Source organism: Tiliqua scincoides, chromosome 9 (genome assembly GCF_035046505.1).
Source record: "Tiliqua scincoides isolate rTilSci1 chromosome 9, rTilSci1.hap2, whole genome shotgun sequence".
In the NCBI taxonomy this organism is placed as follows: domain Eukaryota; kingdom Metazoa; phylum Chordata; class Lepidosauria; order Squamata; family Scincidae; genus Tiliqua; species Tiliqua scincoides.
In genome coordinates this window covers 46,215,651-46,459,177 of record NC_089829.1, presented here as the reverse complement: position 1 = coordinate 46,459,177, position 243,527 = coordinate 46,215,651, and the positions used below count along the sequence as shown (strand labels likewise).

Sequence of the window (243,527 nt, the reverse complement as noted above, 5' to 3'; positions counted from 1 at the left end):
GACTCTTTCTCCTAGCTTTTTCAAAACTTCCTTATAATAATGCTGGTTAACTGTTGTGCCTTCTGGAACCCATTCTTCCAAAATTACACCCTTGATATCGAAAAAAAAAACAATGAGCATTGCTTTGAATTTTGACTTGCTTTGATGAACTTTTTTCATTCTTGGTGATGATGGTGTTTTCCAGTGCATTGACTGTCTTTTGGTTTCAGTATCGTACTGGAAGATCCAGGTTTCATCACAAGTGATTACTTTATGAAACAGGTTTGGATCTGCGTCAAGTTGCTACAGAATGTCAACACAACATTCCTTGCAACATTCTTTTTGCTCTGGTGTGAGAACCCTTGGGACCATTTTTGCACAAACTTTCGTCATGTTAAGATCCTCATGCAAAATTTTCCATGTGGTGTTTTTGTCAATATTCACGGATTCAGTTATCATTCGAACACTGAGTTGGCGGTCTTTTCGAACAATCTGATTGATTTTTTCTACATTTTCTTCAGTTCTTGAAGTGCAAGATCGTCCAGGGCGTTCATAATCTTCGACATTCTCACGTCCCTCGCTGAATCTTTCGTGCCACTCAAACATACGCGCACGAGACAGGCAGTCATTCTCATAGGCCGTAGTAAGCATTTGAAAACATTCTGTTGGTGTTCTGTGCAATTTTACTAAAAATTTTAAATTGACACGTTGTTCAACTTTTAAACTTAGCATTTTTTTGGCACTCTACAGAAAACACAACCAAACTAAATGACGACTCACAATCAACTGAACGTCATAGAGTGTTGCTGCTTGTCATGCAGGTTCAGGCATGTTCATACGCATCTCTCAGATTCATTTCAGGTTAAGCTCAACCCTCCCTGGAGATCAACTTCATTATCATTTGCAGGAAATTACACTGTGCGGGAGGCCTTCCTGCCCATCACAGGTTCTCAAGCTGCCTTAGCTGTGTCTTCCCAGAAGTGGTAGAAGAAACTGCAAAACACATATACTCTTTATTAAATCAGGCATGAGCGCATTGTGACTGGCCATACTCAACAATGGTAGAAGAAACTGCAAAAGTATATGGTATAAAGTATAAAAGTATATGGTTTAAATGAAACCATTTTTCCACAGTTGCGGCAGTTTCTTTCTGACTCTTTCTCTCAGCTTTTTCAAAACTTCCTTATAATAATGCTGGTTAACTGTTGTGCCATCTGGAACCCATTCTTTCCATGTTCCATATGCAGTTATAACTAGTTCTGACTGCTTTGTTTACTAGGTGGAATCACAGTCTCGTTATTGTCTTCTTTTCTCCCTTGCTCCATGCCTGTGGAACTGCCTGATATGCAAAAATATATCAGATTAAGCTTTTTCCACCACTTACTTTCATGCCAAGAAAAGCCTTACCAGGTACATTTCTGTGTAACCAGGTGGCTGTTAAAGTTTCAGAAACCAGGGCTGGCCACTCCTGGCACCTGAGAATCACACTGAATGCCAATCTCCTTTGAATCTTCTGTTTTCCCAAGAGGGAGAAGGGAGGAGCTGGCTGTGGCACAGCACAGGATGGGTCTCAGCCCAGGTGCCCGGGTGCTGCCTGCTTCCATGGCTGAGAGTACGTGAGAAGCCCTCAGCTCTCACAACAACCCTGCGAGGTGAAGAGGAAGGAGTGGCACAGCTTAGGCTGCAGACCGCCTTTCTCTGTCCAAGTCCATTCGCCAGGTGGCGCAATGGGACTGCCAGCGCCGTGGCCAACAGGGCCACGTGCAGGGACTGTGGTTTGGGGGCAGAACCTCCTCACTTTTGAAAAGATTGGCAGCACAATCCTATGCATGTCTACTCAGAATTGTCCCATTATATTCAGTGGGGCTTACTCCCAGGAAAGTGTGTATAGGATTGCAGCCTGGGAGTCCAGTCCTATCCAATTGTCCACTGCCAGTGCAGTCATGCCAATGGGCTGTGCACTGCATCCTGTGGTGGGGAGGCAGTCACGGAGGCTTCCTCAAGGTATGAGAACATTTGTTCCCTTACCATTGACTGCATTGCAGCTGCACTGGTGCTGGAAAGTGGGCCGTGAGTTGCCAATCATTTCCTGGTTTAGATCTTGTCTCTGCCATGAACTCACTAGCTGGCCTTAGGCAATTCATTCCCTGTCAGCCTCACAGCCCAGTCCTAACCAGCTTTCCAGTGCGGAGGCATCCACAATGCAGCCTCAGGGCAAGAGAACATTTGTTCTCTTGAGGAGGCCTCTGTGGCTGCCCCCACCATAAGATGAAGCAAGGGCCCCCTTGCCATGGCTGCATCAGTGCTGGAAAGTTAGTTAGGATTGTCTGTCAGTCTTCTCCATCTGCAATATGGGGTAAGTGCTACTTCCTTATCTTGCTAAGGATTACCAAGTGTGAGGCACTTTTCATAGTCAGTAGGCTCTATATATATTTGTTAAGCCTGCCCGTCAGAATGTATATTTTGCCTTTCTGAAAACAATCCAATATAGTTTGCAGAAACAAGTGTACTGCTGTATTTCAATACGAAACCATAGGAACAAATCACAACTGTCATTCAAAAATAGTGTGTTACAAAATATTCTGCTGGGATTGCCTTCATGGCTTTTTGGTGCAATGCCTCCTTTTTGTTTCTGGAGAAGCTTTCAGAGGCAGGCATACGAGAGATCCCATCTCAGAATATTTCTGGTCCTGTTTAAAAGGAAAAGTAGCAATGGTATCTTGCCAAATGGAACAATGGAAGTCATGTTCAAAGATCATAGAATTAAAGGAATAGACTCTGTATCATGAGCTAATGTTTACTGCTCACCATGCTCCATATGCATCTCTCAGATTCATTTCAGGTTAAGCTCAACCCTCCCTGGAGATCAACTTCATTATCATTTGCAGGAAATTACACTGTGCGGGAGGCCTTTCTGCCCATCACAGGTTCTCAAGCTGCCTTAGCTGTGTCTTCCCAGAAGTGGGAGAAGAAACTGCAAAACACATATACTCTTTATTAAATCAGGAATGAGCGCATTGTGACTGGCCATACTCAACATAGCCCATCAGTACTTGTTAGTCTGCGTTTTGCAAGAATAGATAAGTTCTTGGATGCCACTGGTCATCCCTTCCTCTCTTAAAAGGGCTTCAAAAGCACAAGAGGAAACGTATATTTGTAGCAGGCTTGTCCTGTGTTCAGAGAGGTCAACAGTCTCCCCTCCAAAGAAAGCCATAATCTGGATCACTAAAGATGGGATCCTCATTGGGCCTGGGCCTTAAAAGCTGTCATCTCCACCTCTTCCTCCCACAGAGGAGTTCAACCTCCAGAGAGCTCGGGGGCTTGCTGACATCTCAGCCTGGACATAGTCAATGCAACACTCCCTTGGTACAAATGGCAGATGAACAGAAAAAGGGAAGAGGATGGCCCTCCTCCCCAGGTTCCTCTCCACCTATTTTTATGTTAGCCTCCACTCCTGTGCACCCTCAGCATCCTGAAGTGGAGGCTCTCCATCGCTAATGCAGTCCCAGATAGGGCACCCTTGGATAGTGGATATCGGTTCCACCCTACTCCTCTTGGGAACGAGCTCAGGACCCCTAAGTGGGCTACCACAGCTCTGCCTGAGGGTAGCTGGCCATTGGAGGGGCTATAGACAACCACCCACTGCATCCTTGGCTGAGACCTTGCCACCAGGTTGTTCCTGCCTCCCTGCCTTCCAGACCCCTTTTGCTCATCTGGAACGCTGGCCTCCAAGTCCCCCCAAGGTCCTCCCTGGTAGGGCTTGGGCCCCTGCTGGTCCTAACCATCTCCACTGAGCCAGAAGGGATCTCTCTGGTTCTTCTCCCACCCCAGTAGGGCCAGCTGCTGCTTGTTAGCCATTCTCCCTGCAGTTGGAAGTGGACCACAGCTGTTGACATCATCACTGAAGCCATGCCATTGCCTGAATGATTGGCACTGCTGCTCACTCCACCACCTAGCTGATTGGTGGAGCCATAGACACTATCACCTAGTCGCTCAGTGGGACATCTCTCTCTCCCTCTCTTCCCACCAGCTCACTATGCCCCAACCAGGTTCACACAAGGCTCCATGTGTTGTTCCAGCCCTATTGGATATTTTGATAGCTTTAGAAGTGCATGAATCAGGAAGAACCAAACACATTTATAGGGAGATGCAGTCATGCATGTATAAGGTTTATGCCCAGTTCTCCCTGTGTCATCCATTGTGACAAGATCAAATGAAATCCTAACAGCAGCTCTGTAAGGTTAGTCTTTTTATCTCCATACTGCAGATGGAGAAGACTGAGGCTAAAAGAGAATGGCTTGCCTAAAGTCCCCTAGTTATAGGGTTACCAGATGCAAAGGGGAACAGAGTGCCTAACCATTGTATAGAAGAGGGCATTTTGGCAGGTGCAACTCAATATGGAAGGGTTTAAAAAACTGCACCTGCCAAAATGCTCTCTTCTATGCAATGGTTAAAGGTATAGGCATTCTGTCCCGCTTTGTATCTGGTAACCCCAACTAGTTAGAATTCATGGCACAGGCAAAATTTAAAACAGGAAAATCCTGATTTGCACCTAGTTACTACATTACATCACCTCTCTGGCTTTTCTCCTTGTAACAGCATGAATAATATGCTTGCTCAACAGTAATGTTAAGAAAAAAACTGGTCAGGAACCTACAAACTGAAGATTAAAGCCAAGATTAGTCAGTGTTTTATTTATATCAATGCTCATTAATGCTTGAGTAAGTTGACTGAATTCTTGCTTTCAACATCTCCTACAAGTTGTAATTAATTTCCCAGTGCCTCAATATACATGACTGATGATCTGTAATGAAGTTAAAAGCATAGGTATATTATTTATTTGACATCAAATTACTGTTCAGTGCCAGTTTCCAGAGGAAAAGATAAGAACATAAGAACAGCCCCACTGGATCGGGCCATAGGCCCATCTAGTCCAGCTTCCTGGATCTCACAGCGGCCCACCAAATGCCCCAGGGAGCACACCAGATAACAAGAGACCTCATCCTGGTGCCCTCCCTTGCATCTGGCATTCTGACATAGCCCATTTCTAAAATCAGGAGGTTGCACATACACATCATGGCTTGTAACCCATAATGGATTTTTCCTCCAGAAACTTGTCCAACCCCCTTTTAAAGGCATCCAGGCCAGATGCCGTCACCACATCCTGTGGCAAGGAGTTCCACAGACCAACCACATGCTGAGTAAAGAAATATTTTCTTTTGTCTGTCCTAACTCTCCCAACACTCAATTTTAGTGGATGTCCCCTGATTCTGGTGTTATGTGAGAGTGTAAAGAGCATCTCTCTATCCGTTTTATCCTTCCCATGCATGTCTTCCTCCGGTAGCCGAATCTGAAAGGTTATGCCACCCATGCTTAGGTGGCACACTGGTCCATGTTGAGCCAAGGTCTCGGAGGACTGTCTGTTGCAGCAAAAGAAGAAGAAGAAGAAGAAAAAGAAGCACTTGTAGCATTTTAAAGAATCAGGGCCCAATCCTATGTGTCACTGCTATATCACTGGAACTCACTTTCTGATGGTACAGCATGCTTTACAATGGTCACAAAAGGCAATCCCCCATTCCATGCAGCCAGACCATGACTGAACAAATGTTCCCTTACCCAGAGGAGACCCCTAGGACTGCTCCACTGCAGGACACAGTACATGCCACATCAGCAGGGGGAGGGAAGTAGATAGAATTGGACTGAAGAGCTGCAATCCTGATACACTTTCCTAGGAGTAGGCCCTAGTAAACTCAGTCTGACTTACTTCTGAGTAGAAATGCAAAGGATTGCACTGAAACAAATGTAGAAGCAGAAGCTTTGGTGCAAGAAGTGAAATCTTATCCTAGGCAGATATATATACCTGGGTATAAAGAAAGACAAAAATGTCACATGGAAGGAAATGCAAGTGATCTGCTGTGCAATCCAATGCTTGTCTACTCAGTAAGTCTCACTGAGTTCAGTGGGACTTACTCCCAGATAAGTGTATAAGATTGCATCCTTAGTCTAGAGCAGGGTTTCTCAAACTTTGAGGGAGCTTTACTCCCTCAGTAAGTTCTTGCATGGGAGGGGCTAGGGCAGCAACGCCATCCCCAGGATCATATCGCTAAGGGGGACGAGGGGGGGTGCTTGTGACTTACTTTACATGATGCTGGGCTGCACCAGGCTGCAGGAGATGCAGGGAGCCCTGCGCAGCTCTGCACAGCACTCCCCGACGCTTGGAACCTGCAGCCTGTGTGTGTAAGCAATGTGTAAACACTTTCACATGTGGAATGCTGGCCTGTATGCAACCCTCTGCCCCCCAATACTGCACCATTTCACCTCAACAGTATGTCTTTATCGTTCATGGTCATTTTTGTTCCCCTGACACAACCCCACAAATGTGGCTTAATGAACTGATTGGAGTCACAACCCCAAAGTGATTGAATTTACTGGCTCATGACTGAACTCAATGGACTGGCATGACTTTAAGAAAAGGGTAGGGACACAGATTCAACAAAGTATAGTTTTATTGTGGAAATAAATGTACAGTAAGAGGAAGAGGAAATTTTAAAAAGGATCCTAAAGGAAATTTTAAAAAGGATAGGCCCAATCCTATCCAATTTTCCAGCTCTGGTGTAGCCACACTGTGGCCCCGAGGTCAGGGAACAAACGTTCCCGTGCTTCAAGAAGGCCTCTGTGACTGCGTCCCCATCACAGGCTGCAGCGTACGCCCCACCGGCATTAGAAAATTGGACAGGATTGAGCCCTGAGTCAGCTGCATCTGGGGCATGTCTGGGGCTCCAGGGCATCACTCAGGACGGTTTCTTCACTGAAATCGTTGCAGGCGCACACTGAAGGTTGTCCTGGTGATTACAGGCGGTGGAAGGAGACACAAGAACGCAAATGGTTTGCTCAAAGCCCAGGGGCAGCTGGCAGAATGCTGCTGAAATTCAGTGTTCTCTCCCGTGTGCTCCTGACCGAGGCTGGAGAAGGCTCAGATGGTGTCACCAGACAGAAGGGGGGAGACGCGGCCGGCTCAGGCAGGGGCGGCGCAGAAGGCAGGGCCCCCCTCCTGGAAAGGCCTTTCAGCGGCAGGCAGTTCAACGAAATAACTTCCGCTATAAAACAGTAACTGCAAAACACGATGACCAAACAAACGAGTCTGTGGAGCGACTGGCGGTGCTTCTCAAACTGTGGGTCGGGACACACCAAGTGGGTCGTGAGCCAGTTTCAGGTGGGTCCCCATTCCTTCCCACATTTCATTTTTCAGCTGCTAGGCCTGATGCCACCTGGCATGCGGCTGCACCGGGGAAACGCGACGGGCCTGTCAGTCGCGGGCTGCTGACGTCACTCCCGCTCGTGACGTCCCTTCCGGTGGGTCCCGACAGGGTCCCGGTGCCCAGCGCGAGAGAAGCGCGGCCTGCGGTCGAGGAGCGGCCTGGCGCGGCTGAGGAGGCGCCCCGCAGAGCTCCGCCTGCCAGGGCCGCTCCTCGGCCACACAGGCCGGGCGGAGGCCTCCAGCAGCCTGCCGAGCAGCAAAGCGGCCCGGAGGCCCGAACCCCTCGGCAGGGAATTGCGAGGGGCGCCTGGACGGCAGTGGGCCGCTCGCTCTGCCCGCCCCCTCCGCACGCTCATTGGTCCCCATCCTCTGACCGACAGCCTCCCTCCCGCCCTCAGAACGGGAGGGGCCCCTCGCCTCGAATTCCTTTCCCGCCCCCTCCGCGCGCTCATTGGCCCCCGTCCTCTGAGTGACAGGCTCTCTCCCGCCCTCAGAACGGGAGGGGCCCCTCGCCTCGAACTCCTTTCCCGCCCCCTCCGCGCGCTCATTGGCCCCCGCCCTCTGAGTGACAGCCCTTCCTGCGCCCGCCCTCGGAAACGCCCGTCTCTGCCTGGTGCCGGTCTCTGAAGAGCCGCTGGGGGGCAGCAGACGCACTCAGGAGAGCCCTGCAGTTGCCGAAGGTTGCACAGTGGAAGCAGCGGCCCAGCTGGGGTGTCACAGGCAGGCCTGAGGAGCTGCGCTGCCGGGCTGGGCCAGGGGAGGCCTCTGACTGGCACACGCCCCGCGGGCACTGCTGGGAAGTGGCTCTGCGACCAGGCCTGGCCCCACAAGTGCACGCGGATGCGGCCCCCTCCCTTGAGACGCGCAGCTCTGCTCCTCCGGCTCTGCCCCCTGGTTCCAGTCCGGGGGCGGAAGGGCAGGAAGGGGGCAGACTGGCAGGCCTTCCTAGGCCCTCGCCCGAGGCAGCTTCTCCAGCTGACCTCCTGGGCGGGGCGGGCCGGGCCTGCTCCACTCAAGCACCCTCCTGAAGCCAGGCAGCTGGCAGGATGAAGGCACGGCCTCCAGCAAAGCAGCCAGTGGGGCCAGAAGCCAGAGGAGGAGGCACAGGTGGGAAGCGAAGCCTCCTCTGCAGCGCTGGCCAGCAGGGGCAGAGCCAGCCAGATCACTCCGAGCCTGGCAGTCTGTCCTCTCTTGCTCATCACCAGCTGCTGACGCTCCTTCAGGCTGTTCTAGCAGTTCTCAAACTTGGAGCCGCAACCCTCCTCGGCCTCCTGCACTGCCGGCACAACCCCAAAATGGGCCTGTCAAATACAGACACACACACAGAGCGCATGCACACAGTTTCTTGCATGCACACAGTTTCTTGACAAGCAGAAACGTTGACCTCAGCAGAAAAATAATAGGATGTGAAACTTTGCACTGGAGATGCAAGCTGTATTTTGCACTGTGCTCTCCTCCAATCTGATCGCTGCTACTGCCCACTGCCTGGTAAGCCTAAGGAGTGATTACCACCCTTTACCACTGCAGAAGCAGAGCAGAGGTTACGGGACTTCATTGCTGGCCAAAGAAAGGTGACAACTCTGACCAGGATGAGTCTGTCAGAAGACAGCCAGGATCACCTGCCCTGGGTGATTGCAGTCTGCACCATCTTGAGTTTGGCATTCGTTGTTGGGATCCCTGGGAATGCCTTTGTCATTTGGACCATCTGTGGAAGAATGAAGCAAAGGTCTGCCACTGTGGTGCTGATCTTAAACCTGGCCATTGCTGACCTCCTGGTTCTGGGGACTTTGCCCATCTGGATCTATTCTATTGCCCACACTTGGCTCTTTGGCCTTGTCGCTTGCAGATTCCTCACATTTCTTGTTTACTGCAGCATGTATGCTAGCATATTTCTGATCATGGCACTGAGCCTTGAGAGGTTCATAGCTGTCTTTTACCCCTTTGCTGCCCAACGCTGGAAGAAGAAGAGAGCCACCTACGCTGGGGTTCTCACCATTTGGTTTCTCTCCATTGCTTTTGGAGCTGTCGTCATTCCTTTCAGGGGAACTGTCAGTGAAGACACAGGCCTGGACTGCATGTCTTATAACTACACTTCCAACTCGCAGTTGACTGCCTGTCTCTTGCTGGAGACTCTGGTGGGCTTTGTGATTCCCTTTGCCATCATTTCCACCTGCTATGTGTGTGTTGGAAGAAGAATCGGCAAAATGACTTGTCCGTCAAGGCGACGATCGGCAAGGCTGATCTCCTCTGTGGTGGTGGCTTTTGCTCTCTGCTGGCTCCCCCATCACGTCTTTAACACAATCAGTGTTGTGTCAGCTCTGATGGAAGATTCATACCCAGAGACAGCCAGAGAACTGGAGGACATTTCTAACATGGGGGTCTACATTGCAGGCGCAGTTGCGTTCCTTAGCAGCTGCATCAACCCTCTCCTATATGCCTTTGCTGCCAGGAACTTCCAAAGCAGCGTGAGGTTGGCGAAGCTGTCCAAACTCTTTGAACAAATGGCTCCTTCTGTGAGGCAGGAAGCCACGAAAGAAGCAACTTCGTTAACTGGAAAAGAGGAGACTTTGACGAGCATGGAGATGATCTAAGAGGTGCAAGGAGAGGTATGTCTCTGCAGACTTAACCCCAGGGTAGCTTCACAGGTGAGGTCAACTGGGGCATGTGCCTGGGGCTAATGGCCTTGCAGGGGCCCACAAATGCCCATGTAACCCCTGAAGCAGTGAGGGTCTGGTGCTGCTCCCCACCACTGCCTGATAAGCCAAGGGCCAAGGGTACAGCTGCCATGGGTACAGCTACCATGTAATTGTTGCAGAGCAGTGGCAGTGGCACACCATCTCCTTCCTTCAGTACCATTCCACATTTCCCAGCTATCCTGCCCCTGATCAGAGACTGGGGCTTCTGGGATTTGTGAAAATAGCATGGCATGGCTTTTCACCTGTTTATACTCTCTGTCACTTCAGAGGCTTCTGTGATGTCTCAGCATCTCAAGTGGGGGGGGGGCTGCTAGCCCATCACAATGGAGTCCTTGCTGTTCCATTGTTGGGTGTTGTTTTTGATGATGATGATGATGACGATAATGACAGTGACTATTTAAGCATCTTTCTCTTCCCCAACTGACAGGTCCAGACAAAGGGTTAGGGCCTTGAGCCAGCTCATTGAACTGTAAAGCCCACCTGCTTCCCAAAAGTGGGAGCTACAAGTGGGCAAGGTGTCCCCAAGTGACCTATCCCACAGATAAAGCCTAGTTAATGCTCACAGGCTATAGAAAATGGGGGCGCACGCACACCCTTGTCTGGATTTGCCCGTGTTCAATGTTGGAAGCACCTGATAATTCATGGCGGTAGCAGGGAGGGAGATTTGCTATTCGTTTGGGTGCCAAACAATTGGATGAATAAGTAGGGTATGGGTCCTGCACAGTAACGTGTTAGAGTGTGTTTTAGTTTCTGCTTTTGCCCCAGCTGTCTTCCAGACGTTAGAGACACAAGACCTGGGATCATTGCTTTTAAATGTTTTTTGCCTATTAGAGTCAATCGGCCATTCCTGGAGGACAGCTCAGCAGGTCCTTGCACAAGATCCTTGCACAAGAGCAGCTGTTTCATTCCAGCTAAATGTACTGTACTTGGCTGCAATATTGTGAGTCATCTCAAGGAAGCCAACCACATGTGTGCCAAAAGCACAGGCAGTTTTGGAGGTGGGAGGGGAGCCAGAGCTTTGTGACGGAAACACTGACAGGCAGCATCTTTCAGGGTTGGAAATCTTTGCCCAGTCCTGCCTGGAGAAGCTGCCAAGAACTGAACCTAGGATCTGCTGCATGCAGAACATTTAGTTATTTGATTTTTCTCTGTAAACCGCTTTGTGAACTTTTAGTTGAAAAGCGGTATATAAATACTGTTAATAATAATAACAACAACAACAACAGCAACAGGGGCTCTACCACTGAGCTACAGCATGTTTTAGGGGTGTAAATGTGGGTATCTCCCCCAGTTCTAACTGAGCATAGAGAAATGTGTATCTTAGCTCTTATTTACTAAAAAAAAGAGGATAAAATCAATGCATCAAGGTGAATGACTGATTTTAAACCTGTTCTTCACTTCTTTGGGATACAGAAACTCTCAACATAATCCAGTAAAACATTTTTAAGTCGTGTTCATGTCAACAGAACAGATTTAAACATGTGTAACTCTCATATTGTAAGTTATTCAATGGAAGCAAGTATTTATCTACACTGCAAGCCGCTCAGGGCAGAGACTTCTATCATTCTGTGTACAATGCTACACATCAATTAGGCCACACAGTGCAGACACCCGCCTATAAGTCGGCCCCACAGATAAGTCGAGGGCAGGTTTTGAGTCAACAATCATGGAATTTTCTATAACCCTCGGATAAGTCAGGAGTTAAACTTAGGGGGGTGTCTGACTATAGTTTTGTCTGATTTTACCCCAGGCCAGATCCTGAAAAATAACCTGCCACTGATTGTTACCTAAGAACTGTAGTCTCTAATTTATTAAAAACATAGTAAAAGATCATAAGATACGTTTTTATTCTTTTTAAAATTCTGGTCTTCACCACCTTTTTGTAAACACTATCAGAGTAAGTGCACTGTAAATTACATACCAGTAAAACGGTGGTTCCCAACCTGGGATTCATGTACTCCCAGGGACACTCAACAGGACCTTTAGGGGTACTTGGAAAAAGAATGAAATAATGGCAGAAAAAGGCAGGTCGTGCTCCAGAACGCCTTGCAAGGCAGGAATGCCTTGCAAGAACCAGCAAGTCAGGAAGGGAGGTAGCTAGTTGGCTGTGAAAGCTCCACCAGTAGGTAGTTTTTGGTCATGTATGCACCAGTGATTGAAAACCAGCACCGTAAATAAGATGAAATATAATATAGAAAGTGATCAATCACCCAGAATTTCTCAGCACACTTCTGGTGCAAAATAGTGCAAAGGCAGAATCCTGTTCTTCAAACAGATAAAAAGAGAAAACACTGTGATGAATACAGTGTCTGGGTTTTCATAGAGAGGAGATGAGGGCTTGTATTATTACAGACATTTTGCTAATATGAAGGGTACAATTTATGGAAATGGGCTGCCAAGGGATATGCAAGTGAAAAAGGTTGGGAACCACTGCATGAGAACCAGGAATCAAATCCACCTGTAAGGTGTCTGGTGTGTTAAGCCAGAAGCTCTACATACAACATACAACCCATAACACATAACTGAGAGTGTGCAATTCAATTCACAGCAGAGAGATGAGATTTGCAACCCTTTTTACTCAGAAGTAGATCCATTGCTTTCCATGGGTGTTATTCTTAAATAATGATGCATTGAATTGTAGCCTGGGACTTTGTTTCAAATGGAAAGGAGGATTCCATCCTGGTCTTGGGAAAAAAACAGACCTGCATTGCAAACATTTGCCAAGCAGAATCAGGCTGCAGCAGAAGGAAGGAGAGTAGAAGGTGAACTTTGGCTGGAATTTCCCAGAGAAGTTGCTGTAGAAACAAATTGCTTCTAATGAGCTGTGCCTGCCTGCTGCTGGAGAGAGAAAAACTTTTCAGAGAGTTGAAAGGCTCTTTCCTCTGATTGACCCAGAGATAAGGGGAAGTGATAATTGGAGCTTGATTACTTGGCAATAATTTTGACTCCTAATGAGTAGATTCAAAAAGTACTATAAAAGTCAAAAACGTACTATAGGTGAGTATCTACGGTAAATGCAATTATAGTCATAATAGTAAGTCTAATTTTTATGTATCTTCTGCCTTTTTTTGGAAAAAAAAACCCTCAATTTTTATTAATATTTATTATTTTATTAATTTTTATTTTCTTCCTCTGTTTTACAGGTTTATCTCAGAGACCCTGGCATTACTGAAAGAAACATCATATCACAAGTGCTGCCTCATATCACAGTTTCCAAGAGAACATCACTCTGAATCTATTAACAGCATAATTCTAGGCATCACTAGTCAGAGGTAAGCCCCACTGAGTTGAATGGGACTTACTCCCAGGTTAGTGTGCATAGGATTGCACCCTACAACAATCAAGCCAAAAGAAATTGCTAGCAAAGCCATTCCATTGTGGGTTGATTAGTTCCTCTTTTTATCTGCTTTTTATCTGCTTTCTCAGCACTACACTGAAGCACATCCAAAAACCTACTGAAATCAGCCGGACTGAACTGCATATGCCAGAGCTGCTGAACCTGTAGCAGGAAAGCATGTGTGACAGTCAAAGGATGATGTTTTGAAAAAGAAGTCAGTCTTGTAAAAAGTAGCTTTTATTGTCAGCAGCCTCTTGCACCAGGACAGCTGCATTCTTGAGAATTTCATCATGACTGTGGCCAGATCCTGGTATAGACACATAACAGCTGTTTCCTACCAATTGCCCAACTCCTGTGGAACTGAATTTTAAGAGTTAGAGAAGCATGAGGAAAGGGAAGACTCACTAGGAGTCAAACCAGGCAAACGGTGAATTCACTCAGAGATCCTCCTCACATACTCCATGAAAACGGACAGGACTTAGCCAGCCTAAGACCTCCAGGCATCAGAGGCGACATACCAAAGCTACCCTCATGGCTTACCTGATGATGTGCCAGCCTCTGCTTCTTTCCCATTCCACCCCTTCCCCACCCACATTATGGCCTCATATTATGCCACATTATGCCCCATTATGCTGGCTCAGGTGGAGACAGTGGGCTCCAGGTCTGCTGCCTCTTGTGGTGGCACACGTGAAGTGGTTGCCAGTGGCACACTGTGCACACCATTGGCAGCCATTTTACCACAGCAGGACACTGCCCAATGCATTGCATTCCACTTAATTCCCTGTGCACAGACCCAATCCTATGTAAGATTGGGCCAATCATCATCAGCATCAGTGAAGCACTTTGCACACTCAGAGCCCAATCCTATCCCCTGATCCTCTGCCACACCATAGCATGCAGGTACACCATGGAGGCGCATGCTGCATACTATGCTGGGGGGGATCAGAAGGGAAAAACATTTTCCCCTTACCTCTGCATAGGCCCTCTGTTGGCTTATGGGTCTCCTCAAACTTGCCCACTATATGGCTGGTATAAGTCTGAGGAGAACAAGGAGAAGATAGGATTCTGTGTGTGCATTTTCACCCCCTGTGGCCCACTCTCTCTCCTTCCCTCCCCCAAGACACTGCGCCTTCCCAGCACCGGAAGCTCCCCCACCGACTTATCTGTCCTGGCACAGTCTGTGCCAGCACAGTTCCGATGCTGCTGCTGTTGTTTGGCAGCAGCTTGGACTGGTCCGGTGGCAGTGTGCTCCACATGCTATTGCAGGACCTTTTATGTCATCAGGACATCCCGCTGTAGTACATCAGGGGAATAGGGTTGGGCCATCAGACAGTACTCTACAAATGCTAAGTATTTGTCAAAATAAAGTCCAGGTGCTGCCCTTTGGGGTTCGGCCTGAGGCCAGAGAATGACCGCTGTTCTTTCCAGCCCAGGCTGGCTGCAGCCCTCTTAGCACAGATAACAGAAAAAAGGAAATGCAACACGCCTGACTTCTGCTTCATTCCACAAGGACTTTCTAAAATGTCAGCAAAATTTTACCCTAAAAGAAGGGGCTTACTCTGTGGGGAATCACCTGCTCTGCAAGCAGAAAGTCTCAGGGTTAATCACTGGCAGCATTGCCAGGTAGGACTAAGAAAGAGCCCAGTTTAAACCCTGGAGGCTTGTCTTCTGCCAGTATCAGGTACTGTGGTGCCTGGTACCATGGCTTACTCAGCAGAACACGGAGCTACCGGTCTGGAGTCTGAGCTGTCAGTGATGAACCAGAACAGAGACACTGGGATGGTGGCAGACAGCTCACTGACAAGGTTGACCCAGTGTGCGGCAACAGTGAGGAAAGCAAATTCCATGCCAGGAGTCGAGGAAAGGAGACACAAGTAAGACATCTGCAGGGACATTATAATATCCCTGCCCTAATCGATGGTGCTGTCTCAGTTGGCATGCTGTGTACGGTCCTGGTTGCCACATCTCAAGAAGGGGTTCAAAGAGCAGGAGAAGGTGCAAAGAGGGTAACCAAAATGAATAGCGGAATGAGGGAGAGGAAGGAAGGAAGAAGGCAGAGGAAGAGGGCAAGTGAATTATGAGTTAACTGAAAAAAAATTAAAGGCATTTTGATGTTGTAGGCAGAGAATTTCTTCAGTGACCTGATCAGGGGCAGTTGACCTGTTGCCTTATAAGAGTCCCCATTTATTATTTCCATATATTTCCAAAGAGTCCTTCTTTGTCCCCATTTATTTTTTCCACACATCCAGCTTGAACACAGGTGTGCATCACTTAATGACAGGGATATGTTTCCCCTGGGGGCTGGGGATAAAGAATAGGCCCTCAGTTTGGCTGTACTTGTCGTAAGAGGCGACTAAACAGCCACCGGGTAGATGGAACTCGTCAGCCTGGGAAGGCAGCTCATCTGAGAGAAGGAAAACTCTGATCCCAAACCTCCACTGCCTTGTGGCTGCATCCAGTTATGGAAAAGGCTTCAGGAGTCAACCTCCAGGCAAAATCCAGAGCCGGAGTCCCTGAGGCAGTTCATGGCTGAACATTCTGGCAACTCCTGTGACGCTGCTGGAACCAACCGTATTGGCCTCTGCCTTTCCATTGGACCATTTCAGTGACATGGAGAGGGGGGGATTTGCTGCATGGGTAACAGCCTATCCTCCATACCTACTTTACCCAGGCTTCGCGCACTGGAGAGGACACTCTGTTCCAGAACCACCATTCAGAGCGTGACACCATAGTCTTCGAGACTGAAGGATGCCAACAAATTATGTTCTCCAATCCCCATTGTTATGTGAGTAGGTTGTTAGTCAACATTCAGCCCAATCTATTGCCTTTGTTGTGCAAACTGACACTCCCTGCCAGACACTAGCTGGCTGCACAGGCTACTGGAGAGAGATTGCCTCTTCTTTGCATTAAGAACCTCTTTGTTGTGTAAACAGACACTTTAGTGATCCAAAGGATCACTAGTGATCCAAAGGAAACCAAACATGGTGCAGTCCCTGAACTTTGCAGTTAGTGAAGGGGGGAGCATGCTACAGTATCATTCCTAAAGCGACTGAAGAGCTTGGCACTGGACAGGCACTGAATGAAGCATGAACCAGTCCTGGCCACAGGTTTGCAATTGAGTAAGAGAAAAGAGCCCTAAAAGGATGGGGAAATGAGGACAGGCAGAAATGAGAGGAGAGGTGCATTATCAAGGGGGGGTTAGAAGGATGGAGAAAAGATATTGGAGGTTCTGGTTTCCAGAAGGAGTCAACAGGAGCAAAAGGATGGGGGTGTGAAGAACTGAGGCATACAAGCCAAATAATTTGTCAGCGTATCTTCTTCACGTTTGTTCTTCTGACCTTTTTCTTTTGCTGTCTCCTTTCTTGGGGTGAACCTGGACAACGCATTTATCACATGATTGAGGTCTCCAGGCTTGATTTTTATCAGATGTAAATAGCAGCTGTGCAAGGCCCCAATCCAGATGGGGACCACACTGGGAGGGGAGGGGCTGGAGAACCCTTTGGCTCCCCCATGGGGCTCATCTCCTTTCCACAACTATTTGAAAAAGAAAATGTTTCCGGTGCCACCATAGGGTGTGTTTTTCACAGCCAGAGGACAGGGCAGGTCCGCCCATGAGGCAGACTGAGACAGTTGCTTCAGGCACAGAATGGTGAGGAGTGCACATGTCCATCTGCCCATTTGTGTGCTTCTCCTCCTACTCTCTGGACTGGAAAAGGTAGAAGGGAACAGAGTGGAAGAAGTGTGGAGGAGAGGAGGGTTGGAGTCTAGCCCACCACTCTCCTCCACAGTTCTCTTCTGCTTCATTCCCTTGTTCCTTTTCCAGTCCAGTGGTAGGAGGAGCAGAGGCTGGCACTTCACCAGATAAGGGGGGCAGCACGTGACACACCACCTCAGGCACAAGGAGATCTTGGGCTCATTCTGCCAAGGGGTGATTGTGGTACTGATCTTGCCCAATGGCAGGATCATTCGAAACCTTTGCAAATTTCAACTGTGCAAGGGCAAGGGTTTGTGTGTGCGTGTTATGTTTTAAATACCACTGATCATTTCTGCCCCAGAGGCTTTTTTTCTCCTTCCCCGCAGTAAAGCAATTCAGGGCAAAGTGTTTAGCCAAAGAATCAAAGAATTGGAAGTGATCTGCTAGATCACTGAGTCCAACCCCTGCCAATGCAGGCAGTCCACGAATACAACTTCCTGAATAGGTGGCCATCTGGCCTTTGCCTAAAGACCTCCAGTAATGGAGAGCAAGCCCACCACCTTCCAAGGCAGACCAGTTTACTGCCAGACAGGACTTACCATCAGGAAGTTCTTCCTAACATGGAATCAGAGTCTGTCCTTAAACCAAACTGTCCTGGTCCGATCCTCCAGAGCCACAGAGAAGTTGTTGCTGGATGTGAGCTCTGAAAGCAGAACTATATAAAACCTTTGGTTCTGCAATTTGTTACCCAACACCAAAGTTCTCTTTTTACCAAGTGAAGCAGGTGATGTATATGAACATCAGATTAACAGTACATTCTTATGTGTGTCTACTCAAAAGTAAATTCCATTGAGTTGAATGGGGCAGACTCCCCTATAAGTGTATATAGGATTGCAGCCTAAGAAATTCTTTCTAGGGATCCCTAAGAATAAAAAATTATTGCAACATCTCCTGCTCCACCCACCCCGAAGCCTACCCCTCCTTATCCATTTGGCTTTTTTCAGCCCACTGGCTCTTGTTTGGTTTCATTCCTCTGATATATACAAAGTACACAATCAGTTCCTTTTTTGCTTATGTCCTGGAAATGGTCAGGAGCAAGACCACATAGTGATGAGGCTGAGGGGTCGTTTCTCAGGCTGGGTTAAAATAATAGGGCGGCACTGTCTGTTATGTGGTAAGGTGTAGTAGCTGCAGCTTTTGGGTGACCAGGGGGAGAAAAACCTTTTGAGTACCCAATGGCCTGCTTACCCTTGCTTTGGAAAGCTTTGCATCAACCAACTACCTCCCTCCAAGGTGTCCAGTGATGAAAAGGGGGGGGGGGTCCTCTTGGCATGTTGAACGTGCTGTTCTAATGTTCTTCTGCAACATAAAGACCAGTCCCTGGAGACTTGTGCATTCTGTCCAGCAAAACAAGGCAATAGGATAGTGGGAAACAAAGCTGAAGGTAAACATGAATGATTGCTTTTACAGTACGTAATTCTGTAATTCTGTGCTTTTATGTGCCTGGTGTCTATTTTTCACTGTTTGATGGTAAATATGTATATAAAGAGAGACAGAGTGAGAGAGAATAAAAGCAAATTAAATGTAATTTAATGAGAGAGAACCACTTATTTACTAGATGAAAGAAAAGTTCCCGCGTTGCTTATCTCTCCACTCTCATATCCCAACATCTCCCCTCTGTGACTTGTTTCATTCAGCTCCTCAAAACCCAGTCATTCAGAGATGCACTAGTACATTTCTGCCCCTTCCCCCTTACTGCCCCCTATGCCTGGAACTACCTTCCACGGTGCCTCTGTGAAGCCATTTCCCTTCTTTCCTTTAAATTCTTCCTCAAAACCCAGCTTTTTCACAGTCTTTGCTCAAACGCTCAAGGCCTACCCATCCATGAAGCCAACTGAGACAGTCACCTAAGACAGCAGACTGATGGGGGCATCCCTCAAATCTCAGTGAATTACCAGGGACATGTACCAAAAAATCAGGACTGATCTTGGTAAATAGATTGGAGCACCTCTTTTTTGTCTTTGATGGGAAAAGGCAAGGAGAAGATAATAGTCCTTTCCTATTCTAGAGAGCCTTAGATTCTGGAAACCTTAAAGCATAATCCTAACTTACACTCCAGGATCTGGCATAACTGCTGAATCCTGGCCCCTCCTCCCACTCCCTGCCCACCCACCCATGGTCCCGCTCGCCACCTGCCCTCCCCCTGCCCCGAAACACCTCCCATCTCCTCCCCACCTCCCCATGCCCCCCAACCCCTGTGTCAGCCAAACTCGGCCTACGCAACTCACCTTTCCTCCAGGGCCTGCTTCTGTGTGTGGAGGCTGGTGCATGTCTGTGCACCAGCCTATCTCCCCAATGATTAGCACAAAAGTGCTTTATGGCACTTTTGCAACACTCCTGGGCTGGCGCAAGGGACTTGCGTCAGCCTGAGTACTTGGTAGAATTGCGCCCTCACTCAGCCAGCCCACTGGCTTCTGAGATTCAGCAGGCATTGCCCACCCACCTTTGAGTATATATCTGTGGCAATAAGGGCTAGAAAGTTGATGTTTTTCTTTAATGAAAGCTAAATTTTCTGGAAGCTTGATTCTGCACCCAGTGTGGCTTTTTCTGCTCTTCCACATAATCAGCGTCCCTAATCGCCTTTAGGCTCATCCAGTGGTATGATATGGTCATTCGTCTCAGTTGTTGCTTTTGAAATGATCCTTCCTCCCAGCAGCGAAGGGGGCTTGCCTGACTTGGAAGCAAGATACCTTTGTGCATGGGTGAAAGTGTATTGATCCAGAGCATCACCTTGTTCCAGCCCTGACACACTCTGGATTAGATTCCAACCACCTCTCGTATGGCCTATTATCCCTGGCTTATTGACACAAGAAGCCATGGAGAATGACTCACCCGTGTTCCAGGTCATTGCAGACCTAACGAGTCCTCTGTTTGCTATTCATTAACCCACAAGAGAGAGGCCGTGCTCAGGAGGCCTTCTCACTTGGCTGCATAGGGCAGGATTTCCAGCACCACAGCCAGACATTCTCCTGTGTTGCTATAAATCTGTAGGTAGTGATGCTTCATGCATTCACACAGCAAACAGGTGGAAGGGGGTTGTCAGTATGTTTATGCAGATCTTTCTCCTCTAGTGGTTCCCAAAAGTTTTAGCGCCACAACGCACTTTTTAAAATGACACTCTATTGGGACCCATCTAGGTTTACCAGACTTTAAAAAAAGATCTAGAAAGAAATAGTTCCTTTATTAGTAATAATAACCAGAAAAAAAGACCCTCAAACATCCATCTCCTTATATTTACACATGTTTGCAATATGCAGCAGCTCAGCTCTTTTTAGGACAGCAGCTATCTTGCAAACTGCAGGAGCTGAGCTCTTTGCAGCGTAATTACCAGCTATCTGATTTTTGAATAGCTTCAGGACTTGAGGCAATTAGTTATCTGATATTTCCATCACCCTTACACAACCCACCAAAAATCAGGAAGCAAATCATCAGTGCAACCCAACCCACAGTTTGAGCACCACTGCTCTAGTCGCTCAGAAACTATTTGAACCAGTAATGCAAAAACTAGTTTCTATTGTAGCAGCTATAGTCTTGGACTGGTTCCATCCATTCAGCCCCATATAAAGTTGGTCAATATTCACAGCCTCATTGAAGAAATAATGCCCGAGTCTACTGTCCAACTCTGTGACCCACTTGCAGAAAACTTTGCCAGGAAGCTCCATGGTCCTATTACAGGCCAACCAGGCGGTTGCCCTGGACATCAGATTGGTAGGAAGGACTTGCCACCATTTGCTTGCTGTCTCCACTGCTCCCCTTCCACTCCTTGGATTCAAACAGGAAGAGGGAGACTGTGTATAACAGGAAGTGCGGAGGAGGAGAAAGTGCTGGATTAGATGTACTAGCACACCACTCTCATATGCTGGGCAAGGAATGCATAAATGACACTCCTTCACCCAGTGGGAGGAAACCGGCCTGCTACTGCAACTCTTTGGCTTGTGGATCTGCTTGCCATGAAGGAGTGTATAGGAGCTCAGGGTCACAGCTGCGGGGCTACAGCTGCTGCAGAAGCAAGTTTTGGTCCGCACAGGACACTCTCCATTCTAGTGAGGGCCTAAATACAATGATGCTAATTTTCTCCATGATTTGACAGCAACTGTTACCCTGCACATGCCCAATCTCATCTGATCTTGGAAGCTAAGCAGGGTCAGGCCTGGTTAGGACTTGGATGGGAGACCGCCTGGGAATACCGGGTGCTGTAGGCTTATACCATAGTCTTTCGAGACTGAAGGTTGCCAACCAAAAGATTTTAGAGAGACTGAGAGCCCAATCCTGTAGTCTGCGGCATGGAACTGCGGGGCTCACCGCTGGGCTCCCACCGGCACTAGCCCAGCGCCGGCCAGTGCTGGGCTAGCACGGGGCGGTCACCCAGCTTCTGTGGCTCGGTGGTCTCCCAGACTGCAGAGCTGCGGAACAGGAGGCGGGGACATGGACGGGGTCGAGGAGGAAGTGTTCCGGGGAGGGGGGAGGCCAGCAGGGGGCAGAGAGAGGGCAGAAGGAGGCGGGCAGGAGGCGTGTCAGAGCGAGGGAGGGAGGAGGATCCGTTGAGCGCCACTCTGCAGGATACAGAGCACTCATGGAGGGCTGCGTGCCCTACACGAGCGCCTTTTCGAGTAGTAAAGTGAGTAGCCCCATTCCTTATTCCGGGGAAGGGGAGGAATGTCCCCTTCTCCTGAGGCCCCTCCCATGGTAGCGTGGGAGGCGCAGGATTAGGCACCAGCCCTTCTCGGTGCCGTCGAACCTGGGCGCCCCGAGCAGCTCAGGATTGGGCTGCCCAGAGTGTGTTTGGTTTTCCATATTACTGTATCAAGCTGCCGATGCCACATGGGTGGGTACCCCCGGGCTCCAAAGACTTTTCTAGCTGTACCCACCCTCCCCCACCACCCTGTTTCGCCCTTCCCTGCCCTATTCTGCTTGCCCATCACCACCCTCCCCCGCTGTTTCACCTCTCCCCCTTTGCAAAGGGCCCCAAAGAAACTTTGTACTCCTTGATAAAATTTCTCACAGAGGCCCTGCCTGAAGTGACCACTTCAGTGGGGCTCATGGATGGGCCAGCCGTGGGCCTTGGACTGGTCTTGTCCTTTCCATACACTGCTTCCTCTGCAGGGCCCTTTCTCCTAGATTGCTCTGAGTGTGGGATTTTTGTGCATCTGAGCCAGACCTGAGACTTGGACTAGGAAGAACAGGGTTCAGATCTCTTCTCAACTTGAAATGTATTCAGTGACTGAATGTCTAAGTTGGGCTGCTTCTTAGAACATAAGAACATAAGAACAGCCCCACTGGATCAGGCCATAGGCCCATCTAGTCCAGCTTCCTGTATCTCACAGCGGCCCACCAAATGCCCCAGGGAGCACACCAGATAACAAGAGACCTCGTCCTGGTGCTCTCCCCTACATCTGGCATTCTGACTTAACCCATTCCTAAAATCAGGAGGTTGCGCATACACATCATGGCTTGTACCCCATAATGGATTTTTCCTCCAGAAACTCGTCCAATCCCCTTTTAAAGGCGTCTAGGCTAGACGCCAGCACCACATCCTGTGGCAAGGAGTTCCACAGACCGACCACGCGCTGAGTAAAGAAATATTTTCTTTTGTCTGTCCTAACCCGCCCAACACTCAATTTTAGTGGATGTCCCCTGGTTCTGGTATTATGTGAGAGTGTAAAGAGCATCTCCCTATCCACTCTGTCCATCCCCTGCATAATTTTGTATGTCTCAATCATGTCCCCCCTCAAGCGTCTCTTTTCTAGGCTGAAGAGGCCCAAACGCCGTAGCCTTTCCTCATAAGGAAGGTGCCCCAGCCCCGTAATCAGCTTAGTCGCTCTCTTTTGCACCTTTTCCATTTCCACTATGTCTTTTTTGAGATGCGGCGACCAGAACTGGACACAATACTCCAGGTGTGGCCTTACCATCGATTTGTACAACGGCATTATAATATTAGCCGTTTTGTTCTCAATACCCTTCCTAATGATCCCAAGCATAGAATTGGCCTTCTTCACTGCCGCCGCACATTGGGTCGACACTTTCATCGACCTGTCCACCACCACCCCAAGATCTCTCTCCTGATCTGTCACAGACAGCTCAGAACCCATCAGCCTATATCTAAAGTTTTGATTTTTTGCCCCAATGTGCATGACTTTACACTTACTGACATTGAAGCGCATCTGCCATTTTGCTGCCCATTCTGCCAGTCTGGAGAGATCCTTCTGGAGCTCCTCACAATCACTTCTGGTCTTCACCACTCGGAAAAGTTTGGTGTCGTCTGCAAACTTAGCCACTTCACTGCTCAGCCCTGTCTCCAGGTCATTTATGAAGAGGTTGAAAAGCACCGGTCCCAGGACAGATCCTTGGGGCACACCGCTTTTCACCTCTCTCCATTGTGAAAATTGCCCATTGACACCCACTCTCTGCTTCCTGGCCTCCAACCAGTTCTCAATCCACGAGAGGACCTGTCCTCTAATTCCCTGACTGTGGAGTTTTTTCAGTAGCCTTTGGTGAGGGACCGTGTCAAATGCCTTCTGAAAGTCCAGATATATAATGTCCACGGGTTCTCCCGCATCCACATGCCTGTTGACCTTTTCAAAGAATTCTATAAGGTTTGTGAGGCAAGACTTACCCTTACAGAAGCCATGCTGACTCTCCCTCAGCAAGGCCTGTTCATCTATGTGTTTTGAGATCCTATCTTTGATGAGGCATTCCACCATCTTACCCGGTATGGATGTTAGGCTGACCGGCCTATAGTTTCCCGGGTCCCCCCTCTTTCCCTTTTTTTTTTTTTTTTCTTCCCTTCCTCAGGAGTTAATGGGCAAGGGGATAACCCGTGCATGAGTATGGATCCCTGGGCCATGCTTCAGGTGGCCTTCTGTGTGAAGTCACCGCTATTCATCAGCCTTTGCCTCCTTAAGGTGGTCAGCTATAAGGTGATGCTGTAAAGCACAGTTTCCAGCAGGTGGCGATGAAAGAGCCTGGTTCTAAATTCCAAATCCCATGAATGCCACTTTTACATTAAAACATCCCACGTATCTGAGAATCTTACTTTTCACTGATACGGAAGGGAGTGCCATGTTGAGGTGGCACAGCAGACACACGCCCACATCTAAACGTCAGAGAAAGGTGCTTTTTCCATCCAAAGGATTGCTTTCATGCAAATTGATGCAGGTTCAATCAATCTGTGATTAATCCACAAACAGCACAACCCTCTGCCTGTTTACTCAGAAGCATATGTCACTGTATTTACCGGGGCTTACTCCCAGTTAAGTGTGTATAAGATCACAGCCTAAGGTGTCCTAAAATCAGGGAACTACCCTATCTTGCATACATAGCACATCAACTCCAGCTTTTGGAAGCCCTGGGATTAAAAACCTAGTGGAGACGCTCTCCCTTTGGAAAGCAGATGTGCTCACCAGCAACCCTCTCACAGTGCCCAGAAATCAGGCGGCAAACAGAGGTGCATCCTCCTTCCTGCTGATACCTGTAGCTACGGTGGCAGTAGTGCTCCTTCTACTGCCCAGTTCCTGGTAAACCTTCACTGCTGGACACCAAAGGAGAAGCTTCCCAGAAGGCAGTGGGCAGCAGGTGGCAGAAGCAGGCTGCCCTCTTTCTTCCTGAGAGTCATTTAACAATCCATACATGCCCCAGGCTCTGATGCAGGTTTGGAGAACAGGACATGTGGGAACTGTAAAATGGTCCGCTGCTGCTCCCCCCCCCACAAGTCCCAGCAAGCATCTTCATGGGGCCTTTCTTACTTCATGGTGGAGGGGAGCCACAGAGCTGCACTGCCTCAATGGTTGGCTGGCACCTTGCAAGGACATCAGTCTCTGGCACATGCCTTTTTCTAGCCACTGAGTCCATTGTAAGTGCAATGAACACCTCTAAGTGCAAGTGCAATGAACACCAACAGGTAGGGCAGTATTTTTTTTTCCCTTGGGGCAGGGATGGTGGTTGCATAGGCAAAGATATGAACAAGTCAGCTACATCACAAGGTCAACAACTGGAGGGGGAAACTGGTTCCCTTCCAATCACAACTTTTGCAAGTTTTGCAAAGGGAATCGCATTAACTCTTCTTGCTTCTGCTAAGCAACAGATTCGCTTAAAAGGCAGAAATTCCAAAGGAAAATGAGCAAGCCAAAGATTTGAGTTCTTAGGTACTTAAGGATGCTTTTGAGGCATGATTGGCTCCAGGCAGTTTGAAATACAAAGGGGGGAAAATTACAAAAGAGGTACAGAAATAATTTTTAGTGGTCTAACTGCATACTTCAAATATCTTCCAAGAGGCAGCTCCTCTTTTCTGGGACCCGTCTTTAATAAGTCTCTAATTTGCTTTCTGAGAATGGATTTTGAAAAATTGGAGGATGTCCTAGCTTTCTATCCAGTGCATCAATAAACTGATCAAAAATACATGACCCATTCTGGTCGATGTGGCAGAGCACAGAAACGGGGCGGGGGGAGGGGTCACTGTCAGAGGATTGGTTTTTGTGTTTTTTCCCTCTCTTTGCTTACAACTGTCATAAAACACCACAAAAACTATCATGTACATAACTGTGAGTCCACAAAAACCCATGCCAACTGCTAACACGGAGGCTCACAAAACAGCACATTCAGGCTTATGTCGGGACTCCACATGCAACAGAATGGTGGGGAGGAGATGCTACAGCCCTGAGATAGCCTTCTATGGTGCCAAAGGGCAATGGTTCTTTTGGATTTAGAGCAATAAGCACATCCACGGGTAAAACAAATGCTTTTTATTGATAACATGCAAGCAACATTAACATCAAGAAAGCAAACAGGACGGGTGGCATGCATCTGACTCTGGGGTTGCCAGGAGCACTGATTCAGCAAGGAGAGACTCCTAGGCCGTGGTGTACAGACACTTGCATCTGCACATATGCTCACTGACAATAGGCTTGGAGCTACCTTAGATATGCCTGCTATGCCAGTAATAGCTATTGATATGTTTATACCTCCATTAATTGGTAAGAGAGGAATACCACCCAACAAACTGGACCCCTCAAGTGCAGGTGTTGGACCTTGAAGCAATGCCCAGACCTTTCCAAGATGAGAAAGACTCAACAAATGATGTGATCACCTCCAGGGAATAGGGTAAAAAAAATACTCCTCAGAAGCTTCTGCCAAGTGGCATGACTGCTGCAGCAAGCTTTTAATCCTTCAAGGGGCCTAGAGGATCAGAAGGGGCATCAGGACACCACTAACTTTTCCAGATACAACAGTCTTCTCTGATACATCGCTATACCTTCCCATTCATGCAGCTGACTGAGGGCCCAATCCTGAACCTGGTGCACTGGCTCACCACCGGCACACAGTTTTGCAAACATGCCGTAAGGCACACTTGCACCACATACTATGCAGCCAGCATGGGCACTGGCTCAGCACGAGCCCACACTGAGCCAGCACCGGGTAGAGGACGGTCAAGTGCTGGGCAGCAGAGAGGTAAGTGGGGGCATTCTGGGGTGGAGGAGGGTCGGGAGAAGGTGTGGCGGGGGAGGGAACAGGGCAAGGGGGGACTGGTGGAACTCAACTCTGCTGGATCCAAAGACCCGCATCAGCCTTCCCAGCCCAACATGGACTCCCTTACTCTGAGCCAGCTAAATAGCCAGAGTTGAGTAGTCCCACTGCAGGGCTACTTTCCTTCCCCCAAGGAGCCAGCAGCAGCTACGTGGTATGCTTAGGATGCCATGGCAGCCATTTTTGGCACTGTGGCAGCCCTGAGCCAGGCAGCTCAGGATTGGGCTGTGAGATGGCTGTCTTTAGGTAGTACTGCTGCTACTGTTCCTCATTCTCCTACTCCTTGGGTTCAAAAAGGAAGAGGGGAAGAAAATGGAAGTGTGGAAGAGATAAGAGTGGTAGGCTAGAGTGTCTCTGAAAGTGAAGAGGGGAATGGGGTGGAAGTATGGAGGAAATGAAAGCAAGTCCCCCACTCTTCTCTCAGCACTTCCTGTTTTGCTCCATTTCCCTCTTCCTTTTTTTGAAGCCAGGGAGAGGAAGGGCTGAGAACAATGGTGGAAGTGGCTGGCCTGCTGCTGGGTAAGAGGTGGCAGCACCTGGCATACTGCCACTGGTGCCAGAAGGTCTTGGCCAGCTCTGGTTCTGAGATAAGAGTGTGGACTGTACCACTTCACACCGCAAGCTCACTCACCCATGTGAAAAATTCTTTGCAAGAAAACATAACATCATTAGCATCAAACTGAGAGGGTTCACTTGTGGTCTTTTCCCCCTGCTGAGTGTGTTCTTTGCTTGGAGGAGATTTTTTTTTTTTGTATCGCCAGGGTAACATTCAAAGATGGCATCATCCATCAACAGCTGGCAATGGGTACAACCCATTCCACCAGTCCATTCTGTTCCATATGCAGAGCAGGTCTCGTAATGACTGTTGGTGAGAAGCTTTGTTCCAGTAACCTGTCCCACTGTGTTCCCACGGACATTTGGTGCTATGCTTCCCACTGTTTGGCTGTGCATGAAATTCTTTGCAGACACACCCAGCTCACTCAGCTCCAAGGGCTCCAGGCAAGGCACAGTATCTCCCTGCACACAGTATTATAAAGTGTAGTCGGACACTGATTCTCCCAGGAGAGCTGTGCAGAGGTGATTGGCACAGCCAAATCACATTGCCCCAGTCATCCCTCCCATTGCGCAAGGATCACTGTGGGAGCAGCGATTGGACCTTCTGCTGTACTTGCTTGTAAACAGAGATTGCTCTCTCAAATGAGGTTTGCAACATCTTGGTGTGGAGATAATGGCTTCACTCATTCCCCTTCTGGTGTGAAAGTGATGTGTGGGACTTTCTAAAAAGCCCATTAGGATTAAACAAGGAAGTGCCATGATTTTGATGAAATAGAATCAGCTAGAAGAGCCTGTTTTGACAAGTGCACCAGGTGAATGGTGGGTGGTGCAAGAGACAGTAAATAATCCATTCTGAATGAGCTCATCCACCTTTGCAGAATGGTGGGAACCACCAGCGGTGACTTTTACCAGGCTTCGGAGATTTGCACGCTTTTGGTTCTTACCCTTGGCTTACTCAGCAATATTCTTTTTATTGCCATTGCGGTGGTCACTGGCAAGAAAAATCATAAAGATTTTAACTCCTCCAAAATGACCTGGTTAGCCTTGGTCTTTCCCATCTGCAATATGGGAATGATAAATATTATCACTTCCATATTGCCTATTTCTGGGTTGCCATGGCGCACACACCCCAGCACGGAGGTAGACGGCTGTCCTTTAAAGCTGAAATAAGAGGAGAAGCCCTTGAGGAGGAGGACTCCCCTGGGAGACACAGAACCCACTCCTGTACACGTATACACACTCACCCCAAGTTCATGGGCATTTCAAAGTATTCCAGGTGGATCTGCTGGATGGAGAAGCCAAACATGCCAGGCAAGAGCAGGAGCAACATACACACACACACAGGCCTGTGTCTGTAGCCCTGTTGTGGAAGATGGTCCCTCAGTGAACTGAATGGAGGAAAGCTAAAAGAATTGCTCAGTGGAAGGAGATCAAAGTCAGTGGAGAAATGACAGAATGCAAGAAAAATTGTAGGCCTCATTCTCCATGATTTGGGCTAACAACCTAGACACAGTTTCCTGGGAGTAAGCCCCACTGAACACAATGTGACTTACTTTTGAGTTGCCATGCATGTGTGTTGGCAACCTTCAGTCTCGAAAGACTATGGTATCGCGCTCTGAAAGGTGGTTCTGGAACAGCGTCTAGTGTGGCTGAAAAGGCCGATTCGGGAGCGACAATCCCTTCCACACCGGGAGCAAGTGCAGTCTGTCCCTGGCCTGTCTCCCTGGCTATGGGCCTTCCTTCTTTGCCTCTTAGCCTCAGACTGCTGGCAAAGTGTCTCTTCAAACTGGGAAAGGCCATGCTGCACAGCCTGCCTCCAAGCGGACCGCTCAGAGGCCAGGGTTTCCCACTTGTTGAGGTCCATCCCCAAGGCCTTCAGATCCCTCTTGCAGATGTCCTTGTATCACAGCTGTGGTCTACCTGTAGGGCGCTTTCCTTGCACGAGTTCTCCATAGAGGAGATCCTTTGGGATCCGGCCATCATCCATTCTCATGACATGCCCGAGCCAACGCAGGCGTCTCTGTTTCAGCAGTGCATACATGCTAGGGATTCCAGCTCCTTCCAGGACTGTGTTGTTTGGAACTTTGTCCTGCCAGGTGATGCCGAGGATGCGTCGGAGGCAGCGCATGTGGAAAGCATTCAGTTTCCTCTCCTGTTGTGAGTGAAGAGTCCATGACTCGCTGCAGTACAGAAGTGTACTCAGGACGCAAGCTCTGTAGACCTGGATCTTGGTATGTTCCGTCAGCTTCTTGTTGGACCAGACTCTCCTTGTGAGTCTGGAAAACATGGTAGCTGCTTTACCGATGCGCTTGTTTAGCTCAGTATCGAGAGAAAGAGTGTTGGAGATCGTTGAGCCAAGGTACACAAAGTCATGGACAACCTCCAGTTCATGCGCAGAGATTGTAATGCAGGGAGGTGAGTCCACATCCTGAACCATGACCTGTGTTTTCTTCTGTGTGACCTATTGCCATGCATAGGGTAATACAAATGGGAGTAAGCACCACCCCTTTTTCTCTCTCCAGTAGTATAGCTAAAGCGGTGCAACAGGGCAAGTAGTGCAAGCTCCAGAATGCCAGTGTAAACAGCCCCTCCCATTTGTGCTCCATTCAGGCAGCAAAAGCATGTGGGAGGGGCTGCTTACACTTGAGTTCAGGACTCTGCACCAGTGGCGTCACTAGGGTTTGCATCCCCGGTGCAGGAGGCCAGTGCATCACCTCCATGATGGACAGCAACCCAGGTGGTGGGCATGGTGATGTACCATTGACCCGCCCCCCCCCACTGGTTTTTTGGCTATACCTTGTAATATAAAATATAAAATATTTTATAGAATATAAATATTTCACCGTGGTTTGTTTCATTGCATTCTGCATGAAATTACACATAGATTGACATGATGGTATTATTCCTACAAACCATGATTTTAGCAATTTTAGTCACTAGTGCTGTCACCCTACCTCCCACAGTATCACCTAACTAACACCTTATTGGTTCCATGCAATAGCATCTCATTGTTCAAACAATCAGTCTCATTGGTCCATTTTGAATTAAGGAAATTTACTTTTATGTAGCAACTGTCCTTTTTGTATTTTTGTTTTCTCTTTTTGGGGGGCCATAACTATTGATAGAATGGAGATATTTTACTCTGGTTTGTTTCATTGCATTCTGCTGTAAGTTACGCATCAAATTGTACATAACGTGATGGTATTATTCCTAAAAACTGCAATTTTAGTGATTTTGGTCACTAGTGGTGTCACCCCCTGTGCGTGTCATCCCGCCTTTGCATGTCACCCAGTGTGACCCACACCCCCTAGTGATGCCACTGGTCTGCACTACTTACCATTTTGCACTGCTCCAGTTGCACTGTCTCCCTCCTGCAGGATCAAGTGCTGATAAGAGGGGTCCACTGGCTGTCCTAACAAGGGGCTTCTCCCTCCCTCTTCTCTCCCCCAGATCCCAACTAGACTCACAGAGCAAGAGATCAAGCAAAAGTCACTTTTGCAGCTGCCTCTCCTATTCGCTACAAGCAAGGGAGCAGAGACGTTGACCTTTAAAGCCAAAATCAAGGAGAGGGAGTGCTGTGGCGAAGGGAGGCTCTGCCAAGACCCCGCCTGTGGTAAGATCTCACCTCTTCTAAGGAGTCAGACGTTGAAAAACATGTGAATTATCCTATCATACATTCAAAACCCACATGGAAGATTCACACCTCACAGCAAATAAAAAGCAAAAAAGGTGCTTTGATATTCTATGGGCAAAACTCACCAGTAAAGAAACCCAAGTGAGTCTTCTGTAGAAATCGCTCATTTCCATGTGGGTTTCTGCATGTCTGGTCTGGACCAAAGTGCTGCAAACCAGGATTGCTACACCAGCTTCCAGGCAGAACAGTGATGATCTCCATACTGCACAGAGGGAAGACTAAAACAGTGCAGCTCACCTGAGGTCACCTACGGAGAATTTACCACAGAGGTGAAATGTGAGCTTTCAGGCCCAGGAGCAGCAGTTAGGATCTGGCGTGCGCGGCCACTGCCAATGCCGCCCCACTCCTGGGCCCACTCCTCCACCAGCCTGCCCTCCCCACCACCCAAATGCCTTCCTGCCACTGTCTCCTACCCGTCACAACACTCACCTGCTCTGGCCTGTGCCGGCATTGCTGGCTCTCAAGTCAGCGCAAACGGGCCTGACAGCACATCTGTGACACTTGAGAGCCAGCGCAGGGGCCTGCTCTGGTGGAGCGTCATGCTTGGCTTAGCTTGGCCTGCCCATGACTATAACAACTGTTTGCTCCGCTTTACCACTATCTCCCGCAAAGAAAAGACAGCTCATGACGTCTGCACCAATTGTCCTGGCAGATCTGTGCCCATTCTTGTGTCGTTATTTCATAAGCTGCCCCAGTAGGGGTAAAAGGGCAGGATATGAATTTTTTTGGAATAAATAAATCATATGGGTCTACCTAGATCAGCATTGTCTACACTGCAGTAGGCTCATATTCAAGTCAGGAGGTCTCTGGAAACTGAGTTTGAGATGAAACCTGGGACTTTATGCAGGGCTAGCAGTCTATGAATCAGCAGCAGCCCCTTCCCCACCCATCTTATAACAACAACAACAACAACAACAACAACAACAGGTATTTATATACCGCCTTTCTTGGTCTTTATTCAAGACTTTATTCACGGCGGTTTACATAGGCAGGCTTTATTTAAATCCCTTATTAAATAGGGATTTTTACAATTGAAAGAAGGTTCTTTCTTTCAAGAACCACTACATTCAGGTGTTTCATTCCGATCTGGCTTCACATTCTGTCCTCCATCCTCCCACGCTCAGAGCAGATGGAATAGATCGGCTTCAGCTTGTCAGCTGCTCCAAGGTCGCACGGTGCCGGTGGCCTCGAACTGGCGACCTTGTGGATTATCTTCAGGTAGACGGAGGCTCTACCCTCTAGACCAGACCTCCTACCCTCTTACATTGCATGGAATGCATCTTACATTGCACGGAAGTCCAGAAATCTCTTCAGGATGTGAAATAACAGGCATTTTCTCTCATTTTTCTCTTCTTCATTCTATCTGAGCTAGAAAGTGAACTCAGCTTCGTGAGAAAGCAGATGTGCCAAGCCTCGGGAGGCTTAGAGATGAACTGCCACATTGCCTGGGCTTCCCACCTGGCCCCTTCTCCGGCTGTGGATTATCTTTCTCTGTAACAGAAGTCTGGCCTCCGCCGTTTGCAGAGGAAAAGAACGAGCCATTAATTTGGGTGAGCGGCAACAGCTGAGCCACAGTCCACAGAGAGGTGTGTATATTATTAGAGCACCTCCGAGGCTTAAGCAAAGCCTTCGATTCAAAGCAGGTTCCAGGCGCTCAGGGTGGACATAAAAATGTTGCTTTTGTTTGCTGCTTGGAGGCGCTCTTCAGGTTGGCTTTTGAAAAGAGAGAGGGACGGGCGACAGAGAGAGCTTTGGCAATGTCTTCAGAATGTTGAAAGAAAATCTGAGCACTTTTCAGGCAGCTTTGGAGGGAAAAAGGAGGGAACGGCAAGCACTGCCAGACTGCAGCCCAAGGAACTGCAGTACTTCCTAATGTTTGCATTCAAACATTCAAGAGCTTCAGGAGGGTTGGGGCAGAGTCTGAAACTAGAGCTGGCTCTCATGCCCAAGACAACATGGCAGATGAGTCCAGAGTCAGAGACTCTCTAGCCCAAGGGTGCTCAATAGGTGGATCGCGATCTACCGGTAGATCGCGAGGCAAAATGAGTAGATCATGGAGTGCTGACCCCCCCTTCAGGTGCCTCTGGGGGGAAACGCCGGGAGTAAGGCCCATTGTACTCAATGGGGCTTACTCCCAGGTAAGTGTGGCTAGGATTGCAGCCTCACAGCCTAATCCTAGGCATGTCTACTCAGGAGTAAGTCCTGTTATACTCAGTGGGGCTCAAGGTACACCAACATACATTGTACACATAAATGTTATGATGGCGCGAACATTGTAAAAAAAATTCTGGTAGATCTCCGGGCCTTGCTGGGTTTCAAAGTAGCTCTCGAGCCAAAAAAAGTGTGAGCACCCCTGCTCTAGCCCAACACTCTCCTCCATGTTTCCTCTTCCCGTTCCCCTCTTTCTTTGTGAATCCAAGGAGCAGGAGGAGCCCAAAACTCAAGAAGCAGCAGCAAATAGGCCCAAAAGCAAACATCAGATTATCAGAGGGCATCAATTGAAATGCTCACTGAAACCATTATGTTTTTATCTGATGCCTAGAAGCACACAGAGAGGAGAAAAACCAGATCTCCCTGGACAGTCAGGGTGCCACCACTGAGAAGGCCCCACCCAGCATGCCTACTAACTGCACCTTGGGAGCATAGAGTAAGACCTCCCTGAAGGCCGCAGGAGCACCAGGTAGGACCACCCTGAAGATGTGAGCAGACCATCCTTGAGGTATTTTGGGACCCAGCCTTGTTGGGTTTTGGAGGTCAAATACAGCCGAATGAATGGGGCCCAGAAACAGAGTGGGAACAAATAATGTTGGTGTTACATTTTGAGAAGTAGTAGGCCCTTCTGGCTGGACAACGACACTGCATATTTTCGCCAAAACCATTTGAGAAAGGTCCACTGCACCCTGCCTAACTACAAGAGCTCAGGTGCTCCCAAACAGCAGGCTCTCTTTCTGGATTCCACAATTTGTGCAGTGACTGTGAATCACAGCTGTGCTCCTACCAGAGCATGCTGCCCTTCAACACTGCCTGGTGGGTGAGATTTTAGATGAAAACCGCTTTGGAGTCTCTCCAATGCAAGATGGTGTTCTATAAATGGAAGTAATGATTAACGTGATCAAGGTGTACCCCCACTGAGAGCTGACACTGGGGAAGGAACCAGAAGAGGGCTGTTCATATACTGAAGCAGGGTCTTCACCTTGCTAAGAACTGGGACCCATCTCAAATCCACAACCTACAACTAGGACCAGGGGACATCCACTAAAATTGAGTGTTGGGAGAGTTAGAACAGACAAGAGAAAATATTTCTTTACTCAGCATGTGGTTGGTCTGTGGAACTCCTTGCCACAGGATGTGGTGACAGCATCTGGCCTGGACGCCTTTAAAAGGGGATTGGACACGTTTCTGGAGGAAAAATCCATTACGGGGTACAAGCCATGATGTGTATGCGCAACCTCCTGATTTTAGAAATGGGCTATGTCAGAATGCCAGATGCAAGGGAGGGCACCAGGATGAGGTCTCTTGTTAACTGGTGTGCTCCCTGGGGCATTTGGTGGGCCGCTGTGAGATACAGGAAGCTGGACTAGATGGGCCTATGGCCTGATCCAGTGGGGCTGTTCTTATGTTCTTAAACTACAATTCCCAGGAGGTCTTGCAGGTCTCTTTTATCTGGTCTGCTCCCTGGGGCATTTGGTGGGCCGCTGTGAGATACAGGAAGCTGGACTAGATGGGTCTGTGGCGTGATCCAGTGGGGCTGTTCTTATGTAGGACCCATCCTCAAGAGCTTAACAGGTTTGAGCAGTGGGATAGTGAGGATCACAGTTCTTCTTTTTCCCCACCCAGTCAGGTAACCTCCTGAGGTGGCCTGCCAAATGCTGCCCCCCAGTCCAAGATGTGAGAGCTCCTCTCACTCTCCAGTGTTCTAGCTCAGCCCTTTCCTCCCCATCACCTCTTCCTCCCGACCCCCTCTTCTTTTCCCAAGCTAGGGAGTGGAAGGAGAAGCAGTGGAGGCAGGAAGGTGGACAGAGATGGGTGACCCCCTCCCAATCTGCTGCTGGAGATGATACTCAGCTGGCCTCATGGATGGGCCTGCCAGCGGTACACCTGGTCACCAACAATCAGCGCAAGTGCTGCTGAATTGTCCTGCCCCCTTCTTTCCTTTCAAGCCAACCTGAAGGAGAGGAAGGGCAGAGAGTGGCATGACGGTAGCATACACTCAGCTTTGGAAGTTGGAGGGAGAGGGAGAGGAAGTGAGGTGAGGCAGAAGGAGTGCAATGGCAGGGGAGAGCAGGTCCGTTAGTAGGAAACTGAGGAAAGGACTTGATCAAGGCTCTCCATCCAAAGTCAAAGTCTCTGGTGGGATTTACCTCAGCCCCCTAGTCTTGGCTGCTGCTCAAATTTTGCAAGGCAGGTCTCAAAACAAAATGGTGGCGGCAGCACCACCCAGGGATGGGTGCACGGAGCGCATGGGTGGTGGGTGCTTGGGTGCCTCCTACGGCAGCGGCGCATTTCAAAGGACTCAGGTGGGGAGGCTCTGTCTCACCTGCCTCCCCACCCACCACACATCCCTGCCCCTTCGTGACTGTGTGTGTCTCCATCACGTCCCCCCAGGCGCCCGCCACCCACGTGCTCCGTAAAGATGGATAAATTCAGCTCTGGATCAGCCAGACACCAGTCAGCGCCATCATTTCCAGACTGGAAAGCAAGCTGCTCTTGGTCAAGAGGAACATCTGGAAGTTGTGTCCTTGGGCTGCACATTCACACATTTGTCAGTTTTTCACATCTCAAAAGTCTCCACCCACTCTATTATTCTACGGTTCTACTTGCAAGTAAAGAACAACTGCGCCACCTGGATGGAGGTCCTGGAGGTTGCTTCCTTGTCAAGCCGCCCAACAGTAGCCATGTTCTTTTCCAGGGTTTCCGCTTCAAGACATAAAAATCTTGCTAAGGTGTGATCTTGTAAATAGTTTTATTAAAACAACAAGCCCCTAAATCCCATAAGCAGCATAAAGGCATTTTTGCAAAGGGAGGGACTCTTCTCAGCAATTACAAAACGCTTTTGTGCTCTGAAGTCGAAGAAGAGGCTGGCTGCACTCCCACGATAAACAATTACTCATCATCAGTGTTCACAATATACACTCGCAGGTTGGCTTCTAGTGACTGTGGAAAGGCTGACGGAGCAGATGAGTTCTTGGACCATGTTGTGATTTATGGCATGTGCTAGAGGACCACTTCTGACATCCACTGTGGCCCAAATCTCACACCTTTCATACAATCCTTGTCATCTAAGCACCCTTGTGCCTCCTTTCTTGCTTGCAAAACTCTTCTAAGAGCCCAGTGGCCATCGGTGCAGCCGACAACACACCCCGCGTTCCTTGAAATTCAGGGAGTGGCATGTTTGTGTAATTGGTGGAATGATTCACAAACTGGAATAACTTTCGCATTGTGAGGACAGCACTAAAAACCAACAGCAAAGGCTGAAACATTCAACATGACAGAACCCGGGATCCCTTGGGGAAAGCAGACTGGATAGCAACAGGTGTGTCCTCAGAAGCAAAAGTGTAGGCTGCGTTAGCGCCATCCTACCTGATAGGTGTAGTTGCTCAAGAAGCTGCCTGACCCAAATGAAATCATGGCAAGTTGTACCTGGGTCAGGGGCTGCTTCTGAGCCAACTAGGATGTCTCTCAGTTTTCCCAACACTAAAGTAACAGCTCAGAGGCCTCTGGGGCATCTCTCTCTCTCTCTCTCTCTCTCTCTCTCTCTCTCTCTCTCATGCTGACAAGACGGAGGGACTGTCTGACTCAGAAGTGGTTCATGACCCTTTGATTTACTGGGCTGGGCCTGCTACACCCCAAGACCTGATGCTTGACGGAATGCGTCAAATACTGCCCCATTACTTGGTGATGCACCAGCTACTACCTCTCCTGCCCCTCTTCGTCCTGCTCCCTCGTTTCAGAAAGGAGGAGGGGAATGGAACAGAAGCATGGAGGAAAAGAGAGTGTTGGGCTTGAGTGTCTCCAATGCTTTCTACTCTGTCTCTAGCTTTCCACTCTATTCTCCTCTACACTTCCTCCTCCTCCTCCTCATTCCCCTTTTCCTTTCTGAATTCAGGGACTAAAAGGAGAAGCAATGGAGGCAGGCGCTTCTCACCAATCTGCATTCTCATGTGACCACAAAAGTCAATCACATGGACAGGCCAGCCTTGGGTATACTACTTCCCAGGAGACTGACTCCAGAAACCAAATACGAGCCATGACCCAGATGAGAGCCACTGCAGTGCAGTGGTTAAGAAACCAAGCTGTGAATCAGGACATCTCTGCTATGAAACTCATCTTGTGCCATGAGCTCCGCAGGTAGTGTTATGCCACTCCCTCTCAGACTCAGTCTTCCCCACCTGCAATATGGAGATAATAATACCTGACAGGGTTGTCATGAGGATTACACCTAGATAGCACATGGGAATTGCTTTGGACGCTCAGAAATGCTAAATATTATTATTATTATTGCTGTGACCTGGACACTGACTCAGAGGGAGAGGGGACAGTAGTTGGCGGAGACACTGGATCAGGGCCCTGAGCCCAAGTCCAGCAACTAGTGATCCCCCCAAGCCAAAGACCCGCAGACTAGAAATCCCCCAAGCCAGGACTTCCAGTGACTGCAGCCCCCCATTGAGGGGCCACCATCCTCGCCATCAGGCTACTTACACTCCACTACAGCCACTTGCCACCATAACAAGCAGAGTTTGAAGGAGTTTGGTGTGTGCCAAGAGCGGTAGTGTTGCTCCATACCAAGTTACTCAATGCAACAGATCTCGGAACTTGTAGCTGATGGTATGGGGTGGACTTGCCAGCATCTCCTGATTCCCTGGGAAAGTGGACTGGTAGCATCTCCTAGCTCGAACTACCCTACAGATCCTCTTCCTTACTATTGGTCCAAGAATGGCACAGAGAATTATGTCCCATTATGTGCCTGTCTCATAGCACACCTGGGTCAAGCCCTGCAGTGCTGCCTGACTCCACATCTACCCTATGTTTGGAGGCTGTTTGCTATTCAGGGGATCCTGCTGTAGGATAGTGAGAGGTTGAAGACCGACTGCTCCCATGCTGGATTCCATGATGAACATACCTGGGCAGGGCGAGATGGATGTGCAGCAATTGCTTCACCTGAGTCCGCTCCTTCACCTGGTTAGACTCTTGTAAGGTCAGGCCGTGTCTCTCATCTTGCTCCTCCTGAGTCACCCAGGTGGTTGGTGGTGTTCACAAAGGTGTGGCTGCCCTTCTGCCATTTCCATGGTAACCAGGGTGCAGTGAACTAGCCTTAAGTCAAACAAACAGGCTTTGTGAAAACCAAAAGCAGGGAGTGCAAGCCAATTCTCTCCACCCCCACCCCGCGCAGAGTGCCAAACTTTCATTAAAGAGCCTAATGATATTTGACGGAAGAAGCTGCCTTCCACTCCCTCCCTCTCTGGCACCAAAGACACCGGCTGGTTTGGATGTCTCTGGAACGCAGGGCAGCGATGACAGGCAGCAAAGGAACTGCTGCTCACCTGCAGCAATCACTACTGCCAAATGCAGGGTGCTCAGTTTTCATTTTTTTTAAGGGACTCCCTACAAATTTGTGAAGGATTAGCCTGCGTTAGGTGCTCTGAGGCCTGATGGCTAATTTGGAGCACTCGCTTCAGAGGCAGCGGCTCCCATCTGTTCAGGAGAACCAGCTGGCAAAAGCCATTGCTTCAATGCCATGCTTCTCAATGAGGGCCAGCACATCCACAGGACTGACTGGCAGTGGCCACTGCTTCAGGGAACAAACGGGTGGGGGGTGCCCACCTCTATCTACCCACTTGTTTCCACTGTACCTCCTCCTCCTCCTCGTACTGGAAAAAGTGAAGAGGGCAGGGGAGAAGAGCAGGCATGGAGGGCAGGAGCGTGATGGGCTCTGAGTGGTGGGCTAGAAGAGCCCACCATCTTCTGCTCACTCACCTCTGCTGCTCCTCCTCTTCCTCCCACTCTCTGGATTGAAAAGGAAGAGGGGCATGAAGCAGAACAGGAAGCATCTCCAATGCTCTCTAGCCGACCACTCTATTCTTCTCCACACTTCTTTGTCTTCCTGTCCCAGTTCAGGAAGTGAGAGAGGCAGAGGCGGGCACATCTCCAGGTGGAGGAGAGGCTGCATTTGGCACTCAGCTGCCTCCAGCTCCAGAAGGTCTTAGGCCAGCTGTTCTTTTTATTTCTGATGCCTTTTTGCACACTCTTTCCACACTAGACCATTATGGAACACACACACAGAGGCACACTCCCCACAGGACTGTTCTTTGCAAAGCTGGACAGGGATAGTCTTTATCTTTAATGTACAATTTTTTTTACACAAAATTGACATCTCAGTTGTCAAGGCAGCATGAGGTACATATAAACACATCAAGCTGCCTTATTTTGACTTAGGCAATTGATTCCTGAAGTATTGTGGCTATTCCAACAGGCAGCAAGCCCCACCATTTATGGATGTATTTTGCCAGTCCATTTAATGGGACACCTTCCTGGCTTTAGAGCTGGGAGAGAGGGACAAAAACTTCTTTTTCTCAAAAAAAAAAGTTAGTTTTTCTTTTCAAAACTAATTTTATAAGCCCAGTAACCCATTTTGTCCCTAGTCTTGCGTTTTGAAGATGCCCCGATAAAATTTTGTTCTGGTGAGGTGCTAGAGTTGTGGATCTTCAGGGTTCAGTTCCATCCCCAGGATTATGAGAAGTAGAAGAAATCTCTTTACGGAACAGATGCATCTGTGTAGGGTCAAGTCCAGTTTGCGGGGCCCTTGATGGTGGTGGGGGCAGTAGCTCCTCTCAGTGGGATATAGTGATTGCTCAGAGCAGGGGTGCCCAAACCCTGGCCCGGGGGCCACTTGCGGCCCTTGGGGGCTCCCAATCAGGCCCGCAGGGAGCCCCCAGTCTCCAATGAGCCTCTGGCCCTCCAGAGACTTGCTGGAGCCCGTGCTAGCCCAACGCAACTGCTTTCAGCATGAGGACGACTGTTTGACCTTCCACCTGAGCTGTGGGTTGAGGGCTCCCTCTGCTACTTGCTGTTTCACATCTGCGATGCAGCAGTGGCAGCAAAGGAAAGGTTGGCCTTGCTCTGTGCAAGGCTTTTTATAGGCCTTGAACTATTGCAAGACCTTCATTCATTCATATAGGTTCCATCTCTAATATATTCATTTGGGTAAATTTATTCAAATTTGAAATGTAAATTAATTCTTTTCTTCCCGGCCCCCGACACAGTGTCAGAGGGATGATGTGGCCCTCCTGCCAAAATGGTTGGACGCCCCTGGCTCAGAGCAATAGCTCCTCTCAGCTCCCCTTTCTCCTTCTAGTGGAAGGATGACAGGTGCAGGCAGAAGAAGAAGGACAGACTCCTGCACCTTCTTCCTGCTAGCAGAAGAAGAAAGACAGACAAGTCATTACTATAGCCAGTGGTTGTCACACTTTTAGCACTGGGACTCACTTTTTAGAATGAGAATCTGCCAGGCCCCACCGGAAGTGATGTACTAACCAGTAGTGACATCATCAAGCAGGAAAATTTTTAACAATCCTAGGCTGCAATCCTTCTCACACTTACCCAGAAGTAAGTCCCATTGCCTATTATTGTTAAAAGCATATACACAGCAGCCTGTTAAGATATGTAACATTTCCCCAAATGTAGTCACGTACCATGGTAGAATCAAGCCTAATATATTAAAAATAAAACATTGAAATTAAAAAATAAAACACCTGAAATTGGCTCGTGACCCACCTAGTGGGTCCCGACCCACAGTTTGAGAAACACGGCTTATAGACAGTTCCCCTTGAAACACAGCTACGGAACCTGGAAGAATTTTTCAGCAGTTTTCAGCTGCCATGCTCCAGACCCCTGGAGCACATCTGCACATTTGGAATAGTCACTGTCAGCAGCTGAACATCTCTGCAACTGGCCCAAAGTAAAACAGAACCAGAGGCAGATCTCACATTCGGTAAGGTGAAACCACTGCCCCAGGGAGTACATTTATTTATTTACATATTTTACTCCTTGGTTTATTACTTACTGGTCTCACATAGACTCAAGATGGTAGAGACCCATAAAAAGCAACACTAGAATCAGTAAAAAAAAAACAAAACCATTTAGACATAGTAAAACCTTCCAGAAAGCACAGCACCATTTTAAAAACATCACACAACACCAAAACCCTTCCAGAGGTGGAAACTCTCCTCAACATGGCTGCCAGGTTAACGATTTGTGATCCCTGCAGCACAACCCTGTGCATGTCTGCTCAAAAGTAAGTCCCATTATGTTCAGTGGGCTTACTTCCGGGAAAGTGTCTACTACAGGATTGTAGCCTTAAGGGTTTTCTGAATTTGGCATTCATACAGTGCAATTCCATGCAAGTCCACTGTGTTCAAATGGGGCTTACTCCCAGGAAAGTGTTGCTGGACTGAAGGCTTTTCCCCTCCTGCACTCCCCATGCTTTCTCTCCCTGTCCGTTAGGCCAACTGAGGTGGTCTTCACAAGTGGCAGACTGGCAGGGTGTGCCCACTTCCATCTGCTCACCCATCTTCTTCCTTCCACCCCAGGAATGAAGGGGGGAACAGAGGAATTCATGCCAATTTGCCACTGGATGGGACAGCCTCATTTGGCCTCACAGACAGACTGGCCAGTGGTATTCATTCATTTATTCATTCACATTTTTATACTGCCCTTCCTCCAAGGTTCCTCCCCTCCTTTTGTCCTCACAGCAAGGTGGTCCAAAGTGAGAGAGAGAGAGAGAGAGAGAGAGAGAGAGAGAGAGAGAGAGACTGGACTAAGGTAACCCAGGAAGCTTTATGGCTGAGCAAGGATCAGGATCTTGAACCTGGATCTTCCACATTTATGTCCAAGTCCTGAACCACTACAGCATCCTGACTTTGGGTGTGATGTAGGACAATTGTGTTTTTCCAATATGTCTTCACTATCTCACAGGACAATGCTCTCATTGCTTTTAAATTTAAAGAGTACAGAAAGTGGTAACAGCTGTCACCTCTTGTGACTGACGAGCATGGACAGTGATTCTTGAGATGGGGCTGGCATAAAATAGTCATGGTTATATTTCCATCCCTCAAAGCAAATCAGAACAGCCTGCCCAGATCAGTGGCCCACCAGAGTCGGTGCCAGGCTCATGGCTGGGCTCCAGGCTCTGTCTTTCCCTATCCTCCACTAGCTTCATTCTCCACCTTCCCAGTCTGCCTGCCTCACCTTGTTTTCCCAGAACCCTGACTTGGCTCACCTCACCCCAGTTTGCCCAACTCCCATCTCAGAGGCACCTGCAGTTTAGCTAGGGGCCAGGGCCCATCTTCACTGGGTGGGAGCATTTCCTTCCCCTCCCACCCTTTCCACAGGTAGCCCCCTTGCCTCTCAACAGTGTACTGGTCCCATTGGCCTGTGGAGAAGAGAGTGCTAATAAATGGGCAATTTCTTCTGTGTTGGGGATCAAGAAGTGCAGTCCCCCAAGGATCTGTATGGGGACTCATTTTCTTTAACTTGTTCAGAAATTATCAGGCGTTGGGGTTCACAGCCCAAGTTTGCAACTGACACCAGACTACTTAGAGTGACACAAACCAAAGCAGATTATCATAACATCGGAGAGACTTGCGCAGGAAAATGTCCCTGTCCATTGCACCACATGTTACTTGGCAGAAATAACTAAGGGTGGGTTCCATTGGCTTTTTTTGGCTCTGGCACCCAAATGGCTTGGATGGAGCAGCCAATCAGCCCTGGTTTTTTATATTACTTGACAAATAAGGGTGTGCCCTCCAAAGTAAAGCTATGTGTGAAAAGAGGTGGGTGTGGTGCTGGCAGTTGAAAGCATCTGGAAGGGCTATGCCAGGGCATGCACTTCTATCAGCACAGGGCTGGCAGACCAGAGGAGGCACAGGGCGTTGAGCACCTGTTGTATCATACACCTATGTTTTTATCAATATTGACTCTGCAGTTCCAATAGCCATCCAGCAATAAGCTTTTACAAATGCCCAAAGTGAACATTCTTGCAGGGTAGAAGTATCAGCCCTAACCCTGTTCATGCAACATGTGCATGGCTTTGAATGCACGGAGGGAGGGGAATACTGGAATTGTAAGAACATAAGAACAGCCCCACCGGATCAGGCCATAGGCCCATCTAGTCCAGCTTCCTGTATCTCACAGCGGCCCACCAAATGCCCCAGGGAGCACACCAGATAACAAGAGACCTGCAAGGCTTCCTGGGAATTGTAGTTTAAGAACATAAGAACAGCCCCACTGGATCAGGCCATAGGCCCATCTAGTCCAGCTTCCTGGATCTCACAGCGGCCCACCAAATGCCCCAGGGAGCACACCAGATAACAAGAGACCTGCAAGGCATTCTGGGAATTGTAGTTTAAGAACATAAGAACAGCCCCACTGGATCAGGCCATAGGCCCATCTAGTCCAGCTTCCTGTATCTCACAGCGGCCCACCAAATGCCCCAGGGAGCACACCAGAGCACACCATTGTGCCTGCTGGTGCCACTTCTGGCCACCACACTTTCATGCAAGGATCTCCATAGAGCAGCCATTTTCGACCACTGTGCCGTGGCACACTGGTGTGCCACAAGTGGTCCACAGGTGTGCTACAGGAATTTGGGAGAATGTCATTTATTAGTAGGGCCAATGAGGGTTGTGAGTTGGCAACATGGTGTGCCTTGTCAATTGTCAAAAACCTGATGGTGTGCCTTGACAATTTTAGTGCCTTGTCAGTGTGCCATGAGATGAAAAAGGTTGAAAATCACTGCCATAGGGACTAACTGTTGTACTTGCATTGGTGTTCTCTCTTCATGATTGGGACCCCTGGCATTTGCACATTCATGCAATCATACATGTACAGATGTATGCACATAATTCCATCATGATGTATGTGTATGATTTCCTTCTGCCATTATTTATATCCTGAACCAAATATAAATCCGGAAATTTATATCATATGTTCTGGAACCACTATTCAGAGCGCGATACCATAGTCTTCCAAGACTGAAGGATGCCAACTGCCTATTTATATCCATGCATAGGATAACTAAAGTTGAAAAATAAATGGATAAATGTGGCTTCCTTTCTCAAGGAAATGTGACTCACTTTCTCCAGATACTGATCTTCAGTTGGGGGTAAACAGTGAGGTGAACAAGCTTGCCAATTACACCAAGCTATTGAGGGTGGTTAAAATCAGAGCAGGTTGGAGCCCCAAAAGGATCTCTCCAGACTGAGTGAACAGCCCAAGGGCAAATACTGTTCAATGTCAATAGTGGAAGGTGATGCACATTGGGGAAAACTCCCAACTTCACATATGCACTTATAGGGACTGAGCTCTTGGTGACCAATCAGAAAAGAGATCTTGGGATCATGGTGGAGAAGAACCCCATGAGAAAGCGTCAACACCAAGGGCAGCAAAAGGGAAGAAAGCAAATTCTATGCACTTGAATGGAGTGATGTTTCTGCCACAAATGAAGAACTTAGCTGAACCACAAAACAGTGCCAGCACGTGCATCTAGAAGTGCAAAATATCTTTTTCAGCCTGGCCAGGGTTAGGTTCCAACAAAGAAGCAATTTGCAGCAGAGCCTCTCCAGGGGAACCATTTAATGAGAAAACAAATCCACAGCTCCAGTGGAACCTCTGGCTTAATGCCTCCGTTCTCATTCCCAGCTGAGATGAAGCCTTGCTGTTCCATCCTAGGCATGTTTACGTGGAAATCAGTGGCACATACTCCGAAGTCAACATGCTCATATTTCCAGCCTATACTGTATGCGTGCAAATCTGTTTGCTTCAATCCCTTGTTCCCCTGCTCTGTCTTCCTCTCCCCTCCTTTGCTAGTTCCCTTCCCCACCGTCCAAATGTATATTCTTCTTCAGGACACAGACCTGCCTTTGCCTACAGAGTGGTGGGAGGAGGAGCAGGTGGGCAGCACAAGTGCTCCCTGGGAAGTTTCCGCCTAAGGCAGCCACACCAGCTGGCCTGATGGACGGATGTGCCTCACTGAATTCCAGCAAGACTAGGGCTGCCACGCTGTGCACACGTACCTGGGAATAAGCCCCACTGGATACAGTGGGGCTCATTTCTGAGTAAACATGCATAGGGTTGCACCTCTTATGGTTGTTGTTGCTTGTAACTTGCTGTTCCAGATATTGATTACAAGCTAATCAATGAAATAATTATTTTGAAAAGCTAGAAAATGGGTAGAAGATTCTTGTAGTCAGTCTCTCTCATGGACACGCATGCACGCACGCACACGCACGCACACACACAGAATGTAACATATTTTAACTTCTCACATCTAGTGAGACACTAGATGACACTAGATGTGAGAGCTCTCATGTGTGGATGGGATGGCCAGGAGAAAGTGGCAATGGAGTCCCCGTCACATAAGAACATAAGAACAGCCCCACTGGATCAGGCCACAGGCCCATCTAGTCCAGCTTCCTGTATCTCACAGCGGCCCACCAAATGCCCCAGGGAGCACACCAGACAACAAGAAGACATGCAAGGCCTCCTGGGAATTGTAGTTAAGAACATAAGAACAGCCCCACTGGATCAGGCCATAGTCCCATCTAGTCCAGCTTCCTGTATCTCACAGCGGCCCACCAAATGCCCCAGGGAGCACACCTGATAACAGGAGACCTGGATCTTGGTGCCCTCCCTTGCATCTGGCATTCTGACATAACCCAAAATGTCACAAAGGGGTTCACAACCAAAAAGAAGATGGGAAGAACAGGGAGAACAGCCAACAGGGAAGGGGGTGGAGCCCACTATGGACCCAGTCCTATCCAATTTTCCAGTGCTGGTGCAGTTGTGCCAGTGGGGTGTGCGCTGCATCCTGTGGTGGAGGGGCAGTCACTGGGGCCTCCTCAAGCTATGGGAACATGTGTTCCCTTACCGCAGAGCTGCATTGTGGCTACAATGGAGCTGGAAAGTTGGATAGGATTGGGTCCTGTGCTGGCAGAATAGGGACAGGGGTTACTCTGGCTAAATATAAGAGAACCTCCACTTGAAAAGATGTCTCTTTGCTTACATCCAGGTTTGGACCCCAAGTGGTGAAGATGCGTGTAGAGTCAGTGAGATCTAGATTCAAATCTCAGCTTGGCCATGAAGCTCCCTGGGTGACCCTGTGACAGTCACACCTTCGTATATTCAAAAGTTTCATTGTCTTGCAAAGGAAATGTAGAGTGAGTTGCAGTATTAAACTGGTGCAATAGTTTTTAACATAGCTTTATTAGTACCTTCATTTATTCTTTCCTGCAGCCTGTCTTAACCATGAACTGTTGTCCTGGTGCAGAGCCTGAAAAGAAGGAACACTCTATAAATTGGACCAGCAGAATCCAAGCGAAAGGTGAATCACAATAACTAATTTGACAAGATCTTGGTTACAAATTAACTCCATGAGCCCTGAGTGCCAGAAGGCTCAAACCCCGTGTTTGCTGCAGGACGGAGATCCCATTTTGGAACTTTGCGAGCATGCCACCTTCTATCTTGGAATGCTCAGCATGGAAATGTTGGTATAGAGCAGGGGTGACCACTTGCGGCCCTCGAGGCCTCTCAATGTGACCCTCAGGGAGCCCCTAGTCTCCAATGAGCCTCTGGCCCTCCGGAGATTTGTTGGAGCCCACACTGGCCCGATACAACTGTTGTCAGCATGAGGGCAACTGTTTGACCTCTGGCGTGCTGTAGGATGAGGACTTCCCCCAATGCTTGTTGTTTCACGTCTGTGATGCAGTAGCGGCAGCAAAGGAAAGGCCAGCCCTGCTTTGTGCAAGGCCTTTTATAGGCCTGGAGCTATTGCAAGACCTTCATTCATTCATATAAGTTCATCTTTAATATATTCATTTATGTAAACTTATGTAAATTTATTCAAATTTTAAATGTAAATTAGTTTTTTTCCCCCGGCCCCCAACACAGTGTCAGAGAGATGATGTGGCCCTCCTGCCAAAAACTTTGGACACCCCTGGTATAGAGTGTAACTTGGAAGCTAGGGGAGGGTGGGATGGAACACCCTGTATTCCAAGTAATTTTGACAGGAGGAGGGGCTGTTCCCCTCCAATACTTTTGGGATGGGGGGCATTTTGAAATGATAAGAATTATATCAATAAATAACTCTTCAGTTAAAAACGCATACATTTTATTATATATTATTAAATTTGTTCCCAGTGCTCCTCCAAGGAATTCAGGGTGGTGTACTTCTCCCCCTCCATTTAAATCTTCACAACAGCCCTGCAAGGTAGGCTAGGCTGAGAGATGATGACTGGTCCCAGGTAATACAGAGAACTGCATGGCTGACAGGGTCCTTGAATTTATGTCCCTCTGGGCCCAAAACATGCTACATCACACAGAAAAGGGACAACTATTAAACATTAAGTTTAACAGTGTTCACAGAGACTGCGCTTCCTGTTGTCCAGTGCAAAGCACATTTTCCTCTTCTTTGGAGGGCTTGGTAATGAGGCACCTGCTGAAGGAGTTCAGCAAGCCCACCTGGCACCATTCCATAAGAGGAGTGGCAACACCTGTGTCAAAGTCACTCCGAATCAGGCCACCCTTCCAGCCTCTGACTTGCTGAAGCAAAGGCATTCCCCAGGCAGAATCAGGTAGGTCCATTTTCCTGAGGCCTGCAGAAAGCATGCGTCCAGGCATCTTTCCTACTTTAAGTAACTTTAATCCTCTCTGCAGAATTTCTGGGTCAAACCCTCGTTGCGTTTGCAAGTTCCCGGATTTGTCTCAAGGGGGGTGGGGAGTGTTCCCCTTGTTTTCTGACTTTGCTCCCAGTCATGTCTGAACTGCTTTCAGAGACCATGATACTTATTTTTTTATGAAACGTCTCTTACAAAACAGCCACAGGAGTACACAATATCAGAGTAACACAAGCGCAGAAGCAGGCACACCAGCACAAGTAGCAGGAACAAAGGATCAGCAAAAAGAATTGGGCTGCAACCTCAAACGCACTTGCTAGGGAGGAAGGCCCATTGAGCATAAGTGGACTCATCACTAAGTAAATATGCATAGGATTGCTCTGCCAGAACTTCGTCCAAGGCCCCATGGAAGTTTTTCATGGCTGACTTTGAAGGGGCCAGGTAGGCCTCACGAGATGTTTCTGGAGAAATTCCAGGGTCAGAGTCAACTTTTGGGGGGGCCCTGAGGCAGAATCCCTGTGGGGTTCCCCCTCTACATGCACACAGACTTAGAAAGTAGGCAGGAGACGGCAAAAAGTCTTCTTTCAGGCCACTGCTACAGTTGCTGTGACACCCCCCCATAAGTGTTCACCTGGCATACCAGGCAATGGGGGGGGGCAGCAACAAAGAATCCTCCTTTTTCCTGTGTGTCATTTCAAAATTCCTGGATGCCCCAGTCCCTGATGTCTGGGTGGGGCATCCACAAATGTTAAAATAAGACAGAGGAAGGAGAACAGTTTGCTACACCTGCCACATCATCCCTCATTGATCCATAAGTTTAAGGGGATGCTTCGCAGGCGATGGGGGGTGGCAGTAGGCACACCCTACTAGTTTCTGGGGTGTGGCAGGGTCCACCCTTGGCATGTCTCTAACCAGGCCCCATCTGTGATGCTGTCCCTACAAACTCCTAAAAGAGCATTTCATATGTTGTTAGATTTTCCAAGAGCCTCTTAAATCACAGCAAGTCTCCACTATATCTTTTTCTCACTATGGCTAGGCAGAGGCTGAAAGCAAGGGCCAAAGGTCAAGCACTTTCCCACAACGTTTGCCCCATTGATTGCAATAAAACTCAGAGGTAAACTGCACCTGAATCTGGAGGTTCCCTTTTGTGATCATGGTTAAGAGTAATGTGCATCAATAACACCTTGCTCTTCATTTGTTTTATCCCATTTTGAAGCCATCTCTATATATTTATAACATTTTTATCTAAGGTTGTCAGGTTGAATGCATCCCTAAACTGGAAATTCAGGAGACACAGGGTGGTGATGTTATAAGGCAGGGCTTGGTGATGTCACACAGTTGCACATTCAGCTCTGCAGCAAAAACTAGGAGAACTGGAGGCAGAGGGAAAATCCTGTTTTGTTGTTTTTTAGAACAAATTTTCAAAATATTGAAATATTTTTCAGATTGACGACCAAAATTCTTTGTAGATAATTTTTTTCAAAATAATATTGTTACAGCCACTCCATTTCTGCCTCCTCTCCTTCCAGGACAATGGGAAGAGGTGGAACAATGCACATTCCACATTTTGAAGGGCAGGGAGGTGACACTTCAAAACCTGAGTCTGGGCTGAAAACCTGAAATCCAGCAGCTCACCTAGACAGCTTCAAATAGCCCTCCTATCTGGCAACCCTATTTGTAGTTTTTTCTTCCATCATGGAGCTCCAGGCAGCACATGTAGCTGCACACGATACCAGGGGCATCACTGTGTAGAAGGCAGTAGTAGGCAACCTTCAGTCTCGAAAGACTATGGTATCGCGCTCTGAAAGGTGGTTCTGGAACAGCGTCTAGTGTGGCTGAAAAGGCTGATTCAGGAGTGACAATCCCTTCCACACTGGGAGCAAGTGCAGTCTGTCCCTGGTCTGTCTCCCTGGCTATGGGCCTTCCTTCTTTACCTCTTAGCCTCAGACTGTTGGCCAAGTGTCTCTTCAAACTGGGAAAGGCCATGCTGCACAGCCTGCCTCCAAGCGGGCCGCTCAGAGGCCAGGGTTTCCCACCTGTTGAGGTTCACTCCTAAGGCCTTCAGATCCCTCTTGCAGATGTCCTTGTACCGCAGCTGTGGTCTACCTGTAGGGCGCTTTCCTTGCACGAGTTCTCCGTAGAGGAGATCCTTTGGGATCTGGCCATCATCCATTCTCACAACAATACCAGGGGCATCACATAATAAAAAGAGGTGGACATAATGGGTCACCATGATTGCCAACCATTTTTTCTTCCAGGGCTCCTGCGTCTTTATCAGTTGCATGACTGACAAAGGTTCCCTATCACTTCATATTCAGGAAAAGATTCACCAACTACATTTCTTCTTACTGCAGTTTTAAAAACATAGGAACCCTACCAAGAAAAAAAAAAAAGCAACCTTATAACTACTCCTGGAATGAATAAGAAACAGGCATTTTATTTTTGCCACCAGGGTTTTGATTTCAGGTGGGAAGCCCTTCTATGTCTGTGGTCAAACCTAGACCAGTGGTTCCCAAACATTTTAGCACCAGGCTCCACTTTTAAAAATGACACTCTATCGGGACCCACTTAACTTTAAGAGGCATTTAAAAAATTCACTTTTCCAGCTGCTCAAGCCTCTAAGTTTTATCCTTTTTACTATGGTGAGGGGGGTGGGTCACTTTCTGAAGCATTTATTGAGCTCCATGTTTGTTGGAGCTGGACCATTCTGGTGGTATTGCATTCCCATTCAAAGTGGACTGAGGGATGTTCACCTACTTGCATGTATACACACACATGCTGCTTTGTTCCCCTTTCCATAGGGCTCAATTCATTTTCCTTGTCAGCTGTCAGCTTCACAATTCACCAGAAATCAGGTTGTGACCCACTGGTGGGTCCCAAGCCACAGTTTGGGAACCACTGAACTAGACCATATGCAGAATACACCACTGAGCAGCCCCTAGCAGCTTTCCATACAACTATAATTAGCAGGATTGCCAACTTTTGAGCTTTGTAGCTATTCCTTAGATAGCAGTTTGCTCTGCAGCAACAAGCAGGTCATCAGGTCATGCTTTGCCTGCAGAAAGGACCCAGGTTCAACTGTGGGTAGCATCTCCTGTGAGGGCCAGTAGTCCCCAGAGATCCATTGCCAGTCAATGCTTACCTAGATGAACCAAGAGCCTGACTCAGCGGACAGCCACTTCCTGTTCGCAAACTTCTCCTACTGATTTTAGCATAGCATTTCTGTGCTGTAGGAATGAAGCAGGATAAGCCATTTTTGTACTGACCTGCTAACATGATCAACTGAGCAGCTAGAGATATGAGTTTTAAGGTGACCAAATAAAGTATTTATAGTTGTGAAGGGAGGGGAATTTCAGCAGGTGCAGCATATCAGGTAGGAGTAAGAATAGCTACATCTGCTGAAGTTCCCTCTTACAAAGCTCCTGCCGATTAATGCATGCATTTTTTTTTGCTTATTTATTTATCATAGGTTGTTTGTGGACTTATCCAGATGAAAAGAGATTAATAAATGCACAAAATAATGAATAATGACGTTTATGTAGACGTATCATGGTGTATGTGATATACAACAGTCTTTGGCCTGCATATTTTCAAGCCTGTGCAGTGATTTCCACTGAAGTCAATATGTCTTGGGGCATCTGGGGGGGGGGGGGTCAGCTTACAGCTGTTTTGGTATTACCAAATGGATTTTACATTCTGTATAGTGAGTGATTGTGCAGGGGCAAATGTCAATGACTGCAACCCTATACATTTGTACAGTTGAAGATAATAGCGTTTCCGTACATAAGCACTTCACATACATTGTCTTGGTGTTGTCCTTATTACAACCCTGTAAGGGAAGTATTATCCCTGTATTGCAGGTGGGGAAGAGAGAGTGTCTTGTGCAGGCCACTTAGCAAGTTCCTATTCAGAAGGCAAGGAAAGTTCTGATTCACAGCTCAGTCCCTTAGCCTGCTGCACTAACCATGTTAGTTGTTACTCTGAAGTCTCACTGTTCAATGAGGCTGGCTCCCTGGCACAGCATGCAGCCTTACTTGGGAGTAAGTGTAGTTCAGCAGGGCTGAATTCTAGCTACAGCTGCAATCCTATGTGCCTTAACTGAAAACATTAATTAATGGCTTACTTCCGAGCAAAACTTCACACCTATTGGGGAGGAAGATGCATCCAATGCAGTGGGACGTGCTTCCAAGTAAATCATTATTTCACAAATCTGGTAGGCCACCTTTTTCCCACAGGACCTAAGACAGGTTACAAACACATATAGAGTATCAAAGGAGGCAACACTAATCAAAACAATCGATACAACATAGGATTATTCACATAGAATATCCAGCTGCAGACAAGCATAGGGTTGCCACTTGTGGCCTGATGCTGTGTGCATTCACTCAGAAGCAACAGGATTGATTTAATTCTGCATAGGGCTGAACTGTGCGGGTAGCTATAACTTCCAGAGGGGAAGCCAGCAGTGCTTGTTTTCTGCAGCCAGAAAGGCAAAGTACCTTGTGGCACCTTAAAGGACTAGCCCAGTGATGGTGAACTTTTTGGGTTCAGTGTGTCAGAAATTTGGAAAATGCCTCACTTAACTCTGCTGCTGTGTCATTTATTTAAAAGATATAGTCCAGTCCTGTGTGTTGCCATGCATGATATAAAGGAAAGTCAAATAATTCCAAAAATGAAATACAAGTAAAACAAACTCAGCTGTTAGGTGTTGGCAAATGCTGGTGTGTCACCCAAAATGCTGTGGTGTGTTACCTTTGACATACGTGTCATAGGTTTGCCATCACTGGAATAGCCCACTGATTTCAGCAGAAGCTTTTTCAGAATGTATTAAGAATGAATTTTCAAAACAGGGCAGATGGCAAATCACAAAGAGAGCCCTCCTGAAGGGTCGCCTTTTTGAGCTCCAGCAGCCCAAACCCCAACCCCACAAATGTTGTGACACCCCAAAGACTTACCATTTATTTCAGCGTAATCCTTTGGGGCCTACAGACAGCACACAAAAGCTGATGCTGAAATTAAGGGGTAAGTCTGCAAGGTGTCACCAGACTCTTTGTGTTCTGATCTGGAGTGTGTGAGGGGCAGCTTTAAACAATGAAAGGATTCCAAAGAAGGGGATTTGCATCCAGGTGGCAAAAATGAGCAGGTAACCTGGGAGAGGAGAACTGCTTTGCAGAGGGCTTCAGCCTGTTAAGTCTGACAACTGCCTGTAGCCTGGGAGGCCCGCCTGGCTTGAGAAGAAATGCTGCAACTGTAACATTCCTGATAAAGGAAGTTCCTGATAAAGGACTCCTGGAAGGGAAGGGAAGGAGAAGGAAAGAAACACCCTGAAAGCAGGTTAAGGCACTTCCTGCAGTAGAGTTAAAACTGGGGAAGAGAAGGAGGAGTTGATCTCCTCTCCCCCCTGATCTCTCTCTCTCTCTCTCTCTCTCCCTCCCTGGCTCACCAACCCTAAGCCCCCAATCAGGTAGGCTCCAGCAGGCGTTGATCTTGCTCCAGGTCCCTCCTACACCTTTTGCAAGGGCCCAATGGCTTTTGCCCGTTGGGAGGCTGACTAGGGTCACATGGTCTCACTCATGGGCAGGTAACTTGGGAAAGGAGAAGAGGAGGAAAGAGAGAGAGGAGTGTGTGGATTTATCCTTCCTCCAAAGCAAGGCTGAGTTCCTGCCATGATGTCAGAGGGAGAGATACCTGCAGCTTGTTAATTGCATCTCCCAATCAGAGGCAGGGCGAGATCACCCAGAGCAGGTACAAGCTGCGAAACTTCCTCTCCTTAGCTGGAATCTGAGGTCTCAGCTCCCTTCTTCCCCTCCCCCTTCTGGGTCTTCCCATATTGTCCTTTTTATTTGTCTCCACCTTGATCACCTGGAGGAAAGGGGGTGAACTTCTTATTTGTGGGGTTTTTGTGTGCGGATCCCTCTCTCTTTCCTCCTTCTGCCTTATTTTTTGTTCTCTCTCTCTCTTTTTGTTTTTATCTGTTGCTTCTGATTGTAGCTGCTTCTCCCTGTGGTCATGACGGCTTCTTCGCACAGTGACTCTGTGGTTGTCTTGTTTGGGGCGACAGCTGGCGCATATGGGGCTAAGCTGGGTTCCGATGAGAGGGAACTAATTCTCTTGGTGTGGCAAGTTGTGGACCTACACAGCAAGAAGGTATGGCTATCCAGACACTTGGTAGACTCTTGGGTGACCTGCACAAAACAAATGCCATTCTCTCCCTGCTTACTTCCGAGCAAATCCGCCTTCACCCTGTCCCAGCTCCATGGGACTGATTGCCCAGTAAACATGCACACGATTGTGCTGAAAGATCCTCCTTGTCCCCAGAGGATTGTCCTTCCCCCAGGGAAACCTTGGGGAAGCAGGGAGAGAAGTGAAGAAGTCTGCCCAGGCTCAGAGGAAGAGACTTGCTTATTTCTGAAATCTTGAAACTGGCGCAGGGAGGGGATGAAAAGAAGATCCCAAAAACATGACTTCCACCCACTCATCCCCATTCCAACTCCCATCCCGAAGGCTTCCAATGGCTTTTGCTTCTTCTAGAAGTCGAGACTTTTCCTAATTTGGGATGTTTGGTGGGTTTTTTGTTTCATTTTAAAAATCAGGCCTGCATGCTGCTTCTGGGACCTCTGGCTTTATTGGGGAATTGAGTCCTGGGGAGGACGGGAGCAGCTTCTCTCTGTGATAAGAGCAGCTCATTCAAGTCTAAATTTAACCTTTTTCTGCGAAGGGAACTCTTGTATTTAAAAACAATCACAACGGAGCACGTCTATGGTTGAAAGCATGCCTGATCCATAAATGTGCCACCTGATTTTTGTCTTCCCATGGAAGTGTCTCATTCTGATGTGTTAAACCAAAGCTTGTCATCAGGATTGTATAAGAATTGTGTGACCAAGTCCCTTTACGTTGAGGGGCAGCTCCTCCCCTGGAGAAGAGGCTCTGCCAAACAAAAAAGATCTTGTGAAATCAATCAATGCATCCTTTAAACAAGCAACAGGCTGCATTCTCTAAATTGTAGCAGTGGGAATCCTCCTGTGTTTCAAGGTTCTTTTAAAAAACCAACATACTCTTCTAGTTTCTGACTTTATTTTCCTCCCCCCCCCCCACATCCCTTCCCACTCTGTTAAATATTTTCAGGTAGGGACACTGCACAAATGTTTGGTGAAGGCCGACAACTTGGAGCTGAGCGACCAATGTCGAGAGGTGACAGGCTTAACCCCTGAGGGACTGAGCAAGGCTGAACCGCTGGATCGGGTTCTCCAACAGGTAAGGGCAGCTAAGGGTTAATGCAGAGAGCAGAATTCCAAGTGATGCAACAAGACAAACAGGCTTGCTTTTGACTTTCGCTTTGAAATCATGGTGGCAGTGGCGGGGTGGGGTGGGGTGAGGACCTGTTCCTCCCAGCGGCGATACAGCAAGCGAGGAAGGCTTATCCTGCAGAATGGCCATTTGGGGTGGTCCCTGAATGAAGTCACTGAGGTTTAGTCACAACAGACAGTGGTACTTAGAGCTAGTGTCATATGAGTAACCAGGGGTGTGAACTGTGAGCCAAGGAGTCTGATTCAAATGGTGTTTTTTTTTCTGTAAAAGGCAGAACCATTAATACAGTGTGTATAAAACAAATATAGTGTTATACATATTTTACATATTTAACACAGAAATTTAGTAAGTGTCAACAGTCAAAGAAACAATTCTTGGGTTAAATATCTGTAGACATTAACTAACCAACACTAAATTATCCACAGTAACACACTCAGATCCGCCATACCAGGAAAAATAACTGCTAGGGAGCGCTGAAGAACATGACAGAGCCCTGTAGCAAATTCTGGAGATGCAGGGCATCTGATTTCAGAAGATTGGGTGGGAAGGAGGGGCCTCTGCGTGCCACATGTGAGTTGCATTGTGTTGGGCAGTGGTGTGCCTTCAGCATTGCCACTTTCTGATTTATGGCCATTGCACGGTGGCTTCTGTGTTTAAAATGTCTTCACCTCTGCCTTGAATTCACCAAATAACGATATGCTTTGAACTGATGTGCTTTGAACTCTCAAATCCACTATACATGTGTAATCTTCATTGCCCTTCTGTGTGGTCTTGTTTGGCCAATTCATCTGACAGTGCACTCAGTCCAGCAAGGAACATGCATATGTTGGGGCAACCTGAAAGTTCGTAGGTGGTTGAAAACCTTCTAAGGTGATATTTGCGTGACGCAAAGCTCTCCAGCGTTGTGGTCAACCTGGGATGGGTCTTGGCTGAAGTTAAGAAGCATGTTTAGTAGCTCTGTCATCTTCTAAAATGGTGGTGAATATTTGTGCTGTTTGTTTAGCCCTCTTTTTAGGGGAGAGCTTAGCAGTTGGTGGTGTGACAGTTTGCAGTTTTCTCAATTCCCTGTCTACCATACCATAAAAGATGGAAGAGGATGTTCAGTCTCTCTTCCCAAGGCTGGCCTAAGACCTCCCCTCCCAGTGCCTGAGCCAAAACAGTGCAGGAAAGGAGAGAGGTGGGCTAGATGGTCTCAAGCTTACTTTCTCCTCCACACTTCTGCTCCATTTCCTTCTTTGTGTTTTGAATTCAGGGAGGAGGAGGAGGAGTTGCAGAGATAGGCAGGCAGTGGGCACTCTTCCCAGAACGATCTTCTACCTGAAGCAGCTGGCTCAGTAAGCCTTGGGGATAGTCTGAACCTGTCTCTTTCTCACATGATAAAAAGCCACTGTCCAGAGCCTTTTAAATATGGCCCCTGACAGTTTTCAGACAAAGTGAACACAGAACATTGTCTTTTGAATATGCTAAAAAAGGATGTTAGTCAGTGGGCAGGTACTTGTTAAAAGGACGGTATGTGCACATGACTCGGCTAGCAGGCTGAGCTGGTTTGCCTTAGAGCAGTAGGATGAGGGGAAAGTAGCTGGTAACTTGAGGTAAAAGAGAACCCAATGTGTGGAGTGTCCCATGAGAGTCTCTTGCCACAGACGCTTCAGGAAGGAGGAGTATTTGAAAGGAGGAGGTGGTGATGATGATGATGATGCACAAGTGTGCCATGTTTCCGACAGAGTGTTGGATTGGGGATAGAGAGGTTTGAGTTCAGATGTCAAGCACAGTGGGTGACTTTCAGCCTGGCTTGAAAGCAGTAAGTGTGTGTGTGTGGGGGGGGAGAGATTACTGTGTGTGAAGCTCTGCGCTCCTTGGAGGAAAGGTGGCATAACTATTTGACTGTGCACCAGTGCACTCAATATCAAGAGTGAAGTGGCACCTCGTTTCTCCCGCTAAATTTACCGATCTATTTTGACCTTATTCTTGTCGCAGCCCCGCAAGGGAGGTTAGGCAGGGAGTGATCTGCGCAAAGTTCTTCTGGATGTGCTCTGTGGGATTTCGACTTGGAAACCTCCACATCTGAAAACCAGGGCTTGAGTCCTGAAGCTGCTGAGTGTGAATGAGCTGGAGGATGAGGCTCCTCACCCAGGAGATGCTCCTGGGATCCACATCTGTGGCCTGTTAGTAGCACAGACTCCTCTGGCTTAGAGGAGGATAAATGCCAGGCCAAGGTGGTGGGCAGGGCGCCATGGGCTGGCCTGGAGACTCCTGAAGATTTGCAGTGGGCCCAGAGCTGTAGATTGCTCCAGCCACCATATACCTCCTGTTATCCTCACAATGGTAGCCACTGCTGCTTAATTAATTGATTAATTAATTAATCCCCAGGCTGTTTGTTCAGCTATACAGCTCTGCAGAGCCCTTTTCAAACTGCTGCAGTGTAAGCTGTGAGTCGGAACTTCCACAGTTGAAGGCTTAGATCTGTCATGACTTGTCATGACCTTAACACAAGTCGGTCCTCCTTGGCCTCAGTCTGCTCCATCTGCAATATGGGCTCAATCATACTTGCCTTTTACAGGGTTATTGTCAAAATTCCAGCAAGTGAAGTGCTTGGAGCCCTCAGAAAACGCTATACAAATGCGAAGGTTTGTATTTATTATAACAGTCAGGTGAAAAATAAGAAGGAACAATTTTTAAAAAAAATCATAACAGAGCTGCATGCAATTGCCAGGTCTTCTGCCTGGTCACAGTTTGTTTTGTTTGAGAAAGATGAGAGAGCAATTTTTAAGAATTGAATGAATTTTTTTCATTCAAGTCACAATTGCTGTTCCTCCTCCCTACCCCTCCTCCCACGGACTCTTGTGCTTTTATCCCTCATCTTGTTTTCCCTTCTAGAGTCACTGGTGAATCTCCAGTGTTAGTCTTCCAGTGATGGAGGTTAGGGATCCTGGGCAGGTTGTATATATCAAGCCCGAAAGCCTAAAATGTGGGTGCAGGAAAAGCATTTCCTGGGTGGTGTGACTTCATGCATTCCTGGGCTGATTCCCAGTGTTTAAAAAAATCTGTTCCAGGGTTTAAAGCAGCCATTTTCAACCACTGTGCTGTGGCATACTGGTGTGCCGCAAGTGGTCCACAAGTGCACCACAGGAATTTGGGGGAAGGCGATTTATTAGTAGGGCCAGTAGGGGATGTGAGCCCCCTCTGTCAGTATGGTGTGCCTTGTCACTTGTCAAAAATCTGACAGTGTGCCTTGACAATTTTAGCACCTTGTCAGTGTGCCGTGAGATGAAAAAGGTTGAAGATCGCTGGCTTAAAGGATGCCCTACTTAGCGCCAGTATGTGGTTTAGAGGAACAGGAAAAGTCTGGCCTATTACATTATGGCTGGCCTATCCATGAGGTCACCTGAAGCAGGTTACATCAGCAGCGGATTGTGAAGGGCCAGAGGGGATGGTGGATTTGGGGATGCCTTTTGCCCTGTCTGCTGTCACTAATGCAAACTGCGATGATCTCACTTGCATGAAGAAGCAGATCACACACCCCTGCCATGCTCCTGAAGCATTGCATTCATGCTGTTCCTGTAAATGGAACTGGAAGTCATGCACTTTTGGGTTTCATGGGAATGATGAGGAATATGGTAAGAATTTTGATTTTTAATGGTTTTTTTTTTTTGGTAGTACAGCAGTGGTGGACCCAAGACAGCATCAGATGGTGTTCCGGGTCATGCCACCCCTGCTTCACTTCCCTTGCAACTAAGATCATCTCTTTCTGTGTTCCTTAGTCTTGTTTCTGGAACTCCCTTCGGGGGCGCTTGGGTTCCCGGCCTCTGATTTGTATGCTATGCTGTGTGTTCCCTGCACTGTCCCATCCACCCCCTGAACCCAGTAATATTCTGTAACGAGGTAATCCAAACTGAACACTGAGGATGGTTGACTTCTGCAACCTGTTTTGTATTGTATTGGCAACCTTCAGTCTCGAAAGACTATGGTATCGCGCTCTGAAAGGTGGTTCTGGCACAGCGTCTAGTGTGACTGAAAAGGCCAATCCGGGAGTGACAATCCCTTCCACACCGGGAGCAAGTGCAGTCTGTCCCTGGTCTGTCTCCCTGGCTATGGGCCTTCCTTCTTTGCCTCTTAGCCTCAGACTGTTGGCCAAGTGTCTCTTCAAACTGGGAAAGGCCATGCTACACAGCCTGCCTCCAAGCGGGCCGCTCAGAGGCCAGGGTTTCCCACTTGTTGAGGTCCATCCCTAAGGCCTTCAGATCCCTCTTGCAGATGTCCTTGTATCGCAGCTGTGGTCTACCTGTAGGGCGCTTTCCTTGCACGAGTTCTCCATAGAGGAGATCCTTTGGGATCCGGCCATCATCCATTCTCACGACATGACCAAGCCAACGCAGGCGTCTCTGTTTCAGCAGTGAATACATGCTAGGGATTCCAGCACGTTCCAGGATTGTGTTGTTTGGAACTTTGTCCTGCCAGGTGATGCCGAGGATGCGTCGGAGGCAGCGCATGTGGAAAGCGCTCAGTTTCCTCTCCTGTTGTGAGCGAAGAGTCCATGACTCGCTGCAGTACAGAAGTGTACTCAGGACGCAAGCTCTGTAGACCTGGATCTTGGTATGTTCCGTCAGCTTCTTGTTGGACCAGACTCTCTTTGTGAGTCTGGAAAACGTGGTAGCTGCTTTACCGATGCGCTTGTTTAGCTCGGTATCGAGAGAATGAGTGTCGGAGATCGTTGAGCCAAGGCTCAACCTGTTTAAACTTGGCTCAACCTGTTTAAACTATGCAGATCAAAATAACATGTGCAGTCTAGGAGGTAGACAAATTGACCAGTAGCCATGAGGGCTAGAATCTTGTGCTAAATGCTGACATTTGTCACAAAATTGAATTCTGTGTCCAGTATACTATATGTGTTGTCTGTCTGTCTCTCTCTCTCCTCCCCCCCCCCAGTATGGGGGTGTTCTGAGCTTCTACAGAATTGGAGAGCCAGCACAATGTATCTTTTGGATTGCCAGCCTAACAGTACAACTATATGCATGATTATTCTGGAGTAAATCCCATTGCATTTTGTGGGGCGTTTCAGGGCCTTAGAGAGGAATTTTGTCAAGGGATACAGCATTTCTTTTGGACCCCTTCCCTTCTCAATTGGATCATAATCTCTATCAATTATTATATATAAAACTATGTCGGCGTACCCAAAGCGTGAATGCCAGTCTTCACACAAAATATGCGAACATTTTATCGGGGGAAATTTCTGGCTGCTCTCCTTTGGCTTCCAGGTCCCCTTTTTGACCCCATGCCTAGGGACAATTTACTCCCTTCTCATAGGCCATGGGGCTTCCTCCCATGAAAGTGTGTGTAGGATTGCAGCCTAAGGCTGGCTTTTGTTACTGTCTTATAGTGGTTGAGGTACCACAAGCAAGATTTAAACATCCAGACGTATTTTTTTATTCACGAGTCCTGCCTTGGGCCTTTCTTCCTCTTCTCTCCTCCTTCAGGCTCTCTTTTCCTCCCTCTTTCTTCCACCACTGTCTCCCTTTCTCTTCCTTCCTCTGGTACAAACTTATTTGAAACCAATAGGGGAGGAACTGCAACTATGTGATTCAACTACTGAGTCGGTCTGAGTTCAGATCCTGCTCAGTCCTGAAAATCTTTGCATGATCTTGGGCAGGCCAGTCACACTTGCTCTCTCAACTCCTCCTGCCTTGTGAGAATAAAAAGGGGGAGGAGGAACTATGTGCGCTGCCCCAAGTTCCTTGGACGAAGGGTGGGATAGAAATGGAATGGGAGGAAATACACACACTTGCTTGTGTACTGCAGTTAATGTGTTGGTGCAAGGGGAGAGGAGAGTTTTTAACATGCAACATACAAGTGTGCTGCTTGTAGTCTCATTTTTTTTTTGGAGTGGCAGTTAGACAAACTGAAGTCAAATGGAAAAATACAATAGTCTAGCTTTGTGGAACGTATGGAACTGGTTCTGCCTATCTTCTTGAAATCGCTCGGAGGGTGCTTGTGGGAGAAACTTGCTTAGGCAGTAAAACAGGTTTGTGTTGCCACTTCTCCCAGTGCCCACGATCAGTCCCCCGAGCAGCCTCTGCCTGCAGTGTCACCTGGGGTTGTGGTGTTTTTCTCCCAAACTGAATTCTCCTTCATCTTAATTTTGAGCCAAGGAAGGAAAAAATGATTCCTGTGCGCGCATGCGCGCGCGCGCACACACACACACACACACACACACCCCATTGGGTGTGGCTTGGGTATTTTTGATTTTTGCTGCTGCTGCTGTTTTCCCCCTTAGTTAGATTTCATGCAAGACTGGTTAAGGCTGCAGAGCAACTTCTGGGCAGCTTGGAAATGGCTCTGAGACGTAAGATCTGGGCAGCAAGTTAGATCTTGTCCTGCGTCTTGCAAAGCAGAGACATCTGAAACAGCTTAGCTAAGTACACTTTGCTGTTTATCTTTTTAAAAAAGGACTATAATTATGATCACTACTTCTGTGAGGTTGTGCCCCTGCTACCGCAGATTGCAGCTTCTGGGCCAGGTACAAAAGGCACATGTCTGTCTCGGTGGTGGGGAGACGTGATGGGAAAAGATGCCTCCAACAGGACTGGAAGCTGTAGACTCAGTTAAGTGCCAGCACCTGTGAAGCTCTGCACTAGGACACTCCCCCTCTCCTGTGGCCTCATTCCATCCTGGTATATGGGGTGCTGCCGCTGGTCCGGTGGCCTAGTTGATCCTATCAGCAGCTCAGCCCAGTTTGAGCCTTTCTTCCTGGTTCTTGTGGATAAGCCGTTGAGACGCTCCCCACCCCAATCCTATTGAACTGTTGAGAATTTGAGCACAAATTTTAATGCAATTTTTTTCTAGTCCGCAATCACTGGAAGTGTGGCTTGGTTGCTTCCCACCCCCACCCCAACCTGCAGTCGTGTCGTGTGGGGTACTTAAGCCTGCACTAGTTCCTGCTTGTCATACAGGTGACAAGAACTGGTGTGTAACCAGCACAGTATGTAACACGTGCCCAGCTGGGTCCCTGTGGACAAAAACAGGGTCACATTAGGACCGTTCTGGCGCTGATCCCGAGGATTGTTGCCCAGGCTCCACACATCCACCTGCTCTCGCTGAAGTCTCTGCTCTGGAATTAGCTGGTCTTCCAGTTCCCTCTAGAATTGACAAACTTAGCGACTCTTGCCAAAAAGAAACAAAACAAGGAATCCACTGGTGCTGGCCACAAAGGCAGAATAGATAACGATGGAGCCAGAGGTGGGGGTGGTTGTCTTCCTAAGAAGCAGAGGCAATGTGTTGAGCCTGGGAGGGAGGAAGCTGCAATGTGGTGCACCCCTCATGTTTGCAGAACTAAGCTGGAATGACAGGACTGTGTTGGGGGTGGCTCTGTGACCAGGGGACAAATGGTAATACCGGAAAAGCAACTGCTGGTGCTTCTGGCCTTGTGCGTCGAACCTCAGAGCATTGCTAGTTAAAACACATCCTTTTGCTCAGAGGTGCCATATGTCTTGTAAGTGGAGATGGGGCCAAGAGAATTCAAAGAGTGGGTTCTAATATACGTATATTCAAGGTGAAATTGCAAAAAGGTTGTGTACTAGTAGCTAGCTTTGTACTGTACTCTGCTTTGTGATAACAGCAAGATCGTCTACTATTTTCTTAAAATCAAAGAGCTTTGCATCTTGCTGCAGTCAATACAGATAAACCTGCTTGCTGAAACCCTCCCTACAATGGGACTGTTCATAAAATGTGACTGCTTTAAGACTGGACTTTCATGTAGGTTGTTGGCCAACAATGAAAGGCATAGTAGTTGAGATGGAACTGGTCAAAACAGGAATAGGACAGTGGATTTTCTGCATAAATGTGCCCAGGGAAAGCGGTCCTGACATATGTTTGCACATTCCAACGGTCCCTTTCTGGTCCCTGCCAAAGTACTGTCCCAGTTTGTCCCTTTGGAGGGTGCCTAGTTAAACATTTTGGCTAAGTGTGAGCAGTGTGCCAAATCATTCACCTCTATACCTGGTGGTGTGCCAGCCTCTGCTCCTCTTGCTCCCTGGATTGCAAAAGGATGAAGGGGGATAGAGCAAAAAAAAGTGTGGCCAGCTGGGTGGTGCTATCATTGGGCCAACTAGTCGACTGCCCAGGGTGCATTCCTTAGAGGGACTCAGTACTGACCTTTGAGGGAGGGGCACAGTTTTATACTTATACTTGCAAGTTAACAGTTTCAAGTTTTGTGTTTTTCATATATTTCAACAAGACATCTGTTTTTGAAAACTGAAGTTGGCAATTTGGGGAAGGTGCAAGTAATTAGTCTTGCCTAGGGCACAAAATAACCTGGTACTAGCCATGGGGGGCGGCGGTGGTTAGAGTACTGAAGATGCTCTAGCTCCCCACTGTCCTCCATGCTCTCTCTTCTGTTCTGACTCCCTCTGCCTCTCCCAGTTCATGAAGTGGAAGGAAGGGGAGCAATGGAGGCAAGTGAGCTGCTGGAGGTGGGTGCCTCCTACAAACTGCTGCCTGAAGCAATGGCCTCAGTTGGCCTTACGGATGGACCAGCCCTGATATGGAGGCTTTTTTCTTTCCTCCTTGATGGTCAGAAGTGTAGTGTTTGAATGGGGAATGGATTGTCTTGCGCTGAGTGTTATCTGCGGTCTGCCTGCCATTTCACATTCTGTAGCTGCTGAGTTACATTTTGAGCCACTGATAATATATTCTTGTGCTGATTTCAAATCAGTGAAGGACAAGCTATTGCAGAGCATTTAAGCTGATGGGGGGGGCTATTTAACACCCTCCTTTTTCTCTCTCTTCTCTCTGCCATGTGAGATTTTTTGCTTGGCCAGAGTAGTGTGGTTTGTGGTACTGCGGTGAGGAGACCCAAAAATAAGTAAGTTGCCCTTGATTCTCTTCCTGATTAGTTGTGGGGGCTCCATCTTGCGACTCTCTCTTTGGTCCATCCTAGACATCCTGGTAGTTGGCGTAAGCGGGTGACCCCGGATGTAGTTTAATGTGAGAGGGGTAAGAACCTCTCTCCCCACTATATTTAATATTATAAGGGTGGAATCCTATCTTGTGCAGGAACAGGCAAGCCAAGAGGGGCCCAAAGTGGCTCAGCCAGAGGTAAGGGGAAACTTTCCCCCTGAACTCTGGGTAAGGCTCCCTGGCCCCTATGGGTCTCCTCGGGTTTGCACCACCTCCTGAGGTGGCACGAGTTCAAAGGAGAGTGGAGTGGCTTGAAGCTGCTCCAAACTCCCCCGGGAACAAGGGTTGGGATCCGGCATAACTACTGGGTCCCAGCCCCACGCATCCCCAGGGCTGCCCACCCTGGAACTCCTTCCTCCTGCCTCCTCCCCTCCCACCCCAGAGTCTTGGTCAGCTGACCTCAGCCAATGCAAGACTCAGAGCCTCCATCGGCGCAGAGGCTTGTGTCAGCCTCCGCAGGCTGGCATGCCTCTGCGTGCCGGCCTTGCCAGCTCCCGAGGAGGCGCAACGTGCCTTACAGCACATTTGCAACCCTCCTGAGCCGGCGCAAGGGATTGCACGGCAGTCTGCCATGTCCTTTCTTGCCTTTTTTCCGGAGTAGAGCAGCTCGATGTTTGAGGCTTTTCTCGGAAGCCATTTGATTCCTGCAGCCTGATTTAACAGGTGGTGATTTTATGTTTCATGGGAAACCAGTTCTGCAGCCTTCCCTCCCCCTCCCCACCAGAGACTTGGAACTGGTGTGCTCCTTTGTGCCTCCTTAATAGCCTTGCAAACAATTCTGATCTTATCACACTTCAAGAAAGGGCCCTGCAAAGATGGTTATGATAAGTGTTTGGGGGCTGGTGGTGGTGGTGCTTCTCTTCCAATGCCAGGGCTGCCCTTTCTGTTTGTTCCATGTGCCTTTCCCCACTGCCAGCAGTAGAGGACACGGAGCAGCTGAAATGCTGATTCAGCTGGATTCCTTGACTCCTGTTTTGAAATGCTGATTTGCTCTGGGCAAAATGCTGTTGAACGACTCTTCTGGAGGACTGAGACTCTGCAGTTCTGGTTGGAAATGAAGCCAACTTTGCCAAATGTCTTTCCCACAAACATGACAGGCTGGGGTGTCCATTTCTCAGTGGCCTGGAGGGCTTCATTTCCTCCCTGCCCCTGTAGACTTTCACTGGTAGATGTAGCTTCAGCATCAAATGTTCCCATCAGGTCTACAGTTCTCATTAGCACTATCAGGGCCTAAGCTGGGAGTTTCATAGGCTGAGCCAAGGCTGGTGTCCAGCCCAGTGGGAACTCTGTCTGCCCAGGTCTTGGAGTTGTTTGCAGGTACAGAAGGGATAGAAATATTCAACCTTGACACTTCTGATTGGCAGACAGTGTGATGCCTCCAGGCTGGCTCAATGTGACCTGAATACTTTCTGTCCTGGTTGGGTCAATGAAGCCACATTTTCCAGCTGCTATGCTTCAGGTTGGGTGCAAATCCAAACTCTGAAGTGAAGACAAGCTTTTTGTTTGAGCTGATGTCTTAAGTGTTTGGCCTCCTCGCAGTCTTCGGGGAAGGAGCTGGAACTTGGTGTGTGTGACCAGAAGTGCAGGAGAAGCATGTTTGCAGGTAACTCCATCTTGTGCCATCAGGCTGAATTTCTGCAAGCGTCGGTCCAAGACCTCCCAGCACCAAACACAGCATAGCAAACGTGCCCCCTTCCACCCTTCCACACCAAAACCAGCCTCCACCTATTTCTAGGGTCTGAAAGTGAGGAGGAAGTGTGGCAGTGAGTACAGTAGTGGGCTAAAGCATCTTCTCTGTGCTCTTTCACATTTCTTCTTCCTTCACAAATTCCCAGGAAGAGGAAGAGTGGGTGGAGATATGCAGTTGCGTTGGTTGGTTTCATGGACGGGCAAGCCTTGACCTGTAAGTCACTGGGGCAGCCAGGCACTGCCTTTTGACCCACCCAGTGATGCCTCCTGTCATATGCTTCCATGCTCTAATTTTAGGGTCTGAACCTTGGGAGACCTGGCTAATCCAAGCAGTTTGCCCGTCCCAACCTGAGAACTTATCCGATCTAGCATGTTGTCTGCTGGCCTCTTCACACAGCCTTGCACAGATGTGCTTGTGTCAGAGCCAGATGCTGTGCACAAACCCTGTGCCCTTTTGATTTTTGCAAGCCACATGGCCTCCATAAGTGAGCCATGGCTAGAAGGTGGAGGCACCCCACGTTGCACAATCTTGAGAGTTCCTTCCCTGGGCGTGGGGCCTGACTGCTTAGACATAAAAGGCAAATGGAAAGTATCCTCAGAACTGCTCAGGGGATCCTCCTCTGTCTCTTAGAGTTTCAGTATAATTCAAAGGTAGCCTGCAATTCTCTTGGCACCAGGCTTCTTCAGAATGCAATTGTGCCTGCTCTTCCACAGCAAACAATTCCTGCATGTTAGCATTTGGGAAGCAGGGGAGGCTAAAACCCTGACATGCTAAATTTCCACAGCCAAGGTGTTGATATGGGGAGTGGTGCAGGCAGTACACCACTGAGTAGATGTGTTCATCATGACATTGTAACCACACCCACTAAGACTACAACAACTAATCTACCCCTGCTAACTGAGTAAGAGGCACTTTTATTTAGCGGGGGGGGGGGGAGAATAATTGGCCCACCTCACCCCAGCACTGTCTTTTCTAGTGGCTGTCTGCTGGTATTCTTTTTGCATCCTTTTAGATTGTGAGCCCTTTTGGGACAGGCAGCCATTAGTTGTTTGTTTGATTTTCTTTGTAAACCGCTTTGTGAACTTTCTGTTGAAAAGCGGTATATAAATACTGTTAGTAATTAATAATAACAGATCAATTTTAACTGTCTTATTGGAGTGATTTCTTCTGCGCCTTAATTCTGCTTCATGGGACTTTTGAATCTGAGCTGTATCTTGGCAAATAAATGCAAAGTCAGAGGTCATAATGCTTCTAAAAGCATTTTGGAGAAAACAAAACCCAGAGTCTCCCACATCTGCTGTGTGTTGCTAGAAACTCCCTCGTGTTTTCATCCCCTGCTGCTCATCATTTGGGAGCAGGATAAGTTTGCCATTTGCTGTGCCCTAATGCTATGACTTGTAATAACCAATAATTTTAGTCACCTGCTGGCATGCACAACTAAGCAGGCAGCCTCCCTGGGATGCAGGTGGCTGAGATATGCCAAGCTCAGCTTAGGTGGTGGGGGATCTGCCAAGTCATTAGTGATCGGTCGCAGCAACCAGAGAACTTGGCCATCTGGGGAGAACATCACTGGAGTGGTAAGGACATGATTCTCAGCCGCATGGTACGTGCAAGATGACTAATGGGGAGGGGGGATTCGCAAAGAAATAGTGGCATAGACTGTGCAACTTTTCCCCTTGCCTGCTGTCTCCCCCAGTAATCTCTCTCCCCAGCGACCTTTCCCACAGCCAGTACAGTAGTGGGAGAAGAGTTGCAAGCGAATAACTGCAGACCAAGAATTTGTTAAGCACTCCTTGAATGCACTGCTTTACTCTAGCAAATAAATAAATCCCCCCTTTTCCATTGCATGTTCTCAACCTCACTTTTCCTGAGAAACTTGTCTTTTGCTGTACAATGAGTTATCACCAGAGCTCAGCGCCTATTTATTTCTTTTCCAGAGGTCCAACATCCAAACTGATGTTTGGGCTTCTCATCATAACTATAAGGTGTTTAACTTTCCTAGCTGTTGAAGCCAGCCAAAGTTTATCTTCAGGGCTATTATCTATGTGCATCATTGGTTCCTTCATTGGTGCTGGACTGCATGCATTCCCCCCACTCTGTAACAGCATGTGCTGGGGGACCTGATCTGGATTGGCAGCATGGCAAGTAGAAGGGATGGTGGGGGGGCTTTCATTCTACTATTCCTATTGTGATTCCAGTTCCGATCCTCCCACACGGTATTTACCCTGGAGGAAAGGAAAAAAGCCTACATTGAACCCAGTGGGAATGATGTATGGCACAAAACAGTCACTGGGCAGAAGATCTGATCGCTCTTGGTCCTGTTCCTGTCTCTGACTTCCAGGATGGTGCAGGTAGCAACTGGTTTCCTTTTGACAGGTTCAGCTTTGCGCTACAAATAGTGAAATGTTGGGTAAATACCTTGGTGCCCTGCTTTGCAATCAATAGCAGCAGTGCTAAAGATCGTGTTGCTCCTGAGAGCTTGTCCTTGAAATCATTTGGTGCCACACAACCCATATTTGGTATGACTGAAGTAAAATTGAATATATCATTAACTTAAGCACAAGGTGTTGTTGTTTTTGTCCTTGAATGAACACTGCTCTGCTAGAGGTGCGAGTCTCCTGTCATCAAAATGTGAAATCTGCAAGATACAACAAGCAATTGATACCACTCCTGTGTTTGGTTCGCCAGTGGCCCCGTGAATCTTGGTGGGTTATTTTGTAGGTTTGCCAGCACTGTTGGAGAAAATTGGTATGATGGGCATTTTAAGGTACTGTAAGCACTAGGCTGCATGGTCTACCATGGATGGCATTGTGTGTGCTTGCTGGGGTGTTTTTTTTCTTTCTTTCTTAAAATACCTCTCTGGTGACTTTGGAGTGTTTTGAGGGCAGCTTCCAGTTCTGGTTTCTGGACTGTGTTTCAAGCATTGTTTGTGCAAGTGGCTCATGCATGAACTTGCACCCTCCACAAAATGTGCCTCTCTTCATACCAGTATTCCGGCCAGTGCAGGTGTGTCATGTGTGCAATCATCGCACAGCTGCCTCTGGCCATAGGCCATCAAACTGGCAGGCGGTGCGTAGCGAAGCATGCACAAGAATGAAAGATGTCAGGGGGAAAAGAGGTGGAGGGGAGAGAGCTGTACAAGATGGGATCTTTTAATTGAGTATTGTGTGTATGTATTTTCATATTATAAGCTACCTCAAATGTCTTGCTTAGGAGGGCAGATATAAATAATCCAGTGGATTCCTATGAATACATCTGCTACATTAGATCTTCCAAGTGTGATGCGTAGGGCTAAAATCAGCAAGCAACTCTCTGCTCAGCTCCTGCCTGGCTGTGAAGGCTTCTGCTGACATGACAAAATGACAAAATATTGGTCGGCTCTCAAAATGTAACTTTTCTATGCTGGTTTTCTGCAGCTGATGAGCACAGCTGCCCCGCTGGAACTTGCTGTGCTGTTGGCTTTATTCTTTACCTCTCCCTGTGATTTAAAAGTTGTCTTTGTGCTATTTTTCTTGAGCGTTCAAGTAGCCCGTGGGGACAGTAAGATCAAGTGACTGGGTTGGTGCCCAGTTTTGGGATCCAGTGGGAATTAATAGAGATGCTATTAAAAAATGTGCCTATAAACTACGTGTTGATTTGCCAGAAACCGGGAGCCCTGTGTGTGAGAGAGAGGAGTAATTGGCACATAATTTCAGTTGTGGGATTCACATGCAAGATGTAGTGATGGTCACAGGTTTATATGATTTTAAACTGGGATTATATCTATTCATTGAGTAGACTGTTTTAATGCCATCAGGGCCTGCCCATCCATGAGGCATACTGAAACAATTGCCTCAGAAGTGAATTGGTGGATGGCATCTGCCTCATTGGTGGTTCTGCTCCCTGGCCTTGAAATGGGAACACAGCAGATGAAGTGTGTGTCTGACCCTGGAGATCTGAGGGCTCAAACTTCCTCCTTTTCAGAATGGGGAAAGGTGTTTGCTTTCATTTTGAATGTCTTGTAGAAGTCTGGAGTACTTCATGGTTTCAGATCTTGGTTTTGTTCTACCTTAATTGTGGTTTGAAGAAAATGCGACATGGAACTGTGGTTTACTTCAGAGTGAAGTTTTTTTTTGTTCTCCCCCAGCAACTGCTATTTGGTGCCATGCTGCCTGTGTAGAACTTCTCAGGCTCATGAACATCTCTTCCCCTCCTTCTGTTGTCTCCCCTCTCTAGATCTGAAAGACCCTTGGAGGTTACAGCCACCAGTGTATGCAGGGGGCCTTGCCCCGGTTCAGGCTGCAGTGACTCCTCTCCCAGTTTTCAGTTCAGTGAAGAGTTCTTGATTCTTTGCTAGAATCCCTTGGCAATTCTCAAGGAGTACTATGGCGTTCTCCCCACTCCTCCAAGTGTGTGACCTATTCCTGTGTTTATGCTATACCACTCTGTACAACAGAGAAAAGCAGGAGTTCCAGTCTGCTGGCATGCTAGTTCTCCAGGTGCAGGGAGATTCTTTTGTATAGGGGAACATTCATTTGTGCAAGTCCAGGGGTACAGTCCAGACATAGGTGCGTTGTTTCATTGAGAGCCTTTGACGCAACCTGCTTGTAATGGGACTACACCACTAGTGTTCTTCACATGTTCGACTGCATGGGTGGAGTGGGATTGTGTCTTTGTGATGATGTGAGAATGAATGCATGTGGGTTGAGGGTGGAGCCTGCCAGTACAGTTATGAAGTTGAACTGTTGGGTCATCCAGGCCTGGCCCATCCATGAGGTCAATTGAAGCAGTCACCTCAGGCAGCAGATTGATAGGGGGTGCTCATCTCTGTCTGCCTACTTTATTCTCTTTCCTCTTCCTTCCACTCTCTGTATTGCAAAAGGGAAACATTGAGGAAATTGGGGGGGGGGGATGGATGGATGCAGAGCCAGAACACAGAGTGGGAGGAGCAGAGAGTGGCATATCATTGGGTAAGGGGGTCAGCATTTGGCATGCTACTTCAGGTGGTGAGAGGTCTTGGGCTGGCTCTGGGACCACCTATAACCCAACAGTGCTTGCCTTGACTGGTGGTGGCTCTTTCCTAGTCCTGCTTCCTGAGGGAGTGAACCTGGGATCTCTAGTATGCAAACTTGCACTGTTCCACTGAAGTATGAGCCATTCTAGGTGCGTAAACGTGGCACGAAGACCTTTTAACTCTGTCTTGCAACTGCCTCTGGAAAATGTTAGGAGCACCAAAATAGTCCCCCAGCTACTGTGCAGCATTGGCAGTTTTTGTCCTCCTTTGTGCCTCTCCCCTCCCTCCCCTCCCCCCTTAAAACAAAACAAATGGAAAAGGTACGCAGTTCTTAAAAGACCTCGGCCTTTTCGCTTACAGAGTAAACAGCAGCCGCGGCAGAGTCAATAGTCCCAATGCCAGATAGAAAGTAACCAGGGAAGGTATAAGTCTACCTAGTGGGGGAGGGTCCTGTTCGGGAGGGCTAGAAGTGACTTTCTTTCATTCTTGCTCTTGAGAGCTCCGCTCTTGCATGTGCATAGCTCAGTCTCCCCTGGAAGGCTTTCCTCCTCCTGTATGTGTGGTCAATGTCCCCAGTCAAAGTCTTCCACGCATTCTAGATTTGGGAAACTCGTCCTCCATGGCTGTATGACTCTGCTGTCTGCTGAGTCCAGGGCACTGGTCCATCTAGCCCCGTGTTGTTGTTCCTGCAACTGGTTTCAGATGGGGGACTCTTCTAGCTTGACCTGGAGATGTTGGCAGGGGTTGAACACAGGAACACTGAGCTTTAACCCTTTGCTTGCTCTGGGAGTTGCAGAGTTTTATGGAGAGCATTCTCTTGTGCAGAGCCAGCTAGTCCATGATACAGATAGAGGAGGCACCTTGGATGGTGAGATCAGTAAGGGCTACGCTTCCCCATTCATTTGCATTTGCTGCTGCCTGGCTTCAGAAAGGAAGAGGGGGAAATGGAGCAGGAAAGGAACTGTGGAGGAGAATGGGGGAAAGATGCTCTCACAGATGCTCTTCTGCTCTGTTTCCATCTTCCTTTCTATTTTCATGTAGTTTGTGCTTGAATTCAGGAAGTGGCAGTGGCTGGCACACCATTTCTTGAGCCAGGAGTTCTGGGACTGACCCAGACTTGGTTCACACAGGCTGCAATGTTCCTCCTGGTGAACTGTGCTCTTCAGTGCAACCAATGCTGTTTCATGATGGCACCTTCTTGTAGGAAAGTCCGTTGTGGTGGGAAAGCTGCTTTCCAGGGGAACTTGCCTTTAGCATTACCAACCCATCAGGACTGACCTGGAAGTCTCCAGGAGTCAACGTCCATCTTCTAGGAACTCCTGAAAGCAATCCTGCAGACTTTAACAGGGCCTCTCTGGCTAAATGGCATTATGTCATGCCAAGGTAGGGGAATAAAGATCTCCCAGAATAGCTTCAGTCAGAGTTGGCAACCCTACTTGACTGTCAGGACTAATCTCATTGAAGAACCTCTGATAAGTGTCTGAGAAACTCCAGGGTTTCTTGGAACATGATCTGAAAAAACTTCCATGGCCAAGATTAGTCGCTTTCTGTCTCTAAACAAAACAGCCAGAATTGTTGTATTGCCGACAGGGTGTGCAATTTTGGCAGCCTCGTGGGCCGACAACATAATTTGCAGAGTCATAACATTCTAACATGACTTTATTGCGAAGACTTGGTTTTGGAAAGGAAAATGACTTTTTTCAAAGTAAAGTTACACTTCACATTAGTAAGTGTGACTTGTGGCTTTTCCAGTTTCTCTGTGTGTGCATTTTCCCCCAGACTTGGGGGGTGCAAAGACTGCAGTGGCTGTAGTTCGGCCCATGCCAGAGGTCTAAGCATTCAGTAGTGGTAGCTTTTTGCATATTGCCAGAAGCAGAAAGAAATTAGCTATAGCTTGATGGATTGCACTTGTGGCGTGTGGTGGTTTTTCAGTACAAGGTCACTCTGATCCCATTATCAGCCATGTGGAATAACAGTTGAACAGAAGGCAGGCCAGGCCAGGCCAGGCCCCACTGAGTGGGTTGGAGTGGGGAGGGCTTCCCGTTTAAAAAGTTACCTTGCATTTAGCACGACTGCAAATAAAATTGTAAACGGAGACATTCCTTTCCTCTCCTCTCAGTGGTATTTTGTGTGCGTTAGATTCCTTCTAGCAAGGCCAGGTCAGAGATTGTAGCAGTGCTGGATTAAGCAGAGAACAAGCTGTTAGCTTTTTAAGGGGTGTTAGTATGAAACAGTGATTCAGTTCAGACTTGGTGCCACACTATGGTTTAGGAAGCCAAACTGATTTGTGGTGATGTCTGAATGGAGACATGGAAACTTGCACTCAGCCAGCAAACTGGAAAACCCAGTGCTTTTTTTGTGTGTTAAAAAAAAAAAAAAAAGGTGCAGGAACTCATAACTTGTTAATCTTTTATTTATTATTTTATTTATTTTTATTTCAATTAGAAAAAAGCCCTGCATATATACATACGTGTACATATATATGTATACACACACACAAACATACACACATATATACACACACATACATGAACATACAAACATACACCTCCAAACACATACAAACAACCCAACCAGCCCCTCAGACGTCCACCAGCCCCCCCCACCCCGAAGGAGACGGCTCACACCCTGCTCGTCTTCCTGGGCGGACAGATTTCGTCCATAAATCTGTCCAATCCCTTGTAAAGGCATGAGGCTATCTGCCCCATCTCATGGTTTATAGTGGATTAGCAAACTGTAGCCAACCTTCAGCACTGCCCCTGACACGGAGTTTTATAGTTGGCACACAGTCTAACTGCTGGACAGCCACACTGACAGCCAAGTGCAGTCCCATAGGCTTTATATTTGTTCTGGTTTCTTGCAGATCAGAAGCACTGCACGCTGGTTAGATTCAGACTGAAACCATGTGCTAACCATAATTAGGCATCTCAAACCATGGTTTGAACTTCCCGATGAACAACAGGCAAGCTGTGGTTTTGACTTGCTATTGGTTAAAAAGATGAATCCTCTTTTTGCTTTTGGACGAATGGTTGAAGAGTAAACCAATGCAATGGGTAGGAAATAGTCTTTGGCAACATGTCATTGTGGGAGGGAGAATAATCTGCCAGTGATTCTTGGGAGAAGCTGGGTGTCGCAAGTATACAAGCCAGTTTGCATCAATGAGCATGTCCATAGCAATTCACTTCCAGGGAGGGCAGGGGAGTGAGGTTTTTGTGCTTATTTAGTGATTTTTGCCAAGAGTCAATGTGACAACACTTGTTGTTCTTAATATAAATGTCAAATATAGCTAAATGGGTTAGAACTCTCCCTTTTACCTTCCTTTGCCCCGTCTTTCTTCCACATGCATGCAGTCTACACAGCCTCCACTACATTGCAATCAATTTTTAAATGAGTGGAGTGTGGCTTTCAGATTGTCATGAAGGATGTTTAGCCAGGCAGCTGCAAGAACAGGAGGAGAGAGTGGGGCTAATCTCTGTTAACACATGGTCAAGCAATAGTTTATTCCCACACGTGCATTTTCATTGTTGCTTAGTACTCTTATGGAACATTCTATCTGTTTAAGAGTTGTATCCTGTCTTGGTAGATTAAAAACCTGCAATTTACAAAGTTTAAAAGTGTCATTTAAGGTTTTAAAACTTTAATCTCATTCTGTAAGCACTGCCTCCTGGGATTGTGGTTATGCCCATTTTATGTATAAAGAACTGATATTGAAAGACTGTTGGTGCATTTATTGATGCTGCAGTGTTGGGACATGTGGAATAGCACAGGGTTGTACTTACTGCCCCTGCTCCATGACCTGCATTCAGTCAGACCTGTGCACAAGATCTGAAGGCATTCAAATGATCACACGGATGGTAAACACAAACCTGTCTTCCCTCACTGCACATGTTCCTGCCTACATAGGCTGTGAGCAGGCCTTGATTGATGGTGAGCAAGCCAAGGCTGGATGGTGGCTGAAAACCAACTTTCCCCCACTTCTGTTTTGTAAAGAAATACAATGGTTTTTTTTTTGCTTCCACTAAACTTGTTTTGCAGTAACTGATTATGTAGTGGAAACATGAACAAATGAAGTAGTAGTAGCCCAGTGAAATATTTTAGATGATGATGATGATGATGATGATGATGAACTATCCTCAGTCTTCCTTCTTTGAGCACCATGTCACTATAACTAGCCTTTTGTGCCTGCCCTAGTGCAGTAAGTATTTTGATTTTTGGAAGCCTAGACATTAGGGTGTGATAAGGAAGTGCCAAGGTCCCTTTTTGAAGCTTGCTAGCAGTGGTGTAGCTAGAGGGGGTGGAAAAGCACTAAGTTTTGCAGGAGCCTCACCGTGGCGTGCAAGTGTCCTCTCCCCTTTGGAACTATTCAGGGCATCCATAAGTTGACTAAATACGTTCTAACAAATTTCCACCCTCTGATTGCTCTTTATTGTATTGCAAAATTCCTTGATGTCAATGAATTGGGTGTGCTTGTCAATTAGGGGTTTCGTCATATCCTCCATATTATTGGTTATTGCAGTATGCAGCAACTGTTGGCATATGAGCAAACAACATGCAGAAGTCACAAAGGCTGGACATTTTGTGGGCAGGATCCCTTTTTTAAAGATTATGTTTTGCATAACTTTTATGCCTGTGCTGTGTATTTTATGCCAATTTATTATGTAATTTATGCACCAATTAAGCCTCATGTGCAGACAAGGGAGAACTAGCTTGATGTGTACAAATAAACATATATTGTTGAAGCTGCTTTGAGTACATGCATATCAAATCTAGTGTTCCCTTATTGTAGAGTGTTTCCACATGAGGCTTAATTGGTACATTTCTTGCATCTGTAATGAAACATACATATTCTCTAAACCAGCACACTTTTCAAAGGCTTCTCTTTCACTTTCTGACCTGAGTAAGCATCATTTAAGCATTGTATATGCTAATACCCTTTGGTGCTGGTGCAGAGGGCCAGGAGGAGAGAGAGGTCACTAGTTATAGGCAGGATCCAGGGTTCACACCTGCAGTTTCTCTTAGCTGCAGAGCTTTGCTGTTGTAGGTCGAGTCAAGTTAATAAGAACACAAAGGGGTTATATTCTTTGTTGCTTGGAGGAAAGGAGAGCAGGCAGAGCCCTGGCACTCTGCCAACAGGTGACTGGTTAAACGAGCTGTGCTGCATCCTGCGCTGCTCCCAGCTAAATGGCCAGAATCCTGTTCAACCGGTTTTCAAAATCTGCTGTTCAATCACTTTTCTTCCTCTTGGCTTGAATCTTCCACGCAGCCGAAATGCGCCGAGTGAGGCAGCCATGCTTTAAAGCAGCAGGGCTTTTGGACGTTTGCATTCTCTTGTTTGCCTTCACAACAACCTGGGAAGGACTTCACTTATAGTGGTAGATTGTACGCTTAGTGCATGGAAAGTTCCCAGTCCAGGGTGTCTCATCCCAGGTCTTGGGTAGAATGGTTGGGTGGGAAAGACCTCTGAGATGGTGGGGCTCTAAAAAAAAAAGATGGTCCTGATCTGGATGGATGGTGTAAGGTAGCTGTTTATATCCAAACCCAAACCAGTGGATTTCTCTAATTGTCAGACGGATACACCGTTAGAAGACTATCTGGAGTTGACTATAAATCTGATCTTGGGTTCGCATCAACCAAGTTCACGTCTGGGCTACTTTTCCCATTGTTGTTCTTGCATTCTGTTTCAGGAATTCCATGGCTATGTGTCTGATGCCATCTCTTCAAAAGCCAGCATTCCTTGTCCATGGGTTTTCCCCCTCCTCATTGCAGCACCTGAGCGCTCTTGCTTGTGAAGGGGCTGTTGTCAAGCTCTGAATTTTGTGCTCTTCTTGTAGTTGCCTATCAGGGCTGGCCCAGGTGCAGAGTTGTCCTTTGGGTAGGGCAACTGGGATGACTGTCCTGGGCCTTGCATTTTTTTTACTGCTATATGGCCCTAAAGGCCCCCCCACACACTCACACAATGGTTGAGTCGCCTCAAGCCCACACCCTTCTAGGGACAGCTCTTCCCAGGAGTTGTGGTACTGCAGGCAGGAGGCCAAATGCTCCCTCCCTTGCCAAGCATCATGACCACCACTGCTCCTCTTCTCTCCCCCCCCCCCAATCTCTGGATTAGCAAAAGAATGGAAGAGATGAGGAGGGTGGTGGGCTAGAGTGTTGGAGCTTATGCAGCAGTTGGGGTGTATCTGTTTTGGCTAGAACCTCTCTTATCTGTATTTGTACTGCTAGCTAAGGTGTTAATTTTTTTATCAACTTTGCTTTAGCCTAGTATTGTGTGGGAGCAACATTGACTTCTAGATTCCAGTCATCTGTTCATTGGTTGCAGTCTTATAATGAAATAAAGAATAACTAGTTCGGTGTTTCTCAAACTGTGGTTCGGGACCCACTAGGTGGGTCGCGAACAAATTTCAGGTGGGTTCCCATTCATCTCAATATTATATTTTTAATCTATTAGACTTGATGCTACCATGGGATGTGACTGCATTTGGCGAGATCTGTACTTTTAACAGGCTGCTATGTATATGCTTTTAACGTGATAGTTAATGGGGCTTACTCCTGAGTATGCGTCGATAGGATTGCAGCCTAGGATTGTTATTAATTTTCCTGCTTGATGATGTCAGTTCCGGTCACGACGTCACTTCTGGTGGGTCCTGACAGATTCTCATTCTGAAAAGTGGGTCCCGATGCTAAAAGTGTGAGGACCACTGAACTAGTTCATTTTGGCAGGCGCTTCTTGGACTGCAGGTCCATCACTTCCTGCATCTGGCGAAGTGGGCTGTGGCCCATGAAAGCTTAGCCTGAAATTGAAGCTCCACCTTCTCTGCCTTTCCTGCCCATGGCAGGCTGCAGGTGTGAATGAGCATTGCCAGATTCTGCCACACACTCTCCAGACATTTTGCATGTAACCAACATTATGTTAATCGACTCTGTCGCATTAATTAACGGAGCATTGCTAGGAGATTGCTGTTGCCAGTTGTGACACCAGGCACGTCTTGTGTATTCTTGAGTTTAGGAGGCCGACCTGATTGCATTTCGTCTTGCAATCAAACCTGTTGTGTTCGGTGTGATGTGTGTGCATATGTCCTCTAGTAGCCTACTACCCTTCTTTCTTCCATGTTTCCTCTTACAGTCTGTTCCCCTTTTCCCTTTAAAACCTGGGAAACAGGAGGACCATGGAGTTGGTGAGTCAGAGTTGGGGGGGGGGCTTACTTTGGGTCACCAGCAACTTTGTTTGCTCCAAGTCGGGAAGCTCCGGGCATGTGGCTTCTGTTCACAGGTTCCAATGGGCTGTGCGAGCAAGGTGTGGCTGGTCGTGAAATCTCCCCAAAGAAATGAAGGGTAAAGCAGGACTTCTTGCCAGCCCGCCAGAGTGAGGTGGAGGTGGGTCTGAAACCAAAGTTGGGGTTTTGCTATAATTCTGGATCCTACTTTCCTGGCGCCCCCCCCAAGTGCCACAAACAAACACGTCACTGATCAATGTTTTTAAAAAGTGTTGGACGATATGATTTGTTATTTTGCATATTTGTTCTCCTATTTTGTTTCCACTTCCCTTTGTCTCTTTTAGATTGGGTCCCAATAGGGAACGGTTTCATTCCTCTGAAATTCCTTCTTCATTAATTTGGATACTTCTTTTTTGTTTTGAAATGCCTGGCGATGCATTTATTGCAACCTACTCTTTGGGACTGGACCTCTTCCCCAAATTTGTTTGTAAACCCCCCCTTTTCTTCACAGGAGCTTTTGAACCAATCTAGTCCCCCGTTCCCTATCTGCCTGCGGCATCTGTACTCAAATGCACCTTGGGCACAGCCAAGCCTCTTGCAAAGCAAACTCTTACTTGATCTCTCTTGTGTTTGTTTAAGGAACGATCTCATTGCCAAAATGGCCAAACTCAAGTGCTCCACAGTGAGGTGGGTCTGAGAATGCCAGTGTTGCAGGCTTTCCAAAAGCCTTGTTCCCTAGAAGAAAAAGGACACGCACTGTGAATGCTGAGGATTCACTTTTTAAAATGTAGTGTGCTTGCATTGTTGCTTTTCTCTTGGTATAGCAGGCTGTATTGGAGGAGGACTGGGTCTTTGGCATAAACCCCGCTAGGGGAGAAGGAACAATAGGTGGGTGGAAATTCTGCTTTTTGCAGCACTAGTGGTAAAAGAGCTGCTTCTGAGAGTGTGATATGAGCAGTAGCCAACAGCACAACTGCTGAAAAGATATGGTGAGTGTGAGTGTGATGGAGAATCTTGTACTGTTTGAAATCAGTAACTGACAGCCCCCAGGCCCAATCAACCTTCTGAAGGGTGCCACTTGTTCCATTTGCAAAAAACTGATGCTTTCGAAGGAGTGGTGTGCCCCCTGTTGCTTCTGCTTGTCCAGGCTACTGATGGTTGGAGCTGGGTGTTCTTCCCTAGCAAGGGGGGGGGGGCAGGCTCCTTGCTGTTTTCTTTGGTTTGTGAAGTTTGCATGGACCTCCCAGTGGCCTTTAGCTCTCTGGCTGCAGTCAGAGGCCAGGGAAGGCTTTGCATTGTTGCTGCTAGTCCATGAAGCTTCAGTTAAGACTTGAGGCAGCTGGGTGCTTTAAGAAGATGAGGTCACCTCTGCTTTCTCGGCACCCTTCCTTGGCTCAAGAGAGGCCCAGTGACTTGGAGTTGTTGGTCACTGTCTGTTGGAGTTTTGTCTCTGCCTGTCACGTTGATGGGGAGAAACTTCTTAGTTACAAACACTTTGATGTGTGCATAACTGACCTGTGTGTCAGCAGACACAGGAGTGAAAAATTTGTGTTGTCATAAACTGGGTTTGAAAAGGCATCGGTTAACATACAGCTGTGTCAGGCTGAGCAGCCATTGACATATTTCACAACTGGAGAACTCTTTCTTTAAACCAGGATTGGAAGAATACATGTTTCAAATGGCGCAGAGTGATGTGCTTGAATGAGCCATCTGTGCGTGTGCCATTATTTTAACTTTGGGAGTCCTCTTTCTGCAAGATCCTTCATGCAATACAGCACCAGACGTGCAACAAAATTAGTACAATTGGTGCTAATTGGCACCTTGCCCAATTGTGAAATACCAGAAGAGTTGTGAGAGAAGGGGTGACGTGTGAAAAGCTGCTGCAGGGCACTTCTGGTCCGCGGGGGCACCAGGGCCTGGACAGGGCTCTGCCTCAAGGCTCAGCGGTTCGAGGTCTCACTGCCCAGTCAGGCTGCCTTAGACCTTCATGGGGCTGACAGGGATAAGCTGTGCCACCTGAAAAGGGGCAAGGCTTGGCGTCTGGGGCGCGTCCAGGCCGGGGTGCCAGATGCTGGTATCTCTCAATGGTCCAGCCTCCACACCACGGGTGCCTTGCAGGTCTCAGGCTCTCTTTTGGTATTTTCTTTAACTTGCTCATAAAGTGGCCCTTTCTCCCACGACTGTTGTCTCGAGCGTTCATCAGGTGGTGCGCAAACAAAGCTCCCTGCCCCACATGCCGGCAGTTCTGTCTTCAGTCAAAGCAAACAAGTTCTCATGCCTGGAGCAGGGCGGTGTGTGTGGGACAAGGTCATCTTGCAGGGTGTGTGGAGCCTGGGGCTTGATTGTTCCCAGCGCGGTGCCTGAGAGGGTCACAGCTTTGAGTCTTCCTAGACTTAGAGCCTCCTTCTCCTGCAGATGGCGACTGTTTCATTTCAAGCATTTTTATCCAGGCCCCTTTCAATGTGAGTGACAATTTACATTTGTAAGACAGTGGATCGGATGACAACTTGTTAATGTGATTTTTTTTTTCTCTTGCCCTTTTCTAGTTTAGTCAGCTGGTATCTAATGACTTGAAGGCTCTGGGAAGAAGCTCTTATACATTCTGCACAGATGGCCAGTTACTTATTCGGCAGGTCCTTCATCCAGAGGCTTCTAAAAAGGTAAGTTACTGCTGTTCAGAGGCCTGCTGAGGTAGGTTGCACCAGTGGCAGACTGCGAGGGGCCTGGGGATCTGGGTGCCTTTCACCAGGGTCTGCTGCCACCTCACTCCAACTCACCACCAAAGCACGCTGCAGTGGTCTGCTTGAGCGAGAAGCAGATCATTTCCCTGCTTACTGTACTCTTCATATGCTACAGTCAAATCCAGTCAAGTGCAGGACTTCCAGTTTTATTGACAGGAAAAGCTTGGTTTGCACCATCCCTGCAAATAACACCAGAAGTCCTGCACTTCCGGGCTTGACAACAGTATGCATGGTAAAGATCTTGGGTTTTTTTGTGGTGCACTTGCGATGGCTTCAGATGGCATTTGGCGTCGGGCTGCCCCTGGTCCTTGTGGTAGACTGGAAAAGAACACGAGTGCAACCTCTGGGTGGTGGGAATGGTATCTTAGAAGGTCAGCTGGGAACTGCCCCGAGGCCTGGCAATCCCTGGTGCGGAAAGAGCAGCACTTGTTCTTAACTGAAATACAAACACGTGTGCTTGAGAGCTGCAGGTACAGCATTTCCATGGCAGCTTCTGCCAAAATTAGCCACTCCCCCCATGTAGTCAGGGCTGTAGCGAGACTGGAATGGCAGCTGGAGCCACGTAGGATGCAGTTTTCTTCACAGGGGCTCAGTGGACTGAGAGAAACGGCTGTGGTGTTAGCTGGTGACCTTCACACAAGCTGCTTGTTGGGGAAAACAACATTCTTCTCTCCTCCATGCTTCCTTTTCAAATCTAGGGAGCAGGAGAAGATGTGACTGGTGGGTGGACAGAAGTGGGCACCATCTAAGGCTACCAGTTCAGAGCCTAATCCTGAGCACTTGGCGCCGGTCCAGAGCTGGTTCTAGCTCAGTGCCGCTGGACCACCACTGCTCTGCCAAACCATGGTTGCCCAAACCTCCGGGTGGCAGAGCGATGTGTGGGGGGAGGCAGGGAGGATGCATTCCAGGGTAGGGGAAAGGTGGGGAGAGGGTGGGGAGGAGGCATGCTGGGCGAGGGAGTGGGTTGGGAGGGATGCGGGACTGGAGGAGCTCTGCTTCCCCACATCCAGAGCCTGTGTCAGGCAGCTGGCTACTTTCCTTACTTGGGGGAAGCGGACAAAGATCCCCTTCCCCCTGAGGAGCCAGTGGTGGCGGCCCTGTTGTGTGCAGGATGCCACGGCAGCCGTTTCGGCGCTGCGGCAGTCCCAGCACAATGGGCAGCTCAGGACTGGGCTGCCGGTTGGCCACATGGATGGGCTGGCCCTATCCTACTCTTCATGAAAACTATTCTCAATGGAGTATTGTATTGCTTACTGGAAGGTCTGTGTGGTGACTGGAGTTTTTCATTAAAGCAGTTGTATTCTATGTTGAACTTAAAGCCTCATCTTCATTCAATGTTAGTGTACTAGTCAGGGTTTCCCATTTGCACCCAAAAGAGTCTTGGGTACTGTAGTTTTGTGAGGGGCCTGAGAATTCTTTGTTGATATCACACTTTCATACTCTTTCCCCCAGTAGGTCCAAATCCCCAGGTTTCTAAGGGTTGAGGCGAAACTGTGGCAGTTGCAGTTGGCCATCTTGGCAATGGAATTGTGACCTAGGCAATTAGAAAATGTTAACACCTACAGTGATTTGCCCCTGCCTACAGTTTTCATCTTAAGTTTGGTATAAAACTGGCAGAAAAGTTAGTTGGTGTTTGATTTTAAAACAATGCAACTGAGCAGAAGAAACGGTGACTCGGATTCTGTGTTTGCATTAAATCTTTTAATGGACCCATTCTGGAGAGAAATCAGGTCCTTTGTTGGTCCAAAGGATCTGCATGAGAGTTTCTCATGCAAAATGTGTGTTTTCTTCATTGTAGAACCTCTTGCTGTCCGACTGTTTCTATTCATTCTACGATCTCCGCAAAGAATTTCACAATTTCTATCCCAACTCAGCCCCCGTGAAGGATCAAACTATTCAATCCATGGCAGAATGTATCCTTTCAATAAATATGTTTCCTCAGAGGCTGACTAGATTTCTGGCATTCTAGGACTGGGACAGCTAATTTATGGCCTTGCAGCCAGACCTAGCCTCATAATCACACTGATCCGACCTCTGCTGGCCCCAGTAAATTTCAATCGGGGTGTGATTTAGTCTAAATGTAAAATGTGTTCTAAAGTGGTAAGAAATAGAGGGTGCCTATCCTGCAAAGCGGTCTGTCGCTCTCTCTTAGACTTTGCATGTAGTGTCTCAGCTTTTCCAGGCTGCATGGAGTCTAGCGCCCTTGGCCAACTAGTGTCTGTGGCTCCCTTACTATGTGGTGGGACCCAAGAGAGAAATATTAAAATCTTATATTTCTCTATTTTCTTTGTAGCTGGTTAGAGTAATGGGGGGGGGATGTTATGGGATGGTGTGCCTTCCCCTTAGCTTAGGGGCTCCAGTTTGTCTTAAATCTAGTCCTGAACTGATTGCATGCAAGAGAGTTCCTTCCAGGACTGGGCCTGCTTTTCGTAGAGAAGGTCCCAAGCTCAGTCTCTGGCTTCTGGTAGGGCTGGGAAAGGTTCTACCTGGAGAGCCACTTCCAGTAAACGTAGGTAGGACAGAGGTAAATGTGCCCTGATGTGACTAGTGCTCAGATTCCAAAACAAAATGAACAGGAGGGCTTGAAAAAGAAACCTCACTGTGGACTACTTGGAGGAGGAAGGTAACTACTGCAAATGTGTCTGTTCTGCTCTCCAGCAGGGTAGCTTACGAAGCAGCCTGCATAGCCAAAGAAATGGCCTGTATTCTAAAGCAGGACAGAAGTGGTTTGGTCCTGCATTCTTTGTCCTAAAAAAGCAGGCCTTGGAATGCAGGCAATGTGTGTCCAAACCACAGCGCTTGGAGCATCAGTCGTCCACTTTTCTCTCCTAGCCACTGTGGTGCATTAGCTCCACTCCACATATTGAACCCTTGGCAAATGCTATGGGCCCCATGTGAAGCCCCGTGGCATGGACTTGGGCTAGAATAACAATTGCCCGTGGCCCTTACACAGCACGTTTTGCACTCATCCCAAATCTGGCAACACTGCAACTGTGTGCTTGTCTTGCTTGCAAAATCCATTATTTTGTTTTCCTGAACCCGTGTTTCAGATACAGGTTTTGGGATCGATGAAACAGAGGAGGATTTTGGAGTGTGGCAAGTGAAAGCCATGGTCACCGTTATATTCCACATGCTTTCAGACACATGCAGTAAGTGACAATCCTTTGAGGGAGGGACTGGGACGTGTTCCTTTTAGGGAAGTGGTTCCCAACCTTTGGAGCCCATGGGTCTCTGAGGCTGAAATTGAGATGGTCATGGACCACATGCAACCCCCACCCCTGCACACAAAAAATGCAATTAAATTTATAATAATCAGAAGAAATTTATTTATAGAGATCTGTGGGTTGCTGCTTTTGTGGCCAGCTACAGCTGCTGGTGGTCCATTCTCTGCCCTCTCTGATAGTTCATGGGGGGAGGGCTCATTTGGTGAAACGCTGGAAACGTTCAAAAGCAATTGTTTTCTGAGACTTTGTTTTCTGAGACCACTTCTCGGGATCTCAGGGAGCACAGGCTGGGAATTGGTGCGTGTTCCAACTGCAGTCCATCACTTCTGTGTCACAAATCACATTTATGCTTACATTTCAACTACTTCTGTCTCTCTCAGTTGCAGATCACAGGTTTAGTGAGCCTGAAACGGTGAAATATAAGTATGAAACTGGACCCTGGTAAGTGGTTTTCTCCTAGTGCAACAATGAAGATGGGAAAATGTCCTTAAATACCAGGCTTTTTGTGGTGGACACAAGTTGTTCCATGTCTGCATCTTGCAGAGGGTACTCGAATGCTATTACTTAGGAGAATCAACTCATCTGCAAGATGCAGACATGGAACTGGACATGGAACATGCAGAAGTGGAGACATGTCTGCATGGAAGTAGGAAGAAGGGAATGGAATGGAAGCCTGAAGGAGAGGAGAGTGGTGGGCTAGAGTGTGGGAGACGCTCTAGACCACCACTCTTCTCTCCTCAATGGTTTTCAGTTCTGTTCCCAGCTTCCTTTTCAAGTTCAAAGAGGAGCAGCACTGACGACAGGCATCTTCTGCTTCAGGAGACAGTTTCAATTGGTCTCGTGAATGGACTAACCCTATGGGTGATAGTAGATGTTTCAGCAAGATAATTTCATTGACCTGGTGTGCTCTTGAGTTGTCTGACCCATGCCAGGTTAACATGTGGTGACTCTTCAGCACACACGTGTTGGGAAGTAGCACAGTTTCTCATTGCCTGTCCCCTATTCTTTTCTTTCAGTCCAAAGGGATGGGAAAAGGCAGCAATTTGACTGTAGACTGTATTGCAAATGGCAGGTGGAGGTGACGTAAGCAACACAAGACTCACTGCGCCAGACCTTGGGGAGAGTTTGGGGCATGCTTGGGAAAGTGGGGGTGGGGAACAACTAGCACCTCTCTAAAAACAGGAGGGAGACAGAGGGCTGTGTGGTGGGGCAACATGGTGTGTCTCGGTGCCCTTCCTGAGTTCCTTGGAGGTCTTTTCTTTTGCAAGGTGGTCTGATTTTGACGACTGCCACATAAGCAAAGGTTGTTGATGGGCGTGCACAGGCTTACTCCTTGCTGGTCCTCACTCTCGTTGTTGGTGTCTCTCTGGCTGTGCCTGTTTCATGGGGGTGAAATGACCTGGAGTTGGGGGGTGTGGCTACGTTGAATGGGTGAGCAGCTGGCACCCTAGCCAATGTCTGGCACTTGCTTCAGGGGGAACCCGTGGGCTTCCTCCCCATCCTTTCTTTATACTCACTTGCTTGGTTTGGTTATGTGTCTTTTCTCCCTTTTGTTTGGCAAAAGAATCCACCAAGGACCTAATGCTGGCATTTAATATGGAGGAAGGCATGGTTTGTATTATGCAATGCTGCACCTTAGTTCTTGCATGGAGGTTCTGCTGAGGAAAAAGTTGTGACTTGTACGTGGGCAATGCTTCTCTTGAAGCAGCTGTATTCAGTTGTCCAAAATCAGTTTCACACCATGCACCTGTCCACCATCACTGGATGATCTACGGCCATACTATTCTGAAAGCATCTGATCTCAGAAGCTAAGCAGAGTCAGGCCTGGTTAGTACTTGGATGGGAGACCGCCTGGGAATACCGGGTGCTGCAGGCTTTTAAAATCCTTGGGGCATTTGGTGGGCCGCTGTGAGATACAGGAAGCTGGACTAGATGGGCCCATGGCCTGATCCAGTGGGGCTGGTCTTATGTTCTTAACTACAATTCCTAGGAGGCCTTGCAGGTCTCTTGTTATCTGGTGTGCTCCCTGGGGCATTTGGTGGGCCGCTGTGAGATACAGGAAGCTGGACTAGATGGGCCTATGGCCTGATCCAGTGGGGCTATTCTTATGGATGGGAGCACTGCAGGAGGAGAAGCTGGCTCCCAGCTTGCAGTCTCTGCACAACCCTTTATCTTGTTGTGGGATAAAGGCACACACATTTTATCCAAGCAGGGACTGATCCAAGGTCACTTCAGTCTCCTTGTCTGACTCCAGCACTTGGTTCACTCTGCCCTTCTGGCTGCTGTTATTCACTTCTTTCTAGGCATATGAAAGGGCAGTTTATGAGAACCTTAATGGATTGCATGGCCTGATGTCTGCTCAAACAGTCCCTGTTGGTGGGAACAATTTTCATGCTTAGCAAAGACTAACTAAGCAGGAGCTGTACCTAGATTACTGTAGGAGTTTTTTCCCCAAAATACATACCTTTTTTGCATGTTGCATGCATAGTGTTGAGTCAGCACACAGTTTACACACGTTGGGCAGGGGGAAGAGAAAGTATGAAGTGGCCTGTGCATGTTGAATCAGGTTGTCACTGAGGCTGGCCTCGTATGCAACCCTGAAACGCGGTTAGATTCATGCTGGAATGGGGTATTTTAGCCTGTTGCTGTCCATCAGCCCCGTTTTACAGTTGGAGCACCTATTTTTCATGCAGAAGGTCCCAGGTTAAATCCCTGACATCTCAAGGAAGAGCAGAGGAAAAATCCTGCCTGAAACCTGGGGGGGATGGGGACTGCTGCCAGTTCGTGTGAATGATGCTGACTTAGATGGAACAAGGGCCTGACTCAGTATTTCAACATCCTGTGCTAGCTCAGGAATGCCTGGTGGAATTTTTGCCTTTGAATGTGAGACCCTCTAATCTAGCACATTGCAGGCTTTTCAATGTCTTCTTGGTTTCAAAGCAGCAGGAGGGTCACTAGAAATGCACCTCTTGTGGGTGTGCTGCTCCTAGTTCAGTCCTTTTGGATCCTGGTCTTTGTTCTCAAAGGGTACTGACCTTCCTTGCAAATCTCTGGGTTTGTATGTGTGAAAATTGCCAGATGACATACTCCTCTTGTGTGTGTGTGTGTGTGTGTGTGTGTGTGTGTGTGTGTGTGTCAAAATGTTGCATTGCCTTGCATTGAAATAATCATCCCAACTAATGAAGGAGAATTGTAGATTTTTGGATTGGCAGCTAAGCTGACTTGCCTTTGTGGTGTGTTTTTCTTTTCACAGTAGTAAATCGGAAGCAGTAGACAGTGAAACAGTCATACGTGCCAGAGGTCTCCCCTGGCAGTCTTCCGACCAGGACATTGCTCGATTTTTCAAAGGCCTGAATATTGCCAAGTAAGAGTGCTAAATCGGCTGTGCAATTCCACTTTCAAGGATCTCCTGCTACAAGTCCTTGGGCTGTGCTGACTCGTGTTTAATGCATTCCTGATGTTTGACAGAAAAGGTGGCCTTCGCACTGACAGTCTAGGCCAGGTTTTAACTAACTGTTGTGTTAATCAGAGAATTCAGTATTTAATATCAAAAGTTCCTGTCTGTGTTCAATAAGAAAACAAGCTTCTAGTCCAGTGTTTCTCAAACTATGGGTTGGGACCCACCAGTGGGTCATGACTTAACTGTCTGTGGGTCATGAAACTGGCAAGCTGATAGCTCACAAGGAAAGCTGAGTGAAGTGAAGCTGAGCCACATGTGTGTGCTTACTCGCAGGTAGGTGGCCATACCTTTGTCAGTTTTGAAGGGCAGGTTGAGAGGAGCACAAGGCCACCAGGATGGTCCCAATACGACGAATGCAGCCCAGAAAAACACTTGAAGGAAGTCTCCCCCCCCCCCCCAGCTCACAAGGAAATTGTATTACGCCATAGGGGAAGCAAAACTGAGCCACACAAGTGTGTTTTCTTGTGAGTCAGCAGATGTACCTTGGCTCCTATCAAAAGCCGGGCAAAGGAGAATGCAAAGCCATGAATGGTCCTGATCCAATGAAAGTGGAGCTCAGTCAACAGTCCAGAAGGCAGGGGCCCACCACAGTAAAAAGGATAAAAACAGAAGCTTGAGTGGCTGGTAAAATGAAACTTTTTTTTTAGTCTTGTAAAGCTAAGTGGGTCCCGACAGAGTGTTGTTTTTAAAAGTGGGTCCCGGTGCTGAAAGGTTTGGGAACCACTGTTCTATTCCTTAGGGTTAGAGAAGAGTGACTGTCACCTGCCTAATTTCTAATATTTCCTTGTTCAATTCATTTTCTGAGCACTGGCAATAGAATCTTTCCTGCAAATTAAAACGTGATAGGACAGTGATTCTCAAACTTTTTAGTACCAGGACCCACTTTTTAGAATGACAATTTGTCGGACCCCACCAGAAGTGATGTCATTAACCTAGAAGTGATGTAGTGGCTGGAAGTGATATCAGCGAGCAGGAGAAATAACATCCCCCATATGACTAAATCAAATCAATTAATTAAGCAAGTAAATCAAAAGTTTACAATAAGCATAAGTTTAAAAATTTATTTAGAATAAACAGGAACCCTTCTAACCCTCCCAAGAAGTTGCTGATCTGTTAAAAAAAAAAATTCCCCAACCATCACAGAGGCTGCAATCCTATCCACACTTACTAGGGAGTAAGCCCCATTGACTATCATTGTTAAAAACATATACATAGTAGCCTTTTAAAATACAGATCTGTAACATTTCACCCAGGGCAGTCACATACCACGGTAGAATCAAATCTAATATATTGGTAATGAAATACACATTGAAATGGATGGGGACCCACCTGAAACTGGCTTATGACCCTCCTAGTGGGTCCCGACCCAAGTTTGAGAAACACTTTGATAGGAGGTGATGTCTTCTCTTACCTTCCCCATTGATGGTGTGGGGAGCTTTGGGGGTGACCGAAATGCCTCCTTTCCCACCTACCAAAGGATGTGTCCCCTACAGCACTCCCAATTAATGTAGGTGCCTCCTAGGGACTTTCCTCTGCTAACTGGGCAAAGAGACACTTTTTTGTGTAGTACTCCTCTTATATTTACCATGGACAGAGTAACTGCCCCTCTTCATCCCAGCACAGTGACTTTTCTAGTGTCTGTTGCTGGTGTCTCTTCTGCATCTTTTTAGATTGTGAGGCCTTCTGGGACAGGGAGCTATTTAATTATTTGATTTTTGTCTCTAAACTACTTTGTGAACCTTTTTGTTGAAATGTCATATATAAATACAATTTCTATTTGTAAATTGGGGGGGAGGAATTGCAGTGCTGGTCTCTTGACTGACTTGTGCCACCAGAAGGGGGGGAGGGCAAGGTCCTAGAGTTGGCCCAACTGGATAAGTCTTGTGCTGGGGTTGGGCCCTTGGCCAGGGCCCAGTCATACCAACTTTGGTCGCTACACTTGCTCACACATTCTTTTTAAGTAAGACTCATCTCTGAATTCTTTCTGGAGAATAAGGAATGTTCTTTGCAGCTCATGTATTTGATCTTGAAACACACCTGAAGTCCATCCTGTTGGGTGATTGTGGTTTGTTTTCTTTCTAGAGGAGGAGTGGCTCTCTGCCTGAATGCCCAAGGAAGACGGAACGGAGAAGCTCTTGTCCGATTTGTCAACTCTGAACAAAGGGACTTGGCCCTGGAGAGGCACAAACACCACATGGGGAGCAGATACATTGAGGTATGTTCACTTGGGCAGATGTTGAGGAGTCTGCCAGATGCTGGTTACAGTACTGTGAAGAGCTTCAACAAACTGGAATGGGCTGGAAATGACTGGTGCCCCTTAGGCAGCATAGAGGTCCAGGTGTGGCATTTGGGCACAATGAATTGGAGAAACCTTGCTGCTGACCTCTGTTTAAAACCCGGCATGCAGCTGTATGAAACCCCGTTTAATAAACCTACTGTGTTACTAATGACTGCAATGAATCTGAAATTGGTAGCCAAAGATCAGGGAGCACTATCAGTCGCATCTGAAAGTCAAACCAAAGGGCTTCATGTCTTTTCTGTATTCAGCTGCATGCAACTTGCATTCCTTACAAGCTTTTTAAACCTTGCTCCACTAGTATGCATTAGGTTTCGCACCATGACTTGTTTGTTACCTTGGACCTAGTGTCAAAAGCAGCCAAGCAATCAGCCGAGTTGTGTGGTACAACTGTTGCTGGGCTATACCACTTCAGATCACTGCTTGCTGTGTCACATGTTTGAGTGCTTTCCGATGCTTGCTGAAAAGTAGCTCTTGATGTCCAGGGGAGAAAGCTGTCCTTAATATTCTTCAAATATTGTATTCTCAATTATAAGCCTGATATTTGTTGGCTTCTTTTGCTTCAGGTTTACAAAGCGACTGGAGAAGAGTTTCTAAAGATTGCTGGAGGTGAGGAGAACTTTAGAACAGCATTTGTCAATGTTTGTCTCCTGCTGTTCACATGGTCCACCTATTGGAAGTGCTGCCAGAAATAACTGGTGATTATGTCATTGCCAGTTACTTCCAGACTGCAAATATGTTCTGCATGTGTAGGAAAAATCAGTTTAATTCCGAAATCCTGTCAGATGCTCACATTCAAGACGAAGTACAATAAAAATATAACAGTCTAATATTTGTATAAGAATAACTACAGAGTTATAACAGTATCTAATGATTCAGTATTCTGCACCAGAGAGTTTGTTTACGGCAAATGTTTGTATTGTCCTTTAGCAATTAATTAGCAGATTAAAAGAGCATTAATTGTAGAGACACTTTCTGGTTAGTACCAGTATGTCTGCTCCAATGTATAAGAAATGTACCCTAGTGAAAGAAAAATGTGGTGCTTCTGTAGTTCCTCTACTTTTATTAAACAAGTCAGTTCTACTATATTTTCAGACTTTTTTAAATGGGGGGGGGGAGGGAGAGAACAGCCATGCTTGAATCAATTAGACTTGAGACTTGGTGACCCCATGCTAGCACCCGAGTATATTCTCTTGGCAAAAGTATTCAGTGATTTTCTCCCCCCCCCCAACTAGGTACATCCAATGAAGTAGCCCAGTTTCTATCGAAGGAGAACCAAGTCATAATCCGGATGCGGGGCCTTCCATTCACTGCCACGCCCGAGGATGTCCTGGGCTTCCTGGGCCCAGAATGTTCTGTCACAGGAGGGAAGGAGGGGCTTCTCTTTGTCAAGTACCCGGATGGCCGGCCGACGGGGGATGCTTTTGTCCTGTTTGCCTGCGAAGAGTATGCACAGAACGCGCTGAAAAAGCACAAGGAGATCCTTGGAAAGCGTTACATTGAACTCTTCCGGAGCACAGCCGCCGAAGTCCAGCAGGTTGTAGCAGTTGTTCACTTCTGGTTGTGTTTCGGGCTTTGATTCTTCATGCCCCACAGATGCACCTGCTGCAGGGAGCTTGGGTTGAGCCGAGAGGCAAGGGACTCTGGTGCAGTGGAAGCCCAGCCTTGCCTTAAAATGGCAAACAGATCGCTGGCTTGGAGCTCAGCTCTTGGCTTGTGGCCACCCATTCATTTCTCTTCTGGGTCACCAGGCAAAGAGCATTCTGCTGTGGGCTGCAGTTGCTTTCAGTTGGGTTCGGTGAATCAGTTTTGGCGATGCAACTAAACTACTCCAGAGTTGCACGTTCCATTGGAGCAGGTTCTTGGAGGGGTCCCTAGTAGCAGGGAGAAGCCTCTACCTCGGTGATATTCTCCAGTGTACACCCCTTGGCTTTCTCTCAGTGCTTTTCTTTTTGTTCCCAAGGGCGGGGAGTGTAAAATAAAGCTTTATGCCTGGGAACACTGCTGCAGTGAAAGGAAAACTTACCTTCCATCCTTCATGCTGGGGAGGACTGGCTACCATTAACCGTGATTATAAGGATATATGAAGAATGCCTGCTGGAGCAGGCCAAAGTGGACCCATTTAGTTCAACATCCTGTATCCCATAGTGGCTCACCAGCTGCCTCTAGGAAGCCTATAGACGGGGAGAAAAGCATCTCCCTCTTTCATTCCTCCCTTGTAGTTGGTTTTCTGAGCATAGTACCGTCGTACCCAGAGGTAAGGCAGAGGCATCAGGACCAACAGGTAAACCTGACTTTCCTGCCTGTGTCCAATCCCTTTTTGAAGCCATCCAGGCTAGTGTCCATCACAGTGCCTTGTGGCAATGAATACTGCAGAACAATGATGTGCTTTGTGATGAAGGACCTCTCTGTCCATTCCAAATCTCCAGCTGTCTGTTTCTAGTAATGACTCCTGGTTCCAGTATTGTGAAGGCAGAGGTCTATTGTGAAGGTCACTCTATGCAGTCCTAAGCCTGTTTATTCAGAAGAAAGCATCACTGTATACGCTGGGGCTTACTCCCAGATAAGTGTGTTTCAGATTGCAGCCTAAGGCACAGTTTGGAAAAAGAGGGTGCAGAGCAGTTGAGAGATCAGGAGGGGACTGGATCTAGAGAATCAACTACCAAACTGCAAGAGCAAGCTCACGGCAGGAACATTACTTGGGGTGGGAAGTGGGAGAGATGCCTACAAAGGTGGCACTCCATTAAAGTGATCCTTGCAAAATAAAAAGCCCTACCATAAACGTTAAGGAACCTTTTTGAATTGCTGTCAGCTGTGAAATTTTAACCTTGCGTAAAGGCTTCCTCAGTCCAGCAACCTGGAGTCAAAAGGGTGGAATTCTCAGGGCAGGAGAGGAGACCAAATTATGCAGGGGATGGACAGAGTGGATAGGGAGATGCTCTTTACACTCTCACATAATACCAGAACCAGGGGACATCCACTAAAATTGAGTGTTGGGTGGGTTAGGACAGACAAAAGAAAATATTTCTTTACTCAGCGCGTGGTCAGTCTGTGGAACTCCTTGCCACAGGATGTGGTGCTGGCGTCTAGCCTAGACGCCTTTAAAAGGGGATTGGACGAGTTTCTGGAGGAAAAATCCATTATGGGGTACAAGCCATGATGTGTATGCGCAACCTCCTGATTTTAGGAATGGGTTAAGTCAGAATGCCAGATGTAGGGGAGAGCACCAGGACGAGGTCTCTTGTTATCTGGTGTGCTCCCTGGGGCATTTGGTGGGCCGCTGTGAGATACAGGAAGCTGGACTAGATGGGCCTATGGCCTGATCCAGTGGGGCTGTTCTTATGTTTATATGTTCTTATGACCATCAAGGCTGAATTCTGAGGAGCAGGTGTGCTCCCCTCTCATAGCCAGACCAGTGGAGTTTTGACCAACCTTTTTAAAAAAAATTGACCTTACTGCAACCGTGCTCTCCTTTGCAATTTAGCTGTGAATTGCAGCCTGCAACTCTGGCCTTGCAGCAGCAGATTCCCCAGGCAAGGGGTCATCTGTTCAGTGTTACTCCTCCATCTCTTATCCTGCTATCCTTGCTATGTTTCATATTGTCATCCACCTTCTCAGCCAAGTTCTCCCTTCCCTCTCTGGGGGGGGAGGAGCAAATGGGGACCGATAGCTTCTTCTGCAAGGTGCAGCACAGCGGCAAGTAGGCTTGCTACATATTCTAAATTTTTAAGCTTTTTTCCCCCTTGAAATTTGGAAATTTTCAAAATTTGCTTTTTGAAACTCTCCTTCCCCCTCTTTTGGTAGTTAATTTGTAGAACTCAAATGTTGCCGTTGCCGAATGCCTTGACAGAGGGACCACTGTATTTGGAAGGAGACTTTCGGTCTGCTCCATGCTTGCCTGTCTGCACAGGATCAAAATGTGTTTGGACCCATATCTTGCTACAACAGACCAAGCAACATTTCCTTTCACCATAAGCAATCAGAGAGCAAAAGCAGCAGACATTTTAAACTGACTATTTTCCTCTATTTTTTTTTCCCCTGTCTGCTGCCTGGTGCATAGCTGAAGAATTACTGTATGCCCTGATCTAAGTTTGGGCTTCTTTAAGGCTTCAGCTTAGCCTGCTCTCCACCACCAAATCCCAGGACGGCGTTGTGGTGACTACATTGTCCTTTTGAAATATGAATGTGTTGCCTCCTTGCTACCCCAAGAGCTTAGGGTGGGAACCAGCCATTTCATGCAAAACGAACAGCTTCATTCCGCAAAAAGGCTTTCACCTGGAGGGAAGCACACTTGATTTTCCAGTGCTGATCTACCTATTCAGACCTGGCTGTTAGGCTGCCTGAGGTACATCTTCCATCCTGCTGTTACCACACCCCTTCTCAAAAAATCCTGCACATCCCTTACTGCCCCTTCCTCTGCAGAAAAGACTGATTGCAGTGGGATTACTCCAACATGCTCAGCACATCGAGCCAGTGCGGAGGAAGGAGCAAGATTGCTGTGCTCCAAGAACTGGAATGCAGCAATCTGAACCCTGCCTTCTCGCCTTGCTCCTTCCACTGCCCAACCTGCAAAGGCGAGAAGGCAAGAGGCGCGATCCACGTGCTCTCAGGATCAGAACACAGTGGTCTTCTTCCGTGCAGCTTTTTTCAAAGTAGGAAGCGTGGAGCACATGGGGATCACTCCCAGCATATTTCCTGCTTTCTTTAAAGAGCCTGTGCGAGGGGGGGGGGGGCAGGTCCATTGGCAGGATGTGGCAGGTGGGTGTCTGTTGGCCTCTGCCACCTGATACAATATATAGGCTAGTTGGCATTGTTTAATAGTCTTTGGGGGGAGGAGAGGGGAGAGAGGAATGGTCACAGGTATTTGGGCGTGTTTGCTTGTACTAATTATGCCTGCATTGAAAGGATTGTACAGGTGTGCTCTGACCACTCATCCTTCCCCCTTTGCCCACAGGTCCTTAACAGATATATGTCAACTCCTCTCATTTCCACCCTCCCCACGCCTATCATTCCCGTCATACCACCGCAATACACAATTGCCGCCGGCAGCGTGCGAGACTGCGTCCGGCTCCGAGGCCTGCCGTACACCGCTGGAATTGATGACATCCTGGAGTTCATGGGAGATGCTACAGCAGATATCAAGCCACATGGAGTTCACATGGTTCTGAATCAGCAGGTATGGGAATTCCCGATTGATGCCGTAAGGTTCAGGTTAAAGAAGAGGGCAGATGACTGATGCTGCCTTGGGAGCTACTGAATGAAAGGCATCTCTAGTGTGCGTGTGTATAAAGTGGTAGAAGGACCCCCCAGTTGGGGCCAGCCCAAGACCACCTAACGCAGTGCACGAAATGCTGCATACGCAGTGGAGCAGCAGCTGACCCCCTCCCCCACACTGCTGCTCCTCCTGGATTTGAAAAGGAAGCAGGAGATGGAACAGAAAAGGAACTGTGGAGCAGAACAGAGTTTTGCTACTGCTCTTCTCTCCAGTCGTTCTCTTCTGGTCGGTTCCCCTCTTGCTTTTTGAATCCAGAGAGCAGGAAAAAGAGGAGCGGTGGAAGTGAGTAGCAGGTGCTCCCTGACACCCTACTGCCTCAGGCAGTCACCTCAACTGGCTTCCTGTATGAGCCAGGCCAGACCCATAAAAGTATAGTCAAAGCGAGGTGACATGGGAGAAATATATGGGAGTTTACCTATTACAGGAACATATGAATCCCTTTGCTTACTAAGTGTGGCAGAACATTTCAGGCACTGGGTTTGGTCCTCTGTGAATGAGAAGGCATTCACTAAGGGGCGAGGCGGCCAGAATTTCTTGTCAGGTTTGTTTCCAGATGCTTTCCTGGGACCTCTGTGCACTGTCTGGCTCCTTGTTCTCCAGGGCCGGCCATCTGGTGATGCTTTCATCCAGATGAAATCTTCCGATCGGGCTTTCCTGGTGGCCCAGAAGTGCCACAAGAAGATGATGAAGGACCGTTACGTGGAAGTGTTCCAGTGTTCAGGAGAGGAGATGAACTTTGTTTTAATGGGTGGCACTTTAAATCGTAGTGGCTTGTCTCCCCCACCGTGTAAGTTACCATGTAAGTCTTCCACACTCTCTGCTGCTAACGGCTGATGCCTGGTAGGTGCTGTGATGTGCTGTGGGCTTCTTGCCCTCTTGGTCTTTGGGTCTTACCAAGTTCTGTAATCGTCCCTCTGGGGTTAGGCTGGGATCAGAAGCTGAGGTAACAAACACACTTTTCATTGTCAATTATCCTAAGGGGTGTTTGTGGACTTAGTTACTCAGGCCTGGGCCAAGGCCTCCTGGCACCTGAGACAGTGTGCTAAATGCCAGCCCTCTTGCCTGATGATGTCCCAGCCTCTGCTGCTCCTAGTTTCTGGTTTAGAAAAAGAAGTAGAGGGATGAAGTAGGAAAGGAAGTGCAGAGGAAAGTGGTGGGCTAGGATGGCAGTCTCCAAAGTGGTGACCACTGCATGCCCACAATGGCTTCCCAGTGCGGACAGCACTTACCGTTCCACCAGGGAGCCTTGACAAAGCATCTCCATTCTCCCCATTCCTCCTCGTGTCCAGCTGCTCGTGCCCAGAAACCTGGACGCAAAGCCTGGAGGCTGGAAGCGGCTGGAAGCAAGGAAGGATGGAGGCACTTTGTAGAGGCTCCCCTCAGAATGGTAAGCACCCTTCTTGTTGGGGAGAGCTTTGGAAGAGCACAGGATTCCGCCTGAGGGCCAGAGTCTGGAGAGCCCAATGCCAGGGCATTTGGTACTCCCTCTTCCTTTTGCAATCCAGAGAGCGGGAGAAGGAAGAGTGGCAGACATGAGCGGGCAGGTGAAGGTGGGGAAGTCTTCCTCCAGTCTGCTGCCTGAGGCGACTGCTTTAATCAGTTTTCTGGATGGGCTGGCCTTAGCCTTAAACGAATTAAAATGGTCTATTACCAAAACAATGAATAAAACATAGCTAACGTTCGCTGAGGAAGCATAAGAGCCCTTAAATTTTTGGAGCTATGTTGCTAGAAGGAAAAGCTTCTCTGAATATCTTTTTCTCATATGATGTTAAAAGTATAGTGTTTTCTGAGTGTGGCAAACACTTGATGTAGTCTTTGCAACCACCCTGCAAGGTAAGTGTTCCTGTATTAGAGATGGGAAGACTAGGCTCTTAGCCCACACACACCCTGATACGGCTTCCTCGCTGATGCTAAGTAGGTTTGGCTCTTGTCCGTCAGCACCCAGAGCGCAGCTTCTTTGAAGGATCTTAATGCACACGTTGATGCCTATGACAGAAGGCAGTAGTCCTTTAAGGTACTGAGAAGCCAAGTTGTATCAGGTCTTAAAATAATGACCAGCATCTTGAATTGAACTTGGAAGTGAATGGAAGCCAGTATAATTTGTGCAGGGTGGGGATAATATGTTCCCACCATATGGACACCCCCCACCCCACCCCCACACACACTATCAGCAATTTGCTTGCAGCATTCTGAACTTGTTGTCCATTCCGAATATTTTTCAAGGGCAGCCCCACACAGATCACACTACAATAATTCTGTCAAGATGTGACAAAAGTATGGGTGGCCTGCCAGATCTGCTTTCTTGAGGAAGGGCTGCAGCTGGCATGCCACCCATGTCTGGGCAAAAGCACTTTGAGGCGGGATACCAACCATCTATTGTTGAATCTTCTGAACTACTTATATCTCATGTTTTCACCTCCTAAGTGGCCCACAAGAGAAACCAAATTAACCAGGTAGTGAAAGAAAACTACTGAGCGGGCCAGCAGAGTCTCCAGGGAGAGGGAATTCCAGGTCCTGGGGGGCTGCGACTGTGACAAGGTCCTGTAAATTTGTCTTCTCTAGATTATACTCTCTTCTCTCTGCCCCCCCCCCCCGATAAATCACCTAAAGCTTTAGATCTTCTGATTAATAGCAATCAATGCTTGCAGACCTGGTTCTGTATCAATCTGGAGGGCAAGGGTAGGCAGAGATGCCCCCTCCCATTTTTCCATCTGCTTCTGTTCAGTCTGTTGTGGGATGTGTGTTTTCCAAACTCTGTAGTAAACTTAATGTTTAGCAGAACTTGCTTGTTCTAATTGAACTGGAGACCAGTTCTAATGGACCAAAAAACATGCACGAATTGCCCCATGTTCATGCTTGTAGGCAGCACTGAGTACTGCTTGTGTAGTGAACAGTGACATCGGATGCTTGACTTACTGTTTCAGGAAGGACAAAGGGGCGCTGATGGCTTAAGACTACTACAGGTGTTTTTATACCAAGACCTGGGACTTGGTAGGAGTTGTTATGCAGCTGTGTAATGGTGCATAATTGAAGGTGGTTTTAGAGAGAGAAAGCCCTGGGAATAACAGAGGTGATCCTTCCATGAGGCAGTTGCCTTGAGTGGCAGATTGGTGAGGATGCTCCACCGGCCTCGGGGGGCTCCTCCTTTTCCCTGGATTGGAAAAGAAAGAGGACAATGGAAAGGAAGTGTGGAGGAGAGGAGAATGGTGGCCTAGAACACCAGAGACTCTAGTCTTTCTCTCCTCCACACTTCCTCCTCTTTTCCCACTTCAAGGAGGAGGTGTAGCAAAGGGTGCAGTGCCATCAGGAAATGGGGCAGTAACATTTGGCACCCCACCTGGGATGCCCAGAGATCATGGACCTGCCATAGAAAACCAAGCGCCATGAGGGCAGCTGAGAATTTGAGTTGCTTATGAGCAAGCGCAGACCAACTCGTAATACTTTTGGAGGAACACACCTTCCCACCTCTCCTTCATTCTAAATGTATGAGGTCAGGAAACATACTCTTCTTAATAAATTGCTGCAACTTTGAGGGAACTGTGAAGACACTGGAGTTGAGGTTGCTACTCTAGCCAGAGATGCCTTGATCCTCTCCTCCCCTTTCAGCAGCAGAGTGTTGGGGAGGAGCTTCCTTGCCTTGTGGTCTGGTGGGAAGCACTGGACTGAGAGAAGTTGAGCAGGGGGACTGTAGAAGAGAAGGGGAGAAGTGCTGGACCTGTTTTTAAACCAGGTTAGCTGTGAGGGATATTTGCAGTAGCTGTTGCTTGAGGTGAGAAAGGGAAATTGCTGAGGGACATGACAGTCCTGCGAGTCCTCTTTCTTGGGGTGGGGGCTCGCCGCTTAGGGGTGCTGTAAGGAAGCAAAGGCCCAAGCTTTGTATCCACGCCATAGCATTGTGCTGCGAGCAGACAGTCCTGGGCGAAATGGACTGATGACCTGACTTGGGATTAAAGCTCTTCAATGTCTTTCTCTTTATTCCTGCTCCACGTAACTGTGAGTTCCGTGCATCCATTTTGGACTTTGGTCGGAGCTGTTCCAAGCTGGATAATTGGGCAGCTCCGATAACCTGCATTTCTGCTCCTCTCTTGGAACTCCCTCCTTTGGTGTGTCTTGTGTCCCCCCCGCCCGCCCCCGGCCACTGCTTAAGAATTGACAGCATCCCAGTGGCCGGTTTCTTCTTAACTTGAGAGATGGTTTGTTTTGTTACTTGATTTGCAGGTCTCTCTCCACCAGCCTATGCTGCTTTCCAGACAGCAGCTGGTACTGCTGTGATTCCGGCCGAAGCAGCCATTTACCAGTCCCAGGCGCTCTTGCCTCCAACCCGGTCCTCACAGGCTTCAGCTGCCGCCGCCGCCGCCGCTGCTGCCGCCGCCGCCGCCACTCCAGCTGTTACTTACTACCCAACTCAAGCAGCTCAGCTTTATATGAACTACACAGCCTACTACCCCAGGTAGGACCCAAGTGGCAGCTTTGGATGGCTGAACCAACAACTTTCAGTGCATGTTGGGTTTTTGCACCAAGATTGGCACCTGGAGAAGAATCTTGAAGGTAGTGTGTGCAAATTCTGCAAGCCACAGCAAAAGCTGCACTGATAAGCCCTGCAGAATGCAGCAACATCTGCACTGGTGTAGCCCAGTGGCTGAAGACTGAGCTACGAAGTGGGACTTCCCAGTTTGCATCTCCCCTCTGCCGTGGGCAAACATTTCCCTCTCGGTGGTTCCATCTGCATTATGGTGATAAGAAGAGTTGCCTGCCTTGTTGTGTGGCTGACATATAGATGTGGAATGCTTTGCACGCTCAAAGTGTTTAAGAAATGCTAAGTGGTTTTACTATAATCCTCACAGTCCTTGAAATATCTTTGTAAGAGGTTCAAACACCTGTCCTTGGCATTGCTTCTTAGCTTCCCCCCCCCAGGCTTTTGTTGGACAACCCCTTCCCAATCCTTCCTCATTTGTCTTTCCTCATTGTCAAAATGTGGATGGTAATCTGCTTGTTGCTGAGATGTTGCTGGTGCTGAGTGTTGTGTACATTGACGGTACAATTTTTAAATTTAATTAATTTTTTTTAATCTAGTAGTTGGCAACCTTCAGTCTCGAAAGACTCTGGTATCGCGCTCTGAAAGGTGGTTCTGGAACAGCGTCTAGTGTGGCTGAAAAGGCCAATCCGGGAGTGACAATTCCTTCCACACAGGGAGCAAGTGCAGTCTGTCCCTGGTCTGTCTCCCTGGCTGTGGGCCTTCCTTCTTTGCCTCTTTGCCTCAGACTGTTGGCAAAGTGTCTCTTCAAACTGGGAAAGGCCATGTTGCACAGCCTGCCTCCAAGTGGGCCGCTCAGAGGCCAGGGTTTCCCACTTGTTGAGGTCCACTCCTAAGGCCTTCAGATCCCTCTTGCAGATGTCCTTGTATCACAGCTGTGGTCTACCTGTAGGGCGCTTTCCTTGCACGAGTTTTTTAATCTACTGGTAATTAAAAAGATGTAGGGAATGCGGTGACTCAGTGGGTTAAACCACTGAGTCAATGAGCCTGTTGACCTCAAGGTTGGCAGTTCGAATCCATGCAGCAGGGTGAGCTCCTGTTGCTTGTCCCAGCTCCTGCCAACCTAGCAGTTTGAAAGCATGTAAAAATGTGAGTAGATAAATAGGGACCACCTTGGTGGGAAGGTAACGGCGTTCCTTGTGCTTAGGCATTTAGTCACGCCGGGCACATGACCACGGAAACTGTCTACGGACAACGCCGGCTCTTCGGCTTAGAAACGGAGATGAGCACCGCCCCAGAGTCGGAAACGACTAGGCTTAACGCCAGGGGGGAACCTTTACCTTTACCTAGTTAAAAAGATGCAACAGACCTTGTCTGTTGCCCTCATCAGCCTCAGTGTTCTGGTTACAATTTCCATGTGTTTCATTATTTAATCACTGCAATCTTGATTAGCTGTTACCAAAGTGCATGCAAGAACATGCGTTTGGGTAGAATGGAAGTGCACTGCAAAATGATCCCTTGCAATGCCATGCCTCCTTACTGTTTGACTGCTGCAATGCTGCCCTTGACCAGAAGGAGGCAGCCTCCCCAAGTACAGTCTTTGCCACTGCAGACATTGCTATTGGCATGGCCTGAGGTGTGGAGTGGCTTGGCGTATGTTGGCATCAGAGGTGGGCCTCGCCCATTTGTGCTCTGGTCCTTCAACTATATGTTTCTGTACATGCTCGGGTAACATCTGAATCAGGTTCACAACTCAGATGTGTGAGTGAACCGTTGCAGATCTAATGCTGTGAGTGTGACTTCTACCTGGAATCCATTCATATGCTCAGCTGCCAGTCTTCAGTTGCCTCACCTGCATGCGTGAGGCAGCCCCCAGTCCAACACTCTTTTCCTCTCTCCTTCAGCCCTCCAGTCTCCCCTACTACAGTGGGGTACATTACTGCTCCCCCAGCGGCAGTTGCAGCTGCTGCCTCGGCCACCCACACTCCAATGCTGCCCCAGCCTGGTGCTCTCGTCCGGATGCAGGGATTGCCCTACAACGCGGGAATGAAGGAGATTCTCAGTTTCTTCCAGGGATACCAGGTGAGTGTTGGGCTTTTGCCCTCAGCCTTTGGGTCCCAGGAGTCTCTCTCAATGCTGAGCTACCCCTGGAGCAATTCCACATCTTGTGGAGTGGGATGTACCATAAATCTTCAATGCATAGTGGATACTTGCAAGGGAAGGCGCATGCAAGGTTGCTGGGTAACACTTGCTTCCTCACCTCACATGGTTGAAGAAGTCATGTCTCCAGTTCCCTGAGCAGGAGCAGATCTACCAGTGTGCTTTTTGAGAGTTGCTCGCACTAATACTCCGTCCTTCTGCGCAGCCTTTCTCTGTTACCACCTGATTATTCTTGCACTATTGGTGGCCAGGAACCAGCACAGAGGAGTTATGGGCAGGTGACTGGACAACATGTTGGTGTACTTTGGCTACTGGAGGTTTGGGGCAAGGCTGGACACACCTAGAATCACAGCATGTTAGCATTGGAAGAGGTCTTGGAGATCATCTAGTCCAGCCCCTGCTCAGTACTGGGAGTTGCTACAGCACCGTGAAAGGCTGGTGCTCCAACTGGGTGCTGCATTCTAAGTGATATCTGACTAGTGCAATATTAAAGTGGAATTCTAATTTTTTTTGGGGGGGGGAACTGGACTCTATGACTCTACTAATGGTGCAAAAAGATTGCTGGTGAGAGTTCAGACACAGCATGGTGCTTGACACTTTTGCACATGGATGTGTTCGTTTTTAAGGTGCCCTCTTGTGACAAGGTCTGGTATTTCCCTTGTGAGGGATGTCCTTTCCAAACTGCCTTCACCCTGCCGTGGTTGGGCAGCAGCTCTTTCCACGTGGGGGCACTCCCTTGGGTATTGGTGACCACTGAGAAATTGACTTTGTAAACTGACATTGTGGTGATTTCACTCTGTGACAGCAGAGTGAGAAATGGGCTTTGATGCTGGAAAGTGCTTGATTCGTTAATAAATCGTAGAATTGGGAAGGACCCACAAGGTCACCTAGTCTCTGCCTGCATCAGGAAATTCTCTTAGAGCATCTCCAGCAGGTGCCTGTCAAACCTTGCTTGAAGTGAATCCACCCCCTCCCTCAGCAATGGGTTCCAAAACCAAATATTTGGTTTTATAGTTGGCAGTGATTATTTAATGTACCATTTAATTTGCATCCCACCCTTCCTTTAGTAAGGTTAGGGCTGTGTACATTGAGCAATATTTTCTGTTTTAACACTCACAACAGTCCTGTGGGGTAGGTTAGGCTTAAAAGACTTCTTCAAGACTTCCTCAAATTGTAGAGTATCCTGCTTTTAATTCCCAAAGTCTCCCCAGAATTTAAAATAACATAAAAGTAGTTAAAAGAACATAATAGAGTAGAAGCAGTCAGAATATCTCGGTGATATAAAATGGAATTTCAGAAGATCTAAAATGCTTGGTCTTCACCTGGCACCAAGAAGATACTTGATTTGGTGCCAGGTGAACATCACTGGGCAGACCATTCCAGAGATATGGTGGATCTGCTGGAAAAAAAGCTGTATCCTCAGTTGCTGTCCATGGTTCCTCAGAAGGTGGGAGAGAGAGAAGGACCTCTGAGCATGTCCATAATACTTGGACAGACTTGGCGCCTTCCAAGAAAGGAAATCTCTTCTCCGTTCCGTGTATGAATTTTAGTCAATGAAATCTGCATATTTACGTATGAGAAGCATGTTTGCTTTGCAGGCATCCTCGTAGCGCAGGAGGTAGGCAGACTTCCTCCTTGCCAGCTGCAGTTCAAAAATATATATAATATAAAAGCTGCTGCAGCTTTGTAATCGGGCAAAATGGTTTTTAATTGAATGCTTTCAATGCTTTTAATTGAAAGCAAGATTTATTGTAAACATAGAAAATATTTATAAAGATGAAATTTGTTTGATTTTTGCCAGTCCCTCATTCTTGCATAGGATATTTCTGTACTTCCATCCTTTCTTCTTCTTTTCATTGTTCCCCTGGGGAGCATCTCTGTGAATCGGGGACCTGCCCATCTTAATTGGTTCTCAAGCAGTCCAGTTATACTCAGGAGCCTTTAGAATGAATAAAACCATTAACTGTTCTCAGTCTATTCTTGATCTTGCCCTATTGCAGGTGCCTAGTTGAATTATCCTCTCGCTGTTTGTCATTCAAAAGAACTGGAATCTATATATCTAGGTGTTTTGTTGCAATTGGCTAATGTGGGTCTGTGCTGTCTCTTCTGCTCTATTCCCTGTTTTATTTTCTAACTTTAGGCAGCAGGAGGAGCGGTGCAGGCAGGTGGACGGTAGCGAGTGCCCCTGCTGATCTCATGCCTGGGATAACCACAGTTGACCTCATGGACAGGCCAGCCCTGATAAATAGGACTGGCCTACTTAAAGCCACTATTCCCTGAATCACATGGGTTCTAGATGACTGATCCTGCATATGTTGGCCTATATAAGAAAAATAGGACTATCAAACACAAGAGCATACTTGGTGTTCCTCTACTGAGGACTGGCTCACAAGAGCTGTTGCCTGTTCTCTGAGTATTTGCTGTATTTGGCCCCTGCCTGCAACATAAAAACACTTTTGCAGTGAACTTGTGGCAGTATCTGATATAGATTTTACATTTTACTAAATGTTGTTCATTTGACCAAACAGAGAATATCTTTGAATCGCATGATCCTGCTAACTGGGCCAAGAGATACCTTTTCAGGATGCAGCTCACTTATATTTAGCAGGAGGAGAGCAACTGTCTCTCTTCATCCCAGCAGCTGTTGCTACTGTCTCTTTTAAAACTGAGTGTCCTTTGGGACGGGCAACCATTTTTCATTCCTTTGGCTGTGTAAACAGCTCTGAGAATGTTTTTGCTGAAAAGCAGTAAATATATATTTATAATGGCATCAAATTCTGGGCAAAGGGGGCAGGGTCAAATTCCATCCGCAGAAATCGCACATTTTTGAAATGTGAAAAATGGTCATGTTCCATAATGTGTGCAGAATTTCAGCTGCAATGGTGAAGGGCGATAAGAAAGCTTTGTCTCTGATGCCTGGTCTGTGATGGCAAGGAGGGAACTGCTGTCACTCACAGCATTGCATGCTCTCTTTCTTGAGCAGCCAAAGGTAGAAGAAGGAAGTTGGTGTCTTTAGGATGCTTTGCTTTCTTGTGTGTTCTGTCTTTGTTGCCTGTTTTTCTGCAAGGGAGGGACAAACCTCTTTTTTCCCTAGCTCTTTTTCAGCATGTGCTTTTCCTTTTCATGATAGTTTGAGTGCTGGAAGAGCAGACCATGGTCTTAGCATTGCTGCCCCTCTTACAGCTTTTACCTGCTCACCTCCTTGTTATGCAGTTCAAATACCATTTTTTCCTGCCTGCTGTGTCTCAAGAGACGGCTCTGTTAGATACAAAAACTTAATGCTGCTGATAAGATTAAAGTACATGGAGACATTCCTTCTAAAGAATGAACTTTGGTGCAGGTAGTATTCAAGGGTAAATTGAGTAGCTGCCAACCAACATTTGCACTGCTTGGTGCTTTAGTTTGGAGCCCATGGAGAACATTTAGCAAAGTCGGGGTCCAGAATGCATGGGATGAGAGAGAAGCTGTCATTCTCACCCAATTGTGACTTTGTGAATGACATGAGGCTGTGAAAGACATGAGGCTTGACCTTAGAGGTCAGGGGGGAAAAGCCCAAACTTCAGGAACCAGCCATTAGTCATGACTTTTTGTGGATGCAAATAGGAGTGTCACAGAATCCCTGCATCTCTGCAATGTTGGTTAAAAATTAGTTTTTAATAGAATTGTCAATAAGGGACTTCATTGGGACTGGGACTCTTTGGAAATTAACCTTGGGGCAAAGCGGTAGTAGCAGTCAAAACTACTTTCATCATCCATAATATACTTGAGTTGTCTGCAATTAAGATGCCTCCCTGAGCCATCTGGTGGTCTGCTGTGAGATCCAGGAAGCTGGACTAGAAGGGCCCTGGGCTTGATCCAGCAGGGCTGCTCTTATGATCACAAAAGCAACTAGTCCACAAGAAACGTAGCCAGCTTGTCTACCCACCCAAACCAACGTGGGTCATTTGTGACAAATTTGACAACCTGAAAGGCAGAATGGAAGCCGTTCTCTTCCATTTTAAAGCAAGCTTGTTGCCTGGATTCAGTTTCTTGCTCACCATACAGGTGATAGTCTTTTTTTTTTTTAAGCCTGAACTGCTGCTGAAACTGTCTTGCCCTCAAAATTCTCTATGGAACATGATTGCAAAACTGGTCATACATTCACTTGGGTAGATTTTGCAATTTGTATCCAAGTATATTTTGATGTCTGACGCGTTGAAAATTGACGTTTGACAGCATTTGGTAGACACACAAGTGTCGATTTAGGAGATTTCATTTTTTGACACATGCTAGAAAATGCCCAATATGTACATATTGGCAAACATGGCAACTCTCATCTGATTGCCCAGTTAGTTGGGAGCTCCTCCATCTGTCTGTCCATGAACCTTTTGTCTGACATCCTTAGACCAGGCTTAGTGAGGTCTTGTGTCTTCTCCTGTTTCATTTGCTACCAACGTGCTCTCAAGAGCCAAGAGTTGAAAGCACAGCTCTACTCCCTGGTGTGCAGCAATGTGCAAGGATGATGATGTAAGGCAATTTGTACTTTATACTCAGAGGTTTATTTGGCTGTTTTTTTTCAGCAGGGGTGCTGCAGAAACGCAAATACCTTGATTTAGCAAAGGTGCTTCATGCTTGATCCCTGGGGAAGGGAGTGGGGTTGCACCAGGACAGAACCTTGGCGTGACCACTGGGAAAAGATGGTAGTTCAGCAGCAGAGCATTTGTCCATTCCTGGGGCAGCATCTCCAGGTCAGGCTGGGAGTTACTCATCTGAAACCCTAGAGAGCTGCTGCCGGTCAGGGTTGGCGATACTGAATTCTGTGGGGCAGTGCTTCTCAAGCCAGGACCCACTTTTTAGAAGGACAATCTGTTGGGGTGTCATTAACCTGGAAGTGATACCATGGCTGGAAGTGACATCATCAATTTAGGCTCCAAACCTAAGCTGCAATCAGCCAAAGGTTCCTTTACTAGCATGTTCATGCTGTTTTGCTTGGCTTGGAACGCTCTTAAGTCAAAGCAGAATGCAGACTTGGAGCCTTCCCCAACCACAGAGCCCTCCCCCCTTTTCCACTGTCCCATCTTCCCATCTATTCACCTTCTCATCTTTTCGGGTAAAGCACCCTGCCTCTCCCACTGGGAGTCTGCCCTGCCCAGCAGCTCTGAACCCTGTATTTTCAATGGCAGCTGAGCTATGGGCTCCAGCTGAAATTGGTTTGCAACCCACCTGGTGGGTCCTGACCTACAGTTTGAGAAACACTGCAAGTATGGAGTCTAAGCCAGTGATTCAGTCCTGGGCTGTATGCATGCAACAGAGTTAGGTGGCAGAATGAATTGTACCCTTTCATGTGAGTGGGGAATAGGGTTGAAATGCTCCCATTATTTTAAAAGTCCATAAGTGGAAAACTAGCTCAGCGGAGATGCAAATGTTTGGTGTGCTAACTTTTTAAAAACGCCAAAAACTCTGTAAGTAAAAAAACAAGTCCCCCCCTGTCTGCAGTGGTGCAGTCCAGTGCCGCTTCAGGATTTAGCCTTGGGGGTAGACCAGACCTCTGGCTGTGATCTCAAGGGCTGTGTGTGTGTCGGTGGCACCACTAGAGTTTGCATCACCCAGTGCGGGAGGCCGGCATGTCTCCCCATGATTGCCCTCCTCCCATGCAGTGGGCGTGGTGATGCCCCTGCTGGTGTTTTGGCTATAACTTTTGAGAGAATAGAAAATTTTGGCCAGTAATGGTGTCACCCCCCCACCATGCGAATCACCTGTCGCGGCCCACACCCCCATGACGCCACTAGTGCATGGTAAGTAAAGTGCGTACTACTGTACCTCACCTGGCTGCCTTGAAGGCAGTTATCACTTGACTAGATGTACGCACTGCTCTCAGCCAGGCTGCGGACTAGCCTATAAACATCTGCTCTCTCACATATGCACTCCAGGGGAGGGTACCTTTTTCATGAGCTTAGCATGCAGATGATCTCCACTTCAGAAGATCGCAAGCTGTTTCTCCCCAACGTTGCATATACACAAGAGGGACCAAATGTGTACACCTGTGGGCCAGGCAAAACTGGGTTATAATGGAGCCTGGGCAGAACTGGGAGTCCTGCTACCACCTGGGATAACGGTCCTGGGCTAGAGCAGTAGCCCTCAACATGTTGAGAGCCGAGGTCCCAACCTGCAAGATCCCAGGGGGCAAGAAGGGTGGCGCGTGAGCAGCCACTGTTCCTTTCTCTCCCCCCCTCCCCGCCAAATGTGTGTGCTGCTACTGTGTCGTTCTGCTTCTTCTTTCTTTCTTTCAAGGCCAAGGAAGGGGAAGAGAAGGTGAAAGTGGCTTGTAAACTGTGTGGGCTCAGTTTTGAAAGGTGGGGGGGGGGAGAGAACCAGAGGGGGTGGATGAGTGGTAGAGTGAAGGGAATCCCTAAGGGTTTGAAAGGATCGGCTTATCAAAGACTCCAACAGGATTTGCCTCTTCTGGGTCATCTATCCCTGGCTGTTGTTCAGACTGGGCAGGCCTGGGTTTCAAAGCAAAATGGCGGCAGCCACACTGCCACGAGACCCACCTTAGGTTAAGTTGTGACCCAGCTGTCTAGAAACTGACCCTGGGCTGGACAAACCAACGGTCTGACTCAGTACAAGTATCTTCACGTGTTCTTGTCCTCCATGGATGGATGACTGCAGCTTCTTCTTTTGGAAATGATGTTTGCTGCAAGGGCTAGTCTGTGACTTCTCCTTCTCTTGCTGACCTTGTGTATCACACTTGTACTGTAGTATGCACCTGACGACTACAATGGCCTTATTCAGCTCAACGATCAAGGAAGGAGTGTGTTACAAGCGCCGAAAGAGTGGGTCTGTTTGTAACTCTTTGTAACCTCCAGTGAAGGTAAGCTTGGCCTGGCAGAAGCGGAGCCTTTGGTGAGCGGAGTGGGGACAGAATGATGGGCCGGGGGTCATGGACATGATTTTTTGCATCCCCCCCTTCCTCGCTTCTGATGGGGATTCTGCTTGTTAACACCCCCTCTTGCTTTTGTGCCTTGCATGAGTTGACTAACCCCAGTGGTGGTGATGATGACGGGACTGTCTTTGTGCCTTTGGTTTAAAGGAAGGGTGGGGCTTCTGTGGCTGCCTGACTTCTCTGCTTCTGGAGAGGCGTTTCTGCTTGAACAATCATGACTGAATTTAACTGCTGTCTGGAAAACATGTTTAACTGAAGAGTCCCGTTGTGGCTGTTGCACATAGGGCAGAAATAAATGCAAAGCATTGTATGTTTGACCTCATGGTACAGGGGGCTGGTGTTATCATTTTCAGTAAAGACTTTTCTTTCAGTCATGCCTTGTAGTGATATGTAGAGAGCTTATATGAGTGTTTAATTGGCCTTGATTGCTCTTGATCAGTTCTTGCTCTCCAAGCTGTACTGTGGGGAAGGAAAAGATCTTTGGACCCACTGACTGTCTTGTCTCCTATGATCTTACAGCCTCTCATCCCCATCACCCCTTCAAACACACGTCCCCTTTCATGCTTTCCTTACTTCCTTAGGAAGCTGTTGTATCCTTGGTGCCCAACATCAGCCACAGATGCTTGTAAGAACATAAGAACAGCCCCACTGGATCAGGCCACAGGCCCATCTAGTCCAGCTTCCTGTATCTCACAGCGGCCCACCAAATGCCCCTGGGAGCACACAAGACAGCAAGAGAACTCATCTTGGTGCCCTCCCCTACATCTGACATAGCCCATTTCTAAAATCAGGAGGTTGCACATACACATCATGGCTTGTAACCCATAATGGATTTTTCCTCCAGAAACTTGTCCAATCTCCTCTTAAAGGCATCTAGGCCAGATGCCGTCACCACATCCTGTGGCAAGGAGTTCCACAGACCAACCACATGCCAAGTAACGAAATATTTTCTTTTATCTGTCCTAACTCTCCCAACACTCAATTTTAGTGGATGTCCCCTGGTTCTGGTGTTATGTGAGAGTGTAAAGAGCATCTCTCTATCCACTTTATCCTTCTCATGCATAATTTTGTATGTCTCAATCATGTCCCCCCTCAGGCGCCTCTTTTCTAGGCTGCAGAGGCCCAAACGCCGTAGCCTTTCCTCATAAGGAAGGTGCCCCAGCCCAGTAATCATCTTAGCCGCTCTATTGCACCTTTTCCATTTCCACTATGTCTTTTTTTTGAGACGCGGCAACCAGAACTGGACACAATACTCCAGGTGTGGCCTTACCATCGATTTGTACAACGGCATTATAATATTAGCCGTTTTGTTCTCAATACCCTTCCTAATGATCCCCAGCATAGAATTGGCCTTCTTCACTGCCGCCGCACATTGGGTCGACACTTTCATCGACCTGTCCACCACCACCCCAAGATCTCCCTCCTGATCTGTCACAGACAGCTCAGAACCCGTTAGCCTGTATGTGAAGTTTTGATTTTTTGCCCCAATGTGCATAACTTTACACTTACTGACATTGAAATGCATGTCCCTGTGTTTGCCATAAATTAGCCACATTGAATGCTAAAGAGAGTTGCATAGTCCAAGTTAAAATTCTAGAAAGTGTCTCAATGGCATTGTTCTGCGACTCTCACCCCACCTCTTTTCTCCCAACCCTGTCTTTCAATAGATATTGTCAAGTGACCTAATGAAGGAGGTTGTATCCTGCCATTTCCCTTCTTCCCTGCCCTCCTCGGACTTAGAGTGGGACTTGGAATAGACTTGGAGCCTACACTTCTGTTTTTGTTTTTTGCTGAATGTCAATATACCCACTTTTCCACTTTGCACTGCAATGTTCGAGGCGATCGTTGGTTTCCTGAAGCTGCCTGGTGGCAGAGGGGGATTGGCCCGTGGTGGTCAAGGTGTATTTTAGGGAATTGTGTTGCAGTTATTTGAGGAGTCCTTCCTGAATGCTCACAGAATCCCAGGCTTTCCTGGATCGCAGTTTGGAAACCACTGCTAAGATATTTGGGTTCAGTAGATGGTGGGTTGGTTTTGGGCCTTGTTTAGCCTTGGAGTTGCTGAAACAGCCAACAAGTGCTGACATCTTTTTCGTGGGTGGGTGGTGGGGGTCCTACTTTGCACCTTCTTGGAGATCACAGCTTAAGCAGCATTTGGGGCTAAGAGAATGAACTGTAGATCAAAACTTCTTGGAAAAAGTTTTGAATCTCACCTCTTTTGTGAACTTGCAAGATAAGCTAAAGAGGTCTAGAACTAAAAATGTTTCTGAAAGCAAACCACAGAAATCTGTGATGGTGGTTGCTGGATAGGTACATGGAGGTTTGCTTCCTTCAGTACAATCTGAGGAAGGAAGTCCAGTGGGGACTGTCTCCCAAGGTGGAGCAGTGCATTTCTAATCAGAATTAACATTTTAGAACCAGGGTGGTGTAGTGGTTTGGAAGGTAGACTTGGACCTGTAAGATCCAGGTGCGAATCCCCCCTCAGCCATGAAGCTTCCTGGGTGACCTTTCTCTCAGCCTCACCTACCTCACAGGATTGTTGTGAGAACAAAAGGAGGGGAGCAGCTGTGTATATTGCCCTGAGCTCTTTGGAGGAAGGGCAGTATAAAAATGTGAAAAATAAAAGTAAATAGAAATTCATTGAAGGGTTGCAAGGCCAGGGTTGCCCCTTAGTCACCACCGTCTTGGGCACAATGAAGAATATTAGATGCTGTTGATGTGATATGAACCTGTTGTAGGATGGTAGTTGCTTCCATGACACGTACAATTGTTTGCAAGGCCCACTTGTCTGTCAATAGAGGCTTCCCAACATTATTGTGGAACTGAAGCCTCTCTCCCACTGGGGCAATGGGGAAAAGACAGTGGGGCAATGGAGAAAAGGAGTGTTGGGCAGAGGAAATGGACAGTCCTGGCATCTGGATTGGGAACAAGTGGCATATAGCAACCTAGAGAATCTGGAAAGTTGCACACAGAAGGTCCCTGGTGCAATCTTTACTATCCACTAGTGAGCACAGACAGTGCTGACCCAGACATACCAATAGGCTGACTGGGGATAAAGGCAGCTTCCTATGAGGTGCATTTCCTTCTGGTGGTTTTCTACTCATCTTGTTCTAGGAATCAGTGGCTTTGGTCTCTACTGGAGTGTCTTTGAGAGCTTCTTGCACGAACAGTTGAATCCATGTAAGGGGCCAGTGGCAAGGTTTGGCTCTAATGTGGTGTCAACATGACAGCATCAACCAAAGTGGTGTATCTTACCAACGCATTGGCTACCATTGCATTGATGGAAAAAGAGATGGCAGCAAGGCCTGCATCAGCTATAAAGACGGACACTTTAAAATACCTTAAGCAAGGTTTGCCAAAGGCTGTTTGGGCCTGAGGGGTTTTTGAAGTAGTTTGTCAGTTCATAAAGGAGCATCTTAGCCATGGACGGCCACAGGAGTTGCCTTGTGGGATTTATGCAAATGAACATCTGACTTTTTGTCTACAGGGTTTTTTAAGGGCTGTGTTTCAGGACAGTGCCCCCAAGAGAACTCAGTGGACACTCCTGTGGGGGAGCTTTTAATATTTTGAACTGTCCTGGTGACTGTGGCCAGATACAGAATTTATTGGGCATCACAGACAGGTTCCTGGAGAGTGATCTGCTCAGAACCCCAATCTTCCTCAAAGCATTCCAGGAAATGTGTGTGGCTGGGTTTTAGCTGTTGGAAAGACTGTTTAGATGTGAAGGGTTCAGGCTCTTGATCTCGTTGCTAGAACAGAGACAGCCTTGGTCAGGCCTGCGTTGACAGTGTTGAGAAGCCAAGTCCCGTAGGAGCGTTTCATGCCTTCACTGTTTGCCCTCCTCTCTGCCAGATGATCTCACCGCATCATCAACAGGCCCTGGACCCCCTAGGGTAGTATTCCATCTGTGAGGGCACTGCCTGAAACAAAGTCCTAAGGATCAGGGAGTCTCAAGCTGACACCTGGGGAATGAGGGGCTTTGATAAACATGCATCTGGTGGAAGTGCTTCTGGCTCCTTCAGAAGGCCTGTTTTGAATGCTCTTTTCTTTTGGTGAGCTGTTGTGTTTGCAATGCATTTTCTTTGAGGATCTCTATTCATGCTCACTCCCCCCAACCAGCTTTAAGATCTTTAGCAGTGACCCTCCTATGGTACTCTGAGTGCATGGATGGCTCATCCATGATATGAGATCCCCAGGTCCTTCCTGTGTTTTGCAAGGGTTTTGCTATAGGTCCAAAGGTTGATTTTTGTCGGAGTTGCTGATGAGTCCTCTCTGCTCCCTCTTTGGATGGGATGGATTGCTAGTGTCTGTGGCCTCTATATGGAGAAGGATGGCTGTAGTAGGGGTGGGCTTGATCTTCAAGTGAAGTGAAGGTGGCAGCCCCACTGAATCACCCATAGGTAGTGAATGGTGTAAAAGCAATTCCATCCATCAAATCCTCTAATGCAGCAGTTCCCAAAAGGTGGGTCTGTGGCCCACCAGTGAAGCATGACCCAATTTTGTTGGGTCACAAAACTGACAAGGCAGATTCAACTCTGTGCATCAAGCGTTGAACAACCTGCTACTAGGGGGAGTCCAATCACCCTTATAGCTACAGGGCTCGAGTGGCTGGTAAAGTGACACTTTTTTTTAGTTGATGCTAAAAAAGGTTTGGGAGCAACTGCTCTGGTGGGAAGACACAAAGGATGCTGTTGGAGCAGTGCATCACTTCAGTAGCCTTTGTTGAGGTTGCAACTCTGCAGGCTGGAGGGGACACTTCAAGTGTCTCTTTCCATTAGTGGTTTGACAGCTTGCTGAGGATGTGGCTGCAGCATCGCTCCCGATCTGGTGGCCCTGAAGTCTCTCTCTTTCTCACCTGTATGTCGGTGTCTGCCAGAATGCTGCTGATGTTCTAGCATGGATGGTCAACTGAGGATTCCCCAAAGAGGGCAAATGCAGACGTTGCATAATGAAGGTGCTTAGTCATCCACTTCAGCTTCTGGCCAGATTTAGTGGCCTTATTGCGTGCCATTGTGGCTACCCAGTAGACAGACTGGAAGGCATTTTAGAGGTCCCTAAGAAAAGAAACTAACTTCTTTGAAAGAAAGAAACAAAGGGGAGAAAAAGCCCCTTTCCAAACCTGGATAGGAGAGAGGCAGAAGTGGAGTTCTATTTTAAGTAGGTCTTGAAGGCCAGGGGGCTCTTTCATGTTAGTTTTTCCCTTAAGAAAGGTCAGAGATGGAGAGAGCTCCAAGGGAGTGTCTCTGTTAAGAGCAGACAGGACCAAACATTGGGGGGGGGGGGCTTTCCTCTCAAGGAGCTTTTAAAGCCTTTGCTGACTGTCTTGTAAGTCCTGAGCGAGTGGAAGGAGACGACCCACTCTGGCTGCCCTCCTCCACCTACAGCAAAGTGCTGATTTCATTTGCACAACCACTAATTGCAGTTAACATGGGTTTTGTCCATGGGGAGTGTAAGGCAATAAGTGGGGCATGGCCCTGTGGAGTGTTCCATCTCTCTCCAGCCTCTCTCTTTGCACCCTGCCTGCTGCTCTGACCATCTCATCCATCCCTGCAGCTCCATGCGGACTCCATTCTCCCGCTTTACAACTTCAGCGGCCAGCCCAGTGGAGAAGCTCTAGTCACCTTTCCCAGTCTGGATTCTGCAAAGAAAGCTGTGGCCGAGAGAAGCGGATGCCTCCTGGGAAGCCACTGTGTGGAACTCTGCCTGATCTAACCTATAGACTCTCTGTGGGGTGATTGGGGGGGGGAGGGGCTTCAACTGAAAAAGTAGTACCATTTAAGAGTGTGTCTTCCCTTTGCCAAAGTGCCTTCTCATTCTTGTGAAATAGGGCAATTATCATTACGAGTGGCTTCAGTGGACGAGTGGGATGGAACAATCCCCCCCCCCAATGCCCCAGCAGAAATGATGCTTAGGGCTCACCAAGGAACTCTCCACCCTGTCAATTTGGAGGCAGTCTAACAGCACTTCAGCAACCGGAGTCACAATGGAGTTTTTTTTAATTACTGTATAAAAAAATTTGAAGTAGAAAGCTAAGCTGTTGTAGTTTCTTCAAATTTATCATTTTATTTTGAGTCTAATTCTGCCACATGTCTTTTTGGACATTGAGGGGTTAACGCCCTTACAACAGAAGAGGGAAGTTGCTTTCTTAAAATATGCCCTGGCAATCCTGGGTATCTTGTCCAAATGGATATCAGGAGCAACATGTCCTTTTTGTCCAAATCATTTTTTGTGGGGTATAATGCAAATTACTTTTAAAAAGCCATATCTCTGTCTCCACACATTCCAGCCACCAGCTTGTAAACCAAACAAAGAAACCCAGAACTCTTCAGTCTCACCTAGGACAAGAATGGCACATAAACACTGAGGACTACTAAATTATGTATTTTGTTTTATTTAAGCATCATAGCAGAGATACTGTATTAAAAGACTTTTTCTCTAGTTTATGTGCATGCCATTTTGTTTACATTATATTTCATTTGTATATTATGGAGCAACAAGAGGAGTTGAATTCTAAGACTAACTAATGCATGCTGTGTGTGTTTTTTTTTAAATGTGAGCGTCTGTATGTGTATATATACATGTTCAAAGAATTTAGTTCTATGCTGTGTAGTGTATGCTGAAATGACTAGTGTAGCAGCACTAAATGATCTTGTTTTTACTGTGCCTGGATTCAAGATTTTCTCCAAATGTGCAATACCAACAGAGGCAACTGTGGAAGGAGCCCTTTTTTTTGCAGGGTACCTTTGTATACAGGTATCTTATGTTGTTAAGAATACAACTTTTTGTTGTACTTAAAAGGGAACTTGACGCCCCCCCACTCACCCATCAAATGATGATGTCTGCTTCCTTCTATCACAAAAATAAAGACAATGCTTGCAATAACAAGAAAAACCAGGAATGTTGGCTTTCTTGCACTGGTTTGCATCTCAGAACTGAGAAGCCTACACAAGAATCATGCCATCACTGCTCTTGCCAAGCTACTGACAACTTTGTATGGCCGTTCATATTTAACTTAGGGTGGTTCACACCTGCTTCATGTCGCTTGATGACTCAGAGTTCCTCTCTAGGCTATGTCAGAGCCATTGGCTCCACTGCATGAAGAGGAGCAAATGCCAACTTGAGTTGGCCTTTACAGAAAGTTTTCAAGGCTGCTTTGCACAAGATGAGAGTTCAGTTCAGATAAAAGCACACACCCATGTGCTTGTCCGTTTAGCAGTATTCTGTTTTTCCACAGAAGTATTGCCTTCACCAATCTCACCTTCCATGATGTAGGAACAGAAACTTCCCAGCCTGTACTAGCTAAATTTTGTGGCCTCTTGGTCCATTTCCACCCCTCACCCTGAAAGCTTAATATAGCACTATGCATATTCTTAGTGCTTTGCAAGTTAGGAGAGGCCAACTCTTTGGCCCAAGATGTGTGTTGCAGGGAGATGTCATCACAGAGGTGCTTTAAGGCAGCTGCAGGAGGAAGGAGGGAAGAAGGACGGAGGCATGGGAGGAATGAGGAGGTCTTCAGACAGCTGTGGGAGAAGTACATTGCAGGAAGGGGGTAAAAGTCACGGAGTGGATTGAAGCTTATGTAGGAGCTGGCAGGAAGCTTTAGAAGGAGAGGTGTCATGGTCAAAGAGGATTTTGGCAGCAGCTGTGTGGGGGAAGCAAGGTAAAATGCTTGAAGAGCAAAACTGCAGTATTCAAGATTAAATGCAGACTAGAGCTTCTGCAAATGGGGTGCAGGGAAGGGTCATATTGTCATGAAGGGAGAAACGTGATCTGGCAATGAACTGAATATGCAACATCCTTTACCTGCGTACAGGTTAGGTTCTAGGACTCTGCATGTAAATTGGAATGTATGTAGCTCAAAACCTCCAGCTCTTGCTGGCCCAGTGCTATTATGCCTGTGTGAAAACACCACCAATGGATTGGTGTACTGCTGTAAAAGGGCTCCTACAGCCATCCATAACTCAGGGAGCAGAGTGTGGCCAGGGCCAAGCTTCCCTGCCGTTTTAACAGAGCATAGTGATGCAGGCATTGAATAAAGAGTGAATGAGGCTTTGGAGGGAAAAAGGTCTCTGATCAACTGCATCAAAGGTGGCAGAGAAGCCACGGAGGAGGCGCAAAGAGACTCTTGGAGCTAGCAGTGAGCTTGGCGAGTGGGGTGAGGAATGTTTCAGTGCACTGGAAGAGGAAGCCCAAGATAATAGGAGTCAGCAGTGCATTCCAGGGCAGAGCAGAAAACTGGGTGATAACTGAAGAGGAAGGAGGGGGAACGGTGGCATGTCTGAATGTGGCATGGACGGAGCCAGAGGAAAGATAACGATTGGTGGTGAGGGAGGCTGGCAGCTGGAGAGATGGCAAAGTGATACGTTCAAGGAGGCATGCTGAGTGACTGAATTGGGATAGTGGGGAATGCATTGAAATGAAATGGGAAGGACTGGAAAGGATTTTGGGAGGTATGAGATAAGAGACTGGTGGAGCAACATGGGTACTGTCAATTCAAGCACTGAGAACATCAGAACAGCCCCACTGGATCAGGCCATAGGCCCATCTAGTCCAGCTTCCTGTTTCTCACAGCGGCCCACCAAATGCCCCAAGGAGCACACCTGATAACAAGAGACCTGCAAGGCTTCCTGAGTATTGTAGTTAAGACCATAAGAACACCCCACTGGATCAGGCCATAGGCCCATCTAGTCCAGCTTCCTGTTTCTCACAGCGGCCCACCAAATGCCCCAAGGAGCACACCAGATAACAAGAGACCTCATCCTCCAGAAGTGACTGTTGAATGTCATCACCAGTTACTTCTTGTGCCAGGTGACCAGATGCAGTGGAAGACAGAGTGCCTATACCTTTAACCACTGAACAGAAGAGGGAATGTTGGCAGGCGCAACTTTTTAAACCCTTCCATGGTGAGCTGCACCTGCCAAAATTCCCTCTTCTGTTCAGTGGTTAAAGGTATAGGCACTCTATCCTCCATTGCATCTGGTCACCCTGTTCTGACAGTACTTCAGATAGGTGGACCTTGGGAAGTGGTAGGGTGGAGGATAAATGTTGAGAAACTGCTTTAGCAGATGAGATGAGAGTTTTTGCTGAAATAAGGCTGCTAGTCATTAAAATACATACCCCAAGCCATGCCTATATTTGCTGTAACTAACATGGCTACATCTCTAGAACTTGTCCCCATGAAGTGAAAACACATCTTGAAGTTGACTTTCAATGGAAACTCAAAAGTAGTGCACAAAGCACTAGTCAGTATTCCCTGCTTCAGAAGCTGACCATATCCAGACCACACTCTATGCTGTTGACGGTTTGCCCACGTCTTTTTCATGGAGGGCTTGTGCATCTGGAAATCTGCATTATAATCTCTGAAGGAAAGCAGTCTGTGGGGAGCAGTCTTGGCAATTTTGCTCTGATGTAGCTTAGAGGAAGCTGCAGAAACATGTTGCTAATTCATCCTACCACCAGGTGTCCCCTTCACCTTGAAGTTGACAAAGGAGGTACATAACAGTTTAAGGAACATAAGAACAGACCCACTGGATCAGGCCATAGGCCCGACTAGTCCAGCTTCCTGTATCTCACATCGGCCCACCAAATGCCCCAAATCCTTTGAGGTACCGATCAAAGGAGTAGAACTAGGGGGAAGGTGTCTGCTTTGTAACTTTAGTGATTAACAGTCACTGTAACAAAGGCAGAAAAAAAAGCAGCAGTTCATCTGCCCATTGGTTTTAGCTAAAAGTGCAGAAATTTATTTATTAGATGTGTGTTCTGCCTTTCTCCTCGAAGGACACCCAAGGCGGCTAACAATCAAATTTAAAATCTTAAACTTCAGCTGCATCTTGCTTTGAAACAAAAATGGCTGCTCTGGTTCCAGGGGCTCAACATATTTAATTTTATAAATCTGTGCTTACAAAGATTAAAAAAGGGGAATAGAGTGAGGTATGGACCCACCCATCCCATCTTTGTGTTTAGATGCACTTTCTGCCACTAGGGTGGGTGTCACCCCCATGATGGACCTCATCCTGCACCAGTCCATACAGAATAAATTACAATATCATATGCATGATATTGGGGTTGGTATAACCCTCATTAACTTTACTTAGTTAACTTTTATTTAACTATTTATATAACTTTATTTAAGTGCAGTACAGGTCACCCAACAAATCAGTAACCAACAAAAACCAGTGGCCAATTCGATGGCACTCGCATAACTGAATAAGGGCCCAATCCTATCCAACTTTTCAGCACTGATGCAGCCCCAAGAGAAAAGGCAAACATTCCCTTACCTTGAGGAGGCCTCCATGACTGTCCCTATGCCACAGAATGAAGCACGCACCCCAGTGTCACAGCTGCATCAGTTCTGGAAAGTTGAATAGGATTGGGCCCTGAAGCTGCAATCCTATGCACACTTACCTGGGAGTAAATTCCATTGATCAGTGAGACTTACTTCTGAGTAGACATACCTAGGATTGGGTTGTAAAAGTTCTAGTATTAGCTCTGATACATGGAACTGAGAGCTGACTCCTGATTGGTTCCCTGCTGTGTCATAACAACACCTCATTGTTCTGAGAGCCAATCAGTCTCACTGGTCAGTTTTGAATTAAGAAAATCCATTTTTTGTTACATAAGGCAGTTTTCCTTTTCTGGTTCATTGGCATAACATTTGATAGACTACAAATGGTTCAGCATGGTTTGTTTCATCACATTCTGCATGAAATTACCTTTCCCATGATATATAACATGATGGCTACTGTTCATAAATACACATTTTCCAAGAGGTTTCCAAAATTTTGACCACCAGTGGTCATGCCCCTGAGGGTGTCACCCAGTACAGTCTGTACCCCATCTAGTGCCACCACTGTTTGGAGACATCTAATTGTTCTGTTCTGCATGTTATCTGCAAGAGGTGGGCAGTGGTTACTCCTTGTGAATTCTTGCTCACACTACACCTAGGGAGGCACTTCTAGCCCTCCCTCTGGAGGCTGAGGGCTTTTTTCCAAAGAAGTCTTCTTAAACTAACAGTTTAAGGGCAGACAGCCCAAATCTCCAGCCTGGTTTCTGTTGCTGCTGCAGCTCCCACTTTCTCCACCTGCTGCCATCAGAGAGCTGGTGTCACAGCTGTAGCTTAAAGCATTCAGACTGCCTTGTGTTGGAGACCTCTTCCCACATTGCTTCAGCTGTTAAGGTGAATTGCAGAGGATGCTGATGACACAGTTCTTGTAAGACACTGAGCGGATAAAGTGCAGAGCGCCTGGGTTGAGTGCTTGGGCGCCTCACACAGTGGTAGTACTGCTTTTCAAAGGATGCCAGCGGGGTGGCTCTGCCTCACTTGCTTCCCCGCGCACCGCACAACCCTGCTAAAAACACTATCCCTTCTGGCAGCAGTGACAGAAGCAGGCAGCAGTACCTGCAATTGCAAAAGGCACCATTTCAGCACAGCTGATCTCTGCCATAGTTGGGTGCTGCCAACAGAATGTTCTGGATGTCAGCCAGTATTTGTGTTCAGACTCTTTCCTTTGGGGGCCTGTGTGTTAGAGAAGAGGTGCCAAGTTTTGCTCAACCATACAAATCTTCTCTCCGGGACTGAGCTCAGGGAAGTAGGTTTTGCGTAGTTTGCAGCCAAACATGGCTGTACCCTGCTGTGATTGGCTGGAAATACCAACACTACAAAGTCTTCTTCCCTCTCTGGAGCATTCTCTGCTATTTTAGCTCTGTGTGTGTGTGTGTGGGTTAAATTTTATAGATCATTCACATTTGGTACTTAAATGTGTGTGTGTCAGCTTTCTGCTTCCAACAAAGGCATGGGCCAAATCCAACAGTATAGGCATCTTAAAATGGACAACTTGAATTAAAAAAAAACAAAAACCCAGACCAAAACACTCAAAGCAACAAATAAATAAGGCAGTGAAATAGAAGCAAGCGCAGACCAAGATCACATCCACGGGGATGCTCACCCTAGAGCAAAGGGTCATCAGAAAACAGTTGTCTTAACTGGGTCCCTAAAGGAACCCCACAACCAACCTCATCAAGCAGCTGCCCCCCCTTAAGCTGCATCCATTGATCACTTCTGCACATCCCAACACACTCCACCCCCACCATGGCATTTATTCAGTCCCTGCCACTGCTGCTGGCCACCACCTCCTCTTCTCCGCACCGCAGCTTCTGAACAGACAGAGGTGGAAGCAAGAAAGGAGGAGGCAAGAGCAGCAATAAAGCAGCACAGGTGTGCTAGAGTGGACAGTGTAGCCCACCAAAGCTACTCTGCTCTCCCCTCCCTTCTTTCTGCTCTCACCCTTTGTTCAAAAGGCAGGGTGGAAGCAGAAAGAGCAGAAGAAAAAGAGGTAGGGAGAGGAGAAAAGGGCAAATGGGGGGGTGTCAGGCCTACTTGGGGGGTAAAAGCCACTTCAGGGTCTGGAAGGGATGCACTGCCACTAAGGAATAGAGGGCAACATTTCATGCTCACTGGGCCAGGCCTGGGAGGGATGTGAGCAAAAGAGCCTCCCTGAATAAGGCCCATGTCCCAAGCCAGCCTCATCTCCCAATACGGAGGGACACAAAGCGAAGCTTCCTCCAGAAGCACTCAGTGGCCAGGCAGACATCTGTGAAGAGAGTCGGTCCTTCAGAAAGGGATACACTCTGTACTGTGTTACAACACGCAAAAAAGGCAGAAGGGTGGGGGAGAAGGAGAGTGACAACTGATCAGCATCTGTGTCACTGCTAAGCATGTCTGTATTTGCATTGCAAACTCAGCAGGAAGCCAGGATCACATACCACAGGACGGAAAATGCAGTCCAGCTCTGATCTACAGCGTACATTTGTGCACAGCCTCCATGCTGCACATAAATCCACAGTAATCTTTCCAACAGCATGGGCTCAGTGCTGGAGTACGTGAAAAAAACAAGCTGCTATTCTTTCAGGTATTTCAATATTGGCCTTGAAAACAGGAATTAAACTCTGCCTGCACTCACACTAGTTTTTTGTTTTGTTTTCTCTGCAGGTTTTCAGCATTTCACACAATTAAATAGGACTCCTTTCAACTCTAGCTAATCCCCCAATCTCTGCAATTATTCTGTGTCTATTGGGTCAATGGACACAATGTACTCTTATTGACATACTAAAGGAAGGGGGGAAAACATTTCCAGTTTTTTGGTGAGTGCCCTGGCATTTTATTCTAAGTACAATTTGTCCTCATGCAGGGCCCATGAAGAACCTTGCTAAATGCTTGGAAATGTATGAGGTTTCTTGTTACATACTGAAATACGCATTTAATGGATGTTGCTGATTGAAAGCAGGGGGGCTGGTCTGGGAGGTGTCAAGGGAGGCCATGGAGGATGAGAACTTGCCTCTGTTAGCTGTAAATAACTCTGTCACGAAGCTGAAGTCACATGAGGAGGGGGCCTAATGCAGAAAGCAAAACTATCGCTGTGCTTTGACACTAGGAGGGTTTCATATGCAAAAAAATTTCATTTATTTCTAAAATTCACAGCCCACTCACTTCACAGTTCATAGGACTGCCATAGGGGTACAGAAAGAGCTGTAGCTGCTTACTTTGGATTTGGTAGAAGACAAATTGTTATCCAATAAATCCAGAGTTAAAAGCCATACAATTAGAATCCTAGGCAATGGATTCATGGAGTTTCAGCAGGCTTCAGATGCTCTTGATAAGTGTTGAAAGCAGGCAACGGAGCATCACTGCACAACATCTTCTCAGCACGGCTGATGCACCCCCTTAAGTCCCAAGCAGCAGGCAGGTTTTGAGCTGAAAATGCCCTTTTTGCATGTGGCCACAGAATGCTTTTAGTAACTGTATTTATATCCTTGTATTGCTTGCTCCTCAGCTATTTGCTGCTCCTGTGGGGCAGGGCATTTGCTGTTCAGCAACATTCTTAGTCATGGTTGTTTCATGTTCACATGGGATTTTGTTTTCCCTGTCCTCATAAGGTGTGTACAGAAAGGCAGGATTCTGGGCTCAGCTCTTGCTCTTCCTCCCGGAAAACTGAAGCTAGGATTCATATGCTGTGTTGCACAGCTAAGTAGCCAGTGCAGAAACAACAAACAGGATGGTTCTATGCACGTAGAAGGCAAATGAGTTACTGGCTCACAGATGAAGGCCTTTGGTTGTCTGGTAAAATAGAGGAGGCATTTGGACATAGAGGGAGGCTTCTCTCTCCCAGCAAGTTGTTGTTGGCAACCTTCAGTCTCAGAAGACTATGGTATCGCGCTCTGAAAGGTGGTTCTGGAACAGCGTCTAGTGTGGCTGAAAAGGCCGATTCGGGAGTGACAATCCCTTCCACACTGGGAGCAAGTGCAGTCTGTCCCTGGCCTGTCTCCCTGGCTATGGGCCTTCCTTCTTTGCCTCTTTGCCTCAGACTGTTGGCCAAGTGTCTCTTCAAACTGGGAAAGGCCATGCTGCACAGCCTGCCTCCAAGCGGGCCGCTCAGAGGCCAGGGTTTCCCACCTGTTGAGGTCCACTCCTAAGGCCTTCAGATCCCTCTTGCAGATGTCCTTGTATCGCAGCTGTGGTCTACCTGTAGGGTGCTTTCCCTGCACGAGTTCTCCATAGAGGATAGATCCTTTGGGATCCGGCCATCATCCATTCTCACAACATGAACAAGCCAACGCAGGTGTCTCTGTTTCAGCAGTGCATACATGCTAGGGATTCCAGCTCATTCATATGGTGCTTTCTAAGGGCGCAATCCTAACCAGCTTTCCAGCACTGACATGACTGTGCCAATACGGCAGTCAAGGAGGCCTCATCAAGGTAAGGACATGTTTGTTACCTTACCTTGGGGCTGCATTGCGGCTAGGTCATTGCTGGAAAGGTGGTTAGGATTGCGCCGAGTCTCCAAAGCCCTTCACGTGTACAGTATTATCTTGATGTTGACTTTGCAGTAATCTATTAGTGGGGCTTTGTCTTATTATTCCCATGTTGCAGCTTGAAGAACTGGCGCTAAGATGAAGTGGCCTGCCAAAGGTACAAATTCATGGTAGAGGAGGATCTAAAACTGAGACTTCCCAATTCACCACTCATACTCTTGGCCACTGTTACACCTACATAAGGGGGGGAGGGATTCCATTGTTTTAAAAGGTAACCATGAGCACTCTGAATTTGGACCAGAAACGTTCTTGGCCACACAGTGCAGTCAGTAAAGTCCCAATGAAACCAATGTAAATAAATAAAAGCCTGGTTATCTCTCTATCTATATCTCTAATGCTTTGAACACTCTAAAGTGATTGACCTACATTCTCAGTAATCTTCACAATGACTCTGACAGGTAAGCCATCCTCATTTTGCAGCTGGTCCCGTGTGTGTTCACACCTGTACTCTCTACTAACATAAAATAAGTTAGCAGAAGAAACAAATAATGGGTAAAAAATGGCTTCTTTAGGACCAAATTCTATCCAGTTTTCCGGTGCTGGTGCAGTTGTGCCAAAAGGGCATGCGATGCATCCTGCAGTAGGGGGGCTTTCACGGAGGCTTCCTCCAGGTAAGGGAATGCTTGTTCCCTTTCCTCAGGGCTGCATTGTGGCTGCACCAGCATTGGAAAGTTGGATAGGATTGGGCCCTACACTAGTAAAGGTACTTGTGTCCTGGCTGTCAGCCCATACAAGAACGCCCTCTCGATGACACATACGTAACAGAAGATTTAAAGCCAAAGGGAAAAAAAACCCTGATGAAATAATAACACTTGAGTGTGCAAATTACTTCATATAGATTATGCAAATTGAATCTTTACAAAACCCTGTAAAATGAGTATCATTATCCCCATATTGCATATAGGGAAGACTGAGGCTGAAAGAGTGGCTCGTGTAGGGCCACAGATTACAGCAGAAGTGAAATTCAAAACCAGGGAAGTCCCGATTCACTTTGGCTTCCTAGCTTTTATGCTACATCAAATGTCTGAAATGTCTTGGCCAAAGGTTGGAAAACAATCAAGTAGGGGAGGCCAGGGGGGCCTCCTCGGGGAAGAAATTTCACTTCCTAGATGCTGTGATCCAAACAGCCCTTGGCCTAAGCTGGAACCGCACTTGCAATTTCCCCAATAATGGAAGCTGCCTTGGGAAACCTCTTCAGGGGCAGAAGAGCAGGACTTCAATTGCCAGATAAGTTATTTTATTTTAGGTAAAGTTCTGCTGTCTTAACTGAATCATCTGTTCAAACTCCGTGTCCTCTGGCTGTGTTTTTCCATCACAGGACACTTCTAGAGATAAAGCCATTGCTGCCAATTTGCACATTCCTGAGATGCATTTTGTGTGGTTTTTCTCTGAATCAGTGCTTTGCCTGTTTAAATGGTTTGCAGTCTGTTCCACTTGACATCTTTTTCAGGCTCAAGTGAACTGTGCTAATATTAATGAGCTGATGGATTGCAGTGGAAATTGGGGCAGGGTACATCAATATTGCACCAGCCACCACCTGCTTGCCTGGGCAGGGAGACTCCTGGTGCATGCCCAGTGTGGAGCACAGCCTTCTTGACCCTCCAACAACTTTGTCTGAAAGCCTCTGGAACTTATGGAGCCAAACAAGGGAGGCCAAAGAACCTTCCCCATTCAACAAGGAAGCTTTCTTCCCACTAAAAATTGTATATGGGCCAGGTCACTATTGGGATTAGACCGAGCAAAGTAATAAAACCCACCACCACCAGTTTCAGCCTGTTTCATTCCCCACTCCCCCACACACTATTTCCTAAAAGACAAACCCACCAACCACCACCACCCAACCCAGAAGGCAAACCTAGATGTTTAGGGCAGTAGCTTTCTACTGTATCATGACAGGAGGTCCCTCTCATGACCACTTACTTGAGATTCTTATTTGGTCATGTTGTGAGAATGGATGATGGCCGGATCCCAAAGGATCTCCTCTATGGAGAACTCGTGCAAGGAAAGCGCCCTACAGGTAGACCACAGCTGTGATACAAGGACATCTGCAAGAGGGATCTGAAGGCCTTAGGAGTGGACCTCAACACGTGGGAAACCCTGGCCTCTGAGCGGCCCGTTTGGAGGCAGGCTGTGCAGCATGGCCTTTCCCAGTTTGAAGAGACACTTGGCCAACAGACTGAGGCTAAGAGGCAAAGAAGGAAGGCCCATAGCCAGGGAGACAGACCAGGGACAGACTGCACTTGCTCCCAGTGTGGAAGGGATTGTCTCTCCCGAATCGGCCTTTTCAGCCACACTAGACGCTGTTCCAGAACCACCATTCAGAGCACAATACCAGAGTCTTTCAAGACTGAAGGTTGCCAATACAGATATTTAAATTAGAGATACCAAATATTGAGCCTGGGAAATTCCATGCAAAGCAGGAGCTCTACCATGCACCATATAAGCAGGTAAGCAGGAGCTCTACCATACCCCCCCCCCAGGTGTACAACCTGGTGTACAACCTGTCAGCATTAACCAGATTGTACCTATGCTATTGGGACTTAGGAAATTCAGGGACTCAGGTGAGTGCCCCATTTCTCAAAATCAGGTAGGCTTCATGGTCCAATCAGCTGGTTGAATGCCAGGTCCTTATTTACCTGCCAATTGAGGAAGAAGAAGATCCTCAAACTATCAGTCCCACCACAATAAGGTAAACATGGTTACTATCTTCACATGATTCAGTAGCCCCTTCAGGATTCTGAGATGACAGAAAAGTCCAAAAGAGGTGAAATCAGGTTTTTTCACTATTATATCTTTGAATATTTCTATTCATTTGTATTTTTTTTTAATACAATTGTTGTGGTGTTTTATTGTGTTAACCACTTGGGAGTTCCAACAACAAAAAGTTGTCTATACTTTTTAGCAAACAGACAAAATAGGGCATTATTAAGCAAGATCAGGTTTAAACCAGGGATGTCAAACAATGGGGCTTACTCTCAGGCAAGTGTGGTTAGGATTGCAGCCTCAGGCTCTCCCAGCACCACCATCAACTGCTCTCAGCTGAACTGCAAAGCAACACCTCAGCAGAAGTGGCAATGCTAATAGGGCAGCCTGTGTGATAACTTACCTCTCCTGTATCTTGAAAATATGGTCAAGAGTTGCATATTTTCTCTTCTCTTGTTTGCAGCAAGAGTTCCTTGGTGCGGAAAAAGTGCTTATTTCTTGTTATCACCTGCTTAATAATGTCACTTCCTGCTTGACAATATCACTTCTGGTCCTCAGCAGGTGCCATGAATGCTATTTAGCCCACTGTATGAAACAAATTTGACACCTGTGCTAAACCATCCAAGTGAACTCTAATACTTCGCGGTAAACCCAGTGATAAAGCACTTTAAATGATAAAGTTTTAGCAGAATGAGCAGTGATATCATGAAATGGGTTGCTTAGAAGCCTGGTTACTCATTTCCCTCAAAGATTTTAAAAGCACAGAGGTATCATTTAATATTTAAAAGTGACAACAGCACTTTAAACATGTTCAGAGTATTCCACATACAGAATTTTGGTAATCATTACAACCACCATGTAATATAGATCAATGTTCTTCCCATACTACACATAAGACTGAGACTTAGCAATTTGCGTAAGATTTGAAGTGGGTGCTCTCATCTTTGTATACACAGAGAGCTGGTTTAGTACAGCAGCTAAGATATTAAACTAAGAATCAAGCCTTCCCTGAATGTTGCCTCTGCCATGACCTCAGTAGGTAGCCTCTTAGGCAAACCACTCTCTCTTAGACTCAGTCTTCTCCATCTGCAATGTGACTATATTTTTCAGTGCCTCCTTCTGGAGCTTCAGACTGGAGACCAGGCATGCACCACTGCCTGCTGAAGATTTCACTTCATGCATCCAATAATATGGACTGTCTATGAAGACTTCTGCTGCAATAAACCAGTCAGTCTTCAGGATGCTACAAAAGTCTGCCTGTTATACCACTTCAAGTCTTCTTTACAACCCACACTTGAGCAGGTCAATTTGCACAATTTCCTTTGGCTCTGTCTTGTTCCACAAGATGCAGCATTCCTTCCAAGGAAGGCAGACAAATGCACCTACCTAGTTGAAGGGCAAACTGCTTCTGACACAGCTTTGTCTTGAGGTCATGCTGCCTAGAATAAATTATGGACTAATTGCCCATGTGACATGCCAGAGGTATGAGATGGGGCTTGAGTGGCAGTTTCACTCCATGGGGGTTAGTTATATACAGCACTTCTCAACCTCATCAGTTCATACAAGCACCAGCTGATTACAGAGGACAGTACAAACCAACAAGCAAATTATCGTCCTGTCAATTGATCTCTGGCTCCAGCATTATACTCCAATTACCTCTCAAATGCAAAGCAAGACCCTGGAACAGGGTTCAAGCCTCTCACGTTATATTTAGAAAACCTCAGACCTTGCTGCTTGATATGAAATCACCAGCACTTCCATCCACCCCCCTCTATTTATAAGCACAAGAGCCATCCATAAAGGCAGAGATCATCAAGAGGATGAATCCTAAATTGGTCAGGGCTCTAGCTAAGTCATGTATTTCAGATTCTGGCTCTCTCATCATATGGGCAGATGGAACACCACCAACCTTCAGGCCTATAGATCTGGAACTTCTGAAACCCGTGTCCATACCAGGCTAGTTTTTGTACCTTGGACAATTATAAACATGGATTCCCTAGATGCCAATAGTCTATCTTGCCAATGTGGCCTCCTCAAACCAGTAGTGGATCTCCAAAGTCTTAAGCAAAGAGACACTTTCCCCAGACCTGCTACTTCAAATCCCTTTTAAAACAGAGATGCCTGGGATTGAACCTCAGAGCCTTTGCATGAGAACTTTGTGCTAAACTACCACACAATAGTCTTTCCAAAAGTAGGCTACCTATGAGGAATGAGGTTCTTCCCTTTCTGTCACTATGCAGCTTGAGAAAGAGGATGGACAGCAAAGTAGCTTCCATCAGCCAACCTGGGACTTAACCATTACTGACCAAGACTAGTTCCCTCATAGGCAATAGGACAACAGCCACTAGCATTGCAAATGAGCTTGTAAGGAGAGGTCACCACATCCTGACCCTGTTCCTTAAAAGAAATCTGTAACTGATCACTGGCATTTCCTCCCAAACCAAAAACCTTATAAAATCTACCCACATCCCAAAGAAATTGGTCAAGCAATGCATCAACGGAAAGAGCCAGAGTTCAGTTTGACTTTTCCACACCAAACACGCGGGACTTTGTGTGTGCCTGCACACTCCTAAGAGAATTGCACTTCTGCATCAGGAGAGTTGCATACATGCATTTAAATTCGTAAAATTTTGTGCTAAAAGCATCTTGTGAAACATTAACACATAGGGCACACCCTAAAGAGTGCTATTCAAATGATACCACAAGAGCTGCCTAAGTGGACCTTGTTCTTCAAGCGGATTCTCTATTTTCAGTTTCTTAATGTGGAGCTTTTAAATTGAACATCTTAGCATAGCTGAGGCAGACTTTTGTTTTTGCTCTTCAACCAACAGTCTGTTGCATGTTTGTTTCACCTTATTTATTGTGCCTTCATGACTCTTTACAAAGTCACATAGGTAAAAGATATCGTGTTCTGGAAGCTGGAGTTCATGCCTCTTTGCCATTCAACCAGGCTAGGAAGAAAGAGGTGCTGTCCATATTCAGCCTAGTGCATTAGGGATCTTGTCAACAGAATCCAAGCGCCTATTTTCATTTTCATCTCCAGGTAATTTTGATCTGCGGTGTCATCATCCAGTTATGGGCAATTTGCTTCAAAATAGCTGTCTGAAGCTGCTGACAAAAGGTAACATGGATCAGCTTCTTAAAAGCTGCTGTGAGATTAGCTTTTGAAGCATTTGCAGCAAGGTGCCAAAAACCCAATCTTAGAATGAGCTCCCATGGAATCAGCACACAAACTTCTGCTAAGGTGCCAATTCATGGGACTGAGTCCTGCCCACATGGTCAAGTCACTGAAATGTTACTCCAGACACATAAAAGTTGCAATTCATGGAGAAGTAGTTCCCATGTGGCTCAAGCAAGGGGCACAAACAATCAAGCTACTGCACAAAGAATCACCACAGGGTGGCCTGGTCATCTGTAAGGGCACAGGGGCCCATTTAAAGTCTCCCAGGCATCAACAAGGTCATAGGGGGGGGGGGGGGAAATCACATGCTCTCATAGAAACTATGACCCAGCATGAAAAGTCTCCCAAAATAGAATATACACATCAAAGGAGACACGTCTTTATGCATTTTCTTCTTTATTTCAACACTATGATTCAAGAGCCTAAAACACAAGTTCTTCCCTTTGTATTTCTCTGCATGTAGCACGGCAATCATAACTTACAAAAGGTTTAATACACAAAATGTACATGAAATTACAAGGCTCTGTAAACATCTAGAATGTAACCTTTAGTCTTAAATCATTGTCCCACTTTGTTAAATATAAAACTTCAATTTGAACAATCTCCAAACCTTAAGGAATGACATTCTTTCTGTGTATAAAAAATAGAGTTTTCAAAGCTTTGTTTGCATCCGAACAAAAACTTGTCGTTTTATTTCCTTCTTCAATCTTTGGTTTTTATAGAGGATGGCAGTTCCATTTCTATGATGAAGAGATTATGAGAATGAGTGCCAGATTGTGGTCAAGCTTTGGTAAAACCAAACTACTATTAGCACCCATATCAAATGGGCCACAGACTGCCCCCTCAGTTGATTTACAAAACATCTGCTCTTTTGTGAGTGTTACTTTATTAATGCTTTCCATAAGATTTAAAGATCTGGACACCAGCATGGAAAGCAACTGGGGAGATCTGGAGCTAGCAAAATAGATGCCAAAGTGCCAGTCACAGGCTGCTGCTGAACATTGTAATTTGCATAGTCCAATGGAGATCGTGTGCTTTTATTTCCACTACATGACACAAGATTAACAGTCTTATCTATAGCATCACACAAGCAATAAAATAAAATTAAGACCCTTGTACTGAAGCTTTGACAAGGCAAATGCAACCACTTATAGTACCCCCCAAAAATCTATATTTTTGTTTTAAATAGGAAAGCATTTCTATATCTACAGGCATCAAGGTATTTAAAGGCATCAGAAGGTCTTGTGAGCAATCTACCAACTTCCCAGCTGCAAGATCTCCATGCATTTCAGTGGCTTGCAAGGGGCAAGCCTTGCTGAAGTGGAGAGAGGCTGTCATGCTGCAGTACTTGGTGAATGGCTCACATAGTGCATAGCGACTCAGAACTGTTTGGGTTCCTGCATTTTAGGTACAATATAAATTCAAACTATTCAAGAGGACCTAGCAGGAGAATAGGCTGTGCCACCCACCATCAAGGAGCATAAAAACTCAAAAGTACAAAAAGCTCAGAAAATTGAAATCTCCCTGCAATCATTCGCAACCTGTTATATGAATGAAAACTGGAAAACAGCCAAACAGAGAGCTTACCCTATTTTAAAAAATGTAACTTCAGCTTCATTTAAAACTACTTACCATCGGCGAAGACAGTTTCACTTGCAAGAAACATGACAGAGGGACTACCTTCTCTAAAAGACAGAACTATCCTGAAGTTCTTTTTAAATATTTGCACATGGCAATGCAGTAATTTCACCAGAATGTTGCTTATTTTAGGAATTAATTAAAATGGACCTACCATTGGGGACACAACATCAATTTATGAGCCACCTACTACAACATTTGAGGTAGCCTTCCATATGGAAGACTTCTTCTATTCCTCTACTTGAAATGTGGATCCTAACAAAATGCAGATTTGTTTTGATTTTCATCAAAAGTTTACCATGATACTAAACTCTACTGGAACTGTTTTATGTTCACAGGCATAAGCTTTCCCCTGCAGCTGAGCAAAAATTCCTGAATGTATTGTGTCTTACTTGATAACAGAGTGGCAGGCAACTTGCAGCCTAAGCAACAAATCTGGTCAGCAGACAGACAATTGCTCCCTGGGCTACCACTTGTCAATGCCTTTGAAATATGACACAAGGGAGACAGCAGACAGCTCTGTCTTCAGGAGAAAACGGTTAGACACTCACAAGGCCAGTGAAGGCCACTGCTTCAGGGGCGCACTGGCAGAAGTCTCCAGCTTCCACTGCAGAGACACTTTAGCCTGCCATTCTCCCCACCTCCAACCAGTTTCCTTCTGCAATGTTCTCTTTTCAAGTCCAGGGCATAGGAGGAGATGGAAGAGTGGCAGTGTGCACTGCCAGGTAAAGAAAGAGCAGCATTTGACATACAGCAAGTGCAGGAAGGTCTTGGGGTGGCTGTGCATCGAGCTTCCTCCTCATGCTTCTAGAGCATTGTTTCTCAAACTGTGGGTTGGGACCCACTAGGTGGGTTGCGAGTCAATTTCAGGTGGGTCCCCATTCATTTCAATCTTTTATTTTTAATATATTAGACTTGATTCTACCATGGTATGTGACTGCATTTGGGGAAATGTTACAGACCTGTACTTTTAACCAGCTACTGTGTATATTCTTTTAACAATGATACTAAATGGGACTTACTCCTGGGTAAGTATGGGTGGGATTGCAGCTTAGGATTGTTAAAGATTTTCCTGCTTGATGATGTCATTTCTGGTGGGTCCTGACAGATTCTCATTCTAAAAAGTGGGTCCCAGTGCTACATGTGTGAGAACCACTGTTCTAGAGGGTTTCCAAGACAGGCATTTCAAGCCTCTGTCAGTTGGAAGTATGTTGGTGATGCCATGAAAAGTGACTGCATTGTTGAGCACTTTGACAGGAGATTTAAACTTCTGAAGTTGCGACTTATAATGAAAGTTGACTAAAAACAGGAGGAAAATCAGTTTTATCATCAACCTCATGGCTTAACAAATCCTCAAAGGCTGCACTCATCTCTAATCCTACACACACTTACAAGGGAGTAAGTCCCACTTAATTTAACAGATCTTACTGCATAGGGTTGCAATTTAGAGAGTCTCATTCTGCTTGGTTAGCTGAAGATGAATAATGCAAGATTTTCATTTTTATTTATGCACAGAATAGAAATCCAGATACTAGGTCTTTCTAGTGAGAATTCTGATCTTAAGTGATCGGGTTTTACATATCCCTGCATGTTCCAAATCAGACAGGCCAATGCAACTTACAAGCTGTATGCTGTACTAGCATGGAGTAGTATCATTAGGCAGTTTCCGCTTCACTCTAGATATTTTATAGTCAGAGAGGCCTGAGATTTCAAGTGTTGTAGTGTAAACATTATTACATGATGGAGTGGGCTGCTGTAAATACAATAGGAGTAGCACAAGGACATATGAGTAATTTCAATAGTACTTGCACTAGACACATACCCTTGATCACAGGTAACTGCTATAGGAAGCCATTGGGTTAGCCATGTTAAGCATATCTTGTATAGCATGAGGACCTAGAAAACTTTCCAAAATTTGAAATATGTTCCACTCATCAAAATCTGTTTTGTAAATAGAACTGCAGTAGTAAACTGTTACCACTACATAAGGAGATTAATCTGACTTCTTAGAAGCTGAACTACTATGAACAATAAATGTTACAATGCCAGCAAAATAATTTTTAAGTTGCAAATGTGAACAACAAGATACATCACCAGGTCTACCTATTTATCTGAGAGCCATGGACCAAATGAAAAGTCCTGCCTGGACTACTCTTGCTTAGGACTACTGTGACCAAAGAATCTCCTTAAAGAGAATGGCATTTAAAATTTGGGTATGATACATCGATAAAATCTTAACAATCTCCTTAAAAATGAGCATTTCTAGAAATTCTGAACAAGTACAGCAGTTTCAGATAGAAGGGCCTGTGCCAGCAAGAGAATCATCTAAAAAGTTATAAAAGTTATATTTTGGAATGTCATCTCTATCCCAATATTTCCATGATGGAATGGTCTCTGCAGCCTACTGAAGCTTTTTAACGTATAAAGAACACAGATCTACATTTGGCTTTGCTTCCTATAAATCCAAAGAAAATGCTAATATATTGTTTTATGCACAAGATTTCCAAGGCATTGGCTTAAGATGACTATTGCACTTCTGCCTCTGGAAGATATCATTATAAAAAAAGTTTTTTAAACAATAAAAGCTTAAAGGCTCTTCAAAATGACCCTCCAAAGGTATACAAATTTATACTACAGTCCTAATGTCTCTAAGGAAAAGCAGCATATGAAGATGTGTATTTAAAAAAAATTCCCCACATTCAGTACTGTGCATATTGAGAGCAAAACTATTTCTCCATACATTAAGCGCTTAATATAAAAGTATTCTATTAAATGCACAAAACAAGCAAAGCTCATTGGTATTTTTTTCAAGGTTAAAAGTATCTTGTGTTGCTTTTGTGTCCATTTTTACCAAATAGTTTTTACAGCATCGTAAGAAACCAGAATTAGACTGTTCTGTCTCTAAGTCAGAAGAGTAACCCCCCTGCCCCATTCTCCCCCATCCACCCACCATGAACAACTATGCAAGGATCCAGTGTTCCAGATCATCAAGGCCACAAAATTGGAAGCACAGTAAATCTAAGGAGGAGACGAAGCATTATTCAGAGGAAAAGTGCGAAGTTTTCTGGATTGCTTAATCACAAGTTTAGTTGTTACTGAACTCCATCAGATATTCCTGCCTCCAGAGATGCAGGGCATGCGTGTGGAGAATGAACAGCCACGCCAGCTCCATGGGACACAGAGATCTGAGACATGTCTCTTCCTATGATCTCATTCACTGAAACAAGAAAAAAAGAGGAAGAGTCAATATATCTTTCCAATCATTATAAACCTTGTTTTCTGAAAAGAGCTCAGCCATACAACAATTACCACACATCACTTTGTACGATGATACTTGAAACTGTCCAAGTTTAAATGTTTCTCTAATACGTACTAACCTGTTCAAACACATACATGAGAATGTGCAACTGCAAACACTACACACCTGCCTGGGAAGAATCCCCAACAAACGCACTGAGCTCACTTTCAAGTAAACACACATAATGACTTCACTGCAGGTTTCTAAACTCTGTAGCAGAACCGAAAAAGGCAGCTTTCAAAGTCTGAAGATGGGAGATGCTCTTTACACTCTCACATAACACCAGAACCAGGGGACATCCACTAAAATTGAGTGCTGGGAGAGTTAGAACAGACAAAAGAAAATATTTCTTTACTCAGCATGTGGTCAGTCTGTGGAACTCCTTGCCACAGGATGTGGTGATGGCGTCTAGCCTGGATGCCTTTAAAAGGGGATTGGACAAGTTTCTGGAGGAAAAATCCATTACGGGGTACAAGCCATGATGTGTATGCGCAACCTCCCGATTTTAGAAATGGGTTATGTCAGAATGCCAGATGCAAGGAAGGGCACCAGGATGAGGTCTCTTGTTATCTGGTGTGCTCCCTGGGGCATTTGGTGGGCCGCTGTGAGATACAGGAAGCTGGACTAGATGGGCCTATGGCCTGATCCAGTGGGGCTGTTCTTATGTTATGTTCTTATGTTTAAGTAGGTGATAGAGCCTCGAACCTTATGGAAAGCCAGATGAAAGGTAATGCAACACCACCAGAATGGTCCCAATTCAATGAACATGGAGCTCAAATGCTCCAAAAGGTGGTCCTTTCCCTCCATAGCATCTCAGAGCTGGTTCTTCCTTGAAGGACTAGCATCCTTTGAGATGGGGTTGCACTGGGCTTTAGGTGTCTTTAGAAGGATGGTAGCGTGTGGTATTTGGCCTCCCTTAAAGGTTCAGCTGCATTTGGATTTCAGCATTCAGGGATGTTAGGCTGCAATCCTAACCTCACTTTCCTGGGAGTAAGTCCCATTGAACACAATAGGACTTACTTCTGAGTAGACCTGCTTAGGATTGTGCCCTTGATAGTCTAACACAGGGGTGCTCAAACTTTCAACTTTAGGGATGCTGGACCTTTAACAAGTGACTAGAAGAGAGAATTTCAGCAGGTGCAGCTTGTCATCTGTGGGATGACAAGTTGCACCTGCTGCAAATCTCTCTTCTATACACTTGTTAAAGGTCCAGCATCCCTAAAGTTGAAAGTTTGAGCACCCCTGGTCTAACATTCCCCACTGTTGCCCTGTGTTTGCTCACTCCCTTCACTCCTGTGTTTGGTTTAAGTCAGTTAGTGCTTTACTGTTTTGTATTTTTGTCCTTATGGTTGCCGTAATTTTGCCTTCTCTCTTCTTTATAAATAACTGCGTTCATTTCTTCTTCATTACTTTCCCTTTGTTGTGGAACACCTGGGGACAGTTTTGTTTGTGTAGTCTTTTCTTTCCCTTGGTGGTTTTCTCTCCCAAGGAATTTGTCATTTTATTATTTGCTCATTGGCTTCCCTTCCTTTCTTTGGGGCAATCTGAGGGGCTTGCTGGTGTGTGCCTCTCTCTCTCTCTCTGTCAAGGTTGGATATTTTTTGCTGGTTCTTAATTTCGTAGAAGCCTTTTGCTCAGCCCCATTTTACTTTTGTTTCTTTCCCTTTCACTATTTACTCTGTTTTATACTGACTTACACTTATCCCTGCTAACTGGGTAAGAGGCACTTTTTCAAGTGACTGCTCCTCTTTTTAGCAGGGGGAGAGTAACTGGCCCACCTCACCTCAGCAGTGTCTTTTCTCGTGGCTGCCTGTTGGAGTTCTTTTGTATCTTTTTAGACTGTGATCCCTTTTGGGACAGGAAGCCATTAGTCATTTGATTTTCCCCTGTAAACCGCTTTGTGAACTTTTAGTTGAAAAGCGGTATATAAATAATAATAAGTCAACCGATTAAAAATAATTTAGTTACAATTTCTAGGCTTATAATAAGTAAACCGAAGGAAAATTTTTAGGGCTGAGGTCTTGCGCATGCCTTCCTGGGAGTAGGTCCCACTGTAATAAATGTGCCTTGCTTCTGGGTGAACATACATAGGTCTGTGCTGTAAGTTTATTCTGAGACAATTACATAATCATGACTAACATATAGTGAGTGGAGTTTTGTAGAAGCTTGTTGCTCAGCCCCATTTTAATTTTGTGAGGTAGAAGTCTTTTTCTCTAACTGCCCCCCCCACTCACGCTTTCGTGGCATGCCCAAGATACAAAAGCCTAAAGGTGGCACATGCCATAAAAAGGTTGGCCACCACTGGTGTAGAGGCTGGGCAGGGGGAGATACTGTCTGATTAGGCCTACTTGTGATCCTAGGTCAAACTTTAGGTGGAAAAAAAGCAAAGCGGGAATCCTGTTTACATGAGCTTGAGAACATGGAATCCCAGACTACTTGATTACCTGCTGACTGCTTCAAAATTATTTTGAGGGAGTATAGTTGCAAGCAGAACAGGTGGCAAGTGACATCTGATAAAGTTTCAGGAACGAACTGCTTTGCCTTTTGATCTTTAACATAGAAGTCTATTGGCAAGCCATACAAACCTGCCTTTAAACTGGAGAACTGTTGCAACACAAGTAAATCATAATATTGGAAGGGAATGAGAGGAAGAGGAGACAAAGAGATAGGACATTCTGATTATCAGATATAAGTGTCAGTAAACCCAGATCAGAAATTGCAATTCAAAGATTAACTAATATTGAAGAAAAAACTGTGCCATTCATATGTAAATATTAACAGCCCAAGAGTGTTACAAATGACAGGTCCAGAGTTGCCCTTTTGGCTGCATAGTTTCTTATCCTCTTAAAATATTGTTTTGGGGAGCCGGGCATTATTGTACATTGGCATTGTACAATGGCATTGTAATAATGCCATTGTACAAATTGATGGTAAGGCCACACCTAGAGTTTTGTGTCCAGTTCTGGTCGCCACATCTCAAAGAGGATATAGTGGAAATGGAAAAGGTGCAAAAGAGAGCAACTAAAATGATTACTGGGGTACCTTCCTTATGAGGAAAGGCTACAGCATTTGGGGCTCTTGAGTCTGGCAAAAAGGCACCTGAGAGACATGATTGAGACAAAATTATGCACAGGGTGGATAGAGAGATGCGATTTTCCCTATCACACAACACCAGAACCAGGGGACATCCACTAAAATTGAGTGTTTGGAGAATTAGGACAAAAGTCAACAGTCAACAAAAGCTTTATTAGGTGTAAGTGGACAGACAAAAGAAAATATTTCTTTACTCAGCGTGTAGTTAGTCTGTGGAACTCCTTGCCACAGGATGTGGTGATGGTATCGGGCCTCAGTGCCTTTAATAGGGGATTGGACAAATTTCTGAAGGAAAAGTCAATCAGAGATTACAAGCCATGATGTGTACGTGCGACCTCCTGACTTTAGAAATGGGCTATGTCATAATACCAGGTGCAAGGGAGGGCACCAGGCTGCAGGTCTCTTGTTGTCTTGTGTGCTCCCTGGGGCATTTGGTGGGCCACTGAGATACAGGAAACTAGACTAGAGGGGCCTATGGCCTGATCCAGCAGGGCTCTTATGTTCCTTTTCTCCTCACAACTACTCTCTGAGGTAAGTGATGCTGAGACACAGTGATTGGCTTAAGGTCACTCAGAAAAGTTTGTGGCTGAGCAGGGATTTGAACCTGGATTTTCCAGGCCTCAAGTCCAACTCCGGAATCACCACACAACCTCAAATTCAAAAGTCAGTCCTAGGTTGGAGCTAAAGCTAATATTCTTTGTCTTTATATTCCACAAACAGCATTTTAACCAATTTTAGAGGTGTACCACTACATATTTCCTGGGAAATAAGATTCTCACCACCATAATACATGTTCTATCACAGGCAGTCTTTGAAGTGTTCTCTAAAGTAGCATCCAGTCTCCATTCTTGGACATGGTAAAGAAAGTATGCAATACCTATCCTGAAGGAGCTGCACAAACTGCCACTTGTTTCTTGTTCAGTTTGAAATATTGCTTTTAACTGGCGATGGGCAAAAATTCAGAATTGGGAGTGTGGAAAGCCATTATGAGCCAACTCCACATCCAAAGATACATTTGAATCTTGGAGTGAGAGATATGCAACTGCCAGCAAATATGGTTCACTAAAGACACGACTGTGACTTCCTCCCACAGGGTACTATGAATTTGCATGGCCCTATATTTCCAGATTGAGCAGGAGAAGAAAATCATTCAAGGACACCCTCCTCCACTGTGACAGAAAGCCACCCCTCATATTTGACTGAAAGTTGTGTTCTTAAGCATATATGCTGCATTTTTCCACTAGGAAACATGAGATTGTAGTTTCCTCCATCCCCCAAACTAAATCAGGGAAGAGGAAAGGACAACCCCAAACTCTCCAATACGAAGCATCTTCTGTGCATATTCAGGAGCTTCAGTTTCTGTTAAGAATGAGGCCTGTTCCCCTTCTACTTCTAGTGAGTCCTCTTTGCCAACCCCTCTTCCTTCAGGGGTAACATTTTTGTTTGTAAAAGGAGACTGCAACCCTCAGCCCCTTTTCCTGAGTGTTCCTGGAAAAACTGAAGGAGAGGAGCTCTCTCTCTTTCTATTGCTCTATCTCTTTTTAAAAACCATTTCCTATAAGAGAAAGGAACTTATTTTAATATTAAGCTGAAGAGAGTTTACTAATCAATAGTTTTCAAATTAAGTGGATTCAGAATATCTTGAGGAACACTGCTTCTCATTTGTTCTCTCCTTGTTCCCTATGAGTTGCCATGGAGTTGGAACAGCTTCTTCAGGTGCACTATTTTCAACAAGAAAATGGCAGAGAAGTAAAGGGCTAGACACAACTCTGGGTAGTTGCTGTGTGGTAGGAAAAGCAAGCCCCTAACACAACAATATGTTTGACGTCATGTGGTATCTGGCCCAAAGGTTGGTGGGGTAGGGAGAGCTACAGTCTTCTCAGGATGATCTCCTACCTTTGGAACCCCTTCCTTAAGAAAACCTGGCTGACCTTCTATCTTTCAAAAAAATGGCTTTTAACAAAAAATTTAAAAAAAATTAGGAAGGCTTTTCACCTCTGATGAGTTTTTAAGATTTACTGTTCTGCTCATGGTTGGTTTCAGGCCCTGTTAATTTAAAACATTAAGCAAAAGGGTAAATTTAAATAAAGTGCTCAACTGAGATTTCTACTAGGTAGATGCTTTTAACCTTAAATCATATCTACTTGCAATTAAAAATACAATCAGGATAATAATTTGAAATTTCTGGTTATGTAGCTCACATCCTTTTTACTTTACAGAATAATCATCTACTTAGGGAAATAGTTGTGAAATTAAAGGTTTCCATTAGAGTCTGTTTATACACATAAGAATTAGAATTGGGAAAGGGAGCTGAAAAATATAGGGAACAGCAACAGGAAATAAAACATCTGAGTGCAAAAAGTCTTCTAGTACACACATGGCAATTGGGTAAGTACTGAGCATACAGACCTATTCGGTGCTAGGCCAGCTAGATTCAAGGGCAGGGACACAACCACATTGGTGCTGCCTAATCTTCAGAACCATGAGTATTTGGGCCCACATGTGAGTGCCCCAGACTGGGATAGGGAAAAGGACACTGTTACGGGAAAGAGTCAAAATGAGACTCCTCTGTATGCTGATGGACTGGTTCCAAGGTTGACTCCTATTCTGTAGAGCAATCAGCTTCAAAAGAGAGTTCTCCCTTTGACTGAGAATAAATGCATAGCGCTATTACTTGGCTTTCTAATCTGCAGCTTTATGTAATGGGAGATACAACGGATAAGGAAGTGAAAGAAGATTAGCAAAAGGTCATCATAATCTGATTATGAACATAACTCAAGGTTAACATAACCTCTTTACTGGTTAGCAGATTGCATACATTAGAGCTATACTATTGTTGGCGACCTTCAGTCTCGGAAGACTATGGTATCGCGCTCTGGATACTAAGATTTCATATAAAAGAATTCTCCAACACATTAAGAAACTTCTCTTCAAAACTTACAAATTTTCAAAATTTGTTTAACTGTGCTGTTCATTTTTTATTTAGATCCTTTATCAACATGCAAGTTGAGTGTATCAGGATTCAAGAGTACTAGCAGACATATTTCAGTCAGATCAATATTTACAGAAGGAACTGCATACATAATTTTTTTGTAAAGCTTCAGCCCTTTTCCCCTGGCCAGGATCCTCTCACCTCTATGTCAAGAAGTGGACAGACTTTAGTCTGGTCAGCTTCTTCACAAATTATTTAGGAGCTTCCTGGATCTTATCTATATTATGGTTTACTAACTATTCATGCTGCTATACAATGACAGTGTGACATTGTATACCCACTTCAAACTTTATTTTATTTGAAATATGAATACTCTACTTATTAAACTTAAGCTTGAGGCAGCTTACATGATATTAAAATATAAAGCCATCAGGATATTTAAATTCTTAATTGAACAAGGCTTCCTCAGTCAAGCTGCTGCTGCCAATTCCAGCAGTTCCTGGTACCCAGCAGCAGACACAAGAGTTGCTGGCAAAGGATAAAGGTATTTATGAGCCCACCCCCACCCCACCCCTCAGTTGTTCCAACTACCAGTCTGCTGCTGCATTTCTGGGTCATAAGAAATAACCTGTTCTTTCTCAGAGGAAATAACCGTGACCCAGAATAGCTGTCAAAGCAGGCAGATTTTAGAGGCCTCCATGGGGTGGGCTTCCTCACCTGGGTTGCCGCTTCCTCTTCCAGCTTCTGACATCAGACACAAGAGGCAGAGTGAGTCTGTTTACAAAATTCCTCACCCCCCCCCCCCCAGTTGTCAGATGCTCCACCCTGGAGGATTTCTTGTGGGGTAGATTAAATGTTGTAAGGCACAACAGCTACATATCTTCAGTCCAAAAGGTGGTCAGCTTTCAGTGGTAATAGCCCAAAACATTCATAGTGTCAGGGTTTCAGGGCACACAAAGGAAGTATCTGACTTGTATCCACTCTACTTGTTTAATCTGTAATTATTTTTTCAGGGGTATCATAAGAACAGCCCCGCTGGATCAGGCCATAGGCCCATCTAGTCCAGCTTCCTGTATCTCACAGTGGCCCCACCAAATGCCCCAGGGAGCACACCAGGTAACAAGAGACCTGCATCCTGGTGCCCTCTCTTGCATCTGACATAGCCAATTTCTAAAATCAGGAGGTTGCACATACACATCATGCCTTGTAATCCGTAATGGATTTTTCCTCCAGAAATTTATCCAATCCCCTTTTAAAGGCAACTAGGCCAGATGCCATCACCACATCCTGTGGCAAGGAGTTCCACAGACCGACCACAAGCTGAGTAAAGAAATATTTTCTTTTGTCTGTACTAACCCTCCCAGCACTCAATTTTAGTGGATGTCCCCTGGTTCTGGTGTTATGTGAGATTGTAAAGAGCATCTCTCTATCCACTCTATCCTTCCCAAGCATAATTTTATGTCTCAATCATGTCCCCCCTCAGGTGCCTCTTTTCTAGGCTGAAGAGGCCCAAACGCTGTAGCCTTTCCTCATACGGAAGGTGCCCCATCCTAGTAATCATCTTAGTTACTCTCTTTTGCACCTTTTCCATTTCCACTGTCCTTTTTGAGATGTGGTGACCAGAACTGGACACAATACTCCAGGTGTGGCCTTACAATCGATTTGTACAACGGCATTATAATATTAGCTGTTTTGTTCTCAACATAAAGGAGGAGAATTGGTATCAAACATAAGGCCCGTGGGCTGCCTGCAGAAACTCTTTATATCGCCCTGAGGCTCTCCCAGCACCAACATCAGCAGCTGATTTGCTGATATGTCACTGCTGAAAAGGTAGTCTGCATAGTAATTGGGTTCTCCCATATCTTGAAAATATGATCAAGATTTGTCTATTTTTTGTCATTTGCAGCTAATGGGTCTAAGTGAGGAAAAAAGTGCTTATTTCTGGTCATGAACTGTTTAATGACATCACTTCTGGGTCTCAGAAGGTGGAATAGCATTATGAATGCTATTCCATCCGCCGTATTAAATGATTCTGACGCCCTTGTAAAACCATTGTTATTCTTTGGTTAACATCATTGCCAACCCATTCACATTAGTGGTTTAAGAGTTGATTCCCACCTTATCTCAGCCTTACGCAGACTTTCTGTATTTTAAAGAACTGAAAGGCTCGCCTATCTAGTGTGAACTAGCAAAGAACCATTGCTCTAAGGCAGGGGTGTCCAAAGTTTTTAGCAGGAGGACCACATCATCTCTCTGACACTGTGTCAGGGGCCAGGGTAAAAAAAGAATTAATTCACATTTAAAATTTGAATAAATTTACATAAGTTTACATAAATGAATATATTAAAGATAAACTTATATGAATGAATGAATGTCTTGCAATAGCTCAAGACCTATAAAAGGCCTTGCACAAAGCAAGGCTGGCCTTTCCTTTGCTGCCGCTGCTGCATCACAGACGTGAAACAGCAAGTAGTGGAGGGAGCCCTCATCTCACGTGAGAGGTCAAACAGTCACCCTCACACTGAGAGCAGTTGCATCAGGCCAGTGCAGGTCCCAGCAAGTCTCCAGAGGCTCATTGGAGACTGGGGGCTCCCTGACGGTCGCATTGGGAGTCCTTGAGGGCTGCAAGTGGCCCCAGGGCCAGGGTTTGGGCACCCCTGCTCTAAGGGAACAAACAGAAGAGCAAGCAGGGGATGGATATCAGTAGATTACACAGATTTACTATAGGGTAAATTGAGTGGAACCCACTGTTGAAACTGATTCTAGCCCAGTGTCGAAAAGCAATGCAAGAGAACTCTAGTGTCAATTTCATTGTGGATAAAGACTTTTCAGAAGAGAGGTGACAAAAATCCCAATTAATGAAAGTAAATGCGATGAATTGTCTTTTCAACACAAAAAATCTTCATATGCTCATTATAATTGCAAAATACTAAAACACAGAATCAGAGCTGAAAGGGAACTACAAGGTCATCTAGTCCAACCACCTGCCTGTAGCAGGAAATTCTCCTAGCGCATCTACAGTAGGTGCCTGTTGAACTTCTGCTTGAAGATATCCAGTGAGGGAGAATCCACCACCTCCCTCGGCAAGCTGTCCCACTGCCAATCCACCCTGACCATCAGGAATTTTGTCTCTTGCAGCTTATACCTGCTGGATCTCATTCTACTTTCAGAGGCAGTTGAGAACAAATTTGCCCCTTCCATTTGACAGCCCTTCAGGTATCTGAAAGGCATGATCATATCTCCTCTCAGTCTTCTCGTCTCTGGGCTGAACATACCAAGTTCCCTCAACCTTACCTCATAGGGCTTCTTCTCCAGCTCTGTGATAATCTTCATTGAAAAACAATAATTCTGATTTTATGTCTGAACTATAAACTACTGAAAAGGTGTTGGAACAGGGTTGGAATGACACAACTTGCAGGCATCAAGAATTAAAATTCTTAAATATAGAATTGGGCTCAGACCATAAGTACTACCCTTTTCTAATAAAAAAAAAGGCATTTTCTCTACAAAACTGCACCTTCTGATTAAAATAAAAAGATGCATGCAGATACATTTTCCTGTCCAAAAAAACCAAATTTCTTTCCCTCAAACACATCAAAGCAAGGGTATCGAAAGGTTTAATCATTCCACCTGTCAAGTAACCTGTGGCACTCAACTTTTTTCTCGCTCTGCTGATTGTAGGAATGCTGTTCCTGAAATCCTTTTGTCCCACCCCTGAGATGGGTGCAGCATGCCCTGCCCATGCACAGCTGCATTCTATTCTCCATCTCCACTGCCCTGATTATACTGAAGCAGAATCAAGTCTTCCTCCCTAAAACTGATGAAGGGCAGCAAGAGGACACCTAAAATTCCACTTGCAGAGGTCTAAGAGATCATAGCGATCTGTGAATCCAAGAACTGGTGACTGGAGGGAACAGCACATATTTAAGGAAGTAACAGGATGTATGGTTTTATTTGTGAGCCGCCTTGAGTGCCCTTTGTTGGGATAAATAAATAAATAGCAGTCCCTTCTAGTGAAATGCGTTGTGCCGATAAAGGCACACACGTCATGCATTTGCCTGCTAAAAGGTTGTTTCAGCACTTGTGGGTTCGTAAGCACACACTTTAAAGTTTGGGCAGCTGTAGGTAGCAAGACAATCAATGGAGTCGTATTTGCCATAGCAAATAAAGACAGCTAGATTGCTAGAAGATTTTGTAAATATATGCGTCCAAAGGTTTCAGTGTTCTTTAAAAAATCCACATTATTCAAAGGCATCAAACCACCCTTAGCAGCAGCTGTCCAATGCAATCCACATAAAGTGCAATATTTGTGTGGCTGAGTATTTGAAATGGTAATGCACAAATCTGCATAATTTATTCATAAAATGAACTATGCATGTAGTTCCAAGTAGTGTCTCATCACTGTTATTTTAACTATATTTTTACTGTATGCTGCTTGCACATTCTTTTATTTTATATATTTTTAAAAATAGCAGAAAAGCAGCCTAAACACATTTTAAAATGAGCCTGTTGTGCCACATATGTAGACTTCTATCGGGATCCTTTATTATATTGTCCTTTCAGAGTCAGCAAGCTATTCAAACCAGGGACATGCGGTTGATGGGGAGGCAGAGCCTCCTCTCCAGAGTCCTTCAAAAAGCACCACTGCACGTGAGGTGCGTAGGCTGTGCATGTGGGTTGTGTGTGCTTGCACATCTCACATGGCAGCAGGGCTTTTCGAAGGACTCTGTGGGGAGGCTCTGCCTCACCTGCCTCACCACCCACCACACGTCCGATTCAAACTTACAGCACAACTGTAATATTACTTACCATCATCTAAAGTGATGTCTTGCAGTCCTATTGTCTGAAAATTCAACTCTGGATCTTCAGGTTCAGGTTTAATATTAACTGCTGCCCCCTCTGGTGAAAATGGAGATGTGTCACATAAGTTATGATGTATCAAAGATGAAACCACAGCAATTCCTCCTAAACCTGAACTATGTGCTTGAGGGGACTGTTGTCCAGAGTGACTGACAGTAGTTGGAGGAGGGGGAGGAGGAGATGAGGCAGGTCCTGAGCTTGGAGTCTGGTAAGGCATAGGTTGCAACTGAGGAGAAGATGATCCAGATCGTGGCGAATGGACGAGAGAATGAGAAGATTTAGAGGATGACGATGAAGTATTACCTGGATTTGATGGGTGATAACTGACTTGTTGCAACTGAGTAGAAGGGTGTCCAAGGGACTGAGTCATTGGAGAAGAGATAGTGGTCTGCTGAAGATTTGGACAATGGTATCCCATTGATTGCAGGTGAGGTGATGATTGTCTAGGTTGAGCTGGATGTGCTGATGGATGTTCTCCTCCTGCAGCCGAAGATGACACTGAACCTGGATTTGAAGAATGATACGGCATTGATGGTAGAGATTGGCAGCTAAGGTTTATCAGTGGAGGTACAGCTGCATCTTGTTGAAATGAAATTGCATCATATCCTTGGCTGGAGGAGGCAGAGCTCACGGGAAGACCAGACTGTCCGTTGAACATAACATTAGATTGCATAGGCTGGTAGGAAGGCCTCACATTAGGCGCTGATGTTACCTGAAAAGGCTGGTGAACCAGAGCCGAAGACAACACGGGATGCTCTTCAGCCGGACTAATGTTCCTACCTTGGATGTGTGACAACTGGGATACTGTTGAGGACACCATGGGTGTATAGGTTTGCTGAACTGGGCATAAAAGGCTCCTAGGTGAAGTAGAAAGTAAACTATCATGTGAAAGCCCTGGGTCTGATGAAGGCAGCTGAGTTTGGAGAGATGAGTGTCCTTTAACACCTGTACAATGCGTTAGGGCCAGTGATGGAACTGAAGACAAATCCATTTCATCTCTGTTCTCTTGTTTCAATACAACTGTAAAGTTTGAGAAAAAGTAACAGTAAAATCAATAGATGACCATAATCAAAGGAAGTGCAGTGCTATCAAGTCAGAATGGCATATCCATGTCTGCAAAGCCAACCCTAATAATGGTCAGGAATGTCCACATAACTGTCTTCACCAGCCCTATTGTCCAAGATAGTTATTTAAATGGAAATGCAAAGACTGAACTTGCAACCTTTGACACAGGAAAAATGATCTATGCCACAGTTTAGTTTTATGATTGCATTTATTATGATCTTAAAACCACAGCAGCCATAAACATAACATTTCAATAGTTTTTATATATACACACAGTATATTAAAAAAACAAAACCCAGTTTTATTGTGTCTGGTACCAGGATATTAGCTTGAGGCTGCAATTCTAACCACTCTTTCCTGAGAGGAAGCCCCATTGAACAAAATAGGACTTACTTCTGAGTAGACCTGGTTAGGATTGTGCAATTATTTAAACTCTTTCTTTTCTCCTTTCCATCTCAGTTGGGCTGATAAGGATAAAATTCAATACATGTTGAGAGGAACTAATAAGGTGTTGACCAAGAGAGTGTAGTTTATTTATATTCAACTTATCTTGCAGATACGTCATTATCAGCTGGGATCTATTTCTGGGACTTAGCGGTGTTAACGCTTTTGCTGTTTGCCAGTTATTGTTGATTTTGTGTATTATCTATTACGCCAATAAAGGTTTTGGGATGGATTGGAACAAAACCCAGTAATATTGTACACACAAATACTGTGATTTTACCTGGCATTGATCACCGTGATCATCATATTCTGCATAGGCTGAAGAGTTTATTGCTCTTGTCAGCTTCCAAGCAATGCATCCAATATGTATACTGAAGGGATCTTAGGGCAAAATATATACCATCTAAGTGTGTGAAACTGTGTGTGGGTGAGAGAAAACTAAGTGGGTGACTATGCTGGGAATTGCTAAAACACAAGGAAATGCTCTTTTGGTGAAAAGAACCACAACCCTAGGCAATCATACTGTACATTGGGGCGAAGTGTGCATACCAAGAGCATACCTTTGTTTTCACTACAGCTGGTCATCCAGACTGACAGCCGCAATTAAAGTTCTGAACATACTCGTTGGCTACACACAAACCTCTCCCACTGCTTTGCCTTTGTTACAGCTGTCTAGATAGCAACCCCAGTCAAAACCTCAATATCCAATAAAAGAATTCTTTTAAAGGGAAGAGGAGAAAAAAGCATCAACCTAAATGTTTAAACAACAAAAAAGTCAAGTACCCAAAAATCAGATTGAGTGCCATTTGAAAAATACAGAACATTCTGACTATCACTCAAACCTAAAAAGATATATACCTGGAGTGTAAGTAAAACGCTGAGACTGGCTTTTTTTCCTTTTGCCATTGCAAACATAAAATTGCACCTGGACAGCAGCTGTAATTGCTTTGTTGTGGTATGGAGGAACTTCAAGAACAATTGTAGCCTGAATGAAAAGGAATAAAATTACATATGAACTGCAACTATGAACCCCATAAAAGTCCACTCACCCTCAAAGCCATCCGGGAGAGACACGTACTTCATGTACAAAAGAGATGCTTGACAGCCTGACCTTTAAGTGATGGCACTTCCTCCTAGAACTGCCTTCCCTGGGGAAGTCCACCAGGATTCCACATTGTTCCCTCCTATAGCTTCTTGTGCCCTTCAAAAGTCACACAACTACAATTTTTAATTGCCCATAACAAAGGCAATTGTCTTGGTGAACAACATTCCCATGTTGGGAAACACATAAGTAAAACAATCAGGGATACTTCTCCAGGATTAGTTTACTACTGAAATATCCAGACACAGTGTTGCTGCAAGCCACCAATCTGCAGGGATGCAAATACCCACCTGCTTAACCATAACAGGTACCTTGCTGCTGAAAAGGGCAAACTGTCAGCGACTAGTACTCTGTCCATGTGTGCAGCTAGCTGTGCATCAGACCTAACTGCCACCTCTTCATCTAACTTTTTTCCCACATAATTCTCTCCCTTGTCATTCTCCTCCTGCAACATTATATTTTCCCCACATTTCTGCCCCCTTAATATATTTAAGATCCCAAGTTTCATTTTTCACCCCACTTCCACTTAATTATTCTTTGACCCCAATTTTTAGACTTCTGTACCTCTCTTTTTTTCTGACAGTTTTTTCCTCTTAAAACAAACCCACTCTTCCTTTTTTCCAAATTGCCTGTCCTGGAAAGACTAGTACTACAGGTAGGGCCAATGTATCAGCAGGGGATCTGTTCTCGGACCCACCGCAGATATTGGAAACTGTAGATAAGCAAATCTGTGATTTTGGCCCCATAAGCCCTCCGAAGGGGACCAGAGCTGTGCTGAAGCCCTCCAAGGCAGCGCATATCCGTCCGCTGCCTCTGTGGGCTTCAGAATAGCTGTTTCAGGCAAAAAAGTGTCTTCCGGTTTCCTGGGAAAAACGGGGAAACAGGAAGTAATGGTTTTATGCTATAATAAAGTTTCTAGGGAAACTTCCCTGGGCCTCAGAATGCCTTATGGCATAAAACTATCATTTTCTGTTTCCCCTAGGAAACTAGAAGTCACGTTTTCAGACTGCCATTCTGAAGCCCGCAGAGGTAGTGGGCTTCAGAAAGCCCTCTGGAGGACTCAGGTGGGGCCAAAATTGGCTCAAGGTGGGTTTGGGGACCCATGTTGAGCTAGGTCCGCAGATACACAATCCGTGGATACAGAGGCTGCACCTGTATTATAAGAAAGGACTCCATGTCAGAGATGAGGTCTTTGGGGTGGGTTTAAGCTGTGCTACCCCTCACAAGCACTGCCTGGAGGGTACGGTGGAGGGGAGAGAGATCAGGACACATAAGGGAGAACTGGCACCCTTCCTGAAAGCTGCTTTGCTCCTAAGTCCTGGAATCTTTTTTTGCACAGTTCTGATTCAACAGCAACAATTGAATCAGTTATCTTTCCTTAAATTCTGTCACTCAAAACCAAAAGTGTATGACTAGTCATGTTATAATCCTTTTGATATGTTACTTACAAAGCAATGGCATTTTTAAAAAGCCCATCCGATTGCAGCTCTTTCTGGTCCTTTCATTAGGAGGAAAGAATATGGATTATGAGATCAACTGAAAGGATCAGAAGATACTCCATAACTCACTTCAATGTATCCCTAGTATTTGCTACCTATTTTTGGACCAACTGTAAGCTAATCTTGGCTAAGAAGCAAAAAGGATAAACAAAATTAATTTCTCACACATCAGAAACATTCTCACCTCTTGACTCCTTTCTCTAATTATCTTTCCTTCTACTTCCCACTGAGGTCTTCCATCTATTAAGATAAAAATATTAGTTATGTAGCACGATATTCAATATCATCCAATCATTGAAACAAATATAGACTGACTTTAAAATGCTTAATATTTTTCTTTTAAAAACAAGAAGTTTCTCTCCTTGAAAGAAGTCCTCAATATTTGTACCATGACGATGCGTAGTAAAGGACAGGTATAACCTAATTATCCAGATTTTTTACCTGTGGTTTTATCTCAACAAGATGAGAAGGGCCCTTTAAATTAAAGCAAAAAAAGTCATTTAACAATAGCCTCATTAATGCAAGAGAGGGCAACTGACTGACCATCAATGATTCTCTCTCCAGGCACTTAAAACAGCTTCACTCCAAGGCAAGTGAACCCTCCCAACCCCTGAAAAAGTAAAAGAAAGATAATCACTTTGCATTCCTTCCCAGCACTGCTCTGGGTGAAGAGAGGGGTTGCTGCTTCAGAGTGAAGCTTTTCTAAGCATCTGAAGAAAGACTGATTGATGGATTTTCCACCTAATGACTCTGTCTTACATCACAAAGGTCAGCAAGGCCGTTTTTAAATCACGAGCAAAGGGACATTGTTTTTTAAATGGATTTGCTTTAATGCAATTTTTGCCATCCATGTGAATACTGGGAAGGGAACCCTCACAAATAATGAGACTCAACCTGTAGCATCATCTCAGTCTGTTGTACAACCCTTGATTATTCAGAACAAAGGTGAAAGGGAATGAAAGGGCTTGACTGATTGCGTAAGGGAAGGCTTAACTGGTATATGCACACAAACTGTGTTTCAAAGAAGAGTTTGTAATCAGGAAGGAAAGCCAGTTGCCACAAAGCCACAACCGTTTTGGCACAGAGCAAAAAAAAACAGTCAAATAGTGGCTGATCAACACAACCAGAGGTGGAAAGACTTATGGCTGGGGTGTTGGAAAATGGTAAATGCAAAATAACAATGGTGCAAGAAGCTCCTGCACACAATAACCTGCCTTGGAGGCAGCATTACTTGAAAAAATTGATGCACAAAAATGGTCGTCCTTGCAAAAAGAAAAAAATTGAAAAGCCCTAACTATGAATTTTGTGTGAACCATATCATGCCCACAAACTGGTGTCTTGAGGCCAACAAACCAGGATTTGAAGTTGGTTTGTAAACTATAGTTTGTGCTGACTGTGATTTCATATGTCTGAATTCAGAGACCACTGATAAACTGCTGTTGAAACAGAGCCATGGATGCAAGTGGCTACTGCAACATGAAGACAAGAATAAACCTACAAAGTTGAGTCCTGAGTGCATGAGAAACAAAGCAGACAAGCAGCTCTAATCTACTGATTAGATATACCCCTGGATGATTGCACCATTGTTTGAGTTCTTAATCACCATTAGTAAAAATCATGATTTTGTATTAGGCCTGAATCCCATCACTCACTATCAGAAGTCTACACAAATCTATATCATCCTAAGAGTTATAACAGTAGTGAAATCATTACTAGCCTTCACTAAAACCAGCATCAACGTTCCTAATATATCCACCACTGCTATAGACTTAGAAACAGATTCAGAAGAATTTTCCAAGGGCAAGATGCCAACAGGGAAACACAGAGACAATCCAACATAAAGGGAATGTGGAGCTGCACTGGGTTGAAATGAACACGGTTTTTAAAACTATCAAGATGTTGGTTTATCTTCTTACTAAAATGCTTAGGCATCACTGAGGACAGCAGGGCTGCTGCCCTGCAGGCTGGATCTGGCACCTACCACGATCCTTTCCCCAGGTGAACGGAAATTACTGTTCCGCAAGAGGTCCTCCATTTCATGCCACAGATTGCCCCCAACCTTCACACTGGCCAGCCATGCGTGCCCAGAAATCCAGGCACAAAGCCTGCTGGGGCAACAGACCCCAGAAATGACCTATGACGCAAAAGGGAGGCCTCTGGGAGGAACAGTAAGCTCTGTCTGCACCTGAGATGCCTTTATTGGCATGCAGTGATCTCCACTTTGGAGACCACTAACTAAGACAGCTCTAACAACTGCCCTATGCCAGGGGTTCTCAAACTTCTTGGGAGTAAGCCTCTTGAGGTAAGTTTGTGCAGCAACAAAAAAGGCAGCAACAGGATCCCCAGGATCACACTGCTGTGGGGGCAGGGGGGCCTTTTCCCTAACAGAGCTTACCTCCTACCAGGGTTCAGAGGGTGCAGCCTGGCAAGCCATGCAGCCTGGCGGAGCTGGACTGGGTTATCAGCTAAGGGCTGGAAACAACTACCAGGAAAAGATGTTAAATAATACTGTATATTTTATATATACTGGCACAAAAATAAAATATAGTGGACCTCTCTACACCCAGGTTTCAGTTTGAGGTAGCAATTGTCTTCATGCTTAAGTGAAGACAGAGTCAGAGGTTGTTATCTTTAGCTGTTTCACTTTAACCCTAGAAACAAGGCATTTTCATTATCTGAAACATGTTATTGACATACCTTGCCCTTTCTCAAGAAATATTACTTTTGATTCTGGAAGGAAGTTAGATCCAGTAACAACCATTTCATGGCCCCCGTTTACCAAGCAACTGTTGATGCTGTATTTCTCTATTTGAGGAAGTTCTTGAGCTGATCTCTGAGCTTTGTAAAAAAAATATATATATATAGAACATGTAAATATGCTGAAATTGATGTAGCCACTCAGAAATTATGACTAAGCTAGTAAAAGTAGCAAAAATCTAAATTTACTGTGTCATAGAATTTGATTCAGTTGTCTACTGTAGACAGTTACTGGTAATTACTCTTAAGGAAAAGGCAAACAATGAGAGGGAATGCACTCTGCATCAATGTGCAGTTATACAAATATTCTATTTTATACACACACACCCAGAATTAATACTCTACAATAATTCTTTGCCATTTCAAATCTGTGTAAAACCTTTGCTTCGTAGCAGACTGACCATATATTTAAAGTGATTTGGGAGGACTAGATCTAAAGTATTGCTCTATCTTCCAGATTCACTACAGCCTTTACAATTAGTTTCATCCCTACAGCAACCTTGTCATTAAAGCTTAAAAAAATCATTTGCTCATTAATGGTGATGGCTGCACTTTTTTCTTTCATCATTGTTTTTTGTACCACACCTGCTCCTGCTGGTTGCGATTTGCATGCATGTATAAATGATCCTGTGGCATGCCATAAGGTCATTTTCTGGTGTATTTTAGGGGGAAAACTAAGCTCCTAAACAGCAGGAGCTAGCTGCCAGGATCATTGTCTGCACTTCGAGTGCTGCTGAAGCTGTCACTGCCTGCAGAGACATGACAAAAAACTGTTTAAAAGTTTGAAAAAGAAAAAAGCCTCACCAACACCACAGCACAGATTCCAGGACAACAATGGCGACTAGGAGAGGGGTCAAAGGCAAGGCTACCTTTAGTGTTCTTGCCGAATCAGTCACAAATTTTAAGTTCCATAAAAAGAGCTAAAATTATTCGTATTTTGTTCTCAAAAGCACTTTCAATATTTTCAATTCCCTGTATTCAAAAATACTTAAACTTTATAAATGCAGTTTGATTCTTTAAGTTAACAGCCAACGTACTAAGGATAAGGGAAAATAAACTTACAGCATTCAACCGGTATTGAAGCTACTTGAAGGGACAACACTTTTCCACTAGGTTGTGGGATGTGTACTCGAAATACAAGTCGCACTCTTGTATTTTTCCTTCCAATATCTGTCTCCCCTTTACGAAGTTCTATATCTGAATTGCGGAGTTTCAGAATACCTGCACAATCAATACTGTAGAAGACCAGAGGGTCGAATTAAAAATTACAAGCCATTTATTGTTTACAACATAATGCATATGTATTTATCTTACACCACCACCCAAATTGTTCTTGCTGGTGTTTGAATACCAGTCCGAAACAGGAAAAAACAAAACCAATTCCAAAATCCATTGACTTTCTTCATTCATTTATGCTATGCGCTGCAGGACTTGGTTGAGTTCTCAATACTCCATCCCCATACCGTAACACACAAATGAAGAAAAATGAAGTGCTATTTGTACCCTATTTAAAAAAAATACCACTGACCAAGTTTAGTTATGGGGCAACACATAAGACACATAGTTATGCTTGTAACACATAAGAAAATGTGATATGTTTTTATATTTGCATGAAAATAGTATTATGAAGTAGAATGCACATGTAACAACATTCTTGCACTGTTCAATTTATTATGAAAAATATTTGCCCATTAACTGGACACTGTGGAAACGCAATGTTCTACAAACATGTAGTGGTACAACAGACAAACTGAGCACAGGCATGGCCTGGTATCCAAGGGGGTTCTGCAACAGAACCTCCACGGTTACTTGAAACTGTGGATACCAGAGAAAGCTCCCCAATCCTCCAGAGGCTGTGTACATTTGTCTATAGCCTCTTCTGGGCTCAGACTCTTAGAGCAAAAAAGTCACTTCCCCAGGCATCCTTATAAGGCATAAAAAAATCACTTCTGGTATTATTTTGTTGTATTTGTAGTACAGGGCAGCCCACACATCCTCGGATTGGGTCTGTGGATTGTGTCTGTGGCGCCCCACATAAAATGATTTTTTTCCATTCTAAGTTTCAGTCTGAGCCCGGCAGAGACTCTGAATGGACCTGCACAGCCTCTGCTGGGCTCAGACAACCTTTCAGAGGCAAAGGGAGCAGAGCTTGCCTCCAGAGGGGGTGTGCAGGGGGGGCGCCACAGAACCAATCCATGAATAAGTGAATCCAAGGATATGGGGACTACCCTGTACTACTAATACAACAAAATAATTTTTTAAAAACTAAACAACAAAATATAACACCACCACTAAAATTTTCAAAGACTGAGAAGTTTAGGAAAATAAGAAGGTCTTAGCACTGGAAGGATAGTAAAGTATGTGCCAAGTGAGCCTCTCTGTGGAGAACATTCCATAATAATATATATGTAATATATAATGATTGTATGCCAATTCTATGCTTGGGATCATTAGAAAAGGTATTGAGAACAAAACGGCTAATATTATAATGCCGTTGTACAAATCGATGGTAAGGCCACACCTGGAGTATTGTGTCCAGTTCTGGTCGCCGCATCTCAAAAAAGACATAGTGGAAATGGAAAAGGTGCAAAAGAGAGCGACTAAGATGATTACGGGGCTGGGGCACCTTCCTTATGAGGAAAGGCTACGGCGTTTGGACTTCTTCAGCCTAGAAAAGAGACGCCTGAGGGGGGACATGATTGAGACATACAAAATTATGCAGGAGATGGACAGAGTGGACAGAGAGATGCTCTTTACACTTTCGTATAACACCAGAACCAGGGGACAACCACTAAAATTGAGTGTTGGGAGAGTTAGGACAGGCAAAGAAAATATTTCTTTACTCAGCGTGTGGTTGGTCTGTGGAACTCCTTGCCACAGGATGTGGTGAAGGCATCTGGCCTAGATGCCTTTAAAATGGGATTGGACAAGTTTCTGGAGGAAAAATCCATTACAGGTTACAAGACATGATGTGTTTGTGCAACCTCCTGATTTTAGAATAGGGCTATGTCAGATGCAAGGGAGGGCACCAGGATGCAGGTCTCGTTATCAGGTGTGCTCCCTGGGGCATTTGGTGGGCCGCTGTGAGATACAGGAAGCTGGACTAGATGGGCCTATGGCCTGATCCAGTGGGGCTGTTCTTATGTTCTTATTGTATATTAAAATATGCAATATGTTATTTTTAATAATAATAATAATAATAATAATAATAATATAAAGGGAACCACGATTGAAAAGATGGGGCACCTAGTCCCTCATCACCATCCGCCTGATCTCAGATAGCTGGGTGCCTGGAAGAGGCCCTGCAAAGATGACATGGTGCTTGGGCTCATATAGGTGGTGGCAGTCCTTAAGCCATTTCTGCCCAACAATGCATATCATGCAACAGAGACCAAATGTGTATACCTGTGGGTTGGGCAAAAATGGGTTAAGGTACCTTGGTCTCAAGCAGCATAACTGAGCACCAGCAGTCTGAAGTGAGCTTGGAAATACACAAGAAGCCAGTGGAGCTGTTTAAGCACCACTGAAATGCATTCCAGTCAACCACCCAGAGTCAGCAACATTAAGATACCAACATTAATATCAACAAATTTGAACTAACAGGCTTCAAGCAGTTTTCAAAGGCAAACCCATGTATAATGTGCTACTGTAGCTTAATATGGAGGCTGAACTGTTGGCAACCTTCAGTCTCGAAAGACTATGGTATGGCGCTCTGAATGGTGGTTCTGGAACATCGCCTAGTGTGGCTGAAAAGGCCAATCCGGGAGTGACAATCCCTTCCACACTGGGAGCAAGTGCAGTCTGTCCCTGGTCTGTCTCCCTGGCTATGGGCCTTCCTTCTTTGCCTCAGACTGTTGGCCAAGTGTCTCTTCAAACTGGGAAAGGCCATGCTGCACAGCCTGCCTCCAAGCGGGCCGCTCAGAGGCCAGGGTTTCCCACCTGTTGAGGTTTACTCCTAAGGCCTTCAGATCCCTCTTGCAGATGTCCTTGTATCGCAGCTGTGGTCTACCTGTAGGGCGCTTTCCTTGCACGAGTTCTCCATAGAGGAGATCCTTTGGGATCCAGCCATCATCCATTCTCACGACATGACCGAGCCAACGCAGGCGCCTCTGTTTCAGCAGTGCATACATGCTAGGGATTCCAGCACGTTCCAGGACTGTGTTGTTTGGAACTTTGTCCTGCCAGGTGATGCTGGGAATGCGTCGGAGGCAGCGCATGTGGAAAGCTAGCATGAATAACCACAGTAAAACGATCCCTAGCTACTATCCTATGAACTAGCTATCACTGGCAGAAGGTGCTCCCATCATACAGCATAGCCCACTTTGACCTCCTGTGGGAAACCTGAACCCACGAGCATTCCCATATTGCAGATATCAGGGGGTAATGCAACACCATCTAGATCAGACTGAACAAAACCTGTCTGGGCAAATGATTTACCCATTACCACCACTTCCATATTTTCTTGATATACCTATCACCCCCCCCCCCACTCCATCCCCAGACCTGAGAAATCTGAAATACAGTTACTTGATGAAAGAATCTTCTCACATACCTGGCTGACATATTGTTTTCAGGAAGAAGTGGAATTTCCAAGACCTTTGTGCTCGTAATGATTACTTCTTGACTAGCAGTAGCAACTGTTTTCCCAGTGATTCTGTGCACCTGGTAGAAGGCATGTGGTCGTAAGTAACGATCATCTGCTGTTCCAATGAACATCTGTAGGTTTACTGGCTTTTCACTGTAACCCAGGAGCTGATGGAAGAGAAAGATGGAAGATACCATTCTTGAACATTAAAATACCCAGTTATAGAAGTTATTTGCGCAAAACAAACTGCAAAAATATTTTGTACAATACAAAGGGTAAAACAAACGCAAAACTTTTTACAAAAATAAGAATCTGATAGCCAGAGAGACACACCAAACAGTATAGTCTGCAAGAAGCTGAGTTTAAGATTTGTTTCAGTTTTAATTTCTAGGAAAGACTGTTCTATTTTCTTTTTTCAGCTCCAACTGTTCAAAGTTTTTAATATCTATTAATGTATTAAATACACACACACACACACACACACACACACACACACACTCTCACTCTCTCTCTACAGAGGGAGGGACTGTACTGTGTCAAGCCCCGCTTGGCAACAGGGATCACGGTTCCGATCCGTCGTTAAGCGGCACACGACTAGAACTCTGAGGTAAGTCACTATTTTAAGCATTCCTTTTATTGTAATCTGGATGGTCCAACATGTGGCCTGCAGGCTGCATGCAGCCTGTGAGGTCTCTTTTGGCAACCCTCGAAAAGCCCAGTCACAACCACCAACTTCCCCAGCTTCAGCAGTTTTTCAATCTCCCTGCTGCACCATTTCCATTTCTCCTTGGAGAAGGAGCCTCCTCCTCCTGATTCTCCTGTTGCTGCCTCCTCCAAGTAACTTTGGCAGCTCAGAACCCAGAAGAAATTGGCATCTGGGCCCTCAGGGGGTGACGCCAGGGTCTTGCACCTCCCTTAGCATAAAAAGTTGAACCGCCCTGTTTCAGAAAGTGAATAGGGAGCTAAAGCAAAGAAGAGCAGTTTACCTACATCTCCTAGTGAGTTCACAGCTGAAGTAAAATTTGAACTGGCTCATAGAGATTAAAAATTATGTCTATTTAATAGCAACCAATATATTACCAAAACTTTTTTTAAAAGAAAGTGAAGTATCCCACGGATAAGACATACAACCTTATTATACAGGTGGGCTCGGACAACCCAATAAGCCATGGTTTATTCATGCAGGAACATGGCCTGAACCTATACGTGCCCGCTCTCCACATCTCCATGACTCTTCCAAACTATGGTGTACAAGCCACTATGAAACCAGCATTTGAGGCCAAAATGTAACTCTAGTTTTAAATGGTTGGTTAAGGATTTAGACTGGGGAGAAAGAGCCCCTACTTCGCAGGCAAGCTATCAAACTGAATGGGCCTATTTAAAGAGGGGCAGCATTTTGACTGCTTAAGAAATGGCCTGGCCTTACTACCTCATTATTTTCTGCAAATTCTAAGAGCTGCTGAGAACATGATGTTATAAACCAGGATATTTTAAGGAAGCAGCAATGTGCTGTATCAATGTACTCATCTTAAATTAACTGCCTTTAATACAATGTGCTTTTGAAACTCACTACGGTGTGAACTATTTACTGTCCATTATTTTATTTTTAAGATGCACTGACTGACAGAAGTTGGAGCTGCCCTGGAGTGAACAACCAAAATGGAGCAAGAATAGAGGAAAGGCTATAGTTCAGTGACAGAGCATAAGCTTTGTATACAGAAATCTTAGGTTCAATCCATTTCTAATAAGGCTGGAAAAACCTGGAGAGCCACTGCCAGAGTAGGCAATACTGAGCTAGATGGACCAGTGGTCTGACTCTGAAGAAGGCAGCTTCATTTATGTTCATAATGGTGATACAAAACTGCATTTCTTAAATGTTCCCAAGTTTGTAAAAAGCACTTTACATATCCAACACGGTGACCAAATAGACTCCAACTTAGTCATACTCTAACAAAATGAACTTGACAAGGAAGTTGATTTTAAAAAAATGTTTGAAGTCATATTTTAGAATTGCATTCACAGTACATGGGTACCACAGTTCCCAATATTGTATTCCTTCTTCCTTCACCTCAAAGCCTCCTGCAGCTCTTAATAAATACAGTATTAAATACTTAACACCTCTTGCACTGCTCCACCACAGTTACTGCATTAACTGAGTGCCAAGTTGGGATAATTTAGATCCTGCCCAGTGCCTCAGGGGGTAGTGTTTCATTTCCTCCCTTTACTCTAACTGGGGTCTCACCAGCCTCCCAGCTACCTTAGTGAAACCATCAAGTTTTAAACGTATTGGGGGGGGGGGGGCTTTGAACTGCCACAGAACAATTAAGGGCGCAATCCTAACCCCTTATGCCAGCGCTTTCCAGCACTGGCATAGTGGTGCCAGTAGGACATGTGCTGCATCCTGCAGTTGGGTGTCACTTATGGAGACCTCCTCAAAGTAAGGGAATGTTTGTTCCCTTACCTCGGAGCTGCATTGCCTTTATGTCAGTGCTGGAAAGCACTAACATAAGGGGTTAGGATTCCGCCCTAAGTCAGAGGAAGGATTATATTTTTACACCCTTCTGTGATCACTGAAGATTCCAAATGTGGTTAGAATATCACAAAAGTACAGAGCAATAGAATATTGTTCACAAATGACTTCTTGTAAATGTGACTTGCTGCACTGAGGCATAAAATGAAAGTAAATTGTCATGGCAGACTTCAGCAATAGAAAACAAAAAATGCAACACTATTTTTAGATACTCTAACAATATCTAAAGTTGGATCTTCAAAATAAGGTTAATTGGATGATAAAATGCTTCCTACAAAATTCAACCCAGTGAACCAACTGCTGACGCATGACTCTCTCACTTCTACACCAAACACTCTCTCATTTCTATACCAAATCTTAGGGCAAAACTACATGTTACAAAGCCTGCAGCGATATAAGAGAGCCACCACTTTAAAAGATGACCCTCTGCCCAGTTAGTAGGAGTTAATTACAAGTATTTTTCATCCCAACCACATTCTATGGGGTCATTGCCCATGTGGATTCTGCCAAAGGAATATATTTCTTGTGGAAACTTTCCTTGAAAAAAACTGATACTAAAACTTATAAAAATGTACTTTGCTTTTACAGCTGTCATCATCTGCACAGCTAGCTCTGTTTAAAAAAACCCAATACAGAAGCAACTCTTAGTTCATCTAGGAAAATGAAATATTTTTCAAGCCCTTATCAAATACTGAAATCAAACTAGCCTGTACATTTCCCCCCATAAGTAAGTGCACATTAATACTGTTTAACACTCTCAATGTCATTCACAGCACACACTTGCCTACTACAAAACGCATTCTACCACTACCTTGAATAATTTCTATGAATGCATGTTGAGGACAAGTGTTAAGTTTTATGACTCAATTTAGACAATAACCCAAACCAGGCTTTGAGGATTCAGGAATGTGCTGTGGGTTCATAAACACCTTTTCCTCCTATGTGCAAATTCTTTTATCCAGCCCATGTTACTCCAACAGTCATTTGCTATGCAAGACCACTTTAGACCATGGTTTAGAGCAGGGGTGTCCAAATTTTTTGGCAGGAGGGCCACATCATCTCTCTGACACTGTGTTGGGGTTCGAATTAATTTACATTTCAAATTTGAATAAATTTACATAAATGAATATATTAAAGATGAACTTATATGAATGAATGAAGGTCTTGCAATTGCTCAAGGCCTATAAAAGGCCTTGCACAAAGCAAGGCTGGCCTTTCCTTTGCTGCTGCTACTGCATCACAGAAGTGAAACAGCAAGCAGTGGAGGGAGCCCTTATCCCACAGCTCACGCTAGTGGTCAAACAGTCGCCTTCACGCTCAGAGCAGTTGCGTCGGGCCAGTGTGGGCTCCAACAAATCTCCGGAGGGCCAGAGGATCATTGGAGACTAGGGGGTCCCTGAGGGCCGCATAGAGAGGCCTTGAGGGCCACAAGTGGCCCCAGGGCTGGGGTTTGGGCACCCCTGGTTTAGTCATGTTTTGGAATTTATCACTACCCACTGTTTTCCCAAATTGGTCTAAATACTAACTAAGATTAGAGCAAACAGAGCAATAGAAGACATTATTTAGGCGGGGGGGGGGGAACAGTGACACCACATTTCTTGCTTCCAATTTTTACTCTGCAATGAAAACCAAAATATCTACATCATAGCTTCTGGTATAATACAGAACTGATCTACAGGTCAGATCACAGCAAACTTAGTTCTGAAGCACATGACTGCTTAAATAATGTATTTTATACAAACAGGTATGATCTTGAAGTATATTATACAATACTGCTTATCTGAAATTCATGATAAGCACCTGCAAAGGCTACAATAAGAAAATTCTTTTAAAAATGAACTTGCAATGCTGAGTTACAGCAGAGCTTTAGTTAAGAGCACATGGGGAATAAACACTGACCCCAAGTGAGCCCAAATGTTACAGTACTCTCTGTACACTTGTACAGAGTCAACATAGGCTAGCATCTAGTTAGGCTAACAGCTAGTTACTCAAAGTTTCATACAACCTAGGGCTTTCTTCTAACATATTGCAGGCAGCATGGAACCATGTCCCAAGTTGCTTTATTACTTCTGAGGCACAGTTCTGATGCCTTCCAATCTTCCTGGGATATAAATACATTCAACTCCAGAGAAGAATTCAGTACAGTTTTGTACAGTCCTCCCCCCCAAATCCCTCAAAACAGAAAGTGTACCTCTACTTCAAACAATAGCAGCAACTTTCTTTGTTACCCTGCCCTAAAATACTTACACATTAGCTACTGATAAACAATGACATAAGTTATATTAGACTGTATGTCAATGAGTTATATTAGACTGTATGTCAACCACATGCCCTTTATACAGAAATAGTAAATTCATCTGGAGGATGAGGACAAGGCAGCTAGCTATAAGTGTAACTTAATAGTACAAAAGCAGACAGGCATAAAAGAATATTTCTATTTACTACCAGCATCTGCTCCTGTCAAATATAAACATGCCCCAGTGCAAGAGAAGAAGTTTTCATTTTGTACACAATCACGCTCTTCATCCAAGGAGTCAGACAGAGCACTGTAAATAATAAAAAGTTACCCCACACTGCCACTACTGACCTCTAAAAACCCTCTGCTAGTAACTGTATACTGTGACATACAACCCATTGCTTGTAGAGGAAACTCTGCCAAGTTGTGTGTCTGCGTGTTTCTGTATCGTTTCCATAGCAAAGGTCAGTGAATGCGCAAGCTAACTAAAGATGGAAGGCTAAAGAGAGAAGGTCATGACAGGATAAGCTACAACAGCTCCCTCTGAAGTCTCCCACTATACTGGTATGCTATAAGCAGAGTTCTACACAAATACATAAAAGCCACAGAATCACACAAACTGAATTTACAGAAATTATTATCTATGCATTTTTCATCTTTTCAAACTCTTAAAAACGTATCCACAACTAATGTGCGCACACACTGAGCAAGTGCAGGCTTGCAAGTAAGCAGGTGCCAGTTTTCTTACAAGGACAAACTTTGGGACACATTAGCATTGGAGCCTGGTGTCTGGAAATTATGGGAAGGAAGATAGTAAGCACAAATCAACAATATGAGAACTCATCTCTTAATCTCCAGTTTAAGAGTCACACCTTCTCATGCAGATCTGCTCCTGTTCTCCAAATTCTACTAGATTCCAAGGCTGAACTGTCTGATTACAGACCACAACAGGTATAATCCAACTGATGGCTCTATGGTACTGCTAATTCAAATCAAATAAACATTCTTTTCCTACTGCATTTGGTCTATTGATCCTTCTATTTGCAACAAATACACGCAACAAAAATAAAAGCAGGAATCAATGGACAAACACAGGCCTTCAAAAAAGGGTTTCGTTACAAAGGATGTTTAAACAAATTTAGGATATTTTGGGGGTGCTGAATCCAAAAGTGGCATCAGTTTTCCTCAACTGGCTCTAGTTTCAGTAGTAAGCCATGGCTTCCTTACAAGGAAGCTGCTTGAATTGGTGTATAAGGTGGCTATGCTGCACTGCCGAAACTACAGCCAGTTGGGCAAAACCGATGCCATTTTTGGATTCAGCATCCCAAATATACCCAAGAATAACTTTTATGACAACAAAATGTGTGTTGGCCTGTATAAGAGGCAAATATTCTGACATATGCAGAAAGCTGCTCACAAACCAATCTGCTAAGATAGACTTCTGGTGTAAGGGAGCTGATGTGTACTGAATCAGGTCATTAGCCCCTCTAGCTCATCCTCATCACATTTGGGCTTTAGAAATTTTTTTCCACCCTACCTGAAGGCTGAAATTGAACTGGAATCTCTTCATGCTCTGCTAATTATAGCCCCACCTCTGTGTATTGCATAGATGTTATGTACATTATATAAGTTCCTGTAAACTGCAAGGAACATCATCATTCTTACAATATTACCACTTGAACAAGCCTAGTTTATTCCTCTCGAAAGCTCCTCATGAGCAAGTGTCACAGTCTCTAGTTTCAAGTGGGAGAACAGCATGCACTCAAACGTAGATCATGCATAAACAACTCTCCAGTCTGTTATATGGCCACTATAGGTCTCCTGGATCCCCTGGGGGCTGGGGATAAGAATTGGCCCTCAGTTTGGCTGTACTTGTCGTAAGAGACGACTAAACAGCCACCGGGTAGATGGGACTCGTTAGCCTGGGAAGGCAGCTCATCTGAGAGAAGGAAAACCCTGATCCCAAACCTCCATTGCCTTGTGGCTACATCCAGTTATGGAAAAGGCTTCAGGAGTCAACCTCGAGGCAAAATCCAGAGCCAGAGTCCCTGAGGCAGTTCATGGCTGAACACAGTCATGTTCTGGCAACTCCTGCAACGCCGCTGGAACCAACCATATTGGCCTCTGCCTTTCCATTGGACCATTTCAGCGACGTGGAGAGGGGGGATTTGCTGCATGGGTAACAGCCTATCCTCCATACCTACTTTACCCAGGCTTCGCGCACTGGAGAGGACGCTCTGTTCCAGAACCGCCATTCAGAGCGTGACACCATAGTCTTCCAAGACTGAAGGATGCCAACAACAAGGTCTCCTGGTCATAAATTACTCCTGTATTATTTTAGCATACATTCTGCAAATGCTTCAAGAGGAAAGGAACAATGAAAGAGAAATGAGAGACAAGGATGTTGACACAGTACTCTAAGATGTCAACTGTCTGAGCTTTTTTTGGTTGAAAAAGTCTTGTGGTCCAATCCACAAACATAGCACAACATAAGATACATACAACTGAAAGACTCAAGAGACCCCCTCCACACAGCTATTCAGACAGTATAACACAATCCAGTAACAGCAAACCTTTTGGGCTCAGCATGTCAAAAATTCAGAAAATGTCTAACCTGAATCTGTTGGTGTGTCCAAACCACCACCACCACCCAGAACAAAAGAGTAACAATTCTTTCCCTAGTCATTTATTCACAGCAATGAAAGGGAAGGGCAGGCGGGTGGGCAGGCAGGCAAATAAGCTAGTAGGTGGGGGGGTGCGTGCGCAATGAGCACCCATGCCTAGGGAGGGAAACAAGAGGCATCTTCAACCCCATTTTGGCTTTACTCACCCAAACTTCATACATAGCCTCTCTTCCTCCATCACAGCTTTTCTCTCCAAAATGAACAGAAGCAGTGGGCACCAAGAACCACATGCTGCTCCTGTTCACTTTACACAGAAGCTCTTGGGAAGAGAATCTGTGCAAGGTGCTACTGTAAGTAGATGAATAGCGGGTACTCTCCTCCATGACTAAGGAGGGGAACAGAGACATCTCCGCCTCACTTTATATACAGCTTGTCTCCCTCTCTACTCGGAGGGAGGGAGAAGTGCAAAGCCTCTGGTAGATCTGCTGCAGCAGCATTTGCAGGCCAGATCTGCAAGCGTGCACGCAGGAGAGGGTAGGAGGACGTAAAAGTGAAGGAGAGGAGGAAACTAAGGAGATCTTCACTCATGCACCCTGGACTTTAATAGTCTCCAGGGCAGACAAGCGATGTGCTGGAAGCGTCGGCCAAAAGCTCATTGATTATCTTGTGTCATGATCCTACCACGGGGCCTCATCAAGGGAGGGGCCTGACTTGGTGCAATCAGTGAAACCGGTTTAAAGCCCACCCTGGGTGCAGGATCACACATTTCTTGTATTTTTGTTTGTTCAGTTTCTTTGGTAATTCAAAACAGGAAGAATAGTGGTCGGGTGTTGATATGTGTCACTCAAAATGTTGGGACGTGTCATCTTTGACGCCCATGTCATAGGCTTGTCATCTTTGCCTATCACATCATAGGTTTGCCTCTATTCTTCCTGAAAGCCAGAAGGAAATCCTTATCCCATGCAATGTATGGCAGCAAAGAATACAGTTGAACTAGATGTCTAAAGTCATTCTCTTTTCCCCAAGAACACTTACATATAACCACACAGTTAGAAATGAGCACCACTTTGTCTAGGTCTCATATTTCTGCAACTTAACCGACATAATTCAAACAAGCAAACCACAAGCCCAAAGCATAAATACACCTGCAAAATTTTAGATCTGAGACGGGTTCGTTTATTGATGCTCTGTAAGCCACTTCATGAGCTTTTTTGTTGAAAAGCAGTACAGGTTGAGTCCCTTATCTGGACTGTTTGGGATGGAAAGATGTCTGGATTTTGGAATAATTACAAAAATATAATGAAAAATGCTTCCTCTTGCTCTTTTCGCTGTTACCCATTTGGGTGTCTGCTGACCTCAACAATGTCTATATAGGTACACACTTCAGAGCAAAGAACAGAACTTATAGCCTGTACCTGCACTGTACGCGGGAATGAACACAAGGCCATCTAGCGTTGAAACTACAGACAGTTAAAAAAAAGTACTGGACAAAAATGTCTGGATTTCATAATAGTTCAAATTTTGGATGTCTGGATAAGACCTGTGTGAACATTTGTGAAATGAGGATGTTATGACTAATAGTAGTAGTAATAATAATGAACATACAGTGAAGAAAATTAAACTCTAATAATTTAAATTAAAATTGGTCTAACTTTGTTTAGATCTGAATTTTTTTTATAAAGGCAGACAAATTTATAAATATAATGCCATATTAGTGTTCAGTATAATCTGAATCTAACCACTAAGACAGCAGGCGGCCTTGAAAGAAAGTAGTGTCTTAAGGATATAAGAGGCGAGCCAGGAAAGGTCAAGCCAATATTAAACATTAGGCTTCAATGTTAAAACTACAACATTTCCATCATCATCACCTTGTCAATTCCCTAGCAAGCACTCCTGTTATCAGGCCTGAGATTTTATAATTAAGGGCTAGTTTCAGAAAGACGGGCAGGGAATTTCAACTGCTTGCGTGGGGAGGGGAATGAAATACAAAGTGGGAGAAGAGGCACGGATCAGATTGCTTGATGTGGAAGAACTATAGGAAGCCTGTACTTTTTCCCACAAAAGGCAACGACTGTTTCAAGAGAGCAATTTGAAAATCAGGAAAAAGAACGGGATAACTGCCCTTCCCCAGCCCCACAGCCCCACTCTAAATCATCTTCCTGCAGCTGCTTTTACGTTACACTGAACATGACAGACAAACTGACTAACAAACGGAGAAGCGTCCTTCAGAAATCAAGACCAGATCTGCACTAGATCCTATCCTATATGACAGGAGAGGCCAAACTGGGGCTCATGCACCACATGGGGTACTTTGATATACAATGTGCAGCTCTTGGAAAAATGATGGCTAAGCTCCCTTTTGCATCACAATTAATATGAAAATAAGAAATGCTCCAGCTCCACTGGATTAAAGCATAAGTTTAATGTTCATGGTGAATAAATATATTTAAGAATTCCTCTTAAATACTGCAGCTCTCAAACATCTGAAGTTTATCTTTTGTGGGTCTTAGTTTGGCCACTCCTATGACTATAGTAAGTTTAATCACATTTGTACCCTACCCATCCCCCCAAAGAGTTTTGGTTACATGAGATTATCCTGTTTCATCCTCACCACTACCCTATGAGGTAAGAGAGGTGATTTGTTCCAAGTTCAGCCAGTGTGCGCCATAGCCAAATGATCTTTCAGTACTTTATAAAACTTCGCTACTTTCATTTTCCCTTCACACAACCCACCCCATACCTATTCAGTCCTATCCAAAGCAGCTGGTGAGTCTTCTGGCGCTCAACTCAACTACTGTATAAAGCTCATGACACTGTTAGCGCTTCAAACTAGTAACTCAACATGGCACACAACCCTTTTTTATACTCACTGCTAAAATGTTATTGTGTAAAAGGCCCTGGGTATAGTGCTTAGATTTCTATGAATCTCACATCACAAAAATATAACTGGGTCTAACAGACATGATAAGACAAGAAAACTCCTGTAGACTTCTGTATCCATTTATCCCGGTTGTACAAAACTCACATGTCTACCAAGCAGCTTCAAGAGTCAGTTTACAGAGACCGTTTTGGAAGACAGCATGCCTTGCAACAGAGAACTGTTGGAACAGCATGAACAGCCACTGCATTATTGAAACAGAGGCAGCAGCTCAATTTGGGTGCACTGCTCCACTTACAAGTGTGCTCTGAACAAAACAGAATTTCTGTAAGTTTTAGAATAGCAGTGCTGCCCTAAAACAGAGGTTGTACAAGGAGGAGGAGATAGAATGGGGTATTTAGCACTTACTAGAGACTGAGAATGCAAGGACAACCCTGATCCACACAGCACAGTAGCCTAAACTGCAGACCAAAGATCACTAGGCCTCCTTACTCATAACCAGATGGGGTGGACAATGAGAGGACAAATCATCAAATTATTCTTGGTAGAAATGGGAAAATAGTAGTGCACCCCTGCTGCAAGGACTGTTGCCACTCTGCACCACTATTTTCCCTTGAGAATAAGTTGTGCACATTTTAAAAGCTGCCGCTAAAATGGTTCCAGAAAGTTAAACACTGGTACACAAAAGCAAGGCTGAAGGTTGCACACACCCCCAATTGCTTTACAAAGCTAGTCTCTAAAACCTACTAAGTGCTAAGTCTTAATGAACAATTTTGCTATTACAGTAGTTTTACTCAAGCATTTTTTCTACCACCGTGAGAAATGAGAAGAAAAAAAAACAGATGTCCTTCCTGGTTCAGCAATCCGTACAGACCAACATTTTTCTACTGTATGATCTGGTGCTGAAATGAATTTATATTTCCCACCTGATAGGGGCAGGAGAGGATACAGTCTAAAGTCAAATCTTACATTGAAAACATTCTTGCCCAATTGTGATTCTGATGAGAAAAGCAGTTTCTTGCTAGTTTTAAACAAAATTAAGGATTCAGCAACATCCATTAAGTGATGAGGTACATTCAAAATGAAGTTGACCTTAACAGTTACTATCTGCTAAGAAAATGTGTTATTCCTATGCTCAAAAAAACCTGCTACTGCCAAGATTCAAAAGTAATCACTTTAAGACTTAAAACCAACAAACTACACAAAGGAGATATTCAGGTTTTTAATTTTCCCATCTGCTATATGACAGTCATATCAAATCACTCATATCAAATGCCAAACATATCTCAGACTTGGCATCTTAGCAACAGATATGATGCAATATGGAACAGCCTGTGTCCACACTAAAACTGTGCACTATTAAAGGCAAAAGCAATTCTCTGTACATAAGAGAAACTCCTTATTTTTTAAAAGTTTCTAAAAACTACACACACACACTGTTCAGAAGTATTCAAACAAGAAATTTGAAAACAAATATTTTCTATTCCTGTTACAGCACACCCCTTATTTTAAAGTCTGACCAAAAAAATTTTCAGATATGAAATGTGGCATAGAAAAATCAGCATAAACAACTCATATGTATGGTGCTGTCATATGCTACATTTTAAGCTAAGGTGACAACACCATAGCATAACATACTTGTACAATCCATCAAGCGTAAAGTGTAGGTATATGTAATATTCAGTATGTCCCTGTAAAATAGGCAGAAGTAAAGACCCAATTCTTTCCTGGGCACCACTCCAGAGTATCCAAAACAATACCATGTCCTGAAGGTTACACATCTGTGGCCTTCACATTTAGTGAGGTACGAGTGCTTTTTGTAGTCTAATCTTCCTACCCAAGACACAGTATAAATACAATGAAAGCATACAGATGTACAGAAAATGGAGAAAATCATCCCTAGAATATTCTGTCCCTCCTGCATACAGAAACCCCTGCACAAATCAGCCAAGGCACACACATGTCCACTGAACTGGACACCAAGGATTCCATTGCTGGGTTCATAAGAACATACTCAGCGATGCTAATTCCTCAACAATGCACATGGCTAGGACAGTCAATCATTAACTACAAAATATTTTATTTCTTATTACGATACACATGCAAAAGGCTGGCCAACAAGCAGAAAATATTCTGCAGAAACTAGGCATCAAGTCTACTCTTACACTAGACAGTCTCAACAAAGAAGTATCTCTTCCCCTGCTTTTCATCTCATTCTTTGAAATGAACCCAACAATTTGTTATATGTAGCAGAAGTAACTACAGGTGGGGCCTCTACATCCACTGATCTGGCTCAATGCAGATCCCTCTGGACCCGCATGGAGAAAGACTTGGCCCCACCTCAGCCCTCCAGAAGTTGAAGGGCTTTCTAAAGCCTGTCAAGGTGGTGCGCTTCTGCCCACTGCGGGCTTCAGAATGGTCTTTTCTGTGGGAAAAAAACCACTACTTCCAGTTTCCCAAGGGCATTCTGAGGCCCAAGGAAGCCCTCCAGTTCCTTGAACATTTATAGACTCTAAAGGGTGGAAAGCAGAAATATTTAAAAAAGCTGAAGCCATCTGATTTGAATAAGACACAAGCATTTAAACTGTTCTTCCCTCATATAAAAAAAATGTGAAGAAGGTTAACAAATATAGCCTCCAGTTACAGGTGGGACCTTGGTATCTGCAGGGGTTCTGTTCCAGAACACCATGCAGATATTAGGATCCATATTTAAAGGGCTTTAAAGAGGAAAATGAGCCAAAATCATGTTTCTTACTTTTGTGCAGTCAAACTGTAGCATTTCCCAGGCGCTAGAGCTACTTTTACAGCTGAAAGACCCACTTCTGTGTTGCACAGAGGTTTTTTTGCTCCTCCCAGGTTTGGCCCAGAATGCACAGTGATGCCTTCTGGGATGAAGCCGGGAGAAAGGAACCTCCATACAACACAGAAGTGGATCTTTAAACACTAAATATAGCTCTGGTCTATAAGCGTGGAAACCATGTGGTTTGGCTGTGTGAAGGTGGGAAACGCAATTCTGGAGCTCCCCCCCCTTTTTAAAGCCCTTTAAAGTGTGGACCTTGGTATCTGCTGGCGTCCATGACAAGTCAAATCCTTGGATACTGAGAGTCCACTGCATTTGAAAGCTGAGTGCACAACAGTCTCATTTTCTTTTCTAGCTTGACACAGTAGCTTTCAGATTAGAATATGAAAATTATATACAGCCTTATCAATGCTGTTCATCTATAGTTCAATCCTCATCATTGGCACATTGTTGATTATGGCAGCATTGGAGATTAAGGTGAACTGGCCCAATGCCATTCTTCTAGCTAATTTCAATTATGATCTTCCACAAAGTTCAAGAGGAAAGGCATTTCACAGAAAAAGACCTATGAAAATGTATTTCTTACCTTCACTACAGGGTGCCCACCAGTAGATGCTTTCACCGCTCCTCTACTGCCTTCAGTTTCATAGTGTGCTCTATGATGAGTTTTTGGTTGCACTTCTATTTTCAGTTCACACTGTCCATATTGAGCAGACAAAGGCCAGTCTAGGGGAGGCAACGAAGATGTGCTAAAAACAAGAAGTTCACAGATTTCGGTTACACATTTAATATGAGATGAACCAGAGCACTATCTGACCAAAAAGATTCTATAGTCACCATTCACATAATAAAAAGTATATGTAGAATTTGCAAGTGGAAACAGATTGCTACAAGAAGAATGACCTATACGGCATTTTCATTATCACGAACATGGATCTGCAAACCCCACCTGCAAAATATGTTGTATAATCAACCCTTAGTGGACCCCCTATACAGATATAGAAATTCTTGCTAACTAAGCAGAGGAGCATCTTAAATGTGGTGGCTCTTATATTTACCAAAAGAAAAGGAACTCCCACTATTAACCCCAGCATAGCATATTTTCTAGTTGCCATTCGCTCATTTGTCCTTTTTTCTCCCCTTTAAGATTATGAATGCTCTGGGACAGAGAATGAGTTTTCATTTATTTTAGAATTTAAGCCCTGTGAACTCTTTTTTGAAAAGCACTGTGTTTTTTAAACACTTTTGAAAGATATGCTTATATACTGCTTTTTCAACTTTAGTTGAAAAGCGGTATATAAACAGATTTTTCCAAAAATCCAAGAAGGTTGGTCCTGCATACTACAGGGAGTATATTTTCCCATACAAACCCAATACAATCCACGGGAGCGTCCTATACCTCAGACAGTTCTATCCCAGAAGTAGTACTATACAATCAAATCAGGTCACATCACGACATGAAAACCAGAGTTAAATTTTCCAGCTTCATATGCACTGTAGTGTGATGGTTAAAGTCGCATTTCTCCAAGTGTGCTCCTAGGAGAGCCCTGGTGCTCACTGAGGCCCTATCGGGGCTCCATAAGCACACCATAAGTGGCCACCATCTGTCCCCTGCCTGGAATGTCATCCAAACCTCCCACCCACCCACCCGCTTGCACTCCTTTCACATTCCCCTTCTGTTCCAGTGCCTTGTCAGCATTCAGCACTGGGCTCTGCACTGCATCATTCTGTGCCTGTGTTGGCACTTTGAGGATCCCCAAGACTCTGTACTATGTGCCTTCGGGGCTCGTCAAGACCCCCTTTAGGAATGCAAAGGGCTCCGGAGACCAAAAAACTTTGAAAACCACTGGTTTAGAGAAACCAGGATGCTGATTTCAGAACTGAGGAAACTGGATCCCCATCCCACTTCCTCAGGAAGGCTTATTCATTGAGTTGGAAACCACTGTTTACCATTATGTCTGAACTAGTCTCATGCGAGAACATTTTAAAAACTTTTTGCCAAAAAGCAGATGCTGTGGTAGTTTAAGAGCATTTTATCTGGCATCAAATGCCACTGGGGAAAAATTTTTAAACCATTTTCTGTTAAACATTCACACAGGGCAATGCTCATACCTCTCTGCCATCCAAGTCCATTCTCTAATATTTCCTTCTTCAATGTTTCTGCTTTGTAGAAAGTTAGCTTTAACTGTCCTAACATCTAATAAAATTTGATAACTTGAATATTGTAACCTTTAGTTCTCATTCATGATTTCCTTCTCAAACTGCCTCCATGAGTCTGCTTCACATTCAGTTTCTCAGCTTAAAATACTAGTTTACAGAATACAAATGCCATTCCTTTTTTTTTTCCAACTCTTGGTAGTTATGTATCTGATCTTCTTTAGCAACATTCTATAGCCTTCAACAGGAACTTTTTCCCTACAATATCAGTGTAGGAAAAGACCACAGATCTTAGTAGATTAGATATAAGGTTAAAGGAACTATTGCATTATCCAAGCTAGAGTCCTTCCTCTCAAATTATCTGGCCCAAAGTTGATCTCAATCACTCTATTTCCTTTGCTGTTCTCACAACCATCAAAATGGTTTCTGCCTAATCCACTCTAATGCTTAATGTAATTTTGTGGCATAACTGCAATACAGCGGGCATGGAAAAGCTAGGCCACATTTCTCATTTCCTTTTATTAACGTTACAGCCTGAAGTTGCTGTTTCCTTCCCATTTTACAAAACATTTGCAACATCTCTGGCCAAATACTTATCTGCTGTTCTGAAAGACTAAAGGGAAGATTTTGAAAAAAAGAATAACCAATCAACTATGAATTAGGCATATCTTGATCAACAAACTTTTCCTAACCAATAATTATTTCCAAAAGTTAAGGCCTCAGAATGTGATTTATCAACAATCATTCATCATTGAGAACTGGTGTAATTTGGGAAGTAATGCAACAGCTATGGACTCAAGTATGACTGGGAGTCATATGATTTCTGTATTGTACGTTTTTGTTTTGTCCAATAAAGATGTATTTTTGTATGATTTATGGGACAACTAAAAAGTTGCCCCATTTGCTAAACTAACAGACTTAATTTGACACAAAGTTTAAACAGGCCTTGCTGAACTTAGTATTGTATCATCTCCATTTTTATATTCACTTCCTACTATCTTCATCCCCTTCATTTGCTCGCCATGAACTGCATTCACCAAACTCTCATCACAAAGAAGGCTTAGAAAATGAACAGCCTTGTTGCATCCCTTTTCTATAAGAATATCCATAGATGGGAATCTACTTAAGAGCAACTTGCCTTTGGCATTGTTATAACAGGTAACAACCCATTCTACCTCCCATAGTGAATGTATTCATTCAAGACGGCATTCATTCTAACCAAGATAACTCATTCTGTCCAAACCAAAGGCTCTCTTGTGATTGAGGAATAGTTATAAATCACTTTTACAAAAAATTCCAGTTTTAAACAGATTCACAATCTTAATAAAATAGAGCACACAAGGTAGTCAACAAATGAGGGACACTGAATACTGAGAGGGAAAGAGCAAATATTGTATGTACATTTACTTAAGCTTACAGTCCAATTCTATGCATGCCAACCAATGGCGACGTATCTCCTGTGCTGGTGCTGACTGCCACAGTCAGCACAAATTGCAAAAGGTGCTCTGACAGTGGCTATGGTGCACACCCAGTGGGAAGGCCTGTGCCTTCCTGCCCACTCCAATGCTTCTCCCACCAACAAAGTCAGTGGAACAGGGCAGCAAGAGGGTGAAGTGGGAAGAAGGTGGATTGGGTCCAGGAAATGGGTGGGATCAGCACCACCAATATTCTATTCCCCCTTCCCAACTTGATTCCATGGTGCATGCCCACAAAGATCTGCACCAGCTATTTAGCTAGCGCAGGTCTCTACACTGCAGAGGCGTGCCCGGATATCTCCTGGACTGCCCCTTCCACCATAGGATGCAACAGTTGCCATTTTGGTGCTGCTGCATTGGCAGTGGGGTTAATGGGTAGGTTTGGGCTATTACAGAAGCCTGTGGGTACTTGGTAGACTGAAGGGGGATTCGGTATCTTGCCTCTTCCTTGCTGCCAGATGGAAATGCTTTCAAAAGACACAGTTCTGTGAAAGGACACATTTGTATAGTTATAATTATATTAATGGAACATTTATATTGTTAGCAACAGCTTTACTGGGTTTCTTACAACAAGAAGTTATAAATATAACTTTATCTAATGGGGCAAAATTTAGATTGCTGTCAAAATAAGACAGAAGCCTAGCAGGATCAGGCAAACATGGTAGAGAGTGTTATATACAGTGGGCCCACAGCATCCATGGATGAGCCGTTACAGGAGCCCTGGCAGATTCAGAGTTCAAGGATAATGAAATCCAAGGTGGGGTGGGGGATGTGCCAGCAAACCGGAAGTTCCTTCGTCACATCCAGGAGGCCTGCTGAGGCATGGGGAATGTTCTGTAATTAAGAACATGCATTTGTGTTCAGTGGAACAAATATTTCATAAATCTAATATTAAAAGCCTGCTTCGTTTAGGCAAAAAAGATTTTTTTTCTGTTTTGTTTTTTTTAAATGGAAGATAGCTGTATCATTTATACACTTCAGGAGATGCGCAACCAATTTGAAAAGATATAGGCCTTGGTGATTAATTTTGTAGACCTGAAGTTAGATGGCCATTAAACATGCTTGAAACTTAGGCAAAACATTGTTTGGAAAGATAACTTTATCCACAATAAAATGTTGGCGAACATACATAAAAACATAAGAGCCCCGCTGAATCAGACCAAAGGCCCATCTAGTCCAGCTTCCTATATCTCACTGTGGACCACCAAATGACCCAAGGGAGCACACAAGACAACAGACACAACCTGCTTCCCAGTGCCCTACCCTGCATCTGGCAATCAGAGGCAGCTTGCCTCTAAAACCAAGAGCTTGCACATACATATAAGATTAGGTTGTAGTTAAGTTCCCATTATTTTCCCTTCCTCCCTTTTGCTTACCATCTCTCGATGAAAACACCTATAAGATTTGAAAGCCTGAGATTTGATACCCTGTTACTTTTGTGTTGATCCTAATGAAGGCAGTACCCCACTTCAAGATGGTAAAATGTGACATGATGTGAACACTGCCTCTAGTACATCGGTATTTGCAACTAACACACTCTGATTCTGTCTTGAAAAAAAAAATACGATATCCAACCCAAACTCTGAAAGTTAACTTTGAAAGCTAGCAATGTAGTAAGCAGAGGAAATTACATATACTGTATTCTTGGTGATCTAGATAAAACATCTCGCAAAACTTGCAAATTCTCATTCTATTTTCTCAAGCAAGAAGCAATCTCCAGTGAAGTTTGGAATTGTTAAAAGAAATACATCTATGTGCATCTTTGTATCTGTAAGAAAATTTTGAGAAAATGGAACTCCAGTGGTATCTGTGTCACTATGGAAGATCTGAAGGATGTACAAAACTGGACCATGCAATTGCTGGTACTGTTACAGCAGGGGTGCCCAAACCCCGGCCCGGGGGCCATGTGCAGCCCTCAGGGGCTCCCAATCCAGCCCTCGGGAGCCCCCTGTCTCCAATGAGCCTCTGGCCCTCCAGAGACTTGCTGGAGCCCGTGCTGGCCCGACGCAACTGCTCTCCGCACGAGGATGACTGTTCGACCTCTCACCTTAGCCATGGGACGAGAGCTACCTTCATTACTTGCTGTTTCACATCTGTGATGTAGCAGTGGCAGCGAAGGAAAGACTTGCCTTGCTTTGTGCAAGGCCTTTTATAGGCCTGGAGCTATTGCAAGACCTTCATTCATTCATATAAGTTCCATCTCTAATAAATTCATTTATGTAAATTTATTCAAATTTGAAATGTAAATTAATTCTTTTTTTCCCCTGGCCCCCTACACAGTGTCAGAGAGATGATGTGGCCCTCCTGCCAAAATGTTTGGACACCCCTGTGTTACAGCAACAAATTTTTTTAAAAAAAAACCTTCAGTGATCATGTTGCAGATACACAAGGAACTGACGAACAGTAACAAACACCCCTGAGATCTTCCAGTTGCAGTTATAACATAGTCTTGGTTCAAGAAGTATTATACAAAATATACACACAAAATATTCATGAGTCACTTCTATGTTTAATGACAGCAATACAATTAGTATTTACAAAACATCCAGAAGTATAGGCTGCATAGGCTGAAAACTGTACGGGACTTGCTAAATTATCTGCTTATTTAAGAACAAATAAACTTCAGAGAGTATGTGTTGGAAACTGGCAATTATTCTGAGGGCTTCTAAGGACTGATTTACACAGTGAGCATGTATTTTTATATGATTTGCCAATTCATTTATAATCTGTATTGAAATCTACAGATATACCGCTATTTTCAATTTGTATTCCTCTTGCATCTGACTTTAAAGAGAGAGAGCACTGCAAAAAGCTTCCCAGAGAGTGAGATGATCAGACACAATACACACGCGTCAACCCGGATTAACAATGAGCAGTCAGGTTTCCTTCTCCAAGGAGCACTATGCTATTGGCTTTGGCTAAATAGCACTGCTGCACTCCTTAAATCCGAGCAAGAACTGCTTTTCTGTCAAACTGCTTGGCATGACAGCAGACCAGCTGCTTTCTGTCAAACAGCAGCAGCTGTTCAAAACCTAGGAGCCAAAAAAAAAAGTGGGATTTAAGTACTGCCTTAAGCTGCAATCCTATACACACCTACCTGGGAGTAAGCCCCATTGGGCACAGTAGGACTTCTGAGTAACTATGTCTAGGATTGCACTGCAAATCTATTCCATTCCTTTGAGATTTTTCTCCCTTAAGCAGCTTTTAAAAGAAGAAAAAACTGCTCTGAATTATAGGAGGTTAAACATGGAATTCTCATTCAAGGTAAATCTGAATGCTTCAGCAACCTACAAATCTGCCCATCTTTTGCCTAGAAGGAAGAGATATATAAACAGTGTTTCTTCCAAACTCACCTATACACATTCTAGTTTCATAGGAAATATCCCTAGAAAACTGTCCATGTTTTCAAGATCAGATGCCAATGTGGCATCCCAGTTTATTTTAAAACATTGGATACAAATGTTTGCCACTGCTACACAACTGGAAATCAGAGAAAAGCAGAACACACACATGCACCTGTATTAAAATGTGTATGTTCTTAAATGTATCTGTACTGTACTTTAAAATGATTCTTTAAATTAATAGTTCCCAACCTTTAGGAGTTCAGGGACCACTAAGGCAAAAATTGGAGACAGCGGGGACCACATGCAACCCCCGCACCCTCACACACAAAAAATACAATTAAATTTGTAATACACAAGAAGATTATTTAATAATAATAAATAATAATAATAATAATAATAACTAGGTATTTATATACCGCCTTCTGGATTACTCCTCTGACTTTATTCAAGGCAGTTTACATAGGTAGGCGTTTCTAAATCCCTCAAGGGGATTTTTACAATCATAGAGGTTCTCTCTTTCAAGAACCAACAACATTTCAGAATGGATCTTCCTGGTTTGGTCTCACTGCTGGCCTCCAGTTCTCCCACGCAGGCTGACAAGCAGCTCCAACTCTCACATGGAGGGCAGCCAAGACACTCTTGCTCACACCAAGAGCAGGTGGAATCACTCAGCTCGGCTTTGTCAGCTGCTTCAATGTCTCGCCATTCTCAGCCATTCAGGGAGCTACCGGTGTTCTCGAACTGGCGACCTTCTGATGTTATCTTCAGGCTAATGGAGGTTCTACCCTCTAGACCAGACCTCCTGCCAATGTGATGATTGTGCTTACATTTGCTTCACTAGCTGTGAAAGACTTGGGTTTACATGGAATACATGGAACACAAAATAATTTCCCCCCCAACTCAGAGGTTTTCACACCCACCCAAATCAATCCAGTCTCCACACCCACCAGACCACATTATGCACAGCCCTTGCCTCTTTTAAGTGTGGAAAACACCTGAAAAAGGGAGAGGGTAAGGCACAAGGGGATTATAGACAAGTCATGCAAGGTACTTAAATGAGCCAACAGAAAGCACACACATCCCTCCACAGTTCCTTTTGTTACACAGCCCTGGTCCTGCTCCCCCCACTTGTGAGTCCAGAGTTCTTAGGAAAGTGTTCAACACAATTTAGGCAGGTTGGTCCTGAAAGAGAAGCACCAGCTCAGAGCAACATCTCAGAATGGCCGCTGCATGTCTCAGAAAGAAAAGTCCTTTTGGTGTGCACTGCAAGGTCTTTAGGGGGGGGAAGCCTATCTTCACTTCCTGTTCTAATTGCTGTCATGCTCTAGCTGTGGGCTACTTTGGTTGGAGCTAAGAGCGTGAGCAAGCCTATAGGTAGGCTGCAGCAACAAAACAACAGCTGCCTACTCTGCCATTAGTCTGTGGAACTCCTTGCCCCAAGAAGTGATGATGGTATCTAGACGAGATGCCTTTAAAAGGGGATTGGAGAAATTTCTGGAGAAGTCCATTACAGCCACAGTGTGACTAACAGCCCCATTCTAGGCATGTCTACTCAGAAGTAAGTCCCATTATAGTCAATGGGGTTTACTCCAAGGTAAGCATGCATAGGATTGCAATCTGAGGAGATAGGGAAACTGGCCAAGTGTGGGTGGGGTAGGGGAGGGCTCCCAATGGACAAAGCTGCTGCTGCTCTCTTAGGAGGAAAAGTCAGGGGTTCCACCTGCTGTACTTGGCTACGGTGGTGCCTGTTCTGCAACTTCTGGAATTGCTTCTCCCCAGGTGGGCAGCTTGCAGTAAGACAGCAGAGAGGCTGCCAAAAAGGGGCTCCAAAAAGGGGTGCAAAAACCTGGTTGCCTGGATCGCTTGCTCCACCCCAGGCATTAGAAGAGCACATCCAGGGGGCCCAATCCTGGCAACTGGGGAGGGGGTCCCAGGGCTGGGTGTTGAGCATATTGTTTCTCCCCTCTCCTGCTGCCACACTGCCTCCAACTCCCTTCCTCTGTGTTCCCTGGCCAGCTGGAGTCTGCACTCCCAGGGAAATCACATCCAGAGAAACCTACTCCCAGGGAAACACCCCCCGCCAGCCATGCCTTTGGGAGCCTGCTCTTTCTCCTCCTCCTCCTCATTACTCCCATTCCTCCCCTTCTCAGGCCCCTCTTCTCCTCCTCCTCCTCCTCCTCTCCCCCTCAGGCCCCCCTCCTCCTTCCTCTCAGGCCCCCCTCCTCTGCCCCCCCACCCGCCCACCCACACACCTGCAAAAGGGATTTCCCAGGCTGGCTGGAGTCCTGATCTGACTCCTGAGAAACCAGGCTGCCAGAGCTCACCTGAAAGTACAGGGTCAAGGAATGGAGGCAGTAGGCTGGAGGCAATGGGCGGCAGGGCACCTCTCCTCTGCATGCAGCTGAGCCATGAGGCTGCACAAATGCGCGCGCACCTTACAAGGCGCCTGCGCTTCACTTTTTTGCTTGTCTGGGCACTCACAGACAAGGAGGGAAGGGAGGTGGAGGAGGGAGGCAGGAGACGAAGAGGCTATGCTCTGATAGGCTCTGAGCGACTGCTGGCGCTGCAGAGGTTTTTTTTTCTTCCTGGAGGGGCATTTTTTTTCTTTCTTCACCAGAGACGTCACGGACCACCGTGGGGGGCGCTGCAGATTGGGAACCCTAGCTTTAAATAAACACTGAACGGACTTTATTCTAAATCTGCAAGGACTTCAAAAGTAGTTGCTTAACTTATGGATGTACCCAGAGGTCAAGGTATTTAAGACTAATTTATGCACATAAATTATTGAACAGCACATAATCAGAATAATCTAGGTATGAAATGCTTGTTCTAGTTTGCTTTCTTATAGGCAGTCACTGGTCTCTTTGAATAACAACCTGATGAGAATTAAAACATCTTTGAATCGCTAACTCAAAATTAGGGTTAAGCTTATAAAAAACCTTTTGATTTCAAACATCTGGCCAGTGACCAAATGTTAAGTAGTAATACCCAACTCCCAATACTCTACACCCTGGTGATAAAGAAAACCTCAAAAGCATTACTTGAAACACTCCCTTTTTCTATCATGAAGATCAAGGAGAACTAAGCATGACATGACAATTCTTAGTACTTGAAGTAGGAGGAGGGAAGCTAGAACCAGAAGCCAGACCTGTCAGCCAAGGTAGACTGGAAGAAGTAACACTAACTAGTAGATCAAATATTACACCAACTCTTCCTAGATTCTACCAGTTTACAAATCACCATTTTAGCAAGATATAAGGTGACTTTACTCTACTTTAAGGAAGAGCCTTGGACCCATTATAAAAGGGACTTCACAAATAGCTAATTTAGAGCTTCTACGTACTCAAGACAGCACGATTATATGCATCTACACAGCAGTTTTCACACTTTCTATCTTGACACTACTCCACTGCAGGGAATTCTGAGACCCATACCAAATATCCTTTGGAGGCTGCACACAGAGTGTAAAGATAAGCATGCAGTTTTAGGGCAAATTGACTAACAATACTCATTGGGGAACTCCAAGATTTCACAGTCCTGTTGGCAACCTTCAGTCTCGAAAGACTATGGTATCGCGCTCTGGATGGTGGTTCTGGAACAGCGTCTAGTGTGGCTGAAAAGGCCGATTCGGGAGTGACAATCCCTTCCACACCGGGAGCAAGTGCAGTCTGTCCCTGGTCTGTCTCCCTGGCTATGGGCCTTCCTTCTTTGCCTCTTTGCCTCAGACTGTTGGCCAAGTGTCTCTTCAAACTGGGAAAGGCCATGCTGCACAGCCTGCCTCCAAGCGGGCCGCTCAGAGGCCAGGGTTTCCCACTTGTTGAGGTCTACTCCTAAGGCCTTCAGATCCCTCTTGCAGATGTCCTTGTATCGCAGCTGTGGTCTACCTGTAGGGCGCTTTCCTTGCACGAGTTCTCCATAGAGGAGATCCTTTGGGATCCGGCCATCATCCATTCTCACAACATGACCGAGCCAACGCAGGTGTCTGTTTCAGCAGTGCATACATGCTAGGGATTCCAGCATGTTCCAGGACTGTGTTGTTTGGAACTTTGTCCTGCCAGGTGATGCCGAGAATGCGTCGGAGGCAGCGCATGTGGAAAGCGCTCAGTTTCCTCTCCTGCTGTGAGCGAAGAGTCCATGACTCGCTGCAGTACAGAAGTGTACTCAGGACGCAATCTCTGTAGACCTGGATCTTGGTATGTTCCGTCAGCTTCTTGTTGGACCAGACTCTCTTTGTGAGTCTGGAAAACGTGGTAGCTGCTTTACCGATGCGCTTGTTTAGCTCAGTATCGAGAGAAAGAGTGTCGGAGATCGTTGAGCCAAGGTACACAAAGTCATGGACAACCTCCAGTTCCTGCGCAGAGATTGTAATGCAGGGAGGTGAGTCCACATCCTGAACCATGACCTGTGTTTTCTTCAGGCTGATCGTCAGTCCAAAATCTTGGCAGGCCTTGCTAAAACGATCCATGAGCTGCTGGAGATCTTTGGCAGAGTGGGTAGTGACAGCTGCATCGTCGGCAAAGAGGAAGTCACGCAGACATTTCAGCTGGACTTTGGACTTTGCTCTCAGTCTGGAGAGGTTGAAGAGCTTTCCGTCTGATCTGGTCCGGAGATAGATGCCTTCTGTTGCAGTTCCAAAGGCCTGCTTCAGCAGGACAGCGAAGAAAATCCCAAACAAGGTTGGCGCAAGAACACAGCCCTCCTTCACTCCGCTTCGGATGTCAAAAGGGTCTGATGTGGAGCCATCAAAGACAACAGTGCCCTTGATGTCCTTGTGGAAAGATCTGATGATGCTGAGGAGCCTGGGTGGATATCCAATCTTGGGGAGAATCTTGAAGAGGCCGTCTCTGCTGACCAGGTCAAAAGCCTTCATGAGATCTATGAAGGCTATAAAGAGTGGCTGTTGTTCCCTGCATTTCTCCTGCAGTTGTCTAAGGGAGAATACCATATCAGTGGTGGACCTGTTGGCTCGGAATCCACACTGTGATTCTGGATAGACGCTCTCTGCAAGTACCTGGAGCCTCTTTAGTACAACTCGGGCAAACAGCTTTCCTACAACGCTAAGGAGAGAGGTGCCACAGTAGTTCTTGCAGTCACCCCTGTCACCTTTGTTCTTGTACAGCGTGATGATGTTTGCATCCCTCATGTCTTGAGGTACTCCACCTTCTCTCCAGCAAAGACAGAGGATTTCATGCAGCTCAGTGACGATGATCTCTTTGCAGCATTTTAGGACTTCAGCAGGGATGCTGTCTTTTCCAGGTGCCTTGCCAAAGGCAAGGGAGTCCAGGGCCACGTGAAGTTCTTCTAGGGTTGGTTCACTGTCAAGCTCCAACAGCACAGGCAGGCACTCAATGTTGTTCAGTGCTTCTTCGGTGACTACATTTTCTCTGGAATATAGCTCAGAGTAGTGCTGCACCCAGCGTTCCATCTGCTGCGCCCGATCCTGGATGACCTCGCCTGTGGCAGACTTCAGAGGGGCAATTTTCTTCTGTGTTGGACCTAGGGCCTGCTTGATACCGTCATACATCCCCTTGACGTTGCCCGTGTCAGCTGCTATCTGTATCTCGGAACAGAGCTGGAGCCAGTAGTCGTTAGCACATCTCCTGGCAGTCTGTTGGACTTTGCTGCGAGCAGCTCGGAGGACCTGCAGGTTGCGCTCACTGGGAGAGGCCTTGTATGCTGCTTGAGCTCTCCTCTTTTCCTCAATGACTGGTGTCAACTCCTCAGAGTGGGCTTCAAACCAGTCTGCCGTCTTGTTGGTCTTCTTGCCGAATATGGACAAGGCGGTGTTGTAAACGGTATTCTTGAAATGTTCCCTTCTGTCGGATGCATTTGCGTCGGCTGGGCCTGGAAGAGATTCCTCAAGCACTTGTGCAAATTCCTCCACTTTTCTCTGATCCCGGGTCTTGCTGGTATCAATGTGAGGTCTTCCTTCCTTTTTCGTGTGATACAGTCGCTTTGTTTGCAGTTTCACTCTGCTGCACACCAGGGAGTGGTCAGTGTCACAGGCAGCACCATGATAACTGCGTGTGATCTTGATGCTGGGAAGGCTGGAGCATCTGGTGAGAATCAGGTAAAGCTGGTGACAGTGCTTTGATCTTGGATGTCTCCAAGAGACTCTATGTTGGGGCTTTGTGTTGAAGAACGTGTTGCTGACACAGACACCGTGATGACAGCAAAACTCTAGCAGGCGTTGGCCATTTTCGTTCATCCTCCCAGTGCCTAACTGACCTAAGCAAGTAGGCCATGAACTGTTATCAGCACCAACTCTAGCATTGAAATCGCCGAGGATGAACAATGGCTCTTTTACAGGGATCTTCCTGATAGTGGTGGCCAGGTCATCATAGAATTTGTCTTTGGCTTCTGCTGGCGACGACAGAGTCGGTGCATAAGCACTGATGAGAGTAACAGGTCCTGCTGATGACTGGAGCTGCAGGGACAAAATTCTTTCACTTCCCACAGTAGGTGGGATGATGGATTTCAGCAGGGTATTTCTGACCGCAAAGCCAACGCCATGTTCCCTGGTTTCGTTTGGTGGTTTTCCCTGCCAGAAAAATGAGAAATTTCTCTCCTTGACAGATCCGGAATCCGGCAGCCTCGTCTCTTGAAGGGCGACGATGTCCATCTGCAGTCTGCTCAGCTCCATGTCGATGACAGCTGTTTTGCGTGCGTCGTCTATTTCTTGCAGGTCATCAGAGAAGCCAGGTGTCATTGTCCTAACGTTCCAGGTGCCCAGCTTTAGGGCAGGAGTTTTCTGTTTTCTGTTGCATGGTGCAGAGTTGTCGATCCGCTTGTCGGTTTTCACCCTAAACCCCATGCACCCCATGAGGTTAACGGACCGTGGCGAGGCAACACCTTACTGGCTGGGGACTGCCCAGCTTAAGGCGGGCGGTAGCTGCCCAATAAGATGCAATGATCTCTCCCACCGTCAGAAGCAGCCCCTGGCGTCATGCTCTACGCCAATTGAGCAAAGACTTATAACCGGTAAACTGCTGCTTCCCGTGTTGTGTCGACGCCGTATGGCGAAGTTGGAGTGTCCTCTCCAGTGCGCGAAGCCTGGGTAAAGAAGGTATGGAGGATAGGCTGTTACCCATGCAGCAAATCCCCCCTCTCCACGTCGCTGGAATGGTCCAATGGAAAGGCAGAAGCCAATACGCTTGGTTCCAGTGGCGTCGCAGGAGTTGCCAGAACGTGACTGTGTTCAGCCATGAACTGCCTCAGGGACTCCGGCTCCGGATTTTGCCTCGAGGTTGACTCCTGAAGCCTTTTCCACAAGTGGATGTAGCCACAAGGCAGTGGAGGTTTGAGGTCAGAGTTTCCTTCTCTCTCCCATCTACCCGGTATTGCAGAGGGAGAGCAATACTTCCGTTTTCCTCCTCCCTGCTCAGCCTCTGCAATCCCTCCCTCTCCCCCTCCCCCTCTGCACACTTCCGTTTGCCTCCTTCCTTCCATTTCCAAATCACCATTTTAGCAAGATATAAGGTGACTTTACTCTACTTTAAGGAAGAGCCTTGGACCCATTATAAAAGGGACTTCACAAATAGCTAATTTAGAGCTTCTACGTACTCAAGACAGCACGATTATATGCATCTACACAGCAGTTTTCACACTTTCTATCTTGACACTACTCTACTGCAGGGAATTCTGAGACCCATACCAAATACCCTTTGGAGGCTGCACACAGAGTGTAAAGATAAGCATGCAGTTTTAGGGCAAATTGACTAACAATACTCATTGGGGGAACTCCAAGATTTCACAGTACACACTTCAAAAGCCACTCATCCACAGACATTTTCATAAGAAGTGCATGCATATCCTCCAAGGAAGATTACCCTATTCGATTACAGAAGCAAAAGTTTTAGAAGTTGATGCTCTGGCCAAAAGAGGTGTCTGAAGTACATCATTTCAATACCACCAAATGAAGTTTCCTGGCAGCCTTTTAGGAACAGTGTATCTTTTTTTCAGGAGGATTCTAGGCAAGGTGGGAAGTTGCTGAAGACATTTTCCAGGAAGATGTTCAAAACAGAATTTTTAAAATATACAGACTTCTTTCTCTGAAAGCAAAACTGCAGTGTTTAATTTAAGCACTCTGGACTAGCACTATCAGGACCTAAAGCAGTGGTCCCCTAACTTACCTCCATCATGCCATTCTGTACCTTTTCTTTGCCATTAAGATGCAAAGGAAAGGGAAGGCATTTGGGGAGAGAGGAAAAGTATATCAGAGCACCAAGTTCTAACTCCCTCCTAAGCATTCCCAAACGGAAGGATCAAGGGAGGGAGAAACAAGGAGAACACACATACAATCCTCCATCTGGCACCAAAATACAGCTGAAGGCTCAACAAAATCTGGGTTTCACTGTCTTGTGGCCTCAGCAGAGCTGTTGGCTCCCAGCACTTGCAGTGAAATTGAAGCCTTCCCCACCAATTGTGGGGGAAGAAAGGGAATGCAAAGCCTCTGGCCTCAGTCTTTCCCATTAAATGTGGGGGGTGGGCAGGCAAAGGACAGGGTCAGCTTCAGTCACTTTGCACAGTAAGCAAAGCCTTCCCCAATGATCATGCGGGAGAAGGGATGCACAGCATGCAGCAGTAACCACTTCTTGTGGTGATAAAGCCGATCCTGCTACCTAGGAAGGGGAGGGTGCCTGAATCAAGGAGCCTGTGACCCAGCATGAAGCTCTGTCAATAGCTCAGGTCTCTTTGGCCTCTCTCAGGACTGATTCTGAGGCAGATGACAGTCCCAGGACCCATTTGCTTTGGCATTGGAAAGGCAGAATATACTTCTTTTCCAAATAAAGATCCAAGATGAGGGAAGGGAAGAGACTAGCTATGGTAGGCTGCAAAGGAACAACGTTTAATTAAGAACTATCAACGAGAGCATGAGTCAAGCAACAGATCCTCTAATCTACAACCTGGCAATATCCCTCAGAGGAGCAAAAGGGTACCGCTCCTTGGGAACCTTCTGGATTACATGACCCTGCCTACAGCCAAGAGGAAAAGTTTTTTACAAGCCACTGAGCCACTCTGGAACCACTGGAGAAATGTACATTAAACTTTAGCAAGACAGCCATGGAAAGCTTCATGCTTTCAATCTTTACCAAACAGAAAAGCCAGTTGCTACTGAGGGAAATATGTTTGGGGGTTTCTACGAAGGCTGCCCTGTAGTGGTTAAACTGTGTTTCCACCCACACTGCAGCATGACAGCTGTGATATTCAGCAAAGGCAGACCTTGTGAAGAAACTGGGTGAGAACCAACAGCAACACTAAGCTCTGCCCACAGTCCCCAGACAACTAAAGGCTTCATTTAGTATTTGTTAAAAGTTAGACAGAAATAAGCAACACGCTAAATATCATCATTAGCTTAGGCTGCAATTCTAACCATACTTTCCTGAGAGTTACCACACTTTCCTGAGAGTAAGCCCCATTGAACAAAATAGGACTTACTTCCAAGTAGAAGTGGTTACAATTGGGCCCTTAGTATGTTAAGTCAGATATCTCTAAATAAATGTAGGTTAGAAAAGGGTCAATTTTTAAGAAGCTTTCATATACTATTTTAGGATGGGATGACTGACCCAACAAATCCTAGTGTGAGCTAGCAAACACATTTAATCTGACTTAAGTACAAATTGCCACTTATCCCATCACATTTTTAGACCTTATGTGGAACAAGAGTAATTTCATAGGTTTAGAAAATTTGCTTCAGTTATGTACAACTGATGGACATCAACCATTTCATATTTGAAAAAGGTATCCAATTTGAACACATGCATATATTAATCTGGATCAAATCCAAATTTGGGGCTGTGACTACAATAAAAATGGTTTTTTCATTAACTGAACTTGCTTGATATAAAGCTTTCCACAATTTCCCAACTATTGCAGGTGCTAGACTCCTCACCACACATTTCAAGACCTCAATGAATAGGAACACCTGGACCACCATTTAAAAGGATATATTAACATTTAAAATACAAGATTAATTCAGCAAACTTTACAAAGGCAAGAACAACACACGAAGTGACTGAAATTAAATAGACAGAGATCTGCAATAATAAATTAAGCTACAGCTGCAGGGTTCATACTCCATGTTCAGGTCTATTTTAGGGACTTTGGGGTACCTTCCAGGTCCAAAAAGGGACCAAAAGGTAAAAACTATGAGAACAACAAAAACATCACTGAAAAGAATTAAAAACCCTTTTAATTCTGTAACCCTTGACAGTTACAAAACTTTTTTAAAACTCTTTTCAATGCATATTATCTCTTTAAGTTCAATTTTCAGCTTGTTTTTTAACTTTAACTCAACTTTGAGTTCATCGACTTTACCCATATTTGGCACTAAAGTGGGCTGTGGTTTGCCCTCTCCTAAAAAAGTCATCTCTGGATCCCACTGTGTTAGATCATCAGCCAATGTCAAACCTTTCATTTTTGGACAAAGTGGTTGAGCAGGTGGTGGCATCTCAGCTCCAGAGGGTTCTTGATGAAGTGGATTATTTGGATCCCATTCAGTCTGGCTTCAAGTTGGGCTTCAGGACAGACAGCCTTGGCGGATGACCTACACTGAGGGTTGAATAGAGGGAGTGCATCCTTGGTGGTCCTTTTGGACCTTTCAGTAGCTTTCAACAATATAGCTCATGGTGTCCTTCTGGGAAAACTGGAGATTGGGGGCATTGTTTAGCAGTAGTTCCACTCCTTGGCTGACAGATTAGATGGTGGTACTGGGGGACTCTGGCACCTTGACCCTTGGGGTGAAGTTAAGAATGACTCCACTGGATCAGGCCATAGGCCCACCTAGTTCAGCTTCCTGTATCACATAGTGGCCTACCAAACACCCCAAGGGTGTGGGGTGCCACAGGATTCTATACTGTCCCATGTTATTTAATATCTACATGAAACTACTGGGAGAGTTTTGGGATTTGGTGCCTGGTGTAAAAAAAAGTTAAGTGGAAGCTCCCAATTTCAAGTCAAAAACTCAGGAATACTTTGTTGTGTCTGGGAAATACCTCCAGGAGAAATGCAATATTGGGCCTGAATTGCTGCAAGTTGCCTCAAAAATTATAGTGAAAATCATAAATATTTACATAAATTGTTCAAAAGTCCAATTTTAGGAACCCATTTTAGGGACTTTAGGGACCGAGTATGAGCTCTGCAGCTGCTATTACTATGGCCGAAAGACTTATTTTCAGACTTAATGTATTTGATACGAGTTATGACTACACGTTTGCATGAATATAATATTTACACTGCAAGACAGTGTTCAGCTATATAGTACTCTATTACCAAAGTTAGACCTGAAAGCATCTTATCTTGCTGTACATTACATTCAGGTCGATTCCAATGGCTGTTTGGATACCATGTGCATGAGTTACATTGCATATAGGCTCACAGTTCCCAAAATGAGCACCATAGCACGCCAGAGAATCACAGCAAACTGAAAGGGCATGCCATGGAATAGTTTAAAGCAGCGTTTCTCAACATTTGTCCCTCACTGTACCATTTTATATTGTCCACCTATTGGAGGTAACACTGGAAGTAACTGGTGATGATGTCATCACCAGTTACTTCTGGATTAGAAGGGCAAGATGCAATGCAACAAGAGATTCAGGATAGACAGGAGGGCTTTTTTGAGCTTCTGAAAAGTGCACGCTGGAGCTCTGCCCACTGAGCCGAGTCTCCTACTGCTGCTTGTCAAGTTGCATTGCTGATCTTGCTGCCAGGCAGTGGGGTTCTGGGGGTCCCATATGGACCACCAGACACCACTTTGAGTACCACTGGTTGAGAAACAATGTTTTAAAGGCTGCACAGGATATCTAACGGGAAACAGTAAGGGGTGGTGTGAAAAACTTACAATTGGCCTAGGGACACCATGAAAAAAAGAAAGTCTGGGAGCCAGTGGTATAGGTTAAATGGTCTCACACAGCATACATGGAGAATTACAAGCTTCCTAAGAAGAAACATACAAGGCTGTATAGCAGTACAGTTCAAGATTCAGAACTAACAAAGTTATTAGTTCACAGCAAAACACACCAGGAATATAACTGTCTGAATGGACTCAATAATGGTATATCTATCATGATATATGACACAAAGGCATTAATTATCCCTTCTTCAGAAAGGCAAAAAACTCCATTTAACTATCCTCGTGTCACTTACCGAAATATAGGCGTATGGCCAGGCTTTGGTTTGTTCCAAGTAAATGGAGAAGGAACAGAAAGAAATTGGTCACCAGGGAGGTCTTTTTTTAATGTATGCTGGGATCCAGAACTATCATCTATTGCAGTTTCAAGAGATGGCGATAGACTACCCTGTTCTTCAGAACAAATCTCTATTTTTCCTGATATAACGGCAGTTTGATCCTCAGAGGTCTTTCTTGTTTTAAGAGGGATGTCAGTATCTGCACAACACTGAAATGGTGAAAGACCAGGAGTCAAACCATGTAGAGAAGAATTTAGCCATGTATCTTCTGTTATACTCCCCCTAGGCGAGTGCCCTGGTGATGGGGTTGGAGAATGGTGAGGAGAGAGTGATCCAACGTAACAGATCTCAGCACTAGAATGTCGCCGCTTCCCACATGGTGATGTAGGCCTTGATGAGGGTCTTGAGGTTGGCCTAGGGCTAAGCCAATTTTCATCTGTGATACTAGTCCTAGGAGAGTGACAAGGAGATTGTCGAGGTGACAAGGCATGCCCAAATCCATAAGACTGTTGCCAAGGTTCATCCACTGGACAGCCTCTTGGAGAACCTCCAGGAGACGTCAACGGTGACCCAAGGGTAAATCGAGCAGCAGCTTCATTCAGCTCTGAATCCACATCATCATAAATATGTGAGATAGACTCACAAGAGGAGGCATCTGAGAACCAGCTCCGAGAAGAAATGCTGCTGGCAGGACTTGGACTAAGAGAGGATTCCCTGTAAGATGGCTCAAGAGGAAGATACAAGTGGTCCCTTGAAGGCCTTTCCATATATTCATTTTGAGGGCCATTTGTGTGCAATTCATTTTCATTGGCTTCTATTCCTTGATGACAATTAGGAGAGATAGATGTAATTTGAATACTAGGACACTCAAATGGCTTAGGACCACCTAATGAACTGTATTTGGATTCTGGGAGTTCACATGTTCCTTCATAGCTTTCATGACCCTGCAGTCCAGTAGGTGAGGACAAAGGAGAAGGGTGTGACTGATATCCATGACATGGAATACAAATGGGATGATTTACAGATGATGAATGTTCTACACTGAAGATACACAAAGATGCACAATCATCAGGTTCAAGATCTGAAAAACAGGAAAGTGCAGTTATTATCTATTTATTTAAACATATTTGTATCCCACCTTACTCTTAAAAATAAAGAACCATGGCAGTTAACCATAAAATACAAAAATAAAGCCAAAAATAAATGAACAAAATGAACCACAGAATCAGTAAAAATGTTTTAAAGAGCAAAAGTAAACTGAAATTAAAAGTTCATTTATACAAATATAAATGAAAACAATTAGTGGTTGTTTAATGAATTACTGTATCAGCAAAGTTTCATTGCTTTTTATGCATATAATCATGCTTATGGCTGACAAATGTAGATTTTTATATAACCCAAGAAGAACTTCACATGTTCAAAATACTGTATTATGCAGTCTAAGGGAGCCAAATGAATATAGCTGTGATCCCAAGTACACTAAATTTCTTGGGCACTTGATGAAACTTTTGGTCAAACAAATTATCTCAAATAGCCAATGTCCATCAATCTTCTTCAGAAAACAGTTCCTCAGAAAGGACTACTTTTCCTACCTCAAATTTCACAGTATACAGTAGAACGCAGTCTTGAATGAACTTGTTCAGGACAGTAAAATACAGCCTTGTGTCCATCAGATAAGCTTCAAACAGCACAAGTTACATCTGGAATGTGCCACTTCTAACATGTCAAGCCTTCCCCCACCCCCAGACAAGCACAATCTGGATCACTCTTCTTGATAGAAACATCAACATGAAAGGTAGCAAGCACCTGCCTTTCCTGCTTTGGTCATGTCTCATTTTATTTACTGCAACCATATTCTCTGACCTTCATCATACCTCAGGCCCCTTACCTTTATCCAGAACTCTACTGATGGAACAGTTCACCTCCTCAAACCCATCCAGTGGTTTCCTGCTCCCTAACACATCCAGCTCAAACTCGTTGGCATATGAACTTATGAAACTGACTTACAACGAACTAGACCACTGGTCTGTCTAGTTTAGTCTACTCTGAATAAGAGCAACTCTCCAGAGTTTCAAACAGAGCACAGTGCTACCTGGAAATACCAGGGATTGAACCTGGGACCTTCTTTCTGTCTGTAAAACACATACTCTATCAGTGACCTACTGCCCAATGCCAGGGTCCCAAGTCCTCATCTAAGCTCTCCATAATCTCTCCAAACCACTCCCATTATTTTTTTGTCCTCAAATTCCAAGATTCCTGCCCATGAACATCACTTATTTATTTATTTATTCAGGTATTTATATACCACCATCTTTTTGGTCGTCAGATTTCTCCTCAGACTTTCATCCAAGGCAGTTTACATAGGCAGGCTGTTCTAAACCCCTGTAGGGATTTTTACAATTGAATAGTTCTAGTCTTTCATAGAACTCGTTCCAGCTGGATTCCTTCCCGGTCTGGCCTCTCTCTGGCCCTTCGCCTCCCACGCTCCACTTGACGGCAACTCCTCTCTGCCACCGAGGGTCAGCTCATCAGTATATCAGCGTGTCATCAGTTCTCGGGTACTTCTGGTTGTTTCGAACTGGCAGCATCAGATCTTCAGGCATACAAGGTGGCAGCTCTACCAACTGAGCCAGACCTCCTGCCCTCCTCCTCCACTTCTCCTATCACTATCCTCAGTTACCCAAAAGTCTCTTGTTCTCTAAAACAGCGGTTCTCAAACTGTGGGTCGTGACCCACTTGGTGGGTCACGAAGAAATTTCTGGTGGGTCGCAATAAGATGGCAGTCGCCATTTTGAAAAAGGGCAAACAGACCCAGGCAGCTCCATTTTGAAAAAGGGCAAACCTTTTTCAAAAGCTTTGAAAAAGACCCTTGGGGAGCTATTATAGGCTTCCAGGCACAGAGTAAACAAACAGAAAGAGTGGCTTGCACATGCGCAGAGCAGGCAGCGTGCCGCTTTTCCCTCTGTGAGTGTGCTGCTGCCCAGCCTCATTCAAAGGAGGGGAGAGGACAGTGCTTGGAGATTTTCAGATGCATGCTCCCTCATCATTGGAGGGTGCAGGCCCCTCTGTTAGGCTCCCTTTTAACCTTCTTTATTTATTTATCAAATTTTTATACTGCCCTTCCTCCAAAGAGCTCAGGGTGGTGTACACAGCTGCTCCCCTCCTTCTGTCCTCACAACAACCCTGTGAGGTAGGTGAGGCTGAGAGAAAGTGACTGGCCTAAGGCTATCCAGGAAGCTTCTTGGCTAAGGGGGGATTCAAACCTGGATCTTCCAGGTCTAAGTCCACCTCTCAAACCACTACACCACCCTGGCTCTCCACACCACCCTGACTCTCCTTAGGCAGGCAAGAGGGAGAGTGGGGTAGCACCCTGGGGTGGGGACCATAGGTGGCAGCAGAGGAGGTTGCAGAGCCCACACTCAAATGCACAAATATTTTGTTCCAGATGTTGTTTTATTTTTATTCTTTTTGCTTGACAGTAATGGTTGCGGGGGAGAGAATTGAAAGAAGCTTCTGAGCTGGAATATTTTCTCTTGTCATTCACAGTTTGAGTTCCTAGGTAAGAACAGTGATGTCACTTCCTGCTTGATGAAATCACTTCCTGCCATGACATCACTTCCAGGTTGATGACATCACTTCTGGTGGGTCCCAGACAGATTGCCATTCTCAGAAGTGGGTCCCAGGCTGAAAAGGGTGAGAACCACTGCTCTAAAAAAACCAATACACCGTGCTATTTCCTTTTCATCCCTCATTATCAAAAACTTCATAGAAAAGAAGGGAGTCAGAATTACTCCTTATCCTCAGCTGGAATGTGGGATGAGAAAGACTCCTGCTAGAACCCTGCAGAGCCACTGAATATAGACAACAGTAAGCTAGGACTAGAAGTCCTGCTCTGTAGAAGACAGCTTCATGCTGTAGATTCTATGCATATAACTCATTCCCATTTTAAAAATCTGCACTGGTTTAAAAGAGCAGTTACTGCAGAGTTGTTTCTTCTTCATATAAATAACTTTCTAGTCCAACGACAGCAACCAGTGACAGAAATCTACTCCCATAACTGTAGTTCTGAGGACTCACTTTAAATTGTCCTTCATAAAAAAGTAATATAGTTTGCATTACCATCTTCTAGGTACAGTAATTCACTGCCAAATTCTTCTGCATCTTCCTCCACTAAGGGAGGGACCTTCCCCATCACAATCTGCAAGCAATACTCAAAAAAGCACCACCTTGCACTTTCATGAACAGTTTGAATTTTGAACCAAGTTTTAACACACAAATAGCTCTGGCTGTTTTGGTGTCAGTCCTGTTTTTATTAGCAGCACCATCATCAACAATATTAGGAACAACAAGGTACTCCACACACTTTCAGTTTTGTCAGTTTCAGTACTGTCAGTTTTGTAACACTGAATTTTGATCTGCTGCATCATGACAGGTACCCAATTATGTATCTTCTGATGACAACTGTCATATTTAGAAGAAGAAGGTACCATGAAACACCTAACTCTTGACAGTCCCTGAGAGTATATACCAGTTTGATCACAACTCTAAAATCCTGGTACTGTACTCATATCAAGTTATTTAGGAATTTGTTTCCCTACAGCATGTCAGATCAACTCTTTAATCACTTCCCAGTTCCATAATTTCCATGCAGACACAGAAAGTTTCTACAGCTTCACGCCATATTCCCTCCTTTTCAATTCTAAGAGTACTATACAGTACCCTGTCCAAACATTAAGCAGATCTGCATAATCTACCCAGATAGATCTTTATTGGCATACATAACAAACACAAACACAACCATACAACAAAGAGAACAACAATAGTGAGTATAAGCCTATGATATATAACATCTAAATAAATCAGGTATATTTGTTCCATGTAGAACATACTGGCCTAGCATATAGAATATACTGGATAGCCTCTCATGGGTCTACTTGCCACCATCAGCTCCAGATGAAGAAATGCAAAAAGCCTCCATACAATAGATGAAAGGCAATTTCAATAAATGATCAGGCATTATTGAGGAAGATTAGGTTTTGCACCACTTGCTAGTTCTAAAGAAAAATACTGCAGTGCAATAGAAGTGCACAAACCTCCCTAACAAATAACTGTAAAACAAGAGAAATCCCCAAGATGGTGCAAGAGTGGAGGAGTAGAAGGTAACAGTTGTGCCATTGGCTGCATCAGTTTCCAACAGATATCTGTAACGCTGGTTCACACTCAGTCCACACAGCAGTTAAGGAGAGGTACAAAATAACTTGTCAAGCATGGGAAAAATGCAAATTTGTGATTGCAGCATCTCAGGGAGGAAGGGACTTGTTCACTTACCTGAGCGGTCACGCTGGCCTCCAGGAGCTCACAAACCCCTCTGCGGGCTTCCACACTACTGCAAACCACTCTGATCAGTGAGTAAACCTCACTTTGAAGACCACCCCTCAGGTAAGTAGACAAGCCTCCTTGCTCCTAGCACCATGGCAATTGCTATTGCACCATTGGGTCACTCATTTCTGAGCCACTCCCCTTAAGGGGGTATAGCCCTCTTCTAGTACCCATGCTGGGTCATTTGGAAACATTGAATTACATAGGACAGGGGTGTCAAACATAAGGCCCGGGGGCTAAATGCAGCCTGCTGAAGCTTTTTTATCTGACCCTTGAGTTCTCAGCTGCTGAGCAATGCTGGTGAAACTGCTGAAAGGACAGTCTGCATGATACTTGGGCTCTCCCATATCTTGAAATATGATCAAGAGTTGCATATCAGTTCAGTTTTATTACGGTCACCGACCAGCATAAAAATAGCAATACAATCATAGTATACAACTGGACATACATACGACCCATCACAGCATCCTAACATAGGCTCCTGACAACATAAAATACTAACAATTAATAGATCTAAGTCTAGATAAGATAAGACTAAGTTTGGTCTAGTTATTGTAGATTTAATAGAGTATAGTAACTGAGGAAGGTACTTCTGAAAGTCTTCTAGTCCATATTGAATTAAAAACTTATTCAGAATATAAATACTCCTCTATGAGCAACCTGGAAGGCCACAATCCACTCTCTTCCTCCTGACGCTAACTGCAGCGGCTAAAAATTTAGCCACCCTCCGCATTACCTCTGGATTTGCATCTGATAGAAGAGAATGATGATCATCTTGACCTGGGTATTTGGTGAACTCTTCTAACAGTGGGGAGATAAGGGATAACCATATATCCTTATAAAAAACGCAATCCAGCAAAACATGACTGGTGGTTTCTGGTTGGTTTGCCCCACAAGGACACAGTCGCTTCAAAAAAATGGGACCTTCCAAAAGCATCCTTCCACTACAGCTGAGGGCACACTATCACACCACCCCAAAGTAAATGCCCTTCTGTGGCTTGGGATTTCCAACTGGAAAAGGTAAGGAGCTGGGGCAGTTATATATCTGAGCTCCTCCTTGATACAAAACTTTCTGACATTATTCAGGTCTTCTTGGCGCTCTATGTCAAAGATTCGCTGCTTAATCCTAACTCCTGCCTGAGCCAGTCCCATGTCAAACAAAAATGGCATGGAAAATCCCAGAGAGGACAGTTTTCGTTCCAGCCCTTTAATTCACCTGGATTTATACTCATCTTGGAGGATTAGGGGAGCAATCCCTAATGGGTACAGGTGCAGTCTTAACCAATAAGAGCAAATGGCTATCCAGACACAGACCTCTATCCTAATCAGGCCTGATTCCAGACGTAAAAAAGTGTTTGAGACAGTACTGGATACACTAAAGGCGGCCCTAATAAACTTAGACTGGACACGCTCCATTATCGTGATGTTGGGAAAAGGTCCCAACTACGCTCCATACAATAACTGGGCCATCACCTTCGCCTCAAACAGATACTGGCAGATACTGGGCTCCTTCACATAAATTGGAAAATAGCAGAAGTGGTCTGCTGACCGCTCAACATTACATATTCTCCATGAGCTTTCCTAGAACCATTTGTATGGAATTCCACCCCCAAATATTTAAAGTGGGACACCTGCTCTATTTTATGATCATCAATCCTCCAGCACCAAATTTTTGGTTTACTGGAGAAGGCCAAGATCTTAGTTTTACTATAATTTATCACCAGTTGATTTTCCTTGCAATACACATTCAATTTGTGTTCTACACATTGCCAATATGTGTTCTAGAAAGAGTAACTGTATCGTCTGCATAAAGTAAGATGGCAATAGGCCTCCCAGCTAGGGATGGGGATGGAAGTTGGGATTTTGTAGATGGTCAACCATCAAATATAGAAATTAAAAAGAAGCGGGGCCAGAATATAGCCCTGCTTCACCCCCTTTTGAGTTGGTACCACTTTTGTGAGGTGACCTTGCAGACTGCATTTCACTTTTAGTGCCGTATCTCTAGATTTGCATATTTTCTCTTCCATCATTTGCAAGTGAGAAAAAGTGCTTATTTCTTGTTATGACCTGTTTAATGACATCACTTCCTACCTAATGACATCACCTCCATCCCTCAGCAGGCATCACAAATGCTATCGGGCCCGCTATATGAATGTTTGACACCCTGACTTAGGATAATATATATGTATATCTTATAAGAATTCTCAAAGTTGTTGTGTTTCTTTAAATTATGCAAGAATCCATGGAATACATCTCTAGTTTTCCCTCATACCTGTTTATTCAGGATTACATTCAAGTACTGTCTTAATCAGTTTGGAACAAATACACATACCCTCAAAAACTCTGGGTCTCTTCCCCCCCCCCCTTAATACACTTAGCTTGCCACCAGATCATTTGGGGAAGGGCCATTCAACATCACCCCATGGGTAAAACTAGCTGTGAATGAGACAGTTACATCAAGCAGCATTCTATCTGCTCCTGGGGAAAAGAATTCTTAGAAATGACTCTGCTGTAAGCTGAGGCAACCTCATAAACAGTGTCAATATCCTGGAAAAGCAGGGTGGTGTTCCTGAGATCAGAGCTCTGCTAACACACAACATTCAAGAACCCAGGGCGATTCTCAAGTCACATCAAAAAAATTACAGCTCAATCATGTTTACTCAGAAGTAAATGTTACAGTATTGAATTGGGTTTATTTCCAGATAAGTGTAGTCTTACTAGAGTAAAGGGATCCAAATCCCTTCAATTTAAAATGCCTGAGTTCAAGAAGAACTGCTATAAACCAGTCCAACATATTTGCATCTATTTAGATTAGAGACATCTATTTCCATCTATTTATTAATTCTGCAACAGAATCAGATTCAAAGAATTTTTCTGTATTTTGAGCAGCTCTGTATTATACCAAGGGTTAGTAAAAACTAGAACAAAATTCCTTGCATGACATAAGGAAGTTTCATGCTATTCCAGGTGGGTCGCAACCTGATTTTTAGTGGGTCGTGAAGGGTTAAGCAGAGCCTCCAATGTAAACATGGGTAATGGCAAAATCAGAAAATTAATTGCCTCAAGCCCTGAAGCTATTCAAAAATTACACAGCTGCTAATTACCAGCAAACAGTTCCGCTCCTGGAGTTTGCAAGGAGCTAAAGGCCAGCAGTTTGTAAGCATGTGTAAATATAGGAGATAAAAGAGCCTTAGTTGATAAAGAATTTTTTTAAAAGATGATTTTGTTTTTTTTATTTTTCTTGGAAGAAATATGGGAAAGGAAGGAGAGCATCCACTAAAGTCCATTAGGGCTGCTTCGTGATGAGAAATACATCAAGTTTTTTTTGTAAATAAACAAAAATATTATTTCTTTCTAGATCTTTTTTTAAGTCTCATAAACCTCAGTGGGTCCCAAAAGGAGTGTCATTTCAAAAAGTGGGTCCCGATGCAAATAAGATTGGGTACCACTCTACTATTCTCTAAGTCAACCTGCCTCAAAGGTATCAAGTGCCTGGAGATTCCCAGCAAAAGGTTGACAGTCCTGGTTCTTTCACACACTTGCTGCTATAGTAAGAGGCTGGGCTTATTTATAATTAATCAGGCACGTGGCACTATTGAGAACACACTGTGTGTTTCTCTAAGGCGCTTCAGGGTTCTTCAGTTCTGGTTTTGCAACTTCCCATACTGGGGATGGGAACAGATATTATTGTATTCATTTGGATAAGACAATTTCTTTCCCTCGCCATCACCTTGCTGTCTCCAAATACTCCTGAACAGCAAAAGAGCATTTTACTTCCCAGAAAAATAGCTGTGACCACTGCCCTCTATTTACACAATGAATAGATGGGCCCAATATATAATCTCCTGCCTGCCATTTTTGAAGCAAAACGGTTTGCCTGCCATTTTTCCAATACTTGTACAGAGCTGCCATACACCAAGTTATATTAACCCTTCCCCCACCCTCAGTTACCTGTTCTAAGTAAATCAAACTTCTCCAGAAAACAAAGTCAACATAACTAGAGGAACTCCCAAAATGTCACAAATCTCCTCCACTGCATCATCAATTGACAGTCTGAATGCCTACCTGCTCCCTGGACTCCAAGTTTCAAAGTTTTTATTTTCAAGTACGACAGCTTGATGCTTGCTGCCAGTCCACAAAACACCAACAAATAAATGCTGGTTGGAACGTTCCCAGATCAAATCTCACCAGCTGGTCTTAGATAAACAATCGGCTATATACTAAATGCAAAAGATTACTACTGGATATACCAATATCACCACACAGACTTTTTCCATATGTGAATAAAACTTCACAAATACAACCTGACAGAAAGGAACAGAGTTCTCATAATCTATTCTAGTCAACTTTATGTGGATCAGCCTGACAACAGTGCCGCAGCCGCCACCCCCAAATCTCAAGACAACAAGGAAAGTTCACAACTCAGCAGTGCAGGATATGTTTTACACACACAAGGCCCAAAGTTCAGTTCTCTACAGTTAGGGTCTCAGAAGGCAGGGCTGGGGAAAAAAAGCTGTCTGAGGCATTGGAGATGGTGTTCAAATTATAGCGGAATGAGATGGGGACCCAGAACCCAAAGGTTACACTTTTATCCAAGACTTGGTTAAAATTTAGGGAGTCAGGGTGGAGTTTGTATTTCATTAAATGTCCTCCCCCCATGTTTCCACCCAAAATTCAAGCACAGCTTGGGGAGCCATTGCAGGCAGCAACAGTGGATTAGATGGACCAGTTGTTTGACTCAACATTATGTCATTTCATACATTCAGAAAAATCGAGCTCTCACTCCCAGAGAAGCATGCACTCACTCACCTTCCTACAAGGAGTCCAAAACTCTCAACTTCTGCTAGCCTTTTTGTGAGCTTTTGTGGATCAGAGACCCACAACTTTTTCTTCCAGGGAGAACTTGAAAAACCAAAAGTATGATCCTGTGCAGTTTTATTCAGGAACCAGTCTTATTCCCTGCTCTATCTGTCCTCATTCATATACAGCAGGGGTGTCCAAGCTTTCAACTTTAGGGCTTCTGGACCTTTAACAATTGTGTAGAGGAGGGAATTTTAGCAGATGCTTTGTCTGTGAGACAACAAAATACATTTGCTGAAATTCCTTCTTCTACACAATTGTTAAAGGTCCAGAAGCCCTAAAGTTGGAAAGCTGGCTACCCCTGATGCTGAGTAAAAACAAAAGAGGGAATAGGAGGGAGCAGTATTGTCCAGAGTTCTGTAAGAGAAGGCAAGAGTTTAAAGTTCAGTGGAACTTGCTTCTAGCCACATATATTTTGGACTATAGCAGTCATGCAGCCCAATTCTATGCATGTTTACAGACTTTAATGGATGTCTCTCACAAGTAAGGTCAATTATATGTGTTTTATTTAGAAGGAAGTCTCTAAGTGCAACAAACCAGGTTCTCAAGAAAGTGTGAAGAGTTTTGAGTACCACTTGTAAGCATGTTTAGAGTTGCATCCAGCTGTGCAGTCTGATCCTGCACTGACTTGAAAGCAAGTCCCAAGCTGAACAGCTTTTCCCCTCTGCTTTGTTAACTCATTTTTGCCTGGTCTACAGGTGCACACATTTGATCCCTGTTGCGTTTATGCAATGTTGGGCAAAAATGGTTTAAGTATAGATCACAAACATCACACCCCAATCCTATGCCTATTTACTAAGACACAAGAAGCCACTTTGTAGAGCAAAACCTACATCTAGGTAAGTACCCTGAAGAAGGTAAAAAGCTGTGCAGTTATAACCCTACGTGCATTTATGAGGGTGCATTTAGAAGCAAGTTCTGTTGACAAACCCAGGGACTATTTGATCTGGACATTACACAGAGTGAGAATTTTGAACTGTTCCACTTCAGACTACAAGCAGGGAATCATATTTCTAGAATGCTTCCCCATGCATTTTGTTAACCAACAAATCTGGGAGGAGGTTTGCACCAAGTCTGTCCTCCAATGTACTAATTTACTACATGAAGCAAGGGGGCTGTTTTGCATAGAGCAGCATTCTAAAATAAGGACTCCCACACCTGCAATTTGAAGTGAGCAGTCCAGAATTCTACTCTCAGGTTACCATCTTGCTCTCCCAGGCTTACTTGGAAGTCAGTTCCAAGCTGTACGGGACACAGATTGAGGTGGTAGGCTGAGGGGTTAGAATTCTGGACTGTCCCACTTCAGGCAGTCATATTTTTGAATCTCTCTCTCCCCACCCTCACTCAGATAATTCACTGCATTAATTAACAGTATTTATATTCCGCTTTTCAACTAAAAGTTCACAAAGCAGTTTACAGAGAAAAATCAAATGACTAATAGCTCCCTGTTCCAAAAGGTCTAAAAATATGCAGAAGAACCAGCAGACAGCCACTAGGAAAGACGCTGCTGGGGTGAGGTGGGCCAGTTACTCGCCTCCTGCTAAAGAGAGGAACACTCACTTGATAGAGTGCCTCTTACCCAGTTAGCAGGGGTTGATTAATTAATTAGTTAATTAAACTAACAAACCAGGAGGGGTCTGCACTAAACCTCTTTAAATGTGCAGGCTCACCTACATTTAATCATTATATTATTTTACATGAAAATAATCTTAAATTTGAACTCCCACACCTATCATTTGAAGGGGGGAACTCAGAACTCCACCACAGATTACGCTTATCTCTGACATGTGCTTATTTGGGAATCAGATCCAGTCTATCCTGGGATGCAAAGAGTGCTTAGGAAGCCAAAGTTAGAATTCCAGACACTGAATGACTCCCACCCTCAAGTTGCAGGTGGGGAAGTCTGTATTCAGAATGCTTAAAATGATAATAACTACAACTTCTACTCCTTTATGTAGTTAAGCGTGCACACTAAAACGAAAGTTTAGCACAGATCTTTCTCTCTACTACTTTACTACATGCAATTAAGGCTGCAATCCCACACACACTTACTTTGGTGTAAGTCCCATAGAATGCAAATGGCCTTACTTCTGAGTAGACATGCATAGGATTGTGCTGCAAGTTTTTTTGTTTGCTGTGCAGAGGGGGGAGAAGAGGAGTATTCAAAACTACAAAGGCCTGAAGTGGGGCAGCCAGAATTCTACCACTGCAGCTGACCACCTTCCTCCAGCACGCTTACTTGGGTGTCAGGCGCAGTTTGGATGCAGAAGAAGGTCAGGGGGCTGCCCCACTTCAGACTGCAGCTGCGCAAGTCCATGTTTCTTAGGAAGCTTCACCATCACCCCAAACAATCACGGAGCTCTTTCGCTCTGCTGTGCACCCACCGCCTGGAGTGCTTTGCACACACACCCCCGGCTACGCCACTAATGCTAATTTACCTCTCTGTGTTTTCTAATAACAATAGTTAATAATAATAAGCAGCATAAACGGGTTTTCAGCGAAAAGTTCACAAAGTGGTTTACAGACAATAAGTCAAAAAACTAACGGCTCTAAGCATAAAATAGGTACTAGTACTAGTAACACCAACGCTGGTAGTTAAGCCTCTTGCTGTCGCTAATACAATTATTAGCGCCGGTGGCGTAGCTAGAGGGGGCTCAGCGCGGCCCCTCCCTTCGGAGCCATTCCCGGCGGGGGGCAAACGGAGCGGGAGGGGAGAGCCGTGCGGCTCCGTTTGCCCCCCGCCGGGAATGGCTCCGAAGGGAGGGGCCGCGCTGAGCCTCCCGCCACACTGGCTGCTGCGCCCCCTCCAGCTACGCCACCGATGAGCACCAATCCCAACGACAGGACCAGCCCCGCGACAAGCACTGCCGGGCGGGGGGGGGGGCGCGGGGAGCCTGCGCAGAGGCGGGAGGGCTCCGGCACGGCACAGACTCCCGCCGGGGCCGCGGCCCTCCCCGCTGGAGACGTACCTGCTGCCGGGGAGGCGGCTGAGGCGCGGCCGGGCGGCTGAGGCCCCCCCGGCCGCCCGTCCTCCCCGAAGACGAGCCTGAAGTCGAGGTCGTCGTGGGCGCCGCCGCAGCCGGCCGCAGTCATCGGGGGCCCCGGAGCCGCCGCGCGCGGGCTGCGTGGCCGGCTGAGGCGGGGGGAGGGGCGTCAGCGCCGCCTCATGGCCGCGGGGCCGGCGGGCGTCGCTTCTCCTTTCGCCTCCGCGGCGGCGCCTCGACCTCCGCGCTGCGCCCGCACAGTCCGCCCGTCACTCACGAGTGCCGGAGGGGGAGGGGAGAGGCCGCCGCCAGTCGCCGCCTGGCCACGCCCCTCCGGCTGGGGCCGCGCGCTCGGCCACGCCCCTCTCCCGCCCTCCCTCTTGCTCAGGCCGACGCCATCGTTTCGGCCACGCCCCCTCCGGCAAGCTCCGGGCGCTCGGCCACACCCCTCCCTCTTGCTCAGGCCGACGCCATCAGCGCGCACTCTCGGCCCCTCCCGCAGCCGGCGTCTCTGATTGGCTGGCGAGAGGACAGGCAGGCAGTTCCCTCGCGCGTCCGCACTTCACGTTCCGCTGCAGGCTGGGGTCTGCGTAAGTTGGAACGGGTGATATTTTCATCATAATTTCTTGATTAATCATACATTAATAAAAATAATTTCTTAATTACAAATTAATTAATCAACTACAAATTAACTGAAATTAATTAATTACAACTTTATTAATTACAAAAATGTAATGGGACCTACTCCCGGGTAAGTCTGGGTAGGATTGCAGCCTAGGATTGTTAAAAAATTTTTTTACTTAATGGTGTCCCTTCCAGTCATGACATCACTTCTGGTGGGTCCTGACAGATTCTCATTCTAAAAAGTGGGTCCCAGTGCTAAAAGTTTGAGAACCACTGCCTTAGTATGTTTGTAATCTATGTTAATTTCTGGAAAATACCTGAAACATCAAGATGCGCTGCTTTGTGTTTTCATGTGTTTTTAATAAAAATAAAAACACCCCTAAGTACTAATAACAAAACAGGAATAACAATATGGAAAGAGTAGTGCAGTCCTTAGAATTTGTGGATTCATATTATTAACAACAACAACGATATGGGGTTGAAGCAGGTGTTTCTCAACATTTGTCACCCACCATACCACTTTGCATGGTTCACCTATTGAAGAAGCACCAGATGTAATGTGGTGATGTCATCAGCACTTACTTCCAGATTGAGAAGACTGACTTCCAGACTGACTTTCAGACATGATGCAACAAACACCTGTGAAAGGCTAAGGGTGAGAGGGAGGGGTTTTTCAAGTGCGTGGAAAGTACACACTGTTGGTCTTCCCACTGAGCTGAGCCTCCTACCACTGCTTGTCACATAGAGTTGCTGGGCTCACTGCCAGCCAGCAAGGGTCTGGGGGTCCCGCAGGTACCACCACACGCCACCTCAAGTACCACCGTTGGTATAAGTACCCCTGGCTGAGGCACACTGGGTTAGAGCAGTGCAATTCTTAAGATGCCTGGATTTATGTTAATATTTTAATAAAAATAATATGGGCTATAGCAGTGTGATCCCAAAAATGCCTGGATTGTTATCAGTAATATTAGAAATACTGGTATTCCTAATAAGCAGAGGATAGAGTGGAATATAAATTTCAATAATTATTATTGTTGTGAGCCACCATGGTGTCCCCCTGTGGGAGCAGAAGGGCAGGATAAATAATTTCTTTAAATAATAATTATTAATGTAATATGTTGTTCAGATTGTGAGCCTTTGAGGGATAGGGATTTGTATTCCTAAAAGAAGTCACATTACAGTGAATCAGGCCCTTGATCAGTTAAGGTTTTGTGACTAGCAGTGGCTGGGGTCAGATTAAGCCATGCTGCAATATGTCAAGCCTAAAACACCTCATCTTATACCCCCTCCCCCACCAGTGAAAGGTCAAAGATAATAAAGATATAACAGCTTTATATTTGCATGCATTTATCGGACAAGCTACAACAAAAAAACTCATATATGTCTGCCAAGCTTGTTTGCGTTATGAAGCACTTTCAAATTAAAACACTTTATTGTTGTGATGGTTTGTTAATTAGTTATATCAAAGTTTTAAATCTATAGCGACCCTGAGCTATAGCTTACTTAGCCGGTGCTGCCGTGGATTCAATTTGGGACCTTCTGCATGCAAAATGGAGGTGCTTGTCCTTTAAGTCTGTGACGCCTTCTCTACATTATAGCATGCCCTCTTTGCAGCACAATCCTATGCATGTTTAATCATATCAGCACCATTGTGTTCAATAGTTCTTACTTTCTAGGAACTGTGTTTAGATCCGCAGTCCTAAAACGCAGGAACACACAAACTCAATTTTTAAATTCTTAACTCTATATAGAGCTCCATTTGCACAGAAGACAATGTAAGGAATGGAAATACAAAACATTAAACAAACATCTACACCCACATGAACATAAAATACTCAGAATGAAAGAGCAATGTTTGCAGAAAAAAGAATGCCAGAAAAATCCAACAAAGAACTGGCTCAGCTCTTTTTAGTGATTCTTGGAAGAAAATCCAAAGGAAGGGGTCTTGCTTTCCAATAAAGATTATTAGAGACTGTATTAGAGTTTGCAGGTGATACAGTAGTTTGTGTTAGATGAGTAGGTTATGCCATTTTTGTTTATGGAGAAAGTAACATAAATTAGACTTTAATTAAAATCATAATAATAACTAATAAAAGGTTGCAGCAATTCAGGAAGTGGTAATGGCAACTCAAGAATCAGGCTGTAATGCCACACCACAGGTATATCGGAGTAAACACCGCTGCCCTCAATGGAACTTCTCTTCCCTCTCATTAAATAATGCTTAGGACAGGGGTTCTCTGTTTTATTAATTAATAAAAACAGAGCCAGTGTGTGTGTGACGTAGTCTTAATAGTAATTTATTAATAGTTAATAGTTAATTAGTAATTAATAGTTAAGTTAATTATTCGCTACTACTAATAATAAGTATTATAACAGAACATGTGATAGAATAGAATAGAATAAACATTAATATATCTATTAATTGGTTATTATATTAATATGTTTTTAATTAATTACTATGTTTTAATTAATGTTTTTAACCATTGCTGTAAACCGCCTTGGGTCCCTGCGGGGAGAAAGGTGGAATATACATAAAGTTAATAATAATAATAATAATAATAATAATAATAATAATAATAATATTTATTTATTTATTTATTTATTTATTATAATTACTAATGAACACTAGTAATGAATGAGAAGCAAATGCACAAGGGGCTCAGAGGCGCCCTTCCTGGCGCCCCGCCTGTGCTGCAACTGGAAGCCGCAAGTGCAGCTCCCAAGCCACGTGCTGCCTGTGCATTACTCTGTCGCTCCGCATTGGCCCAGCCTCTCTCTTACGTCATGCCTCTTCCCTGCCATTGGTCCTTGGAAGCCATGCCCATGGTCCATCCTCCCACCCATTGACGAGTCGGTTATCCTCTTGGCCCCACTCCCTACCCCTGTCAACACTTCCCACACAACCCTGCTTGGCCGGTGATGTAGGAAGGACCAGAGCCTTTCACCACGTGACTAGTAACTTTAGCGGCGAGGAGCCACCTCTTGGCTCACGTGCTATGGCTCCACTTTCCCATGGCCTGCTGGGAATTGTAGTTTGGGCAGAGACCTCTGTCTGTCTTGGAGGCCACTAGCATTACTCTGATGAGCTCTCCAAATGCAGTGTATCAGGCAGTGACATGCAGTGGATGGGGAGGCAGGTGAAGCAGCGCCTCCCCCCTGGAATCCTTTGAAAAGTGCTGCTGTGGCCGTGTGAGGCATTCAAGCACATTCAACCCAGGGTTGACCCATTGGGTTGAATTGACCCAGGGTTGAATGTGCTTGAGTGCCTCACACAGCCACAGTGGCACTTTTCAAAGGACTCCATGGGGGGACTCTGCCTCACCTGCCTCACCTCATAGCGGCAGTGCTTTTCAAAGAACTCGGTGGGGAGGCTCTTCCTCACACGCTTCACCTGCCCCACCTCCATAAAATGATGTTTTGCATGATGTCTCCTCTAAACAACAAGGCCTGCAGACTCCCTTTAACTTCCTTGAGGAAAGGCAAGCAAAACATTTATGTTTCAGGAGATGGGGCTGTTTTTTACATTGCAATCTGCATTGCACTTCTCAACCAAGGATATTCTCATGGCCACTCCTAGGAAGCAGAATCTGCAGCTGTCACTGCCCAACAGTCTCAGAGAACCAAGCCCCCTGCCCCACATCAGCTGAACATCAGTGTGCTGCAGACCTGCTCTCCAAGGTCACATATATGCTTCCTAGGAGGTACCCACCCCACACAAGGAGTGCCCTTAAAGGTGCCTCCTCCTCTGCTACAAGTGCAGTGGTTAGACTTCTAGTGAGATTTCAAAGCGTGCACCTGATCCTTCACAGCTGAACAGCTAGTGGCTGGGCAGGGGAGAGAGAGAAAGAAGTGACTTCAAGGTGGTGGGTGTGTCCTGCAGGTTTAGAGGGTTCCTTTGGGGTGTGCATGTAATAAACATCCGACTCCATCTTACAGGTGCCCCAGTCACCACCTTTGCTGCAGCAGGGGGCTTTTTATTGGCACTTGCAAGGAGTGGAAAATGTGTATTCTCACAGTAAATATGTCCAAAACATTTTGCTTCTTCGGTTTTGTTCCCACACACTGCCCAGAGTCTCACTGCAACCCCATTGATCTTTTTATAACTTTCCATAGGATTCCAGGAGCTGTAGAAGACAATAACTATCTGAATATTGAGTGTTATCTTGAGTGTTATCTGGGCTTGTTGGCTAGTTTTACCATGTTATTGTTCCACTCTTGGGCTGCTTCTTCAGCTCATTCATGGACATGGTGAAAGAATGAAGAGGTGCCAAAACTGATTGATGCAGAGAATATGTTCAAACGACGTTTGAGTGAAATGCTTTCACATCAGAAGAAATTCTATTTGATACCATCACCAATTATATTGAATTTTTTTATTGCTTCACTGAGTGTCCTGGGTTGTCTTGAATGGAAGCAAAAGGCAGCCTAGGGTATTTTAAATAAATTATTGGAAGTACAGTCCTAGGAATGGCTACTCAGAAGTAAGCCCCACTGAGTGTAATGAAATTTTCTCCCAGGTAAGTATGCATAGGACTGTAACCTCAATTTTCTGGGAGGTATATTTGGATTCAGGGTCATCCTGGTTACATTTTAAGTAAATGTTATAAATGATTGGGAAAACCCTGCAACTATCATTTTTCCTTAGCACAGGGAACAGCAGCTGTCTCTGTGGCCGAGAGACAGATTAAGGTGTCGCTGTACAGACTGGACATTGGGGGGAGGGTCCCCCTCTAACATGCACAATATTTTATATAAAGAAACTACACACAATTTTTAATTAAGCCAGATACTGTTCACAGCACTTTACTACGACATATTTGAGTTTAGTTCCGAGAATGTTCTTTTCAGGGGCCTCAATCATGAAGAAAAGTGATTTCGTTTGAATGAGAAACAAAAGCGTAACATTCCCTTGTTGATTTACTGTGTAATGTAACACGTTGATATGGGCTGGAAGAACAGCTGCTGGATCAGTTAACAGCAAACTAACTGGTTTAATTAAGGTAGCTGCTGAATGTGATGAGCGGTATCAGCAGCAATGTTGTGCGTAAAACTGAATTTGCCTGTTAGAGTTCGTAAACATCCATTTTGGTGTCATATCTGACTGAAAGGAGTTTCCAGCCTTCCTTTTATGCCTGCCCGTTGATGCTACCATCAGATGCTACCACCACAGAGATCCTCCGATGTCTTCTTTCAGAGCCACAGCAAGCATCATCACATCGTCCCTGGAGTAAAGCTTAAGAGAGATTTTGCTGCTACTGCTGTAGGAGAGTGAAAGGTAACTTGGACAAGACAAGGTCCAAGGATAGTAACAGTATCTATTTTGGCCCTAAACCTGCACAAGAACTCCTGGTTCCTGAGACAGTATTCCATATGCTGCTGCCCTTTACCCAGTGGTGCACCAGATGCTACCTCTGCTTTTTTCCCTCTGTCTCTTGTTCCCTTGAGTTAAAAAAGAGTAGAAGTGTATAGGAGGTGAGATTAGCTGGAGACACTCTAGCCAACCCCTCTCCTCTCCTCCACAGTTCCTTCTGCTCCCTGAATTTGAAGAAAGGAACAGAGCAGAAAAGGAAGTGTAAGGGAGAAAAGAGTAGACACTCTAGCCCACCTGATTCTTCTCTTCCATGCTTCCGCTTCTGCTATATATCAGTTAGACTAGATCAAATGTCAATATCCAGTTCATGCAACCATTCAAGGACAGAGTATCCTTCATAGAAAAAGTCAAACCATGGGTCAGTATACGCCCTCAGTTTGCAGCCAGACACAACATGGTACATGGTTTGGTGGGAGAACCTGCAATCACACTGAGAGGTAGATACTAGCCCCCATTTAAACATTGTGTCCTGACAAACACCATGTAGGGTACGGATCCTATTCAAAGTTTTCCAGCGCTGACAAGGTGAGTTGAAACCTGGCACCTTAAGTGTAGGATCATCTATATATCTACCCGTTTCTGGGCATTCGACTGCCCATTTAGCCTTCCGTTGCGCATTGATGTGCAAATTGTTGTGCGAGTGCCAGAGAAGGCTTCCTGGATTTAAACCTACCAATTGATAGATGAAGAACATCGGCATGCACTGATAAAAGTGGGTTGTTGGTGATTTTTCTATACTCTTTCACTAAAGCCTCTTGTCTCCATAGGGGTGGGGGTGAAATGTGGCTCAGTATGGGGAGCCAACTGACAGGAGTGGGTCTTATACAGCCACTTATGATCCTCATGGTTTCATTTAATCTGGCATCAATTTTGCTAGTATGACAGCTGTTAAACCATACTGGAGCACAGTATACAGCCTGGAAATGTGCTTCCCAATGCCAAGGAGAACCTAACCCAAACAGTGCGCATGAAACATAGCCTGAGGCAATAAATCTTACGCAGCTCAGTCCAAACAGACCAATATGCGCAAGAGAGAAACTAAAGGTATGATCTTGGAGGTTTTCCTGTGCAAGCCCTATTGACAGGATGATCTAATTCCTCTAGAGCAGAGGTTCTCAAACTGGTGTAACGCTTCCCCCCTCCCTTTAAGGGGCAGGGGAAGAGGAGGGAGGCAGTGACACGATCCCCAGGATCGCGTCACTAAGGGGGGTGCTTTGCACTTACTTCAAGAAGGCAGGGCTACAGCAGGCTGCAGGAGGTGCGGGGAGCCCTGCGCAGCCCTGCAAAGTGCTCCCCGAGGCTTGGAACTTTCACTAAAAGCAGGCACAAAGCACAAAGCACCTCATGCAAAATAGAAGTGCTTTGTGCCCGCTTTTAGTGAAAGTTTCAAGCTTCCTTAGTCCCTCCCCTGCAAGAACTTACTGAGGGAGTAAAGCTCCCTCAGAGTTTGAGAAACACTGCTCTAGAGCACTGTTTCTCAAACTGTGGGTCAGGACCCACTAGGTGGGTCATGAGCCAATTTCAGATGGGTTCCCATTCATTTTGATATTTTGTTTTTAGTATATTATACACACACACACACACACACACACACACACACACACACACACACAGGGAGCCGCCCTGGGTCACTTTTAACCGCCCTGGGTCCCTTTTAGGGAGAAGGGCGGGATATAAGTAAAGTTTATTATTATTTATTATTATTATTACCAACATGGTATGTGACTATTTAGGGAGATCTGTATTTTTCAGATTCAGAAACCTTTTTGACTCGCCCTCATCACAATTATGTTCCAAAATAACATTTTATCCCTTGAAGGACAATGACCTTATTTTCTTAGCCGTCTTTATTCCACAACTTCTCATTGCTTTACGTCTATTCTGAAGAGAGAGCTATAGAAGCCACCTCTGATGCAATAATTAATTAAGAACCTTGTGCTTTTGCCAGAGCAGACAACTCCTTCTCCCCAAGGAAGTGTATACCTTGACAAGGAAGCTCATTCACTGTTGACCAGCAGCCTGCCAATATTACACACACACACACACACACACACACACACACACAGTATTAAAACTGTCTGTGTGCAATGTAGTAAACCTTCCCAGCCAAGGCCTTGAACCGAGATTTGTTGGAAACCAATTTGCAATTAGATTAAGCAAGAGGTAGATACAAAATAAAACTTTTTACTAGGCATGCATTCTTGAATGAAAGGAGATGGCCAGCCAATAAACAGTACATCTCATGCCACAGGGTTTCCTAAAAACAATAGGCCACAGCTCCAAAAACCACTTGCTTCAAATCCTCTCGAGCCATTCTTTCTCCATGCCCCCCAAAAGAAGAAGAATCTTAAAGTTTCAGTCTTTCACAACAGGGACAATGACAACCTACTCCGTTCCCTCCAAATGCATCACATTTTGCAACTTGGAACACAACACCACCAAAACAGAGAGATTCCTTACAGGTAGTCTGCTCCCTGTTAGACAACTGAACAATTGAAGACTTTGATGGTTGATCCAGGACTGCTCACTGAGGGAAGGCTGGCTTGGAGGCTCTGCTGTGCTGGAGCCTGTGGTGCAACATGAGCTGTGGCCTTGAGCTGCAGAGATTCATGATGTAGGGAGTTGGTGCTACGGTTGCCAGTGTGCCCCAAATGACAGTTTCTTCCCCCCTTTTGGCCCTTGTGTGGGTAGGCAACAAAGGTTCATCTCAGTCCATTTAGAGTCCTCAGTAAATCCCAGCATCAGATTTATCTCCCTTCATTTTTTCAAGGGTTGAAAGCAGCAGGTGTTACTGTGTTGGCATCCTTCAGTCTCGGAAGACCATGGTGTCACGCTCTGAATGGTGGTTCTGGAACAGAGTGTCCTCTCCAGTGTGCAATGCCTGGGTAAAGTAGATATGGAGGATAGGCTGTTACCCATGCAGCAAATCCCCCCTCTCCACGTCGCTGAAATGGTCCAATGGAAAGGCAGAAGCCAATACGTTTGGTTCCAGCGGCCTCGCAGGAGTTGCCAGAACGTGACTGTGTTCAGCCATGAACTGCCTCAGGGACTCCGGCTCCGGATTTTGCCTCGAGGTTGACTCCTAAAGCCTTTCCCATAACTGGATGTAGCCACAAGACAGTGGAGGTTTGGGATCAGAGTTTTCCTTCTCTCAGATGAGCTGCCTTCCCAGGCTGAGGAGTCCCATCTACCCGGTGGCTGTTTAGTCGCCTCCTACGACAAGTACAGCCAAACTGAGGGCCTATTCTTATCCCCAGCCCCCAGGGGAAAAAGCAGCAGGTGCTGCATCAGGTATTGACTAGGTTGGCTACTGACTAAGGCCCCACATCCATCAGAGGACTCGTCCTGCTAGGCCAACCCCTGAACCCCTCTGTACTGGCGGCAGCCATGGTGTGAATTAGCCAAAAGGCCAGCACCATCACCATGTCCTATAAATTGGAATATGCCCCAGAGACCGCAGTACCATTGCTGGACTGCTAGGAGATACTCCCATTGGCCAGTGGAGAGGGCAGGATAAGGAAGAGGGAAGCTTCAGGAGTGGCAGATGCTCTTTTTTTTCTCCTGTCCCACTCAGTGAATGGTAGTAGTGGTGACTTCCTCCTTTTCTCCAACCATGAGAGAAGAAGGTGCTGCCACCAAAGATTTTCACCTCTATTCAGCAATGAGAAGCTTGGGAGGAGCCATCACCACCCACCACCAGTAAGCTTGAGGGATGCAGGTGCCCAGCACAGAACTTTCCCCCATGGTCCCAGCAACCTGGCACCTGCCCTGGTTGACAGCTTCTTGAAATCACCAGGTTGTACCTCTCAGGCATAGAGATGCATCTGGCAACCTGAGTTAGCATTGAAAAATTGTGGTCGACAACCTGCTCCCTTTCCCCGTCCAACCAGGGCCAGCCCAAGACTTCTTGAGGGACATGCCAAGGGCTGCCTTCTTATTCCATCATGTGCCAGCCACTGCTCCTCCTGCTCTCCAATGTGCTTATACGGTGCCCTTCTCCCCCTCGACACGTCTTCTTCCTCTCTGCCCTCCTCTTCCTTTTCCAATCCAGGGAGTTGAAGGAAAAGAAGGAGCAGCGTAGACAAGAAGGTGGGCCCCAACCAACTTGCTGCCTGATGCAATAGCTTCAGTTGACCTCATGGATGTGCCTGAATACACCCTCCCCTCCAGTAAAAAAATCAGAACAGCATAAAATAGACTTCCCATTTGCTCCACAAGTTAGTCACCCTCTTGGACCAAACTATGCTAATCCAAACTTTGCCCCACTCTGTTTTAATAGCTGTGCACAAAACATCTGGAGGAAGCGTGAGAAAGAAGCTATTTCAGGCTCAGAATAATACCCAGATTAGCTTTTCTAGAATGAAACAATGTGAAGAAAAGCTATTTATACACATGTTGGCAAAGTTCAACATTCAAGGGAGTTTTGCATTTAGTACAGAAGGTCATAGGGGGCTTCTATTTAACGCTTGACATCTGGCTGTTTTAATAATTTCCTTGGCTAATCACCAGTGCAAGGGTGAGCATGAGATTCATGACACAAGTGAATAATACTCTTTTTAAAGAGTCATCTATAGAGAACTGACTCTCAACAGCTGGCCCTGCTAAAAAATTAGAATCCTCAGTACAGTAGGCAGTGGTGGAGAAGCAGACTTCTGCTTTTACTCAATAAGTAGACCCAGTGGACCATTTTGGGGCCAGGAGGTACAACTCTCGTTCATGACCCCAGAATGTATGGGTGACAATTCTCATTCAAAACTACACAAAAATCCTTGTACCCAATGAGAACTTTATGGGGAAGGATTGTGGCTTAGTGGGGGAGCACCTGTTTGGCATGCAGAATGTCCCAGGTTCGACTCCTGGCATCTCCAGGTAGGGCAGAGAAAAAGTTCCCGCTTGAAATCACTGCCAGTATTGGTAGTATCAGTCCAGATGGCCCAATGGCCTGATTCAGCAGAGCCAGCTTTCTGTGAAAGTGCTTAATGCTGTCCTCCGAAAGAGAAGGACAACATCACAATGTTCTTCCCTTGCCATTGAACAACTGGCAGCCTAATCCTATTTGACTCCCTGCATGGTGATGCAGCTGCACCAGTGGGGCAACCGCTGAATCCTGAGTGGGAGTTTTAGCTTCTGGAGGACTTCTCGGGGCAAGGGAACATTTGTTCCCTTGCCTGGGGTAAACCTGCGCCAGGCTGCGAGGTCTGCTTGGACTTGAACCACCTCTATAGATGGCACAAATCCACGTAGAACCAGGACAGGAGATTGAGGCTGGAAAGGGGGTTAGGAGAGCGATGTGTGCCACTACTGCTGATTCCACTGCCTTCCTAGCCCTGATCCACACTCCTCCTTGCCCCCTCCCCATCCTATTCTGCATCTTTTCCACCTCCCTCCAACCTCTTGTGCCAACTTACTGGCACTGGTAGGTGTTGCTGCTTGCAGTGGCAACCAGACCATGCTGTCTGGCTTGTTCCCTTTTGTAACAGTAGTAAAGAGCCTTATGCCACTGGAACAAGCATTCCAGCAGCACAAGGCCCACTTAGGATTGGGCTGTTGGCTGCTAGCCCTTCAATGCCAACACAGCACCAAGTCAGAAATTTCACCCAATGTGTTACAGCCAGTTGTGGTATCTTGAGGTCCATCATTCAGTGTCAAGCACCAGGGTGAAGAGCCAAACTGAACATATGACTGAAATAAAATCTGTTCAGAAACCTGCTGTACCACACAAGCCTAGGTAGGCCTGCTCAGGAGTAAATCCCATTCTATTCAATGGGACTTAGTCCCAGGAGGGAAGAGCCGTCTTCAGTTGCTGCTGCCTCATGAACTCTCCTTCCCTCAGTCATTCTTCTTTTGAGAGTCCCGGCAGCTGCACAGCCCCCTCTTGCTCACTGGTGGGTGCACTGCCACCCCAGCCATCTCCACATCCAGTGGGGTCAAGCCTTATAGAGGCAGCAGGGCTAAGCACCACCTGCCATACATACCACTAGTTCAGGGACGGGCAAACATTTTGGCAGGAGGGCCATATCATCTCTCTGACTCTGTGCCTGGGGCTGGAAAAAAAAGAATTAGTTTACATTTCAAATTTGAATAAATTTACATAAATGAATGCATTAGAAGCAGAACTGATATGAATGAATGAATTTTACTGAGCTTATTTATAATACACATGAGAACTATAATACAGGCACGTAGAACCACATGAGAACTATGAACTGTTTGCCACATACCTCTTGCATGGTGAAAACATACAAGCCAAGCCAGAAACACACAGAGACACAAGCACCCCCATGAATGCTGTTCATAGGCAATGGGGAAGGGGGCAAAATAATGCCCAGGGAAAAGCAGAGAACTATAGCAGAGATTATAAAGGGTCTTGCTCTAACTCAGCCTGCAGCTTGCATCTGGTGGTCATGACTGGCAGTCACGGGCCAGTGTGGGCTCCAACAGTCTCTGATGGGCAGGAAGCTCATTGGAGACGGGGGGTTCCATGCGGGCCAGATTGGGGGACCCGAGGGCCCCAAATGGCCCCTGGGCTGCGATTTCCCCACCCCTGCACTAGCTGAACAGCAGGGTCCCTTTAATGGGATGAGATGGGGCATGGGTGGGCGTGCTACAGTGGCTCCTTGGCCCCCTTTTTTGACCCTGGACCTGGGTACAAATTACTCCCTTCACCCCTCTCATGAGCCTGGCTCCCAGCCTTCCAAATAATTAGCTAGCCAGGCCTACTGGGTCTGCCTGAATTCCACCCCCTGCATTAATGGAATATTAGTTTAAAAGGAGGTTTTTCATAGTTGGATAAAAAGTTCATGCAAGACGAAAGAAAATGCTAGCAAGATGTAAGTGGCCTGAAAGAACCTTTCTCTGGTTATTTGCTCTTTCCTTAAAAACAAACAAATACTGAATTTCCAATCAATGGGAGAATTGTCATAAGGCAACAAAGGACTGCCCACAAAGTGAGCCCGGATGAAAAGGTCTCCCACATAAAAACTCACCGGGGCCTCAGCGTCTCTCATGACCACTTTTATGGCCTTCTTGTAGGAGTTTAATGGCTCCTCAAAAGTTTCATGGGTACGGTTATACCACGATAGGGATATTTTTTTCTCCTCACTATATTTCAGATAGGAAACAAATACTGCTTTTCTTCATTGTCTGTTTAGCATTTTAGCACACAAAGCAGACATTACTTCACAAGCTTCTCTGGCATTTTTATTTCTGTGGTTATTAAGAGGCAGATGAGAATAGTTACCTCCTACAGCCCCCCCTTTTTTGGTTCCTACAGGGCCTGCCACATCTTATGGGTTGATCTAAGAACCAAGAGACCTGATGACAGAGACTGAACAGTAACTGGTCAGTTCTTAATCGCTTAAAATATACCATGCCTTTCCTTCTCATACAAGCCCAAAGTAGCTTGCATTTGATTCTGCACCCCATTAAGAGAAGTGCCTTCCATGAACCTTTGTGCAAATTGTACTATTCTGACAATCATGGATGACATCTCCAACAGGGCACTCCTGCACCAAAGCTCTCTCTCTCTCTCTCTCAAAAAAAAAAAACCCCACAAACACACACACATCATATGAACAACAAATCCAATTGCAATCCCAAAGTGATCATTGCGTGGAACTAAATCCAAAACTAAGATACACAGATTAACTCAACTCAAGGCTTGCTGAAACAGAAATTTTTTCATATTCTTGTGGAACACCAAGAAGGAGGAATAAGTCCAAACATCCTGAGACAGGGAGTTCCATAGGCTGGGCACCTTAGCAGAGAAGGCCCCTTTCATGGGTATCTGTAATCATACATTTTCCAAAAATGGCACCTTCAGTAAGGCCTCCTGAGATGTTCCTTCAGGTAAGTGAACCCTGAGCAGTGTAGGGTTTCATAGGTAGTAACCAGCACTCTGAATTATGCCCAGAAACACAAGGGCAGCCAATGCAGGTGGTACCACAGGGGCATGACATGTTTGTGATCTCTAACACCAGTCAACAAGCTGGCAGCTGCATTCAGCACCATCTGAAACTTCTAGACAGTCTTCACTTGGCTTGCTTCACTGACAAACGTCCCCCTAGACAGTAAGGCCTATTTAACAACTAAAAAAAGTCTGGTCAGGAAAGAAATTATATGCGAAACAGAGGAAGTTTGCACACAGTACAAAGGAGCATTGAAGGCAGAAACACAGGTGGGTTTCGCTTCTCTTTTGCTTCTGGGACAATATGCCAAGAACAAAGTTGTCCATCTCTCCTACAGATGGATGTGCAACTTCTGTACAAAGAGTGCCCCCACACCTCTCTGTGAAGGAGATGCACAACGCCCTTCACAAGTCCCCCAGAATCATAAAAAGGGGAAATACTACTCTGTCTCACACTCTTTTTGTACCTACCTTGTAAAGATTACAAAGCAAACATACAAAGTTGCCTGGGCACCAACACAAAGAACAAGATGTTATTTCCCATAACAGTCACACCAAAAAGGGAGGAAAGAACCAAGAAACATACAACAAAACAAGCTCCAATCTATTGTATGTTTTCAGTACATTAGACATTGACATCAAACCAATAGTTTGTATCAAAAGTTCTCTGTGCATGAATGGAAGGCACTCTCACATGGGTGGATTTCCCACGGCCCCCCTGAGACTCCCCGATACCCAAGGCAGCCAGTCAAATCTGCCCCCTTACCCAGTGATGTGTCAGCCTCTGCTCCTCTCACTCTCCCGTGGGGCTAGCTCAGCACTCTCCTTCCCTCCACATGTCCTCTTCCTCTGTCACCCTCTTCTTTTTCCAATTCAGGAAGGAAGAGGAAGGGGAGCAAAAAAAAAGCATGAAGTAGGCAGACAGAGATGGTTGTTCCCACCAAACCGCTGCCTGATGTGACCACTTCATTTGGCCTCATGGATGGGCCTGGGGTATTTCTGCACATTTGAAGCTGCTGTGGTTTGTTGAAGGGCAGGCTCCTATAAAGCATACGATGGTAGTACAGTCATGAAATGACTACAGCATGCATGTTAAACTGGACAAGTACAGACATCCAGCTGTTGCAATGGGAGGCCTTCTGGCTGGAACTGAGCAGCTTTTTATGAACATTTCAATTTACTCTGCTTCTTCTGTAACCAGAGTATTGAGGAACAGCTGCAGATGGCTTTGCTCTGATTAAATGGGTTTGGAGCCCACCACCTGGAGCTTTGCAGGTTTTCATTCAATTTGTTTTTTCAAAGTTTACTCATTCCTGGTTGTGTTCAGGAAGCCAATTGCATTGCCCCATTTCTATATATTTGTTGATGGATTTCATGCAGTGTCAAGAGGAACTTCTGCCTCAAAGTCAGAGTAGCTGTGGAGGAAGAAGTGTGTATGCAGGGGTGGCCCAAGATGACCTACGGCCCAAAACAGTGCTGATCTCCACCATACGCCAGTATGCACCTCACAGTCCTCCTCCTCCTCCTCTTCTGCTGCTGCCAGTGCTTTTTGTAAAGTGGTCAGCAGGAAGGATTGTGAGAGCTGAACCTCTAGGGAGGAAGGGTGGTGATGGTGGCAGCCATGGCTGTTTTCCAGAGCACTCACCTGGGGAGAAAATGATATGCCTTCCCCCCAATCCTGCTCTTGTGTGCTGCAAGGACAGCATGTGAGAAGAGGACGGGGCATCTCTGCAAGCAGGCTGCACTGCAAGCCAGAGGGGCTTGTGGACAGATGCAGGGTATCCCTGCCAGTTTGCCACCTCCCCCAGCTTGCTGCCTGAAGCAATTGCTTCAGCCAACCTAATCACTGGGCCATATGAAGCGCCCCGCTATATCAACACATAGAAAACCCAAACAGGATTAAATGGAACAGGGTTGTTAGATCATGAATTTTAAGAGTTTTCAAGCTGAGCTAACAGGCCAGCCTGCCACTGAATTGCAAAACAATGTAGATGTCCCTGTATAATTATGATGTTTCCTGCTACTTTTGAAGCATTTGCTTATTGACAAAGTTTTGTTATCTGTAGTGACTGGCTATACTTTAAAATAAATTAAATGCAATATATATTATCTACCATATAGTATGCAGTATATTTTTGTATATATAGTTGGCATCCTTCAGTCTTGGAAGACTATGGTGTCACGCTCTGAATGGTGGTTCTGGAACAGAGCGTCCTCTCCAGTGCGCGAAGCCTGGGTAAAGTAGGTATGGAGGATAGGCTGTTACCCATGCAGCAAATCCCCCCTCTCCACGTCGCTGAAATGGTCCAATGGAAAGGTAGAGGCCAATATGGTTGGTTCCAGCAGCGTCGCAGGAGTTGCCAGAACGTGACTGTGTTCAGCCATGAACTGCCTCAGGGACTCCGGCTCCGGATTTTGCCTCGAGGTTGACTCCTGAAGCCTTTTCCATAACTGGATGTAGCCACAAGGCAGTGGAGGTTTGGGATCAGAGTTTTCCTTCTCTCAGATGAGCTGCCTTCCCAGGCTGACGAGTCCCATCTACCCGGTGGGTAGTATAGTATTTTTGTATAGTAGATAAATAAAACGTACAGTTTGTTTTGCTGAATACTTTGTGATTGTTTCTCCTTTCTGCTTTTTCTGTAAAGTTCTTTGGATGTTTAGGGACTGCTGCGTAAGAGATTCATCATCATCATCATCATCATCAGTATTTGTATACTGCTTTTCAACAAAAAGTTCACAAAGTGGTTTACAGACAAAGAGCGCAATCCTAACCAACTTTCCAGCACTGGCATAGCTGTGCTAGTGGGACATAGGCTGCATCCTGCAGTTTGGGGACAGTCACTGCGGTCTCCTCAAGGTTAGGCAATGTTTGTTCCCTTACCTCGGAGTTGCATTGACCTTATATCGGTGCTGGAAAGTGGGTTTGGACTGCGCCCAAAGTCAAATAACTAAATGGCTCTCTGTCCCAAAATGGACAATCTAAAAAGATGCAGGAGAACACCAGGAAACAGCCACTAGAAGCAACACTGTGCTGGGGTGAAGAGGGACAATTACTAAGAGGAACACCACTTGAAAAAGTGTCTCTTGCCCAGTTAGCAGGGGATTCTTACTACAATGGCTTCCTTGCAAGATCAGACAGGGTCAAATCCAAGCATAGCACTACTCTGGGTACTGGAAGCATTAAAGAACAAACAAACAGAGAGGCAGAAGCACAAGTCTTATGTGTCTCCTTTTAGCACATCACCACAGTGTGCAAAGGCACTTTGAGATACCCATCTAGGGTCCAATTTTAAGGTCCCAACAAGGAGCAACCAATGTCTTTGGTGTTCAACCATATTCACAAGTTAAAATTTTAAAAGTGCCTTATAAGAGTCCAATCCTATCCAACTGCCCAGCACCAATGTAGCCCCAACACTCCCTAACCTTGAGGAGGCCTCCATGACTGCCCCTCTCCACTGCAGGATGCAGTGCGTGCCCTTTTGGCATGGCTACATCAGTGCTGGAAAGTTGGGTAGAACTGGGCAGCCAGGCATTTGCAAACAGACTGCTGATCTGCTGTTCTGCACAGTAAATGTGTGGCACCACATGGGCCTCATCTGCATGAAATCACTTTTGTTTGTGTTAATTTCTACCCCACCTTTCTGCACAAAAGGGAAGTCCAAGACCTACTGAGTCAAGATGCAGTTTGACAATGGTCAAAAATGTGTTGCAAAGTGAACTTAAGTGGTGGATGAACCACTGAAGCAGTGGAAAAACCATGGCAAACCCCGATACACACGTCTCTGCGCACGTGCAATTTATTTTCCCACCCGAGTCTCCCACTGCAATTTGTTTTCTGCTTCTATAGAATATCTTTCATCTTTGGATCTTGAGCCACTTATCACCAATTACTTACACTTTCCTGATAATATTGCGTTTTGCTTCCTTGTTTGTGTCCCTTCATCCTCTCAAGGTCTCTGCTGTTTTATCTTCACCTTCCGTGAACTTCTCGGCTGGCAACAGTATAAAGACTTGCCAACGTCAAGATCAGAAGGAATCACGGACGAAGGCAGGCATTAACGTCGACTATCTAACTTTGTATCATGGTCAGATAGTTTCGCTTTAAGTCCACTTTGATTAAGCGGGGGAAATTGTAGTCTTTTGCAGCTCCCCGAGAGAATAATTAAGAAAATTATATGGAGAATGATAGTCTGCATATGAGTGAATCATACGGTGAAAGATTAAAAAAAAAATCAATGACACAGGACCAGCCTAGCCATAAGGCTGCTTGGGAGGAGCAAGGCGAGGGTCAGGACAGTGGAAACCGACCTTCTACTCCAGGGCTACAGCCAGGAGCAAACTCAAATTGACCGTGTCCTGATGCCTCCCTTTCGTGAACCTTCTGCTTCCACCTTCCCTGCCCAGCAAGAAGGCTAAGCAAGCAAGGAGATGGAGGAAGAAGCAAAGCCGCCCCCCCCACGCCTCCTCCTTACCTTTGCATCTGTCCACTGTACTGTACTTTCTCTCTTCTCCTTTCCTTGGCTGCTTGTCTTAACTCCCTTAAGCAGTCAGGCAGATGAGGAGGAAGACAAGGCAGTGGCAAAAGCAGCAGTGGGGCAGATATGCAAGTAAGGCAAGGGGAAGGAATTTGGGGGGGGCACACTGGCAGTAGTGACTGATCTGCTCCTATTGAGGCAGCAGATCCACTTGGCTGCCTCTGCACTGGCAAAAGATTTATTGGGCTCAAACGTTGGTTGTCTCTGCATTCTGTAGCCCTGCACTTTGGAATGGAAGTTCCTCTTATGTGCAACGTTGATGTTCAGACACTTTGGCCAAATGCAATGGCAGGCGGCAAGTATCGCTCATATACTGTATCCTTATTTTCTTCACTTGCTTCCAGCAAAGACTGTTCCAAAGTCGTCATCTTCTGTTTGTCTTGGGCACCAGCACATCACCATGGGAGGACACTACTCCTATATGGGGGCAGGGGGTGGAGCTCTTGGCTGGCTACTGGGCAAAAGGGCCTCCAGGTGTATTTTCTCCCAACAGAGGCTCACCTGCAGCTGGCTGTCCATACCTGCCAGCGGAGGGAAGCAGAGCTGGTCACTCCAGGGTCCAGGCATAGAGCCTACGGTAAATCACATGTTGAGTTGGGAGCCCAGGTCTGCACGGAGGCTGCCACTGCAGTTGGAGCACATGGAGCTGGACCAGGAAGCAGAGTAGAGGGCTAGGGCAAGGTACACCTGAAGGGCTTATAAAGGGAGTGTGAGGCCCCGCCCCACCACTTCCTGGTTGTACTTGGGCCCTGATCTAATGCCAACACCTGGGCCTGCTTCCTCAAATCCTGGGTAACAAAGTCAGACGTGGGTGAAGAACCCCACGGCCCCTTACTCTCTGGACAATCATTTAAAACCACAGAATGCTGCAGGTAACCTGTAGCCTCTCCTCCTAAACAGGTTTAACGATTAATTTGCTCAGCGGGCAAAGTATTCTGTTGATTAGAAGAGAGGCGTCTCTCAAGGACTGACTCTCCTAAATTTAAAAGAGGGAGAGGAGCAGTCCCGCTTTGTGCCAGCATTGCATCTTTTTCCAGGGGCTGTTTCCAGAGGCAGGCTGTGCAGCATGGCCTTTCCCAGTTTGAAGAGACACTTGGCCAACAGTCTGAGGCAAAGAGGCAAAGAAGGAAGGCCCATAGCCAGGGGGACAGGCCAGGGACAGACTGCACTTGCTCCCGGTGTGGAAGGGATTGTCACTCCCGAATCGGCCTTTTCAGCCACACTAGACGCTGTTCCAGAACCACCTTTCAGAGCGCGATACCAGAGTCTTTCGAGACTGAAGGTTGCCAACTATAATATATTGCTGGTGTCTCTTTTGTGTCTTTTCTCAGTTTGTCAGAACTTTTGGGACAGGCAACAGGCTTTTCATTTCTCTGCTCTGTATCCTGCTTTGGGATCTTTTTGAGAAGTAGGATAAAAATATTCTAAAATTCCACTAAACTCCCCTCCAGCTGTCCCTATTCACCCTGGACAGTCCCGGTTTTCTTGTACTCGTCCCTACTAAATCCTTGTCCTTGTTTTCAGTTCTAGAGAATGGCTTTTAGATTTTTTTCCCTCTGAGCTGTCAAGCTTCAGGGTTCTGTTCCCTCTAAGGCTGCAGTGCTATACTGTATACACTTACCTGGGAGTAAGGCCCATTCAGCAAGACCTACTTCTGATTAGACGTGCATAAGATTGCACTGCCAGTGTTGGTAACAGTGTAGCACAGTGATTTTCAACCTTTTTCATCTCACAGCACACTGGCAAGGCGCTAAAATGGTCAAGGCACACCATCAGCTTTTTGACAATTGACAAGGCACACTGTGCTGTCAAATGGCGGCTCACATCCCCCAATGGTCCTGTTGATAAATGACCCTCTCCCAAATTCCCACGGCACACCTGGCGATCATTCGCAGCACACCAGTGTGCCATGGCACAGTGGTTGAAAATGACTGGTGTAGCAGCTTGCACAACTACAGCAAACAGAAGAGAGTGCTCAGCAATGTGTATTAATAAGAGACGGAGGCTCAGGCAGTGATTCAAGGCTGGGCGATCCATAAGACAGACGGAGGTGGTGTTACGTGAAAATCCCCTTTGGCCTTTTAGTTGTGATTTTCTCTCTATCTGGTTATGTACTATGGACTAAAATATCATGCAGGTTAAACCTCAGCACACAGGCCACAACCAGGTCAAGTCACAAGCTTACACAACCTCCACCTCCCTGTGGTTACACATTATAGGAGAAGTCTGGCATAGTAAATCATTGTTTAAGTGTCTCCTACATTACTGTATTCATTGTATTGTTTTAACCCAATCACTGTTTAAAAACTGTATGCAAAAGTGTCTCCTAATCCAATCACTGTTTATGCAAACTTGAACTGCCTTATTCATTGTATTGTTTAAGTTGCCCCAGCTAGGAAGCCAGCCATTTGACCCCAATGAATTTTGCTGATAACATCCTGATCCTTTCAGTGTTTTACATACCCTGCTGTGTGGTAGTAAGCAAGCTACCATCCAGCTCAGCACTGTCTGAAAACGCTTTTTAAGAGAGGGCTTCCTGCCACATGCTCTCTCTCTGGCTCTCCCTCCAAGGACCAACACATCTGTGTTGTGTCAGAGGGTCCTCTTCACAGCACTCCCCCCCCCTCCAACTGCTCTGCAGGACAGGTAACTATTTTGCGCCTGGAACTATTTCCCTTCTCCCCCCCTTTTTTCTCCCCTTCTCTCCCCATCTTTAGTCAGCAACTGGGTTTGGCAGACCAGGGACCCCTAAAATCCTTCTCTACAACCTCGGATGCACCAAATACTCTTTACATGCAACCACCATAAAAGCTAGGTACACTAGATTCAAGTACTAGGGCCAAGAAACATATACGTATCATTTTTCCATGTGCATTATGTTTACCTTTGTGCTTTTGTAATAAAACTATAATCTTTTATTAAAAGTTATCTTTCTCTCAGTCTCCTCTTTAAGCTAAAGGGAATTTCTCTGCATTACGCCGTCTTGTTATCCAGCCTGCGATCCTAAGGTTACAGTAAGGGCAGTGTAATAATTCCCCTAAACAAAGCAGCCCTTTTGGTAACAGTGGTTGCCTTAAGAAGCGGCACCACCTGTGCTGCAATCCTCCATTGCTCTCAACCATCCTTGCCCTGCCCACTCCTTTCTCCTCCCCTCATTCTCATTGGATTCAAAAGGAAGAAGGGAACAAAGAGGAAGTGAAGGAGAAGAGAAAGATAGCCTAGAGAGGCTTACTCGCTGCTCTCCTCTCTCCCTCTTTTTTTAAATTCAGTGCCCATGAGACAAGGACATTGGGGGCCAAATCCTATCCAATTTTCCAGCACCGGTGCAGCCGCAATGCAGCCCCAAGGTAAGGGAGCAAATGTTCCCATACCTTAAGGAGGCCTCTGAGACTGCTGCCCCACCACAAGATGCAGTGCATGCCCCACTGGCACAGCTACCCCGGCACTGGAAACTTGGATAGGATTGGGCCCTGGGTTGTTTGCATGCTGCCTCTGAGCTACTGAGGAGGGTGACAGCGGCAGCAATAGCAACAGGGGGCAGATGAGGAGAAGCAGCAGACAGACAGGCGGGGAGAGGGGGTGCCATTTGGAGCCCTACTTCAGGTGCCTGAATGTTTGGGCCACCTCTGCAGTGTTTCTCAGTATGAAAGCATGACTCTATTTTCTTCTCTGAAACACTGGAGAGTGCTGGGTTGTCGTGACTGTAGTCCTCCCCAAAAGCATGTGAGGGGCAGATGCAGAGCTAATTCACTCACATCTCAATCCCATTCAGCCACTCGTGCAGGAGGGCTCAGGGTCTGTGGAGGTCTCTTCTGTTTCTGTTTGTCCCTTTCAATCTGAGCCGGCCACTTGATGTTGCTCAGGGAAGTGCATGAAGGGCAACCAGGGCCCATGCTAAGAAGAACACCAGCTGGGTGTGTGGCGGGGAGAGGCTCTTCCGCCAGCAGAACCAGTGAATTCTGCAAGGCAATGGAATCAAGGGGATCTCGCAGCTCTGAAATGATTCTGCCCGGCAGGAAAAATGCCAAAGGCAGCCATAGCTGCCTCCCAGACTGCTCTCGCCTGCAGTTTCTAATCCGCCAGGTTTACATTGTTGTTGGAGGAAGGTTAAAAGCAAGAAGGATTCCGAGAAAGAAATGATGGACAAGACCAAAAAACGAGAAGAGCCCTTCTGGTTCTGGTCAAGGACCCATCTAGCCCAGCAACCTGTACTGCACAATGGCCCAACAGATCCCTCAGGGAGCACAAGATTCCTGTATCCTGGCCAGACCTGAATGCCACCCCTGACTTGCTGCATGTTTTTCTTATAGCTCTGTAGCGCTGCAATCTACTGGGCAGTAAATTCCTTTCTGTTCAAAAACACTTACTCCCCGTCAATTTTCATAGGACTGCAGCCTACATAACTGAAACTTCAGGGAAGGGAGGCCCTTAGAAGCCTCAGGGAGGGCTGCTCTCCTCCATGTTCCACCCCTTTCCTTATTGCCCTGATGCCTTTCTGGACAGGAATATTCCCAGCAAAGCAGCCGTGCACCAGGAAATCAGGGCAGAGCAGCCTCAGCAGATGGATTTCTGGAATGGTTTCAAGTCGATCCATTGCCAGAACATCTCGGTCTCCAGGGAACAGACCCTGAGCTACGGCTGACCCATTTGCAGGACTGCTGCTGACGTCAGTCTGCACGTGGATCTGTATCGAGCACTGCCTAATAGGTTAAAGATGTTATTACCCAACAGTTCCCCCCACGCTGCGTGGAAGGGGCATCCCTTCATTCCGTATGGAAATAGGCCAAACAACTGCTTGGCTTCCTCTGACCTCGGGTGAGGTTCAAACGTAACCGGGCAAAATGTGATGCTCCGTTGTGGAACTGGACACTATGTTTAAGCACCAGGTCAGGAAGCAGCAACTGTTCTAGCTTTCTTTTTGCCAAGCTACCAGTTCCTTTAAGGGCTTGTCACCAGAGAGCTCTGCTTCAAATTAAGGCTGTAACATTTAATCAGTTAATCACATCTATCAATTCCCTTTACAATGGAATACAAAGATCCCTCGCTTCTGGCAAGGCACCTGGGAAAGAAAGCATCCCTGCTGAAGTCCTGAAGTGCTGCAAAGAGATCATTGTCACTGAGCTGCATGAAATCCTCTGCCTCTGCTGGAGAGAAGGTGGAGTACCCCAGGACATGAGGGATGCAAACATCATCACGCTGTACAAGAACAAAGGCGACAGAGGTGACTGCAATAACTACCACAGCATCTCCTTAGCGTTGTAGGAAAGTTGTTTGCCCGAGTTGCACTAAAGAGGCTCCAGGTACTTGCAGAGAGCGTCTACCCAGAATCGCAGTGCGGATTCCGAGCCAACAGGTCCACCACTGATATGGTATTCTCCCTTAGACAACTGCAGGAGAAATGCAGGGAACAACGATAGCCACTCTTTATAGCCTTCATAGATCTCACGAAGGCTTTCAACCTGGTCAGCAGGGATGGCCTCTTCAAGATTCTCCCCAAGATCGGATGTCCACCCAGGCTCCTCAGCATCATTAGGTCTTTCCACGAGGACATGAAGGGCACTGTAGTCTTTGATGGCTCCACATCAGACCCCCTTGACATACGAAGCGGAGTGAAGCAGGGCTGTGTTCTCGCGCCGACCTTGTTTGGGATTTTGTCCGCTGTCCTGCTGAAGCAGGCCTTTGGAACTGCAACAGAAGGCATCTATCTCCGGACCAGATCAGATGGAAAGCTCTTCAACCTCTCCAGACTGAGAGCAAAGTCCAAAGTCCAGCTGAAATGTCTGCGTGACTTCCCTTCTGCCGACGATACAGCTGTCACCACCCACTCTGCCAAAGATCTCCAGCAGCTCATGAACTGTTTTATCAAGGCCTGCCAAGACTTTGGACTGACAATCAGCCTGAAGAAAACACAGGCCATGGTTCAGGATGTGGACTCACCTCCCTGCATTACAATCTCCGTGCATGAACTGGAGGTTGTCCATGACTTTGTGTACCCTGGCTCAACAATCTCCAACACTCTTTCACTCGATTCCGAGCTAAACAGATACATCAGCAAAGCAGCTACGATGTTTTCCAGACTCGCAAAGAGAGTCTGGTCCAACAAGAAACTGATGGAACATACCAAGATCCAGGTCTACAGAGCTTGCGTCCTGAGTACACTTCTGTACTGCAGCGAGTCATGGACTCTTCGCTCACAACAGGATAAGAAGCTGAATGCTTTCCACATGCACTGCCTCCGACGCATCCTCGGTATCACCTGGCAGGACAAAGTTCCAAACAACACAGTCCTGGAATGAGCTGGAATCCCCAGCATGTATACAGTGCTGAAACAGAGACACCTGCGTTGGCTTGGTCATGTCGTGAGAATGGGCAATGGTTGGATCCCAAAGGATCTTCTCTATGGAGAACTTGTGCAGGGAAAGCTCCCTACGGGTAGACCACAGCTGTGCTACAAGGACATCTGCAAGAGGGATCTGAAGGCCTTAGGAGTGGACCTCAACAAGTGGGAAACCCTGGCCTCTGAGCGGCCTGGAGGCAGGCTGTGCAGCATGGCCTCTCCCAGTTTGAAGAGACACTTTGCCAACAGACTGAGGCAAAGAATGAAGGCCCATAGCCAGGGAGACAGACCAGGGACACACTACACTTGCTCCCAATGTGGAAGGGATTGTCACCCCCAAATTGGCCTTTTCAGCCACACTAGATGCTGTGCCAGAACCATCATTCAGAGCGCGATACCAGAGTCTTCTGGGACTGAAGGTTGCCAACAAACAATTCCCTTTATAATGGAATACAAAGATGCCCTGATTAAGCAAGCAACAGATCTGATGAGGCCCCCACCTGTGGAGCCATCCCTGGGTGGTACCCAGAGCTAGGGATACCCCAAAGAATCACATTTATTGCTTCATTTACTGACCTCATTCATTTCATTGGCTTGTTTCAGCAACTTTCTTCAGTTTATGCCCGATTCCGGTAGTTGCTTTGCTTCAGTTTTGATGCATTTTAATGGTTCCCAATGATTTCAACAGGGCACAATTCCATTCACTGTTGTTTTTTTTCTTCAGAATTGGTTGAACTAGGGATAGAAGTCCTCCATAAAGTAAAAATGCCAGCTAAATTCTGTCCAGGCTGATGCTGAGATTTTTATCCTGAGAGCAACTAAGTTTGATCGTTTCAAAAAGTTTTCACTCACCCAGCAGTTTTCGTGGTCAATTTCCTTCAAACTCACAAATAATATAAACCTACTCCTGGGTCAGACCCCTGCTGAATTTTAGAAAGATAGTTCAGGAGTTACCCATTTAAAAAAAACCCCTAAAGATGTGAGGTCAGTTGTTTTGTTTTGGAACCAATTTGCCCAGAATTGGAGGAAATGCAGGGCCAATCCTCAGTCAGTGCATGTGTGTCTTTCTGACAGCTCGAAGCTGTCAATCACATTATCCCATGCTAGACCTCCCCCTTTCCCCATCACTGCCTGGCAGACATCTTCCATATATGGAAGAAAATGCTCCAGGCAGCAAGCCCAGCTGAAGTTCAAGCACTGCCTGAAGCAGCCCAGTTTGCTGCCCCTCTGTGTTTTCGTGGGCATGCTGACCCCCACCCCATTGCTACCCCTTCCTTACCTCCTCTCCCATCAGTCAGCACAGGAGGGATCATAGGGAAGACTCTGCCTGCACAACTCTCTTTTGAAGAAGTGTTGGTGGGGTAAGGAAGGGTCCGTCTTCTTCCTGATACACCAGAATCACGGCAGTGACTGCCTCGTTCTCCAGCTCCACAGCCATGATTTCTGGTGGTAACAGGAGAGGAGACTGTGAACCACCTCTCCCGTCTTCTTGCTCACTGTCCAAGGACAGAGAGTGAAAAGAGGATATGGCAGTGGCTGGGTGGCATTGCCAAGAGACAAGAGGTTGGGGGCAAAGGGTGCAAGGCTTCCCTCCAGCAATTTGTGTGGACACCTCCAGGCCACCACTTGAAACAAAAGCTCCTATCAGTCTCATGGCTGGGCTGCCCTTGCCAGAGAGTTAAACATCGAGAGGGGGAAACATAGCCATCCACCTGATGCTGCTTCAGATGGCCTTGCTTTGGTTCCGAATGCCTTGCAGGAACCTGGCTCTGTTCGGGCTCTCATACCGAAGCAGCTCGGAAGTCTGGTACTTGGCCTGGAGATCGATTCATCCCAAATCGGACGCACACCCTTACTCAGAGCCTGGTGTCCATTGGCAACCTCACAATATATTCTTTAGCATAGTCACAATTACAATAAGCCACACATTAGACTCTCACAGCACAATCTTGTATGGGATTACTTAGGAGCAAATCACATTGTGTTTAATGAGACACACAGTGCTATCCTATCTCGCGCTGCTGGAACAGTCAGGCCAGGAGGCCTGTGCTGTATCCAGTGCAAGATCGGGGCCCAAAGTGGCTCTGCCGGAGGCAAGGAGAAACTCCTTCCCTCACGCCCAGGTAAGCCACTGCAGCTCCAATGCATCTCCTTGCACTTGCACCACCTCAGAAGGCGGTATAAGTCAGAGGAGAGCAGAGTGGCTTGCAGCTGCTCCGCGCTGCTTGGGAACAGGGGCTAGGATCCAGCATATCTGCGGGGTCCCAGCCCCGCCTCCTGCGCCCCGCCTGGCTGCCCTCTGCCTGCCCTTCCCCGCCCTGGAACAGTGGTCAGTGTGGAGGCTGCAGGTCAGCACAGAGGCACGTCATCCTCTGCTGGCCAGTGCATGTCCCTGTACTGGCCCAGCCGACGCTCGAGGAAGCACAAATGTGCCTTACAGCACGTTTGCAATCCTCCTGGGCCAGCGCAAGAGACCTGCATTGGCCTGAGGGTGCGTTAGGATTGTGCCCTTAGTCTCAGGCAAGCGTGTACAGGATTGCAGCTCTAGAATAGGAAACCCAACACAAAGTTTTCAGAAGAGCCAGTAGCAACTGTCTTGGCGGTATCTAGAGGGTTATTCAGATGTTCAGAGGTGTTTACTTAAATGAAAGGTTTGTGATTGCCATCCCACTGGGAGGCCCTTAAGAGAAACCCAAGAGGGCCGATTGCAGGTGAAACTGGGAGAGAGACCAATATTGGAAAGCAAACAAAAGACAAAGGGAGAGAGACTTCTACAGACAGTTTATAGGGTGGGCAGAGGGTTGCCCGAAAGCAAATGCGGAGATTAAGGGATGCTTTCAGAAGCCGCAAAGACCAGAAAGGATCATCTCTGCAGAAGCAGCCTTGGAAAAAACAGGTTGAAACTTTGCTGGTCTTAAGGGAAGAAAGACACTAATCCTTCCAAGGGGACCTTTAAGAACTGTGTCCACAGCAATAAAAGACTCCTAGTTCAGGGTGAGGGGGTTGGAACATCAAACCGCACCTCTGGAACCAATGGAAACAAGTCACCAGCCCTCACAGGTTTCATGATAGCCAGCAGGTGCAGAACCTGGGCGCAACTGCTGGGTAGCGATGAGAACTAGTCTGAGTGCATTCAGAGATCAGGCAGTTCATCTGAAGGAGCCAAATCTCCTGGGTGAGAAAACCCTTCTGGAAGCCGCCTGAGAATGGGGCTTGTTTGTGAGAGTTCTGCTGGCATCTTGTCTCATTCCAATCCCAGCTGGAATATTGTGAGAACAGCCAAATACTCTCCTGGGGCTTCAGGAGCTGGAGGAGGCTGGGGAAAGGGGGTGGGGGGCGAAGAGCACAGTGCTATAAATGTACATCTGATAAAGTGCAGGGTGCCATGCTGTGTTTCCCTTGACTGTGGTTTCCCCCAAGGAAGGGGTCTCAGGCTGGAAGGCTGAGAAGCCACTTTGCTCTGCAGCGACATCCACTGATAGAGAGGAAGGGAGATGATGTTCAAATGATGGCCGAATCCAGTGGCACAGCTAGAGGGGGTGCAAAGCACTACGTTTTGCAGGTACCCGAATGTGTCGTACAAGCAGCCCCTCCCCTTTGGAGCCATTCTGGGGACAGAACACTTCCATTTTGCTCCCACTGCCCAGAATGGCTCCAAAGGGGGAGGGGCTGCTTGTACGACACATTCAGGCACCTGCAAAACATCGCGTTTTGCACCCCCTCTAGCTACGCCGCTGGTTGAAACATTATGTCGGTTGACAGAGGAAGCTGCCTTCTGCTGCCCAGTTGGCAACTGCCAAGAAATGCTTCCACAAGGTAGTATCTCCAAACAGGGGACTATGCAGGGCTGGCTCAAGACTCCCGAGGTGGTCTGCCAAATACTGCCGCCCCCAGCTTGATGATGTGCCTGCTCTTCTCTAGTGTTCCAGCTCAGGCTCTCCTCCCCTCCACATTTCTTCTTCCCCTCTTCCAATAGAGGGAGTGGGAGGAGGAAGAGGAGCAGTGGAGGCAAGTAGGCCCCCAACAATCTGTTGCCTGAGGCGACTGCTTCAGTTGGCCTCATTGATGGGCCAGCCCTGGCTGCAAGTGTATTCTCTTGATGGAGGCCTTACAGCAACCTCGCAAGGTAATTATTCTTCTTCCCATATTTCAGATGGGGAAGACTAAGAGAGAGCAGTTTGCGCATTGTGATGTGGCCCTCCTGCCATAAAGTTTGGACACCCCTGATCTAGTTCCTCAGTGACAGTATCAAAGATCAGGTAGCGGCTGTGGTGGGAGCCCAGAGAAGGGTTTTGAGAGAGCCCCATGACTCTCATAAATTTTGCACCAGCATTCCCTTCCCTGCCCTGTCACAGCCTCTAACCAAATTGCATTTCAAACAGCATTTCAACAATACCTCTGGTCTACTGTGCAGGGCTGTTGTGAGGCTTACTGAGATAATGTAGAAGGAGCAAACAGAACACTCCAAGTATTCTAGGCATGCAAAATCTGGTTGGTGCTATTTCCAGCTTTCAGGCCCTTGCGCTGATGACTCCGGAGTCAGAAATTGCTGCTATGGCATTTGCAGAAACAAGAGCAAGCACTCAGCTGGGCTGAAATCTCACCCAAGTGAGTCTAAGCTTCCAACAGATATATAAACCAACACTTTGTTCTCAAGGCCCTGCAAGTTATTGGGAAATAAAGCATTAAAACAGCCTGACACTTTTATAATTGCACATCACATAAATATTAAATCTGCCCACGGCCCGCCATATATTTGCTTGTCCCCAAACACTCATAATTACACAATACAGGCATCTGTAGCAGAACATTCTTAAGCAGAAGTTTATTGGCTGTGTAACATGCAGAGAGTCAGCTCGTGAAGTCATGGTCCTGCATTCCCTAATTCTGAACATCACCTTAGGCTATTGCTCCATGGGGCTTGTGTTAGATCTGAGTTTCAGTAGAAGCCCTCTGAGAAACAAAAACTGCTTGACAAATAATGGTTTATCTCGTGTAATAAGTGCCACCGCTCCCCTTCTGCTACTGTGTCCTGATCCAGCATTAGTAGCGCAATAACTCCAGAAAGGTCACAAAAAGGGGGCAGAGAGCATCATTCCCTTAATTTACAATCGTTCTTAGTTCCAGAAAATTCAACAGAGATAAGAAATTGACTGGACCTGATTGCCAGCCACTTCTGGTCCAGTCAATTTCACCTTCAGGAGACACTTTGAAATTCTTTTCTTAAAAGGATTGTGTGAGCGCATGTATAGCTTTCCCCTGGGGGCTGGGGATAAGAATAGGCCCTCAGTTTGGCTGTACTTGTCGTAAGAGGCGACTAAACAGCCACCAGTAGATGGGACTCATTAGCCTGGGAAGGCAGCTCATCTGAGAGAAGGAAAACTCTGATCCCAAACCTCCACTGCCTTGTGGCTTCATCCAGTTATGGAAAAGGCTTCAGGAGTCAAAATCCGGAGCTGGAGTCCCTGAGGCAGTTCATGGCTGAACACAGTCACGTTCTGGCAACTCCTGCGAGGCCGCTGGAACCAACCATATTGGCCTCTGCCTTTCCATTGGACCATTTCAGCGACGTGGAGAGGGGGGATTTGTTGCATGGGTAACAGCCTATCCTCCATACCTACTTTACCCAGGCTTTGCGCACTGGAGAGGACACTCTGTTCCAGAACCACTATTCAGAGTGCGATACCAGAGTCTTCCGAGACTGAAGGATGCCAACGCATGTACAGCTCCAATGCCATTGTTTTGTATCCTAAAACATGTAAGCCTCTACAGTAATTAATGCAGTAGCTGGTTTTTTAGTATTAGGAAGATTTTAGATTTCATTTTAGGTGGTGCATCCAGTCAGCAACTTGAGTCCATCTTGAGGGCTTCGCAGAACTTTCTCAGCTTCTGGATCAGCCTCCTGCCTGCTGAAAACCATTTCTGGGCACTACAGCTGAGCCAAACATTGCAGAAGCAAAAAGCAGTCAAGGCTGGCAGTGAGAATGCAAATGGCTGCCACCCACACATCCTCCTGCCATCTAGTCATATATACCTACCAGGTAAAAAGTTTCTCACCTCATATGTTTCTGGTAACCAGAGGCATAGTCAAGGGAGAATGGGGACAGAACTTGGGAGCTCTCCTACAGCAGGTGTAGTGATGTCATCAGCATGTGCACTCAGGGGCTGCCTTTGAAACATTTTTCAAAGGACCATAATAGTGAAAACGTCGCAGGGTCAGCAGGAGGTAAACTGGCAAATGTGCTTAAGGGTATATGCAGTGGCGTCACTAGAGTACACTACACCCTGTGCGGGATGCCAGCACGTCAAACCCCATGCAGTGGGCGGGGCAACGCCCCAGGTGGTGGGCATTGGTGATTTACCATCACTCCGCCCCCACTGGTTTTTTGGCTGTACCTTTTGATAGAACAAAGAACACATTCTGCATGAAATTACACATTGATTGATAAGTAACATGATGGAATTATTCCTCCAAACTGCGATTTTAGTGATTTTAGTCACTAGTGGTGTCACAACCCTCCCCAGGGTGTCAACTTACTAACACCTTATTGCAGCAGTTCTCAAACGTTTAGCACTGGGACCACTTTTTAGAATGACAATCTGTCCATGACCCACCAGAAATGTTGTCACGGTGGAAGTGACATCATCAGGGAAATTAAAATATATAAGTATAAATAAAGTAAAACAAATAATTAAATAAACAGAAGCCAGCCCTGGTCTACCAAGCGAATTTCCTCTGTAGCCTGCCTGCAATAATACCCCCCCCCTCCAAAATCAGTAAGGTTTTCAGCCCTACCCAGTGCCCAGTTCAATTTAAGAACTTCTGTCTAAACCAGATCACTGTCAGGATCCACCTGGCTTTGCAAGTCTCAGAGAAGTTCACCTTATCAGCTGAAGCCTGTTTTGATCCTTTATAGTGGGGGGGTGGGAAGGCTGTCTTCTGGAGCACTTGTTTAAGCTCCAGGTGCATAGGATCAGGACCATTCTGGTAGCCTTACACTCTTCTTCACCTGATCTTCCAAGGCATGTTTGCTTACTCGTGAGTAAATGCGACTGTGAGGCTTAGTTTTGCTTTCCATAGGGCTCAATACATTCATCTGCTTGGAGGGAGGGACTTCCTTCTCAGGTGTTTGTGGGGGCTGCATTCATTAGGTCAGGGCCATTGTGGTGTCCTTGGATTCCTCTCAGCCTGCCCTTTCTGAGAGACTAAGGCAAGTTTACCTACTCGTGAGTAAACACACAATACGGCTCACTTTCACTTTCTATAGGGCTCCATGCACTTTTTGTTCTCCGGTTTTTGGCCATAACCTTTGATAGAAAGGAGATATTTCACTCTGATTTTTGCATTGCATTTCACTCAAAATTCTGCATCCAACGGTATATACGTAATATGATGGGGTTACTCCTAACCACCACGATTTTACCACGTCACCCCCCAGTGCTCGTCACCCGGTGCAGCCCGCACCCCCTAGCGACACCACTGGGTATATGTTTATGTCTAATCCAGTGGTTCCCAAATTTCTCCTTGGAAATCTGGGAACCACTAAGTCTTTGTGGGAGTGGGGAGAAGGCATGACACAATTCCAGGATCACACAGCTGCCAGGGATGGAGGAGGGGTTTCACTTACCTCCACCTGTGCTGGCCTCCAGGGGATGCGGGGAGTCCCACAGGTCTGCAGAGCTCCCCAAGCCTTAGAAAGGTTAAGAATAGCAATTGGAAACCACTTCCAGTTTCATGATTGAAAAATGGAAGCGGTTTTGACAGCTATTTTTAACTTTTCTAAGGCTTGGGGAGTGCTGCAAGTGCATCTGTGGGGCTCCCTGCACGCCCCCCCCCAGGCCAACACAGACGGAGTTAAGTGGAAAAACCCCTGCAGTCCCCAGCAGTGGCATGATCCTGGGGATGATGTTGTTGCCCTTCCCCCTGCCCGTCTCTTAAGGGCCAGGGACAAGTGCTTCCTAGTCTGGTGGTTGTGACCCACCGGTTTGGGAACCACTAGTCTAGGCCATTATCTGTTCTAGGGCTATCTGAGTGACAGTACCTAGCTAGTTTTACATTAAATCTACAATCCTATGCAAACTGAATGGTTCTGAGTAAATATGTATAGGCAAGTACTCCGCTGTACTTTTTATATTTATCTGGGATCTTTTTAAAATTCATTGTTCAGTTTTAATACATCTGATTTGGGCTGCAATGCTCTATGAACCTACCTAGGAGTATGTCCCATTGAACTCAGTGCATAGGACTTGGATATATTGTGCTGTTCTAAACTAGTCCAGCTTGCTCCAAGACTTTGGGATGAAATAGGGATCTTTAAATGAAGTCTCATCAGTTTCAAAGGAGAAATAAGGCAGCAGGAGAAGAAAACTCTTGAATGCAGACATTCAAGGGTGTTTCTTTTTGTTGTTTTGTCTTAGTAAGGGGTGGCTGTGGGGGAGGAGCTGTCATGACAAGCTCTTGTGCTCCAAAGTGTACCACCACACTCTTTTCATTGGGGAGACATTAAACAAGCTGTTAGAATCAAACTCGCCATGTAAATGAATCACGTTTATTGGCTGAAAGCAAAGCGCTTTCAATGGCAGGTAAACGAAACAAACAGATAGTAACAATAAAATAAAAATTGTTTTTCTTTTGTTGGGTCCTGTTACTGTAGTAACAGGATAAGGTTGCCATCATTGCCAGTTTGTTTCCATAGCTATTAATGCCTGGAAACAAAGCAGGCTCCTATGAAATTGTTCCTTGCTACTAAAGAAGGGAAGAGGGAATCTTCTTTTCCTGGTGAACATCTCCCAGCAAAGATGATCATATGAGCTGTGAAGATGACCGTATGAGCTGCCAGAGACATCAAGGGGCTCCTTAAGAGGCGCCGTCAGATGTGCTTAGGAAAAGAGCTTTATATATTAACAAACTGTTAAGGCAGCTCCTGAAGCCGGAACTTTCCCTTTGGATAAACACGTTCGCTTTACTCAGCAAGTCAGCAGTGACTACATCTGACATGGTTTTGGTTCACGTTGGCAGTTTCTTCAGTCAGCTAACCTGGCAAAAGTGGTGAACAAACAAGGGATGTAAAACAGAATCCTCGGGAAGCAGACATCAAGATGCTCCCGTGTGCTGCTCCACCAGCCTCTCTGCCCAGCAGTTGCTTGAAGGCATTCCACAGAAGGACTTTGTGCGGATGAAAGTGACAAACATGGCCTGGTAGCTTCTCTGCCTCCCTCCTTCCTCTCCATTGGTGATTGCTTTGCAACCACATTGATGCTGCTGGCCATTTGGAGGCATTCCTGAGGTTACCAATCCCATCTCTTACTGGCTTAAGATACGTTTCCCCGGCTTTTCCAGCCCAATAGGCTGCTCAAAGTGGCTTACAACACAGGTCAAAATGACATGCATAATCACAATGAAATTAAAAATGACACCCCCCCCCCCCCAATCTAAAAGCCAAAGTTTGGCAAGGAAAAAAACATACAAGAAAAAAAAAGCAACACCTTCCAATCTGACACAACAACAAAGCACTAACAACCAAAGAAACACTTGGTGAAGCAACGTATTGGCTCTGCCCCCCTCAAATGCACATCATTGCATAGTCCTATTGGAGCAGTTCTGATTCCAAATGGGAGTGAGTCCTATAAGGTGGGTGCCACCACAAACAAGGCCCTGTCCCAGGTCACTGCCTACTGATGACCTTCACACAGGCCTACCTGACTGTTTTGAAGGGATTGTTCACATGGCTTTTTTTAAACTGAGGCAAGACGTTGTAACCGTCAGATTTGATAATGAGGCAAAAGCAAGTGGCAAACTATCAGGGGGTGGGGGGCTTCTTTCACTGCCACCTGCCTGCTACCGCTTCACCAACCTGCAACCACAGGAAGAACTGCTTCCAATCCCCTCCCCCTTCTTAGTGTGCCATGTTTCTATTTAAAACTGAAGAGAGCAGGAAGTGTGGTGGGCTAGAGTGTGCCCAGTAGTGGAGATGGCTGGAGAAGCTGTACTGGTTGCTGCTGCTGCTGCTGAATCTTTCAGGTTGTATGAGGCTGGGTGGCTGTGGTCAATTTTATTCCAATTCTATTTCATGCTTTTGTGAATGTCTCAGTAGTGGGAGAAATGGGGTCAAAATGAATAACTGCTTTTTAAAAAAAATCTAATCTTGCCAAATCACCTCTCCTATAATGTCTACAAGACATGCACTACATCTGGCCTTTTATTGGTTTCCCAGCCACACCTGGAGATGCCAGGGATTGAGGCCGGAACCTTCTATATCCCACTGAGCCTCAGCAGCCCTGCTTAAACAGAATAAAGCTGCAGAGGAGATGTGAATAAAACCAGAAAGGGGTTTAATTTGGAGAAGAAGGAAAGGGGAGTAAACCTTAGCTAAGCAAAAATTTTGAAATGTGGTGTGGTGCTTGTATTCTATCCTGTTTTCCCAGCTCCCTTACCTTCATTCCTTTCAGATTCAGCGCTTGTCAGGGCAGAGACCAAATTTATCTGCTTTATCTTTGCGTCTGCAAAACACCTCCCTGGCTGTAACGATTGCTGAGTTTCAAGTAATCAGCAATAATACTTATGAGCTGGTGATTTGGTCCTTAGTTTCACACATTAAAGGAAAAACACACATTTTGTTTTCAGCAGTTGTATGAGATGGAAACATTGAGCTTCCCCTCAATGTTTTTTCCGCTTGTACATAAGAACAGCCCCACTGGATCAGGCCATAGGCCCATCTAGTCCAGCTTCCATGTGTTTTCTGCTTTTTCCAGGGCATTATTTTACACCCTTTCCTAATTGCCTATGAACAACTTATGTTTCCATGAGTTTCTGGCTTGGTCTGTTTGGTTTCACTGTGCAAGAGCCACACAGGCAAACTGTTCATAGTTCTCATGTGGTTCTACATGCCTGTATTAAAGTTCTCACGTGTATTATAAATAAGCTCAGTAAAAGTCATTCATTCATATCAGTTCTGCCACTAACGTATTCATTTATGTAAATCAAATTTGAAATGTAATTTAATTTTTTCCCCCAGCCCCAATACAGTGTCAGACAGATGATGTGGCCCTCCTGCCAAAATGTTTGCCCACCCCGATCTAGTCTAACTCCCTGCTGGAAACACTTCTCTAGAGCAGTGGTTCTGACCCTTTTTAGCCCGGGACACACTTCTGAGAATGACAATCTGTCTGGGGCCCACCAGAAGTGATGTCAGCAACCTGGAAGTGATGTCATAGCCAGAAATGACATAATCAAACAGGAAGTGACATCACTGTGATGGCAGAGCCAGAAGTGATGTCATCAAGCAGGAAGTTCTTGCGTGGAAACTCAAACTGTAAATGACAAGAGACAGTATTCCAGCTCAGAAGCTTCTTCCAATTCTCCCTGCCCTCGATACCGTTGCTATCAAGCAAAAAATAAAACATCTGGAACAAAATATTTGTGTCTTTATTTACTACTGTTTTTATTTCTGTCTTTATTTACAAAATCTCAAGCTACTTCTTGTATTGCGCTTGAAACTAACAAGCATTGATGTGGCTATTGATACTGTGCACTAGCCAGAAACAAGTGCACCCCCCTCATGCCCCTCAATACAAGAAGTAGCTTGAGTTTTTGTAAATAAAGGAAATAAAAAAGTAGTATCCCCCTCAGAAGGAAGATAAGCAGGGACACTTCCCCTCATCTCCCCCAAGCCCAAGCATGTCTACTTAGAATTGACTCCCATTATTGGCAAGGGGACTTACTCCCAGGTAAGAGTAGACAGAATTGCAGCCTAAGAGAGAAGTAAGGGGAAGGGTGCATATCAGAGAAGCGGCTGGGGGAGCAGCACTCTCCCTGGGTGCTCCCCCCCCACATGCCAGGCTTGCCCTCCCTCCTCCCCCACCTCCTGGCTGCTCTCTTGGTAGCCAGGCAACCAGGGATCCCCCCTCACCCCAGCAAAGCTATAAAGAGAGGACGTGCTAGTCAGGGCAGGAAAGGATCGTGGCTTCTAGGGGATTTCAGAGAGGGAGAGAGGTCATGATGCAGAGGACGAGAACGGCAGTGGGGTGGCGGCGGCAGCGATGCTGCTTTCAAGGCAGGCTCACAAGAGGGGAGATCACGTGGATCTGCCTCTACGCACCCAAGCCCTGTGTTCAGGTCTCCACCTACATTCTCCAGCCCAGTCCAGTTGCCGGGGGGGGGGGGGGGGAGCTGCTCTGTCTTGCAACCCCGAGGCAGCCCATCCCGTCAAAGCAGCCAAGATGACAAACATTGGTGGGGAGAAGCCTGGCTGGCTCGTCCACTTCTCTCCCAGTCCTCCTTTGCCTGCAATCCAAGCCTGCACTCCCCAATTGGCCCCCGTGAAGGAAGCCTCCAAGTGCAGAGGGAGGTCCAGCTGGAAGGCAGCAGCACACTTTCTGGGGGAAAGGTCTTTTGCCATCTTCCAAGATGGCTGCCGCCATCTCGCGATCCACCAGAAATCGTACCGTGACCCACCAAGTGGGTCCCGACCCACAGTTTGAGAACCACTGCTCTAGAGCATCTCTATCTGTTAAACATTTGCTTGAAGACTTTCACTGAGAACCCACCACTTCCCTTGGTAATCTGTTCCATTGCTCAACAGCATTTCAACAGAAATTCCTCTTAATATTAATTCACAGCCTCCCCTCTTTAAAAAATTTAAAGTTTTCTTCCTTCTTGTAAATACATTTGTTGACCCTCCATAAGAACATAAGAACAGCCCCACTGGATCAGGCCATAGGCCCATCTAGTCCAGTTTCCTGTATCTCACAGCGGCCCACCAAATGCCCCAGGGAGCACACCAGACAACAAGAGACCTCATCCTGGTGCTCTCCCCTACATCTGGCATTCTGACTTAACCCATTCCTAAAATCAGGAGGTTGTGCATACACATCATGGCTTGTACCCCATAATGGATTTTTCCTCCAGAAACTCGTCCAATCCCCTTTTAAAGGCGTCTAGGCTAGACGCCAGCACCACATCCTGTGGCAAGGAGTTCCACAGACCGACCACGCGCTGAGTAAAGAAATATTTTCTTTTGTCTGCCTAACCCGCCCAACACTCAATTTTAGTGGGTGTCCCCTGGTTCTGGTATTATGTGAGAGTGTAAAGAGCATCTCCCTATCCACTCTGTCCATCCCCTGCATAATTTTGTATGTCTCAATCATGTCCCCCCTCAAGCGTCTCTTTTCTAGGCTGAAGAGGCCCAAACGCCGTAGCCTTTCCTCATAAGGAAGGTGCCCCAGCCCCGTAATCATCTTAGTCGCTCTCTTTTGCACCTTTTCCATTTCCACTATGTCTTTTTTGAGATGCGGCGACCAGAACTGGACACAATACTCCAGGTGTGGCCTTACCATCGATTTGTACAACGGCATTATAATACTAACCGTTTTGTTCTCAATACCCTTCCTAATTATCCCAAGCATAGAATTGGCCTTCTTCACTGCCGCCGCACATTGGGTCGACACTTTCATCGACCTGTCCACCACCACCCCAAGATCTCTCTCCTGATCTGTCACAGACAGCTCAGAACCCATCAGCCTATATCTAAAGTTTTGATTTTTTGCCCCAATGTGCATGACTTTACACTTACTGACATTGAAGCGCATCTGCCATTTTGCTGCCCATTCTGCCAGTCTGGAGAGATCCTTCTGGAGCTCCTCACAATCACTTCTGGTCTTTACCACTCGGAAAAGTTTGGTGTCATCTGCAAACTTAGCCACTTCACTGCTCAACCCTGTCTCCAGGTCATTTATGAAGAGGTTGAAAAGCACCGGTCCCAGGACAGATCCTTGGGGCACACCGCTTTTCACCTCTCTCCATTGTGAAAATTGCCCATTGACACCCACTCTCTGCTTCCTGGCCTCCAACCAGTTCTCAATCCACGAGAGGACCTGTCCTCTAATTCCCTGACTGTGGAGTTTTTTCAGTAGCCTTTGGTGAGGGACCGTGTCAAACGCCTTCTGAAAGTCCAGATATATAATGTCCACGGGTTCTCCCGCATCCACATGCCTGTTGACCTTTTCAAAGAATTCTATAAGGTTTGTGAGGCAAGACTTACCCTTACAGAAGCCATGCTGACTCTCCCTCAGCAAGGCCTGTTCGTCTATGTGTTTTGAGATCCTATCTTTGATGAGGCATTCCACCATCTTACCCGGTATGGATGTTAGGCTGACCGGCCTATAGTTTCCCGGGTCCCCCCTCTTTCCCTTTTTAAAAATAGGCGTGACATTTGCTATCCTCCAATCTTCTGGCACTGTGGCCGTTTTGAGGGACAAGTTGCATACCTTAGTCAAGAGATCTGCAACTTCATTCTTCAATTCCTTAATAACCCTTGGGTGGATGCCATCAGGGCCCGGTGACTTATTGATCTTTAATTTATCAATGAGGTCTGAAACATCTTCTCTTTTAACCTCTATCTGACTTAACTCCTTGGTTAGGAGGGGCTGTTCGGGCAGCGGTATCCATGTGTCTGTATGTGCTGTTTTGTCAATAGCACAAGCGTGGGCCAAGCAACCTGGATCACGGCTGTGGTGGGAGGATATTGCAAAATAAATTTATAAATGGTATCCTATCCCCAAAGGGTTCACAATCTTAAAAAAAGAAAGAAAAGAAAAAGACGAAGAAGAGAAACCAGCAACAGAAACTGGAAAAGATGCCATGTTGGGATGAATTATAGTGAATCAATGAATCCAATAGTGGATATATACTCTTTAGAGGAGAAAGAAAGATATAAATGGTTTAAATACATAAATTATGGTTATTATTATGCCCCCCATGTGTGCTATATACCCTAGAAAAAACTTCCAGTGGCCTCCCCCATTGTTTTGACCTCAACTGGCCTCTCCTGGTCTCCAGCTGCAATCGTTCCAAAATGAATTATTACATTCATTTCTCACCTCCTTGCTTAATGAAACATAACTGGGATTCCCAGGCAGACGCCCATCTGGCCAGCCTCAGACCTGCATCACTTTAACAACGTGGCTGAATCATATGCCAGGTTCTACTGCATTTTTTTTCTTCTCATCTTGCAACTCTCTTGGAGGATCGGTTTACCTGGGCCTGATTTAATGGCAGATGGACAAAGCTGACCTCAAAAATATGGTGCTAGACCATAACATGGCTGCTGGATAGAACTGATGGCTTGGCTCATAGGAAGCTGCTTCCCACTGAACCCAGACCATTACGCTATCTGGCCCGTAGTGTATCTGCAGACTGGCAGCAGGTCTCCAGGGTTTGGGGCAGAACCCTTTCCCAGTCTTCTTGGGAGACTCCAGGGATTCCTGGGAACCCCTTCTGCGAGCAAATGGCAAAGCCCGTGTGTTCCCACTGACTGCTACAGCCCATCCCTGACTGCTCTGAGTACTTGCCGCAAAGACCCGATGGGGCTCACAGATAGCTTTGAAAAGAGTGGGCCTGCTTAATGCCTGCAGATGCTGCTCTGCTCATCTGACATTGTGGCTGCCCTCCTTTTTTCAGAAAGTCTATTTTGGTTTAGGCTTGAGAACATGTGCATGCATGTGCAAAGATCTAAAAACACGATGACCTTTTCAAGTCAATCAAGCTGAATTGTTGACAGCCACACTGGCGTGGGTGTCAGGAGATGTGGTTGGAGATACTTGGTCGTAGGAGGAAGCTAATGAAGCTCGGCAGTTTCCTTGCCCATCAAGAGAAGAGCCTCCTGGTGCTAGGTTTTGTTGACGAGTTATACCCCTAAGTTGTACAGGGTAACTCTTGTGCAGATTTCTTAAAGGGCCAGCAGCCCTCAGGCACAATCGTGGTGAATTATTTTGCAGCTGGGCTTGTACAGAGTCAGCAAGAAGATTGGGCTTGGGTACTGGGAACTCAGATGCTCATCTCTGACATTCCCAGGCTGGAACAGAGAGCCAGGAACTCTTAAGACTTGGATCCTACTAGGGTCAGCCTCTGGCAGGCCCTGAGCCTCTGCAGGCTGCTAGCTGGCCCATCACTTGCCAAACTCAGAAGAAAAATTGGTCTGTGGTGAGCAGGATCTGTGACAATGGAACTCAGCAGTTTGCCACTCAACATCAGTGGGAAGGACAAGATAGAAACGCTCCTGGCCCCATCCCAGGGGGTTCTGCATCTGAGACAGGCCTCATGTCAATAGTGCCTCAGAAAAATGCCCCTAGGAAGAATGCATGCTGGAGAGCACAAAAGCTTACTAACTCTTTTGTGATCCTTTAGTCCCCTGGTTCCCAACGCATGGTCCGTGGACCACAGATGGTCTGCAAGACCCTGAGAAGTGGTCTGTGTGGTCTCAGGAAAAAAAATTGCCTTCGATCATTTTAAGTGTCTTGCCAAGTAAATAATCTCCCATCAACCACCAAAAAGGGTGGAGAACAGATCATTTGCAGCCACAACAACTGAATAGTCAGCTATGGCTGTGGGCAGTCCATTCTCCATCCTCTATGATAGTCCACGGGGGAGTGGACCACCAGAGAGCGTGGAGATCAGATTGTTCAAAGCCACATCTGGTCCATAACAATTCCAATTCTTGCCTCAGTGTTCTGCAGGCTTCTAAAGGTTGGGAACAACTGCTTTGGTCAGTGCCAATAAAGGTATTGCCCAATTTTGAACATTTTTCTCTCTAATGGTCCAGGGTACCCCCACCTGTGACTTTCATTGTGAGAACTGGCTCGGCGTCTCACCTTGGCAATGGCTGATCACTGTCTCAGCTGCGTTTGATCAGCAGAAAACAGCCTGAGCCCAAGTATAATGAGGAAACTGCACCCCGTGATGGGTGTGAACTGTGTGGGTGAGCTGCTCTCAGTCTCGTCCTCTGCCGGATTTGGGATGGAGGCTCCGCTACCTGGAATGAGTGGTGGGTAAGAACAGAGCCAGCCTCAGTGAGATGAAAGGGATCTGTGCTGTGATGAGTTGAGGGTTTTGCTGTCTTGTTATAAACAGGATGTGATTAAACTTTCTACTGCGTGGCAACTGAGTGAGTCGCTCTGGACTCACCACAATTTGCTTACACAGAGTTTGGTTGTTTGGTCCTGAGGGGGTGGGAAGGACAAAACAGGCTGCTTGAGAAACATTTCTGCAACCAAACTATTTTTGTGTGCATGCGTCAGGCTTTGTTCTTTTTCTGCTCCCATCAAAAATGCAAGCA

At 45.9% G+C, this 243,527-nt stretch overlaps 3 protein-coding genes and 2 pseudogenes across 5 annotated transcripts; 4 read left to right on the top strand and 1 right to left on the bottom strand.

Moving 5' to 3' along the window:
• Positions 1–8,651: 8,651 nt before the first annotated feature.
• On the top strand, positions 8,652–13,666 carry LOC136660393 (leukotriene B4 receptor 1-like). Its single transcript, XM_066637537.1, has 2 exons — positions 8,652–9,843; positions 13,077–13,666. Exon 1 carries the CDS (start codon positions 8,827–8,829, stop codon positions 9,826–9,828), a length of 1,002 nt encoding a protein of 333 aa, XP_066493634.1. The 5' UTR covers positions 8,652–8,826; the 3' UTR covers positions 9,829–9,843; positions 13,077–13,666.
• Positions 13,667–21,106: 7,440 nt separating this feature from the next.
• On the top strand, positions 21,107–21,226 carry LOC136660819 (5S ribosomal RNA; annotated as a pseudogene).
• A 32,239-nt stretch (positions 21,227–53,465) lies between these two features.
• Positions 53,466–113,877, top strand: ESRP2 (epithelial splicing regulatory protein 2). Of its 3 annotated transcripts, XM_066637490.1 has the most exons (16): positions 53,469–53,606; positions 54,585–54,713; positions 80,163–80,276; positions 82,156–82,270; positions 83,408–83,506; positions 83,968–84,022; positions 86,835–86,945; positions 89,124–89,256; positions 89,904–89,946; positions 90,573–90,874; positions 94,292–94,513; positions 95,213–95,399; positions 98,831–99,062; positions 100,991–101,168; positions 107,985–108,096; positions 113,719–113,769. In XM_066637490.1, exons 1-15 carry the CDS (start codon positions 53,469–53,471, stop codon positions 108,072–108,074), a joined length of 2,148 nt encoding a protein of 715 aa, XP_066493587.1. In that variant the 3' UTR covers positions 108,075–108,096; positions 113,719–113,769. The 3 variants fall into 3 exon arrangements, with proteins under 3 accessions (XP_066493589.1, XP_066493588.1, XP_066493587.1); XM_066637492.1 differs by lacking the exon at positions 107,985–108,096 and having other exon boundaries at positions 53,466–53,606; positions 95,213–95,411; positions 113,719–113,877; XM_066637491.1 differs by lacking the exon at positions 107,985–108,096 and having other exon boundaries at positions 53,466–53,606; positions 83,962–84,022; positions 95,213–95,411; positions 113,719–113,877.
• On the top strand, positions 85,349–85,457 carry LOC136661006 (5S ribosomal RNA; annotated as a pseudogene).
• Positions 113,878–129,307: 15,430 nt separating the features above from the next.
• NFATC3 (nuclear factor of activated T cells 3) lies at positions 129,308–201,752 on the bottom strand. The gene is made up of 10 exons (XM_066637481.1): positions 201,629–201,752; positions 188,379–189,501; positions 169,845–170,007; positions 156,158–156,357; positions 152,668–152,840; positions 151,546–151,686; positions 149,033–149,088; positions 147,106–147,232; positions 144,688–145,758; positions 129,308–133,772 (listed from the first exon to the last, which is right to left on the bottom strand). Exons 1-10 carry the CDS (start codon positions 201,750–201,752, stop codon positions 133,648–133,650), a joined length of 3,303 nt encoding a protein of 1,100 aa, XP_066493578.1. The 3' UTR covers positions 129,308–133,647.
• Between the last annotated feature and the right edge of the window lie 41,775 nt (positions 201,753–243,527).

Bases quoted from the DNA above. Each gene is read 5' to 3' on its own strand.
- NFATC3 (XM_066637481.1), bottom strand. From the start codon at position 201,752: ATGACTGCGGCCGGCTGCGGCGGCGCCCACGACGACCTCGACTTCAGG. The intron at 147,233-149,032 runs GTGAGAATGTTT...CTTTTCATTCAG, and splicing joins TTAGAGAAAGGAGTCAAGAG to GCTACAATTGTTCTTGAAGT. The intron at 145,759-147,105 runs GTATATATCTTT...CAAACTTTACAG, and splicing joins GCGTTTTACTTACACTCCAG to TTGTATTGAAACAAGAGAAC.
- ESRP2 (XM_066637491.1), top strand. From the start codon at position 53,469: ATGACGGCTTCTTCGCACAGTGACTCTGTGGTTGTCTTGTTTGGGGCG. The intron at 95,412-98,830 runs GTAAGTCTTCCA...CTTGATTTGCAG, and splicing joins CCCACCGTGTAAGTTACCAT to GTCTCTCTCCACCAGCCTAT. The intron at 99,063-100,990 runs GTAGGACCCAAG...TCTCTCCTTCAG, and splicing joins TACACAGCCTACTACCCCAG to CCCTCCAGTCTCCCCTACTA.
- LOC136660393 (XM_066637537.1), top strand. From the start codon at position 8,827: ATGAGTCTGTCAGAAGACAGCCAGGATCACCTGCCCTGGGTGATTGCA.